General features: G+C 40.1%; 11 protein-coding genes across 13 annotated transcripts; 4 read left to right on the forward strand and 7 right to left on the reverse strand.

The window, feature by feature from the left end:
- Window positions 1–8,037: 8,037 nt before the first annotated feature.
- On the reverse strand, window positions 8,038–55,702 carry LOC131988249 (pleckstrin homology domain-containing family G member 3). The gene is made up of 19 exons (XM_059353348.1): window positions 55,300–55,702; window positions 46,525–46,592; window positions 28,648–29,186; window positions 25,645–25,745; window positions 20,557–20,626; window positions 20,423–20,469; window positions 20,186–20,336; window positions 19,327–19,458; window positions 18,889–19,071; window positions 18,682–18,774; window positions 18,207–18,293; window positions 18,086–18,116; window positions 17,760–17,861; window positions 16,164–16,196; window positions 15,364–15,374; window positions 14,669–15,025; window positions 12,107–12,223; window positions 9,504–10,923; window positions 8,038–9,408 (listed from the first exon to the last, which is right to left on the reverse strand). The coding sequence occupies exons 2-19, from the start codon at window positions 46,571–46,573 to the stop codon at window positions 8,738–8,740; spliced, it is 4,194 nt and encodes a 1,397-aa protein (XP_059209331.1). The 5' UTR covers window positions 46,574–46,592; window positions 55,300–55,702; the 3' UTR covers window positions 8,038–8,737.
- Window positions 55,703–61,820: 6,118 nt separating this feature from the next.
- On the reverse strand, window positions 61,821–75,747 carry spint1a (serine peptidase inhibitor, Kunitz type 1 a). The gene is made up of 10 exons (XM_059352519.1): window positions 74,985–75,747; window positions 74,262–74,419; window positions 73,997–74,138; window positions 66,278–66,445; window positions 65,796–65,843; window positions 65,568–65,699; window positions 65,384–65,434; window positions 65,123–65,293; window positions 63,507–63,563; window positions 61,821–62,766 (listed from the first exon to the last, which is right to left on the reverse strand). The coding sequence occupies exons 1-10, from the start codon at window positions 75,388–75,390 to the stop codon at window positions 62,585–62,587; spliced, it is 1,515 nt and encodes a 504-aa protein (XP_059208502.1). The 5' UTR covers window positions 75,391–75,747; the 3' UTR covers window positions 61,821–62,584.
- Window positions 75,748–79,001: 3,254 nt separating this feature from the next.
- Window positions 79,002–88,263, forward strand: ppp1r14d (protein phosphatase 1 regulatory inhibitor subunit 14D). Its single transcript, XM_059353701.1, has 4 exons — window positions 79,002–79,365; window positions 87,241–87,321; window positions 87,649–87,681; window positions 87,844–88,263. The coding sequence occupies exons 1-4, from the start codon at window positions 79,186–79,188 to the stop codon at window positions 87,910–87,912; spliced, it is 363 nt and encodes a 120-aa protein (XP_059209684.1). The 5' UTR covers window positions 79,002–79,185; the 3' UTR covers window positions 87,913–88,263.
- A 2,036-nt stretch (window positions 88,264–90,299) lies between these two features.
- On the reverse strand, window positions 90,300–95,150 carry zfyve19 (zinc finger, FYVE domain containing 19). Its single transcript, XM_059353700.1, has 11 exons — window positions 94,916–95,150; window positions 94,709–94,830; window positions 94,564–94,617; window positions 94,080–94,246; window positions 93,844–93,986; window positions 93,593–93,701; window positions 93,231–93,449; window positions 92,235–92,311; window positions 91,934–92,035; window positions 91,685–91,848; window positions 90,300–90,943 (listed from the first exon to the last, which is right to left on the reverse strand). The coding sequence occupies exons 1-11, from the start codon at window positions 94,967–94,969 to the stop codon at window positions 90,865–90,867; spliced, it is 1,290 nt and encodes a 429-aa protein (XP_059209683.1). The 5' UTR covers window positions 94,970–95,150; the 3' UTR covers window positions 90,300–90,864.
- A 55-nt stretch (window positions 95,151–95,205) lies between these two features.
- On the forward strand, window positions 95,206–102,552 carry bub1bb (BUB1 mitotic checkpoint serine/threonine kinase Bb). The gene is made up of 9 exons (XM_059353406.1): window positions 95,206–95,310; window positions 97,130–97,294; window positions 97,399–97,458; window positions 97,539–97,683; window positions 97,778–97,974; window positions 98,067–98,227; window positions 100,804–100,997; window positions 101,076–101,176; window positions 101,340–102,552. Exons 2-9 carry the CDS (start codon window positions 97,152–97,154, stop codon window positions 101,617–101,619), a joined length of 1,281 nt encoding a protein of 426 aa, XP_059209389.1. The 5' UTR covers window positions 95,206–95,310; window positions 97,130–97,151; the 3' UTR covers window positions 101,620–102,552.
- A 1,648-nt stretch (window positions 102,553–104,200) lies between these two features.
- LOC131988525 (serine/threonine-protein kinase PAK 6) lies at window positions 104,201–131,239 on the forward strand. Its single transcript, XM_059353658.1, has 10 exons — window positions 104,201–104,333; window positions 107,903–108,250; window positions 118,726–118,973; window positions 122,162–122,818; window positions 123,367–123,900; window positions 126,662–126,795; window positions 128,067–128,193; window positions 128,268–128,393; window positions 128,514–128,648; window positions 129,544–131,239. Exons 3-10 carry the CDS (start codon window positions 118,770–118,772, stop codon window positions 129,709–129,711), a joined length of 2,085 nt encoding a protein of 694 aa, XP_059209641.1. The 5' UTR covers window positions 104,201–104,333; window positions 107,903–108,250; window positions 118,726–118,769; the 3' UTR covers window positions 129,712–131,239.
- On the reverse strand, window positions 131,067–134,676 carry LOC131988526 (inversin-A). The gene is made up of 2 exons (XM_059353659.1): window positions 133,182–134,676; window positions 131,067–133,085 (listed from the first exon to the last, which is right to left on the reverse strand). The coding sequence occupies exon 2, from the start codon at window positions 133,069–133,071 to the stop codon at window positions 131,467–131,469; it is 1,605 nt and encodes a 534-aa protein (XP_059209642.1). The 5' UTR covers window positions 133,072–133,085; window positions 133,182–134,676; the 3' UTR covers window positions 131,067–131,466.
- Window positions 134,677–152,439: 17,763 nt separating this feature from the next.
- plcb2 (phospholipase C, beta 2) lies at window positions 152,440–183,461 on the reverse strand. The gene is made up of 32 exons (XM_059353569.1): window positions 182,927–183,461; window positions 182,650–182,727; window positions 181,141–181,209; window positions 179,319–179,459; window positions 178,852–178,931; window positions 178,713–178,766; window positions 178,531–178,606; window positions 178,238–178,338; window positions 177,178–177,338; window positions 176,941–177,087; window positions 176,340–176,497; window positions 175,161–175,243; window positions 174,939–175,023; window positions 173,789–173,999; window positions 173,618–173,700; window positions 173,454–173,550; window positions 173,248–173,332; window positions 172,952–173,076; window positions 172,053–172,204; window positions 170,854–171,018; window positions 170,669–170,768; window positions 170,384–170,488; window positions 170,217–170,281; window positions 169,978–170,068; window positions 167,378–167,809; window positions 166,955–167,138; window positions 166,334–166,475; window positions 164,924–164,988; window positions 159,231–159,287; window positions 158,788–158,845; window positions 154,931–155,014; window positions 152,440–153,250 (listed from the first exon to the last, which is right to left on the reverse strand). The coding sequence occupies exons 1-32, from the start codon at window positions 183,008–183,010 to the stop codon at window positions 153,080–153,082; spliced, it is 3,789 nt and encodes a 1,262-aa protein (XP_059209552.1). The 5' UTR covers window positions 183,011–183,461; the 3' UTR covers window positions 152,440–153,079.
- Window positions 183,462–186,782: 3,321 nt separating this feature from the next.
- Window positions 186,783–191,655, forward strand: LOC131987954 (uncharacterized). Its single transcript, XM_059352904.1, has one exon. The coding sequence runs from the start codon at window positions 187,550–187,552 to the stop codon at window positions 188,195–188,197; it is 648 nt and encodes a 215-aa protein (XP_059208887.1). The 5' UTR covers window positions 186,783–187,549; the 3' UTR covers window positions 188,198–191,655.
- Window positions 191,656–193,979: 2,324 nt separating this feature from the next.
- LOC131987955 (coiled-coil domain-containing protein 9B) lies at window positions 193,980–224,864 on the reverse strand. Its single transcript, XM_059352905.1, has 14 exons — window positions 224,686–224,864; window positions 219,883–219,990; window positions 219,215–219,319; window positions 218,933–219,088; window positions 217,267–217,416; window positions 209,745–209,807; window positions 206,468–206,646; window positions 203,856–203,905; window positions 203,712–203,747; window positions 202,185–202,281; window positions 200,202–200,235; window positions 199,024–199,513; window positions 197,789–197,871; window positions 193,980–197,448 (listed from the first exon to the last, which is right to left on the reverse strand). The coding sequence occupies exons 1-14, from the start codon at window positions 224,740–224,742 to the stop codon at window positions 197,422–197,424; spliced, it is 1,635 nt and encodes a 544-aa protein (XP_059208888.1). The 5' UTR covers window positions 224,743–224,864; the 3' UTR covers window positions 193,980–197,421.
- Window positions 224,865–240,862: 15,998 nt separating this feature from the next.
- mapkbp1 (mitogen-activated protein kinase binding protein 1) lies at window positions 240,863–272,355 on the reverse strand. Of its 3 annotated transcripts, XM_059353082.1 has the most exons (32): window positions 271,960–272,355; window positions 270,451–270,542; window positions 259,685–259,747; window positions 256,404–256,461; window positions 255,197–255,367; window positions 254,925–255,062; window positions 254,667–254,849; window positions 254,104–254,121; window positions 252,203–252,363; window positions 251,886–252,084; window positions 251,573–251,719; window positions 251,013–251,212; window positions 250,828–250,919; window positions 248,914–249,039; window positions 248,761–248,831; window positions 248,508–248,629; window positions 247,880–247,955; window positions 247,653–247,764; window positions 247,166–247,229; window positions 246,906–247,034; window positions 246,584–246,714; window positions 246,032–246,078; window positions 245,636–245,770; window positions 245,418–245,552; window positions 245,110–245,237; window positions 244,891–245,015; window positions 244,624–244,806; window positions 244,266–244,347; window positions 243,569–244,152; window positions 242,695–243,477; window positions 242,309–242,394; window positions 240,863–241,860 (listed from the first exon to the last, which is right to left on the reverse strand). In XM_059353082.1, exons 1-32 carry the CDS (start codon window positions 272,080–272,082, stop codon window positions 241,636–241,638), a joined length of 4,989 nt encoding a protein of 1,662 aa, XP_059209065.1. In that variant the 5' UTR covers window positions 272,083–272,355; the 3' UTR covers window positions 240,863–241,635. The 3 variants fall into 3 exon arrangements, with proteins under 3 accessions (XP_059209065.1, XP_059209067.1, XP_059209066.1); XM_059353084.1 differs by lacking the exon at window positions 254,104–254,121 and having other exon boundaries at window positions 242,806–243,477; window positions 271,960–272,354; XM_059353083.1 differs by lacking the exon at window positions 254,104–254,121 and having other exon boundaries at window positions 271,960–272,354.
- Between the last annotated feature and the right edge of the window lie 6,255 nt (window positions 272,356–278,610).

Genomic DNA, 278,610 nt, shown 5'->3' on the forward strand with positions numbered 1-278,610 from the left:
GAGTGAATTTACTTAGTTACATTCCACCACTGAAAATATAAAATGTTGTAACTGAAACATGGACACGTGGAATAACAAATTGATGACTCTTTTCCCCCCTGTTGTTGTGTTTTTGCTTATTCTTATTATTACATTTAAAAATTAATGCTATAATTTTATATTTTCCATTTCTGTTTACAGTGGTGGAATGTAATTGAGTATTTTCATTTTATTTAAAAAATAGGAGGAATTTTAAATGATTACGCATTTCTATGAATTAAACCACATAAAGAATATTCATTCATTCTTTTTTTCATTTTCCTTAAATGAACAAATTAAAATGAAAATGCTGCTTGCATACATGCATTTATTATAATAATCTAATAATATATTTGGAATATATAAAACAATCTGAGTGCAATAGAATAGTAAAAAGGGGCTGCCACGGCAGGTTAGTGTTTACATACGTTTACATATATACGTGTTTACATTTATAAATTATTGAGAAAAGACTTATATGACCAATAAGTGCTGAGCATTAATTGAGTTTTATTGTTGAAGGATGGCACTGTTGACTTCGGGTGTGAGCCTCGCTAATGGGCTGACTTGACGCAGCTTTCTTCGAAGGCTAAGATGATTTATTTGAGGGAAACGAACAGCGTGCTCTGTAACCTAAGTCAGGGGACTGACTGGGCTGTGTAGTCATTTTAAATAAAAGACAGATAACACAATTGATGAAGACAGACTGTTGGAGCTATTTAGTTCTTTTTAGTATTTAGTTGTCTGTTTAGTTTATTATTAACAATGAGTATTATTTGATTATTCTAGACGTTTGTTTATTTTGATAATATTTTGTTTTGCTAGTTAATTGTTTAGTTTAATCATCATTATTGTTTAGCATATTTAGTTTACATATTATATTGTGGGTTTTATGGAATTTGGATTGGCACCGTGGGCACCTGAGGTTATATAGGTAGGTAGGTAGGCAGAGGGCCGTCATGCACCTGGGTGGGCCTATGGTTTTTTACCAGCGCGAAGATAGGCAGCAGGAGCCATGTTTCTTTGTTCTTTTGTTTGCTTGCTCGCAATGGACAAAATAAACCTTTGGATCTATCAATCATGCATGGACATCACCTTCTTTGCCTGCGTACACCACACGCTCATGGTGCATCAGTGGTATTTTGATTAAGTTTGTTTTAAGTTTAATTTTGTTATTTTTTCGGACAAAATTGCCACTACATAAAGTAAAAAACCCGCCCTTGGACTCAAAGGAAGGATCCCTCATCACTGGATAAGTTGGATCTTCTTGGATATTGGATTGATGAACTGTACGGATTGTTTTATTCATCGCCTTTTGGATTAAGCATCAGCGGGAAAACGGCTTCCAGCCGGATCAACAAAGACTCAGCCTTCTCACATGAAACTGGTACGTGATACGACTGCTGTATTGGAAAACAGCCAAACGACTGGAGTTTGGAAGTCAGTGTTTCACAATCAAGTTTATGAAGTTTAAGAAGTTGGACGGCGCTGAATCGCCGCATGCAAACATTGCGCAGTACCATTACGCACCACTGTCGGAGACTTCATTCATTAAAGAAGAGGAAACCCCGACTGCAACGTCACTCATCAAGTCTTGTTTGTCCCTTTAACCTACCGATTTGTCTGATTGTGGATTTTGATTGCTGTGTAACAAGCAGTTTAGAAGAAAAGTGGAAATGTCCGATGTTACGGCCAATGATGCTGGAACGCCGTCAGCAAAAAGAAGCGTTAAACTCACTTCTAAAGGCTTGTGCTTCTATACGAAAACGTGTCAAGAAAAAAGGAATGCAAAATGCAAACAAGCTAAACGATGTGTGGAAAAGATCCGTGCGCTGATGGAGTCAAATGAAAATGTGATTTCAGTGAATTCTGAGCTTGCCAAGTTTATCCATTGTTATGAAGACGCCAATGAAATGCATGAAACTTTTATGAGTCTACCTTTGCCACAAGATGAAGCGACAAGACAAAGTACGCACTTTAAGGAAAAAATGATGAAGTTTTGTGATTACACTGAGAGGGTGAAAGCCTGGCTGTCTGAGAGAGGCTATCCATACGCGCAGCCAAATAAAGACACTCCAGATGACCAAAGCGTCGCAGATGAAATTAACCCCGAAGACAGTGCTTCTAATGTGTCCAGTGTAAAAGTGAGCTCTGTAAGGACACGCTCCCAGCTATCTCGGACCTCCTCTGCATCTTCTGCACGCATTCAAGCCAAGGCCGACAAAGCAGCTCTGATTGAACGTGTCGCCGCATTAAAAAGGAAACATTTAATAGAGGCTCAAGAGGAAAAATTGAGGAGAGAAAAGGAACAACTGGAACTCGAAACCGAGCTGGCTGTAACAAATGCAAAGCTTCATGTCTTGGAAATAAATTCATCGCAGTGTGGCTCAAAACGTTCTGATGGCATGAACTCTTATTTTGAAAGGAATAACTCCCAAAGAGCAAATGCATTAAATCCTGACGCTGACGCCTTTGTACCTGTCACAATGGAGGAAAAGGTTAATATTACTGCTGTGCCTGATGCAATGTCACAACCACAAGTTGTTCGGCCCAAACACATGGGTGGAATTCTGTTGAAGTCTGATGCTCCAGTTCAAGTAAAACAAGCTGTTATTGAAAATCAAGCAGGACTGGTGCACCCTCAATCCCACTCTGTGACTGAAAACTATCAGAATGACATTGTGAACATCATGCAAAGACAAAATGACATTGCTTCTCTGTTGGTCCAGCAAAATCTGAGCTCTGTCCTTCCAACAAGAAATATCCCTGTGTTCGATGGAGACCCACTTCAATATAGGTCTTTCATCAGAGCTTTTGAGAATGGAGTGGAGGAGAAGACAGATAATTGGAGTGACTGTTTGCACTTCCTTGAACAGTACACCAGGGGGCAGCCAAGAGACCTGGTGCACAGCTGTCAACATCTGCCTTCAGACCTGGGATACCACAGAGCCAAAAGTCTTCTAGCAGAGCACTTTGGAAATGAATACAAAATTGCTTCTGCATACATGGAAAAGATTCTCAACTGGACGCCTGTTAAAAGTGAGGATACTAAGGCATTACAATCATTCTCCCTGTTTCTTCGTGGATGCTCAAATCTAACAGAGCAAATGCTGCACATGAAAGAATTGGACTTACCTTCTAACATGAGGAGCATCATCTTGAAACTCCCCTACAAATTAAGGGAAAGATGGAGAACTGTTGCTTGTGATCTGCAAGAGCGAAATGGTCGGAGAGCATTGTTTAATGATGTGGTTGTTTTCATTGAAAAGCAAGTAAAAATTGCCTCAGATCCCCTTTTTGGCAACATTCAGGACCCACAACCCACCAACTACAAGGCATCCACCACAAGTCATTTAAAGCAAAGGAAAAAGGAAAGCAGTTTTGCTACTAATGTCACTGCAGTAGAGGAAGGAGCCATATCTCAGTATGGAGGAAATAAGATCAAGCCCTCTTCTACCCCAAGCTGTCTGTTTTGTTCACAAAGAAGTCACTTGTTGGATAAATGCTCTCAGTTCAAAATGAAGTTACATCGAGATAAGATCAATTTCATCAAGGAAAAAGGAGTTTGTTTTGGTTGCCTGAAAATAGGCCACATAAGCAAAGACTGCAGGAGTCGTTTGGATTGCAATGTGTGTCACCAAAAGCACCCGGGAGTCCTCCACATAGAGCGGCAGGATAGAGGCACATCCTCCGAACACTCCCAACCCACTGTGAGCTCTCCAAGTGTTTCCACTGTAACATCTCAAACTTGCGGCCATATTGGGGCCGGTTGTGAAGATGATTCCATCTTTCCAATTGTGGCAGTTAAAGTCAAGAACAAGAGGAGTAACAAAACTGTGCAGACATATGCCTTTTTGGATCCAGGGAGTTCAGGAACATTCTGTACCGAGAACCTGGCAAGAAAATTGAACCTGAGAGGTGAAAGGACAAGTATTCTGTTAAAAACAATGGGTCAAAAGAAGACTGTAACTGCTCATGTTCTGTCAGGTCTTGAAGTGTCTGGTGTGAATGCAGATGATTTCATTCAGTTACCTGATGTTTTGACTCAAAGAACCATGCCTGTCTCTTCACTCAACGTCCCACAACAAGAGGATCTTGTTCAGTGGTCTTATCTGAAGGATGTAAAGCTCCACAACATTGATTCAGGTGTCGATCTTCTCATTGGAACTGATGCCCCAAAAGTAATGGAGCCTTGGGAGCTGATAAATAGCCAGGATGAAGGACCTTATGCAGCAAGAACCAGGGTCGGTTGGGTCATTAATGGTCCACTTCGTGGCGGAAGCAGTAGGAGTAAGAGTGGCTGCCCTGCTGTAACAGCTAACCGAATCTCTGTTGAACACCTTCAAGAGATGCTGGTTAAACAGTATAACCAAGACTTTAACGAAAGATCATCAGAGGAGAAGATTGAAATGTCCAGAGAAGACATCAAGTTCATGAATGTTGTGAGTCGCTCAACAGAATTAATTGGAGACCATTACTGCATTGACTTACCTTTCAGACAGAGCAATCCCATCTTGCCAAACAACCGCTGTGTTGCAGAACAGCGCCTCCAGAGCTTGAAAAGGAAATTTGACAAGAATAGTCAATTTAAGGAGGAATATGTTTCATCTGTAAATGACATGTTAACTCAAGGATATGCTGAGATGGTGCCTGCTGACCAACTAAAAAAAAGTGTTGGAAAGGCCAGAGTTGCACCCCTCAAGCAGACTACAATCCCACGACTGGAACTCACAGCAGCAGTTCTGGCTGTTCGAGTGGATAAAGTGCTGCACAAGGAGTTGCAGCTTAAGCTGGAGAAGTCAGTTTTCTGGACGGACAGCACAACAGTCCTTAAATATGTCTCTAATGAAACGAAGCGATTTCACACTTTTGTTGCCAACAGAGTTTCTGTCATCAGAGAAGCAGTAGATATTGATCAGTGGAGATATGTGTGTTCCAAGGAGAATCCCGCAGATGAGGCCTCAAGAGGAATGAAAACTCAGGATTTTCTGAAAGGCAGAAGATGGATAAATGGACCTGAGTTTCTCTCCAAGACAAAGGAGGATTGGCCTGAAATGAATGTGGATCTTGATGTGATTTCTGTAGATGACCCAGAGATCAAAAGAGACTTCATGGTGAACACTATTGTCAAGGATGTGGAAAATCCCACCAGCCACCTTATCTGCTACTTTTCTTCTTGGACTAAGTTGAAAACATCTGTGGCTTGGTTTCTGAAGATCAGGGACGTTCTCATAATGTTGGCTCAGAGGAGAAAGGAGTTTCTTGCTTCTGCAGGCCTGAAAAAGGACCATCTGAAGATTCAAGTACATGAAGTGGAAAGAAGAGTTCAGAGCTTTAAAGTCGTGCTCAAAGGTCAAAGTCTGACTCCTGAAGATCTGGTTAAAGCAGAGCAGTCAATCATTCTGTATGTTCAAAAACACAAGTTCAAAGCTGAAATTGCCTCACTCAAAGGTAGCTTTAAAAACATTCCCAAAGACAGTCCATTGTACAAACTGGACCCAGTAATGGATGATGAAATCCTCAGAGTGGGTGGTCGACTGAGTAAAGCAGCACTGCCATCAGAATCCAAACATCCAGTCATTTTGACCAAAGACATGCATGTATCTACATTGATCTTACGTCATATCCACCATCAACTAGGACATGCAGGAAGAAATCATATGCTGTCCAGGTTACGGCAGAAGTACTGGATCATTAATGCAAACTCTGTTGCCAGGAAGGTCATATCGGACTGTGTTGTTTGCAGACGCAACAGAGGAAAGCTTGTCGAACAGAAGATGGCAGACTTGCCTGAAGAGAGAGTGCTGCCTGACAAAGCTCCTTTTACAAATGTTGGAGTTGACTATTTTGGCCCTATTGATGTTAAAAGAGGCAGAAGTCTTCTCAAGAGATACGGAGTTCTGTTCACATGTTTCACCAGCCGTGCTGTGCACTTAGAAGTGGCACATACACTGGATACAGACTCTTGTATAAATGCAGTTCGGAGGTTCATCTGTAGACGTGGTCCAGTCTCAGCTATCAGGTCTGACAATGGCACAAATTTCGTTGGAGCCAGCCGAGAGCTAAAAAGAAATCTGACTGTTTTGAATCATGACAAAATTCAAAGGGCTTTGGTCCAGGATGGCATACAATGGAACTTCAACACACCAGCAGCTTCTCATCACGGTGGTATCTGGGAGCGACTGATTCGTTCAGTTAAAAGTGTTCTCACATCAGTTGTGAAGCAGCAAACTCTGGATGATGAAGGGCTCCAGACTCTTTTCTGTGAGGTGGAGGCAATATTGAATGACCGACCCATCACAAAAGTGTCAGATGATGCAGGTGACCTTGAAGCCCTCACACCAAATCACATTTTAATGTTGAAGGGCAAGCCAATTATGCCACCAGGATTGTTTGACCACAATGATCTGTATGTCAGGAAAAGGTGGAAGCAAATACAATACATGGCTGAACTATTCTGGAAGAGGTGGATTTCAGAGTATCTGCCTATGATGCAAGAGAGACAAAAATGGACACGGCCAAGAAGAAGCCTCAGTCCTGGAGATATTGTCCTTGTTGCCGACGCCACAGCTCCAAGAGGATCGTGGGTGATGGGGAAAGTTTTGGATGTCAGACCAGATGCAAAGGGACTGGTACGCTCCGTGCGTCTTCAAACCAGGACCAGCATTCTGGAGAGGCCTGTGACAAAGCTCTGTCTGCTTCTGGAAGCAGCAGTCAACATCATGGACTGACTCTCTCTTTCTCTAACTCTACATTTCTCTCTTTCTCTCTGTCTAACCTTTTGTTGCAGATACATCAAGAATTTAGACAATTTATTCAAAGTTAATGCATGACAAGGAATATTTCTGATTATTAGTTCACGTTGCAGAAATAGCTCCTTTCGTTCTTCTTTTCTGAAGATAATTTTAATTGTGATATAATGCACAATTAGGGGCCGGAGTGTTGGAGCTATTTAGTTCTTTTTAGTATTTAGTTGTCTGTTTAGTTTATTATTAACAATGAGTATTATTTGATTATTCTAGACGTTTGTTTATTTTGATAATATTTTGTTTTGCTAGTTAATTGTTTAGTTTAATCATCATTATTGTTTAGCATATTTAGTTTACATATTATATTGTGGGTTTTATGGAATTTGGATTGGCACCGTGGACACCTGAGGTTATATAGGTAGGTAGGTAGGCAGAGGGCCGTCATGCACCTGGGTGGGCCTATGGTTTTTTACCAGCGCGAATATAGGCAGCAGGAGCCATGTTTCTTTGTTCTTTTGTTTGCTTGCTCGCAATGGACAAAATAAACCTTTGGATCTATCAATCATGCATGGACATCACCTTCTTTGCCTGCGTACACCACACGCTCATGGTGCATCAGTGGTATTTTGATTAAGTTTGTTTTAAGTTTAATTTTGTTATTTTTTCGGACAAAATTGCCACTACACAGACACTCATGTGCTCTAGTTTGAATCGGATAGCAAATTAAAGTACACCGATCTCAGAGAGGTGGAGATGACGTAGGAAGAGAAAGTCGTACAGGGCAGTTATTCAAAGTTTAAACAAATATATTCAAAGTTTAAACTTTAAATGTAGCCTGGGACTACATTCTCAGTGTGATACTGTTAAAGGGATATTTAACCCTTTTTATTACTCTTTTTTAAATTTTACTCACTGTGGACTTTTATTTCAATGCAATATATAAGTCCTGCAGTTTTATTGAATTAGCAAAATTATTGCTAGAAGTGTGAGCAACTAAAAATGTATTTTGTGCAGAATGACACAGTTATAATGACGTTGCAGAGATTCTGAGGGTGAAGATAGATTGCTGAGATGGATTTCCGGGTCACAAGCTGGAGGAGCGATGAGGCACAAAGTAAAGAAATGGGGACAGGCCAAAGACTGAGACATTATAACATATAATAGAAATATAACCATTGGATTATGCAAGTTGTAGATATAACTATTGTGATGGACATCCTGTGTTTGTAATGCATGACACTATAAAGAGTGGACTTTCATGGACACTTATCCATTTCTGTTTTTATTGAAAATATGGGAAACAATATATTTTCTGAAATGCAAAAGTAAAAAGGAGTTGCTACGGCAGGTCAGTATTTACATGAGGCCAATCTCCCAAATATACAGTTTCATAAATAACATTAAAGAAAATATACAACTTACTGTGAAAAATAAAGCTCCAGTGATACAGTATGTAAGTTTTAAAAGCAGCTACAGTGAACGTGGAAGCAAAATACTGCTGTGACCACACGCAATAAAGTCAATAAATGTTTAGGAAAGCCTCTTTGGTGTGCAGTCGGTCAGACACTTTAGCTCCTTTTTTGTTTCCCCTGAAACTCCAGCTGGCAGTTTACATGGTTACATGATACCAGTGCTCTAGTGGTTATAGCAAGAATCACCAACAGTGGGATAAAATAATAAAGTAGAAACTAATCTTCGATTAATACGGGGAATATATACACATTTTTACAAAAACTTGTATTGTACCGAAAAGTATCCAATGTACAAATATTGCAATATACCTTTTTAAAGACAACATGTTTTCCCCTCTTGGCCTCCACCACTGACCAATAATATCCCTTTATGTTTCAGTGGTGCCGACATCATCACCGTGTCCCCGATACTGAAAACAACATTCTTTTGTGGGGAAAAAGAGGAAAAGAAGCATCAGGTTACTGGAAGATAATGTTTCCCTGAAAATTAAAAAATGTTCACGAGCTTGTGGTTAGGCTCTGGAACTTCTCCCGTAAGCTTCTCACAAGATTACTTTCTGTCAATTTCCCTGAACTCAGGGCAGTAGACTTTGCGGCGCAGTCTCTACCCTCCTGGAGGACGTTGTCCCCATCTTTGCCTGTGTCTCTTGTGATCAGAGACACCTGACTGGCTGTGCAGAGGGTCCTCATGGGTTCCTGAAGGTTCTGTACTTCATGGAGGGGCAGAGGTCCGAGCATGTGGTCCAAGGAGCTCCACCTGCACAGCAGGGGCTGAGGCTGGGCCCAGTCCTCCACCACAGGACACCTATCTCTGTGTCCTGCCTCAGACTGAATCCTCTGGGAGTCCGTCAGAGCTTTGTGAAGGTCAGAGGAGCTGCTATACTTGAGCGAGCAGCTATAAAACCGGTCTATCGAGCTCTCCAGCACCCCGTTTGGGACCGTGCAACTACGGGTAACTTTTGAGCGGGAGGGGCCCGTGTACTTGGTGCGCAGCTCCTGCACATGAGGCCAGTGGAAGGCCTCCGTTTCTGATGGTGGGCTTTGTGGACAGGTGATTGTACTTTGGGAGCTGGCTCCTGAGCTCAGGGTCTGGACCGGGCTGGGTGAACGCTCTTCATGGATGACTGCCTGATCGTTAGTGTTCAAGGGCAATTTCAGGTTGAGTTTACCTGCACAAAAACAGACAAAAAATGCTTTTCAGTTTCCTGAGCTAAAGCAGTAGGTAGGTAGGTTACTGCAATAGAATCATTTGCATACTATTTACCCTTTTTCCTCAGTTGCATCTGTTCTTCATGGACTGCAGGCATACTCTTGAAGCCCTGCTGATTTGCTTTTTCTCGGTTCCTCTGCCAGACCATCGGTCGGTTATTTTTGATGCGCTGACTGTACTGACGTGCCAGCTGGAACACCTTGTTTTTCATCTTCCCCATGTCTTGCAGGATCTGGTCCTCGTCCATACTGGTTCGGAAGTTAATGATCTTGGGTAGCTGGCCTTGGTTGTTGTGGCTCTTGTCCTGAGACGTAGAGTCCTGACAGGATCCCCCTTCCACTGCTGGAGTGCTGGTGGTGGGAGATGAGAAGGAGGAGCCCTCTGAGGCCTTGCTTATTTCAGACTCTTCTACAATAGGAGGTGGTTGCTTACGGGTTCTAACATCTGAAGGATCTGAGCTGGTACCCTGCGTTGCGTCTAATCTCAAATCATTAAGTTCCTCCTCTGCAACCTGCTGGACTTTCTGGCTCTCCTCTATTTCCATGTCCTGCCAAACCTGGAGCATGTCTGACGAGGGGATGAACTCTTCTTCTGTGATAGGGGCATCTGTGGCGCTCTGAGATCGAGCCTTGGCTTCCACCAATTCAGCCTTTTGATGAGTGTCAGTGTTCCGACTCCTTTCCAAGCCAGGAAGGTCAAACACGGCCCAGGAGGTGGGGCGGTTCCGAGAGAGGCCTTTCCTATGGACTGGGACAGCCTCCTCCTGGGGAGCACTGTTGAGCTGTCGGCTCAGGTGCCGGACCAGACCGGCTGGGATGTAGGAGAGACTCTCCCTGCGCTTGATGCTAAAGTTAGCATCTTGGTGCTCGGCATGCTCGTAGTACCTTCTGATCTTGCGGATGAGGAGACGATCTTGTTTAGAGAGAGTGGACCTGAGTTCGCTTTCAGCGAGGCCGTTCAGTTCAGGATCGTGTGCAGGCGTCGACAGATTGGCCTCTTGTGAGGAGCTTGCCAACATTTGGGTCTGCTGCTCCAGGTCCATGCAAGCTGAAGGACTTTTAAAGACGTCATTATCTATTGAGGGTGATGGACAGGCAAGGGAGCCCAAGTCCTCTGAAACCAGACTGCTCCGCCTGGACAGGCTGCTGATGAAGCGCTCAGCTATCACACTCGCCTGGTCCAACACAGATGAAGGTAGGATGCTCTTACTGCCTGAAAGCACCTCCTCTTCCTCCTCTGAGAGCTCCCCGTTCGTCAGCACACTCGTCTCCTCCACATGGAGAACAGAGGTGTCACTCTCCCCTTCTTCCTCCCCTCCGGTTTCTCTCGAGGTATCCTGAGGTTCTGGTGACTCGGCTTCTCGTTGCAGAGGAGAGACCGGAGACTCAGGGAGATGGGGGTAGCACGTCTCCAGCTGATTGCTCTTGTCCGCTTCAGGGACGCAGTCTAGACAGCACAGCTCCTCCACTTCCACCTGAAACATGATAGGAGTGTTTGTAAAGTGGACATGATGTGTAAAAGTGACATTATGACAGCAAGCACTCTCTGTTAGCCATTAACGTGATGGACTGAGGCAGTTTAATCTAAAGCATGCACAATTTATAATGCACTTGAGCTTTATTACAGTGACCTATTTCTATGTATAACATGGAACTCTGGTGACAAGTGTAACTGCAGAGACTCCTTAGCAGTGAGTTAAACGATAACATTGCAATGTGGCCCCATCGTTTGCCATTAATCTAAATTTGTTTCCAGGTGGTGGCTTTTATTATTATTATTATTATTATTATTATTATTAGGGCCACGGGGCAATCACACCGAGCACTGGTCCCTACAGCAATAACTGTAGGGACCAGTGCTCAATGAGGCTGTTGGTGCGTGTTGGTGGCACATCTGTGCGTCCTACGCCCAAACTATAACTCTGACAGCTTTACCAGAGGATTGTGAGTGAGAAGACAAATTTTCCTACGTTTCTATGTATAAATTATTTCTGTAGGGTGGAATTTGCGGCCTGGAGCGCAGTTTTCAAATGTATTTTTTGACAATTTTATCTCTCCCTCCACACTCGATGACATCACACACTCTGACACGAACATTCCATGCAATACACACCCATTATAATCTCAGAATTTCTCCAAAAATGATCATGGTCATTGAACAGGGATTGATAAAAAACTATATGACCTATCGAAACGTGGATTACTACACCAATACACAAGACTTGTGTCTACTGTTTAAAGTTTAAATGGAGTCTCTAGGTGAAATTATGCCGGAGAAGTAGACGTTTGAAAATCTCCAACTATTGTTCTTTTTCGCTCATTTTTTCGGCCGTCCCATTCACTTCAATGCAAAATTTTGGGCAGATCCCGATCAAACCGCGCGTTTAGGCCTTGGAGAAATGCTGCGCTCATGGCAGAGGGCACTTATTAGGTAGGAAATGTCTAATTCAGGATTGCTCTCATTCGCAGACAGACTATATAACAGAAGAAAATAGACTGAACGTGTCTTTCAAAATGTACAATGGTTAGAAAATGGGCATAGCAACAAACTGAGTAGTACTAAAGGCATAAGGATAGACAGGCATTCTTTAACAAATGTCACATGTGGCCTCAGAGACTGGGTGGGTGTATAAATCTATACACAGCTTTAGTTTGTACCTGAGAGGTGACAGTTTCTTTCATAGCCACATCCCCATGTTTCTCCTCCTGCCTGCCAGTCTCTACCTCCTCTCTTGGTGCAGCTTTCAGTTCAGCAGTATCTCTGATCTGTTCATCCTGAAAGAGCAAGAGTTTTTATTATACATCATCGTAGAGATCACACTGCGAGGCAGCATGAAGCAGAATAATCTGTCATAGAGGATAAACACTTCCTAGAGACTTAATCAGAGGTTAAAGTGGGTTGGAACGATCCAGAGCAGTGTTCTGGTATCTTTGAATAATAAGTTTACCCTCTGAACCCCTTTTTTTTGTTGCTATTTTTACAAAATACACTGTAGTCTTGTACTTCACTGCAATATATAAAATCTGTAAGTCCTGAACCTTCAAGCACAATCATGACTAGAAGTGTGAAAAACTTAAAAATAAAATCATAAAATGGAATTTATGTATAAACACTTTTCTAAGTGCCAAAGTGTCAAATGTTGAAAAAACAACTTATTTGCATTTTACACCTCTCCTGTCCCCTCCTCTCTGCTCTGTGTAAACAGATTTTCAGTGAATATTTTGTCACGTGGATCTAACAGGATCTAGTTATTCCAAACGCTTAATTTTTCAGCAATGTTTTCAATGAGACATGTCGAATAAAGTGATTTTGATAGAAATATCACAATTTGGTGGTCGGTAGCGTAGTGGGTTACGCAGGCGCCCCATGTGTAGAGGCTACAGTCCTCGCTGCAGCTGGCCCCGGTTCGAGTCCCGCATCGGACGGCCCTTTACTGCATGTCATTCCCCTCTCTCTGCCCCCTGTTTCCTGTCTCTCTTCAACTATCCTGTCCATTAAAGGCATGAAAAAGCCCAAAAAAATACATTTAAAAAAAAAAGAAATATCACAATTTTAAGCTTCATTTTGGTTACTTTTTCTAACAGAAACTTTTGTAACTGATGATCCGAAGACTGTTCAGAATCCAACAACAATGCCTGTTTTTACTAATTCTTTATACAACAAACTGTATTTTTGGTGATCTTTTGAAAAAAAAAAAAAAACCCACTAGTTTCAATCCAGCAGGATGGTGGTTCAGAGGGTTAAAAACCAGATTGGTGATGCTGGTTTGCCCTCATTGTTCTCCATGAAGATTGTTTGAATCTCCTAAAATAATTTAGGAGGCAATCAGGCCTTGTGTGCTTTCAATAATTTGGCATGTAGTTAACATGCCAGTCATATCTTCTTTTCAAGTAAATGCTGATGTGAAGAGTTGTACACACACCGGATCCTAAAAGTTCCCCCACCTGCAAAATCCCACTTTAACCCCTTGACCACATGTGTTTTAAGGTCAGCCTTGACAAATCTACAACAATGGTTAACAACAATCACACTTAACAAAGACTTTCTAATTATTAATATTCAGGGGGGAATGTGATTATGAAATGTAATTATCAAAGAGCAAAGCTTTTGCTTTTGCATTTTTTTATAATGATAATTTAATTAGATGGGGACATTAACCTTTGAAGTCAAACAACGGTTAGCAGGGTGCATTAAGCCACTGGTCCTAATGCAAATGCAGGTTTCAACATCAATCATGTCCTACAAAAAATTATGAAACACAGCACACAGGAAGTACATGAATGAGAAAACATACAATCAGAGCAGAACAGTGCGTGCACGGTGGGACGACTCCAACTCAAAACAAGACAAAAAAAGCAAAGACATGCATTGAAGTTTAACCCTCTGAACCCCAACAAGCCGCTTCACTGCGTTTTTTGACGCCTTTTTTTTTTTACATTTTACTCTCTGTGGCCTTGTATTTTGATGCAACAAAAACAATTATAATGACATAAATCATAAAAAAAATCTCTGATCAATTATAGTTTAAGTAAAATAAAATGTAATGTATATATAACACTTTCCTAAGTGCCCACAAGTGTCACAAATATTTGAAAAAAATATGTGGGTCTCCACACATTATACATATTGAACAATTTGAACTATCAGCTCTGTGTGAACAGATTTTTAGTGACTATTTGTCACGTGACCGTCTCATCAGAATCAATCCTGGCTTCATAGAGTGCTGCGGGGCAGAATTTAATGTTTTCAACAGGATCTAGTTATTCCAAACTTAAATAAGTTAACTTAAATGAGACATAGAATTAAGTGATTCTGACAGAAATATCTCAAGTTAAAGCTTTGTTTTGGTTGATTTTCCAAACAGAAACTTTCATAACCTATGATCTGTCTGAAAGTTCAAATTCCGACAAGAACGCCTGTTTCCACAGTTTCTTTCTATGATAAACTGTGTTTTTTTGGCGATCTTTTAAAGAAAACATATGTTTTAATCTGGGATGAAGGGGTTCAGAGGGTAAAGTTTCACCCGTATGTTTCAGACTTCACAGTTGGCAGTTTGGGAGAACTTCAGTCCATGAACTTCAATAGAAGGAATTTAACCTGAGGCATTCAACAGTACAAATGGTAGCAGGTGTTAGTTGGTTGTGTTTATGAAGATAAAGGCATGGGAGAAAGAGTAGCGGGGTGGAAATGGAAAACCCGTGGGTGGCAGAAACCCTCACCGTTGTGAAATGAGTGGAAAGCAAAGCCCTGGCTCTATAGTGCCAGCAGGAGATGGCTGCCAGCACTGAGCTCGCAAAGTCGGCTACCTGGTCGTCTCCCATCACTATATCCTCCTCCTCCTCCTCCTCCTCCTCTTCCTTCTCCAGCTCCTGCCCCCCCTCGCTGGGTGAAGAGTCCACTCTCGGGTCACCATCAGCCAGACTTAGCTTCTCCAGAGAGTCCCTTCTGGGAACCAGATCCTCCACACGTGGCCTCTCAGCCTGGGGCTCGCCTACACTGGGGGTCAGCGTACTGACACTAGAGGCTGGCTGAAGGGAGCACCTCTCCCCCAGCAGTGCACCCTCACTGTCTGCATGCTGTAGCGTGAAGTCATAGATGTGGTTTGTTATTGCAAGGCCAGTGCTAGTGCCATGATGTGATTAGAAATGCTGTAAATGTGATGAAATAATCATAAAGCTGCTTTAACTTTGGGTGAGATATGATTTATGTAATCCAGGGCAAGTCAAAGTGTGTTCTGCAAAGATAAGGTTTGTACTTTCTCATTTCTGGGTTGAGTTCTTTTGCAATTAGAATAGACAAAGCTGGATAAACCATATCTCACCACAGCACACTGACCCAAAAACTGCTTTTACACAACAGAATGAAAAAGCTTATCAAGGTTTCATAAAAGACTGCATTTGAATGCGGCACTTACCTTCAAAACAGCTGCACGGAGAACAAAGATACAGACGGGGAGGGGAGATGAACAAAAGAGAATGTCAATAACAATAATAAAAGCATGCTCAAGTCAAATATTACGTGACAAAATAACCTGAATACCACATGCATCTTGTACAATTATGGTCAGGACATAATGTCTGCAGAGACCGAGCGAGGCAGTAGTTAGATCTGACCCAGACTTAAGGGAGGCCATGTGATTAGATAAATACCAATTAGAAACATCTTTCTCTCAGAGGCTCAAACTGGACATGATGCAATTAGCCAGGATGTGATGAGCCACTCCCTCACCGAGAGGGGAAGGTTGACATGAAAATTGCTTCTTCATTACATTGGGTCGAAAAATTGATCTGGACTGGGAGCAAAAGGAGAACTGAGGACAGTAATACAGAGCTTTTCTCTTTCATATGGCCAATTAGAATTGATGAGAGCAGCGAGATGGGATCTGAAGGCAGAGGATGAATCTGACTATTGAAGAGAGCTTGTGTATGACAAAGCCTCGCACCAATGTGGCATATAATTAACTTCATTATGGGAGAGGCGGAGGGGTGGGGTGGCAGTGCACGTGTATGTGTCTTTTGATCTGTTTTCCAGGTGTGTTTGAGGGAGAACAAAGCAGAAGATGTAAGCAGCTCCTGATCCACAGACACAAAAAAATTCTGGTACTGGAAGGGGTTTTGGGGCTCACTGGACAGCAACCTGAATGTGGATCCAACTGATCTGACAGAACATCCAGTGATTTAAAAAACAACAACAGAAACTAGACATTATACCAACCTCTTGTGTTCCTTATGATTTGTTTTGCAGGCTCTGAAGAGACAAAAAATGTAAAGACAAAAAGTGTAAGTTAAAATAATCATTAGCAATGCAATTCATATTACAAATATTACAATTTATGCATCCATTGAAAAAAGCAGCAAAAGGTCTACATTAAAAAGCTGCCATAAAATATTAATATATATTAATAACAAATAAATTTTATTATGCACTTTCACTGAATTTTTGTGCAGTACAAGAAGAAACAACCACTTGTTATCTTAGAAGGTTACCATTGATACAGAAATACTGAATATTTATATTATTTTCTACTTCCACTGACATTTTTTAACCAGTTTTAATCTGGATCATAACTACTAAATATGATGACTACAACAAGTATTGCACTGACTGCTCTTGCGACCTAAAAGCACTTGTGTCCTAATGGACTCAAACTTAACCCGCACTTAACGGCACTTACTCTGCTATGTTTCTTGACTTCATCCTTGCTTGTGATGTAATAACTCTTATTTGTACGACTCTTTGGATAAAAGCGTCTGCTGTAGAATTGTTGTAGAATATGAATTTGCTTCACAAATTTAAACCCCATAAATAACCAGTTTGTTTTCACACTGCCCGGGTTTTCTTTTCCACAGACTGGGATATGTCTGTGATTAGCATTGCATTAGCAATGACTAACATTGATTTTGATGCATTGCATCCAGTATTACAGAGCTCCTTAATACAGCAGAATTAAGTCTAATGGAAGCCAGGAACATAGAATATATTTACCTCAAAGGGCAAACATGAGAAAATGGCTCAATCTGGAGGAATATTTTTATAGTTCAAATATAAGTCCTGGTATCATTTTTCTGGATAGACAGTTTATCATAGACATTTTGTAGGAGCTGATGTTCAAATAAAATAAAATACAAAAAAAAGGCAAAATGTATTATGCCATATATGCATATGGCATAACCCTCTGAACCCCAACAAACCATTTCAGGGTGTTTTTTGCACTTTTTTTTTTTTACATTTTACTCCCTGTTGCCTTGTATTTCACTTTAAAAATGGAATAAAGTGGAATTTCTTTCTACAACACTTTTCCAAGTGCTCACAAGTGTCATGAATATTGAAAAAAAAAACTGTGTCTCAACATGCTATACAAATTGAAATATTTACATTTTTACAAGCTCTCCTGTTCGCTCTTCTCAGCTCTGTGTAAACAGATTTTCAGAGAATATTTGTCACGTGAATGTTCATCTCAGCAGATGGCGTCGCTGAGGAGCAGAATTTAATGTAATGGATTTAATAGGATCTAGTTATTCCACAAGGTTTATTTTTGGCAATGTTTTAATTGAGACATAGAATAAAGTGATTTTGACTGAAATATCAACATTTTAAGCTTCTTTTTTGGTTTATTTTTCTAACAGAAACTTTCATAACCTGTGATCTGTTCAAGGACTGTCGGAAAGATCAGATTTTGACGATAATGTCTGTTTTTACAGTTTCTTTCTAAAATAAACTGTACAACCTTTTAAATAAACCATACAAGGTTCAGAGGGTTAAGGGTAAATTAATAAGAAAACAATGTATGAGTGTTTTTATTTATTTGACCTGATCTCCTTCTCCCTTTTCGCCCTCCAAGATGGAAGTCATCAGCTTGGCAGGACTCTGCTTTCTTCAGCCTCTCAGGGCTGTAGTGGTACTTTCCTGGATCTGAGCAGCAGAAGCACACGTCATCATACTCAGAGCCGCAATTACAAAAACAATTTTCTCCAAATAGATAGATGGGTTATGGGGCAACGCCTTCCTGGTAAATTCAATAGCATTCCATATATTCCACTGAAAATTAACCATACTCCTTTTTTCTGAGCAGCTGCTATGGAAACAGTTAAATAAAGCCTGAGCATCACAAACATTTCTCTCTGTGCAGCACTTACAGTTAGAATTGTCCAGGATGGCTTCTTTTGCCTTTAGAGGAAAAAACACAGCAGGATTTAAATACGAGGAAATTCATCAGCAGAAGAATAAAACTGCTGCATGACAGACAGTTTTGTTTACCTTCTGGGGGACGATGGTGTTGTGGTTCTCAAGAATGAGCCTCTTAATGTGATGGGCCCAGAGACGCTTCTCTTCCACCGACTTGGCCTGCAACAACAAGCACTTACCATTTATAAAAGAGTCATTGACGTTAATAAAGATACACCAGACACACACATGCACGAAGAATAGACACAGTTTCATGCAATTCACAGACTGTTTGACTGAAAAACTATGTGATTTTTGCCTGAAACTGCTTTTATCGTTATAAAGCAGGCACGCATGTAAAGAGGAGGCTTGTGGCTACACATAGAACCTGCTACAGCTTCTGAAAGAAATAAAACGGCAAAAAAAATCTGATGTTCTGCACTGTATGATTATAAGAAATTAAATTAATACTAAAAGAGTGCAGGTGTTTTGTGATATTTCTGCACAACTGATGCAATAATATATATTCTAAAGGAAATGGTCGACAGTCACTGGCGTTAACATTTACCTGCACTGTGTGGGGCTGCTTGGGATGCTTGAAATGGATGACACTGAAGAGCAGGGGATCCTTGGCGCTGTCAAGTAGCATTAAGGTGGAACACTGCAACCACAAGGAATGTAGTGATACATGTTAATGATGTAAATGTGTCATTTAACAGAAACCATGATCATTCCGTCATGCAAAAACAATGAGAACATTTTTCAAAAACCATACTGAGATGTGGGTCTTGTAGATATAGTGTTCCCCTCTTTTCTTGGTAATGAGGAGCATCTTTTCGAAGAGGAAAAGCGTACGGGTGTTCTTCGCCCGCAAGACATGAAAGGTTCCCTCCAGCACCAGCTCGCTGTAGGTGGTCAGGTCAGGACCCTTCCAGTTGATCAGAAGAGACTGTATCTCCTGCAGATGAAAAGCAAATATACCCCCCAATGTTCCTTCAGCATGAAAGAAAATAAATGCCAGCCATGTGTCAGCTTTAATTTGTAGCCCTTAAATAATAAAGGAAATCATTTAAAAGCTTTAGCCCTCTCTTTAATGCTCAACTAGAAGATTCATGGATTTGCTTTGGACATTATTACCTCCAGAGAGAGCTGCAGTGCATAGCACTGACAAAAATACATGTTTGTTGCCGTACGTGTGGTAATCCCGTCTGACCTGCACTCTGACAGCATGCTCATGTTTCCTCTTCATGTCGTTGATGTACCAGGCCACTCCGGTCATGGTGTCTATGGCCTCCTGGACCACCTCGTAGCCCTCCTCATCTGGGTCAAAATGCTTTGCAATTTCCTTTAGAAAGAGATCAGGGACAGTTGAAATTTCTGACAAGGTCACCTCCACAGGGAATGAGTTAATGAATTGTGGCCAAATTCATTTGTCTGCTTTTGCTTTTAGCCTCTAGGCTCAAAAATGAATAAAATACAAGTGCCCACAAGTGTCATGAATATTGGGGAAATAACTGAGTCTCCAGATGTATACATTGATTTTGATATACTGATGTATTGTCATGTTTCCAGCCTCTCCTGTCCTCTCCTCTCTGCTCTGTTTAAACAGATTTTCAGTGAATATTTCTCATGACCATTAATCTCAGCAGAATCAATCATGGCTTCACAGTGTCACTGAGGAGCAGAATTTAATGTTTTTAACAGGATCTAGTTATTCCACATGCTTTCTTATTGGAGTGTTTTAAATGAGACTTAGAATAAAGTCATTTTGACAGAAATATCACTTTGTTTTGGTTACTCTTTCCAATGTAAACTTTAGTAACCTAGGATCCGTTCGAGGAAAATTGTCGGAAAATTCAGATTTTGATGATAATGCCTGTTTTTACAGTTTCTATCTACAATAAACGTTGTATTTCTGGCAGTCTCAAAGACCTTGAAAAATGACAATCACTCTTGGGTTGAACCATTCACATGCGATGTACAGCGTAATAAGTTATAAAGTGTCACATGATTGAGAACTAGCCATTAATAGTTGATAAATAACAGAACCATAAATCTACAGAAGCCTGTACCTGAAGCAGCAGGTGATACTTCAGGATCCTCTGGACCGGCTTCAGCAGGTAGGAGCCAAGAGGGAGCGAGCGCTTCAGAGCAGCCTGACGCTCCCGGAAGAACTTGGCCAAAGTTTTACTCCTCATGCAGTCTGTGAGTGCTGCCACAGAGCTGGAGGACAGCAGAGAATTATTTTTAAAAATCTGATTCTCAGAGAAACAAAAGTCTAATTAAAAGACACTTTTTCAGCTACTTACTTGGGATAGTTGGTGCAGTACTGAGTGTATATTTCAAAGTATTCACTCTGAGGAGAGACAAACATCAAAAGGGTTTATTTCTGCAGAGAATTGACATTACAGTAAACCAGCATGAACATGACGGTTCCTCTCACCTTATCGACAAAGCATCGAGCGATGGCAACAGGGTCGTTTTCACACATGTCTAAGGACTGCAGCAGCTCACTGAAATGCACAACAGAGAGATAAAGTTTAGTGTTAGTGGATTTTCTAAACTTCTTCTTTTGTCTAGGAGGGAAAACAGAAGCAGAAGAAAACAACACAGGAAGTAAATCCATCCAGATTTGATCTTTGACATGAAAACTCTCCACTAGCGTTTGTTTTTAACTTCACAGAAGTCTACAACAAACAAAATGCAACTGATTGTATGTCAAAGAAAATGGAAAAGGGAGGAAATACTAGTTATAACAGAAGAGGAATGTGATAACTTAAGTTCAGCTTTATGGAGAGTTTCGGTGGAAAAATTATGTTTTTCGTTCACTCCAATTCAGAAAAGTCATCATAGCAAATCTTCTGATTGCTGGAGACAGCTTAGCTCCTCTGAATCACTTTCACATATTCTGGGTTTGTCCATCATTAACTACTCGCTGACAGGCAATTCCAGATGTTTTGCAAAAAGTATTGAAGGTAGATTTAAACTAGAGACCTCATTTCTTGGTAACCTTCCTGCAGGAATTGCTACATTTTATTTAGAATAAATTAAGTGCTGCTGGATTGGCATCATTCATGAGTTTTGATTAAACTCCAACAGGAAAAGTTTTTGAAAAGATAGGAATGTTAGGCCGAGTACATTACACCTGTATGACTGTAGGTGGTAGAAAGAAAATAAGTACATTTACTTAAGTACTGTACTTAAGTACAATTTTCAGATACTTGTACTTTAACTTTATATACTTCTACTCCACCACATTTAAGAGGTTAATATTGTACTTTTTACTGTAGTTTTTTTCAGGACTTTTCAGGTCAAGATTTAACATATCAAAACATGATAAATTCAAAGTGATTACACATGTTTATTGAATGAAACCACATAACATAACAAATGCATCAATAATAATAATACAATTATATTTAGAATACATAAAACAATCTGAGTTGGTCCATTCTGCATAACAAGTACTTTTACTTTTGATACTTTACGTACATTTTGATGCTGATACTTTTGTACCTTTACTTCAGTAAGTTTTGAATGCAGGACTTTTATTTGTAGTGGAGTAATTTCACAGTGTAGTATTAGTACTTTTACTGAAGTAAGGGATCTGAATACTTTTACATGGAGTTGTTACATCTCAAGTTGAATATCTATTTAGGATATTAAGTGCAGCTGATAGAAAAGCCAAGACTAGGAAGTGGCTTAAAACAGAAATAACAACAATAAAAAATATTTAAGATTAAACTGCCTTTGTCGTCAAATTAACATAACATTAAAGCACAGTTCAGTTGCTGACAGTAAAGTGTTATGCATTTCATTTTAATTAAGATTTATATTTATACTAGTATTTTATGTACGCTGATGATCCTCATTTGTTTCTGTATTACATCTGTGAACTTTCTGTTATAAAGTTTTTTTTTACAGAAGGATCAGATAAAGGAGGGTAATAAGCCATATATGAATGTCTACTTTGGTTTTCTGCAGCATGATATCTACAGTAATGTGCAAAAGTCTTAGGCAGGTGTGAAAAAATGCTGTAAAATAAGAATGCTTTCAAAAGTAAAAAAAATTATAGTTTTTGATATTATTTTTTATTATCAATTAACAAAATGCAAAGTGAGTGAACAGAAGACAAATCTAAATCAAATCAATATTTGGTGTGATCACCCTTTGCCTTCAAACCAGCATCAATTCTTCTAAGCATTTTTTTCACACCTGCCAAAGACTTTTGCACAGTACTGTATAACTCAATAAAGAGAGGAAGAAAAAATAAAACTCTCCACTAGATGGCAGCATATACTGTGAAACTTGAACCTTGTTGCACGTTCAGACAGAGCGTGAAAGAACATGCATTTGGTTTGGAATTCTCCATGCTCTCAGCCCATCAAAAACAAGCTTTATTCAGAGCTTGGGAAACCAAAACAGCAGTCATATAATCCTTTACGTGGTGTAACATCACCTCACTGAAATATGCATGACTGAGAGACATGAAGGGGAGTGGAAAAATACAACTGCATTAAAAACATTTTTAAAAAATCCTGAACATCACCATTTATCACGGCACAAAAGCTGCTCAGTTAACATAACGAGATCAAACACAATTCATCACACAGCATTCCATAAGTTAGATCAAAGAGGATGAGGCTTCGCTAAAACACATTCATGGTACAATGGTCTCAATCTCAATGGTGTTAAGATTTGTTTCGGACACATTGTCAACATTTGTTCACCCCGCGTCATTACTTTGTCAATATTTAAGGTTGGAAGAGAAGTTACAATGAAAGTAATATAAAGAGAAAGGGCTGTTTATCAATTAATCAGTTAATGTTCATGTCAAATGTGACTTATCAACACTCCAAGATTACAAAGCGGAGCAAGGAAATTGAATTACAGCAAAGAAAGTACATAGTGTTCAGTACAGTATGTATAGTAAGTGGTTTGTCCTTGTCAGTGTGGGACCTCTGGATCAAGGTGGCCAGCATTGACCGGCATTGGGATTTTTAAATTTTAAATTTTGTATTTTCTCTGCCATGGTTGGCTTTAACCTTCGGAAACCCAACCAAACATATGTTTTCTTTGAAAGATGGCCAAAAACAGAGTTGATAATAGAAAGAAACTGTAAAAACAGGCCTTATCATCTGAGTTTGAATTTTCCGATAGTCCTTGAATGGATCATAGGTTACGAAAATTTCCATTAGAAAAAGTGACTGAAATGAAGCTTCAAATTGTGATATTTCTGTCAAAATCACTTTATTCTATGTTTCATTTAAAACATTGCAAAAGATAAACTGTTTGTAATAACTAGAACCTGTTAAAAACATTGAATTCTGCTCCTCAGTGACACTGTGAAGCCATGATTGATTCTGCTGAGACGAACGGTCATGAGACAAATATTCACTGAAAATCTGTTTACACAGAGCAGAGAGGAGAGGACAGGAGATGTCATAAAAATGCACATAATTCAATATGAATAACATATAGAGACTCCTGGGTACTTAAACAGTGTTGTATATAAAATACAATGTATTACATTTATTTAAAAGTACTTTATCTGTTTTTATGATTTATGTCATTATAACTGTTCTTCTGCACAAAAGAAGAGTTGTTCCTACTTCTAGCCATGATTGTGCTGATTCCATAGAAGGACTTACAGATTTTATATATACATTTTATATATTGCAGTGAAATACAAGGGCACAGTGAGTAAAATGCAAAAAGAGATTTCCTGATTTGACTTGTTGATGTTAAGAGGGTTAATAGACAGCACAGCTGCTATTTTTATTCCCCCAAAGAGACAGCTTAGGGAAAAAAACTAATTTTTTCCCTACCCAAATGTATAGTTTCCATTGGGCAAGTCTGTTGCAATATAAAGTAAACATGTGGCACCTGTTCACAGTCTGACAGGCCTTTCTTCACCTAAACAATGCTGTGATTAAAGACAGTATCACTATCTTCCTCACTAACTTAAAGAAAAGATAGCCTCCCGATGCAATATGACAAGAAGAAAGCCTAATCTCTCAGAAAAGGGAAACATATGGCAGGTTGGATTCAAAATCTGTCAGAATCAGTCCTGTGCAGCTGGTTAGAGTTTCATTAGAAAGTAATAAGAAACAAATCATTCCCATTTGTGGTTCAGAGCTGTACGACAGCCTTGGCATTACCAGGGAGGCTCCTTGCTGTGAGAGGAGAGAGGAATGTTAATGTGTGTTTTGGCAGGCAGTGTGGTCAGCAATGAGTACTCGCTGACATAAATGTAAAGCTCACTGCACCGCCATTTCCCCGGCTTTCTGGTATGTGCAAAAGTGTGTTTTAGTGGAGAGGAAAGTGCTACTTTGTTTCTCATTGCATTCGTTTTGTATCAATGACAGAAATAACAGCAGAGAGTGAAATAAAAACATGAATTCTTAACATTCCTCATTAACTTATACTGCATACATATGACAGTATATGGAAAGAACTCTATAAAGGCAATTGAACACAAATGCAGTAATTGCATCTCTGAATGATTACAGTCTTTGCCAGAATACCATGAATGTGAATATGGTGTCTCTCTAAACATTATACTGTCTTTACCCCAACAAGCAGTTCCAGGGCATTTTTTGTGTTCTTTTTTACATTTTACTGACTATGGCCTTGAATTTCACTAAAAAATATAATAATAATAATAATAATAATAATAATAATCTATAAGTCCTGCAACTCTACAGAATCAGCATGATCTTGGCTAGAAGTGTGAACAACTCAAAAATGTCTTCTGTGCAAAATAAAAGTTCTAACATTGAAAAAAAGATAAACGTAAGATTCATTTTAAAAAATTGAAATAAAATAAAAGTTATACAATACCTTTCCAAGTGGCCACAAGTGTCATGAACATTGGAAAACATTGGGTCTCCAGATGCTATACATTTTGAAATATTTACATTTTTAGAACCTCGACTTGCAACCTCTCCTGTCCTCTTCTCTCTGCTCTGTGTAAACAGATTTGTCACAGCTGAATCAATCATGGATTCACAGTGTCACTGAAGAGCAGAATTTAATGTTTTTAACAGGATCTAGTTATTAGAAACAGTTTATCTTTGGCGATGTTTTAATTGAAACATAGAATAAAGTGATTTTGACAATAAAATCACAATTTTAAGCTGTTTTGGGTACCATTTCTTTTTTTTTTTTTTTATGTATTTTTTATCATGCCTTTAATGGACAGGATAGTTGAAGAGAGACAGGAAACAGGGGGCAGAGAGAGGGGAATGACATGCAGTAAAGGGCCGTCCGATGCGGGACTCGAACCGGGGCCAGCTGCAGCGAGGACTGTAGCCTCTACACATGGGGCGCCTGCGTAACCCACTACGCTACCGACCACCCTTGGGTACCATTTCTAACAGAAACTTTTAGAACCTATCGAGAAGTTCAAATGTTGACAATAATGTCTATTTTCACAGTTTTTTTCTTTGATAAACGGTGTATTATTGGAGATTATTTAAGAAAACATACATTTCAATGCAGTTTGTCTGTATTTGTCTTTGTGACTCACCTGTTGAACTCATAAATGTCCTCTATGTTTCCAAACAGGGCACACACTTGCTCTGGCCTTATGGGAAGGTTACTCATATCGATAATGTGAGCTAAGTAGTCCTGGAAAAAATAGAAGAGATGGAGTTTTGTAGTTATAATACACCATTGTCAAGTTTCATATTGGCATTTCCAAATTCTCACCAGTAGAGGGAGCATGCATTTAGAAAAACATGTTATTTCTCCTTGTGTTCCTGTTATATCCTCTGATGTTTTCATAGGACTGAGCGGTTACTACAGCTGTTGGGCTACATGTGATCTGATGTACATATATAGAGAAGTGCTGCATCATGATTTCATTTCTTTTCTGGAGGATCATTACATTAACTCACATCTAAACTGTTGTGATCTTTAAAGGGTCCTTTTAAGGATTTGTTCCAGTCGCTAGAGGCCGATGTGACTGTCTGTCTGAAAGAGACTCCGTGGTACCCAGACCATAAACATCATCACAGTCTGTCCCCTCCCCAGATCCCCCCAGGACCTCAGGGTTAAGAAGGTAGATAAAAATATCTAAAAAACACAGTTGCCAAATATTCCAACATCTGGATGACTATCCTCCCTCTTCAATTACACACTCATGTGGCAACTCCAAACAAGTGGAGGAGAAAGTTGACGAGAGACAAACATGCACACACGCAGCGACTATATAAAGAGCATGCCAGTAAACAGCTTGTGCACACACCCAGCCTCCCAGACGGTGTTACACACACACACACACACACACACACACACACACACACACACACACACACACACACACACACACACACACACACACACACACACACACACACACACACACACACACACACACACACACACACACACACACACACACACACACACACACACACACACACACACACACACACACACACACACTCTCCAGATTAGGGGTAGAGTCATCACATCGCAGCACTGCAGCTGGTCATGAATGGAGAATTCCGTTCAGTGCAATTCAGTGCAGTGCAAGCAATGCTGACTCGCAGTCCGCAGGGCATCTCATAGTCTCCTATAGAAAACTCAAGCCCAGTGTTAATACCATAAACCATTTAGCTAAAAATAAACAGGGCTGTGTTGTCCTAACATAAGCAAAAACCCTCATGAGGCCTTTCTCTCAAACTCAATGAGGATTTCGAATGTTAGAAATAAGGTCTGTAGTTAACACGAGCTGAAGAGATTTTGTTGTACAACATAGAAAATGTCAGTAAATACCTCCACTTGTGAATTTTGAAGATGTCCTTAAAAAAGGCGGCTGCTAACAAGTGGCTAAGACTACGGAGGGGAACTCTCTCTCTAGTCCGCCTCACAGCCTCTAGTCGTGTTGTTCAGAGCTCCTGCAAACTCTTGTAGATTATAGATTAGGTTAATAAACTATTTTTTATGCTACGGTTTCACTAGCTTGTGAGAGAACATCTGAAGCTAACGGTTGTGACGTTGAAGTCATGCGACCGTGGAGTAGTTCTCTATAGCATAACGTTAAAACATTAACGCTTCAAACATGACGAAGTGTTTGGGATGTTTTTAGACATGTGAGACCAAATGGGTCAAACAGCTGTTCTCAAAACTTTATTTTATGGATGGACAGTTAAGAGCGAGATCTGAGAGCAAGCGATTAGACGAGAGTAGAGGACGAAGCTTCAACAGCTGCTGGAGAGTTCAGCACCAGCATCGAGTGGAAGCTTTGAATTAGTTTGCTGAAGAAACAATGTGAGAGTTTCACACATCTCTGTCAGATTGGAGGCCTGGTGTGAAATTAAAATGAGCTGCATGGGATCCGTTTGATGGAAGCCACACTGTAATCATAAAAGGATATAGAGGACACATCTGTACAAGACTGTTACCACGTAGAAAAACCAAATGCTGCCCTTTCATCCGTGTTATTCCTCCAGTTGGCACACGGATGGAGGTGTTTGTGTTGGCTGCAGGGCCTGTGTGACCGGGGCCGGAGCAGGCTGCTTGATGGGCTGCTGCTCCTGTCATTTGAAATAGTTAGAAGTCCTAGGAAGTGTTTGTCAGGAGCAAGTCGTTACTGAAGCTCCCTCCCCGCAGCAACTGCCAGACGCCAGCACAGTCTGAGACACAGTGAGGAGCGGTGCTGGCTGGTTTCCTGCCAGTCAGTTTCAGAAATGCCTCACATGTTAAAGACATTACCACAAGTGTAGTATAGTTTGTTTGACAGCAGAGCACAGACTGGGGAAAGATTGAGGGCTAAAGAGGTCTCTTGGTCTGGAAGTTGTTTCCAGACTACAAAAGGTGGAAGATGTGATAAGATGTAAGTGGTCTGTTGAGCGCTGAAATCATCCCGGGCCCATTTTTCATGCTTTGAGGTGAATTATCTTTGGCTACGATCATTAAAACACCCATGATTTCTGTCATGAAAGACCTGCGCTGCGTCCCAGTTTTCACTCAGTGTTTGAACTCCAGATATGAGCAGAGTCCACAATAGCAGGCTGTAAACTTTCACTGCACTGTAAATATACAGAATAGCTTATATGCAACACTATGACCAGATCATACACTGCTCCACATCTCTAGGAACTAGAGATCTATAAACAAAGAACACAATTGCCAGATGTCAGGCAAGCATCTTGTAGTCAAGTGAGAGGTTTGTTTAGACAGAAGAAAATCAGAATGAATCCTGGTTAATGAAAAGAAAAGAAAAATCCAGTGGATGTTTTAGTCGTTGCTGGAACACAGCGGGCATTATTTGTTCTCAACTGTCACCGAGTCCAATTCCCCTTATTTTTTGCTTCAGTAAATCAGCTCCAATGAGCACTGCAGACATGAAGTCATAGCTGCATATTACTCCAAGTCAAACATATGCTTTAAATACACAGAAAAGTGATGATTTACTCTCTATAATATCAAATGGTTGGCTCACAGTGAATACTTGGCTGCAAGTAAAGAAAAAATAAATAAATAACGGAAAATTTAATTTCAGCCCATTCAGCATAATTCTCACCTCCACGATGCTGCGCAGGTCCTTGACATACATGCGCTCCGTCTCGATGATCTCCATCACAACGCGGTCCACATAGGTCAGCTTCGGGTTGGGCCCCATGGCGTGCGTGACGACAGGTGAGGCGGGGTTTGGAAGTATTTCACTGCTTGATTTCCTGTTGGAGGTTGCGTTATTGTTCCACTGGTTCCTCATCACCCTGGACTCCAGCCGCTCCTGCCAGCGGCCCCTGGAACATGTGAGGGAGGGACTCCGGTCCCCTGCCTGCTGTCTGCTACTTTCTGCTGGGCTCAGCTCCAAGTCTATGTCCTCCTCGCTCTGTATGGGTGGAGTGGTGGAGGAAGGAAGGGCTACGGTGCTTCCGAACAGGCTGCGGCTGTCCCGGGATGATCCGGAGGACAGGGTGGACACCAGGCTCACCGGACGGTCACCCTCTCCTTCCAGTGGCTCCACACATAGCCGGTTGTGACAGTCTGGGCCCAAGTCAGCGTTTGCCCGGTCATGTTCGCTGGAGGAGAGGGGCGACGACAGCTGAGGAGATTCTGAAACACAGGCAGAAGGTAGGTGTCAGGATTTCAGTGATGAGGCCTTATAACTAGAGCCTGACGGATGCAGATACCGATTTCACAGGGGGGAGATTCATCAATGACCGATATAGTGGCTGAAATATTAAGTTTTTGAGCTGGAATGAAAATAAATCTTTTTATGTGGATTGTGCACCGAATTTTCAACACTCTGCAAATGCACCCAGAGAGCTACTTTCTCGAACATAAAGATGTATAAAATAATATGTAACATTGTTATACATTATACAAACAATGCATTTCGTTGTCAGACACTTATATAAATGATAACCGTGAAAATAAAGAATAAATCACGGCAAGCAACGTTTGCATTTTGTGTTAAAAAAATTCCGTCACATATCGGACAGCAAATAAACATGTATGATATGCTTTTGATAGGCTTATATCTGCCGATATTAATACTTGTCAGGGTCTATATAAAACTGTCTATTAAAAGGCAGTAATGTCGGCAATCTTGGTATGCCACAGATCTGTTTAACTCCCTTTTTCACCGCTGACTGCTGATTTGTCTGAGAGAATTGTCACTTCTGCAACACGGCACATCCTGCACAAACACAGGCCACTGTCAACAGCAACCACAATCTTTTTTTATTAACTCGACCCAGATTTTAAAAAAATTGCAGCTCGCAAAACTATGCTGTACAATAGATGAAGTGCAGATGTTTCTCTGTGTGGTGGCTGGCCAATAAAAAGCACTCTGCAAGTGTAATTTTGAAGATGACAGCAGTTTCACATCGCATCATGACAGGGATTTGCTGAGAATCCCGCCTACAGTGGAAAACTCATTTAAGAAAAGGATCTGGAACCAATAGTGACGAGCAAGCAAGTCATTGAGCCGAGCCATGCAGTGAGAATCTCACTTTCAAACTACACAACATATTGAGGCCCCATCTAAAGCGTTATAAGGTTCAGTGTTTGATATTTCAAAAACATATTTGCTTTTAGTATTCAAAATACCTACTACATTATGGGTTTGAATTCCAGTTTTATACTGTATTTTCGGAACCTCACCATGCCTGCTCTTTGCAGCAGCAGAATTAATCATTTTTTCAACATTTGCATACCTGGCAGCCGCCCTGTAACCAGACTTCTGTGCAGCTGCACTAAGGGTTTAAGCCTCTGAACACCAACATCCAGCCGGCATTGAAAGGTATGTTATCTTTAAAAAGATCACCAAAAATACACTGTTTATCATTTATTATCTAAAGAACTTTTCAACAGTCTTTTAACAGATGATAGGTCAGGAAAAGTAAACAAAGTTAAGTTTAAATTGTGATGTTTCTGTCAATATCACTTTATTCTACATGTGTCATTTAAAACGTCACCAAAAATAAAGCGTTTGCACTAACCAGATCCTGTTAAAAACATTAAATTCTGCTCCTGAGCGACACTGAAGCCATGATTGATTCTGCTGAGATGAATGGTCACATGACAAATAATCACTGAAAATCTGTTTACACAGAGCTGAGAGGAGAGGACAGGAGAGGAAACATGACAATACCTCAATATGTGTAGCATGTGGAAAAACACAATTGTGCTGATTCCGTAGAGCTGCAGGACTTATAGATTTTATATATTTGTTATATACTGAAGTGAAATACAAGACCACAGAGAGTAAAATGTAAAAAAAAAAAAAAAAAAGTTTTCAAAATGCTTTTCGCATTCACATTGCTCATTTATAATTTAAAAAAAATTAATGCAATGTTAGAAATACTATGAGGGTTTCATTTTTGTATGTTTTTGTTAACATTTAGTAAATGTAACTCTGTTATAAACCAGATGCACTCTCAAAGTGTCTTTAGTGATGACTTTTCTCACCGAATGGATAAATAAAAGCAGCATTAAAACACTTCAGATAAACAGAATTGTAGGGTACACTGAACAGACTTACGATCTACAAATAAAAGCAGCTCAGATCTCTGTGTTTCTGCTCCAAGCCTGAGAAACAGAGGAGTGGTTTACAGTAAAAGTCCTAGCTCAAATCATTACTGACATGGCCTAATTTCAACACTGCATATTGGATGGAAAACCCAGCCATTTCCTCTTGTTCTCCTGACTGCTGAAGATTGAACCTTGGAAAAACAGAGAGCGGGGAAAAGCGATGGGAAAAAAAAAGAAGAAAAAAACGAGTAGGGAACCAGCAGCTTTGTTTATATATCTTTATTGGGCTACGTTTGAATTTAAGAGAAATGGAATTCATATTCAGTTTCACATCCTTCCTGGACAAATGGGGAATTTTCCTCACAAACGTTTCCTAAATATATAGTCATGGCGATGTGAGAATGGGGCACTGAGTGGCCACTGTGAAGAGAGCTCAATTTCCTTAAAATATTTGCAGGGCAAAAGGGCTCACAAACATTCAGCCGTGCTAAAGAAATTAAGCTCTGTCATGTAATTTGACTTCAGGCTCATAAATGGAGATCTATAAGGCACAAGGCATCATTAAGCAAAGCACTGAGTGACATTGCCAAGTGGGGATGGAGAGCAGAATTCAGTAGTGACAGCCCACAGATGTAGTTGTATGTCATAGGCCTGAAATACCCACTCGAGTTGACAAGCTTGTAACCTAAATATGTTCATCATTACATGTGCATCGTTGGTAAAAAAAAAAAAAAGCCCAAAGCTGATAACACAAACCTTATGTCCTGGAAATGTGTAAGAGGCAAACTCTGTTGACTTATCTCCCATATACAGTTTTATAGAGAACCTTTAACAGCCCTCCCTGGAACAAATTATATTAAACAAGAGACATATTTCAAAATAAGAGCATGAGAAGTGCCCAAAGTTAGTGATTTATGAAGTCTTGCAAAAAAAGTGTGACATAAACCTGCATGATGTGCTTCACATGAGGAATCAAACAGCCTTTTCAGTTCATTCAAACACACACACATGCACACGCACACACCTTCTGGCATCATCAAACTTTTCCATGAGTCAGTACTGAGCTCATGAGAGTCCTCCTTTACGCTGCACAACTTGCTCCACAATCCACATCGAGCCGTCCCAGCAGCACAGTTCCCATGCAAAACCTCACAGTGGGAGAAACAGATGAGTTGGCAAGCAGAAGCCGACCACTAGAGAAAACCCTGTTTACGCTCTGTGACAAATCACAGGGTTGATGGTGTAAAGGGAGTGTAGTGGTGAGCTATTACACTCACTACGCCAGCCACTACGAATTAGAACGCAGCCTCTGCTTACTTCACCGCTTCTGTCTTTGCATTTTGCCGTGTGAAACTCTCTTCCTTCTTCCTTCTCTTCCACCCACCAAATATTCCCCTATAATAAAGCTACTGTGATGCATTCAATGCCAAGTCAAAGGGAGGGGAAGGAACAGCACAAATCAACGCCATGTTTGCAAAGTTCACATGTAAATGCTCAGAACCATATTCTCCTATTCATGCCAAAACAGTATGACTGCACTACTAGATCTCCTTGAGCCCACACTTGACTCCAGCACCAGCTCAGCATCAAATACTGGCTCCACAGGCGGCCATTATCTCTGGCCGACACCATACACCACAGGTCTTCAGGGGGGAAACCAGCAGTGGTGGACCACTCACTTGTTGAAACAGGCCATGCAGAGGAATGCAAATTATCTGGTCAACATGCAGGTCGAAGATAAGCCGACTGCCTGTCCCTGTGTGATGTAGTGCAAAGTGTTTCCATTGAGGCTGAAAACTTCTGATTCCTGTAACCCAAGAAGATGCATCTGTCGTAGGGCTGGGCGATATATCGATATAAAAAATATAGAAATATATTTTAAAATGTGATATGGAATTAGACCATATCGCATTTAGCGATATATATTTGAAATTTGCACTGTGATGATTGCTCCAGGCAGCCTGCTGACCCGGAGCTCTCTGCACTGCTCCCCCCACCCCCCTCCTCTTTCATGCTCAGAGAGGGGAGGGGCTGGAACAGACAAAGATTGGCCTATTTTATTTCATAGGCTATTTTTATTTAAGATATTTTTTTATTTAAATGTGCACTTTATGGAGCTTTCATTTAAAAAAAAAAAAAAAGGTACTCCTGTTCACTAAAATAAATGGTTTCAATAAAACTACTTGTGACATGTGACAGAGTCTCTTCAGCATCTGCAAACATTTGTCACTAATCTCTGAAGGATCTGCAGCCGCAGTGTGCCACCCTTTAGCGCTTGGTATTAAATTTGGCCTTTTAAAAACATGTATGCAAGTTTCCACTTAAAGAAAGCACGATGAGGCTGTTTTTCTACATTTCAATTGTTGCTGCGTCTTATAATTCAATGTTATCTTTCTACATATATAGAAAGCTGATACAAAGTAATGCATACTGCATTACTTTGTATCAGCTGTGTTGTGATTTGATGCATTTCTTAGCCGTATAACTCTTGATAAGTTTGCAATGTTAAAGCCAGTGCCCTGATGGTTAACGGTGGGAAAATAAATACATACTTAACAAAAATGTCCTGTCACATTCAAGGTTCATTTCTCTTCAGCAACTGAGACTGATCAAAGATAAGCACAGCTTTCTGACTGCAATTTGCTACCATTAACTTTATTAGTTGGAAAAACAGTTCTTGGAATTCATCCTAAAGTCCAAATGCCAATGATGTTTTGGCAATAATTGCAGGGAAAGGTCTATAAAAAGAAAGCACCGTAGAAGGGGCAGTGAGCAGCGCACACATCTGTTTTCAACAAAACTACCAGTTGGCAAAGGCAGTCAGATATACAACATCTGCACACACACATACACTTCTGTGCACGCTTTTATAATTCACCTGTCCATGTTAAATGAGTGTTAACTGGTCTTTAAAGTGAAAACTGAACTTGAAACTCTTGAAGGGAGAGAAATTTGGGAAAAAAATCACAATGACAGCAACAACAGCTGCTAATACATGTGCAAGTGAAAGAACGGTTGCATCAGCTGAATGCTGGAATCTGCAGTTATCTTCAATAGAAGATCTACAGTATTAAGATTAGTGTCAAGAGCGATGAATAACGATGAATAATTATTTTCATAATAAAAAAAGTATTTTTGCAGAAAATTATGTCACAGTTAAGTTGACCTTTAACCATTTTGGTAGAAAATGTAAGCACTTCACCATTTTATCCTGTTGGAAATTTGTGTGAAATATTGTCATAATGAGCAAATTAATTCTTGAGTTATTGCTAAAAATGTATTAAGTGAGGTCACAGTGACTTTGGCCTTCAACCTCCATAATCTTTGAGTTCAAGTGGATGCTTGTGTCAAATTTGGCTGCCGGCAGTCCCGAGGCATAAAAACATCCACATTTGCTATCGACCAAATTATTATTTTAACTCTCTCTATCCCACCAGTCCAAAGCTTCTTTGAGAGATCGTAGAAGACACAGTCCTTGAACGGATCATAGGTTACAAAAGTTTAGGTTTGAGAAAGTGACCAAAACGAAGCTAAGAAACCCCCCAAAAAGAAGCTTTAAATTGTGATATTTCTGTCAAAATCACTTCATTCTACATGTCTCATTTAAAACATCTGCTCCTCAGCAACATTGTGAAGCCATGATTGATTCTGCTGAGACGAATGGTCACGTGACAAATATTCACTGAAAATCTACACAGAGCAGAGAGGAGAGGACAGGAGAGGTTGTAAAAGTTAAATATGTATAGCATGTGGAGACTGTGCCGATTCCATAGAGCTGCAGGATATATATGATTTATTTATTGCAGTGAAAAATACAAGAACACAGTGAATAAAATTAAAAGAGCCACAAAAAAAACCCAACCTAAAACAGCTTGTTGGGGGTCAGAGGGTTAAACATCAGTATCCACCCAGAATTCACATCAGTGCACTCCTCAGAAAAAGTCAGATTCAGAGCAGGTTTTGTTCACTGAGGAAGAAATCCATTCAAATTGTTCAAACGGGTCAAATACGGTACGCGGAAAGACTGCCTCACAGCTACATATTTGAAAAACATTTTTGGGTATAATTACTAAGTAGTATATTTACAAAGAATCCCAACCACTTCTCATAAATTACAACAGAGAATACATTGTAAAGTTTACAGTCCGAAAAAATGTATTCCCTTTCAGCCAGGCCATAGATTCTCACTAGCCTGGCTAACACCAGACCAAATCTCATTGGAGATTAGGTCTGGACACCTTCAATGCATTTCTCCGTAGAGGAGGTGTGGTTTACGATCCTCCGGAGCTGTTTATTGGACGCTTAGAATGTCTATCAAAGCGTCTGTAGGTAGCTCTTAGCCAATCAGATCAGTTATACCAGATGACGTAGTAGAGCAACAGAGATGGATGTTTGTTGTGTGTGTGTGTCCGTGAGAGAGTGTTGCTGCTGCTTTGCTTCTCCAGTTCTCGCTTTCTGCAAGATTATTTATTTTCACGCTTTATTCCCCCTCATGTCATTCTGCCACACACATCCACTGATTTTATGGGCAATAAACAAGCTGCTGCGGGTCTCTGGGGGCTCCGCTGTCCCCCGATTCGGAGCGAGATCACCGGCGGTGACCGGCGGTCTCACCGGCTCGGTGCAACGAGCCGCAGAAACCGCCCGTGCGGCGCTAATAGCCCCGCTACCGGTGATCTCGCTACCAGCCGGGGGACAGCGGAGCTGCCGAGAGACCTTTCGCCTTTCAACTTTCGCTCTAAACTATTTAAAACACCATCTACAGCTAAAGAGAGTTTCCCGTCCGCAGCAGCCATGTTGGATCCGGAAAGCTTCCAAGTGCCGAGTAGTACGCGTCATCGTCTCACCGTCCCTCCCCGCTCTGTGATTGGATCCCTAAAACAGGGCTAAGATAATCGCCTCGTTTCCAGACCGCCTGGAGGTTCGAAATCAAATTCGAGCGCGCAAGCCAGTCTGGGTATACCCAGGCTAGATTCCCACATTCACGCACCACAATTTCACAAACAAAACACAACACTCCCCTTTGTTTCAGCTCTGCATCAATATGGTTGTTAACTCACAGACATAACCATTAACCAAGTCAAGGCTACAGAGATAGTATAGTATTTGGACTACATTCAGGCACATAACCTCAACAACTCTAGTAGTTTATCTCAAAAAAGTCAACAGAAAGACTGTAAGTGTGGACAGACTATGTGATCTTTAATTGATTACATTATTACAGCTGCTCCCGTTGGACGGATTAAGAATGTTCAGGAAAAAAATGTTTGGAATTCCCGCAAAAAAAAACTCCCACCGCCGCTCATTGTAATTCTTTGAATTCCAGTTTCCTGGCTGTTAAGCCGCGGTTAACATTTACAGACAAAGGTGTGTTGAGGCTACAAGCATGACCTTCCTCTTCTCTTTTGTTGCTTTCCTGAACTCAAATCCCCCTGGACAGGACAGCAGCTTGTGTTAATGCAGCTGTGGTGTGCACTTATATACAACATGTTACCAAATTCTAGAAGTGAAATAAAACAGCAGCACCCTGTGAGTGTAAAGAGAAAGGATTTTGACTGATAAAGAAGCAGGTATTTGGGATATAACAGGTGATTTCTGGTAAATGCTTATGTTTCAGATGGGACATTCATTCACAGAGGGGCTCCATGACTCATCAGTCTACAACTAATAATGTGACGTCTCCACTTGTTTCCATGACAGTCTGAGCTTATCATGCAGTCAACAAAGCAGACAGTTCATAAACGTGTCCGCCGTTGACATCATGGTTATATGAATGGCATGCAGTGCCTAATAAGATGGTACAGAAGGGGAATAGAAACACTGAAATGAATACACCAGCACCTGGTTATTAACTAACAGAGATGATCTGTGTCTGTCTGAAGTTGCACAAAGCATTCCTTCATAAAAGAAATTCTCTGGTTTGCGGAAAAAACAGTCTTAGCATGCTTAGTTAACCCTCTGAACTCCAACAATCTGTTACAGGTCGTTTTACTCACTGTGGCCTTGTATTATATATATATATATATATATATATATATATATACCTGTAGCTCTATGGAATCAGCATGATCATGGCTACCAGAGTGAACAACTCAGAAATGTCTTTTGTGCAGAAAAACTGAATCATAAAAAAAGAAAAAACAAGTTGAATTTCTCTGATAAATTATTTTTTAAAAATTGGAATAAAATGGAATTTATATATACACAACACTTCAAGTGCCAACAAGTGTCAATAATATTGAAAAAACAAATTTGGTCTCCACATTCTATACATGTTTAAGTATTTTCATGTTTCCAGTCTCTTCTGTCCTCTCCTCTTGGCTCTGTGTAAACAGATTTTCATTGAATATTTGCAACATGACTGTTTTTCTCAGCAGAATCAATCATGGCTTCAGTGTCAACATTTTGAATGAGTAGAATAAAGTTTGACAGAAATATCACAATTTTAAGCTTTTTTGCGGTTACTCTTTCTGACAAAAACTTTTGTAACTTATGATCTGTTCAAGGACTGTCGGAAAGTTCAAACTTGTGACTATAATGCCTGTTTTTACCGTTTCTTTCTACAATAAATGGTGTATTTTGAAATCATATTCATACGTTAGAGGTTCAGAGTGTTAATGTTTAGATGATACGCTTCACTGACATGATACAGAGCAACACATTTATTGGCTGAGTATTACCACCTTTTGTGAGAACACGATAAGCCACAGCATGTTGCTCTGACGTTATAAGTTGTTTGGTTGCAAAACCCAGTGATGATGTGAGTCGCGTTTCATCAGTTCATGCAAACCAGCCTCCATGCAAATTCCTCCCAGAGCAAGCTACAGTTTTCTCTCCTCAGAAGTCTAAAACAGCCCTGTCCAGGTCACAACTCACAGCAGGCTGACAGTAAAAATGTCTTTGAGTACGGTACAATGTCTACTTGAGTTACTGTATTAGGAAACAAACTCAGACACAAAAAAGGGAAATAATAATAATAATAATAATAACGTCAGTCAAGAAATTATGGTGCACGATGGAAAATATTACAAGCATCTACAACAACAGATTCCTGTCAAGTGGAATCAATACATGTTTAGAATATTTTAACAAAGCAAAGGTATGTTTAAAATCACTGAGTACTGTCATTCATACATTCTCTAATGCTTCAATCTTTGCGTACCTTTAAGCATAGGAGAGATGAGACCCACCAAGGTGTCAAAAGTCCTGGATGATTTCTATGATCTGAGCCCTCTGACTCCTGGAAGCAGACTTTTGATATGATGAACGATGAGTGTACGCTGCACAGTTAAAGAGGAGCCTTCTCCAGGAAAGACACACCTTTATGACTATTTCAGATGAACTGACTGAGTCAAACTTCACTTTGAATATACCTAAGCAACTGCAAAAATAACCAGCAGTCTGCACTAAAGTGCCAAAGCCATTCTGTCTGGCTTGTGGGCCTTTTGTTTTCTAAGCAAATCAGGGGCAAAGAAACGGGAACGACACAGACTATATCTTTGTCCGGCATGCAAATGTTTATCCTAAAGCTGCAGGAACACTTTGTGTCAGAAAAAGGTCCTTCTCTCTCCACTGGAAAACTGATAGCAGATAACAGCCATAAGCCTTTTCCTGAATATGGAAAACAATAAGAGAGTGAAAGCACTGTGGACAGAACATCCCACTGACAGAAACAAGCCCCTGCCTGCTCTGTTAGTAACACCTCAGACAGCCGCTCCTGCTTGATTCACACTGACTCATGGATAAAAAGCTGATGCATTTCATCCAAGTGGACAAATGAATCACATATTGCATCATCATGTGATGTCCTCTAGACACTCGCATGATTGTACCTGCAACTGCATGATCAATGACAATAAAAACGGGTCATTTCAGCACTCAGTTTCATCACACAGAGTCATCCAGGAAGAGCATTCCTTGTTTCCTGGGTGCCTGGCACTGTCTTGGCAGCTTCATGCATTACTTCAATCCCCTGAGGACAAAACACGTTTTGTTATTGTTTGTTTTGTTTTTTCAAGCAAGTGCTGGTATCTAACCTAACCTAAGAATATAATAATGAATATGTCTGCAGTAATAAGCTTAAAAATGACTCAACCTTTGTTATATTCTGTTAATATGTACATAAATTATCACAGATATATCAAACAATTTACAAAGATGAATCTGTTATTTTCATCAAGAACATGCTCCAGGTCCTCATACCCATGCATCAGCAGTAAGTATAAGTATAGAAGGATATATTTTAACCAGATAAAAAACTTCAACATTGGATGTCTAGGTCTTAACTTATCATTGAAACAAGCTGGGTAAACGGTTCAGCTCCAGAATCTCCGCCAAACAGCATCAGAAAAACTGATTTCTTTTTTTTTTAAATGAAACTACTTTTTTCCAGTGTTTTTAGCAGTGTAAACCACAGGGTCCATTTGTTTTGAAGAGGAGGAGACATCTGCTGATAATTTGAACATCTTAAATTATCAAAAAACAAGCTGAGCAAATGTTAGCAGCAGCTCAGTTAGCAGCCCCTCTGCTGACGTGACAAACAGCATTGAAGAAAAACTGATTTAAGGTGAAACTGCTTTATTCTGTGTTTTTGACAACTTTCATCACCTGCTCTGTTTGTTTTGGAGCACAGGAGACCTCTGCAGATAACACCTTGTAAAAACCTCTTGAACATCTTAAGTTATCAAAGAACATGCAGCTAAGTTAGCAGCCCCTCAGCTGACATGCCAAGCATCACTGAAGAAATACTGATTTAAGGTTAAACTTGTTTTTACCCGTTTTAATCACCTGGTCTGTTTGTTTTTGAAAGGAGGTGACTTCTGTGGATAATCCGGCTCCTCGTAAAAACCTCCTCAACAATTGAAACTGAAGGAACTCCAAGGGATTACAATGGCGGCATTGCTCCATTGACTTTGTTACTGAGACCTCTCAATAATGACATATTGCATGTTTCATGAATTTGTTTTCCTAAGAAATACACTTTTCTTCCTTGAGTTTGAATTTCCACCTCCTTATGTTCTTTACTCTATGTACAGAGTAACTCTTTTCTAGAGGTTGCCATAAAGAGAACTTCCACCTCCCACCTAAAAGCATGTAACAAGGTGGAAAATCCTCATTCTTAATTGGCTGATTAGTATGTTCACTCACAAGAAAAAGTAAAAAAAAACAACAACTTCAAACCAACTGCTAATCTGCTCACTCTTTCAGAGCCAAGTGCACAGTGTGACCCCCCTCTCCTCTCCCGGGGGATAAGGAGGGAATCATGTTTTGCTATACATCTTAATAAAGCCTTTCCGCCCCTCAAGATCCACTCTGAACTTCCATCTTCAACACCCCTCCACATCCCCCGTCTCTCGGCTCCTCCCCCGGTGGCTGTTCGGAGACAGGGAGGGAGTCTTACACTGATCCCCTTGGGAAAAACTCCTCCCCACCTGGCAACGGTGAATGGCTGCCCCTCAGGAGGGCAGGAGGCACAAGCACACAGAGAGCCTTGGAGGATTAGTCCCAGAGTCTTCACAACCCATTATCAAACAGCGTGAGTCAGAACACCAGTGATTAGACACCGAGATTTCTTATCCCCCGATGGAGGAAAGAATTCAGGTCACTTCAAGAGTTTTCTGCTTTAAACAGTCCTTTAATATGTACCACTGGTAATAACTTGTATATTTTTATATTATCATTATTATTATTACTACTACCATTATTTCTTTATTTTAAGTGTGTAATTTTAGATTATTATTATAATTATTACTATTAAAACTGTATTTTTTTATTGCATTCCACTTTTTTGAATTATTTTTTACATTTTATTTTACAGTGTGGTATTTTAATTTAATAACATCTTCCTCCGCTACACTTAAATAGTTATTTTGGCGCTTTTCACTTTACTTGATTACTTGCTCGATGCTAAAAATAAATATTTAATTCTCTGGAGGAGAGGGGATGTACCTTTTAAAATAGTCTATAATTATTATTACTCACTTGTCCATTATTAACACTACACTTGTCCATTTTATTATTAATATTTTATGTGTACCTATTTATTTTGGGAGTTGCTTGGATCGATACTACAACTAACTTAACCTATAATATTTTTATTTTATTATCATTATTAATAATATTACTGCTTTTTTATTCCTATTACACTACGCAACAGTCTGTCGCTTTTATTTAAATGAATGAATATATCTTCCAGTGTGGTGTTTTACTTTGATTAATTCATCCTTCTAACCACTGCATTGGATGGCTTGATTTACACCTGCCTTTGGCCTCACAAGGAGTATTAGTGCTGTGTTAATAATTAGCCTGAAGGTTGGTAAATAAACCGTAGAGGCCGAGTACACACACGCAAACTGAACCTGCATTCCACAGTGACAGTCAAGGTCAAAACGTTGTGCTGGAGAGTTTGGGGGAATTCTGGATGTTTAAAAGTGAAACTAACTTTTTTCTGTTTAGTCTACAAATGTCACTTATTTTCTGAACAGTGAAACCTGAACCTTTAGTGTCATTGTTCTTTCTGTATGGTTATGGTTATACACTCCAATTAAAGAAACAAAATGTACAATAAACAAACAAATAACAATTTGAATGCATTTTTCTAGTTTTTTACTCTTGGATTAGACAACCAAAAAGCTTCTTGGCTATACTAAAAAATATGATTGTTATATTGTTATTTGTGTTACTCTTACTTTATTTTATAGTACCTTTGGAGCAACCTGGCACAAGATTTTCCTTTGGGATCAATAAGGTTCTCTCCTATCCATCCATCAATTCAACCTTTTATCATACTGCAACATAAACTAGAATTGGAAAAAGGACAAAACCACTTCACCGGCATTAAGAGCGGCATGTTTCAGAGAGACAGGATTCTTTCAGTATCAAAAGGACAGAAAAAGCTCAAATTTAATCCTCTAAACCTCTCCTGTGCTGGACCTTGGCTCCTAAAGGATCCAGCTGTGCCAGGTAACCTCAGTGCATAGGCATGTGATGATGATCCACTTAGAAAACTCCTCCATCAACAAGCCCCCCCTTTAAGAGCCCTTCAGGGACTAGTACACAGCCAGCATTGGCTCCATTCAAAACTCACATTTCCTCTGAACAGCACACACCATCTGGGCCCCAGAGGTGCGAATCCATTGTAAACTTTAGCACCAATTTCATAGTCCACAACCAAATTGCTGTCATGTGAGTGCCTCTCTGCAGAGTCCACACAGGCTGGTGGCGGGACAGCTGTGTGAAGTGTGGAGGGGAAAGGATGAGGGAGGTAAACATCAGGCCGTTTATCCAAAGCAGTTTTATAAAGGGTGTGATTCTGTTTCTCCACCTTTAACCCTCTGTACTGCAAGCTGTTTCAGGGCGTTCTTTACTCACATTTTACTCACTCTGGCCTGATATTTCGCTGCAATGTATAAGTCCTGCAGCTCTATGGAATCAGCACAAACACGGCTGTTAACAACTCAAAAATGTCTTTTGTGCAGAATAACAGTTGAATAATGACATAAATCATAAAAAAAGTAAAGTTGAATGTCTCTGATAGATATATATATATATATATATTTTTTTTTAATGGAATTTTGTTTCCCACAACTGTTGTGAATATTGGGAAAAATAAAATTGTGTCTCCACAAGCTATACATATTGGACTATTTACAGCCTCTCCTGTCCTCTCCTCTCTGCTCTGTGTAAACGGATTTGTCACATGACCGTTCATCTCAGCAGAATCAATCATGGCTTCACATTGTTGCTGAGGAGCAGAATTTCATGTTTTTAACAGTATCTAGTTATTTCAAACTGGGGTTTTTTGGCAATGTTTTAAATGATCACTATTTTAAGCTTCGCCTTGATTATTTTTTCTAACAGAAACTTTCATAACCTATGATCCGTTCAAGGACAGTTTCAGTTACAGTTTCTTTCTTCGATAAACGGTGTATTTTTGGCGATCGTTTAAAGAAAACATTCGGGTTCTGAGGGTTAATAAAACAGCAGCCAAATGAGGAATTGAACAGCTTGCCTTGGCACTCACCTCCTAGTGGATTGTGTGCATTATAAACAGGATATGCTTTTGTTGCGCTATAATAAATTAAAAGAAACAGCATTAATTATACAAACCATCTTTTACAATAACATGTAATTAACATTACTGAGACAGTGTTGTTTCTGGCATCACATCTGCAGTGTCAGTGAAATATTGTGCCTACTGACAAAATGTTGACTTAATGTTAAAGAGTTATGGAGGAAGCTGATAAAAGAGTTTTATTGATTCAAATGAGTTTCTAAGAGGCACCCGGAGCAGAGAGCCTGTAACTAATGTGCTTAATCCAGCGTAAGAACTCTATAGGAGGAATGTCATTGTAGGAGGTTGTAAAATCATTTACATTGAAATACATTCTTTTGTTTGTGCTGCAGGAATCTGAGCCGAAGAACGAAATGAGCTAATGTGGAATACAATAATAGCAATGTTGAATAATGATTTCTACTCTAAGAGTTTCAGTGAGTGTCAGTGCTCGGCTTCAGAATCTGAACAGGAGTTGCTGCAGGCGAACCTGCGATTATCACTCCAGACAATTAAGCCGAGAAAGAGTTCCAGTCCAGGAGCTCCACTCAGAGACGCAGCCATCCCTGCCATCATCTATATCCACGACCCCATGATGCCCACTGGTCTGGAAAAGCTGCAGTGAATGGAGATGATCCGTCCGTCCCCCAGAATCCCTTTAAAGCTGTACATTCTGCACACACAGCTACATTCCTCCCTGGGGTTAAGTAGGTCAGAGGGAACCTTTATCTTTGAAAGGGATGCTTCGTGCTACCTCAGGTCTGTGAATGCCTGGCTGAACCGGTGTCATCACACTCACAGGCTGCATGTATATTAGCTCCTTAATATCTCCTGATATCTATATATTTCACATCTTGGGATGAAAGTTTAGCTTCGGTGGAAAAAATAAAGGGTCTTATGAATGTTCCTGTCATCAAATTCTTTTAGAAAAAAAGAATTCAAGTGCAAAATAATAATAATAATAATAATAAATAAAGCTGAATGAAAAAACAGCATGCTGCTGTTTATTTCAAACTAAATGTGGGTCCCGAGTGGGTTTTTGCACATTTTTCTTCACCATTATTATACAGAGAACCCAACTTTTAGGTTGAGTTTGTTTGGCTCTAAATTCTTTCTTATTTTCCTTGTTGCTGTCATCGCAGAGTCAGAAATATTTTAGGTAGTGTTTTGTGTTTTTAAATGTTTTCATTTAATTAATTTATTTGGATCATTTGTTTACATTTTCTGTAAGATTTTTTTGTACAATATTGACATTTATTCATCAACATATTGGTGTTTGTAATGCTTGTTGTAAAAAAAAGTCAATAAAATGTGGCTCAGCTGGTAGAGTGGTCGCCCACGGATGGGAAGGTTGGTGGTTCGATCCCAGACTGTGGCAGCCTGCATGTCGAAGTATCCTTGAGTAAGATACTGAACCCCAAATAGCTCCTGATGCTGCGTTCATCGGTGAATGAATAAATTCCCAATGGTGACAGGTGGAACTGTTTAGGGTAGCCTCTGCCACCAGTATGAATGGGTGTGTGAATGGGTAAATGAGCGCAGTCTGTCGTGTAAAGCGATTTGAGTGGTCGCAACGCGACTACAAAATCGCTATATAAGTGCAGGTCCATTTTGTATTTACCATATATGGAGAACCCTGTCCTGAGCTGAAGGCATTCCCTCAAAAAATATTTAACATTTTCTATTTGAGTACATTATCAAGTTAGACAACATTGTTCTGTATCACGATATCCTATATGATTTCATCACTATATGCTGCCATCGACTGTTTGTTAGAAGACGTTAGCTTTTTTCCCCACTTTAAAAATCTTAGGCTATGTTGACACCGCAGGTCTGATTTTTTGCTCAGGTCCGATTTTGTTGTTTAGCTGTTAACAATATTTTTTTAAATGTGGCCATATCTTCACAGCCCTGAACTGAACTGCATGCAGAGAAGAGCAACAACAAAGACGTCACACACAGCAGGCGAAGTTACGAGCAGATGATAACAAGAAGAAGGATGATGAGAAAGAGAGCAACATTTTTAACAACGGCTTTTGGGCGATGGCTGCTCCGTCTGTTCAGAGGTGTGTGTGGATAAGTCCATGAGTGACCAGTAACGATACAAACCCTCAAGTTTAGCATGCACAGAAGTGTCACCCCAAATACTTCTGAAGTCTAAAACCTCCCTGTCCCTCCACTGCCTGCCTCCATAGCTGCTTTCTGCCATGACGACTGTCGCTCTAGAGTGACTTTGGATTGAAAACATCAGAACTGGATCTGATTTACGACCACATATGAAAGAGGTCCAGGTCTGATTTCTAAAAAGTCAGATTCCATGTGACTTGTGCTGGTCACACTGCAACAAAAAAAATCTGATTTTGCCCACTTTTTCCTGCAGCCAGTGACACTTTAGAGGGAATTGGAGCTTGACAGACACCACAACCTTTTTATTGTTTTCCTCGAGCAGACAGGGGGTCTTCCTCTCACCGTATGCATTCCTCCTGCCTGTTAACCACGTCCACTCATCACCTCACACAGATCACCAGCAGCCCTGCCCCTTAATTACCATCCATCCATCCGCAGCAGGAGGGGGGAAGGTCAGTCATAGTCACACTCAAACAAAAATGTTTCAGCTGCAAGTGGGTGTTCTGTCATGCAAAAGTGATTTCGCACTGGATATCCGAGCTGCAAAATGAGCTGTGAGAACGTGCAGTTGGTGCAGAATGGCCTTTTGGTGAAATAGAGACACAAATTTTCATGAGGGTGGCACACGTTTCCCCCAGCCAAAAGCCTGCCCTGTCCAAAAGCTGAACCAAAAGGGACAGGCGCAGAGGAAAAAGGGAACCATTGACATGCTGGTATTCTTCAGCCAAAGAGGAAGCCCAGCGCGAAATGTGTTCAGGAGAGAAGAGCGGAGGCGTGGGGGGCTGAGGAACAGAGCAGGCAAACAGATACAAAGAGGCCTTGTGTCACTGCTGCTGCTCTGTGACTGAAGATAATGAATGCTAAAATAATATATGTAATTTGAGTGGCCCCCAACATACAGGGTCAGCACCGCTGGCTAGACGGACCATCTTGGCTGTCGGCGATTCTGACATATTCTGGTTTGATGTGTGAGCGCTCAGGGGTTTCAGCTGCATGAAAGAGTTTTGGCTGAGCTCCACAGCCGCACAAAGAGCCTCTCTGCCAGTCTGGACTGTAGGAGGGGAACTCTTTGCTCTCTCGGCTCAAGCATCTATATTTCCTCTATTCCTCTGTTTTTTTCCATTTACGTCTGCTGAACTTCTGTGTTATGTTAGTGCGTTATTAAAACTCAGTGTTATAAGACTGCTTAAATTCATAGAGCATGGGTTATTCTCAGTATAACTGCGCTGATCTTACCTTCCCCCATTGGGCCCTGGTGGAGAGCAGAATGGGACCCCTCTGGCATGGCACTCAGGCCTCTGGAGCTGAAAACCAAACATGAAAAGTCAAGAAGGATTCATGCACTTCATGCCAGGGTTTACAGTACACGATGTGTATCATTCTTGGTGGGTTTTTCATTAAAAAACACCATGTTTATTTACTTTATGTTTAGTCTTTTTTCAACAAAATTCTTTTGTCATGTGAGCCATGCTTTCTCAAACAGTCTATCCAAGTCTTATACAAAAAGGAAATTCCTCCCATTCCCCAGGTCGCTGCTCTGCATTGGCTCATGCCAGACACTTGTTAATATACTATAGCAAAGCTGGGACTGAGGTATGCACAGTGGAGGCAACTGTGATATGAGCTCATGGTAATCAGCAGAGAAAGGCCAGGAGGTCAGACAACACGAATGCACACTCAAGAGATTTAGTAGTTACAAAGTAAATGTGACACTTGACAACTTATGTGAATGCCATAAGTATTAATATGCATCCTTAATTGATTTTAACCCTCTGAGCCATTTATCATTGAAAGAAAGTGTAAAAACAGGCATTACCGTCAAAATATTTCCAACAATCCTTGATAATCATAGGTTTATGAAAGTTTCTGTGAGAAAAAGTAACCAAAGAGAAACTTAAAATTGTGATATTTTTGTGACCAAATCACATTATTCTACATGTCTCTTTTAAAATGTCACCATTTTTTGTTATGTTGTTGTTCAATGTTATTCACGGCCGTACGTGAATAAGCCAATGAGCTGAGAATTAAGTTGATAAAGCTACAGTTTGCAAACTGAAAGTTGCAATAACAATTATAAAACACACAGAAATACAAGAGTATAAATTTGAGCAAAACTAGCTTACTGTAACAAACCTTGCTAGCATGAATTACTGAGTTTAATTTGATCCAAAACTTATTTTAACGTAAAACACATTTAAATATGAAGATTACTGTGAAAACTAACCTCATAACTCTTCAGGGGCTAAAACATAAAACATTGAACTCCTTGAAGTTATCTTTACAGTTTAATCTCAGTTGAATTAGTTATACGGTGAACCGGATAAGCTCTCTTTTCGTTCTTTCAAAATAAAAGCATCCGTTATCAAAACAGGCATTTGCATAGTACTGTATATTTATCTTTTATTTTGCCCATATATGCATGCAGCAATTAATAGATTTATTGAGCGTTAACGTTATAGATAATTGAGTTGACAGGTTTCTTCCAAATGCCGATCCCTAGTTTGGAATAACTAGATCCTATTAAAAACATTAAATTCTGCTGCTCACTGTGAAGCCAATTCAATTCTGCTGAGACGAGACGTGACAAATATTCAATGAAAATCTGTTTACACAGAGGAGAGAGGAGAGGCCAGATATTCCCCTATATTCATGACACCTGTGAGCACATGGAAAAGTGTTCTTAATATAAATTCCATTGTATTCAAATTTTAAAAGAAATATTTGTCAGAGTTTTTCTTTTTTTAATGATTTATGTCATTATAACTGTGTTATTCTGCACAAAGACATGTTTGAGTTGTTTATACTTCTAGCCATGCTTGTGCTGATTCCATAGATCTGCAGGACTTCATTATTCAATATATATTGTATATATTGCAGCGAAAAACAAGGCCACAGTGAGTAAAATCTAAAAAGCAAAAAAGCAAAAAAACTGCCCTGAAATTACTTGTTGGGGCTCAGAGGGATACTTGTTGTGGATCTCAAAAACAGCATTTTAAAATACTTTGCAAAGACATTTTATATGATATATAAATCATTTTATATAAACGTGTGTTTACAAAATCAATCCATGTTACATCAAAACAAGTCTCTTCTTATCAATGTGACTGTCCAGTGAGATTACAGGTTCGCCCCTGTTGGCATGTATTTCTGTAATCCCTCATGCCAGGCTGCAGGGCTGCTAATGATGAGGTGCGTCCCCTCAGAGCCACTGTGCTGCCAGTTTCTCACATCACTGCCTCTCCGGCTCCTTACAGCAAATTAACATGGACGACTGTGCATGAGAACTCGTCTCCCTGTGATTCCTGGTGAGCCTCCGGCCTTTTAAACATCACATTCTTGCGCCCAGCTAGATCAGAGGAGCAGGAATTCTTCGGGGATTAGGATGGGCATTGTTCATAGTGTGTTTGCTGGCCACTGCGCCGAGCTGACAGCCAGACCAGGCGAGGCCAAACCGAGAACTCTGCCAGGAGGTTCGCCAATTAAGATGTGCAGGAATGCAAGGAGAAGAGCCACAGAGCTGGATCCACACGTTAAGATCACTGCTTCACTGCAGGGTCCCTGCAGCTGCAGCCTGAACTCATGTAGAGTCATCAGCCATAAAACTATCAATATTTTGTCATCATACGCAAAACACAAGCAAATACATTTTCCACCATATCAAAATTAAAATGTTGGTCTTTTTTTGGACTCATATACGCCAACGTTGTCCATTTTATTTCCTAAAAAAATACTATCATTTCTCATGCACATGCACAAGGATATATGCAAACATGTAGGCACACTTCATTTAGATGGTTTCTTGATAATCCACTGATTTACAGTTTGCTCAAAAAAATTATCAATCCAGTCTACCTCTGTTGTGCAGTGGAAGCTTTAAATAATGACCTAAACTGGCATTGTTCAAATGGAATTTCATAACTTTAAACTTGAATTGAAACAAAAGAATTAGCAAAATCATATTTTTTTTTATCTTTCTGAATCTGACAGGAATCAATAATGTTGTGGCAACTTTTGCAGCATTTCCAATCCATGGTACGACATGGCTCTACTGGACTCGACTTGCCCTATTTTTGGTTTTCCATTAGCTGACGTTTCAGACAGTACCTGATAGGTGGTACTTTATACTCAATGTTTCATGAAAGTTGAGCCGAAATTGTAGCTTTCAAGTTTCTGTTAGAAAAAGCAACCAAAACGAAGCTTTACATTGTGATATTTTTGTCAAAATCACTCCACATTTAAAACGGCAGCAGAAATAAACCGTCTGGAATAACTAGATCCATCAGAATCTGCCGATAATCAAAAATGTTGTTGCAACTTCTGCAGCATTTCCAATGCATGGTACGACATGGCTTGACTCCACATATTTTTGGTTTTCAATTAGCAGAAGTTGCAGACAGGACCTTGGTACTTTTTACTCAAGTTTTCAACCAAGCTGAGCCAATAATAAAACATTTAATTGGATAAAGAAAACAGTCATGACATGGGGCTTCTTGCACATTTTTCAAACAGCAAAGCCACATTCAATAGCAACCGCAAGCATGCGGTGGAAATGAAGTATTTGAGTATAACAAATGCTGTAGGACACGCAGATTGAGTCAGTGCAGCACTGCTACAAGGCCATTCTTCAAGAACTGAGCCTCCTCAAACAGCCAATTGGTTTTCAAGTGGTGTGTTAGTTTGTGTAAGACTAGTGTTCATGTTGAGGGTCAGGCTTTGAACTTGTCTCAGTGAACAGCGAACCAATAAAATCCTCTGTTAATGCCACCGACTGTGACCTCTGAACCCCCCCATGCTTAATGACCAGACCAGAACTATGCTAATCTGTCTTTGGTCAACGAGAGGCTAGACGAGGAATAATGGGCTCAAAACCTATGCTCTTGACGTCTGGCTCTTATAAATGTTTTTTTTAATTTTTTATGTCTTAGGGTGACACAGTAGTGTCACCCACAATCTGAACACATCTGGACAGAGTTCAACAAACGTAATCCATTAACCTTCTCCTCCTGTTTGCTGACATATGGCAATGCCGAATCCTTGTTTTCCCAGGGAGGGGGCACGGCCAAATCTCCAATCCTAAAGAAAACACGGCATACTGGCTTAACATTCATGCCAAGCAGGCCACCTGTGCTTGAACTAGCTGCCATTTCACACAAATGGAGAGCATTTGTTTCCCACAGCTGATGACTGCATTACCCACAGCATGAACCTCCTGCATGGGAATCTGCAGCTCGCCTCTTAATTGAAGACAGATGCTACAAGGGCCAATCTAATGGATATTAAAAGAAAAGACCCACAAAGGATCACTTCTTCAGATGGGCTGATAAATGTCCTCGTTCCTCTAATCGCCAGGCTTCACACTGATCCAGGCAGTCAAAGCCTGAATTCCTTTCTTTTAAACACAGCAGACAGATAATTAAATGAGGCAGATGCTGGCCGAGATACAGTGCTAATGCAAATAAAGAGAAAATGTATACCAAGTCATCATCGCAAATAAAAGCCTCTCTCTGCAAACATACGCACAGGCTAACACAACCCTTGAACCAGGACCTCAGGCCTTAAAGAATTAACTGGCGAGGGGTCCTCGGGGGGGTGATGACTACCTGGAGAGTTTGTCAGCTTTGACAGTCTGTCAAGGTTGTGAGAGAAGTGAAACCACTGAACATGTCTACAGAGGAAGCCAAAGGAAAACAAAGACTTCTGCTCAGACGGAGACACTTTCTCCCTCTCTTCAGGAGCAGTTATCGGGGGCACAGACGAGTCAGGGAGGATGTGACATATTTTATCATAAAAAGCTTTATTGGATGCCAAGATTGCTTCAAATCAATGGACTGTGTTAGGGCTGATGTTGGTAAAATACTTGCAATAATAACATAATGAAATAAAATAAAATAATAATAAAAAACATAGTGTACTCAGCTAAAAAACAGCAGATTTCTTCTTGAATTGACACTCTGAACTCATTGTTTAAGGGTTTTTTTTGCTTACTGCGGCCACTGCAATATATAAAATCTATAAGTCTACAGCTCTATGCAATCAGCACAATCAGGCTAGAAGTGTGAACAAAATGTCTCTTGTGCAGAAGTTATAATTTAAAGTAACTTTGAGAAGCTTTAAAGGTGCTATATGAATCAAATATTATTATAAATATTATTATTATTATAATGACCGAAAAATCTGAAAAAAGAAAACTTGCAAGTTGAATTTCTCTGATAATTTTTTTTTCAAATTTGAATAAAATGAAATTTATATATACAACACTTTTCCAAGTGCCAACAAGTATCATGAATATTGGCAAAAAAAATACTGAACTATTGTCATGTTTCCAGCCTCTCCTGTCCTCTCCTCTCTGCTCTGTGTAAACAGATTTTAAGTGAATATTTGTCACGTGACTGTTCCCCTCAGCAGAATCAATCATGGCTTCACAGTGTCACTGAGGAGCAGAATTTAATGTTTTTAACAGGATCTAGTTATAACAAACGGTTCATTTTTGGCAACCTTTTAAATGAGACATGTAGAATAAAGTGATTTTCACAGAAATTTCACAATTTAAAGCTTCTTTTTGGGGGGTTCAGAAGGTTAAACAAAGAAAATAAATTATTTCTAACATTATTTTATTGAACAACTTGAACACTGAATTGAAAACAAGAGATTAAAATAAAAAAAATCCCTGCAGTCTTTCTCTCCACGTTGATCGTGCAAAAACAAATATTGTGCCACCATTGACTGTGATTATATTTTAATCCCCAGAGTCTGTAGAGAAAACCCCCATCCAGCAGCTGCCCTATTACCCACTTGTGATGCTCACAACTGATTACATACAGTTTTGATCCAGCATCTGAATACAAACAGAACAGAACTTAATCTCCCTTTTGTGCGACAATTAACAGCACAAATTGATTTCCCCTCGTGCGGAGCAAGTTGATGGGAGGAGAAGCTAAAAATAGTCCAGAGAACTCCGGCTACATTTCTCTCTCACAGTCTGAGACCTACCAGATCACGTTGCATTCATTGTCTGCCCCAACTGGGCCCACGGGAACCTGGAGGCATGACATACGCCCCCTGGGATGCCTCTACTCAGACACGTTGGTGCGGGTTTCTTTCGGACAGATCTATCAGTCAGAACGGATGTTTACGCTCAGAACAAATAAAACTCAAACCTAGCATAGCATGGCAGGCAGAGGTCCGGGGTCCTGCAGGCTGACTGAGACAGAGAGTCTTTATTATTTCAGCATTGGTGCCATGTTTATCTTGGGAGACCTCTCTGTCACCCTATAACCCTGTCTACCCCGGCAGAAAATATCCACTGACAAACAGCCTCTCTGTTGGTGCCCTCTTTCCCACATTACTCCTGCAGATTGTTCCCCGACACACAGGCCCGAAGAGACTAACAGCTTTTCATTCACTAGGGACAACAATAAAACCCTTACGACGCTCTCTCGTCACCTCAATCAAATCCACAGCTTTCACAAAAGCGCTGCCCTAACCCGTGACTTCCCACAGACACACAACATACGAGCCCCTTATTTTTAGTTCGCTGGTGCATTTCTCAGCATGCTCCTCAGATGTGGCGATAAGCGATCCACCCTGATGAACACCCACAGGGCATTGAGAGGAGTTTTGCCCATATGGTGCAAGTACACCCTGGCCGAAATAGCCCTTAATGGGAGAATAATCGTTCCCTGCTGTGAGCAAAAAAAGAGAAATAGCAATTTTCACCTCCACTCCAATGACCCTGTAACCACAGAATGCATACCTGGCAAGTGGAATTGGAAAGTGCCATCTTAATTGGCGAACGACAAGTGAAGACTTCCAGTTATTTAAAATTATAAATGGTAGACATCCAGAGGGTAAGTAGTCCTCCATAATGCCCTGCAGTGTTTGCAGAGACTGCTGGGCAAAGTAAGATGGCAAGTCTTCAAATAGAATTGGAGTGTACCCATTTAAAGGTGCATTACATCACATCTGCAGGCTCCCTCGTGCCTCTGCGGGGGCTCGACAACATCGTAATAACTAAAACTGTGTCTGGCCTCCCTTGGGCGTCTGGAATGCTAAATCACTTGTGGCAAACACTCTTCACTTTCAAACACAGAGTTGTCTGGTCTTGTTTAAAGCCGATCTTCAGCTAATCCTCGCTGTAACTTGAAAAAGCTTCAACTTTATGGTCTCATGAGATCCTAAAAAGCAGCAAATAAGCACTCAGATGAGAGAAAGTAAAAGCTCCGAAGCAGGTTTTTTAAAGTTATTCTGCAGCTCTGGTAATTTTATCACAGCTGCAGCATACCAAGAGTAGGGAAGAAGAAGTAAAGCGCCAAGTCTGAGATCCAAGACACACTTGCGCAGTTTCCTGTCTGGACCACCTGGAAGAGAGCGCCGTTCATCGCGTCAAGGCAACATTTATCTGAAATGATGCTGAGACGTTATTGTCTGAAAGGTCAAGTGAGGTCAAAGGAGTAAAAGATGGAACTTTTCGCTGGTAACTGATTGATTTTGTCCCATTCTTCTTCAGCAGCTGGTGGGGAAAGTCATTGACCTATAAAAAGCCTGCATTTGAAGCCTCACTGTGTCTCACTGGGGTGCTCATTAGAAAAAACAATTAGGATTGTTGGGGCCAAATATGGGCACCACAGGGGGGGAAATGGGATGCAAGGAAAGAGGAAATGACAAATGATTCAACTGCAGCGTGGAAGTTAGTTTTGTCTCACAAGTTAAATCCGACATCAAGTGGAAAAATATCATGCTGAAAAAACTAAAATTCCAGCAGCCGATCAAAGTTCACTCAACTGAGAGTGTTTTGTTTCAAAGACAAACACTACTTATCTGACTGAAACTCATGCACACAGGGCTTGCAGTGTATCTTGGAGGTTGTGAAATAGCATAGAGCAAATACACAAAAAAATGCACATAAAAACTGTATGCAGTGCCTTCAAGTAAAGCACGTCAAAGGCAGAAGAGTGGAAGGGTCTTACATAACTCCAAAACAGCCTCTTGGCTGAAGCACAAACACACACATGCAGATGTTTTGTTACTTGCACACTCTGTGGCAGTTTGATTAGTTTGTTTACCTGAAATGGAGAAATGTTAAGCAGGTCAACTCAATCCCTTGTTCCTTTTTTTTTCACTCCCGACTGAAATGTATGTCGCAAAACATTACCTTTGGAATTTGAATTTCCAGAGTTCTTCCTTGAACGGATCAAAGGTTACAAAAGTTTCCATTAGAAAAAGTAACCAAAATTAAGCTTTGTGATTGTGATATTTCTGTCAAAGTCACTTTATTCTACATAAATAAACTGTTTGTAATAATTAGATCCTGTTAAAAACATTAAATTTTGCTCCTCAGCGACATTGTGAAGCCATGATTGATTCTGCTGAACGGTTACTTTACAAATATTCACGGAAAATAAGAGAGAACTGCAGGCTGTTTACACAGAGCAGAGAGGAGAGGACCAGAGAGGCTACAAGTAAAGGTTGTAAAAATGATAATAATAACGAAAATATGTTTAGCATGCGGAGACCCAATTTTTTTTCCAACATTGACACAAAAAATGATATATAAATTCCATTTTATTCCAATTTTTAAAAAAATAATAATTTATCAAGAAATTCTAATTGAGTTTTTTTCTTTTTCATGATTCATGCGAGTTTAACTTTGTAATTCTGCACACATTTTTGAGTTGTTCACACTTATAACCATATTTATGCTGATTCCATAGAGCTGCACGACTTATACATTGCAGTGAAATACAAGGCTACAGTGAGTACAATGTAAAAAGAGCAGCAACAACAAAAAACACTCTGAAACGGCTTGGGGTTCAGAGGGTTAAACGGCAGCTCAAGACGCGCCTGACAAAGCTCATAAAATGACTAGTTTGTATTTTATCACAGTTCCCAAACTAACACCATCAATATCGACTGGGAAAAAACACAGTAGAATAATTATTTTGACTAGCTGAAGTGGCAGCTAGCGTTGAGTTAGCTGAGATTTGGGAAAGTTGTCAAAAGCTGCTCACGTACCGAACTCGACAACGTCTTTCCTCCCGACGACTGTGAAACTCTTCTCAGCTCTTTCTTGATGAAAATCTTGAAGTTATTCCGTTAGGTTTTTTTTATTTTTCACATGTTAAAAGCTGCTCAAACACGCACACACACGCGTCCCAGTGCAGATCATCAGCTTGCACTGCGTCCAACTCTCCAAACGCTGCAGTGCATCTCTCAAGAACAGCAAGAACTCAGAGTGCGTTCAGGAGCTGTGGAAAATATGAACTACTTCGAATTGGTGGTGAACGAAAGTGAATACCACAACAAGAACACGTTCATCTCGACTGCAAATGGTGAAAAAAAATATTTTATGCAACAACAACAAAAATCACAATCAAACTATTATAGGATGCATTTCGTTGTTTTGTTCCCACAAGAATAAACAAAATAAAAATGAATAAAAAAGTAAACTGTAAACATAGGCTTATGTAAGTTATTTTACAGATAATTCCTCTAAGAGTACAGATAGTATACAGTAAATATCGGTATTTAGAAATATTTAAATATGTGTCGAATAAAACTTCATTTATTTATTTTAAACTTTAAATGACAGTGGGTGTTTGGCAACTTTTGCTGGCAGACTTTTTGCTGTTATTTTTGTTTGTTTTTTTACATTTCTTCCTCCAACAGCAGTTGCCTTAATTTTACATTCAGTATTGGGATGCGTATTACCTATTTATCTAATTTTTAATTTTTAATTTTTTTCTTCTTTTTTCTTTTTTCTTTTTTTTTTTTACAAATAATTCACTGTAATTTAACATTCAAGACCACTAGGCAATTCATTAATCCTCTTAATAAAACAAACCCATAATGTCCCATTTTCTTGATCTACAAATTTCAACTTTTATTGTTAATATTTATAATGAAAGTAATTTCCATTTTGATGGCATTTGCGCTTAATGTAGAAAAAACAAGAAAAACCCTGTACAGTAAATTTCTGTAAAAATAACTTGATATGGCATATTTACTGCTAAAATGAATCAACAATAATGCTTATTTCTTTATTTACTAACTTAGTTAGAAATAAAAAACAAAGAAAACCATCTAAAAGAAGGACACCGGTCTTAAGAGTGCCTAATTTCCGAGCAGCACTTGAATGCAACACAGGACCGCCTGTTTTTGACAGGCCAGTGTCTGTTTGGTGAGTGTCAGAGGTGCTCCCACATCTGAACATCTGGCCTACACAGTTTGGAGATTTCTTTCAGCATGAGAAAACTTTAAAAGTGTGCAAACAAGCAGAACGTTTCTTATTTAGGAATAAAAGTATATTTGCTTCTACTGGTGGAAGAATGTGTATGAGAACCAATGACAGTCTTGTGAAAGCACATAAATTGTACCCTGCCAATTACATTTATGACGGTCAGGTCAGTTGACTGCGGGGCTCACAAAGGAAAGCTTCAGTGAATCAATTGGGTGGGTGCTAATTTATGTGAGGCTGATTAAATAGAAAGGGGCCGCTTTTTGCTTTGCACGACGACGCTCTTTGCCCCCATACAGGCTGTGGGACGACTTCACTGAAACACAATGTGGAAATGCTGCTTATTGTATACAAAAGCCTTCTAGAATGATTTTAATACAATTTAAAGCTTTTTGAATTTTCGCTATCCTACTGATTCAAAATTATCAATAGTTTGTGTTGCTTATAAATCAGATTCATCTGCACAGTTCTGCTGAGCTGAATATCTAATAAACTAATGGCGTCATCTGCTGGTAACAAAAGACTAATGCTAGTATGTAACAGATGACAATGTAATTCAATTTATCTGATAGAATATTTGGAATATTGGTAATTGTATTGTCAGGCCTTTAAGAAAAAAGTACAGTGCAGAAATATTTATTTCTTATTAGACAATTAAATATAACTTTATATAAACTTCAGCCAGTCTGTTTCTGCACTCTTAGTAAACATCTGATCACAACATGTATATTATATTTTATAGCATTACATTTTATAATTGTATTCTTATCATCATACTTAATAGCACGCTTTTTACTTTACTTTTTTACATTTTTTCCCCATATATACTATATATAGTCATAGAAAAAAAATATTCTCAAGAAAACCATGGAAAATGTCTACATATCAGCTCTTAAATTAAACTTATGAGCTATTTTAGTTGTTATCATTATATTTGTCTGTATAAGGGTGGTCCTATCATTTTTTCCATGACTGTATTATAATTTATTGTTCATATTACAAAATGCAACAATCTATTGTTCACTAATGTGCAATGTCTGTGAAATACAAAATACTCTCAGGAAAACACCCTTTGTATGTATATTTAGGTATTTATGTAAGGTCTTTTTTTTTTAATAAATCATATCTTATCTCAAGGTGTATTACATCTCAGCACTGACAAAAGTCTGTTGACCATATTCTACAATGGGAAAAGTGTTCTTTTGTCTTTATGATGAAATTGTAGCAGGAATAGTGATGAACCAGAGACTAGACCTCCCAGACACAGATGTTTTTATACTACGATCACTTGAAACACATCAACTGCACTCAGCTGATCTGCATTTCACTAACTGAGACACTGCTGCATCAACCAGCTGGAACTTTGTTGAATTAGTTCAGTTATTTTAAAGGGGATGAATACTTATGCAACCATTTATTTTACCTTATATATTTTCAATTAAGTGATACTATTTTGTAAAAATCTGTTTTCACTTTGATATTAAAGAGGGTTTTTTTCTAATTCTTTTTAAAAAGTCAAAATTATATTGACCATGATTTCATGTGTAAAAGCAACAAAAGGGTGAAACATCCAAGGGTATGAATACTTTTGTAAGCCACTGTAGGTCAGTTTCTAAAATGTTTTCTCTCCTGCGTTCATGACTTACGAACAGGTGGGAAAAGGGTTTTGCTCGGATCATTTTGCTAGGAAGTGTTGTTGTATATCTCATTTTGGCCACAAGAAACCGCAGTGCACCACTCCCCCATGTTCCACACAGGACTATACTGTAAAAGCATTCATTATTAGGGCCTCGGGGCAATCGCACTGGTCCTATACAGCAATAGCTGTAGGCACGCCCGCCGATAGGGGGGGACAAACGGGTCTGCTGTCCCGGGCCCAGGGTAGGGGGGGGCCCAGAACTGGGCCCTCATTAAATTATGGAATGATTAAAAAAATAAAATGAAATAGGCCTATTTGTGGAAAAAATATGTAATATTTATTTGAGTTAAAAGCTTTTTATTTGTTTTCTTCCTAATTGTCCTTGAACTAGTGGTCAAGAACCCCCCCACCCCCCCACCCCCAACACAAAAATGGTTTGGCCACTGATCAAACTTTGATGTTGCCGTTTGATTTGAAGTTCGCTCAAAATGTCCGTTAAACACAAGCCCGGTGCTCAGAAACGGAAAGAAAAGAGAAGACAAGAAGAAGCAAATGGAGGCCTTATTTTATGAACAAATATTTTTTAAAAAGGTGGTGACGGTGAAGCTGGGACTAGTAAAGTGAACGTAGAGCAAGGTAAGAAACAGCGCAGCCAATGTTTACAGCCAGTAACGTAACCTAACAAGCTCGCTCTAATGTTAACGTCCATTAGCTTGTATGAAAGCCTGACACAACACGTTATCTTTGACAGAAACAAAGTTTGGTAGCTCCGTCAGAGAAGATGAGACAGAGAGGGGAGAGATCCAGCAGCTGTCAGGTGACAGAGAGAGTGATGCGGGAGGAGAGGAGGGACAGGCTACCGGTGAGAGAGAGAGAGAGAGTCATTTATAGTTTATTTTTTTATTTAGTCAGTTATTTTCCTGCTAGTGTCAGAATTCCAATACATATGAAGAGTGTATTTAGCAACAGCGCATGTGTAGTTTGTTAATCTTAACCATTATTGTCTCTTGTCAAAGAGAGATGTGAGGAGAGGAAAGGAGAGGAGAGGAACAGGAGAGAATGCTTTTGCTTGCAATGTTTTATTAAATTAATATTTAATTTATTTTTAAGTATAAAATAGATTCATAAAGCTCATTGCACAAATAGGCTATCTGCAAAAACGCTTTTTGTAAATCAGGGATATTATACTTGAAAGATGGGAATTAGCCCCTTATTTCAAAATATACACTCATAATCTGCAGGGTAAATAGCTGCACATTTAGTCATGGTTTATAAAGAAAGAGGAGAGAGGAACAACAAGAGAAAAGGAGAGATCTGGGCGCGGGGGGCCCATCTAACATAATCTCGTCCTGGGCCCAGGCAAGACTGTCAGCTGGCCTGGCTGTAGGGACCAGTGCTCGGGGCGCACTGGTCCCTACAGCACTACTGTTATACTGTGGATTTCTTCTTCTTCCTCTTCCGGACGCAATTTCGTCCCGCTACTAGTCTTACAACTTGAAGAGTTGCAGGACAAATTATATATCAGAACGTGCGGTTTGATCGGGATCGGTGTGCTATTACTTTTCTTGACAGAATACGAATTTTTCGCGACGTAGGTCGCGAAAAACTGCCCAAAATTTTGCATTGGGACGGCCGACAAAAAATGAGCGAAAAAGAACAATAATTGGAGATATTTAAACGTCTACTTCTCAGGCATAATTTCACCTAGAGACTCCATTTAAACTTTAAACAGTAGACACAAGTCTTGTGTATCGGTGTATTAATCCACGTTTCGATAGGTCATATAGTTTTTTATCAATCCCTGTTCAATGACCTTGATCATTTTTGGAGAAATTCTGAGATTATAATGGGTGTGTATTGCACGAAATGTAGAGGGAGACAAACAATTGTCAAAAAATTAATTTGAAAACTGCGCTCCAGGCCGCAAATTCCACTCTACAGAAATAATTTTTACATAGAAATGTAGGAAAATTTGTCTTCTCCCTCACAATCCTCTGGTAAAGCTGTCAGAGTTATAGTTTGGGCGTACGACGCACGGATGCGGCACCAACACCACCAACAGCCTCATTGGGTCCCATATTAAAAACGCTGTCTGAAATTTAACAGTTTTTTTAGATCACTCTAACAAAGCTATTTTTTCATTTTTCTTTAAAAAAAACCCATATGTAGACGTTCAGGAAGAACTCAGGGCGCTCAAAGTGAAGTCGGATCAATGATAGGTATTATGGTTTTTGCCAAAAATGCTTTCTGTTCGAGGCCAGAAATTCCACTCTGTCCACCTCTATTATGGAACATTGGCATTCTGTTGATTGCTTTGATCTGATTGCTTTACTAGTATTAATTGTTTGAAATCTCTGAATAATCTCATCATAGTGTACACACACCAGCAGTAGCCCATGTGGCCCTTTCAGAATTTCCCCAGAGGAAATTTTCTAGTTTTGTCTATTTTTTTCACTGTGACCTTTTATTTCACTACAATATACGAAATCTGTATAAAATCTATAAGTCCTGCAGCTCCATGGAGTCAGCTCAATCATGGCTAGAATTGGGGGAAAAACATATTTTGCGAAGAATATCACAGTTATGACATAAACTATAAAAAAGACGCTTTGTTGTCTTTCTCCGATACATTTAAAAAAACAACAACATTTGAATAAATTGCAATCTAGGTGTCCACAGGTGTCACGAATATTGAGGGAAAAAATGTGTCTCCACATGCTATACATATTCAACAATTCTCATGTTTACAACCTCTCCTCTTTAGTGAATATTTGTCACGTGACCTTTCCTCTCAGCAGAATCAATCATGGCTTCACAGTGTCGCTGAGGAACAGAATTAAATGTTATTAACAGGAGTTATTCAAAAGACATGTAGAAAAATGTGATTTTGACAGAAATATCACAATTTAAGCTGTTTTGGTTCATTATTATAACTTGTATAACCTATGTTACGTCCACAGACTAAACCCAGCCAGCAGACAATAACATAACAATCAGAAAATTAAACAAAGTCAAAAGTGATGTGAACAAATGAATTTATTTTACAACAGCAAAAGAACGACACACTAAGGGCGAGGATGGGACAAGTGATTGTGCCAAAAGAAAGTTGAAACAAATATAACAAAACAAGGCCGATCTAAACTAGCTGTGAAGAAAAACAAACAAACAAAAGACCTACCTAACTTATCTACAAAAAAGGCTTTCAAAACAATACAGGGGTGGCACAACCAATAACCTAATGGAGTAACAGAGAATAACCTACGTGATGCAAAATGTACAGGGTACCCCCAACTTACCTAGTCCCAACCTCACCACAACAACACAGCACTAACAAATCGAATTTTAAACATCCAAGCACACAAAACACCAGTCTCAAAGACAGAGACACAACAAGAACAAGATGGCCTCCGTGATCCTCAGAACGGTCCTATTTCAGGCTGAACACACCATCTCTGATTGGCCAGCTCCACAGGTGGAAATCAGCTTTCCAGGTGGATCCAATCAGCTGGTTAGCACCTGGGAATGACACAGAAAGGAGGGGGGGGGGGGGAGCAGAAACACACACACAAACAGTCCTCTGGCACGTAACACCTATAATCCATTCAAGGACTGTTGGAAAGTTGGAAAAAGGAAATTGGTTTCAGAAAAAACACTTCCAAGTTAATTTTGAGTCATTGTATTTATTAGACAAAAACACCATGATACTGCTAAAGTTACAGAAAGTGAAGTTGAATATGGTGAATTATCAACAGCAAGGCTGCTCTATAAAAGGTATCAATATGCAATATACAATGTATTATGCCTGTTCTAAAAACACTTTCAAAATAAATCATTGATTAAAAAAAACAACTCAAGTAAAATATTACTTTCTCAATAATCTAAGATTATGTACAAAATGATGCATGTTTGTGTAATCCAATGTAACAATGGTTTATAAAGAGGACAAACAGATCTGAAGGCTGGTGTGGCAGTTAAAGAGATTACTATTTAACATTACATATCCACAGAATTTCACAGAGCTCAGCTTTAAGCGGATGAATGAGAATCCAGACTCTTACTTTGAAGTAAAGAACTAATGTGGACCTAGTGGTGGTTCAGGAGTTGTTTGCTGAGAACTATAAGTTTAATGGAAGGAAAAACAAAAAACAAATATTTGTCCTGCTCCAATGAAAGCCACTAGTGATCTAATTAAAATCTTGTTAACCTGAGTACAAACTGATGTCCAACAATTCATTATGACAGACCATGGCATTAAAAACAAGCTAAATATCCAGTTAAAAACACATCATCGAATACGTTCCGCCTTCTTCTATGTACATCACCCTTACAATCAATCATCCAAACTTTGTCCATGGTTATCGTCTCCTCTCTCTCACTCTGAGTTTGTCCGGGGTTGTTTGGGGTCAGAAGGGAGGACTGGTGGCTCAGATGGGCTTGGTGGTGCTGTTGTAGACCAGATGATCTCTGTCCTCATAGCTGACCGGGACGCTGTGGGCGGGTACGCGGTGGTGCTCTGTCTTCTTCTTCCCCTTGAAGAGGCAGTACAGCAGGATGCCCAGCAGGATCAGGATGGCTACACCCAGGAGGGCAGCTATGGCTATAATACCTGTTAAACACAATTTTAAAAAAAGTCATTTTAGGGCACTTTCACAACCCAAGTCCCTCTGGTTAGTCCAACTCAAGAGTGACATTGATAGTAATAATAATAATAATAAAAATAATAACGTTATTTATATAGAACCTTTTAAAAAACAACAGCTTACAATGTGATTTGACAGAAAGCAGTTAATCACAGGGGGAATGATGCCATAAGGCTAAAAACAATTCTTGCATTTAAAGAAAAAACATTAAAAGACAGTGTAGGAACAATCACAAGACATTATCAGATACAGGGGGAAAGTATTCTGATAAAGTAATGACGCCTTGGAGTGTCTTTTAGTACAACTGAATGCTGAACAAGACATTTTCATGACGTGAAAACAAGTCGTCAGCGCCCTCTGCTGTTGCCTCCTGCTCTGCACTGACCTATCGTGCACATAAATCCTTTCTCTTCCAAGTCAGTCTTCTCCCACTCAAGTTGCATCTGTCACTCTGTGAACATCTCACAATTGGACGTTCACAAGTGACCAAATGAATCATAACAAAGATTTAAACGCACAAGAGTTCGATTGAAATGGACTAAACTTTGGGTTGTGAGAGCGCCCTTAAAGACAGCAGATCCCAAAATTCAATGCAGAGTGAAGGTTTTCCAGTGTTAATGAATAGCTAGAAACAGGATATCTTGGCTGGTGGAGCTGCATGGTTTGTTTTCTTTAGATTTGATTGCAGAAATGAGGAGTAACATACCTGTGTTGCCTTCAGCTATTCTGGCACCAATATTCACATTTCGAAATAAGTCCTTTTCTGGAAAAGAAAAAGATAGGACGTAGTTTTACACTTGTATGACATGTGAACAGAGAATGAACCAGAACGGCAGAGCTGATGGATGTGAGGGACTGACAGAAGAGGTTAATGTTGCAAAGATGGAAGAAAGCAGACTGGATGATGTTAGTGATGTGGGCATGAAAAGATGAAGTGCTGTCCAGGATGACACCCAAACTCTTGACTCGAGGGGAGGGAGAAACGATGGAATTGTCTATGTTCATATTAAAACTGTCGGTTTTTGATATTGTAGATTTTGAACCAATGAGGAGAACCTCTGTTCTGTCACTGTTGAGCTTAAGAAAATTGGAGGAAAAACAGGATTTGACTTGTTGAAGTCGCGGTGGGAGGATGGTGGGAGGGTGGAGGTGGGTTTGGTGGAGACACAGAGCTGGGTGTCATCTGCGTAGCAATGGAAGTGGATGTTATACTTTCTCAAGATATGGCCAAGGAGACAGGAGGTAGATAATGAATAGTAGAGGCCCCAAAAAAGAACCCTGGGGAACACCTGAAGAAACAGGGGGCTATAAACTGCTATAAGGGGAAATTAAACATGCAACTTAAGACCATTACTCAAATATGTTGAAAATTGAAAATATACAATGAATATACACAACATGCACACCTCTGTGAGATTTGTCAATTTTTACTAAAGGTATAAATAATTAAATAAATGAATAATTCCAAGTGCTAGTAACAAATCTGAAGAATTATATGAATAATAAAATAAATAAGGATTGGTGGAGTGAAACAAAAAAACATAATACTGACTTATGGTCCACAGATACATGCATTAGTTAGTATTTAGGGGAATGGTGATTAACTAAGCCCTGAAGCTTCCCCAAATTCAAGCAAGAACAAGAAAAAGAAAATAAACATTTAGAGCAGTTTTGTCTTGTTATCAATAGTGATTTGGATTTAGTTAGGTCAGACCTATAGAATTGTAGCCCTCTGAACCCCTGAATGTATGTTTTCTTTAAAAGATCGGCACTGATACACTGTTTCGTGTATCGTCAAAAGAAACTGAATAACAAGGCATTATTGTTGGAATTTGAACCTTTCTGACAGTATTTCAATGGATCATATGTAACGAAAGTTTTTGTAAGAAAATATAACCAAAACAAAGCTAAAAGTTTTGAGATTTCTGTCAAAATCCCTTTATTCTAGAGGTTTGTTTTATGTTTAAAATGTTTAAAGTGTCGCCAAGAATAAAGCATTTGGAATAACTAGATCCTGTTAAAAACATTAAATTCTGCTCTTCAGCCACATGTGAAGCCATGATTGATTCTGCTGAGACGGTCACGTGACAAATATTCACTAAAAATCTGTTTACACAGAGCAGAGAGGAGAGGACAGGAGAGATATTGAGAGTTTCTCCCAATATGTGTGACATTTGTGGACACTTGGAAAAGTGTTGCATATATAAATCCCATTTTATTCCAATTTGAAAAATACTAATTTACCAGAGAGAGGGTGCGATGGTGGGTTTAATTTACCAGGATGCAAATATCTGCGCATGCTTAATATTAATAACAACACACCTGTTACTCCATGGCACATTTTTTTACATGCCTCCCGATCTTCAAATTTGTTCTCATTTCCTTGGCAGCCACCGTAGTTGAATCGGTGGCATTCCTGCCTCATGGGATCGTAGTACCACTTGGTGAATTTGTCCCTGCAGCTTCCCGTGTCTGGAGGCTCTGTGCAGCGCACTGTGAATGGCATGTAATGAGCAGGTGAGGTGAGGTGGCAGGAAGTATTGAGAAAAGCACAAATCAACAACAACCAAAGAAAGACCTCACGTTTTTGTTCATCGACTGGAATCTGCAGCAGAATATCAAATTTGTTGTTCACTAATGAGCACACAGGACATAATTCAAGTTAGTCTTTCAAGGAAACATTTTATCAGTGGCATACCAACACTGCATTTATATTTCCATGAGCTTGATATGAAAATAAAGCCTAGTTTGCATAGGCACTGCTCACAGTCATCGCACTTCTGCTCATCAGATTTGTCGCTACATTGCGAGATGGTGTCACACTCCAGACCAGGGTCCAAACAGCAGCCGTTTTCACAGGTGAACTCCTCTGCGGTACACGGATGATCACATCTTTCTCCTGTTGCACATAAACACAGAGAGAAATATATTCAGCCGTTTAATGGAGAATAGGCAATTGTGCCTGATGGTAAAACAGACAGCAGACTTCACCTACCTCTTGGTGCGGGAATTGGCAGACCTCTACCTGATATGCTCTTTGTTTCTGAAAGAAAAACAACAAAATTATATTAAAGATCAATATTTTATTTTATTTTTAATTACTAATTTGCCAGGCAACTAGTGGAAAGAAGTTTCTATTCAAGTGAGGCACACGACCCTCAACAAAACAAAATGTGTCATTTTGTAACCTTTATGCTAAGCTAAGCAAGTAAAAATGCAAACAGTTCAATATGTGTAAAATGTGAAGACATATATAATATTTATCAGATAAATTTAACTTCTTTTTCTCTTTTTTTTATGATTTATGTCATTATAACTGTGATATGCTGCACAAATACATATTTGAGTTATTCTCACTTTGAGCCATGATTGTGCTGATTCCATAGAAGAGACATGATAATGGTTTAGATCTCAGCAGGAAAGCATATGAATGTTACAACAAAAAACTTCTGGATGTAAAGCTCTCAGCACAAATACCTGAGCCAGAGCAGGCCTTGGAGCACTCTTCCTTTTCGAGATAGTTGTTGAGATTCTCCTTGCAGCCCCCAAACATGAACTCCTCACACTTCATTGAGGCAGCATTGTAATGCCAGCGAGGGAAGGAGCCGCGGCATGGCCCGACCTTCTTTGGAGCCATACAGTGGTCTGGTGGGACACAAAACAAAAGTTATTAGTTTAGTTTTGAGTATTTCATTATCATCTTTCTAGCTATACTCTGACTATGTAATGTAGAGTGTGATGTAATAATAAAATTGCTGTCTTGCAATTTTTTCCCCCAAAATATTTTACATAAGATTTTCTGATAAATTTGAGTATGTTCTTATTGTCAATCTAGACAACATAATTATGTATCACAATATGGTTCCATTTAACCCTCAGGGCCCACTAAGGACATTTTCAGCCATTTCAGAAATTTTTCACTTGATTTTTGGCAATAATTTGGCTGTGATACTGCAAATGACATGATTTTTGGAAGAAGGATTTCTTTTTTGATATATTTTGAAATTCTAATTTAATTTTTTCTAATGGCTCTATAATACACTGTGTACAAGCTTACTACCCTTTCGAGCCCTTTCGGGCTGAAAATGTCCACCTCCAAAAAATGCTATAAAAACTTTACAGATTAATATTTTTTTTTACTTTTTTCTGCATAAACCTCTTAAACAACTTCTGCCCTGCTCAAAACTACCAAACATTCAAAGATGTTGAGAATTTTAACCCTTTAAATGCCAGTTTGATTGCACAATGTCACTGTTTTTCAAAGAAAAAAACACAAAAAAATTGAGTTATTTTCCATATAATAATTAATTTTTGGCTGGGGCATTGGTTTTCATCACAGCCTTGGGTAGGTCAAAGATTAAGAACAAAATTGATTTTGATGCATTTTTAGTTTTTGTGTAGTGTCAGATTTAAAATGTAAAAACCCCTTTTTGGCCACTTGATGGCAGACATGTTCACTTCTAAATAACGCTTTAAAAATATTACTGAAATATATGTTTTTCCAACTTTTTGGGGTTAAATCTTTTGATCAACTTCAGTCCTGATAAAAACTATCAAATATTCAATTATTTTCAGGATTTTAACCCTTTAAATGCCAGTTTGATTCCATGATGTCACTGTTTTTCAAATAAAAAACGCACAAAAATTGAGTTATTTTTCATTTCATAAATAATTTTTGGCTGGGGCATTTATTTTTTTATCACAGCCTTGGCTATGTCAAAGATTAGCAACAAAATTGATTTTGATGCATTTATAGTTTTTTCTGTAGTGTCAGATTTAAAATGTACTACCCTTTTATGGCAGACATGTCCACCTCCAAAAACACTATAAAACTATTACTGATATATATTTTTTTTAACTTTTTTGGGTTAAATCTTTTGATCAACTTCCGTCCTAATCAAAACGATCAAATATTAAATAATCATCAGGAATTTAACCCTTAAAATGCCAATTTGACTACATTATGCTAGTATTTCTTATGAAAACAAGATTTGCTGTGTTTTGTTAGATGTGTGTGTGTGTTTGCTGTTTCATGTGTCTAGACCTTACTGTAAAACTTGTAATGTCTAATAAAGTTACTCCTGTTATACAGAGCCATATATTAACTCTTTCAAGTCAATAAAAACATGGTCCCTCTTCTCTTACTACACTTCAAAGAGGTCACTGTGGAGAAAACAAAAACCACGGTTTGTAAGTTTCTGCACCTGGCTGGAGTCCTGTCACAAACTGTCTGTAGCTTTTTTTTTTTAAGTGCCCATGTTTTTATTGACTTGGAAGAGTGCATATATGGCTGTGTATGACAGTAGTAACTTTTCAAGTTTTACAGTGAGGTCAAGACACACAAAACAGCAAACACACACACACACATCTAACAAAACACAGCAAATCTGCTTCATAAGAAATATTAGCATAATGTAGTCAAACTGGCATTTTAAGGGTTAAAATCCTGATGATTATGCAATATTTGATGGTTTTGATTAGGACTGAAGTTGATCAAAAGATTTAACCCAAAAAAGTAGAAAAAAAATATATATCAGTAATAGTTTTATAGTGTTTTTGGAAGTGGACATGTCTGCCATAAAAGGGTAGTAGATTTTTAAATCTGACACTACACAAAAAAACTATAAATGCATCAAAATCAATTTTGTTGCTAATCTTTGACATATCCAAGACTGTGATAAAAAATAAATGCCCCAATAAATGCCCCAGCCAAAAAATTATCTATTAAATGGAAAATAACTCAATTTTTGTTTGTTTTTTCTTTGAAAAACAGTGACATCATGGAATCAAAACTGGCATTTAATGGGTTAAAATCCTGAAAATAATTGAATATTTGATAGTTTTTATCAGGACTGAAGTTGATTGAAAGATTTAATTCAAAAAAGTTGTAAAAATTATATATCAGTAATATTCTTAAAGCGTTATTTAGAAGTGAACATGTCTGCCATCAAGTGGCCAAAAAGGGCTTTTTTCATTTTAAATCTGACACTACACAAAAACTAAAAATGCATCAAAATCAATTTTGTTCTTTATCTTTGACCTACCCAAGGCTGTGATAAAAACCAATGCCCCAGCCAAAAATTATTTATTATATGGAAAATAACTCAATTTTTTTGTGTTTTTTTCTTTGAAAAACAGTGACATTGTGCAATCAAACTGGCATTTAAAGGGTTAAAATTCTCAACATCTTTGAATGTTTGGTAGTTTTGAGCAGGGCAGAAGTTGTTTAAGAGGTTTATGCAGAAAAAAGTAAAAAAAAATATTAATCTGTAAAGTTTTTATAGCAATTTTTTTGGAGGTGGACATTTTCAGCCCAAAGGGCCTGAAAGGGTTTTACATTTTAAATCTGACACTACACAAAAACTAAAAATGCACCAAAATCAATTTTGTTCTTAATCTTTGACCTACCCAAGGCTGTGATAAAAACCAATGACCCAGCCAAAAATTATTTATTATATGGAAAATAACTCAATTTTTTTTGTGTTTTTTCTTTGAAAAACAGTGACATTGTGCAATCAAACTGGCATTTAAAGGGTTAAAATTCTCAAAATCTTTGAATGTTTGGTAGTTTTGAGCAGGGCAGAAGTTGTTTAAGAGGTTTATGCAGAAAAAAGTAAAAAAAAATATTAATCTGTAAAGTTTTTATAGCATTTTTTTTGGAGGTGGACATTTTCAGCCCAAAGGGCCTGAAAGGGTTTTACATTTTAAATCTGACACTACACAAAAACTAAAAATGCACCAAAATCAATTTTGTTCTTAATCTTTGACCTACCCAAGGCTGTGATAAAAACCAATGACCCAGCCAAAAATTATTTATTATATGGAAAATAACTCAATTTTTTTTTTGTTTTTTCTTTGAAAAACAGTGACATTGTGCAATCAAACTGGCATTTAAAGGGTTAAAATTCTCAAAATCTTTGAATGTTTGGTAGTTTTGAGCAGGGCAGAAGTTGTTTAAGAGGTTTATGCAGAAAAAAGTAGAAAAAAATATTAATCTGTAAAGTTTTTATAGCATTTTTTTTGGAGGTGGACATTTTCAGCCCAAAGGGCTCGAAAGGGTATTACATTTTAAATCTGACACTATACAAAAACTAAAAATGCATCAAAATCAATTTTGTTCTTAATCTTTGACATATCCAAGGCTGTGATAAAAACCAATGTCCCGACCCCAAAAAATATATTATATGAAAAATAACTAAATTTTTGTGTTTTTTTCATATAAAACATCAATGACATCATGCAATCAAACTGGCATTTAAAGGGTTAAAATTCTCAAAATGTTTGAATGTTTAATAGTTTTGAGCAGGGCAGAAGTTGTTTAAGAGGTTTATGCAGAAAAAAGTAGAAAAAAATATTAATCTGTAAAGTTTTTATAGCATTTTTTTTTAGAGGTGGACATTTTCAGCCCAAAGGGCTCGAAAGGGTAGTACATTAAAGTGGGCCCTGAGGGTTAAAGATGAGAAATTATACTGAATTATAGCATAGGCCTTCCTTCGATTCATAATTAACAATAGTTGTTTGACCCTAGAAGCCGAAGTGAAAAGTTCTCCCTCACATTTGAGAGTTAATGATTTAATTTTCCCCCACACTGTTTAGTTCATGGTTCAACAACTACAGTTCATAAATTCATACATTATCCACCAGGCTAACTGAGGCTTAAATATAGTTTTAAATTATCAAAGATTTCTTAAGTCACTATATTCTTTTTCTGCCCCTTACTAAAATCATTCTGGTGACCAATTATACAATCTATCATGAAAATCTTCCAAACTATGCAATATTTGTACATGCATTTATGTAAGCAGAGTTTTAATTTTCTCAAGGACAGGCTCATTTTAACTACCCAATATACTGTTATGTGGTTTAATTAATAAAAAAGCAGAATCATTTCAAATTGATCACCAATCTTGACCTGAAAAGTAACTAAAGCTGGCATCTAACTGTAGTGGAGAAAAAAGAACAAAATCTTCCAATAAAATGTAGTGAAGTAGAAGTATAAACTTACATAAAATGGAAATACTAAGGTAAAGAACCTCAATCTTGTACTTAAGTAAAGTACTCAAGTAAAAGTACTTTGTTACATTCCACCGCAGTACATCATTCTGATTTTGAAAGAAATATCACAATTTTAAGATTCATTTTTGTTACTTTTTCTAACAGAAAAATATAATAAAATGGTGTAAAATAAGAATAACACAACACCAGATAATCAGTTAAGTGAATAAAAAACAAAACAAATATAAATATAATGTGTCATAGTAGAAACTAAAAACGACTGCACATATGAAATAGTATTGCACATGGCTCACTGATGCTTGAATATAGTTAGAAATGATTAAAAAATGTTTTATAAGTCCCTTTCATGGTGCTGTTTCATACCGGGACATTTACGGCACTGTAATGTTTCGCCTCCACTATGAACGCGTCCGAAGCAGGATGCCAAAATGATCCCACCGATTTTCCGCCTCCAGAGGTAGTCACAGAGGCGAAAAATTGGTGGGACTGTTGAACTGTTCGACAGTCATCGAATCACTGTTCAGCAGCACAACAGCTGTATTGCTAAATGGTCACAGCGACCACCGCTTATTGTAAACAAACCAGATTGCGAATTATACACACTGCTGATCATAAACAAACCTGTGCACAGAGTGTCCGGTGCTTGTTGTAAACAAACAGAGATCGCTAAGTGAACACATGCTGCTACAGAGCTAACTGTGTAGCCAATTAGCATTGCTGCTGCTCTGACTATCTTCTCCTCCCACTATCCTCCCACCTTGTTCCGTGATGAACGCCCTATGGCAAGAAGCCAGCACAGATCTCTCCGGTAATATAGCGGGACATTTGCAGGACCGCACTATAAAAGGGGCTTATATATGCTTTTCAAAGGCTGAAACTAGACAATTAACAATACAACATATTTTTGTGACTAAACATGAATAGTTCTGTCTGTTATTTGAAACCAGAGATAAAATGAGTTTGTTCCTACTTTTGTTGTCTGGCTCACGAGCGAACAGACACATAATTATAGCTGACCTCTGTAGAGAAATGCAACTCAGAGAAAAGTTTTTTTAAGTGACAGTGAGGTTAGAAGAGGTGATGTGTGTTGTCTGCATGTGGTTACTGGAACATATTTTAAGTGTATGTATATATGCAGCATGAAGTGGCTCTTCTTTGTGTGTGCATGACACACAAAGTAGAGCCACTTCATGCTGACTGCAGCTGCACTTTTATTACCACGTTCCTCCTGTTATCAACTGATTGTCTTTAATGAAAGCTGCCTTTCATTCCATTCACTGTTGTGGTGTAAATGTGGCAGCATTAACATGTATTTATGCCAGTGGTGGAATGTAACTAAGTACATTTACTCAAGTACTATTCTTAAGTACAATGATGAGGTACTTTACTTGAGTATTTCAATTTAATGTTTAATACTTTTATTTCACTATATTTTAGAGGAAAATATTGTACTTTTTACTCCACTTCATTTAGCTGACAGCTTTCAGGTCAAGATTTAATATAAAAAGCATGATCAATTTAAAGTGGTTAGACCTTTTTTCTTTATTAAACCTCATAACAGAATATCAAGTAGTTATATGAGCCCTATCTTTACTAAATTAAACATTCTTCTGAACGAGTACTTTTACTTTTGATACTATGAGTACATTTTGATGCTGAAACTTTAACGAAAGTTTTGAATTCAGGACTTTTACTTGTAGTGGAGTAATTTCACAGTGTGGTATTAGTACCTTTAGTTAAGTAAAGATCTTAATACTTCTTGCACCACTGGTATCTGCCCTGCCTGTGCTTATTCCACTGAAGCAAATTCCTCACACTACTCAGAGCAAAAACTGTTAATCAGTAACTGAGCGACTCGGTTAAAAGTCTATTTTTTGTCCTTCAGTTGAAATCAACCAACAAGCTGCAGACACAGCCATGATTTTAAGTAACTTCTGAAGGCTTTAACTTTCAATCAATACAGAGGAGGATCACGCTGGCAAGGAAGATTTGTTTTGTGTAACGCAAGCTGAAACCAGACTGACAGGTTTCGTTGAGTCGGGGGTGGAGAGAGTGGGATGGGACAAGGGGAGCAGCGAAACACACACACACCAGCTTCACTTACTCACTTCCGTTTTCTGGAGAAACAAAACGTGCCAAGTGAGCTTCATTGTGGTTTCAATGGAAACGACTCCACATGAGAGAAAGATAACATTAACCAAACATGCTGATTCACAGCAAACATACCAGTTCCATATTTCAGTTTTTTTTTGTCCTAACCAAGAGTTTCGCCCTGACAGGGAACTGAATCTGATTTAATCTTCTTATGAGCCTTTTATATGAGCTTTTATCTCTCTATCTTCATGCTGTTTTTCGTCATTCAGCCAAACAGGAATCAGGCGAGCGTGCCTGGACAGGTTCGATTTCCAACTAACACGTAATGACATAGGCTTGTGACGAACAGAAAACAATAGGTTGAGCTTCTTTGAAAAAGGCAAAAACAAAACAAAAGACGCAAAAACCTGGTCAGAAATGGAGATTTCAAGATTGAATTAAGAAGAGAAATAACAATAATTTAAATAAAACAAAAGATTTAAGAGTATACTGTAAGAACCAAAGTGCTTTCCCCAGTTTTACCCTTGTCTCCACATTAAACAGCATGCAGGTGGCTCCGAATAAGCCAAAGGAAATGTCAATAAATGAAGCACACACATGACTCATGTTTACCACCAAAACTCAACCATTTCTTCGGCCCACTCCCCCACCCCCCTGAGTTTATGTTAGCAGAGAAACTAGCAAAACTATAGCAGCTGATACTAGGTTTAATTTACAAGCTCAGATTTGCAGCAGAGTTGTGCAAGTTTTTTGGTGTACAGGATGGAGAGTTTCCATGAAGGTTTCCAAGAAAACATGTATAAAACTGTTTTTTTGGTCATTGGCTTAAATAGGTATTGGTGTGCATGTTTTACGAGATGAAAGCATAAAATGTATAACCATTGCATAAACTAGAATGACATTTTTAAAGCTGCCTTTACTGCTGTTTGTATTTATTTATGTCTGGACAACCTACACAGAAAAGGCTAATTCAAGGTAAGAAAAAAAGACTAAATCAGCTGCCGTATCTGTGATCAGTTAAATCTTTTGGCCCTCTAAAAATCGGCATTTGTCTCAACAATGAATGAGGCTCAGACAGACACTCACGCTCAGACTGCTCAGGAGTGAGGACCAGGACGGTGACCTTGGTGGAGTCTGACTGACCACTGGTATCCGTGACAGTCAGCTGGAATTTATACAACCCAGACGTCAGATTGGACACGATAATCTCGTCGGCAAAGGTGGTTTTCTACAAGGCAAGAAAATATATTAAAAGGGAATATCAGACACGCAGACACAAGATTACTAAAAGTATTTTAAAAGTTCATGAAATGTGGCAGGATCAGGTTTGAATTTTAATCTCTTTAATCACCTCGATGGTGGCATAAGGATATCCGGTGAGCAGCTGCCACTGGTAGGAAGCGATACCCTGGTCGTCTTTGCTCCCCATGCCATTCAGAGTCACGCTGTCCTGAGGCTGCACCACCCGGTCCAGGCCACCGTTGGCTACCGGTGGACGGTCGCCATCCTCTACAAGAAAAACAGGGACAATCGGACAAAACATTACAGATCTAAGTACCGTTTAGAGGGAGACAGAGGGAACCTGAATTTGTTCCAGGGGTCATAATAACCAGACATGTGTGAACATGCTGAAATGAGGGTTTCTGCCCCCTCAGCCTGGGGCCTCACATACCCTCACTACAACTAACTGTTGTCACAGGGAAATAAACTGTCCATCAATGTTACTTTAACTTTAGAAAACTTTAGTAACCTATGATCCATTCAAGGACTGTTGGATTGCAAGAAAATGCCTGTTTTTACAAGTTCCTAACGTCTAATTTTGATTGAGTCATAATTTAAAAGAAATCGTTTCAATCCTTTTTTCCTAAGGCAATAGTACAAATACCAGGGGGATACATTATTTGAGATTGAATGTTTCTGAGTAAATGAGCTCAAAAGATTTATTGAAGGGTTATAATAACCATTTTCATCACATTATACTTAAACTTTTTGGTTAAATTATAACCCCCACCCCCCACTGTTTTTGATCAGAAACCTTGCCATGCAGATGATATTTTAAACGTTTTACTGTTACCTGGGGGGACATCGACTGCCAGGTAACCATCATACACAGACTCCAGGATGTAACTGATGTATCCTTTCTTCCTGACGAAGCGGCAGGCGTATTTCGTCTTGTACAAACAGTCAAAGAGAAAGCAGGAGTCGACCAAACCCTCCTCGGCTCCTCTCTGCATGAAGGCGACATTGCATCTCGGTTCCTTGCAGCAGGCGCTCACACAGTCCTTGTATCGGTCCAGTTTCGGCGACGAAATGAACGTCGCTCCGTCTTTTACGGATTCATCGGCGTCCAGGACGAAATCCTCCCGACCCTTCTTGAACCGGGCCAAGCACTCCTCCCCAGCCTCCTGGCCCTGAGAGCAGCGGAGGAGCGACACAAGGAGCAGAAGTGCACACAGCTGTCCTTTAAGGAGGGGAATCATTTTAAAAGTCCTGGAAACGTCTCCAAATTAATAAAACCACCCTTTACGCGCGTTAACAATAAATAAATACCACTTATTTTAAAATTTAAAAAAGCTATTTCTTCCGCGGAGTGTTTAGGCCGCAGGGGGGCAAAACAAATACAAATCAACCTTCAGCTCCTGAATTCTAGCTGAGCTCGCAGAAAATGGGTCAAAACTTCGGCAAACGCTCCCAGACAGTGATCTGATCGTCCGACCCTTTCCGCTCTGAAACTCTTACGAAAGATTCATCCGTTTGATGTCGACCTAAACCCAAGCGATCGACGACATTGCCCAGGTAACTCACCTGAGAGATACAGGAAGTGAAATTCCACTCCTGAGATGCCACTCCCTGCTGGCGGTTATATGACTGAAGCTCCAAACTAAACCAGGATAGAGCTCTGTCTGCGCTGTGGGGAAAACACGTTATTTTACAGAAACTGTATTATTCCACAGGTGTGTTTGTACATTAAGTGCAAATGCTTTTCTCCAATAAACAATCATTTTAACTAACTAACTAATAATAAAAAATTGTATTGTTGATTTACTTTGAGGAATCTATTCCTGTACAGTGATATATATATATATATATATATATATATATATATTGTTGTTTGAATTGTTTAAAGAAAACAAACATAAGGGGTCAAACAAATACTATTATTACTTTATTTTGTCCATATTTTTGGTAATTTTGCCTTGTGCAAACTTTTGATGTGTGTGCCCATAAAATTGGGCAACTTTTACCTTGGTAGGGAGAGGAATGAAGGTAATTTACGATGAGAGCAATGAATGATGAGCAATGAATTTGTCCTAATTTTGATTGAGTAATAGTTGGATTACCCATGAAAAAGTAATCCTTTAATTCCAAAGAAATCGTACAAATAACATCACATGGCAATGGATTATTAGACAGCCGGCCCCAGGGCACAGACAAGCAAAAAGGCCCCATCACCTACACAGGAGCCAGACACACAGACTGTAGTTGTTTACCCTTTCTTGATGTTTTTGTGTCTCTTTGTTGTTATTTTATGTTTCTCTGTGGTCTTGTTTTCTTGTAGTAACTTTATGATACCTTGTAGTCATTTTAATTCAGATTATGATTTTTTTTTTGTCTCTGTTTTTAGTTGTTTTGCCCTTTTTCATAGTTGTTGTAAGTCTCCTTGTAGTCTTTCTATGTCTCTTTGTAGTCTTTTTGTTTCTCTTGTAGTAATTGTATGTTTTTTCTTCTCTTTTTGTGTCTCTGTAGTAGTTTTGATCTTTTTGTACTTGTTTTGCCTAATTGCCATGTGTCTCTTTAGTTGTTTTTCCCATTTCATTGTAAAGGTCTTTCTCAGGTTAGTAAATTGGAAGCCCAGAGACAACACACACTGGAGAAAAAGTCAGGTCTAAATGCGGGCCACAGGTAAAGTTATGCAGCGCTGGACTCAGACTGACACAGCTCTCACAGGGTCCCAGTCAGAATGAGCCCCTATCTTAGTCATAATTCACATTTTCATTCATCTACAGAAATTGGACTTACACGCAAACCGAATCCTATTGGCCAGTTACCTATGACATGGACAGACGAACAGCTGTTCAAGTCGATTCGAAGGTTGTGATACACAAGATCTCATATTGTGAGAACACACTGCCCTGTCTCATGCCTGTCTGTGAAAGAAGGAGAGAGCTACAGTGAAGAAAAACACATTGGAAATCTGTCTTCTTATAATTTTCAAATATAATATGACATCATATTGTTGTCTTTGACGTCTTTCTTGTCTCTCCTGTAGTTATATTGTTTCTTTGGAATCATTTTATGTTCACTGTGGTCTTTTAGTGACCTCTTTTTTTAGTTTGTATGTCTCTTTATGTGCCTCTTTGTAGTAATTTTGTGTTTCTTTTGTGTCTCATTCTGGTTGGTAAATGTCTTTATAAGTGACATTTTGTAACACCCCCCCCCCCCCCCCCCCCCCCTGTCTCTCTGTGTCTCTTTATAGTTATTTTACATTTCTTTGTGGTCACTTTGAGTCACTCCTGTTGAGTAGTTTGTCACAGCGTTAAGCCAGCAGGTGGCAGTATGATCCTATCTACAGCTAAGTGTAAACACTTAATTAGCTTTTCTAAAACTGTAAACATGCTTTTAATGCCAGATGTTCACATAAACAGTATAATTATTATCACAACTTGTGAATTAAAGTCAAAGGATGTCTAATCATCTTTTTCCTGATTGTAGTGATACTGATGAGTCAGGCCTTGAGTCATCCCATTACAGTATGTGATGAGTCATCATACTACCTGAGATGTTATCAACAACTTAAACTGAAGAGGAAGTGGTCGCTCAAATTATGAAATGTAGATGAACTATATCGTGAGTCATAATTCCAATTTAAAACAGTAAGAGGACAGTTGATTTTGTGGAAAAAGTAAAGCTTGTATGCACACACTTTACAGCTTTCTGCTTCCTTTCTCTTGGCTTGGTCCGAGGTGAGAAGGCCTTACACAGGTCTCCGGTGCATGTCCCCCCCCCCTTTTTTTAGTCAACCCGACGGTGCAGAACCAAGTAGCATAAGGCGAGATGAATGAATTTGTTTGCCCGGAAAGGTGAGCTGCTTGGGGCGCTCAATAATTCAGTGTTTGTAACAGACAGTGCATCAGTGGGTGAACGCGCGCAGCTCAGGCTGATTGATAGGCCCTGCCAAAACAAAAAACTGAACCCCATTATTCATATTGTAATAGGATCTGTGGAAACTCTGCAGCCTGTTGTCTCTGTTGTCTCAACTGTAATAATTTGGCACCACGAGGTACAACTATGAATTTCTGACCTTGGGTTTATGTGCTACTGTTGGTGTTTTACTTTGATGGTTTGAGACTTTTATTTGACATTTGACTTCTAAACAGTCATAAATAGTGCTCTGCTGTTCATCCATTATTCACAAGGGCGTAACTGAGGATGCCAATTTGACTTCAAGGCTTATTAAACGTACACCTGATAATGCCTGTTATAAAGGGCAAGGCAGCTATCACACTAGAGGAACCCTGGCTCACCTGTCAGGGGGGACCCAGCTTTTGTTGGAAGTGTTTGTGAACACAAGAGCCCTTAGTATGCCAACTTTAGATACTCTAGTATACTTTAGATACTCTTACTGAGTGAATATTAGGAAACAGTGGTGGTGGGTGGATTGTTTCTGACATCTGTGAATCATAATATTGGAGATAAAATAACAATCATTTCTATATTTCATTTCAGAGCACATGTTGGCATAGTTTAAGAGAGTTTTATGTCCAACTTGATTGCTGTGCTCGCTCTTTCACCCTTTCTCCCCTTTTTATCACTGCAATTAACCTATGCTCTTCCATCTGCTATAACACAGAGAGAGGGAGAGAGAGAAAGAGCAAAAAGCAAACACCCTGTTAAGTGCGCACGCACACACACACACACACACACACACACACACACACACACAATGCCACTCACGAGCACAGAGACATATCTCATTGCTGTCCTCCTGATAGTGCAGCCAGTGGGTGTTGCAAGAGGAGGAGGGAAGGAAGGAGAGCAAGACACTGAGCTTTAGAGAGAGAGAGAGAGAGAGAGAGAAAGAGAGAAGACAAGGACAGGCAGCGTTATAGAGAGGGAGAGCACGAACACTCAACAAAATAACAGGAGATACGCGTGGGAACAGCAGCCCACTACAGAGAGAAAAAGGAACCTGTTAGAGCCTGTGGGTCTGTCTGTCTATCTGTGTGTGTGTGTGTTAAGTGTGTCTCCACGGTTCTCCTGAGGCTGTGGCAGCCATGGCGTCAGAGCCTAGCACCCAGTCTACGGTGATGTTCCAGGTAACGGACAAAACAGAGGAGCCGGCGCACCGCAAGCTGGGCAAGCTGACAGTCAAATACAACCGCAAGGACCTGCAGAGGAGGCTGGATATCGAGGAGTGGATCGACGGGCAGCTGCACCTGCTGTTTGACTGTGAGGTAGGGCAGGGCTTGCTCACACTGCCACACACACACACACACACACACACACACACTCAGATGTATAGGGTGCCCGAGGAGCAGGGGAGCAGCTCATAAGTGGCTGTGGCTGCTAGCTCTTGTGTATGAGAAATTAGAGGAGGAGTGGATGGTTCGTTGCTGCAATTTTTGGCACAAGCACTCATGTGTCACCAACCTGACTGCAGCTGTGTGGTGTTCTACCATCAGAATAAGGTTATTCTTCAGAGATATGATGTCTGATTACAGTCATTCGGAAGCAGGCTGCATACCTGGCAACACAACACCTTGATCACTGTAAACATCTGTCTGCCATAAAGCTACATTACAGTGCTCAGAAGTTGAATAGATTCTAGGATCACTGACATCAAACAATATCTAAGAGTAGGAGGGTCAAAACAATGTTCCAGTTACTCTGTGATAAAGTAATAAAATTTGCTTTTTAAATTGCTAGAGGAAGTAGTAAAATCAAAGATCAGTGCCAGGATAAAGAGGGTATTTTTTTTTAAAAAATGCTGCAGTTTTATGTCCTGCTATTAAGGCAGCATCCAGGACATTATGTTGTCATTTCTTGTGGACACATTGACTAACGACAGAAGCTACACACTGAAATGGATGGTAATTAATGACGTCAGTGATTAGACATTACAGAAATTTGCAATGTAAATAAACATGCAGGACGGAAAAAGTGCTTCAACAATTTGGAAATATGCACTCATATATTCCACAGTATTGCACTGAGAGTTTTGTTTAATTTGTGCAGGGGATTGTGTTGAGACATCAGCCACACACAGATTGCAACACAACCCTCATAACTCCACTCCTGTACGAACGATGGGATACAATCCAATTATGTCAGAGGCTCCATATTGATTTGCTTGGCGTTCTCTGAGGAGAAACCATGGCAACAGATGTCTCATCGCCCACACCAGGCAGCGTGGCATGGTCGAATTAGGGGTGTCTGTTGAGGAGCATGAGCTTCCCTAATGACGCTGCAGATTGGATGACAACACCGCCTCCGTTTCATGCCGGAGACGGCAGGGACAAACTGTTTCTCATTTAATTCTTTGAACCACACAGAGACCCCTTGGCTGCAGACGGCCTGTCGCCACCTCTCTGTCTGGCATCCCCTTACACTGCCAGGGAGCCCTGTGCATATGGAATATACTCATGCTGCAGAACGTGAGCATGCATTTGAGTTTACAGCAAATCTAGTGATGGACAACTAGCCTCTCCACTAGATTCTAAAGGTTAAGCCATAGTTTGAATACATTTTAGCTGCAGCTGACTGCTTGGATATATATATATATATATATATATATATATATATATATATATATATATATATATATATATATATATATGTATATGTATATATATGTATATATATATATATATATATATATATATATATATATTCCTCATCTTACTTTACGAGCTTCCAAAGCCTTCTTCCCTGTGGTAATATATGATAATATGCTTGTAGCACAGGGTGGAATAAATTACATTAGTGGAAACCAGGACATGGGTAAACAGATCTGAAGTCTGCCTCTGTTTACTCTTTTGATCTTGTCTTAGAAACAGACAATTACTTTTTTTCTCCTTATATTCTGGTTCTAGCATAATCTAACAATAGGATAATTGTACAGCACAGATAGTGAATGTGCAGGATCCCCAGCCAGCTCAATGACCAGATCTGATGAGGTGATGACGGATACAGATGCATCTCAATAAATTAGAATATCATAGAAAAGTTAATTTATGTCAGTAATTAAATTCAAAAAGTGGAAATAACACATTATATAGATCCATAACACACAGAATGAAACATTTCATGTCTTAATTGATTTCATTTCTTCTCATTATAATGATTATAGCTTACATTTAATGAAGACCTAAAATTCAGTGTCTGAAAAAAAATTAATGTTACAAAAGACCAATTTTTTAAAAATGGAAATGTTGGCCTCTGAAAAGTATGTCCATCTATATGCACTTAATACTTGGTTGGGGCTATTTTACTTGGAACTACTGGAAATGGACTTTTCCTTGATATTCTAATGTATTGAGATGCACCTGTAGCAATAACATGAGAAATGTCTCTGATTGAATGATGATAGTTCCTGATGTCATGAAGTTCCCCTTCCAAATTTTTCTAATAATACTCCTTGAACGCTTTACCTTATAGACTGGATATTTGCATTTAGCCACTTGTATGGAATTAGTCGTGGCTCTTGCACGTGCACTGGCCAGTGTAATGAATTTTGCATTGGCTCAGGAGAAGGTTGCTCTGTTGGTTCTCTGAGTCTTCCGCGTGGAAGCATTTACCATCAGTCCCCTGTGTCACCGTCTGAATTATTTAGAGGCATCTCTAATTCATACAAGTGCTGCCTCGGTCTGGAGTGACTGCCTTTGTTGCAAACTTCACACCTTTTGAGAAATGATAAACTAAAAAGAAAAAAGTGTGAGAAACAGTCTCAGGTAGACTTGAAAATGTTGACCCACGTGTGTGTGTGTGTGTGTAGTAACCCAGATCCCCACTGATGCTAATCTATGAGACCTTTTAAGTAAATATCTGTTATTTAAATTCACCCTCTGAACTCTAAGCTGATTCAGGGTGTTTTTCTCTCACTGTGGCCTTGTATTTCACTGCAATATATAAAATATATAAGTGATGGACCTCTATGGAATCAGCACAATCATGACTAGAAGTGGGAAGTGCGTTATAATGACATAAATAATTTAAAATAACCGAAAAGCGCAAGTTAAGTTTATCTGATAAATTATTTTCTTTAAATTGGAATAAAAGGGAATTTATATAAACAACACTTTTCCAAGTACCCACAAGTGTCTCCACATGCTATGCATATTGAACTATTTACATTTTTACAACCTCTACTTACAACCTCTCCTGTCCACTCCTCTCTGTTCTGTGTAAACTGTTTTTCAGTGAATATTTGTCACGTGACCGTTTGTCTCAGCAGAATCAATCATGGCTTCACAGTGTCGCTGAGGAGCAGAATTAAATGTTTTTAACAGGATCTACTTATTCCAAACAGTTTATTTTGGCGATTAAATAAGACATGTAGAATAAAGTGATTCTGACAGAAATATCAGTCTGTCTGTATTGTCTGTCTGACAAGTGGAATAAACACCAAAGCAGATACATAGATCTTGTTATGTTGGCAGCCAGGAAATGTATAACTTTAAAATGGAAAGATTTTGGATATTTTGATTTACCCTATGTGAGGGAATATGAGTTGTGGGGGTTGGAGTTCTGTGTATATCCTCTGTAACCTTTTGATTATTTGTGGGGAAAAAAATAAAATAAAATAAAAAATTCACTGGCATGTAGTCCAAACAGCGAGAGTTCCTGGGCGCGGTTTCCTTTACATTATCATAGCAAACAGACAGCGTGTGTGTGTGTGTGTGTGTCATGGAGCCACAGAAGTTTTATTGTAGCATTTTTCAACATCATGCTGTATGTAGCTTCATATTTGGTGAACAGATTTGTCCCCAAATGGTAAAATATTGCTCTACGAACATGCTGTGAACTGTCTCATTACAACCACATTAACGGGAGTTAAAGAGAGCTAAATAAAAAAAGGAAACATGGAACAACAAACCTGTTTTTGTTCCATGTTTGATGTGACAGTTTCTTGAGCAATAAACCTTTAAAGGTCTTCTTTCTAATTGGGGGCCAGCCAGGGTCACACAAAAACTAAATACAATTTCATACATAGAAGTCAGTATTAAAGTAAATGTTTTACCAGCAAAAATTCAGTCCTCTTTGTGTATTCAACCTGAACTGAGTTCAGTTCAGGTTCTTTTTGTCAGTCAACAGAAAATGTCTGGCAAGAGCTTGTAAAATATAAAATATTTTTTAAAAAGCAAAAATGGAACAACAAAACCGGTTTTAAATTGCCAAATCCAAAAGCATTCCATCATGTGTCTGCAGCAATTTTTACTCAAATATGGCTTTAAGATATTTTATTGATTTGATTTGATTGAGATCCTTTTATGATGTCCACTATAATTAAAAAAAAAAAAAAAGCTATTAAATATGGACCTGCTGGAGGTCACCACAATCACTACAAGTCATCTTCTGAGCAGCTTAAATGAGTAAATATCATGATATATAGATTTTGTCCTGGGGGTAGATAATCATTGACCTCTTCCGTAACTATATCTGTCAGCATCAGTCATATTCTTGCTCTTAGTCTGGTTTCCAATATACCTCACAGAGGCCAAGGGCAAGGGTCAGGGGGTCACCAAAATCATTACAGTCACTGTTCACTGGGGGCGTGAATATCAATACTCAAATTAGTGTTGCAAAGGTATCGATCATCCTTAAGGGCAACTTTAGTCAAATTAATGTACATGGCACTGATTTAAATGACAATCCAGCTCACCTTATGATGAAACTTTATTATAAATTCTAGCAAATGTCTGCTTATCCAAATTGGATCTGAATGCAGGTCTAAAACTTCAGAGGATCACTTTGCTTTAAACTCAGAATCCCGGGATTGAATTGTATGTGTTCTTTAAAAGCCAAAAAGCTTTGTTTATCGTAGAAAGAAATTGTAAAAACGGCCATTAACATCGGAATTTGAACTTTTCGACAGTCCTTGAACGGATCATCGGTTATTAAAGTTAAAAAGTAACCAGTGAAACTGAAAATTGTGATATTTCTGTCAAAATCACTTTATTCTACATGTCTCATTTAATACATGTCGAAAAATAAACTGTTTGGAATACCTAGATCCTGTTAAAAACATTAAATTCTGCTCCTCAGTGACACTGTAAAGCCATGATTAATTCTGCTGAGAGGAACAGTCATGTGACAAATATTCTCTGAAAATCAGTTTACACAGAGCAGAGAGGAGAGGACAGGAGAGGTTGTAAAAATGTAAATAGTTCAATATGTATAGCATGTGGAGACCCAGTTTTTTCCCAATATTCACAACACTTGTGGGCAATTAGAAAAGAGTTGTATAAGTAAAATCCAAATCATTCCTCTTTAAAAAAAAAAGGTACTTGCTTTTTTAATGATTTATGTCATTATAACTGTGATATTCTGCATTAAATGCATTTTTGAGTTGTTCACACTTCTAGCCATTTCATGGAGCCGCAGGGCTTATGTATTTTATATATATATATATATATATATATATATATATATATATATTATATATTGCAGTGAAATACAAGGACACAGTGAGTAAAATGTCAACAACAAAACAACAACAACAAAAAATGTTTCTGCCTAAGCCAACATCTATCCTAGAAAGCTTGGTTATCCCCAAAATGTATAGTTGGATGCCAAACAGTGAATAGAAAAAATACAGTACCTAATTCAACTGCAAAACAACATTATAACTTGCAATACCTACTCACATTCATTAGATTGGCTGCATCATGTTGGCTCAGGATACTTGCAGGGTGAGCTAAAGCTGCATGGCTCACTGCAAAAATCAAACCTATATACTGCATGAGAAGTGTTAAACAGGGCAATAAAAAGAGAAATCGGGACTGTTTACACCTTCAGTACATCATGAGGTTCATTTTGTAAATTATGTCTCATTTAGAGTAAAATAGAGGTTAAAGCAGTTCACTTTAGGGCGGGGCTACCTTCTGACTGACAGGTGGCTACTACAGTAAGTTCTGTGTTTTTGAATTCAAATTTGACCCTTTCACACTCTGTTTTTAGTTCATGGAAGTTATTTGCAGTATTTTGATCACATAAAAAATTATTTTTCAGTTGTACTAAAAGACACTGGTAACTTATCGTCCTTCTCCCAAGGCAGCTTCAGCCTTTCATCCAAATACGATCCAAAAAACAAGTTCTGTCAAAATGCCAAAATCAAGGCTTCAAAAAGTCCACTTCTTTTATATAGTTCTTCTACCATTTGAAGTATTGAAGCACAAAAATATAAACCAAATAGAACAAAAATATAAACCAAATAGCACAAAACAACCATCCACAGCCTAACAACTGGTAAAGCAAAGCCCACACAGCACAAAAAAGTAAAACATGGCCTAAAAAACAGGAAAAAAATAAAGAAAAACAGTGCTCAGCCCTGCATGTGTCTTGCAGACATCAGCAAAATCACACAGGATCCAAACGAGCAGCATGTATCAATTAGATGGGGGCACAAGGGATTCTGGAGGTGGGCCTATCTATTCCACCACTCAGCACTTCCACATTGATTAGCTCTCTCCTCATCCAGAAATTCCCGTCCTCACCAGCCATGAAAACTCCCCATCCGGAAAATATTCCCCTTAAAAAAGAAGCCCCACTTGTCAAAAATAAGTGTGCACCTGCTGACTCTAGATATCTGTTCCCTCCCTCTGATAATGTGGTTAAAAGGTGAGGATAAGAGCTTGTGTTATGAACTGACTACTCTGCCATAGTTGTTTTTTTATAACTCTTTACACTTTTACAATCTTTTAATGTAGTGTCCACCATTGTTTAGTTAACGTTTTGTTAAAAAGGGTTTGTATGAGTTTGTAGGACCTCAGGTTCATGTGTTACACTTAATGCTGCCCTTGGATACTCATAGTGAGTAACAACCAAGCTGAGATAAAAATATTCTTCAGAGAACATTTAAACTGGAAATAATCTCTCAGTAATGGCTGAGCTAAATGCTAGCTGGGTAAACCATCCATGAAATCTGATGGTGTCATTGGCAATGATGGCCCCCTGGAGCCTTTTTGTCCTCATGCCTCAGTGCTCTTCAGCTTGGCTTATTTGTGCAGCACATCATCCTTCATATCATTGTTATGGCAAACTATTAAGGAAGAGAGACTTGTTTATTCTTAAAACAACAACAAAACCAGTGGTATTCATCACCTATGGGTAAAAATAAGGTGTCAGTTTTTAATCCAACAGTTTATGTAGTAGGTTGCTGCTATGAAATTCATGCCATGTTTCATCACATCTTTGGGTTTCTTTTCCTTCTGAATGCTCAGTGGGGCGGACGGCACTGCAAGAACAAGGACGGCGAGAAGCCCACATTACACAGCGTTTTAAAGCTTTTTTGCACGCAGACATATAAGTCTGAGTAATATAGTAGAGGAGCTGCTAAAGAATAGGCCATATAATGCAGCACTATCTGCACTTTAATTCTGCTGCAATATGAGCCCCAGTGGTGGAAAAGTATTCAGATCCCTTACTCAAGTAAGTACTAAAACCACACAGAATTACTCTATGAGTAGTACGAATAGTCCTATATTTAAAACAAGAATAAAATGTACAAAAGTATCAGTATCTAAAGTTTAAGTACTAGTTGTGCAGAATGGCCCCACTCAGGTTGTTTGTTATTGAATTATTATTATTGATGCATTGATGTAAGCAGTGTCTTCATTTTTTCAATATAGCGCTCATTTTAACTACTTAATATACTGTTATGAGGTTTAATAAAAAATAAAGTCTAATCACTTTAAATGTATCATGTTTTTCCATGTTAAATCTCAACCTGAAAAGTAACAAAAGCTGGCAGCTAAATGTAGTGGAGTAAAAAGTATAATATTTGCTTTAAATGTAGCAGAAGCATAAAGTTACATGAAAATGGAAATACTCAAGAACATCAAAATTAAGTACATTCCACCACTGATGGACCTTACATGCAATACCCAACCTTTTTTATTTTTATTTTTTTTAATTTGTCAGTTATTGTTCTTGTATCTTTTTAAAAAAAATCTCTGATGTGGTTGTTTCTATTTTTATTAATATTTTATTCTGTTGTGGCAGGGCTGAATGCCGCCAACAAAATGTTGTTGCATACGTACAATGACAATAAAGTATCTTATGCCTTAGGTATTGCCTTTAACACTTTTTCCCCCTCTCTGTTTTTACAGGAGGAAGAGATTCCAGAGTTAGAGATCGACATAGATGAGCTCCTGGAGCTGACAGACGAGGGGCAGAGAACCCGTCTGCAGGTAAGATGCAAATTAACTTAACAGTGACATATTAAGCCATTATTCACGTTGCATGTCTAGGTTTTTATATAATCAGTAATTTACTGCTTCGTAGAACAACTGCAGTTATTCAAACAGAGGACAACCCGAGTCTCAGGAGTCTAACATTCATGCGAAAGAGTTTGAACATTTCAACACCTTGACACCTGGGTGCATAACTAACTATTTGCAAAGTGGGTTTATAGGTTAACAAGCACTTGACCCTCGCTGGAATTCAATGTTGCAATGTTTGCAGTGAAAAAGCAATGTCCGGCTTTGTTAGTGAGCCTGTTTGTGTTTCTTTGTTAGGAGCTGTTGCAGGAATGTGGAAAGCCAAAAGAAGTAAGAAAAGTATACACACAAGCATCTGAGGTTATATATATATATATATATATATATATATATATATATATATATATATATCTCTATATATATAGATATATATATAAACTTGTTTATGATTTCTGTTGTAATAGAATTAATTGTCTCCTTCTTCCCCATTAGGATTTTATCAATGGGCTGCTCTACAGGATAAAGGGTCTACGCAAAATGTCAGGTCCCTTGAAGAAATGATTATAGGTCAAATAAAGAATTGAGAATATGTGGAGCCTCTTATCTTCCCACCTTCTGTGGGACTCTTCCTGCCCTCTGTTCCCGGGTCAGCATCAGTCTTAAAACCAGGTAGTCGGGTTTTGAATGGAATTTTTTTATTTTATTATTTCACTTTAATTTATGGACTGCTATAACATTTTGTCTCCCATAAACATACCAATAATTCACATGTGATAAAAGTTGTACTGACTATTACTCAGAAGGTTTTTTTTCTGTGGAAGACTGTACATTTTCGGTTGCCTATTTATGTACATAAATATTTTTGTTCTGATAAAAGTGTTGTATGTCGGAAATAAAACATTTTCAAGACAAGGCTGTTGATGAATTATAAAAAGGGTTAAGAGAAGGCATGATATCATCCAGGCGGCAACCTCCAGGTCTGAGCAGGAAGGCAAACCAGGAAGTGCCTTAAGCTGCATTCTACTGTCCATTCATTTCAATGCAAAATGAGAAAAACTTCTCACTTGATTTATTACCTCAGAATTTTTTTTCGGGCAACACTATAGTCTCAATTGCTAGTAAAAAATCTTTATGACAATCTGATGTTAATAGTTCAAATTATGGCCCCATTTAGAAGAAAATAGAAGATAAAGAATCGTATGATTTGGGGCGTGACTACCTTTAATTGACAGGTCACAAACAAGGCCAGCCATCATCAGGAGAGAAGCAGAACAATGTTTATCCATGGCAACGTGTGCGTGTGTGTGTGTGTGTGTAAATAAAAGGACATTTAGCAGTTTGGTCACATAAATTTGACCCTTTCACTGTATTTTCACTTACTAACTGACGCTCCACAGAGTCGCTGTTCAGTTTTCTTAGGTAAGTAACGTGCATTTTGTTTATGTTTTTTGCTAGCCAAAACTAACATCCCAGTTAATGCTCCAGTTAATGCTAACATGAATTAGAAGCGGCTTTGCTCAGTCAAGTTGTCGGTGTCGAGAGGCGTGTAGTCAGTGTTGTCAGATCCATCTCGCTCCTCCACAGTCCAAATATGGTCTGCTCCCCGTATCGGAAACAAGATGGCGACGAGTGTAACGCTGAACTCGATGCTTCCAACGGGCAGTCCACAAACCAATGGGTGACGTCACGGTGACTACGTCCATTATTTATATACAGATGGTATCATCGGGTATTATTCATTCCACACATACAAAGAAATATTGACATGCCCATTAGACCCATCAAATACCAGTTAAACTATCCTGTTGGCACAATTGCTCTTTATAACTGCTCTAAAACACCTTTAAATTATGTCCAACTGTCCAGAGACGACTGCATGTCATTCCAAAAACATAAGCTCCTGTTTTCTGGCGTAAATCTCTAAACGGTGTGATGGAAACAAAGAAGACGTTGACATATCAAGTCTAGGAGTAAACACAGTGAAATCAGCAGCAGGAAGGTCCATTAAGTATGCATCCATTATCCTCGTCCATTTCCTGTCTGTGGTGAGTGTATGACAAGGCCAGACAAGACAAACACAGTAAGGGCCTCCATGCAAACCTTAATGGAGCAAGCTCCCAGAGGGAAGTGTAATTATGGTTTCTCCTCAGTCGGCTTGACAGTAATGCACACTGATGAAACTGCACTCTGGCCTTCTCTCGGCCATACGCACAGGGTCTTTCAGCTCCTCCATTACATTAATTTGCTCCACTCTGTGACACAGGGGCAGTTCACGCTGTAAAACTACACTTCTGACAGCCCGGGACGGGGTTTTTTTTCCAAGTGATGATATCGCACAAAAAAAAAAAAAAAAGAGGATGTGACGCGCCTGACACTTATAATGGAATTACACACAGGGACAAGAAAGGCAATACTCATGTCACACTTGCAGCCAAACATAGATTACAAGAGTGACTGCAGTGCCTGCCAAAAGCAAACAAAGCCCTCAGTAATCCTTTTATACGGACTCCTCTGTACTTCTTCAGTCCAGAGCTGACAGTCTTCTGATAGTGCACATCACCCCAGATGAGCTTGTGATGTGGTGGCTTTATGTACGTGCTGTTAATTCTTTTTTTTCTAATAATCAAATGGTGACAACTGCAAAGCACGCCTAAAATGAGCCTCTGTTGTCTTTGAAAAGTAGGACAAAGTAAGAAAACACTGCAAGTTTCTTATCCTGTTGGACAGTTTAAAACTTTTTGGAGTGTGTGCAGAAGCTTTGCTAAAATACCACAGAAAAATAGGATTTTTACATTTTTATTATTATTATATATAGGGCCTAATGCAAGAAGCGATTTATGAACAAATTTCCTTTTAATTTTTTTTGTATTTACAACGTTTCCATTGATTTGCACGATTCGCCAATGTTTTCTTATTTTTACTCTCACACTAAGATAAGAAAATAACAACTTGTTTTCAGTCAACAAATTCTTTTCATCAAATTCATTGCTGCTGAAGCACTTCTTCTTCTTGCAGTCTTTTTTGTGATATAGTTTAGGATTCATTAACTATAATAATTAACAAGTTATGATGAAGTTGGAATCATCGCTCAGCACACTTGAATACAAGCAGATTTGAATGATTTGGTGCATCTTAATTGTTCTCTTAACAGAGAATTAAGAGAAAATCTCAGGCTCCTACATTAAAGTGTACGTGTACTTCTAGGCTTTGCTTTGCCATAAATTAATTATTGTTTTTTGCAGTTCATTTAGATCCTTGTTAGCAATTACATACACAAGATAATGCTCTCACTGTGGTCTACAGATGCATGTTAACAGCCACTTTAGACGGATTGGATGAAATAAGATGGGGTTAAAATGAAAGGTTCTGGCTTCTTTTAGATAATAGGTAGTGTTTAAATCTTCTGAGACATTGTATTCAGTAATAGGTCACTTAAATCTAAAGCACAAATCTAACAGTGATGACTGACCAGGGCCTGATAAGGCGAACGCCTACAGCAGCACAGTCTCACTATCATGTCTTCCTCTTCTTCTTTGGCGCAGTGTAGTTACTGGTGCGATGCTCCTTCCTGTCAAATTTATCATGTCCTTCCCTGGGGAGATAATGGAGAGTAGATTGATAATTCATCACAATAAATACTTTATATTCATGCTGCTTAACAGTATGGCAACAGCCTGGTGACAATCTATCTGGGTCATGGTATGCATTCCAAATCGCAGCCATCTTTCTTGAGCATCAGAGAAAAGATTTCCACGCAGAGTTCTACCACGAGGCAAAAAACTGTATATATATATTACTGTGCATGAATGAATAGATTCCTATTCATTCATTCCTAAAGTAATTCAACAGTACAATTTTTTATTTAGTTATTTAGTTAGTAAGTCCTGCAGCTCTATGGAAGTATATGGCTTGAAGTGTGAACAGCTCAAAAATGTCTTTTGTGCAGAGGACATAAATTATAGATTTATGCAAGGACATAAATCATTAAAGACAAGAAAAATGCAGTTGATAAATGATAAATTATTTTTAAGTGCCCACAAGTGTCACGAATATTGGTAAATATATAAATACATATTGAAATATTTGCATTTTTTTACAGCATCTCCTGTCCTCTCCCCTCTGCTCTGTGTAAACAGATTTTCGGCGAATAATTGTCACGTGACCCTGCGGGTCAGCAGAATCAATCATGCATTCTTAACCTATGATCCGTTCAAGGACTGTGGGAAAGTTGAAATTCCAACAATAATGCCCGTTTTACTGTTTGCTTTCTACCATAAACTGTGAATTTTTGGCGATTACATAAAGAAAACCAACATTCAGAGGGTTAAGCTACCTGAAGCAGCGGTTGCAGTAAAGGTCTCCATCACATGTGTGACAGCGAATAATGGCATCGTGGTTGCAGATGCAGCACCATGGAAGCTCTTCATCGTCGCTGTCTGATGGCTGATGTGCAACAGCAGCTGGTGAAGTCCTACTCTTTGGTGCTGGAGCCTGCGTCTTTAAAAAAAAAAGAAGAAAAAAAAAAAGACTCTCTAATAGCTGAAAAATGTTATGAATTTGTATTTTGGGGGTTGTTTAGTACCGGTTTCTTGGAAGTTTTCTTCATTTCTGTGTTCTTTGGTCCACTGTGCTCTAAAGGTATGTTGTAGCCACTGGCCTCATCCAGTGCAGCCTCTTCAGAGAGCTGGGACAAAAATCATAAACAGGAATTTCAAAACATGTTATCTTGTTCACATTGTAAATAATTCAAATTGCAAAATAGCAGCCCCTTGTGGCCACCTGAATTAGTCCAGATTCAATCACAATCATCTTTTAAGAGTTCAGCACTTTGTGGAAACAGTTTTATCATGTTTAATGTAAGATAATCTATGTTATACCCAGACCTGTTTTAACACTCTCTTCACAGCTTCTTCCTCAGTTTCCTCCTCACTGTCAGGATGCTGGAAGTCTTCCATTGTAACTGGAAGTGACATGATAATACAATAATGGCTTAAAACTTCTTAAATCGCCACAGTGTTTACAGTTAGAGCCTGTAGCACCCAATGATGTAAAATATGTCCTGTTAATATCATAAAAGTTGGATTTACACCCATTGAAATTGTAATTCAATCCAAAAGTGTTATCAAATGTAATCTTTGGGGGTGAAATTGAGTAAAAGGGAAAAAAGTCTTGGCTTTTAAATGTACTTTAGTATTAAGGACAACCTATTTATTCAATTCAAATTGGTTTTGAAGAAACAAATTTCATAAGATCAGGGGAGGCAAAGGATACTGCTTTATTGCTAAGAGTCACTGCTGACTCAGATGAAAAAATAATTGATTGTTTTGTGTGCCATTAGCCATCTTCTGCAGCCTTTGTCCTCTTCCAATGGAGTGTAATCAAAGATCCACTCTGATCTAATGGACAATCCTTAGAAAACAGCCAATCAGAACGGGTAAGGGCGGGTTGTTTTCCAATTGATAACGATTTTAATTCAGTGCATCTTTGCCTGATAACAAATCTCAAACTATTTATGTTTCAAAACATAAAATCTGTGTCAAATGTTAGTGTTTTCAGTTGGCTAACATCAAAATAACATTATTAGAAATGCTGTATACTTGCACACTAAACATACTTTTTTAAACATTATTATTCATCAGAATTATTATATCATCAGTTTAAAAAGAAAGAAGAAGAGAACACACCTGAAATGGCATTTTATTACAATATTGGTGAAATTACTACACTATTGAGATTTAAAACATGTTCGAACAGGTGCAAATTGTATTAAATTCTAATGCTTTTTAGAAATAAATTATTATATTATTGGGTGCTACTGGGCTACATGTAAAAGTAAGAATAACGTTAAGAAAGTGGCACATTAAGATCTCTATGTGTACCTTTGTCTGGGTCTTGCCCTTTCAGCTGCGCCATCCTTTTGGCCATGTGCAGGATCTGATCCTGAGAATGGCACTCCTTCCTCAGCTCCTCCATGGCCTCCTCAAGGATACGGGCCTTCTCAACCTCCAGCTGCTTGTCTGCCTCCTGGTTCTCCTCCAAATTCTCATCCAATGTTCCCCCCTCCCCCTTGTTCAGGTCATTCATACGGCCATCTACACCTGCAGAAAAATGGAGATTACTTGGCTTTTGGTGTCAGAATTAAGTTGTGGTATAATTGATATAACATACATAAGACTAAAATCTGACTACATCATTCATTATTAATTTAATTTGGGATAAAATCGATAAAACACATGATTACTGCATTCAGGATTTGATTGCTGGTCGTCTATGGCAGCTTCCTCTGTCATCTGAGTAATCAGATCATTGGCTTGTTCAGTCTGAGTCCTGTTATCTGGAGGACGGTGCATCTGTGCAGATGAGCACAGAAGTACATATAACGGTAAGCATTTATAGCAAACTACTAGTATGCAAATGCTCCTCAAATGCTTTAACTTGTCTATACTACAAGGATCAATATGTTACAAACAAGTGAGAAGAGGTTTGGCTCACAGGTGGAGGAGCTTGAGATGGTGGATTCTGACCCCGCAGAACTGCCAGACGGTCCTCCATCTCTCCTAAAGAAGGCACTGGCTGGCTGGGAGCTTTGAGAGCAGCAAGGCGAGACTCCAGCTCCTTATCAGAGGGGACAGACTCTGAAGAAGCAATAAAAAGACAAAATGTACTAATATATTTGTCGGATCAAATAAAAATGGAAAATGCTGGAGAAAAAAATCTAATTTCAATACTTGGTGTAGTGTCCTCCTTCAGCCTTCTAAGTCTTTCAGCAATAGCCTGATCTTCTTTACTCAGGCCTTTGGTTGGTACATGGCCTGCTTTACTGTTTCTGTTGCCTCCTTGTGCAAGAGGCTGGGCCTGCTGTCCCTGCTGTTTGGCCTCAAGTGCAGCGACCCGTCTATGAAAGAAACATGAACTTTAGATACCCTGAAACTGCCATGTTGAAAGATTTTTTTCAGTTTTTTCAAATCTGATCATGTTACGCATCAATGATTCATAATTTTGACTGTTAACATATACAATGCTGCTGCAAATGCCATTCATTCAGATCCATATCATCACAGTTGATGCACTTTTTCTCCTGTAGGCTTGATTATCCTCCTACTTGAATATAGCAATGCACAGAGCTCTGGGTACTTGCACTCCACTGTACATTGTAATTTTTTTATTTAGTGTGTTTATTGTCTTTGTAAATGCTTTGTATTGTATTCTTACTTTTTGTAATTTTCAGGAGGAGACCATTTACCAGCATTGTTTGAAGATTCTCCACTGAAAAATACAGAAGTGAGAATGAGAAACAATTCTTATTAACACTAATAAATGACCCCATTCATATTATTTTGCATTGTTTGACCTTTACCTTGTCAGATTACCATGGCACTGTTTGCAGACCTTCTGCTGGGTGTTGCCACAGCGAGGCACCACAGCACTGAAAGTCAAACAGCTGGAGCAGAAGGAGCGGCCGCAGCTCTTACAGCCCAGCTGTGAGGATAATGCAACGTAAATTACACACTTATTACGTTTAGGTGTACAGCTACGTGATAAATATTAGCCATGAAGGTCTTACCTCCTTCTTGAAGAGGCTGAACTTTGATGCACAACAATAACAACGGTTGTCCATGTCGACACGTGTGCAGAGTCATGCGACAGGCAATTATAAGTTGAATGTTATTCCTGTAGCAGTTGTATAAGTGAAGAAAAATTACCCCATCGACAAAAATGTTGCAGCTATCTACCTATTTTCAACCTTTCAACGTTTCTGTAATCACAACAGGAACTATACCGGAAGACGCATTATGACGTATACTACGGTTTCCTGTTACTGGTTTCCTCCAATCAGCTTCCTGCAAATTGTGACGCGGCCCTTGTTCAAAACAGAGAACCGACCGATGACCAGATTTTGTTTCACCGCTGTACCTGTAACAATCTGAGGGGGGAAGACCAAAGGAGGCCTCTTTAGCGGTATGAAATACCACACATTTGTAGATTATTAGTTTTTGTTTGTGTATGACTGGCAGATTTAGCGAAATTTCGCGAACGAGGACAGAAGTGACCGCGCTAAACGCCGATTTTCGCTAACGTTAGCGTGCTAGCCTCCTGACGTCATCCATTAATTTACGTTAGAAAATAAACTGTATTTGTATTTCAACTAGGACACCAGAAACACCAGTTTGGTCATGGATGTAAGATGATGGCGACAATAAATAGCTACCGGTAGTTGTATTTGTGTTAGATGTTGTGTTGCATAACGTCACCCTGTTAAAATAATCGCCTAACTCATTTTTTCAAGTTTTGCAGGAAACACAAAAAACTTCACCAAAAATGTAACATACGGCATTTATTGATCATTTCACTCAAAAACGATATAAATAAGGATGGCTATTGGCATAGTAATAACACTGTGTAAATTATGTAACTTAAGAGAAATAAATGACTTAGGCAATTGTTTGAACATGCCTTTGTGACTTAAGCAAGATATGGTAACACTTTATTTTGAAGGTGTCTACATAAGAGTCACACAAGCCTGTCAGAAACATGACATGACAAGTATCATGAGCAATAATGTTACTTCAAAGTGTTCTAGCTCTTCTTTGCTGGGTTCTTATCTGATACCTATGAATGTGGCAAATTGTCAAAGGAGTGATGATCTTAAAGGGGTAAAATCACATGATCTGATCAACTGAGGATATAGGCAATTTTACCATAGGTGGCCGGCGAAATGAGGAGATGATTTAGGCAAAAAAACAATTTTGACAAAAAATTAGTTAGCCGATTATTTTAACAGTGTGACAATAAGTTGCTAACATACATTTTTACCAACGTTGTAAATCACACAAATATCTCTCTGTATTTTTTATGTTATTAATCGCACGGTAACTCTCTGAACCCCAACACCAGCCGTTTCAGGGCATTTTGTGCTCACTGTGGCCTTGTTTTTCACTGCAATATATAAAATATTTATAAAATATACTAAGTACTATAATACTACTATATTATAGTACTATAATAAAGTCCTGCAACTCTATGGAATCAGCACAGTCATGCCCAGAAGTGAGAACAGCAACAAAAATGTCTTACGCAGAATAACACAGTAATAAAGACATAAATCATAGAAAAGAAAAAACGCAAGTTATCTTTTTTTACATTGCAATATATATACATATGTATGTACTTCCGTAACCTATGATCTGTTCAATGACAGTTTGTTTTTACAATTTATTTCCATGATAAATGGTGTATTTTTTGGCGATCTCTTAAAGAAAACATACTTTTTAATTGTGAGGTTCAGAGATAAATCAAGGCTCAAATTCTGTCAGTTAATGTCGATGTGGTCAGTGTGTTTGAAACACATATACACCTGGTTATTTGGGTGATTTAAACTGCTTCACTAAACATGATAATAATAGACGTGACACATACAAAACTGGTGGGGGGTTGCAAAAATGTCAAATCATATTTATAGCTTTATGTACCCTCCATATGCTAATATTCTTTGCTCCAATGTCCTGAATAATGTTTCAGTTTGAGCACCCAGACACAAATTTCAGCTTGAATCACAACCACAGTTATATTGATAAATATATGTATATAATATGGATCAATATATTGACAAGCAATAGTTATATGGCACAGTTCAGGCATTAACTTGTATGAAGTGATATAATAATTAAACAGTGCTATAAGAAGCAACAAGTCAGGTTGACAATGCAAGATAAATTGTCAAAGCATAGTGAAACTATGTTGAAATATGTTGTGTATGTGTCTGTCTGTTGGTCTGTAGGCATCCAGTTCTAATTTCGACCATGGCAGAAGGAGGAGATGTTGAATGGGAGCTAAGCAAAGAAAACATCCAGCCACTGCGGCGGGGCAGAACCATATCAGCCTTACATCAGGCCCTCAGTCAACAACAGGACGGACTCAGCTCTGCCATCAACCAGCAGAGACAGTATGGATGATCTATAAAACATTGTGCCCCGATTGGGTGACAGCTTTTTTTCCCCAGCAGTTTCAACATGATGATGGAGGTTTCTTTGCTTTTTATTTCTCCAGGGCCTTTGAGTCCGAGCTGCGAATGTACGATGGAAATGATCCACTCGATGTTTGGGATCGGTAAGTCAAAAATGTCAAGTTTTATAGGTACTGCCCTTAAAAGTGAGAGGTTAATCCACACATGGTTCTGTCTTTCACAGGTATATTAAGTGGACAGAGCAAACCTTCCCTCAGGGAGGAAAGGAGAGCAATCTGGTTGCGCTGTTGGAACAAGTTGTGGGCAGATTCACAGAGGAAAAGAAATATCATGAAGACCCTCGCTATGTTGACCTCTGGATCAAATTTGTACGTGCAACATTGTCACCTCTGACTATTTCTTCTACTTCAACAAACTAATGCAGCGTTAATTGCTTATGCCATACATGTGTATTGTCATTAGGCAGAGAACTGCCAGGAGCCGTTGGACATTTACAGGTACATGCAAGCACAGGGAATCGGAGTGACACAGGCATCTCTGTACATCGCTTGGTCTGAAGAGTACGAGAATCAGGGCAACAGTCGAAAAGCAGACCTGGTCTACCAGGAAGGATTCAAGAAGTGTGCGGAGCCGCATGATAAGCTACTGCAATTTCACAAGTACGGACTTATCCAGTAAAGTTTTAGGTATAATTTTAAAATGCAAAATATTGGTGTAAATCACAACTTTCTTTTTGTATTGTCATTCGTAGTGCTTTGCAGGCGCGCGTGTCCCGACAGGTGATGATGAATGTGGAGGAGGATAGTGACGACGAGCCGAAACAACCTGAGAGAGTTTCTCTTGCTGAACTCAAACACAGAGGGAAGAAAAAGGCCATTGCTCCAATCAACAGAGTGGGGCCAGCAATCAGAAGTAAGTATACGAACATATGAACGTTTAAAGCAGGTGTTACCAGTCCTCCAGCATTTTTTAAATTTCAACATTAATTAATCCACCAGTGAGATTGGAACATGTGTTTTCTTTGAAGTATTACCAATTTATTGCCAATTTATCGTAGGAAGAAAACAGGCATTATAGTCAGACTTTGAACTTTCCAACAGTCCCTTGAACAGATCATAGGTTATGAAAGTTTCCATTAGAAAAAAATTGCCTAAAATAAACTGTGATCTAGATCCTGTTAAAAACATTAAATTCTGCTCCTCGGCGACACTGTGAAGCTATGATTTATTCTGCTGAGACGAACGGTCACGTGACAAATTTTCACTGAAAATCTGTTTACACAGTGCTGAGAGGACAGGAGAGGCTTTAAGTAGATGGTGTAGAAATGCAAATAGTTCAATATGTACAGTAGTTTTCAATATAATAGCAGTTGAATATGACTTACAAGATTAATCCAGCTTTTTAGTATATTTTTTATTGCTACATGGCAAACAAGGTACCAGTAGGTGCAGTAGATTCTCAGAAAACCAACAAGACCCAGCATTCGTGATACCCACGCTCTTAAGGCTGTGCAATTGGGCAATTAGTTGAAAGTGGTGTGTTCAAAAAAAATAGCAGTGTCTGCCTTTGACTTTACAAACACAAAACTCAGAACTGCTTTACGGAGGATTGTCTTATATGTTTTAAGACTGTCCTGCCAGATTAAAAGAAATTCATCCAGCTTAGTTGAACGCCATTTCCTTTCGAGCTTTCGTGAAATTTGCTTCAGTTCACGGGTTTGAGAATTGTACCATGGAGTTAACTTTTTCTGTTTTATTATTTTCTTTTTTAGTGGGGCAATAAAATCTAGCGTTGTTCGCAGTGAATCTGCAGTACTGTCGACAAAGTTATCAATTAGGGAGGGACTGAAGTTAACATAGTCCTCTATTATGTTGGAGCATGACAAAGAGTTAAAGACAGGTGGAATCGCTTCCTTGAACTTAGCTACAGCACTATCAGATAGACATCTAGTGTAGAAACTCTTGCTTATTAGCGAGTAGTCCAGTAGCAGGACTTCAAAAGTTATTAAATAATAACTTTTAAAACTATTAAATGTTCCATTTCAATCCCATACGTCAGCACAAGGTCGAGGGTGTGGTTAAAAGAGTGAGTGGCTTCATGAACTTTCTGATTAAAGCCAATCGAATATAATAAGGAGATAAAAGCAGTACTAAGGCTATCATTATCAACGTCAACATGAATATTAAAATCACCTACAATAATTACCTTATCTGCAATTAGTACTAGGCTTGATAAAAACTTGTGATAAATGAGAATTGTGATAAAAATTCTGAATATGGACCGGGACGCCGGTAAACTGTGACAAATAGGATTGGCTGTTGGTTTTTCCAGGTTGGGTGTGAAAGACTGAGAACAAGGCATTCAAATGAGTTATAGCTTAATTTAGGTTTTGGGGTAATTAGAAGGTTTGACTCGTATATCGCTGCAACTCCTCCTCCTCGGCCTGTGCCACGAGGGATATGAGTATTAATATGACTAGGGGGAGTAGATTAATTTAGGCTGACATATTCTTCATCACGCAGCCAGGTTTCAGTTAGACAAAGTAAGTCAATATTGCAATCTGATATTAACTCATTTACTAATAAAGCTTTAGATGATAAGGATCTAATGTTTAAGAGTCCACATTTAATTATTTGGGGTTTTTGTTTATTTGCAGTTGAAGTTTCAATTTTTATCAGGTTATTTTGGGTAACTCCTCTTCTGATAGAACCTGGTTTAAATAACTTAGCTTTGGGAGGACGGGGGACAGACACAGTCTCTATGGGGTTTTGGGTGGATGACTGCTCAAAGGGAAAGGCAGAGAAGTGTTTTACACTGCGACTCTGCCTCCTGGTCTCAACTCTGACTTGTCACGGGTTTGGACCGCTAATAAACTTGGTCAGGTTGCTAGATATGAGAGCGGCTCCATCCAAAGTGGGATGAACACCATCTCTCCTAATAAGACCAGATCTCCTCCAGAAAGTTTGCCAATGATTAACGAAGCCCACGTTGTTTGCTGGACACCACCTCGACAACCAGCGCTGGAGCGATGAAATGCGGCTACACATATCCCAGTCCTGCTGGGGCGTACATATCACGAATGCTGGGTCTTGTTGGTTTTCTGAGAATCTACTGCACCTACTGGTACCTTGTTTGCCATGTAGCAATAAAAAATCTATCAAAAACCTGAATTAATCTTAAGTCACATTGGACTGCTATTATTTTGAACACAACTGTATAACATGTGGAGACCCAATGTTCTTTTCTGATAATAATGACACTTGTAGGCACTTGGTAGAGTTGCCTTTTCTTTTTTGTATGATTTATGTCATTATTATTCTGCACACAAAAAACGTGTTGTATGATTGAGCTGATTCCATAAAGGTGAAGGACTTGTATATTGCAGTGAAATAAGGCCAAAGTAAGTATAGTGTAAAAAGAGCATAAAAACGCCCTGAAACAGCTTGTTGGGGTTCAGAGTGTTAAAAAAGTGTTAAATCCCTATACAGGTACTTCTGGAGGCATGCAGTCACACAATGCCCCGGTCCTCGGCAATATTTCAAACAGTCGCTTGGTGGTCTTTGATGAGAACAAGGCTCAAAGTGCAGACCCCTCAGAGCCAAACTCGGAGCCTTGGATGGCCCCGCCCACTTCCAGGGCAAAGGAGAACGAGCAGAAGCCTGGGAAGTGGACTAACGTCAAGGTATGAGACAAGCAGGTGTTGTGTGACTTGATTTTAATGAGTGGAGTGTAATACAGCGATGGTGTGTTTTTACCACAGGTTCCCCAAAAGTCTAAATTTGGACATACTGTTATGGCCCCGCCACCTCCCAAACCCACCTTCCAACCATTTGTTGAGGAATCAGACCTGCCGGCAACAATGTGAGTGACGATATCACATCATGTGTTGAAGTCATGAGACAGTTATCATTAGTTTCGGCCTGGCCAAGTTGGAGCCCTATCGATGACTTATTTCCATTTTAACTCAGGTTACGCTACGAAGATTTGTTGGATTTAATTTGGCATCTTTCTTCTACCCCTTCAGGACTCCTTGTAAGATCAACCCGGCAGTGAACACCGTTTTATCAGCACGTAAGCCCTGCAGAGAAGAAACTCCTCTTAAGAGACTACAGGAGCACCAGCAGCAACAGAAGGAAGCAGAATCTGGACAGTCCCAGGAGCAGAGCATGTACTGTAAAGAGCTGCTGCTCAGCGGCGCCTCCGAATTCTGCTTTGAGGAACTGCGTGCCGAACGCTACTTCAAAAAGGTCACGCAGGAGGTCGGAAATCAGAAGGATGAGGCAAATACAGGTGCTTCAAACTGATGCAACCTAAGACTCACAAGTTTGAACTTTTCTAGTCTTTCAAGATATTTTTTTTTTACCTTGTATCATGTAGTTACTGCTATACATTGTTTTTTATCCCTGCTGTAAATATTTTTTCTTGGAGCTACAGATACTCAAAAAGCTTTTTAGAAACCTTTTTAGATGTGGCATTTTAGTTTTGTTGGATTCAGTGGGAACAAATATACAATGTTAATTAAATCCAGTTGAAATACTACAATCTGCAAAAACTAAACATGACATGGATGACATAAATAATTACACAATTTCAACAAACAAAAGAAATAATATTTGCTTTGCAAGCTTCATTCAGACAAGATCTGCTGGCCTGGTGAAAATACCCGTAATCCCATTCATTTGAGTGGGCATAGTGCATTTAGGCTGCCGTGGAAAAGTTGAAACAGATTGAACTTTTGGAGAAACACAACCTGACATCACACCAATCTCCTAACCAGTGAGTTAACATCTTTTCACCTTGCCGCAATGTGATGGGTGCCGAAGATGATGTCAGTACAAGAAAGTTTAAAAAAGTGAGGGTAAAGAATAAAAGACAAACACTTACCCCCAACTGCACACAACTGAGCCATTAAAGTGACACCACAGTACAACCCTGCAGCCTAATGTTTCTACTCTTTGTAAATAGTCATATTAAAGATTTTTGTTCACCACAGCTCGAGTCTCTGCTGCAGAAATACTAACACTTTTTCCTAATTTCCTGCTGACTGCTTTTTTTTTTTAACTGCCATGTTCTTAAGAACAATGTTGTTGTTTTTCTTGTTCAGTGTTTCTTGACCAGAAGTTTCAGTACAATTCCAACAAAGATGCTTCAGTGAGGCAAGTTTAATGTCTCAGTCTGAGTGAAATGTCCCTTCAAGGCCATGTACCATTGGTGGTCAATAAACAAGTTAAAATGTTTGGCTGTTGTTTGGTTTGTTTTTTTTAACATGGGGGTTATGAGGCACCATCAGCACGGGGCAAGCAAGGGAAAGCATGGGTTGTATTCTTTGCACTGGCATTTGGATAACTAATGGGGTGCAAGAACAATTTAGTGCTGACTGCATCTGTTTCTGCAGTTTAAAGAGTCACCACTAGTAAGTAAATGGAAATAATCTGCATTTAAATATAATACATATATGTTATTGCTACTTCTGCCCATTTCATAGAGAATTGGGGGTTTCACATGAGTCGTGGTCATTAGACAGTTATTAGTTTTCCTTTTTTAATAGAATATACTGTACAATTAACTGAATAGAAGTTGGGGCCCTATTTCCAATTTAACTTGAATTACATTACTATGATTTCTTTGATGTAATTTGGCATCTTTCTCTACATTTTGCTGCATTTTAAAGGGTCAACACAGGCTTGAGTGAAAACCATGGTGAAAACAAACAATCTGCATTTAAATATAAATGTTAATGCAACTTATTCTAATGAAGTGACTGCTTTTAGCAGGATATCCTTTAACCCCTGATCATTCTGCCCCCTTTCATTGAGGATTTGGGGTTGTTGGCAGTGGACCTTTAGGGGTTAACTATAAATGCCACATAAGAGGGGTACGTACTACGTCACCTGAAAGCTGGGACCATGGGGATTCATTTGAGATGCAGCTCAGCACTGTGTCAAGTTCTTGTCATAAATCTGTAATACTAATAAATTAAACATTTAAGTAAACCACAGTGCTTAACAAATTTATTAGACCACCTATCATAAAAATGCGAAAAAATAGATATTTTTAGAAATCTTTCAAAAGCTTGTTTAAACCTAAAATGTTATTGTTATTTATTTGGCAAATAACAAACTGAATTGACCTTTGTATAGCCAGATTTGAGCCGGCTCACTGGCCTTCTCAGAGGTTTTTTTTGTAAAACAGTAAATGTGAAAATTCATGGATAACAATAACTATTTCAGCATTAAAATATTTTTAAAATGATTTTAGTAATTACTGATGCTGTAAATTTAGGACAGCTGTGGCATACAACGCTGGTCTAATACATTTGTTAAGCACTGTGTGTGTGTGTATATATATATATATATATATATATATATATATATATATATAAACTAGTTGTTGCAGCGGCAATTTGAGGGTTGATACCATTTGTTACCCACATATGGTGCTCAATTAGGCCATTTATTGTATTCGAGTGTATAGATTAAAAAAATAGTCAAAAAATCCTCCAAAATATTAGATAAGTGCACCAATATTACATTTTGAGATTTCTGTATTTTCTGCAAGCACTTCTGTCCTCTAAACCACTGAGAAACCATCTTGTTGTCAATATAATCTCCTTAAATAATGTTGGAATCCCAACAAAGAGACTCGTGACTTTTATGAGCAAATCATGCATTCAGCTGACCAAATGTTAATCATCGTCCAGGAGAGGTTTCACAGAAGCCGGCGGACTAAAGTGGTAGGAGTGAACCTAATCTGCTGTGATGATGGGATGTACTTCACACACAGCGCAGACTTTGATGAATGGTTGGAAGATAGGAGGCTGGCTCATTAGCAAGTGAAATCCACCCTTTGCAGTTGTGGGCAGAGCAGGAGTCAGTTATCCCCGAGAGGTCGCTCCCCTGATGCACGGTGGCACTGCTTGCACTGTGTTGCTGCTTCTACATGCACATGGAGCACTAAAGGAACACACTTTAATCTCACTCTGAAAATATGACACTGCCTGCCAAGATCCTCTCAACTGGTGAGTTCCCAAACTGTCTACTTTAAATGTTGGCTTAGCACAGAGAGCAGCTGAAATTCGGTGATAAATAATCGGCAACATGATGCATTCCCATCACAATAACACATCATAATGCATCCTCTATGACTCGCGATTTGGCAGGACTTATTAAAAGCTCTTCCCATGAAAGCAAGCAGCCAGTGACGATAGCGTCTCAGAAAGAAAATCCATAGCTCTCCCTTACTGCACTGGACAGATGGTACGAGCGAGCTACCTTTCATTTAATGTGCTTTGGACAGGCCCTCAGAGAAGAGCTTTTTTCCAGCACTGTTACTTTGACAGTCAAGAACACTTCTACAGTCAGAGCTCTTAACCTGTTTTACTGCTTGTCTTTGCATGCACCAGTTCACAGAAAGTTGTGCGTACAGGGTTCAGTATCTCACTTAGAAGTCATTTTGCATCAAGGTGGTCAAATTGAGGCAATTTTCTGTTATATTGAAGTAACACTTTAAATTTAATGAAAAAATATTTTTTTTGTATGAAAGCAGCAAAAGTTGCCAGACGCGTACCTTTATATTCAACCAAAAATGTTTTAAAATTGTTATTCTTTAATACATATATTTTTTGTATATTATCCGTATTTTTAAACAACAACTGTAAAATCATTTAGTTGTTTGATGGTGTATGGAAACTTTTGCTGCCACACATTTTACTATATATTTCAGATTTTTCTTTTCCTTTTTTCCCCCACAAAATGTACTTGCTTGAAAAAGAGCTTGCATTTCATGTTGTAAAAGATGGATTTACAATCTCAAATAGCAACTGTGACTCACAGTACCTTGTACAAGTATTTTTTCTCCTCTGAGCAGAAATGCTAAATCCCCAGTGAAATTCAATTTGAAGTAAAGGTGTTTTAAAGAAGTCTATAGATTTTAGTGTTTGTCCAGGGCTTTAGCAACTCTCTTCAACATTCATGCACTAGCTTAAGAGTTGCGACTACAGACATGTACTGTAACTCATCAGCAACGGCAGGATTTTGATGCATGCTGGTGTTTTTTTAGTTGTGCATTTCAAAGTCTGATGATGATGTAACTGCAATTCTTAAAGTAGCACGTGTTTGAGTCTCAGGTTACTCATTGATATTATTCTTTAATACATATATTTTTTATATATTATCCGTATTTAAAAAAAAATATCTGTAAAATCATTTAGTTGTTTAGTGTTGTTGGTGTATGGAAACTTTTGCTGCCACACATTTTACTATATTTTTCAGAAAAAATTCAGAAAACATGAATTTCATGTTGGAAAAGATGGATTTACTATCTCATAATTTAGATTTAGTAAGTAACAACTGTGACTCACAGTACCTTGGCAAGCGAGGAGAAGAATGAGACGTGTCTGTCTTAATCTCTACCGCAGTTGCCTCACTTTTGCAGAATTAAAATGGATTTATAGGTCATCTAGAAATGTCAATGGATTATGACAAAAATGTTACATTTGCTGAAGCTGTGTAGGCTGAACCCTGATAACCCTGGTGTAATCCTTACAGATTCATCCTAAACAATAGAATGAATTGAAATGCAAACAATTAAGGCAGTATCACTTATACGACCTCTGGGCTTTCATTTTAATGACACTGTGGTTTAAAGTAATTGTAAGCCTTTTTTACATCACAAGCTGTTTTCCAATATTTATGAGGTTAGATGCTTTAAGGTCATGAAGTCTGACAGTGAAGCTGAGAAATACATTTCAATAAACCCCTTTAAGTCCCCTTTTAGTTACCATTATAATGGCAAAAAAAGAGAATTATCAAATAATTCTCTTGTTTAAGCGACAATACACAACATAAATAACTCACAAATTCCACACTCAAAAAAATCAAACAATTAACACAAAAGTGCTGCGTCTGCAATTTTTGTAGCTTTGTGTCGGAAGTCTGACACTCAAAAATGTCCTGAACACAGCAGAAGTGAAAATACACAGGGCAGGACATAAGTGATTATTTAGAGGGATGTTTTTAAATTCTACATAATGAAATAAGATAAATCCTTTTTTAGTCCCACTTGGGCGAATTTCCACTATTACAGCAGCAAAAGTGTACAGTAAAAAATAGGAGAAGCATCAGTAAAATAAGAATAAATAGTAAACAAGCAATATAAACAAGAACAAATATAAAGTATAAACAATTTACACAAGAACTCATGAAGATCACATACATGAAATATAATACAATGTAAATACTATCAAGATAAATGATAAAATGTTTTTAAATCACTGTGCATAAAAAAGGGGCATAAATAAAAACAAAAATAAGACATTAGATATACCAGTATTTAGGGTCAGTTACCTTGTTTCATTAAAGCAGATAAAAGTGTTTCATTAATTGACCTTTTGATCCGTCCAGTGATGAGATATGAGTGTGAGTACATATAGGACCAACAGGCGGAGTGACTTAACAGGACTGTTTTTGTGCCAACCATTATTTTTTTGCACATAAAAACACCTAATATCGTTTTAATGCTGCTCACAGCTTTGAACTCAAAAAAAGAAATCAGGAAAATGTGTCATGCAAGGCTCTAAAAATGTAGCAAAGCCAATAAATATCTGGGGCAATAATGCTGACAAGTAAGAGGGAAAGTGAGGGAGGGGTCGTGTCTGCTATACCCCCAAAAGAGAAATCTGTCATTGTTATGCAGATTGGTTCAGTGAAGCCTTTTTTTTTCACTTGAGTTTATGTGATGTGTAAGGAACATCATGATTTAAGCTTGTTATAGTGCCTTTGCATGCGTCTCATCGTATCAAAACGCCATGTATGCCCCACATCTGGCTCCCTCTGCAAGCAATTTCTGCACGACTTGACCCTAATACATTTTCCTGCTTTGTGTCTGGTCTTGTATAAATTATTCAGGAAATGATTGTGGTGGAAAGAGAGTGGAAAGCTTCAGTCAAATAATGAGGATGCTAGCTATAGCTAGACCAACAGGGGCTAGTGTTGCAACTTTTTGGGTCACAAAAGAACACCCCCCCACCCACCCACCCACCCACACACACACACACACACACACACACAAACACACACACCCCTCTATTTTATACACACAGATCCTGCCATCTGCCATCCCTGACTCTCATTCCACGGATAATGCATTTGACTGAACAGCAGCACCCTCGTGTTCTCATGTCACCCATATTACGTGCAAAGGAGACAGAGAGGGAGAGACAGGTGGATGGATGGCAGGAAGGTGGGTGAAAGGTATCCCAGGTGATGAGGTGTAGCGGAGCTCTCCTCTCCTTACAGTCACTGGAAACCAGCTTAAAAGACACACACACACACACACACACACACACACAGAAACATGCACACGCTACTATCAATTCTTTTGCAGCCCAATGAAGGAGTGGGAGGAGGCAGGGAACTGATGAAGAGAGAGAGAGTGAGAGGGGGGTGGGGGTGAGGGAGAGAGAGACAGCAAAGCCAGAGAAGAAGAGGGAGAGGGGGGATGGAAGGAGCTATATGGGGCCGTGATATTATCCTGGATGCTGTCTTCATGGCTTTGTCCCTCCTTTGTACCATCCCCCTGTGTCCCCAGGAGCAGGCACCGGTACACGGACCAGCACTCAGCCACGGAGCTAGGGATGAATCAGCCCCAACAAAGAGCCTTTGAGATGGCAGTGTGTGCTTCTGCCTGGAGGGAGGAACGCATCAGGCTTTCCCAGGCAAGCGGCAGCCTGCAGTGTGCGCTTGCTTGAGAGCCAGCCCTCCTCATCGTTGTGTGTATGAGAGAGAGAGAGAGAGAGAGAGAGAGAGAGCGTGTATGTCCGTGTGTGAGCGTATGTGTGTGTGAATGTATAATAGTGTATGTGAGTGTGTATGTGCGCACTCTTGCTTCCAATCCTTCCTGGAGGAGAGAGGCTCTCCTCTTCACCAGACAGCTAAGGTAAGGGGGGGGGGGGATTTTTATTTTTCTTCTTCTAACAATGATTTATCCCTCCAGAGCCCTGTTTCCTCTCTCCACGGTGAGGAGAGTGGGGTGACAGAAGAGAGGAAGGGAGAGGGGGGTGGAGGGGTAGGAGGAAAAGAGGCTTAACGTCATTGATAAAGAGCAGGCTAGTGTATGCCGTCGGTAGGCATCAGCCGTGGTGGAGGAAGAAGAAGGAGGTGGAGAGGCTGTGAGCAGAATGCAGTGCAGCCAGGTGCTGATGTTAGGGGAGAAAAATAAAAGAGGGTTGCTGGATGTAGTCAGTGATGGACTGCATCTCCAAAAAGAGCCTTCACCTTATGCTCATACCTCCTCCTTAAAATCCCCTCATCCTCCTTTCTTCCTCCGTGTCTCCGTCGCTTCTGTCTTCACTATAAAAGGATGCAAGAACCCTTAAAATGTTCTCTTCCTTGAGACGGATCTCGCTTGACGATTACAGACTGTGCCATTGCTGTGGGCACTGTGGACAGAAGCTTCCTGTTTTCACCATTGTGTATTCTAGTATGCGCGCGCGCGTGTGTGTGTGTGTGTGTGTGTGTGTTTGTAGGCTGAGTTCTCAGGTGATCTTTCTGGCTTCAGCTGCTACTGTATATATACACACCAAAAGCACTCACAGGAACGACATGTGACATATTTTTATTAACATTTACTTTCATTCGTTAATGTAATCATTAGAAAACCTGTTGTGCAGGAGCTTACTTGGACGTGGGCGGCAATGTTTAAACTGTGCTCTGTTTGACTCTGAATTTGAGACATTTAGAAACAGTGCTCTGTATTGTTGAGAACCGGTTTGCAAAGTCTCTCCATTAGATGCTAAATCCCCAGTGAAAATCAATTTGAAGTTAAGGTGTTTTAAAGAAGTCTATAGATTTTAGTGTTTGTCCAGGGCTTTAGCAACTCTCTTCAACTATCATGCACTAGCTTAAGAGTTATGTATTGTAACTCATCAACATCGGCAGGATTTTGATGCATTCTGGTGTTTTTTAGTTGTGCATTTCAAAAGTCTGATGATGATGTAACTGCAATTCTTAAAGTAGCATGTGTTTGAGTCTCAGGTTACTCATTGATATTCAAGGAGGCGGAGGGGAAGGGTAAAGGAGGTGACAGAGAAGGTCTCTTTGGTGCATGCACAGACACACACACTAATACACACACACATAGCTGGACATCTGCTTCGCTGAGGGTGACATGTACGATCCGAAGTCTGAAGTCATTTTAAAGTTTTTTAGAAAGTACAGACTCTTGTCCATACACTGGGACCAAAGGCTGCATAGAATTAATAGATTTAGTCAATTTGGTGGAAGTTTTCTCTAACCAGCACATATGCAGAATGAACCTGGTAGATAGGACTAAAAGTTATCTGCTTATGTACTAGCTCATTTAATTAGGAGCATCCATAATACAAAATCAACAGTCAGCGCCTCAGAGTGATGAAACAAGACTATTTTAAGCAGCCAAAATTTCACACATTAACTTTAAATAACTGAAAACACACTCTGAAAGAGTCAAAGTCCTAACATGAACACAGATGTAGTGACCTAAAGCACACCCTGCTTTATCTTCTATTTACTCAAAATTATCGAGTGAGACCATAAACTCATTAGAAAAATGGTCATTGTGGTAGTAAACCAAGTGTGAAGTAGGGTAGTTTTCTAATACTTTTCTCAACCAATATGAAAATGCAGCACATGGATGGATAACTTCATGCTTCCCTTTTCTTAAACTATATACTGAAACTAGTCCATAACATTCATTTCACATGCCCTTGGCTATGCTCTACATTGTGTCCTCACCCCTGAGTGGAGCTTCTGTCAGACTAATTCTTGGAGGTCTGACAAAGTTGTTGTTTTACATTTACTCGTGTATTTTTTATGTCTACATATATTTATTTATTTATATATATTTATTTCTTACATTTATTTATACATTGTATTTATACATTTATTCATTTTTTAAATCTGTTTATCAATTAATTCATATCATTTTTCATTCCTCATATATCAAAACAGTTTCCTCATATGAACTCTAGACAATGTTCGGAAAATCGGATCGTGTCAAGATAATATTCTTGCTCTCACACATGAAAGCGATAGAGTTGGTGTTTTTCCGCCAAAGTTAGTGCATAATGTGCAGATGTAGTGGCCTGTCAATCACAAGTTAGCCCCTCCCACAAGCACACCCTGTTTTATTGCAAATACTCAAAATTATTGATTGAGACCATAAGCTCATTAGGAAAATGCTTAATGAGGTGATAAACCAAGTGAGAAGAAGGGTAATTTTCTCATAGACATCTTTAGACTTCTATTTTCAGTGTGTAAAGTTGCATTGCTGTGTTTCCTTTAGGGGGAAGAGTGGCCACTGGGAAAGTCTCAGGCCACGCCCTCTCAAATGTCGGCTCACTCTGTGTGTCTCCATTACAAAAATGCCAGAGAGGGATTTACGAGACTCCAGAGATGACGTATGGTTTTCACTGTCGAGATGGATTAAACACGGGAGATGCACCTGTGGCCACCGTCGCTAACTGTGCACAACTCAGCAGCTGATCATAAAGAAAGCAGCATGGCTAATTATTTATGCACAGCGACTCCGCTGATCATAAACATAGTGATCTTGAATTAACCCGCATCACTAACTGTGCACAGAGTGTCCGGTGCTTGTTGTAAACAAACAGAGATCCGCTTAGTGAACACCTCCTGTAGCAGCAGCACATACACACTGTACTGCTACAGAGCTAACTGTTAGCCTATTAACAATTTGGGTTAACATCCCCTCCGGGACTGTGCCGCTTCGCCTCCTTCTTACTCTTTTTAAGGAGTCTCCAAAAGTCTCAAATAACACCAGAAAAATTTGCTGGATTTGTCGCCAGTCACTTTTAGGAAAAATGGTCGCTAAGCGAGTCTGAAAAGTCGCTAAATATAGCAACAAAGTCGCTAAGTTGGCAACACTGCTTCGTCAGCTTTTACGAATGGCTTGTGTTGTTGTGTTGTCCTGCTTAGCAATCTATCAAATCAGCAACCAGGCTTTTTCAGGGATAAAACGGCCCTGATTTTCGTCGGGGACAAAAAAAGTCCCATCAAAAGACTGCTCCGTACGGCTCATATTCAAATTGGAATCACCCTTATTGACTTCCCTTTTCAGACCCAGAAGTTGCTACTAGAGTACTATTCAGAAGTGAGAGAGACAACATGAACATAGCAGGCAGGTGTAGGCAGTACATCATTGTCACATCCCCTGCTGCGGTTGTTTTCAGGAATACTTGTGTCATGTTTGTGTCAGCCAGAAGAGGGGACAGCATGCATCAGCAGCTTAGCATCACGAGACGTCAAGGATTAAAACAGTCCAAATTAGGACGCCGTGCCATGATTCCTCTCTCTCTGGGCTGAAACAGCACCCACGCTGGGACAGGGGAGGGCAGCAGCGTCGGAGCAGATTGAAGGAATGAGGAGGTTAAAAATGGTTGGTGCTTTGTCCCAGGGAGAGACACACTGAGGCCTGGGCTAAAAAAATATAAATCAAAGCTTTCATAAGCACATGCTCGTACAGTAAAGCACCGAGGCCTGGCGCATCAATAAATTAGACCCAAGAGAGAAGAGTTGGGCCCGTACCATTGGTCCAGGCTGATCATACGTCTCTATCAGCACAGCGTCAAATTGTTCAAAGCACTTGTGAGAGCCAAGAGGATCTTTAATTAAACAGAGTGTTGGTCAGTGCTGCATTTCTCCCAACTAGCCCGCAGTATACATATTGTTACACTGCATGGAGAAGCATACTTCCTGAGTTAAGAGTGTGTCTTTCTACTGATGTGTCAGCATCAATATAGAACATCCCATAAAAGCCCCAGGACACCAGAAGTGTTGCTTTTACAATGTCATTATGTTAAGGTGCTCTTGGCAGATAGAGAGAGTAGATATAGCTTTTACTGTGCATTTATGTCCACGATCCTCGCTGCGGGGCACAACAAAGTAGTTTTCTTCTCCATTGTCTCGTCCGGGAGAATCAGGGCACATATGTCAGGTGACAGAATGATACACGCGCTGTTGATGCAAGTGTCCTGTCCTCAAATCCCCTGTACTGTGGGCTTGTTTATTGCAGACAAAGCTGCTCAAGACGACAGTGAAAAGAAGTCTTCAGAATGGAGATTGCTGCTGTCTACAACACTAAATTAGACAAAAGCTAAATGTGAAGATTCATTTTCAGGGCACTTTAAATCTACATCCAGCATCTTTAATCCTCTCCTCTTCTCCTCATCTCTTTTTATGTCACAACGTCTGAGTGTCCAGACTCTACTTTCCTCCCCCACTCTTTCTCCTCCTGTCTTGACCTCTCATTTCTTGTTTCCTACTGTCAATATTAACACAAGACTGATGTGCAGTCCTGCGCAGATGTCTGCCCTTGAAGAACTGACAGCACACATTGTCGGGTACGGGCATCAATTTTTTTTCTAACAACACACTTCTAATCCTGAGGCCTCTTCTTACTTTTTCAGCACAAAACAAGCTCTTTGATTGTTTACTTTCTCAGAATCGCATCGATGTGTGACTTTGAACCGTTTCCGACTTGCACGACTTCATACAGAGGTCTGAGTGAAAGTCTGCACATGACGCATCACTGCAAGTTATGTGACATTTGAAATACCCCCAGATATGTCACTATCAATGAACTCTCTGTGTGAATATGGGTCATCCCAGCTTAATGCCCAATTTTACCAACTGATATGTAAATGCAGCACATAGATATCATTTCCTCAAATATTATTTGCCTCAGACATCATATTTTGCACTATAACTTCCTGTCATGCTTCCCTTTTCTTAAACTATATTCTGAAACTAGTCCATAACATCCACTTCACATGACCTTGGCTATGCTCTACATTGTGTCCTTATCCCTGAGTGAAGCTTTTATCAGAGATACAGATACTTGAAGGTCTGAAAAAGTTGTTGTCTCACCGCATTTTCTCTCTGCTGTTGAGTCTCCTGTGGTTCTGATTATTTTCTCCAATGTCACGCCTCTCCTAGACTAAAACTGTTTCTCATACGAACTCTCGACAATGTCCGGAGAATCAGGTCCAGATCATTTTTGTAGGCATTGCGCATGTGATTGTTTTTGGCAAAGGGTTGGCACCTGGGTGGAGTGGGTTGGAGGCTGGAAAATATGCAAAAGTACTCTGATTGTCTTGTAGCCGGTTTGGAAGGTCTTGAGCCAGTTTGAGTCTCGTAAACTCTCCTCTTAGACAATTTTGTTGGTGTCTTTGTGTAAATGACCCTTCTTCTCCAACCTCGGATATTTGTATTCTTCTGGTTTTGCATCAGTCACATGATAGCACACCCAATCGATCGCTGTGAATTCTCTGAACAATGTAGTTACATCACAAACAGATTTTTTTCGTTAAAAAAGCTAATAAGAGCTAAATAGGTAGCTGATAGGTTCCAAGATTCCATTTCGATTGATGTGCTCCACGTAGTCGCTCTCCATATGGACATGTATGAAACCAAACCCTGCTCACATAAGATTGGTTAATTCTTCTTGGAAAACAAACGCACTACAAATGCAAACCAGGACATTTCCAATACCAGTATCTTGTCCTGTTGCCCACAGATACATATGCAGATATCTGTCAGTAGCGATTATGGTGCTAGACAACGTGACATGAGATAAAAGAGTGTGGGATTCATCCACTGCAGATATTTCAGTCTGGACCAAAGTGGGGAACCGACCAACCGATACGGTCATCCCTAGCCCACTATCAGGGCTAACTGTGCTCAGAGCCATGGCCACATTTACAGAATGGGTGACTTTATAGAGGCACGAGATGTGTGCCATCCTCCAACATTCCTTGTCTTCCAAGTGCTTTGTCGTGCATGATGTATCAGACAACTAGCATGAAATATGCATGACAGCAGCGTGTTATTCCATGTCATTGAATGCAGCTTATTACATCACTGGTCATCTCCTATTGACAATCCTTCCATGTCTGCAGAGGTGACTTCAAAGAGAAAACAGACATCAACTTAAATCATAAACACTGCTATTGTACTGTCCGGTCACGTCCGGCACTTGTGTACCTTTTTTCATGCCATCAGATGGTGTGTGGGTGTGTGGGTGTGTGTGTGTGTGTTTGTGTGTGTCTGTGTGTGTCTGTGTAATTTACAAAGCACAAGGAAAAGGAAGAGATGACCAACCAAGAGTCCCCCCCTTCCTCCCTCTTGAGAGGCAGTCTCATTACACTCAAAGGGCAGAACGGTCATCCTAATGAAGCTGATAGAAGAGCATCTCAAAGCCCCCCACACTGCACTGCAGAGTCCAAAAAACAGCAGTTTTAACCATGATGCTATCTCTGAAATAGATGTAGCACACTGTAATTCAGCATAGCAGGATTATGCTTATATGTGCATTGACAAACACAAAAAGAGGATTACCTCATCTCCACCTTCTCCCACCCTCACCTCACTATTTGACATGAATCCTGTACAAAATAAACACGCGTCTGGTGCTGGAGAGGAGAGGAGAAGGGGGTGGGTGAGGGGGGGCATGATGTGTCCTAAAATTAGATCAGTGAAAGACTGAACGCCACACTAATCCTGCAAGCACAGTCACCTGCACACTCACTACATTTCTGCATGCATGCCAACAAAAAAGATAGAAGCAGAAATCAGGGCAAATAAAAAAAAAAAGAAAAAAAAATCATTCAACAGAGCTCGGAGCACTAACATCGAGCAAAATCCAATATCTCTCTTATCTCTCGATCCCCTCCCACTCACCCACAACACAACCTGCTCGGGGTGATTTGAACATGAGAGGAACGCGAGCATGCCCTCGCCTATTCTGTCATGTTGTCTGTGGGAAACGTATGGATTGCCTGCTTGCACTTGAAAGGTCTGGCCACTCTGTCAGGTGAAGATTCAGTTGGGGGGGTAAGGCTTTGATTCATTTCAGCCTGGATTAGAGGGATTCATTTCTGTGCATGCATCCCTCTATTCCAGGCTATAAATGTGCATTTGCAGAGCAAATGAGATCTATCTGCGTGTTTTATACAAATCTGCATGCTCCATCATGTTTTTTTTAAGGTTTGTGTTTAGTCAGACTTCTCGCTACAAACAGCTTTATGCTCATGTGATTTTTCTAAGAGTGAAATTTTCACTGATTTGTGGATTTTCAGGTCATGCATTTGGATTTGTTTAATTTTTTTATGCATAGTGGTAGAGATGGAAATACCTAATATAGCACATGTTATGAATGACCTCATCCTCTTTGGCTCTTCATATCTGACAGCAGCCGACTGAGTTTTTGCCTCAGCACTTTGATAGATTCAAGACAAGCCACTGAGGCATAGGGTCAAGTCCCTGCAGTTTAGAGGGATGTGACCAGAAAGCGTGATTATGTACTGTGCAAGTTCAGCTCTGTACATACTTAGATATATGACGGGCTTAGAAATCAATAGCATATTGTTATCAAGACAGTCATAAGCTTGGCGGAGCAAGAGGGGTCAATAGAAGGCCAGTTGCATGTGATTAAAGCTTGTAAATCAATAATTGCATCAACTTTTCACTTCATTTTGCCTAGGCATGAATCAACAAAGTGTATGTGTGTGTTTCTACTTGTGTCTGATATCACAGTGGTTAGAAAAATGAGAATGAATAATGAATGATATGTTATGTTCTCTGCTACTTTGAACTGATAAAGCTTGATAAAAGTGCTGCACTACGCAGTCGTCCCTTTTTGTGCAGTTATCACCCCATTATTGCTGGCAGTGGAGGACTGTAGCAGTTTGCATTTGACTCACTAAAGTCAAAGTCAGAGTAAATATTGATTGATCTGCTTGTAAAAGGATACATGAGCGATATGTGTAAATATTTGTTCAGGCAATGCCAACAACTGCACATTGAACAGCTATCTAAGCAGCCTCTTGTGCAGTGGAGACAGAAAAAAAAAAGAAAACAGGGATTGCAATCCTCTGTTTTGCAGCTTGTTTTCTCAGGCGTTCCTTATTCAAAAAGCAGCCCCAATTGGTGCTTAAAAGCCTTTCTGTGTCTGCAGGAATGAAACTGTGTCCCTGTCTCCTTAATACATCCAGGACTGACTGTAATCTTGGCCCCAACTCCTCTCTGCCCACCTCCTGAGAGCCCTCACACCATAATGTCCCTGTCAGATGGAATTAAAGTCCTTCCCAGCACCACATTATGTACATAGGGAGAGCACAGAGTGATACACTTATGCAACACTTAGCATATTAGCCTTGTGATTGAATTATCCTTGGAGGGTGACACCCCCTCTACATCCTTACCCCGCCTTCCTTTAATGAGGCAGGTTTGGCTGATGTGACCAGTGGGCCTGACCTCCTTTTACCCTCTGGTGATGCGGAGTGGTGAGGGGTAGCCACTGATACAGCTCCTAACAGGCGTTGTTGATGCCGATAGAGCCGTGCTGGTCTGAGGGCGGAGGTGGAGAGAGGAGAGGCTGCCGGCGTGATCGCCTGCTGAGCTGTGGACGACTCCAAAACTCATTTCCTTAACTCCCACCATTTCACAGTGCATGATGGGAGATTGCATCTGATATTCTAGGGGCACCTTGTAGCGCTCAGCATTGGCCGCATGAATACCAAGTGCTGAAATAAACAAGACGACGAGTCTATAGTCAAACTGTACTTACACACAGTGGTGGAATAGGTATTCAGATCCCTTGCTTAAGTAAACGTACTAATACTACACTGTGAAATTACTCCAAAACAAGTCATATATATAATATATATATATATATATATATATATATATATATATATATATATATATATATATATATATATATATATATATTTACTGAAGTAAAAGTACAAAAGTATCAGAAAATGTACTTAAAGTACTTGTTATGCAGAATGGCCCCACTCAGATTGTTTTATATATTCTAAATATATTATTGGATTATTAGCATTGATGGTGATCATGTTTTTTATGTTAAATCTCGACCTGGAAGGTCACTAAAGCTGCAGCTAAATGTAATGGAGTAAGAACTATAAAATTGTACACTACTTGAGTAGATGGACTTAGTTGCATTCCATCACTGGTACTTGCACACTTTGGTGCTTTGAGCTTGAGTCCTCGAAAGCTCAGGTGCAATACTTCTTCATGACGTCATGCTGTAAAACCTTGAGCAACGTGTTTCCTGCAGTCAGCTTCCCTCTAAAGTTGCCAGTTTTTATTTGATGATGATAGGCAAAGTAAAACCTGGGATAAGGTCAAATATATTTAGTACAAAAATATTGAATGTAGATAGATGTTGTCCTCATTGCAATTGAGCATGATTGTGTTTCTAAAAGTAAAAAACATAATTATCAAAATCCGATTTTATACATTTTTGTGCGATTCTTGAGGTTAAAATTGCTGATCCACTAAGTGAAATGGAAAAAATAATTATCAGGTCATAAAGGTGAGGTGATGGTGAGCATTTTTTTAATTGCAGAATGAAAAGGATTCAAAAACTGACAAAATAGCCCAACTCCAAAAGGTAAATGGTCACACCAGCATGCTAACATGCTAACATGTGTATGTTAAGCAGGTATACTTTTGCTGATTAGCACCTCTGACTATCTACTGGTAATGGAAGAAGTACTCAGATCCTTTACTTAAATAAAATACTAACACACTGTAAAAATACTGCAGTAAAAGCATGTAACCATGTTGCTAGCTGGACCGTCCTCCACACTGACAACCACATGAAATAGTATTAATACTAATCATGAGACTTAAATTTGAGTGATTATCTCCCAGTACAGCTGTGCAGCGGAGGAAATGAGATGAGAAATATTTAATTATTCCCCCACACTTGAATGGAAAATAAAGCTGAACATACAGTAAACCAGAGTTAGAGACCATCCATCCCAGGAACAAGTGGTTAACCTCGCTGCAATCAAGGGCACACAAGCTAATTACGACAGGATATGAAAGAGTTTTAAAGGGTTTTTGAAGGATAGCCTGCCATAGTATATTTGTGTTTGTGTGTGTGCATGAGCGTGTGTTTGTCTCTGTGTGTTGTACCCATTCTGCTAATGCACTGAAAGCCTGCGGGCGCTGGCCAGCCCGGCCGCGTGCTCATCAGTAAAATGGCACAGAGAATGAATAAGCCTTGATTGACCAGATATCTGTCATTACACATGTGTTTACAAATTCATCCACTCTCCTTGGAGCCACTCTCAGAGGGACAGCCAGCAAGGAAACATGCTGGGACATAAACATCTCAGACTCCCACGTGGAAAGAAACTGTCGTCTTACTTTTAAAATTTATTTTTATTTCAACATAGTAAAGTAGTGGTCGGTCAGTTTTAATCACTGAGACAGAAGAGATTTGCCTGAATGCAAATGTCAAGCTTACACATACTTGATGTGCTGTGTGTGTGTAACATTGAGTGCATTTTATTGAAGGCTGAATACTTTTCCCTACAGAGATATTTTGAAGCGGGCAAGCTGTCACCCACGTGAACTTGAGGATGTTTCGCAAGAAGAAAAAGAAGAGGCCTGAAATATCAGCGCCCAAGAACTTTGAGCACCGTGTCCACACCTCATTTGACTCCAAGCGTGGTTGCTTTGTGGGCCTGCCAACACAATGGCAGAGCCTAATAGAGAACCTACGCAGGCCCAAACCCATGGTGGACCCCTCCAGGATCACAGAGGTGGAGCTGAGGCCAAAGAAGGTACAGCACACCTTCCATTCAACTCTTTATTGATCTTCTCACCTTTCCTTCAACTGATCACTAATGACTAGCACGCCTTTTGATTTTGTGAGTTGTCTTAACTCTCTGGACCCCAAAAAGCTGTTTCAGGGTTTTTTTTTTGTTCTTTTTACATTTTACTTATGCAGCCTAGTATTTCACGGCAATATATAAGATATATATATATATATATATATATATATATATTATGGCATGCCGTTCAGGAAATTAATCTTTGAATATATTGAATGAATTCTTGAATATATGGAATGAAGACTTGAATATATTGAATGAATTCTTGAATATATGGAATGAACCTTGAATATATGGAATGAACCTTGAATGTATTGAATGACACTTGAATATATGGAATGAAACTTTGAATATATTGAATGAATTCTTGAATATATGGAATGAACCTTGAATATATGGAATGAAACTTGACTGACGTCATCAAGGCACTGCCATCTTGTATTTTGCTGCCGCAATAAGTGAGCATGAGTCAGTCAGCTGGTAACCTTGTGGCAGCAACACTGACCAATGACGACATAATCAACTTATTGTCAAGTGCTTGTATGGGCCAAAATCCTCCCGATAGTACCCGTGCCCAATACAGTTCTCCTGACGAAGAAGTTTGCTCCCTTTTTAATCTTTTTAATTTGTTTCTCATTTATTAATATGACGGCGGACAGACCGGAAGCGGGAAAATAAAAGTCAAGCACAATAAAGAAAAGAAAAAACACTTATCATCATGCACTAGTATAGGCTACTGTTCTCTTTCTACACCCAGGCATGGTTCACATTTATTTTAGTCAGTCAGTTTAGTCATACATAGGCTAATTATTATTGATTAGGCTATTAATTATAATCATAACTAATGCCATGGAAGCTATTGCTATGAAAGAGTTTGTTTACTTAACTTTTTTTTTCAATATAAATGCAGTAGGACATCAAAAGATTCCCTTTGATTAGATAGGCTATAGCACACTCAAAACATTGTCATATCATTTAATTACAGCAATAGGCGGCGGGTGAGCCTGTTTGGGAAAGCTAAAATAAATGTGAACCATGCCTGGGTGTAGAAAGAGAACAGTAGCCTATACTAGTGCATGTTGATAAGTGTTTTTTCTTTTCTTTATTGTGCTTGATAATAAGTTAGCACGCTACTTTTATTTTGACGGGACTTTTATTTTCCCGCTTCCAGTCTGTCCTCCGTCATATTAATAAATGAGAAACGAATTAAAAAGATTAAAAAGGGAGCGAACTTCTTCGTCAGGAGAACTGTATTGGGCACAGGTACTATCGGGAGGATTTTGGCCCATACAAGCACTTGACAATAAGTTGATAATGTCGTCATTGGTCAGTGTTGCTGCCACAAGGTTCCCAGCTGACTGACTCATGCTCACTTATTGCGGCAGCAAAATACAAGATGGCGGTGCCTTGATGACGTCAGTCAAGATTCATTCCATATATTCAAGGTTCATTCCTTATATTCAAGAATTCATTCAATATATTCAAAGTTTCATTCCATATATTCAAGGTTCATTCGATATATTCAAAGTTTCATTCCATATATTCAAGGTTCATTCCATATATTCAGGGTTCATTCCATCAAGAATTCATTCAATGTATTCAAAGTTTCATTCCATATATTCAAGAATTCATTCAATATATTCAAAGATTAATTTCCTGAATGGCATGCCATAATATATATATATATATATATATATATATATATATATATATGAAGTCCTGCAGCTCTATGTAATCAATGTGAACAGTTATAAATACATAAATCATAAAAAAGAAAAAGGGCAAGTTGAATCTCTCTGATCAATTATTTATCAAAAATTGGAATAAATTGAGTCTATATACTTTATATGTATTTATTAACACTTAATAAAGAGCCTACAAGTGTCACGAATATTGGGGGATATTGGGTTTTTACAGTTTCTTTCTACTTTTAGTGGTGTATTTTTGGCGATCTTTCAAAGAAAACATACGCTTCGATCATACCTGTGGGTTGGGGGATAAATAATCTCAGACAGACTGATGCATTAAGATGTGCTGCCTGTTGTATTGTAAGTGTCCTTCAGAGCTGCAGAGGGATGCTGCTGTCTCAGAAAAATGCTATAATCCTCTGATGACGATGTGAAAATAAGGCCTGCTCCCCTCCCCATCTTTTTGCTTTCTTATCTATCACTGGGCTGGGCTAATGACCCTGCTGTGTACACTGACTGTACGTTGTTGAATACTCAGAGGGGCCGCAAGATTTATTACTCCATGCAGGCAATTAATAACAGTCCATGGCGCCTTCCCACAGATGTCAAGCAGAAGGGATAAAAAAGAAAAAAGTGCAGGTACAGAAAAGGAAATGCCAGTTAGTGGTAAAGCCTGCAAATCTCAGGATTTACACGCTTCACCTAGCATACGGTCGATTCTGTTTGTGATCCTACAGAAACCATCATATCAGCATTTAGGTCTGATTTATCATTTAAATACAGTCATCAAGGTAAATGTGCTGTTACCAACAATAACCTCAAACCTCAGATGGGAAAATGTGATGTAATATATATACAGCATCTTCTCATCTGCGCCATTATCACCTGCCATTATCTCCTCTCTGAGAGGTGCTACAGTAGGTGAGATGTCATCTGACCTCTACCCCCTGTGCAAATGTAATGGCACGGAACCAGAGAAACAGGAGAGGCTGTTGACTGAACTGAACATGACTCTACCCTGAGAGTGACTAATGAGCCACCGTACACTGTCTCTTACAGTTGCAACAGTATTACTATTCTGGCAAAAGATCTTCAGTCTGATGGTTTTCTGTCAGGGCAGGATGGATTTTGCATGCCTGCTTACTATGCATACCATCTGAAAGGATCATTATCTGTAATATCTGAATTATTTTAAACATAAGAACAGTTTTACTTTGCGGCGTGTCTCGTGGTATGTTTGCTTGGTATATTTGTCAGTGTATTGTCAGAAAGTGCCCCTGGGGAAATGATTTAAGTCGCTGTCTTTGAAGAATGACAAAGATGTCCTTTACAGATTCTCAAGTCTAAATTTAACTCTCCTCTGAGCAATGATTATGTCACCCTCATTATTCCTTTTCAGCCCAAAATCTTTCCATAATGTGATAAAGATAAACGCTTCTTTCCTTTCAGACCATTGTGCGGGGGAGCATGATCGGTCATGGAGACTACATCGCAGCCATGATCAACGATATGAACCGCCTGTCTGTGACCAGCTCTAACTCCTTGAGGAAGAGCAGCCCCTCAGCGAGGAAGAGGGCCCAGTCGCTGGGAAGGCTGGGGGAAGTCAACGAGGGGGACACTTACCAGTACGAGGGCCTGACCCAGGATTACGAAGACGACGAGGGTCAAGACCAGTGGAGGGACAGGGCCAGGAACATCCACAGTGAGACCAACACCCCTTACTTGGGCATGAAGAAGAGCATCACTCTGCAGCCAAATGGGATCTTGCCCAAGGCCAAGTCCACCTATGAAGTCAGTGTCAGCTCCCTGGAGGGACCCTTGCAACCGCTTCAGCCCCAGAACATGCCGTTGCTGAGTCACGGTGCTTATATGAGCGGAGAGGTGAGCAGCCCTCAGGAGAGACTGATATGGAAGAGGGATTTTCAGCTCCCCAGGGGAATGCCACCAACTCAGAGACCTATAGCTTGTTTTTACAGCCCTGCTATGGCTGCACAGCAGCCCCTGGCCGATCAAGCGACAGTTGGCACGGAGCTCCGGCCCAACGTACCGATGTACATGCACCCTCAGAACAGCCCTGGGAGGCCGTTCTCCTCCTATGACTTGAAAGTAAGCCTGACATCACAGCAGTTTCTTTATGGTCATTAAGTGCACTAATACATTATTCATAGAACACACAATATATGCATATTTCTCCTAACATTATGCACATCATATTACTAGACCTCAACGTGTTTTTGCATGAGCTCTGAATCCATTACTTTTTTTTTTGTTAAGAAATCAGTTTCATTCTCAGGTTGTTGGAAACTTTAGTGAGGCAGCATATTGATTGGCTTCACACTAAAGGTGATTAAAGCTTGTTTTTAGTTTTTATTTAATTTAATTCTAGAGTTAAAATATGAAATGTGGGTTTAAAGTGCCAGTGGGGTTATAAAAGTCGAGAGATGGTGTGTTTGGCAAGATCTCAGTGGGACAATTGGGTCCATATAGTAACATCTTTACATGGTTCATATCAGGTTAGGTGGATGCAGAGTGAGAGCAAAGGACTTGATTTACATTCAGTTTTAAAGCAGGTCTGGGGGCCCCAGGCAGGCGGCCAACTCTCTTTCAGCTCCCTCCTTAATGTTCTTCACCATATTTTTTTTTTAATCTTGCAGGCAGAGTCGGCAGTGAGGTACCACTCCGGCTTCCTGCCCACTGGCAACAGCAGTCCTCTTGTCGGTGGCATCAGACCCCAGCGGACTGTGCGCTCCTCAGCCAGCTACACACTGGGCCTGTCTCCAAACATGGGGCTGAGGCCCAATGGGCCTGACCCCTTCCTAAGACACTCCGGATGCCCCAATCCGCCTTATCCCCGTCAAGACAGCCCCTCCCAGCCTCGACCCTCCCCTACAGGCTCCCTCGCTACCAGTCCTCCAGGCACCTGCTCCCCAGCTTTTAGACCCCCACAGCATCCTTCGCCCAGACCACCGCCAGACCCACCCAAGGTGACACACGAACAGTTTAAGGCGGCCCTGCAGATGGTGGTCGACAAGGGAGATCCTCGGTCTTACCTGGAGAACTTTGTGAAGATTGGGGAGGGCTCGACGGGTGTGGTGTGTATCGCTACAGAGAAGCACAGCGGCAGGCAGGTGGCGGTGAAGATGATGGACCTGCGGCGGCAGCAGAGGAGAGAGCTGCTCTTTAACGAGGTACAGTATGCAACAAGCACAAAACACACATCAACAACACAAAATGCATTTAGGGTGACGGCAACTCATCTGAAGATTCAGGCTTACTATTCTTTACAGGAAAAGCGTGGACTGGGGCGTCCCGGTGGCTTACACCGGTAGAGCGCTTACCATGTATGCCGTGTGCTGCGGCGGAGCCGGGTTCGAATCCGGCCTGAGCTCCCTTTGCCGCATGTCTTCCCCTCTATCACCCCCTTTCTATCTATCACTATAAATAAAGCAACAAAATGCCAAAAAAATAATCTTTAAAAAAAAAAGGAAAAGCGTGGACTCGAGTCACATGACTTGGACTTCAGTCAGACTTGAGTCACATATATGATGCCTTTAGACCCGACGAGCTAACCCGAAGAGCTTGACTTGGAACTCTTTTTTCAAACAATACTAAGATGACATAATCCACACTATAGCACCTCACATTCAAATAACAAAACAAACACCCTCAAACGTACCAACCCCCCATAAAAAACACAAACAAAACTTCTCACCTACACACAAACTCAGATTTAAATATTAACCATCTTTACCATCCTTGGCCTAAACTTGGCCTTCCTATTTTCCATCTTTTTCATAGTCATTCTTTTATTGATTTAATTTGATTTGGGACATGCAAACCAATGACTTGGTCCCACCTCTGCTTTGCGGTCTGGTATTCCAAGGACAATCCTTTTTCTATTCAATCTGTTTCTCCAATAAATGTGGCTCTTAAGTAGGACTAACGTTGCACTGTTGCAAAGTTTTGGGTAAATCAGGACTCTCAAGATATATCAGAGCAATATGCACCAGCCTTCTACAGCATTTCAAATAATTATGGTTACTGCATTGGATATTTTTAATGCCTGCATTATCCTGGAGCTTCCGTTTCGGTTGGTGTCCCAGAATCTCAACAACACAGGTGGCAAGTCCCAAGTTAGCATGACCCGTATAGTAACAATAATCATATTTATGCGAAACATACTAGGTGATGAGGACTCAAGAGTCAGAAAGTTCACAATAGGCAATGTTATTTACATTCAGTACATGTGTAGGCAATCAGACAGGCAGAGGAATCCAAGTCTGTAGGTAGAATCCAAAAATAGGTCAAATAACATGCAAGGAAACTTCTAGAAGGAAGGCTGGAATGACTGACACGAGGGTACAAGACAGACTGGCACAGAAAAAAGAGGAAGGACAGGACTGAAATACTGAAAGGGGAGTGGAGTCAACGAGACACAGGTGTGGAAAACACACAGGGAGAAGGCAGTGAAGAGACCTGAAACGAGACAAGATGTGAGTGACAAAATAAAAAAAAACAGGAAACCTGCTATATAAGGGGATAGCACAAAATAGAAGCACTTGGAGCATGACACAAGATTGAAGTAAAGCAGAATTTTCTTCTAAAAGGGTGCTTTCAGTGTTATCTATTACAGCTTTCCCAATGCACAAATTTCAATTTGAGTTTTTGGATTGTGGAGAGATATTTTTTTCAGTGTTGGCTTATACTTTTGTTCTTGCTTAAACCGAAGCAGCAGCATGTATGCATTTTGGAACAGTTCTTCTTTAATGCTTCCTTAAAGAGATACACTGATGATTCTACACATGAAGGTCAGACTGCTTGTCATTCACAGAAATACTCAGCCTGTAAAAGCAGTTGTACAATGTCTTCTGTGGCTGTAGAGGGAGCTCTTTAAAATTTGACAAAAGAGAAGGCTAAGGCTACGTTCACACTGCAGCTCTTAATTGTGATTTTTTTGTTGTTGCTCAAATCAGATTGTTTTGTTTGGTTGTTCACCTCACACTCAGCACACTATGTACAGAAGTAAACATGGGGGCTGCAGAAGTCAGGTCTGATCAGATGATAATGAGAAGAAGGATGATGAGAAATAGATGGCTGCTCCGTCTGTATGCAGATGTGTGTGGATGAGGAGGCGGAGCCAGGAGTGATGGAATTGTGACGTGAAAGGCTTTGCAGAAACAGATTTAATCCAAAACATGGCCCGGTTACAATGCAACCCCTCAAGTTCAGCTTGCACAGAAGCACAGATTTATGACGATTGTTGCGCTAGAGTGATGTAAAAGGGACTGTTCAAACATTGGAAAACATCAGACTTGGATCTGTTTTATGACCATATTACACATTAAAGAGGCTCAAGTCTGATAAAAAAAAAAAAAAAACAGATTTAATGTGATTTGTTCTGTTCTCACTGTTATAAAAAATGTTTTTTAGTATAGTCTTTAATTAGGTTTTAAAGATTGTAATGATAATGATAGCAATAATAATTATGAATTATTGTATTATATATTTATTTTATAATAATAATAATTATCTATTCGTTTATTTTTTATTATCAATTTATTTATTTATTTTCTTATTTCTATCTATTTAACTATTTATTGTATTCTATTGTTTATTTATAACTTTCTTTATAAAATTTCTTTCTGGTGTTTCCTCATGGTAAATTCTTAAATCTTAAATTTAAGATAGTGTTTTCCTCAGTTCAGTTCTCAGTTTTTTACTGTTCCAGCATTTAATTGCTATTGTTTGTTCATTAATCATCATCAGTTCGTTGTGTGGTTTGTGGGAGTTTGATCATACTAAAAAGTAGAATCAGGATATATTGGACTGCTCCACCAATTTTGTACCTTTCTGAAAGTACAACACTAAATTGAGTAACTCTTTTGCATTGGAGACAAAATGTGTTTTATGTCCAATGATTTTGGCTCTTACATGAATGTTGCGTTGCAGGTGGTCATCATGAGAGACTATCAGCACAGGAATGTGGTGGAGATGTTCAAGTCTGCCCTGGTGGAGGAGGAGCTGTGGGTCATCATGGAGTACCTGCAGGGTGGAGCTCTGACTAACATCGTGTCTGAGACCAGGTACGAGCACCACAAAGAGATCACCCTGGTCCCTCTCAAGATAGCTGCATTGATGCATTTCTGTTTATGATATCATAGTAGTAATGAAACCAACCACAAGGGGGCAGTGTGGTATCGACTGCTGAGGGATCTGCTGTCAGTCAGCCCTCTCTTTCACTCCAAGCCTCCTGCTTTTCGAATACATGCATGTTTAGATGCCAAGTTTGGTTGAGAATTTGATTTTCTGATGTTGTCACGTTGTCCTGTAGACAGGGGGAAATTCAGGGTGATTCTAAGGGCCCATGACTGACAAAAATAATAATAATAATAATAATAATAATAAAAAAAAAAAAAAAAAAAAAAAAAATATATATATATATATATAAATATATATATATATATATATATATATATATATATATATATATTATTTTACGTGACAACATCAGTACAATATCTGCCTCTAAAATGTAATGAAGTAGAAGTATAAATTCACATACATGGAAATACTCTAATAAAGTATGTCAAAATTGTACTCAAGTACAGTACTTAGTTACACCAGCAGAAGGGAGCTGAATTGGGTTTTGAGCTGTCAGTATATCTTATATTATTAACAGATGCCTGGCTCGATCTCCATGAGATGACATCAGGGTTAGATCGCTTGACTCAAAGGGATGAAAAATATCCTCTCAAGCCAAACGACATATAAAGTGAGCCAAGTGTCACAGCCACAGTTCGTCAAACACTAGAACAATCAGTATATCGACAGCACAATCAAGAATTCCTCCTCTTCTTTTGTTTTTATTGGCAGAAAATAATATTTTCAAAATCATTAAAGTCTACCTCTATCAAGAAGCAGAGTGACCGCATAAATTAGTGCAAAAAAGTGTGTTTTCTTGTATAGTATTAGTAGAGTAGAATCGTGTGGGAGAAAAACAGGTTAGGTAACTCTTACTTTGTGTGTTTTCAGTGGGCGCATGACCTTGTTTGCTGCTTCAAAATGTCTTTTTGTCTCCTGGCTCTTATGTCTTCATGTTGCACTTGTGAAATATCAAAGTCACATTAATTCTGAATAGGAATGATCATGTGTTTTTGTTTTTTTTATCACTCTGCCGTGTGGGAGCTGCTGTTTTGAACCTATTACTACTTAATCGTTTGCCTTTAATGTACCGTGATTCATGGATTTCAACTTTCTTGCCTGTAGATTTGGCACAAACTCGTAATGGAAAAGTGTGAAATGTTAATGTAAAATCTGCTTGTGTGTGTAAACTTGTATGTGTGTTATCCTGCAGGCTGAGTGAAGAGCAGATTGCCACAGTGTGTGAAGCTGTTCTGCAGGCCCTGTCATATCTCCATTCACAGGGAGTCATCCACAGAGACATCAAGAGCGACTCCATACTACTCACGTTAGACGGAAGGGTAAAATATGTTCATTTTTTTCTTTCTCTCTTTTGCTGTCTTGATACTGACACCTTTCTATTTTCCCCCCACAGGTGAAGCTCTCAGACTTTGGCTTCTGTGCTCAGATCAGCAAAGACATCCCTAAGAGGAAATCTTTAGTGGGGACACCCTATTGGATGGCTCCTGAGGTCATATCCAAATCACCATATGGCACCGAGGTGAGGAGGCACACATTCAAATGCACTCACGCTGAAAAACAGCGGTGGTCTCAAATGCCAACAGTGGCAATCTGTGCTGTGAGATCTGTCACATAATTCAAATGTGTGATTGTGCACCAGGTGGATGTTTGGTCGATGGGGATCATGGTGGTGGAGATGGTGGACGGAGAGCCGCCGTACTTCAGTGAAACTCCTGTAGCAGCTATGAAGAGACTGAGGGACGAGCTGGCTCCTACTGTGCGAAACGTCAGCCAGGTATGAAAACAGAGAGATCCATATTCACTACATATGTTGTCTATAAAACTCTGAACCCCACCAGGGTGTCTTTGCTGTCTTTTTTGGCTCTTTTTACTAACTTTGGCCTTGTATCTCAATGCAATATATAAGTCCTGCAGCTCTATGGAATCAGCACAATCATGGCTAAAAAAAAGAAAAAGGAAAAAAAAAGATTTTCAATGAATATTTGTCTCGTGAGCGTTCGTCTCAGCAGAATCAATCATGGCTTCACAGTGTCACTGAGGAGCAGAATTCAATGTTTTTAACAGGATCTGGTGATTACAATTTCAATTACAATTGAAGAATAATGTGATTTTAACAGAAATATCACCATTTTTAGTAAAGTTTTAGTTACCTTCGTTTTCCTCGCATGCCTCCAAATGAACAAATAATTCAAAATTTCTCGGACCTTATATAACAGCACCAAATCGATATCAAAACAGAGCAGTTATCCAATCCAAGTCATTACTCCTAGACTACTAAAGGTTGCATCAGCATGCTCCCTGTCCAGACAATTAGCGTGCCTGTGCAAGCTTAGTTTATACTCATTCATAACACAGCACAAGTGTTTTAAATAATGTAATTTTAGCGTAAATGCATGTGTTTGGGAAGTCCTAAGCATACAACTGGATAAATGAGACTTATGGTATGAGCTGTGTAAAAGTTTGTAAACAGATGTTTTGCTGTTGTTAAATGTAATAACCTACTACAGTTTATGAAGGATTTTCGTAGTTTTCCTTAAAAATTCAAGACAAAATGGGGGGAGTAATTTATATTCAAAAAGCCATTTTGGGTATAGAGTATTTCTTTAAATATTTGTAACTTTGGATAACTACTGTGTGAAAGTACATATACCCATTTATCTCTGGTCCAGATCTCCCCAGTTCTCAAAGACTTCCTGGACCGTATGCTGACCCGGGACCCCCTAGAGCGGGCCAGCGCCACTGACCTGCTGGAGCACCCCTTCCTGCTGCAGAGCGGCTCACCTCAGTGCCTGGTCCCACTGGTGGAGCAGTACCGCAAGCGCATGTCCCGTTGCTGACCCCCCGAGGGGCTCCCACTTCCCAACACCCACCTTCAGTCTGACGTATATCCAGGCGAGGACCATCACCGGAGGTCCAACTCCTCTAGCACCCAGGCCAACGGGAGACCAGCTCCAGAGAAGCAGACCCAAACAGCATGTTGCTGCCAGAGTGATGGTGGCAGGACAGCTGACAGACTGCATGGTCTCAGGCATGAGAGAAGCACTTTAGGAGTGAGTTAAAGGCAGCATGCAATTCCTCACCTCTCAACTCAGTTCGATCCAAATATTGACTGGCTTCCTGTAACATTCACTGGGATTCAACACAACATGGTGCATATCAGCTAATAGCAAAAATCAATATTCCACGTTAAGTATATGTAATGAACATGTGCTGTCTAAAGATCCTTTATAGTGTTCATAGTGGGCATTATTGCTAGCAGTGTAAAGCTTATAAAGCAGGTGGTAGGCTCATTGTGACATTATTAAGGAAGAATAAAGTTACCTCTGCACACTCACACTCTCTGGCGTGGCAACATGGCCAGAACTCTCCACAAACACTGACTGACAGCAGACTCTTTGCATGGCCACATGGAGGCACACCTGGCCTGACGTGAATGCTTGAATATGTACCAAACTGGGATGTGAAAGACAATTCTCCTTTATTAGCATAACAACTGGGTAGATGAAAGCCCAGCTGCTGCTATTGGGCTATTGAAAAATCACCAATACTCATATTTCTCTTTTTCATATTTATTGTTTATTTCCAAAATGGTGTCGTGGGGTTTGTTTGTATGATGTGAAGTTGCAAATAAGGTTTCAATATTAAGTACGGACAATGGAACACAAGCATATACATTAATAATGTAAATAAAAATATTAGTACCTGCTGATCTACTGCAGTAAATTATATGAGATGAATTTTACTTTTCTTTACTGAAATGTGAGTGTCTGCATGTGTGTGTGAGCACATGGGCACATGGGTGTGTGTGTGTGAGGTGACATCTCTTAGTGTTTGCTTCGGATACAGCCCTCTTTGTATTGTGACAGACTTTTTAGAAGAAAAAAAGAATCCACAAGACATGTGTGTTGCTTCCTCCAGAAGATGTGTATGACTGTATTTGCATTTGTTTGCCTAGATAAAGCACACAGGCCCGGCATGTGATGCTGCAGGACGTCCGACCTGCTGAGAAACACTTTGCACATAGTCTTTGTATTCTGACACGGATACATGTTGACGTGTTTCATGTATTTCTATCTCTGTGTGGATCATTAATGAAAAAGAGAATTACACATTTTAATTTTGTATAAATCAATAAATGATGCACATTGAATCAGAAGTAATTTAATCCTGCATCCACACACACATGCATAAACACTGTTTTAAATTATTTATTAGATATTCAGCAAGAATTATACAGTGCACTGTCAGTGAATATCTTTCAGCAAAATACATACAATATTTCTTATAAACACAGAAGCGATATCAAATACATTTAATTCCATAGAATATAAATCGCATATATGTGAAACAATTTTTTTTTCAGAAGCTCACAGACCGATTTATAAAGTATTTCAAAATTGTATGCAGCTGAACAATGAGCTTCAAAACCTCGCTTTTTATCGATAAACATTGAATGCAACATAAGCAAAATATTATTATTTCCCTCAATAAACAGAATATATCGGCAGCAATCAGACTGCATTTTCAGAATCTTGGGGTTCTGAGAAAATTTCCCTACCAGCCATTTTCTACTTCTCGACGGAGTCCTCAGTCTAATCGAGGGCGGACTGAGACGAGCAGCTTTCAAACTCACACTTAACTCCACTGATGCTGTCCATGCTCGGCTGGCTGTTGACCTGCTGGTGTGTGTGAGGGAGAGGGAAGGTCTCGGAGCGGGAAATCTGCCCTCGGCCGCTTGAAGAGCCAGATGAACAGTCTTTCACCATCCTCATGAACTCTGGCGCGGTGAATCGCCGCAGCAGTCTGGTCCCCAGACCCATGAACCCCGGCGTACGGCCTGGGATCCCGGACTCCATCTCCCCTCTGGCAAACAGCAGCTTGTTGTGTCTGCTGGCCAGGCCAAAGCTTCCCCTCTTCTGCTGCTCTCTTCTGCCAGACAGAGCGACGGAGTCATTTGCCTCCTCTCTCTGTGATTTCTCCTCGAGTGTTCTCACCGGCTGAGTCTTGCCACTTAAAAGAGGTTTTGGCACGGAGACAGTTTTGTCAGCATCGTTTGTCAGACCTCGGGTGTTCCTTTGACATTCCATCTTGTCTATCAGGCATCTCTCATCCTGTAGCGAGGCTCTCTTTAATTTGCTGGCTGACAGGCTCATGTCACGCACATCACCCTGATAGGACTGCTTTCTGCTGCTCAGAAGGTCCAGGTTAAATGACTTTGCTTTCCCCCAGAGAGGGAAACTTGCTGGTGTTTGCCTTAGGAGTCCAGTGTCTCGGCTGACATCCTTCTGGCTCGGCTCGGGCAGAGAGTTCAGAGTTTTAGCTCTTCGCTCTCTAAGCTGGCAGTTTTGCAGTTGTTTGGCAGTGAAGAGAACACTCTGATCCCCCTCAGTCTTGCTTTTCTCCACATGAGGAGGCAGAGCCCAGCTGTGCCGATGGTTGTCGTCTTGAGACTGGCTCCTGGGGCATCTGAAGCGGCTCCACAGCCTGCTGCTATCTCCAATCTTCAGCTGCCTCTGAAACACCCCAGGTAGTTGGTCTTCATTGTTACTCAGCTGCTTGGAGAACCTCTCCAGAACATGTCTAGGGAGCCTGTTGGGCAGCTGACTCTCTCCTTCACCGATGGTACCCGAATCTGCAAGTGGATCATCTGTGCCAACACCTCTCCTGCAAGCAAAGTTCAAGATCTTCACGCACTGGTTGTGTCCAAAGAAGTTGGCCACCTCGATGGCTGAATGACCAGCATTATTGGTTCTGTCCAGCCTCAGTCCAAGTCTTTTAAAAGCCCGGACCAGGAACTCCAGAACCTGGCTGTGCCCAGAAAAGGCAGCATACATCAGAGCGCTGTTACCCCAGGCGTCCAAGACGTCTGGGTCAGCATTGAACTGCACTAAAAGCCTGACCACATCCAGGTGACCCAGTTCACAGACGTGGCTCAGCGCGGTGCGGCCGTCCTCGTCCTGGCAGTTCACGTCGGCTCCCTTCTCCAGCAGCAGCCGGGTGAACTTGGCCCGGGTCCCGGGGTCTTGCAGGCAGACGGCGAACATGAGTGGGGTGCGGCTGTTTTCTGTCTTAGAGTTGATGATGCGTCCGTCCAAGGCATCCAGGATGAAGCGCGCCAGGTGAACCTTTCCACCGTGCATGGCGTCTAGGAAGGTCTTGGTGCCGGAGCCCTGGCGTAAATCTTTCGGCCGCATCATCCTCGCTGGAGCAGCTACTTGTGGAGCAGAGGCTTCAAGTGAGCCGAGACAGACAAACAGGGAGAGAAAGTGTGTAGCAAGTTCTCCGTGTTGACAGTGAGTGCATTTACCTCAGAGTAAGACTCAGAGAGGAGCTGCCAGTGTTTTTATACCTCCCTCTTCACATGCCCTCCCCACGTTGCCAAGGAAACAAACGTCTGAGGACCATTATGCAGTGGCAGCATCCATTCAGCCCGAGCACTCTCTGCCTGGAGAGAAATATATGCTATTTGAACAGAATAATTACTCAAGGAGAGGGGAAAAAAACATGGCCAGTGTTGTTCATGTTTCATGATCAGGTGAACTTAAATGCACCATTTCGACTTTTCTTAGATGCAAATTAACAGGTGAGCAGGGTAATTTTTAACACATCGCTTTGTTTTTTAAATTTACATTAAGACAATATTTTATAATAGTTATAATAGTTTTTTGACATTTTATGCTGAGATATGCAAAGGAGGCGTGAACTCATTAAATATGCACTAATTTGTATATATTTCCAGGACATAAATCTGAACATTGGATAAATCAAATTTCAAAGTTATTATTTTATTTTGTTGATATATTAGATTCAATGTTGTTGTTTTTTACAGAAGGAAATTGGAATATCTGCTTCTATCGTTTCATAAATCAGAAAATACTGTCAAAAGCCATAAAAAACAGATTTTGACATGTTTTTAGGAAGAAAAAATCGTATAAATCAGATAATGCATGATATCTAGACAAAGCTCTCTGTGAAAACCTTCAGAATATAGTTAGGAATAAAACTGGTAAGCTTGGTGTCTGTAAGTGGAGCTGAAGCTGAGATAAAAAATTATTCTGAGAAAACGGCCTTTAAAGGTTTTTATACATTCTTAATGGAAGTGACTATTTGAAGAAAAAATATTGAATCTAAGTTAAAACAACAACAACAACAACAACAACAACAACAACAACAACAACAACAACAATATAGAACATGTAAAACACATTATATTGTGCAGAGACTTCAAACAAAGGTTTAGACTACGCTCAGGGTGCTACATGCTAAAACAGAACGATAACTTTTAGTGAATTTAAGAGAAATCAACAGGTGCAAATAGATCAAATTTAGTAAAAAAAAACAAAGCTACCTAAATATTTATATTTCCACCAGAAATCAGAAAGAAGACATGTTATGGGTGAAAAATAGCTCAAAATCCCTAATAGGATAGTGTTATCTATCTCATTTACATTAAGATTATGCTGTTATCATGAAGGTTTGGGTGAAGACTGAAAGCTTTGAGAGCTCATTTCAAAAGCGAAGAAGGGAAAGGTTCACATTTAGCTTTTTTCCCCTTTCCATTGCTACACTCATCAATACACCTGCCGTCCTACTTGCAGTTTTCCTCGTCCACAAATCATAACACAGTGCAACAATATTAAATTACTCTTTTGTGCCTCGACTCTCTCAAGGTTTCATAACAGTGACTTTAAGTCAGTGAAAATGTAAAAAGAAAAACGGCAGAGAAATAATTTTCTTTAATCATCGTACTCCATTTTTAAGAGGATATCCCTCTAATTATGTGTTTCTTTCTGACTGAAAATAAATGTCAAATGCTTTTGTGGTTTGTGGGTTGTAATTATTTGAGTATGTTTATCATGTTTTTTGTAAAGCAGACTGCCCAACCCTATTCAATCTGCGTACAAATCACACAACGTTTTTTACTTGCAAATTACGTGCAATGCATACGAAATCCATTTTTGCGTGCATATCACATGCCAATTCTGCGGCCATCTTACGTTTGGAGTTAGTGGCGCCCTCCAATGGCCGTAGTTATTACAAATGACACCGAGGTGGAGTATAAAGCACAAAAATTGCAGTTAGGAAGGGAAGGGAGATGGGAGGGGAGATGAATGGATCATAACAAGACATAAACTGACCAAATTGACCAAAAGAGACACAAAATGACCAAAAATAGCCTAAAATTAGCATGTTTATTATGTTAAATCTCAACCTGAAAAGTAACTAAAGCTGCAGCTAAATGTAAAAAGCACAATATTTGCTTCAAAAAGGTAGTGGATTACAGCACGTAAATGTAAATGTACATTCTAACACAGATTTTCACTTTTTAATTTCTCAAGTTTTCTTACTAAATGAATCGCGATAAACGTCAAAAGCAGCAAATTTACACATTTACCTCTTTCATCTGTTGTCAAGGCGTGTGTATAAAAAGCAGCAAGGACCTCTTCGGGCAGCTGCAAGATCAGAATTTAATTTTTAATTCCTTAAATCTCAGCAGGGCCAAAACTGTCCCAAACTGTAGAGGTGAGAGAAACGTTGCCAGGGTACTACCTTCCTCACCTGTCACCCACAGAGGGTCCAGAGCGCCGCTCACTGACGTAAATGTGGCTGCCTCTTCCTCCTGGGTGTCTTTCAGATTATTCTGTAAACACATATCACCACCACATCGTTTTATAACAAGGTCACATCTTGGCAACATCTCAATAGGTTTGAGTAGTTATAATGCCAGAGCGACACAGGTGTTATGTCCTCTGGATATATATATATATATATATATATATATATATATATGTATATATATATATATATATATATATATATATATATATATATATATATATATATATATATATGTATATATATATATATATATATATATATATATATATATATATATATTCAATCCATAGCAAGGAAGTCATAACTAACTTGAATTACCAACAGAAGCAAGTCGGTGAGATGAATAGAACACAAAGCTCTGTATTATTAGACAAGGTGAAGCAGACTGGGTTTTCCCTCAAAAACAACCACACAGGAAGCAAAATACGACCCATATTTACATTTTAGACCAACCTGATCTCATAAAATTACATAATTTTCACAGATTTATATTGTCAGACTTTCCGAAAGTCCTTGAACTAATAGGTTAGTTTCCGTTAGAAAAAGTGATCAAACTTAGTCATGTTTCATTTAAAAAGTCGCCGCAAAGTGTTTGCACTAACCAGATCCTGTAAAAAAACATTTAATTCTGCTCCTCAGCGACACTGTGAAGACATGACTGATTCTGCTGAGATGAACGTTCACGTGACAAATATTCACTGAAAATCTGTTTACACGGATCAGAGAGGAGAGGACAGGACAGGAGATGCTGGAAACATGTAAATAGTTCAATATGTGGAGACCCCATTCTTCTGCCCATGATTGCATAAGACTTTTATATTTTTTATATATATTTTACATATTGTGAAAATACAAGGCCAGTTGCATCCTGCCGACCATTAACTCTTTCCAGACATTGAACTTACTGCAAAGTGGATGTGGTCCTTTTTGTGAAACATGCATGTTGATAAAGTGCCACATCACAGGTTCCTGACTGTGACTGTGAAAATGTCTCAGATCACCTCCTACAAACATTAACATATCACCTGCTTTCCATAACAAATAGGTAATGCTGGTGACATAATTCTGTGTCTGTCTCCTAATTTGGGTATTCATCTGTGACCTGTTCATATTAACAGACTGTAGTCCCTTTCATAGTGCTATTTCATGCCGGGACATTTACTTTTCTGTAATGTCTCGCCTCCACTATGAATGCGCCCAAAGAGGATGCCGAGATCAAATGATCCCACCAATTTTCAGCCTCCAGAGGTAGTCACAGAGGTGGAAAATTGGTGGGACTGTTAGAAGCGGGACCACTATGAACAGGACATCCGCGTGACGTCTAACATACGCCTCCCACTTGGTCCGAAAGTCATCAAATACTGTTCACTGCAGCCACCGTCTCTAACTTAGCACAGCCTCCACCGTTTATTGCAAACAAACCAGAATGCTAACTGCACACGTGGTGTCCACTGCTGATTGTAAACAAACCGGCTTTGCTAACTATGCACAGAGTGTCCAGTGCTTGTTGTAAACAAATGGAGGTCACTTAGGGAACACATGCTGCTGCAGCACATGCATACTGTACCACTACAGCGCTTACTGTGTAGCTTATTAGCATTGTGCTACTGCACAGCACTGCTGCTGCTCTGACTATCGTCTCCTCCCACTATCTGCCCACCTCGTACCGCAATGCCGGACTGCAGTATGAAAGGGTATGAATATCGTGTCTTAGAGGGCTCACTATGAACGCCCTAAGGAAAAAAGGCGGCACAGATCTTTCCAGCAATCTAGCGGGACATTTGCGGGATGGCACTATGAAAGGGGCTTGTGTCAGTTGATTTTCATCAATTTAATTTTCATACTTAAGGCTCCATAATCAGCTCAGTACAGTAGCATAAATATATACAACAAATAGGAGGACAAGTCTCTGATAAAACTGACGGAACAGACATGGAGTTTTGCACATATACAGTACTTCTTATCAGGTGTTCCAGTTAAAAAGCTGTGAGATTTTGGCTGCTTTTTCAGCGGTCATTTTATGCAGAAATAGATTTCAACCGCTTGGACTGCATGCATGCTCGAAGGCAGGCCACAAGCTACACTTTATAGTTATTGTGCTCGCCCAAGGCTACTGCTGATTATCTGTGTGCAGGGTGACATGATGACATTTTCTGCCAGGGCTGTTCGTTTTTTACAAGAAAGAGCTCTGGATTAATAGACAATCTATTTCTAAAGTAGTTCTCAGGGTCTGGGTCAAGCCTAATCTTTGCTTTTAGCACAAGGCACACAGAATAATCATCCAAGGAAATTTATATTGACATTGTATATGTGTCTAGATGTGGAATATATTTTGTACAGTTTAGTATTTTATAATAAACTGAAAATACTAGAAAGTACTGCATTCTAGTGTGTTCTAAAATGACTGCTGTTGTATTAACACCATGCATACCTCATAGCATACCCAACATTATCATTGGCCTTAACTTTCTGAACTCTAAGCAGTTTCAGGGCAATTTTTAAATTATTTTTACTTTTTACACACAGTGGCCTTGTATTTCACGACAATATATAACATCTATATAATATCTATAAGTACTGCAGTTCTATTGAATTAGCATAATCATGGCTAGAAGTGGGAACAACTCAAAAATGTCTTTTCTGCTAAAAAAAATGTAAAAATTGGAATAAAATGGCAGTAATACATACATACGACACTTGTTGTGTCCTAAATGCTATACATATTGAACTATCTGCATTTTTTACAACCTCTCCTGTCCTTTCCTCTGTGGTCTGTGTAAACAGATTTTCAGGGAACAATTGTCATGTGACTGTTCGTCTCTGCACAATCAATCTTGGCTTCACAGTGTCACTGCGTAGCAGAATTATTATTTTTTAAGAGGATCTAGTTATTCCAAACAGTTTATTATTGGTGATCTTTAAAATGAGACATGTAGAATAAACTGCGAAATATCATAATTCTTGAGCCACATTTTTGTTCCTTTAAAACCGATGATTTTTTTGAAGGACTGTCAGAAAGTTCACACTCGACGATAATGCCTGATTTTACAATTTCTTTCGACGGTAAACGGTGTGTTTTTAGCAACCTTTTAAAGAAAACAAAGTTTTCTCCCTCCGGTTGGACGTTGGGGAAATACTGCAATAGATTACAATTGCATATTTCCTTGTAATAGGAAATAGGAAAAAGTACAAAGTCTGCCAAAATGGACATCTTCAAATAAAATGCACTAACATTATAGTCTACTAAAAGTGCTTGAAATAATTACATTTGCAAAAGAAGGATCTTTCTTAACATATTCTACTTTCTTCTTGATTTATGGAAGAAAAAAAAGAATATGGATGACATAAAACCACTCCACCATCCATTGAAAAATAGGCCAGCAGAAATGAATGACATGTGGATGAAATATTCAGAATGTGAATGAGTTGGTTCCATGAGACTTGCTAATTGGGTAGATGTATGCAATAAAGCAGAAATGTCATGGTAAATACCTGATCTCCCATTCATTGCGGGCCTAGCCCAAGCAGGAGCCACTTTGAATGCCTGATTAGAAATTAAAGCTGGTGTCAAGTTAAGGTGTTATCCGCAGCCCTAAATGTCTTAATTAGCCACCAGGGAGAATGCACTTCCAGCGCCAGAGAAATCAACAGGTTCTGTTGACAAAAACTTGTAAATGGAAACAAAACGCCGAGCTGAACCCTCTTGGTAACTCCACTTAGCGTCCAACACCTGGGACTATATTAGTGCATGAGGGCAGGGGAGGAAATTGAGTTCATTCGGGACCAGCTTCAACAAGGCCCAGTCATTGTAGCTAAAAATATTTCTTAAGAGTGACTCAACATGCCCTTATCCTCCATGGACTACTTCATTATCTGTCTGATAATTGAGTACACCTGAGAATGACTCGGTTTAAGCTATCACCTGCTTGGCACTGTGCAAAACAGGATCTGTCTATCTGTCTGTCTGTCTGTCTGTCTGTCTGTCTGTCTGAATCAGTCTCGCCATTCCACTCTCTGATCCCTCATTAGCCGTGTTTCCATTTAAGTCAAATCGAATTTTGAAGCTAAATTTTTGAAATGTCGCATTAAAGAAAATGTGAATTTGGGACATTTCCATCAGCAGGTTTAGAGCGAATAAACAAAGCTGCATTAACGTACTTTGGTCAGGAGATGGCAGTGTGATGTATTGCATTTTATAAAAGCAACTTCCAACATAAAAACAACAATCTTTTGTCATGTGTGCGAAGCCCAGCAACAACAATGAGGAGAACATCTAGTTCTATGTTTTTATACTAAATATATTAACCTTATCTCCGGTTTTACTCAGCCTATCATCATCAAACAAAAACTGGCATGCCAGAACTTTAGAAGGAAGCTGAGGACAGAAAACACGCTGCTGAAGTTTTTACGTCGTGACATCATGAAAAAGTAATGTGCCGCCGCTTTTGTGGCTACAATAATTTAGTTTTAATCTTAGATGAGATTTCACTTTTCTAGAACATGTCACTATAATTACAACCTCCTTTCCTCTCGTTTCTTCCTCTGTCCAAATATCAGATCACAACAAAACACAATCTCACTTTGTTTCCTCACAGTTATGTAACATCATCAACACAGGTAGCTCTGTCATTTGAGTGGGGATAACACCTCCTGCAGGGACAAAAGCAATAAATTGATGCATTCGCATTCACCAAGAACAATCATGTGTCTGTGTGTCCATTCAGTTCGTCTGATGACCTCTGATTTGATATAAGGACACAGCAGTCTCAGGTCGAATTGAGATTTCACATGCCTTCCGTTCCAAGAAAGAGGCAGCAGCTGGCCCGCTGTCACTGTGAAACCGTGCTGTACTGGTATCATGGCGAAGGTGGAGGGGAGGTCACGGAGGTTGTCCCGCAGCAGAGAGAAAATGTCATGCTGAATATTTTTTAATTAATTTCTAACCTTAATGAAAGTCACTTTGCTGTTGTTTACAGTGTTTGTTTGCTGATAAAAAACGTATTAAAAGACTGATTTCTTTATTTCAACACAAGGCTTAGGGCTGATAGTAAGGCAGAGCTGGAGAAAGCACAATTACATGGATTCACAGGACTGCAGCTGAGGACCCTGACAGCACACCAGGAGCTGCCACTCACAGGGGCCACTGATATGTTATTGGCCATGAGGCGGGCCCCTCAAGGCCTCTGCTGTCTCTGCTCTCATCAATTATCGCCCTGACTCAGACTTGCCAGGCTGCCACAACCAGATGGTAAACAGTAGGCTGTTCCCTCAGCCTTCGGATTTCGAGGGCTCAAATATCAGTTCTCAGACTGAGACGTTTTGGACAGCAGAGAATTAGCATCTACAGCGTGACTGGCCTGTGTTCTTTTGTGGGGGGAAATGGCAAAATGCAAATCAACACAGAATTGTTGGTGGTTTTGCATTTATGTGAGTGAGTTACTTATTTAAGGAACAGCATCCTTATACACTAAACGAAGATAGTAACCATTGTAAACATACATGCAAAACATCAACATGTTCAAGAAATAGTTTTGAGAAATGCACTTTTCGCTCTCTTGCCCACGTGGAAGAGCCTTAAAACTGTATTCTGTCTAATGGCCAGCAGGGGGAGACTCCACTTATTGCAAAATGAAGCCAGTTTGTATTTTTCAATAAAATTCAACTTTATTCATAGAGCGCATTTCATGCACAAGGCAGACTCAATGTGCTTCACAATGGATATACATAATTACAATTAAAAAACAAAACAAAACAAAAACAAACAAACAATTTAAAAAAAATCAATTACAAATTAATTGAAGAGTGCAGGTAGACAAGCTATGCCATATTCACCAGTTACACACTTACTTACTCACACACACAGTTCAACCGAATGCCGTTGAAAAACGATAGGTTTTTAATGTTTTTAAAAATGGCTACTAATGTGGCATGTTTAACTGTGTCAGGCAGGGCGTTCCACTTTCGCGGGGCATAAACACTAAAAGCTGCTTCTCCTTCTTTGGATCTGGTGTGAGGGATGAGTAATTTGCCACTGCCTGTTGACCGAAGTGTTCTTGCTGGGGTGTAAGTGATGAACATATCTGTGATGTACTGAGGTGCAAGGCCGTGTAGTGCTTTATAAACCAGGAGCAGTATTTTGAAATCGATTCTTGGGTAACACTTTACAATAAGGGTCCCTTAATTAACGTTAGTTAGAGCACACCTTGATCCGGAGCTGGGGGAGGGGTGTAATTTCTGTGCTCAGACTGAGACCCTGGAGCATTTATTTGTAAATTGTTGCCGGCTCACAGGATTGTTTGAACTCTTGAAAAAGTGGTTTCTGGGTCTTGGTGAGTGTTTTTCTTTTGACTTGTTTGTTTTTGGCCCAAAATACAGTTCCAGGAAAAAGACTGTGCACACTCTGATGAACTTCCTATCTGCCTCTGCTAAGTTAGCAATCTGGCTAACACGCAGGAACTGGACTCAGGGATATGGCAGTGTGGACTTGGTGCTGGTTTTTGGGGGACTGTTTAAGGCCAGACTGAGGGTGGAGCACAATGAGGAAAAAAATGAGGAACAATGTGCAAGCCTTTAGTCACACGTGGGCTGTGAGGGAGGTTTTATGCTCTGTGGGGGGAGGTGGAGAGCTCATTATTAGGGACCGAGCACTGAAGGTGAGAGGACCCTATTGTAATTGGTCCGTCTATTATTATTATTTCGACAAATGAATCGCCTTTTTTATGCCTTTATCATATTCAAAAACCCACCAAACTCGCACCAAAATTCAATCGTGTCGAAAATTTACGTATTTTATAGGTTTCAGAAATGGGCGTGGCAAAATGACCTACTAGCACCCCCTAGATTGCAGCCCCTCACACAAGTTTGTCGTAGTGACACGAAATTTTGTACACACATGTATCATGGGAAGACGCAACAAAAAGTCTCAAGAAGCCATACCCAAAAATGTACAGGAAGTCGGCCATCTTGGATTGAATATGGAGTTTTCGCCATTTCCACGCCGCATACTTTAACGAACTCCTCCTACAGATTTCACCCAATTTCAAACTTGGTCAGTAGCGTCACAAGGCCTTTGGGATCAAAAGTTGTATAAATCTTTACCGACAATCATACTATGTGGGCGTGGCATGGCGGCAAAATATAGCGTCTCGCCATCTAACACCAGACTGGAAAACTTGACCATTGTCCATTGACCATTGTCGTATTGTTATATGGCGAGGTGCAATATTTAGTCGCCATGTCACGGCCACATAGGGCAAGGGTGAGTAAAGTTGTTGATAAGGTTTGTCCCCCAAGGCCTTGTGATGGTAATGACCAATTTTGAAGTCAATGGGATGAAATCTGTAGGAGGAATTGGTTAAAGTAGGCAATGTGGTCATTTTGTAAAAGGGGACGTGGATGAAGCATAAGGCTTTATGAAATATTGTTATGTAAAAGTGTTAAGGGCTGGACTCTGATGAAGCGTGAGAATTTTGGACCAGATTGGACAAAGTATGGAAAAGTTATAACAATCTTGTGTTTTATAGCGAGACGCCATATTTTGGAAATGGGCAAAAACAGCAGGAAATGGCATTTTTGATGCAAAATGGCCGACTACCTGTACGTTTGAGGGTATGGGTTCTTGAGACTTTTTGGTGCGTCTTCCCATGATACATGTATCTACCAAATTTCGTGTGTCTACTTCCTGCGCGAGGGGCTGAATTTTTTTGACTTTCAAGGGGGTGCTGTGGGCTCAGTCCCTATGTGTACCAAATGGCGTGTCTCATACCACTGTGCTCGGGGTAGGTGTAAAACATGTTATTTCCTGTTGCCAGCAGGGGGCGCTATGACTGTGTGTCACTATTGACACGTGGGTGTGTTCTGGACTGGACCCTAATCACTTGTGTGAAATTTGGGACAGATTGGACAATGTATGGGCAAGTTATACATGTCTGGTGTTAGATGGCAAACTCCATATTTTTGCCGCCATGCCATGCCCACATACTGTGAAGGTCAGTAAAGGTGTTGATAAATTGTGTTCCCCAAGGCCCTTTGATGGTACTGACCAAGTTTGAAGGCAATAGGATTAATTCTCTTGGAGGGGTTATGTAAAGTATGCAACATGGTCATTTGATGAAAGGGGGCGTGGATAAAGCATAAGGGGCGTGGCTTTATGAAATATTGTTATTTACAAGTGTTAAGGGCTGGACTCTGATGAAGCATGACAAGTTTGGATCAGATCAGACAAAGAATGGAAAAGTTATAACGATCTAGTGTTTTATGGCGAGACGCCATATTTTGCCGCCATGCCACGCCCACATAGTGTGACCGCCGGTAAAGCTTTCAATAACTTTTGATCCCAAAGGCCTTGTGATGGTACTGACCAAGTTTGAAGTTGATCGGGTAAAATCTGTTGGAGGAGTTTGTTAAAGTATGCGAGCTAGAAATGGCAGAAAACGCTGAATAGTGCGATATTCAAACCAAGATGGCACACTTCCTGTTGGGTTTGAGGTATGGCTCCAAGAGGCTTTTGGTGCGTCTCCACATGATTCATATGTGTACCAAATTTTGTGTCTCTATGTGAAACCTACTGCTCGGGCTAGGCGTAAAACATGTGACTTCCTGTTGCCAGCGGGGGGCGCTATGACTGTGTGTCAATATTGACATGTGGGTGTGTTCAGGGCTGGCCCCTCATCACGTGTGAGAAATTTGGGACGGATTGGACAATGTATGGTGAAGTTATCCAGTCTGGTGTTAGATGGCGAGTCGCCATATTTTGCCGCCATGCCAAGCCCACATATTGTGAAGGTCAGTAAAGGTGTTGATAAGTTGTGTTCCCCAAAGCCTTGTGATGGTACTGACCAAGTTTGAAGTCAATGGGATTAAATCTGTTGGAGAAGTTATGTAAAGAATGCAACGTGGTCATTTTATGAAAGGGGGCATGGATAAAGCATAAGGGGCGGGGCTTTATGAAAAAATTGTGATGTAGAAGTGTCGAAGTGTAACCCTAGTTAGGGTTAGGCTTAACACTTCTAAACCATAATATTTCATAAAGCCCCGCCCCTTATGCTTTATCCATGCCCCCTTTCATTAAATGACCACATTTCATATCTTAATGAACTCCTCCTACAGATTTAACCTGATTGACTTCAAAGTTGGTCAGTACCATCACAAGGCCTTTGGGATCAAAAGTTATTCAAATCTTTACCGAGAGTCACACTATGTGGGCGTGGCATGGTGACAAAATACGGCATCTCGCCATAAAACACGAGATCGTTATAACTTCTCCATTCTTTGTCCGATCTGCTCCAAACTTCTCATGCTTCATCAGAGTCCAGCCCTTAACACTTCTAAATCATAATAATTCATAAAGCCCCGCCCCTTATGCTATATCCACGCCCACTTTCATTAAATGACCACATTTCATATTTTAATGAACTCCTCTTACAGATTTAACCTGATTGACTTCAAAGTTGGTCAGTACCATCACAAGGCCTTTGGGATCAAAAATTATCAAAAGCTTTACTGACCGTCACACTATGTGGCCGTGGCATGGCGGCAAATTATGCCGTCTCGCCACAACACACGAGACCGTATAACTTGACCATACATTGTCCAATCTGTCCCAAATTTCTCATATGTGATGAGGGTCCAGCCCTGAACACACCCACATATCAATATTGACACTCAGTCAGAGCGCCCCCCGCTGGCAACAGGTAGTTGCATGTTTTATAATTAGCCCTAGCAGTAGGCTTCACGTAGAGACACGAAATTTGGTACACACATGAATCATGTGGAGACGCACCAAAAAGCCTCTTGGACCCATACCTCAAACCCAACTGAAAGTCTGCCATCTTGGTTTGAATTTCGCACAATTCATCGTTTTTTCCCATTTCCACCTCGCATACTTTAACGAACTCCTCCGACAGATTTAACCCCATGGACTTCAAACTTGGTCAGTATCACAAGGGCTTTGTACTTTGGGATCAAAAGTTATTGAAAGCTTTCCCGACTGTCACACTATGTGGGCGTGGCATGGCGGCAAAATATGGCGTCTTGCCACAAAACTACACATCCTTATAACTTTTACATACTTTGTCCCATCTGGTCCAAACTTCTCATGCTTCATCAGAGTCCAGCCCTTAACATTTCTAAATAACAATATTCCATAAAGCCCGCCCCTTATGCTTAATCCACACCCCCTTTCATAAAATGACCACGTTGCATACTTTACCAAACTCCGCCTACTAATTTAATCCTATTGACTTCTAGGTTGGTCAATACCATTACAAGCCCTTTGGGAACATAACTTATCAACACCTTTACTGACCTTCGAATATGTGGGCGTGGCATGCCGGCAAAATATGGCATCTCGCCATAATACACCAGACTCTATAACTTGACCATACATTGTCCAATCTGTCCCAAATTTCCCACACCTGATGAGGGTCCAGCCCTGACCACACCCACATGTCATTATTGACACACAGTCATAGCGCCCCCCGCTGGCTACAGGAAGTAACATGTTTTACACAGACACGCCATTTGGGATGCATAGAGACTGAGCCCACAGCGCCGCGCCCGACGTGGCCTGCTCCGACGGCTCCACTCTGCTCGGTCCCGTTCAGTCCTTGCAGGCCTAGTTAACTTTTGATTTTTCGTCAGTGGTACACACATATGGTTTTGAATAAGTTGTTGTTTTTGTTTTGTTTTGTTTTGTTTTGTTTTGTTTTGTCTTTTTGAGTGTCGTAACAGTCTCCTCTCCTCTCCTCTCTGTGTAAACAGATTTCCAGTGAATATTTGTTACGTGACCGAGATTTGTAGAATAAATTGAACTATCACAATTTAAGCTTCATTTTAGTATTTTTTTCTAATTGAACCTATGACTGGTTGAAGGACTTTCTGAAAGTTCAAAGACTGACGATAATGCCTGTTTTTAGTTTTTGTTTACGATAATGTATTTTTGGCGATCTTTTAAACATGTACATGACATGTAGAATAAAGTGATTTTAAGCTTTGTTTTGGTTGCCTTTTCTAATGACAACATTCATAACCAATGATCTGTTTAAGGCCTGTCAGAAAGTTCAGATTCAGATTCTTTCTAAGATAAATTGTGTATGTTTGGCGATTTTTTAAAGTAAACATATTTTTTAAACTGGTGGCGGGCTGGTTGCGTTCAGATGGTTAATATGTGCATTTGCAGTAGCTAATAAATCCCAAGGTAATAACAACACCTCACTGCCTCAGATGTCCCAGTAATCAAACTTATCACCGGCTTCCTGTTCAACAAAAGAACTCAGCGTTTTGCCACGATGAGCCTGGGAGCCATTTCCCATGAGCCACCTGTTCCCCTCTCTTTAATCTATCAGTTCTGATGGAAATTCCGTTCCTGCAATGATGCGGAAGAGATGGAGGGCTGGAGAGGTCCTGCTCCATCTCCCACCTGACAGGCCCTATTTGTGGCCTTGCGGGCCCACTCACCTCTGACAGCTCAATAAATTGTACAAATGGATAACAAATGTATTTGCTTGATGGCCACATTGTGCGGAGATGGGCAACACTCAACGACACCTGCAGTAAAAAAAAAAAAAGGTTTGCCACAGAGGAAGGCACATGTTTTGATGGGTCAGAGGAGAAACAAACACAAAAAAAACCCTGAAGGCTTTAAAATAATAACAGATGTCAGGATTCATTTCAGCTGGTGTCTGGACTGCTGACATCTTTTATCTACTTCCCTCTCAGTCCATCACTTGATGGACTTTAAGTGTTTTGAGATCAACTTTTTTATTGATTTTAAATATTTAACACACATCTATCTTTTAATAGACTGACAGAGAATGACAGATGGTAACAAAACCGAAAGACCATATCAGACAAAGCTCTATACACGGCAGCCCTCCATTCTCCCCTGAAGTAACTTTACTTCTTTATAAATGAACTAATGGCCTTGAGGCCAACGAATAACCATTCTCTCCCCCACATGTTCTGCCACTCACGTTGTGCAGCGTTCACCTTATTGTGGCTCACACCAGCTCCTGTGGCTCTTTCTTTAGCTGCTCGCGGCATACAGTAAGTGTGGCTCTGAGTAAAAGGATAAGTTTCGCATCAAATGAGTCCTCGGTAGAACTGTTATTACTTTGAAAAGAGCCACTTTATGACTCACCTGCCTTAAGTGCATAACATAAAATGCATGTTGTCATGACACGGTGGGTGTTACAGTGGCTTGTGACATTTTCCACATCTACCATTTCTGTCAGTTGCTGCCCCATGGAGCAGAAATGCAAAACAAAAAAAAACGTTTTAAAAAAAGGCAAAATGAACTGATGATTTGGGCTCCAGATTGGAATGACTGTTTTTGACTGACAATCAAAAATGAGATTTGTTTATTGTAATTTCTTTTGCATGTTTGACCTTCACTGTGTAAAATGGATGTTCTGGATGTATGTCCAGAGTTACACACTAGAAGGCAATTTCAGTTTGTTTTTGAAGGGAGACTTTATCTCTATTCTCATCTCTGAACCCCTACAAACGTATTGTTGAAAGAAACTGTAAAATCAGGCAGTATTTTCAAACATTTTGGAATAACTACATACTTTCAAAACTTTAAATTCTGCTGCTTACTGTGAAGCCATGAATGATTCTGCTGAGATGAATAGTCACGTGATAAATATTAACTGAAAATCTGTTTACACAGATATATATATAAATTAAACAATATTGTGCATAATTTAATGCAACAAAAACAGGTACACTGTGCACAGTCATTTGCAGTTTAAATCAGGCATCTACTCTTACATAACATACAGCCAGCTGCCAGGGTTCTGATATGACTCTTGAGTCTTGGTTCTCTTCACTCACAGTGAGACAGATGCTCTCACCATAATGGAGATATCACCAGCCAGAACAAGACTTGGGCCCGATGGCATGAATTTCAGCTCTGAAAATGCCTGGGGAGTATGAGAGAATCAGGATTCAAGTAGCCATGAGAGGGCTGTCTGGGACTGACTTACAGTACGTGGGTGTCTGTGAGTGCGTGTAATTGTATGAGTCTATGTGTTTGTCTAAATGTAAGGACCGTATCCTTAACACACGTAGGAAGCTCAAATTTGCATCTGTGAGAAGGTGGAGGCGCCTCTCACAAGCCCTCGATGCTCATGTGACACACAGGGAGAGGCTGACTGACTGTAGGGAGATGAGCCTCCTGGAATACTCATTACTTTGCTAATCCCAGGCCATAACCATGATTTTAATGGGATTGGGTAATGCATTCTGGAACATGAATAACTTGCTACAGCTTGGCGAAAGCATGCGTGCAAATCAAGTATAAAGGAATCAGTATTTTATTGCAATCTCTTTCTAAGCACTGTATGCAGCCCACAGAATGATCCAACACCTACACAAACACACACATGCAGCCTGTGACAGTGCAGCCGCAGCAGGTGGTGTGTTTGTGGGTGGTGTGGGTGCTTAATATTCATCCAGGATGGCATCCACTTCAAGCCAAGATGGACTATAGATCATGATTCTCCACCACCTCAGGGTCGCGGCTGCATCCTCACACAGGAAACAACAAGAGGACAAGCAGTTCACTCTTTACATGTGTTGTACAGTGTCCTCATTCTTGTTATTTTAATGTGCTTTTAATGGTGCTTAATATATATTTAATTTTTATATTGCAGGTTTTTATTTCTCAGGATTAAAATAGACAGAGAAAAGCTAAATGGAGCTGTTTTCAGCCACTGCCAAGATTCAGCAGTGCTGCACTGATGGCTGCTCTAAACAGCTTTTATGCTTTTCTTTTGGGATTTTTTTCTCTAAATGCATTCATTCAGACAAAAATGATTTTAATCCATTTTTGGTCAAATAATGAAGACAGCACTTGAGCACCAATTATTCCTTTTTTTATTCCCGATTCTAATTTGCAAGATATTTCTACTACATTAAAAGCATTTTGATTGATTATGTCTTCCATCCTCACTTTCACCCTCTCCCACCTTTTATTTTGACCCTCCGAACCCCAACAAGCCATTTCAGGTTTTATTTTTTAGCTTTTTACATTTTCTCACTGTGGTCTTGTATTTCACTGCAATATTTAAAATATATTTAAGTCCTGCAGCTCTATGGAATCTGCACAATCATGGCTAGTAGTGGAAACAACTCGAAAATGTCCAACAATCATAAAAAAAGAGAAAAAAACAGAAGTAGAATTTCTCTGATATATATATTTTTTAAATTGGAATAAAATCAAATGTTTTTTTCCAAGCGTCCACAAGTGTCATGAATATTGGGAAAAAACTGCGTCTCCACATGATATTGAACTATCATGTTTCCAGCCTTTGTCCTCCCCTCTCTTCTCTGTGTAAACAGATTTTCAGTGAATATTTTCCCCTGACCGTTTGTGTCAGCAGAATCAATCATGGCTTCACAGTGTCGCTGAGGAGCAGAATTTAATAACAGGATCTAGTTATTCCAAACAGTTTTTGGTGACATTTAAAATGTGACGTTTTGACAGAATTGTAACAATTTTAAGCTTTGTTTTGGTTACTTTTTCCAATGGAAACTTTATTAACCTAAGATGCATTCAATGACTGTCTGAAAGTTAACATTTCTACAATATTGTCTGTTTTTGCAGTTTCTTTTTATGATGAACTGTGTATCTTTTGCAATCTTTTTAAGAAAACAAACATTTCAAGTGGGGTTCAGAGGTTTAATGTTTCTTCCTGAACATGCATGTAGTGGGATTTCTAGCAACTAATATCTAAACATCTGCTCCAGTGCCTGCTCTATATTTTGTGTGTGTGTGTGTGTGTGTGTGGGATCAGAGGAACTTCCTTCCTTTTATTGGCTCTCTCTCTCAGCCAAGTGTTGCCTGGTGGCAAAGATCCTGCTCAGGCCATCCCTCTCCAGCTGGTATGAGACGGAGCTGCAGGAGTTGTCCCTTCTTATGTAAGATTATCAGCCCGGTGATTCAAGGCTGACTAGTTTCACTCTCTGAAGCTCACAGTTCATCTGTGTTGTACATGAGGTGGCAGGACTCTCAGGCACAAGCTGTGTCTCCCAGATTTGTCCAGATTTTCCACTTTTAAATGTCAGTCATGTCATTTGATTCACTAGACGGGTGTCCAACAGGAAAGGAAATAAGAGATATGGACAGATTGCTTTGGATGTTGAGTCAGATTAACGCTGTGTTCATTAATAAATGTGTCCATGTGTGTGTAAACAAGTGGTTCTCATTGATACACCCATTCAACACACTGTACAGGCCTATATGGAGCTAAAATTAAGTTGAAACATTTCGCAGAGCTTTTTAAAATCCAAATTACTCTCATTCTCTCCAGTCCACGTGCCTTTATTGTGGTGTGTTTTGAAAAGAGCACTTGATCCATTGCAGATCTCGTATTAGTTGGAGAGGAAAGACATCGCAATTATGTGGTATTATGAATTAGTCATGCCATATTTGTGCCAAATTATGTTGTCCAGTGTCGAGGTTTGAGATGCTGCATAGAGAGAGAGGGGGGGGGGGGGCTATAAGGAGTCATCTCCAGCCTCCATGTACCAACGGTTCTTCACTCACGTTCCGACCTCTGATTGAACCACGAGACTCTGACTGTCTGATTACGAATAGCGCAATTATCTGTTGTATAGATTGTGCTTTTTCTTGTTCTCTAGCATACTGTGACTGAACTCTCAGACATGCAACACATGTATTAAGAGGTCACAACCCCAAGAGAGATTGAGAACCAATAGTTAAATGTGCTATCTAAAAGAAGTAGTGTAGATTTAATTACATTTTTAATACAAATGTATTATTTATACGTTTCCATCCACTATTATCATTAAGAGTTAGGGGCATCAAAGTAAACAGTTGGTAATTCTCCAGTCAGGTACCATGTGCCACTTGTATTTTCACACCAAATGTACAAATGTTTTGAAGTATTTTAGCTGTTTATAGACAGGTTTTTAATTTGCAAATTGAAAATGTGCATGAAAGCAGAAGAATGGAAATCAATTTACACAAAATTATACAGTACTGTGCAATAAGCTTAGGTGTGGAAAAATGTTGTAAAGTAAGAATGCTTTCGAAAATAAAAATGTTAATACTTTATTTTTTATCAATTAACAAAATGCAAAGATAATTTTTTTAGAAAAATCTGAATCACATCAATATTTGTTGTGACCACCCTTTGCCTTTAAACCAACATCAATTCTTCTGGGCATTTTTTCACACTTGCCTATGGCTTTTGCACAGTACTGTATATAGTGTGCATGCACAACCTGCATGCATGTACATATATTTATTTACCTACCTTACCTACCTACCTTTTATTTAGACTTGTTGCATTTGTATTTTTGATTGCTGTAATTTTAGTCTATTTTTTGCATGCTTTATGTATTTCTATTTCTCATACAGCAGCAAATGTAACAAAGCAATTTACCCCCCGGGATCAATAAAGTATTTTTTGTATTCTGATGCCATCTTGTATGAACTTTTCTCCTTTTTGTTTTTTACTCACTCAGTGTAGGCATGATTCTCAGTCGGTTGCCATGGTGACATCTTCAACACAGCACTTACTGGATCCTGAAACATCTGCAACCAAACTGAGGAAAATCTGCACTCAACAGCACTGCGTAGTGTTTGTGTACTTTTTGGCTCATGGGTTTTGTGCAGGAAGTCCAGTACCAGAGAACTGCAGTTCCTTGACTGGACACTTAAGGCTGGCTCCAAAAGCAAGTCAATCCCCATAGACCCCCATGTTAAAATGCCCAACCTTACAGAAGAAATAATCACGTTTACAGCAAGTTCTAAAAACGGTTTTGGTCTGTAGAGCTAATTTAGCCACTTATGAAATCTGCTCTGATGCAGATGAACAGAATATAAACAGTGACATCAACAACCAGACTAAAACTAGAATGTAAACATATTCAGTAAAACGTACCTTGAAAAATGAAATAAAAACACCCATATACAGTGGAAAAGATCATTTATTAAGAACTATTCATTACAAGAAAATTATGTATTGTAGAATAATATTGAGGATTTACTGTATTTAATTGCAACTGAATCTTAAAAGTGAATGCTTTGCTGCGACTTCAGGGTATCACACACCATGTGCTGAAGTGTGACAGATGGAGTCATTGTCTCAATTCAGCCTGCAGACTCTGATTACCCAATTTTTCTTGCAACATTTATTCCTATTTCTGAACTCATTAAGATTACAGAAAGAGACTGTGAGTGTCAAACTAAAGCTTTTAGTTATGGGTTTCCATCTGGAAGATATTTGTTAAGAAAGAAAGAAAGAAAGAAAGAAAGAAAGAAAGAAAGAAAGAACGAAAGAAAGAAAAATAATTTCCAGTTGATCAAACTTTTGGCCTACAGGACATCCACAAAAACATCATTACAGCTTAATGACTCCCAAAAGAGCTCTTCTATGAATAGCCTTTCTAAATTGATATTTCACACAGAGAACATTTAATCTTCTACTATTCAATGGTTCTGCACAGACTGTAGGTTATGCAAAATGCTACAAAGAAGATGCAAGAGTTAATAAAAATGTTTTTTTAAAAGTTAGTCGATGGTTACACTGAAGGGTCTGGGATCAAAAGGCACATCTAACCCAGGAAGACATCTCCATAGAAGCCTACACCCTCCACCTTCTTGTCTCCAATCTGGTCAACCTGTTCAGGAAAGTGTGCACCAACACAGACGTTGACAGCCGCCTTCACTTCTGCAGGCAGAGACCTCAATTTCTGATCGTGCTCTTTCAAGGCCTCCTGATTGAGCTGCAGACATAGGGGCCAAAGGTTTGTTCAAGGTTACAGGCTTGCTGAAAAGACAAATTGACATTTTCATAGCTTTTTTTATCGTCAGGTGCTTATCATAATCTTTACAGAACGGATTTTAGAATTTGGCACCAGTGGAATTAAAGATCTCTGCTAACCTCAGTCTAAGGGAAGTGGCTTGAACCCAAAAGATTGATTTTAAATAAGACTGATGGAGCTATTTTCAGAATATCTAATATTATGGCAATGTGCCTGCATTTGGGGAAAATGGCTCAATATTCAATCAATGATGTTAAATACATACAGCAGAGCTTAGCATGCATATCGAAAGAAAAACGTTATCCTCATTTGTCCCTTAATCTCTTAGCATTCGTTTAAAATCCTCCCACTGCTTGTCTTGATATGAAAAAACTGTATTTGTAGGAGAATACTATTTGTGAGGCACAAAAACACAGCATCCATCTGGCGTTCAAACGTCAATGTCTAAACTATCTAACACCTCGCTTCTCAATAATAACTGCCAAGATTTCTCCAATTCAAAGCAGAGCATTGTCATCAAAGTGTTCTGACATCATTTGCAGCGGTGGGAGCTTGGTTTGTACTTTCTCAGATCGCCTAAACTGGATGTGTCACCCTGAAACATTATGTATGATCGCTGAGTGGGCAGATGGCCACCATTGACAATGAATTTGAAAAACAGGAATATTTATTGGCATAGTTTGGATTTTGCTTGTATGAATCATAATAATCACATTGTGGGGACCCACCATGGACTGTATTAAAGTAATGAATGTAGCCACCATGATGTCACACATTGGTCTGTGGACTAACGGATGATTGACCATATTTGGACGAGAGGCTGGAGCCCAGTATATTAACATTATCAGATATGGCAAATGAATATTAAAACAAATTCAACATCATGCTGTACTGAAGAAGACTTGAAAATAGCGATTAAGACCGTGAACTTGTGAGGAAAACGCTTACTGAAAAATCAAGCAAGAAGTAGGGTCATTTACTCATAGACGTCTATGGTAAGAATGCAGGTTTAAGGCACTTCTTCACTGGTCAGATCCAGAAGCTCTACATCCACTTCTTTAATACAGACTTTGGGACACAACTACCATTTGAGAGGACGTTTCCACCACAGGAATTTTTCCAGGAGACCAAGAGCACAGGAATTAAATCTGCCTTTGGACCACAGGAACAAGGATCTAAATCTAGTTACTGTGAGATGCTCCCAGGCGGATGTTTCTGAAATACTCAAACCAGCCCTTCTGGCAACCATGCCATGTTCAAAGTCACTTAAAAGACCTTTTGTCTCCATTCTGTTGCTCGGTTTGACCTTCAGCAGCTCCTCTTCACCATGTCTACATGCCTAAATGCATAGAGTTGCTGGTTTGTGATTGGCTGATTAGATATTTGCGTTAACAATCTGTCGAACAGGTGTACCTAACAAAGTGGCTGGTGAGTGTAGGTTGCAGCTGCTGCGGTAGTGAGCCATTTATATGTTGCATTTAACTGAAAAACTTGCAGTGATTGGCTACAAGCAAAACCTTACAAATGTTTTCGTTTTTTCTAGAATTGGGAGTTGAGAAGTGGTACTGGTTATATCGCTTCATGAAGACATCGAGTATTGATACCCAGTGCCCTCCTAAGTGATTCAAAGTGTGTTTGTACCTGGTTAGTCAGGGTCTTGATTTCCTCCAGTGTAGCAGCCTGTTTCTTCATCAGAGCCGCTTGCTGAGGGCTGTAATCTGAAGACTGTAATGATACAATAAAGTACACACAACAGTGAAAAACACGATTGATCTGTGGCTCGAATTTGTGAGTGTGTGTGTGTGTGTGTGCATGTTGTATAAAGTGAGAGTTTGCATGTCTATAAGCCCTTCTGCTCATGTTTCTCTGTGTTTGTGTGTGTGTATATCTAGAGAGGAATGTACCCACGGGATGCAACCCAAGCAAGAGAATCAATATAGTTAAGTCACAACAGGTTGAACTTGTCTCGTTCGGTTATATAGTCATGATTGCACTCGGCCATTCAATACTGAGGCTCTGCTGATTTATAAATATTTGCTGTAATTAATGTGACAAATGCTTATTAGGTAGATCAGAATGGGCTGCAATGTGTGAGTAGGGTTTGCTCCCATCCAGATGGAGTCGATCGGAGAGGAGCAGAGTGGTCTCCGGGTCTTTTATCCAGAGACAACACGCCTGAATGTTGATGAGAGGAACAAGAGCGGGGCCCAGTGAGTCATCGACCACACATGAATTAGTCTGCTCCCTGTAAACAGCTTCTGAGTAATGGACAAGCCTGGCCTATGGTCAGGGCCCGCTGCACTTTACTCACTGGGTAAAAGCATGTGTGTTTGGCTGTGTGGTGGTTTGGTTGAATGGGGGTGCCCGCTCATGTGTGTGAGTACAACAATGTAGTGTGTCTATAAGGCAACACGTGGGTATGTGAGCATGTGTTCAGATGCATGAAAGGAAAGCGCCGGAACATGCCTGTTTCTTCCATGTTTTGTTCAGTTCTTTAGACACTCGAGGTCTCATGGTAACCATGGTTCGGCTGCTCAATGCAACATTTGTTGAACAAGAGGGAGGATGTGAGCTGTGCCTGTGTACTGATGCATGTATGAGTGGAGCTACAGACATCAGATTATTCACTTTCTTGCAGAGATAAAAAATTAGGGCTGCACCTAACCTTATTTTTCTATCTATTAATCTTTTTCTACGACAACAATGAATATATCCAAATTCACTTTAAAAACTTGTCGTTTATATTTCAGTATTATATTGAATCTTTCAATTATTCAATATCAGGTGAAGATTTCCATCTGAACTCTGGTTTCTTTAAAGAACTAGTTTGATATTTGGATTGATGTGTGATTATTCGCTTTCTTGCAGAGATAAAATTAGGGCTGCACCTAACCTTTTTTTCTATCTATTTATCTATTTATCTTTTTATCTTTTTGCGACAACAACAATACATTTATACTTTTATATTTATATATATTCAAGGATATTATCTTTAAAACAAACAAATTATGTACTGCAGGGCATTATTCCCCAACAGAATTTAATTTTTTTTTTTAAATTTGGGCAATATATGATGAAGATTTCCATCTGAATTGCAGTTTCCTTTCAAGAAGAAGTTGCAGGGATTTAAATAAAATTATATATATATTATTATTACTATTATTATATTTCAATATTATATTCAATCATCTTCTCTTTAAGACAAACAAATATGACAAAGTTTGCACTGCAGAGCATTATTCCCCAAAAGAAAACCGCCCAGTCTTTACCTGTAATCTGTGTTTTACAGTCTCATAAAGTCTCTCCATAATAAAATTAATGCCAGAGCTTTTCCATTTAAGTAAAATAAGTGAAATAATTAAAAACAAAATAAAATTAACTTTCTAGAAGAACACAAAAACACTGTTTCTGCCAGTTTAGCAGTATATGACAAAAATCAATTTACACTAAAAATAGTGCAATTTAAGTAACCGGAAAAAACGGAATTATCAAAACTAGAAGATAAATCAACTCTCATTTCCTTTCCTTTCTTCCCTTCCTCCTCTTTTTTTGGCATTAAAAATCAGGTGAAGATTTCCATCTGAACTGCAGTTTCCTTTGAAGAAGTAAATGGATATTTTGAGATGATTCGCTGCAGGGACTTAGATATAATTATGACAGCAGATGTAGCATCTTTTAGCAGTCAATCACGCCTCTTATGGTTCTTTATGGCGTTATTAGGGCCTCGGGGCAATCGCACCGAGCACTACTGTTATACTGTGGAATTCTTCTTATTCCTCTTCCGGACGCAATTTCGTCCCGCTACTAGTCCAAATTATATATCAAAACGTGCGGTTTGATCGGGATCGGTGTGCTATTACTTTTCTCTGCGGAATATGAATTTTTCGCGACGTAAGTCGCGAAAAACTGCCCAAAATTTTGCATTGAAATGAATGGGACGGCCGAAAGAAAATGAGCAAAAAAGAACATTAATTGAAGATTTTCAGACGTCTACTTTTCCGGCATAATTTCACCTAGAGACTCCATTTAAACTTTAAACAGTAGACACAAGTCTTGTGTATTGGTGTATTACTTTGCGTTTCGATAGGTCATATAGTTTTTTATCAATCCCTGTTCAATGACCATGATCATTTTTGGAGAAATTCTGACATTATAATGGGTGTGTATTGCACGGAATGTTCGTGTCAGAGTGTGTGATGTCATCGCTCAGAGTGTAGAGGGAGAGGTAAAACTGTCAAAAAATAAATTTGAAAACTGCGCTCCAGGCCGCAAATTCCACTCTACAGAAATAATTTATACATAGAAATGTAGGAAAATTTGTCTTCTCACTCACAATCCTCTGGTAAAGCTGTCAGAGTTATAGTTTGGGCGTACGACGCAAAGATGCGCCACCAAAACCACCAACAGCCTCATTGGGTCCCATATTAAAAACGCAGGAAGATTTCGGAAAAAGTGAGATTTAACTGTTTTTTTAGATCGCTCTAACAAAGCTATTTTTTCATTTTTCTTAAAAAAAAAACATATGTAGAGGTTCAGGAAGAACTCAGGACGCTCAAAGTGAAGTCGGATCAATGATAGGTATTATGGTTTTGCCAAAAATGCTTTCTGTTCGAGGCCAGAAATTTCACTCTGCCCACCTCTGGCTGCTGTCACTCTGCCAGAAGATTCCACAGCTGTTAATTCCGTTGATTGCTCTGCTCTGATTGGTCGAACCCACGCTTTGATGTTTTGATGTGATTACAGTTACAGATACAAGCACGCACACACACACACACACACTGGTCATTTAATGTAATATCAGTTACAGATACACGCACGCACACACACACTGGTCATTTAATGTAATAACAGTTAAAGATACACGCACGCACACACACACTGGTCATTTAATGTAATAACAGTTAAAGATACACGCACGCACACACACACACACACACTGGTCATTTAATGTAATAACAGTTAAAGATACACGAACGCACACACACACTGGTCATTTAATGTAATAACAGTTAAAGATACACGCACGCACACACACAATGGTCATTTAATGTAATATCAGTTAAAGATACACGCACGCACACACACACTGGTCATTTAATGTAATAACAGTTAAAGATACACACACACACACACACACATATGCGCGCGTAAGCGCGCACACTCCTCCAGATACAAATGTTTCACACACACACATTTTGAGGTTAAAGGGCATAGGTTGCTGTATAAATAAATACTTGAAGAGGAATAGTATCATAACATTACTAGTATTAATTGTTTGAAATCTCTGAAGAATCTCATCATAGTGTACACACACCGGCAGTAGCCCCCGTGGCCCTTTCAAAATTTCCGCCAGAGGAAATTTTCTAGTTAATGTGTGCTTTCTCATCTAATCTCAACAACAGCTGCAACAACACTGAATAAGCGCATTCCCAAAAATGTCAAACTACTCCCTTAATAATACATAAATGCTCATGAAATCTTTGGTTTAAAAGACTTACCACACCATCTGACTGACTGGGCTCATCCAGCACCTCTGTGCTCATTGACTTTTTCAACCTAAGAGATAAAAAAACATATTTATGTATGAAACCTCAAAAATTCATCAATTAATGTGCGATGCCACAAGTCAGAGGGGGAAGAACATTTGTCCTCTCATAGAAAAGAAAAAGTCTAAAGTACTCGGAAATAAAAAAAGAAGGAAAAAAAATCCAAGGAACTTTTTATGGCAAAAACTTAAAAAGCCTTTATTCAGGTGACTGAATGGAGCCTTTGGGAATGGAGCCTTCGGGATATTTCACAATGAAATAGCCACAGGAAGAAAGTTTCCATTTTACTTTTTGTCAGAAGACTGCCTTGGACCATTCTTCCTTTTGAACATTTGTGTGTTTCCATCCAAAGAAATGTGATAATTCAAAGTAACTGAAGGTAAGGTCATGCTCACTTTGCTTTCTCTGAGGACGAACATTTGAGTGATTTCTTCTTATTCTCTTTGGTTTCACTGCAAAACAGTAAAGCAAAGACAGTTGTTTACAGGGACACTTTTCACTCTTTTAGGATTTGAGTCAAGAGGGACTGCTTTTTCATTGAAACAAGATTTGCTGGGCTGTGTGTTTGTGCTTGTGACCTTTTCTTTACAGTTTAAGGAAGGCTTAAAATGTGACGTCTGTGTGGATCTCTCTCTCTCTCTCTCACCCACCCACTCACACACACACACACACACACACACACACACGCGCACACACACACACAAACACACACACAGTCCACCATAACCACTATGAGGGGTATTTTATGCCAGCACACTATACTAAAACGCGTGTACAGCGCTTATGCGATGACATCAAACGTCTAACGTGCGCATGTAGGCGTCACGCAGACGATGTACACGCGTTGTTGCGCATACGCCTACGTGACGGCTGCGTGACGGGTGAACTACGCCTCAAATACGTGACATGAAGACCAGCGTGACTGTTAAGTATAATTCTACATAGGCGTACAGACACGCGTATTGCGAGTACACCAGATAACATAGGTGACGGGTGAAAAGTGCCACGAGCGAACGTAGCAGACGCCTGTGTGTGTGTGTAACGCGTGTACGCCTATAACAGTTCAGCTGTTACACAGAGTCTCAGCTTCATACGGGATTGTGAAAGCAGAACTTACAGATGAACTCCAAGCCCCTTTCATTTTTTATTTTCTTGATGATATTTAATGATAGCAAGGGTGAAAGGGATAATTAAAATAATTTCAGCTACTTAAAAATAGTAATAGTAAAGTGCGACGCTCACAGCCAGTTCCCAGTTCGCTCTTGGACATACAGTTCATTATGCATCAGCTGTAATGTACAAATTGAATATTAAGTAGCCATGCGGACCTGTCCAATGAATAAGGATGCTTCTTGAGTAATTTTATGCACTTGGACATACAGTTCATTAAGCATCAGCCGAGGCGTGTACCTATATAACCAAAGTGAGAGCAGTGTCCGCATACTCGGCACAACGTCAAACACGTTCCCGGTGGGTGTTGGCCTCCGCCAGGGTTGCCCCTTGTCTCCGATTCTGTTCGTGGTCTTCATGGACAGGATCTTAAGGCGCAGCCGGGGGGAGGAAGGGATCCGGTTTGGTGACCTCAGAATTGCATCTCTGCTTTTTGCAGATGATGTGGTTCTTTTGGCTTCATCAAGCCGAGACCTCCAGCACTCACTGGGGCGGTTTGCAGCCGAGTGTGAAGCGGTTGGAATGAGAGTCAGCACCTCCAAGTCTGAGGCCATGGTTCTCTGCCGGAAAACGGTGGACTGCCCCCTCTGGGTGGGGAGAGAGGTACTGCCTCAAGCGAAGGAGTTCAAGTATCTCGGGGTCTTGTTCACGAGTGAGGGTAGAATGGAGCGTGAGATGGACAGGCGGTTTGGTGTGGCGTCAGCAGTGATGCGGGTGTTGTACCGGACCGTTGTTGTGAAGAAGGAGCTGAGCCTGAAGGCAAAGCTCTCGATTTACCGGTCCATCTACGTTCCAACCCTCACCTATGGTCATGAGCTTTGGGTAGTGACCGAAAGAATGAGATCGCGGGTACAAGCGGCCGAAATGAGCTTCCTCCGTAGGGTGGCTGGGCTCAGCCCTAGAGATAAGGTGAGGAGCTCAGACATCGGGAGGGAGCTCGGAGTAGAGCCACTGCTCCTTCGCGTCGAAAGGAGCCAGTTGAGGTGGTTTGGGCATCTGGTAAGGATGCCTCCCGGGGCACGTCCAACTGGTAGGAGGCCCCGGGGAAGACCCAGAACACGGTGGAGGGATTATATCTCTCGCCTGGCCTGGGAACGTCTCGGGGTCCCCCAGGAGGAGCTGGACGTTGTGGCTGGGGAGAGGGGCGCCTGGAATACCCTGCTTAGCCTGCTGCCCCCGCGACCCGGCCCCGCACAACGGCTGGTGGCTCAACCTTAAACAGTACAAGTAAACACTGGCGTGAGACAACAGAAAGATTAAAGGCCGGTGTTGTGTCCTTAATGGTTTCCACACTAACTTGTTGCCGTAGGCTATGCGCATGTTCTGTTACGCATGAGCTGTCCGTGGGACTGAAACAACAATCGCCATTAATGTGAGGATTCTGTCTGATGTTGTGCTGTTCCTTAACACCTTATCTACTGTTTGGGTTCATCTGTAGTCGGCACTTTGTGCAATAAAATAATTTATTGTGCCATGCGATAGAGCCAATACGCATGTTTTGTCTTTACTGTTGTATTGTGTACAGCCTTTATAGAGCTCTGTTGGGAGAGCTTGTGTACGGAAGCGCATTGCATTCACTGGATAAAAAAAAAATAGACACCTTTTCTCATAATTACGAGATCCTGATCTCATAATTACGAGATCCTCGTAAGATAAAGAAAAAGGAAATGTCTGTAAATCCTCTCTCAGTGGCAATGATGGTGCTATCGCAGTTAATCTGCTACTACTACCTTCTAGGTTTGAGATACTGGGAAATACTGGTGTTTCTTAAAAATGAGGATGGTATTAATATTAGTATGTCAACACTGCGTGACAAAATAAAAGTCCTGTATTAATAAATACTTATTATCAAGCATAAAAAAGAGGGGAAAAGTATCATCATACACTAGTATAGGCTACTGTTCTCTGAACCATGCACGGTTCACATTTATTAACATAATTATTATTGATTATTAATCATAATCATAACTAATGCCGGCGGGTGAGTCTGATGTTTGGGAAGGCCACATGTTATACACAGCGACGGGCAGAAGTTGACCGGACGGAGCCCGGTCACCGGTGCTGCTGATCGCTTCTGAAGTAAGCTACTTTCATGTTGTTTATCTCATCACCATGGCAACGCAGTAGCTGCATCATAATAAATCCCTGGAATATGAGGGAAGCTTGCTCGCGATCGCAGCTCCTTTGATGAGAACGCGCACAGAGCACAAAGCTCAGAACCGGACAACCGGAACCGGAAAATAACACCAGTTAACTCTAACCGGGGATAAAGGTTTTGTTGAGCCGGAACATGAACACAGAGCCTGGTTGAGCCTCCTCTGTACTAAAGCCCTCAGGTCTACTCTTCATGTAATAACTGCGCCGGGTATCGCCGGTGCTGCTGCCCCTTCTGAAGTACTTTTACGTTGTTTATCTTATCACCATGGCAACGCGTTGTCACTGGCAAGTTGTCAGCATAGTGACGAACGGGCAGCAGCTGCAACGACAACCTCACACACATTATAAACATAATAATCATTGGAAATGAGGATTTGTGAAGTTATGGCTTCAGTGCTGATGTTTAGCCACAGGGTGGCGCAGTTATTACATGAAGAATATGTTTATTATGATGCAGCTGCTGCGTTGCCATGGTGATGACAACATAAAAGTACTTCAGAAGCGACCGGCGATACCCGGCGCTGTGTATAACATGTGGTCAGATAGGCTTCCCAAACGTCAGGCTCACCCGCCGGCATTAGTTATGATTATGATTAATAATCAATAATAATTATGTTAATAAATGTGAACCGTCCATGGTTCAGAGAACAGTAGCCTATACTAGTGTATGATGATACTTTTTCCCTCTTTTTTATGCTTGATAATAAGTATTTATTAATACAGGACTTTTATTTTGTCACACAGTGTTGACATACTAATATTAATACCATCCTCATTTTTAAGAAACATCAGTATTTCCCAGTATCTCAAACCGAGAAGGTAGTAGTAGCAGATTAACTGCGATAGCGCCATCATTGCCACTGAGAGAGGATTTACAGACGTTTCCTTTTTCTTTATCTTACGAGGATCTCGTAATTATGAGATCAGGATCTCGTAATTATGAGATCAGGATCTCGTAATTATTAGAAAAGGTGTCTATTTTTTTTTTATCCAGTGAATGCAATGCGCTTCCGTACACAAGCTCTCCCAACAGAGCTCTATAAAGGCTGTACACAATACAACAGTAAAGACAAAACATGCGTATTGGCTCTATCGCACGGCACAATAAATCATTTTATTGCACAAAGCGCCGACTACAGATGAACCCAAACAGTAGATAAGGTGTTAAGGAACAGCACAACATCAGACAGAATCCTCACATTAATGGCGATTGTTGTTTCAGTCCCACGGACAGCTCATGCATAACAGAACATGCGCATAGCCTACGGCAACAAGTTATTGTGGAAACCATTAAGGACACAACACCGGCCTTTAATCTTTCTGTTGTCTCACGCCAGTGTTTACTTGTACTGTTTAAGGTTGAGCCGCCAGCCGTTGTGAGAAATAAAGCATGACGCGGTGCGAGCCGCAAATATAACGACCACCCGTCAACGAAGAGTTCCAGGTTGGTCACAAGGGCCGAGTTACAAATGCAATTATACATTTATTTCCTTTCTTACATACTTGTTTATATTTTTTGTAACAAAATATGTTTTTATCAAACTATGATGGCGAATTTTGAGTTTAACAGCCGCTTCGCTTCACAATTAAAGCAATACATGTTTTACCAAGAGAGACCTATTACACAGTTTAGGCTGTTTCAGTCTACCTAAATACAATTTAAGTACACACCTCGGCTGATGCTTAAGGAACTGTATGTCCAAGCGCATAAAATTACTCAAGAAGCATCCTTATTCATTGGACAGGTCCGCATGGCTACTTAATATTCAATTTGTACATTACAGCTGATGCATAATGAACTGTATGTCCAAGAGCGAACTGGGAACTGGCTGTGAGCGTCGCACTTTACTATTACTATTTTTAAGTAGCTGAAATTATTTTAATTATCCCTTTCACCCTTGCTATCATTAAATATCATCAAGAAAATAAAAACGGGCCTGAAAATGATAGAAATATCCTGACAGCTCTGTTGGGGCTTGGAGTTCATCTGTAAGTTCTGCTTTCACAATCCCGTATGAAGCTGAGACTCTGTGTAACAGCTGAACTGTTATAGGCGTACACGCGTTACACACACACACAGGCGCCTGCTACGTTCGCTCGTGGCACTTTTCACCTGTCACCCATGTTATCTGGTGTACTCGCAATACGCGTGTCTGTAAGCACGCCTACTAATCAGACTTTATGCTGGCACAGGCGACGCGTTTTAGGCGTTTAAGTATAGTGTGCTGGCATAAAATACCCCTGATATAACCACCCCACCACACCATAAGCCAGCCAAGGACATTAGAAGACCCGTACATAAATGGTAAATGGAGTGCACTTATATATCGCTTTTATCCAAAGCACTTCACAGTACAGACAGCGCTCATTCACCCATTCACACACACATTCATACAGAGGCAGAGGCTACCCTAAACGGTACCACCTGCCAACATTGGGAATTCCTTCACACACCAATGAACGCAGCATCAGGAACAATTTGGGGTTCAGTATCTTACTCAAGGATTCGATCAAACCACCAACATTCCGATCAGTGGGCGACTGCTCTACCAACTGAGCCACAGCTGGTCCCCCATAGATGTGAGTTATTCATTCATGCAAAATATCAAATGTTTCACCTAAGATGACACTGACACACACAAACACACACACACACACACACACACACCAAAATCTCAAGGCACAGATTGGATAAACTCAAAGCCCCCCACGCTGCCGATGTGTACAGCATGTCCTGAATGTGTTGTATGTGTGCTCACACCTCTCCAGGGTCTTCAGTTCAATGATGTGTCTCTCTGTGGCCATCTCCAACAGTTTGGCCAGTCTCTGTCACAATAGAGGGAGGACATGACACAATCACAGTCAAGATAAAGCTAGAAAATGAGACTACAGTAGCTCGAATTAACAATGTCCATGCTGTGTGTGTCTTTTGTCCAAACAAAAGTTCAGCCCTCTGTTGTTAATTAGCATGAAATTTGGCTTTAAGTTTAACGATAGCACTTGGCCCAGGGACTGTCACCTCACTCCACAGCACTCAAATAACCCAATAGAGCACTCCGTTTCAGTGCAGTCCAGAAGTTAAGGGAAGGGTGCCTCTGAGCACCTGTAAATAATCGATAGAGGATCTAAAGCACCAGCTGCCTGCACCGTGATCCCAGAGACACAACAGGTAGAGGAAGGTAAATTAAGGTGCTCCATGAAAGACCTGGATGCATCCTGAGCTAAGAAAACGAATGCTATTTTTGGGATGAATCATTTGATGTAAAAAAGACAACAAAGAAGTGGATATGAGGAGAGTAATGGTTGGTTGAGGACATTCAAGTACCAATTTAAAAATCTTCATAAATGTTTTTTTTTTAGATTATTTTTCTTTTTGTATTTTCTTTTCAAGTTTAACTTGCAATTGCCTGTGAGCTGTAGCTCGACGCAGATAAGACCAAACTGTGAGCATATATCAGGGGACACATATTGGGCAAGACCAAGATGTGAATCCGTGTTCATCGGGACTGTAACGGACCCAACTCACAATTATAAGTCGAGAGAAAAGTTCTATTACACATTCATTAACTTTTCTTTCTTCTATTCATTTTAAACTCTGCTCTGCATTTTGTTTTATTCTTGCTTTCTCTGTAAATCACTTTGAATTGCAATTGTGTATGCAATGTGCTATACAAATACAGCTGCCTTGCTTTATTATTATTATTTTTTTAGTGCAGTGCAGGTTAAGAACAGTTACTGGTAGAGTTCATATGGTAAACTCTGTAACAAGTTGCTTATTTACACATCCAGCAGGTACAGAGCAACATTATTGTTCATTTTCAGTTGTGTTTGCATCCACCTGGTGAATCTTAGTCTAATATCCACTCTCTTTTCTCTCTGTTTTTGTTTCTACTATCTCCTGAGGGAAATATCTGACTCTTATGCTGCTTTATGTTTCACTACTAGTTACTAGCCGCTAACTTTTGGTGTTTGGTGGTGAACAAGTGGTGTACAATTAGTTTTTCAATCTTTGGCCCCGCTGAACCAAAACAGTGAAGTTTCTGAAAGGCACTTTAACACTCTTTGACTACGGGGGAACTGCAGGGTCAGCAAAAGAAGATGATAAACTTGAATGCCTTTCACATATGTTTCCATCTATAACATCATTTTAAACCAGTATTTCTTGACTTACCTCTGTAGCAAACTGCTCCTTCTTCTTCTTCAGCTGATCACACTGCTCTGTCCACAGAGCCTGCAGCTCAGCCTGCATTTTTTCCTTCTGCTCCTGCACCTGCTCTGTCTTCACACTGGAGTCAGAGGTGTTCCCCCCTCCCCTGATGATACAACACAACAGGACTATGTTATTACTGGAAATCCCACATTTGGCCTTGAATAACACATTTTGTCCTGAAAGCGTACTGTGGGGGCTATGCACAAAAAGCACTTAAGCTCATATTCATTTAGCTTTTCTCTTCATCCTGTAATATTCTGCTTCAGCAGGAAAAACTCATTAGCCAGGGAATATTCTCTGTGCTTCTAAATGTAATCTCATTAATGGCACTGACCAAAACAACAACAACAACTTAATTAGTGGGTTAGTATTAATATGCTGTTAAATCTGCTAATAATTTATTGGAAACAGAACAATCTTTGGTGAATAACTAAACATAACACAGTCGGACAGATGGATCAAAGTATGTGACACCCCTCCTCCCACAAATACTATCTGGTCGTCTTTTGTCAAACATTTCTCTCCTTCCATATTTCAGCTGGAAAGTGACTCTGAATAGACAAGAAATAGAAAGAAAATTACTCTTTTTTCTTCACCGAGCCCTTCTTCTTGATGGCCTTGAAGGAATCAGAGTATTTCTGAATCAGATCCTCTCCCTTTTTCTGATACTTCTTTTCTGCTTCTTTCATGTCTTTCTCCTGGCGCTTGATGACCTTCAGATAGTTCTTGTGCTGTGTCAGTTCCTCAGCGGTCACAGTCAAAGGCTCTGCAGCATGAACACATAGAGCTTTGTTGTGAGAATCCTCCTACATGTGCTGGCAGTGGAAATGCATTTTTATAGATTTATTCAACAAAAAAAGTCTAAAATTGTCTATATTTTACTACATTTTCCTTCTCAGGGATCTTAAGATATAGTGCACTGACACAACAGAAACTATGATGAGTACAGCACATGAAGCACTTTGGTGTTACCTTCACTGGATGTTGGTGGCTGAGATGAGTCACCTGATTCTGCTAACTCGGGCGATGCACTTTCTGCACAGGGCAAGGCTACAGCAGAAGGCTCTTCAGCAGCAGGTTCTTCAGCAGCACTGGCATCTTTTGTACCTGGTTTATCATCTGAAGCAGGCTCAGGGTCTGTACTGGAGCTATCCACAGGCTCTTCTTTGGTTTCAGGAGCTGCCTCTGGCTTTGCTTCATCCTCAGGGGCTGCCTCCTCTGGGGAAGGAGAGGGTTCAGAAAGGGTTTCAGGTGTGTCCTGGGTTGTATCTTCAGGAGGAGTGTTGTCAGGAGTTTGAGGAGGTTCTGCTTCAGGTTGTGGAGCATCTGACTTGTTTTCACTCTCTTCTTCAGCTTCTTCAGCACTTTCCTCTGGTAGGGACTGTGGTGGTTGGTCACTGGTGTCAACTGGTGGTGTAGGTTCAGGTGCGGCATTTTCTACAAGTGGGAAGTGTTCAAATATAGCTTCTTAAAGGACCACTTCACCGCCAAATCAAAAATACATATTGTTTTCCCTTATCACCAGTATAGACAACACAATATGCTTAACCTAATATCACACAAACAAATATTATATTTCATGTTAGTTCATGTTTCATGTTTATTGAACATATCCATTAAACATTCAAAGTGATGGTGGAAAAAGTAAGTGAACCCTTGATTTAATAACTGGTTGAACCTCCTTTGGCAGCAATAACCTCAACCAAACGCTTCTGATATCTCCTTTTTCTGATTTCTCCTTATCTCCTTTATCCTCTATCCTCGCTTGAACCGGAAGTTCTTTCGCGGGCGCCATCTTTATGACCGTTCCAAAGCTCTTATTTGTGCTCGGAGGATAGAGGATAGAGGAGGCATACCGGAGGAGGCACAAGCGAGGATACATGAGAGCATCCTATGCGGAAGTCTTTTAGCGGTGGCCCCGCCCCCGGTTATTGATTAGACGCTGCAGCTGATCAGACTGATCTTATACATCGCAACATCACTGTAGTTTCAAACCGGAGTGAAGACAGATCACAGATTAAACTAAAGTGTGTCACCACAAGTTCTATATTTTATTTATATGATTCACCATGTAGTTCAAATCTGTTTTATTGTGACTGAACAACAAAAAGACCACAAACATATTTCTACATTTATAATAAATTAAGAGATAGATCGCTCTAGAAGTTTTTTTACTATTCGTGATCTGTTTTTTCCACCATACAGATTTATTATGGATATTATTAAAGTTAAATCAAAACAGTAAAGAGTATCAGAGTCTGTCCGTCAGCAAGAAACACTTTTACATTGTCATTTTCATCAGTCCCACGTGAGGCTGATCCTTGCTGAGTGTAGCTTTGATCTGAGTGACATAATTTACATTTTACCTTAATCATCTAACCTAATAAAACATTGGCCGGTGTTCAGCGGACACAGTCATGTTCTGGGATATTAAATAATACATTTATCACCAGGATCGTCTACTACGACGGCGTATTAGGGCCATGTATGAAAAAATAAATAAATGGGGACCCAGGGGAGAAGGGCCCAGCCACCATGGCATGATTAAAATGTGTGTGCGCTTGCATTTGTGGTACCGGACGGACCCAGTGAGGCATAGACCAGTATTACCCCCCTCCCCCGGGTCCGTATTTTTTTTCGTACTTGGCCCTAATACGCCGTCCTAATATATACAGAACCAAATAATAATAAATAAATAATATAAAGGCATTCCCGTGCCCCTGAGCTGGACACAGTTCACAGTAAAAATACACAATGGAGGTTGTTATTCATGTGCAGGTGTTTGTTAAACAGAGAAAACACTTATTATTATTATTATTATTATTATTATTATTATTATTAGGGCATGTCTCCAGCTGTTAAAGCGACTGACAGCTGATACAGCTGTGATCTGCTGCTGCCGTCATTAGAAACGGACGTCGCTTCGCGTTTAGAGGGAAGGACGTCCCATGTCTCTTAAATCATTTCCCCTCTCCTCGCTTTCTAAGGACTAAGTGAACGGCGCAAGTGAGGGAAGCAGGGATGTGAAATAAGAGCAATGGGATGTACCCCAGACCTGCACTCTTCCTTACAGAACTGCTTCAGCTCAGACATATTCTTGAGTGTTCGGAGATCTCTTTTTTCGTGAGGCATGGTTCACATCAACAGATGCTTCTTGTGAATAGCAAACTCAAAGTTTGAGTGTTTTTTACAGGTCAAAGTATCTCTACACCTCACTCAAATCTCATTTAATTGTCAGGACTCCAAGTTTGCCAACTCCTGACTCAAATTATAATGGAGTCATTAGGGTTCTACCAGCATTATGAATGTTTCATCGATATATTCAATAAAGGCATGGAATTTTATAATTATTTGCATGGCATTAGGTTAAGCATGATGTGTTTGTCTATACTTGAGACTTATATGCAGATCAGATCACATTGTATAACTAATGCAGAAAACTAGGTTATTTCAAAGGGTTCACATACTTTTTCTTGCAACTGTACATATTCTCATAAACAGATCTGTATGTCTCACTTTAAGTCTACACGACATACTTACTACAGGAGCTATATTAGAGCTTAGTATCTGACAAAAAATTTACTCCCATTCACAAGCTTCATTACCTGCAGCAGGGGCCTCACTCTCCTTAGCTTTGTCCGTGGGGGTTTGGACCACAAGAGGCAACTCATAGGGAGAAATGTAGTCAGAGGATGACTACATGGGCACAAAAAGGACAGGAACATCACAATCTAACAAGGCTGCTCATCTTCCAGGAAATGAATTAGTGCTGTTAATGATTTAAGGGAGAACTGGGGACATTACTGATATGTCGGTTTTAGTAGATGATTAGTAGTTGAATTACCTCCTTTGGGGCTTTTGCTGTCTTCTCCGTTCCCTTTGTTGGGTTAAATAAGGCATCTGTGAAATCTGAGGTAGAATTAAATGCATTAATAATTCACACTTTACCAAATGTGCGCAAAAAAAACTGAACAGACTCGTCCCTGACTGTGACGACACAACGTGAAGCACCTGCAAAGGCAGCAGGGATGTAGTCCTTGACCTCGATGTACACAAAGAGAGCAGGCAGAGTGAGCGGCATGTTGCTTTCACTGCGCAGGCAGATGTGATGGAAACCTTCAGGGCATAAAACATAAAACCATAAAACCCTGGTGAAGTAAATACAAGGCAGCAGCCGCTCCGCTGAGCCAGAAGCTGACTGTTACGTGTTAGCAAACATTCTGAGGCCTTAGCTGACTCAGTAGTGTTTTGAATTATGCAGATGAGATGAAGCATGAAGCGTTTTTTTTCACTGACCTGATTGGATGGCATTAAGTGGGATGATCCTGTGTCCTAAGAATTTTCCGTTCTCTTCATGGACTATAATTCTTAGAGAGGCCATTTCTGGGAGCAGGATCTGTGCATCATAACAACAACAATTATATTAAGACCAGCAGCAGCAGTAGCAACACAGTTGATTATGATATACTACTGAAACACACCTTCTCAAAAACAAAAGGCTCCTCATTCCACACTGGGTTGATGGCGTTGGGTGTGGTTGTCCACTTAGTGCGATATTTCTTCTTGGGGTCTCCTGGCAGCCCGATCACCTCCACCTCGACTCCTGTTTTCACGTTCTTGTCAGACAGAAACTGACCCGAATAGATCTAAGGAGGCAGGTGAGTCCAAGGACAGATTACTGAACGAGCCGACTGGGCTCAGGCCCAGGGGCCCAAAGTGTCAGGGGGCACCCCTGACCTTCACTTACAAAATGTCACATAGTAGAGGCTACACAGAGATTCAAAATGATTTCAAAGTGACACAAACTAACCACAAAAAGAAACAAATCACTACAAAGAGACACAAACCCAAAAAGACATACAAAACAACCACAAATGATGACAAAGAGATACTAAACTACTACAAATAGGCACAAAATGACCAAAAAGATTACCTAAACGAATTATTATGAAACAACACAAAAAAATGACATACAAAACCACAAAAAGATGAGGAATGTCTACAAAGAGACAACAAAGTAACAATAACAACAAAAAAGAAGCAACCAGAGGTGTCTGTTTCTTTCATAGGGGAGGTAGCGGGGCCTTTTGCTTATCTGTGCCTGGGGGCCCATTGTCTCATAACGCACTCATGGGTGAGTTAGATTTAATGACATACATGTATAAAGCAGCTGACAGTATGGATGTGTGTGTTTCCTGTTGTATGGACCAATGTTCAGGACACAGTGGGTAAAGAAAGAGCTCAGGTTTTCACTCATGCAGAGTCCGCTGAATACCTGAAACCATATATCAGTCTCAGCAGGAAGCTTGTATTATTACAGACTCTTCATCCATCCATCCACACGCACACGCGCGCGCACACACATGAGCACACATGCACATGCACATGCGCATGCACACACACACACACACACACACACACACACAAAATTCCCAAGACTATTGAGGCTAATTTAATGCTCAATTTAGAAGAGTGAAAACAGCTCTCAGCTACACACATATTGCATCAGTTTCCATACAATGCACCACAAATGATGCAGCTTTAGTGTCAATTTTACCTGCAGCTTTGAAGTCTTTGAACCTTTTGCAATAAGTTTGCACAGATTTTAGGATCCCTTTGCCAAACACTCATGGATAGATAAAGTTAGAGAAGCATAATAAAAACAAGGCTTTGAACATGCCTTTATGGTCAGTGTGCTTGCCACAACGGTGTCAATCCTGTCGCAGAAAGGGTCAAATTTCTTGTCACTGCGACGCAGGACATCATGCTTGAGCAGGTAGCCTGTTCTGCCATTGAATTCAAACAGAGCCATGTTCAGCTGCATGGGGAAATCTGAAAATACACACAAAGCAGCCCATTCATGCCCTCTCTCTTCAGCACAAGGAGGAGCAGTGAGCAATTGAGATGCAAAGCACGCAGAGGACCAAAGAGGTGCAACACTGACCTGCTGTGGTGGAAAAAAGAAGTTCAGGTTCATGTTGCATAATAAATAACACCGGTAAGTTTGTATATATTTTTAATATTGCTATAATTATACCCCCCCCCCCCCCCCCCCCCCCACACACACACACACACACATTATTATTTTTAGAATAGATAGATAGATAGATAGATAGATAGATAGATAGATAGATAGATAGATAGATAGATAGATAGATAGATAGATAGATAGATAGATAGATAGATAGATAGACAGATAGATAGATTACTTTATTCATCCCCGAAGGGAAATTCGGTAATTATTATGATAGTTATTTCATCTTTTGTATTTTTCAATTTATTTATTTATTTATCCCCCACTTAAACCCCTCAACCCTAACCCTAACCCACTCACAGTAACTGTAAGATGTTATTAGTAGAACTGTTATCTTGTCATCTTTTTTGTCACAACTTAGCATAACTATTGTTTTGTTTGGTTTGTTTTATTATATATGTATCCTCATGTTCTGTACGTCATCTTGTTTTTTCGTTTTTGCACAAATAAAAACAAATAAATAAGATAAAATATTGCAGACATGTCACCGTCAATGGTGGCAATATATTTGTGTTATTTTCAGTGCATTGTGTGTTCATTTCTACCCATTGTCTGGTAGTTGAGCGCCACCATCTGGCAGCCTACATTCCAAAAAGGCTGGGGGCTGTAATTGGATGAATCCATTCTTGTTCCTTTGGGATAAATCCTGCTCATTTGCCTTTTATTGTATCTGAGAAAGACAGTTAAGAAAGTCTCTGTATTAGAATTTGTGAATCCGGATACCCTTGTGGAAGCACAATGAAACATATTTTGGTCTGATTGTGGAACATTTTTAAAACCAAATACAGCCCATTTAACACATGTTGCCATATTTTAGAGCATCAGAACTGCTGAAGGATACTCGACGAATTCAATAGCAGTCTTGGAAATCATTGCTTCGCCTTTGGTCTCCACAAAAGATGAGATGATGTAACTCTTGTTTTTCTCTGCGAAGGAAGAAAAGAATTGCATAACGAGCACCAACATTTATTTGTTTACTTGTGAAGTTTGTGTGTTTGTGTAAGATCTTTTTTTTGTCTGATTTTGTGTGATGAAGCAAAGACATACTTCTGGCATTGTCAAAAGAGATGAATTTGTTAGGCTGGATGTAGTTGACCAGGGATGACATCGCCTCGTAGGCTGTGACTTCTTGTCCAGCTGTGCCCTGTGGGGGATTGACAGGAAGTTAACTGCTGCTTTTGCGGAACACACAATGAACTGTCTCTCTCTACCTCATCTGACGTCTTCATTTTCTCCTCATCCTGTTCGTCTGTCTCCTCTGTCTCCTCAGTGTCTTCCACAGCTGTGTCCCCCTCTGGTTAAATGCAGAAACATAACTTTAAAAAAAGAAAGAAAATAAGCCTATTTTTAAAATGTAATCTGATTTGAAGTTTAGAGTCCACCTTGGTTCTCCTGGGTGCTGGGTGCTGGGTTGACAGGATCCTGGGAAGTGACATTTGGATCCTGGGTGGGTGCAGCTGCGGTTGGGGTCTGGTCAGTGGCTGCGGCGGTTTTCTTAGTCTGGGCAGGCTTTTCATGGCTGCCCTTCTTGTTCTTAATGAGGATCTTACCCATGAGCTCAGATGGGCTGGGAATCTGCTGGCCCGGCTTCAGCTGAATGTTACAAAACCACAAATAGACACAAAATGGTTACAGAGACACACAAACCACCAAAAAGAGATCCAAATGACTACAAGAAGACACAGTACAACCACAAAAAGAAACAACACAAGCACAAATTATAACAAAAAGACAAATTAACCACAAAGAGACACACAATGACAATAAAGAGGCACAAAATAACCACAAAAAGACACAAATTAATCACAAATGAAGACAAGGAGACACAAAATAAAACACAAAATAACCAACAAAAGATACAAAAATGACCTAAAAGAAACACAAAATTATTACTATAAAATTACCACAAAAATAGACAGAATGTCTACAAAGAGACAGAAAATAACAAAAGAAAAAATGCAGCCAGAGGTGACAAATAGAAAGAAACCTAAAACTAACCTAACTAGGTTTGAGCCGTACCTTTGATGAGATCAGATTAGTTTGGGCTTCATCGCTGCTTGCAGCTTTAATTGTCATCGTATGTTTTTCTTTACCTATGGAAATTGGCTTTCATATCTAATATCTAATTTTTTTCCGAATAAGAAAACATGTTTATCTGGGCTTTGCATGGGGGATTTTGAGTCACAACATCAGCATTTCTAAATTCCTGGCTACGGCCGTGATAGCATTTGAGACCATTGAAAATGTCCTCTGTTTGACTCAGGACTACAAATATGAGAGGAGGAGAACATGCTTTGGCTGTTGAAATGAAATCAGCTGGATTGGTACAGGAGGATATATGGGTCATGTAGAAATAAAGAGAACTTTTTTTTCCCATTTATTGCCTTACACAGTCACAAAGTATACCATGATAATCCTTTGTTTTGTCTTATTTATCAAACTGTTCTGTTTAACAAACACCCCAATTCATTAACTTCTGTTCTTCTCGCTCTATTATTTTGACAGCCAGCTGTGTTGCAGCAGTGTACTCACAGGGTAATTGTCCAGCGGATCTGTCAGCAGGGCATCGCCAAATATGGTTTTGCAGTAGTTGGCCATCTTCTCCTGCTGTTTCACTCTGGAACAAAACAGAGTAACACCTGTTGTTGTCTGCTGTTAGCCATTAATATTCCAATTGGGATAATGGCTTCAGGGCATTGTTAATGTCATAATGACATTACATGGCACAAGTTCAAGAATAAGTTTAGGTCTTACGAGTCAACGTGGTTCTCGAATGAGAGGATGACGGGATACTGTGAGGTCTTGAAGGCGCTCTCAGCGATGGCCTCGATCACATCCTGTCATCAGAAAGAGACAGGCATTTTTTGTTTTTTATGCATTTAACTAGACTTTTATTCAAATTTGATTAAGATTGAAGAGATCTGCAAAAATGAGCTGATGTCACAGCAGACAACAGCAAGAAACATGGGTACAAATAGTGTAGTAGTACTCTAATCTCATTGTTTTATTCTGAGTCAATCAGGACTTTTTGTTTTCCAAAAAACCTTACAAATTGCAGAGCTATTGCTTCTATGCAGAGGCCCTGAAGTCAGCTCCAAACCTAGCACATCTAGAGGCTGACCGTAAACCGAAGTGAGGTGTTGTGTTTGGGTCCCTGGGACTGTGGAGCGCCGGCTGCCCTTAAATGGAAGTGTTGGGAGTGAGAGATGACGGAGTTGCTGTGTGTGAGTGTTTGTGTGTCACTGTGTACTTTTAAGCCTTCACACTCTTTTGCTCTTTCATGTGCACATGGACAAGAATCAAAAGTGAATTTGAAGGCTTTTTAAAATGACACATTGTGGCACTCTTCTGGCTTCTGGCGAAGTGTTTACATGAAGACGTCATATTGAAACAATGCAAACTGCTCACAGAAAGTGAGGGGTTGGACACTCACGAGAAAGGGACAAAGATTTATGATAGACAACAGCCTGGAAATGGAACTGGGCTGTGCTTACACAAAACGTTTTCTACTGATTATAGGTACATCTATCTCTCCATATATTTATACTTAAATTTACTTCCATGGTTTTACCCTGGGCTCTATTTTTCCCTATTTTTAACCTGTTTTATGGTTCAAGTTTTAAAAAATGACCAAATTCACATTCTTCATGGTTCGAAATGGTAAATGGACCTGCACTTATATAGCGCTTTTCTAGTCGCTTTGCGACCACTCAAAGTGCTTTACACTACAGACTGCGCTCATTCACCCTTTCACACACACATTCATACTGGTGGCAGAGGCTACCCTAAACGGTCCCACCTGCCACCATTGGGAATTCATTCACACACCGATGAACACAGCATCGGGAGCAATTTGGGGTTCAGTATCTTGCTCAAGGATGAGAGACAAAAATGTCAAAGGTGGAAGTCACGTCTGAAACAATGTGTCACCACCTTGAAGAGGATCTCAGTTGTCATTGTAAAGCCATGAGTAATGATGGGCTCTTCATCTGGAGGTTTTCCCTTCCAGCAGTCCAGCTCCAGACAGCGGCAGCCGGACAGCAGACACTGACGGTACATCTCTGGAGAGGACACGCCAGAGAACTGACCGGCTGCAGGAGGACAGATAGATAAAATAAAGATAACTTTTTTATATAGCACCTTTTAAAACAGCTTGCAAAGTGCTTTGACTGAGAGCAGTTTATCATAGAGGAATGCTATGATACAAGGCGAACAGTGTAGAGACAAGGTGGGTCTTATACGTTCTTAAAATAAAAATGATAAGAGACAGCACTGGTTTAATTACAAGACACTAAGAAAAAAAATATCTACAAAAAAAAAGATGGGAAAATAGTGAGGAGCCAGACCTAAACAAGCTCAGATCAGTAAAATCTTAAAATACATTTTTAAAACAAACAGGGAGCCATTGCAAAGATGCTAAAATCAGTGTGATGTGATGTCATCTGTTAAAAGATGAAGTAAGAAACCTTAAAAAAATACCTCCAAGATGACCATCAGGTGTTGATCAGGTATGAGCTATGTTGGTGCATGTCACCTGTCAGGTATGTGTTGTGGGAGGACTTGATGAAGTAATGGGGTATGGGTTGGGCCATGTCCTGACACTTGGCTAGCGTGTCCTGCATGACAACTGATGTCTCCGGACCCATCAAGAAGAACAAGAGCCCCTCTGGAGAAATCAGACCTGCAGACAGACACATTGAAGCACTAAAAGTGTAAAAGCATTATCCATAATAATAATCCATATGACAAAGATATCATCAGTGAATCTTACTTCTGTTTGTATTCGCGGAGCAGGGTTCATATTTGTCCATCAGAGCTTTGACCTGGTCCTGCCGCGGACGTGGAAACAGCTCCTCGTTGAGCCGAGAGTCCCTCTGTTTCTCGTTGAGGAACTTGGTGAAATTGTCCTTCGTCATGGTGGGTTTGTTGGAGCTGCAGTGAGGAGTGACAATCACATGAGTGCTGCACGTAATACATCTGCTGCCAATCACGGCGCAATATCTGCCACCGGACCCTGAGCCAGGTAAGCTGAGGCGGAGACTGGCAAAGCATGAGGCCCGCATAATATAATTCACACCAGGCATTTCTGGCTTTGTGCTAACAAATTAAAATGTGTAAAGAAGCAAGTTTCTGGCTCTATGAGGAACTGAGACTGTTAGAATATTAAGATGCCAAATAAAAGGGTTTACCACAAAGACCAAAATGATGATGATAATGAAGACAATCATCACAAAATTCAATAGATTTCTTTGGCAGAGAATTTTGGGAGGTCTGGGTAAATTGTTGTCCATTTGTTTGTGTATACTGTCTGTTATACTTGTTAAAAGATAATAAAAACTTGCGAACAAATAGTCCTTCATTCAAAACTTACTGAAGTAAAAGTAAAAGCCTATTCCTCATTCTGGTTTTTAATTATGGAGAAAAAATGTGTGAAATTTGATTTTCAAGATGTAAATTATATAGCCGGGGGGAAAAATGATTAATTCATTCAAAGTACAAAAGTATCAGCATCAAAATGTACTTAAAGTATAAAAAGTAAAAGTACTTTTTAATATATATATATTTCTTTTAATTTTTGGTTCTCTTTTGTGTGAACCAAAACCTCCACACAGAACATATGTTCTGTGTGGAAGGGAGTTAGAAACAAGGGTATATTTTTGTATCATGCTTCCTTATTTGCTTTTGTTTGACTGTTTTGTAAAACAATAAATATATTCTTAAAAATAGAATAATAAAGGTATAGCAGGTCGGTGTATATTTTGAAAAACTAATCAAGGATTATTCCGCCATACCAGAAGATAATAAGTGAATCACAGGAGAGGTCGACTCACTAAGAAGTGAAGATCTCATAGATCTCAGGCCGAGGGCAGAGGTTTGTCAGAAAGGACTTGAAGGCAGACTCAGTAAAGACGTCAGGCTTAATGGTGTCATACTGAAATGTAAAAACAAATTAGATACATAACTTCAAAACAGATGATCGTTTGTGATTCTGTTGAACACTGAAGATCTGCATCAAACACACAGACATTATGGGAAGAGTTACATAAAGTGCAGTAAAGAATCTTGAGACATAGTTGGACTTGGAGGAAACAACCAACCGAACAAAATGTCTATATTTTCTAACCTTTCCTTTGGGGAGGTGTGCTGATGCTAAGGCACTTTCCACCCTCTTCTTATCTGCTGGGAACATCTTGTAAATACTGAAAAACATACAGTGAAACATTGAGTAGGAAATGTGGAAATCCACCATATAAACTAAGTCCTGTGTGGCTTCCTGCACCTCCTGATGGTTTCTCTGTAACCTACTTTTTCACCGGGATCTTGCCGTCCTTGTTGGTGTGAAGAGAAATGCGGACATACCTGTTAAAAGATTGAGTACAAAGGCTTACAACGTGTCATACGTGGTGAAATTAAATTGCTGTTAGATCAAATGATGTGTACTCACAATTTCTCCAGGAAGACCTGTCTGCATGCATTGTTTCTTGCAGGGTTGTAGGCGATCGCAAGGATGTCATTGGCCCAGTTCTGATGTACATTTAATCACAAACAGGGTTATAACATTCAATGTGACTTGTACTTGAAATGTCATAATAAATTATTTTAAAATGGACACAAAGTCACCACTAGAGGGCATTAATATAATAGAAGCTCAGGAAATGAGAGTAGTGCATGTTGCATTTGAACAAAGCACAATTCTGATTTCATTACAGTTGATTAAATCCGGATATTGGAGCCATAAAGTCTAATAAAGTCTAAAGGGGAGACAGAGGACGCCTTATTGGGGGGAAGCAAAGGCTCATTGTGTCGTGGTTAATGGCCCGTGGCTGTGTTTGAACAATCAGAGTGGACAGAAAGGGAGGCTTGTAAACAGCTAGAGAATGGACACAGTCAGTTTATACAGCAGCTTATTACCTGTGTCAATCTCTCCTTTGAAGCAAAGAAGTTATGATAGGTCAGATTTACTGTGTCGGGACCGGAGACGATGGTCAGAGTTTTGGCGAGATGGTTGCTGTCTGGGAAGTCCATATTGAACACGTTGCGAACTTTAGTGTGCTGTGAAAGGCAAAAAGAGGGGAATAAGGTTCATTGTCAATTAGATTTCATGAGATCAAAATATATGGTGCAATTTTTAGGCTAATTATTTTTCATTTATTTGTTTAAAGGGGAGCATTTTTTGGCAAAGCAAAGGGGGAAATTTTGCTTTGGCTATTATAGAGAGCAAACAGTGATGTATTTTTGTAGGCCAACTTGCAAGGTATCATCGCCATGGGGTCTATTGAGAATTCGCCGTTGGGGTTTTTGCATTGGATTTTGGATCATGGCAGAAAATATACTCTGTGGCAGTCTTGTTTAGCAGGATAATCTTTACAAATGAACACCACTTTTATGGTGTTTGAAGCTTTAATGCAGCCAACAGAAGTAAAAAGATAACATTATGCTATATCGAACTACACCACAGTTGCATAACACCACTACTGTTAGCTTCAGATGCTCTCCGACAAGGTAACAAGCCGCTTTGACAAGCTAGCCAAACCTTAGCCCAATAAATAGTTTATTAACCTGATTTACAATCTACAGGAGTTAGCATGTTGGCGCCCTAGGGTCTAACCTCTCAAACTCAATGAGGATTTTGTATGTGTTGGTGGTTAGATGCCTAAAATAAAGTCTGTGGTTAACACAAGCTGAAGAGAAGTTAAAGTTTTTTTTGTATTACATAAAATACGTTAGTAAATACCCCCACTTGTGAGTTTTTAAGTTTTTACTTTTCTTTAAAAAGGTGGCTGCTAGCAAGTGGCTAAATGAGACTAGAGTGGTTGTCGACATCAGACTGGACACGGACGGGAACTCTCTCTGTAGCCTCACAGCTTCTAGTCATGTTTTTCAGTGCTCTTGCAAACACTTGTAGATTGTAGGTTAGGTTAATAAACAGTTTATAAGGCTACCATATTGCTAGCTTGTCAAAAAATAATAAAAGTGGTGTTCATTTGTGAAGATTATCCTGCTGAACAACATGTGTCAGCATCAGAAACGTATGTTTGCCACAGCAAGCTGCAGTGTCAGCTCTCTGGGGGCATGTTCAATACAGGCAAATGTGCCGACCAAGACATGCAGACATTATACCCACACACACTAAGACACATGCATACAAATGGCAGCAAGAGGACCAGTTTATCAGCTACCACCGTCCTCTATCTACCACTTTACAATCAGTCCCTTGCATGATACTTTCAGAAGTTCAGAGCTTTTTCTCTCCGCAGAAAAATCCCCCAGGGGCCCAAGAGGAAGATGTGCTTGCAACAGCACCCCAGCTGGGATGATACCGTGCTCTGTGCTCTCTCTGAGGGGAAACAGACTTCACATTCCACCTTTGAACCCTAAGTGAGGGATGACGATGGCTGCATACTGTAACTCTCTGTGGAGGCCGGCAAGGAGCGGAAAAAGAACTACAGCAGTCAGACTTCGAATGATACAAACAAAGAAACTCACTTGCTGAAATCTCAGCTCATGACACAATGTGTAGTGCAGTGTTGTTTATACTGCTGTGTGTTTTCTGTAGCGGGGGAGTAGCCTGGGTGCATGAGTCCATTGCTGTTTTTGCAATGCAAATATGTCTCTTATACTAATGGGAAAACTAGGGGCTTGACACCCTATTTGCATGCCTGCAGAGATTCTCACATAACGAACAAACCAGTGTGACTTAAGAGAGCAGGTGACTACTTCAAATTATACTCACTTTTGGAAGTTTTGCATATTTTCCTGTTCTGGTATCTCTGATAGTAGCAACATCCAGGAACGTTGTCTCCTAGAAACAAGAAGCAGAGAATCTAACCTCTAACATGTAGGCGCCGGTCCAAATATGGATTCAGATACAAGTCATCTTTTGGCAAAGTGCAAAAAACTACAGGATTTACTTTGTTTGTGTGGAGAATATTTGACTGAAATGCCTCAAAGCATCATGTAAGAAAAAAAAAAAAAATCCTTTATAGTCAACATGCCGGCATGACTGAGCCAAGGCACATGAGGCACACATCTTTATGTCGGCTTCACTGGTTTTTTGTGATGTGGTGGAAACCAGAAGGTGCCTCAATGAGAGAGACAGAGAAGTGCATCACAGTTCAGCTGCTCAGTGCAGCAGGATGGAGAGCCCACATCAGCACCAATCAATAATCTCCTCAAGCTGCTTAGATGAGAATTCAGCTCCATGCAAGCACACTGCTTTAACAGATTCCAATCAAATACACATTATGCACACTCTCAATGTGAGCAATTGAAACATGGCCACCTCTGTTTAACATGTATTTTAATCTGATGCGCAAAAAGCCATTTTGATTCTATGTGCGGCTGAATGTGAGTCAGCACTAACTAAGTGCATTTAGTACAAATTTGAGGTGCTTGATTGGTCTCTTTATTTGAACATGTTAAAAACACACAAAATATCTATAATAATAATAACAAACAATTGTGATAAAATAGAAACAAAATAAGCCAGAAATCCTAGCTATTTCTTTTCTTTTTTTCTGTAAATTCTTTTCCAAATATATATTCCATAACCTTTAACCAAACATAGTCCGGCTTTCTGCCTCTGTTTTCCCTACACTTCAAAAATATTTAAATATTCAAAACTAAACAGACAGGAAACAAAACTACTTTACTTTTCTATTTATGCTACTTGACCTTTTTTTTACTAAAGCTTACTTAAGCCTTACCAGCTTTTCACATTATAAATTGAGATTTTTGCACAAAATTATGAAGAGTTTATAGGATATTGTGGTTTATTATAAATGAAACTAGTACAGCTGAAATGATTATCCAGTTAACAGTGGTGGAATGTAAATAAGTACTGTACTTAAGTACAATATTGAGGTACATGTACTTCGTATTTTCATTTTATATAACTTTATACTTCTACTCCACTACATTTTGCTGCCTACTTGATTTTACTTTTCAGGTCGAGATTTAACATAAAACATGATACATTTTAAATTTTTTCATTTCTATAAATGTAACCACATAACATTATATTAAGTAGTTAAAATTAGTCCTACCTTACACTAACCTAACACTAAATAGCCTCTTACATAAATAAAATAATAATAATAATCTAATAATTTATTTAGAATATATCATATAAATCTGAGTGGTTCTCATTCTTCCTTACGAGTTCTTTTACTTTTGATACTTTCACTCAATTTTTTATGCTATTAGCCCCTCGTTTCTTTTATAGACTCTACATATTTATTACCTTGCTTTGGTTGATCCAGTAAACATAAAAACCTTTGGGATCCATCTTCATGGTGACAGGAGCAGTCTTTGTGGAGTCCTGGATGGACACAAGGGAATTAGTGTTCACACATTTAGGACATTTATTGAGTTTAAACCTCCGGAACAGAGCTGTTGATGAATGCAACATCAGTGATTAAAGTAACTATAAGAGTGGGAGTCAAATTAAATCAGGCAAAGATAAATAAAATCACAGTGAACATAATTTTCTTTTAGATTTTAATGAAATATTCACTCACCTCCGACCACTTGATGAATCTTTCTCCTTTCACCAGGTAGTCTTTGACCTCTGGAGGCTCCAGAAAGTGTCTTTTCTTAATCATTTTGTCCTTTTTTAAGACTGATTTTTTCTTTGCTATAATTGATATATAACCACCATGGTCATAACGATTGACTAGTTCTCCTTCCCGTGTGTATCCAAAAGATGCATTCAGGTGGATACTGGTGCAAAAGCTCTGACTGTAGTCAGGACACACCCCAAGGTATATGCATTGCAAATAAAGTTTGCCAAAAACAAAACACAAACTCGACTAAAGGTGAAGGTGCAGCTTGAATCAGAGCTCTACATCTAGCAGACAGTATTGAAATAATAATGATTTTAAAGGGTTAATTCACCCAAATTACAAAAAGAAAACATATTGTGTGCTTTACATTCCTCTGGTTTTAAGCTATCTATGGGCAAAAAATCTGCAGCCACCCAGGGCAAGGCAGGTGGAAAGATTTTGGTTTGTTGAAAAAAGATTTACAATTACACTTTTTAAAGCATTTCTTAGCAACAGTCCCAGTAAAACACACGGTTTCTGTTCTTACATTCATTCATTCATTCTCCTTACCCGCTTATTTGAACTCGGGTCTCCAGACTATCACAGGGCTGACATATAGACAGAAACAATCAAGAAACAATCTCATTCACCCCTATGGGCAATTAAACCTAAGCTGCATGTTTTTAGACTGTGGGAGGAAACTGGAGGACCCGGAGAGAGACACAGGGAGACCCACGCTTACTATTTCTGTTGATAAAATAAAATCTCCTAATATACAGTTTCTGTCTTTCATTTTAGAAAAAAACCTTTCACCCCCATTTTATTGGGATTGAGGAGTAAACATCACACATGTCAAAACTTGCCAAATATATTGAAAATAATCTGATTGGCAGGATTTTTTTCATTTTGAAGTTTGGGTGAACTGACCCTTTAATAAATGATTAACGATTATTTAATATCAGAATATCTCCTTTTTGTTCAGCAGTACTATGTTTTTTTGATATTACACAGACATTTTGCAATTGTTGCAAATATTTTCATGAAAAACAGCAGCACCAGTTTTTTGCAATCACCTTGAAAGACATTATGAATTCTTTAATTATTATTTTATGAAGTAGGATCAAGCTTTTGTTTATTTTTCTTTTAAACTTTATTATCATTGTGGTTTTTTGGCCTGCTGTGTGTTTATCAGGATCCATCGGTTTGACTTTGTTCTTGTGTGAATTTGTTGTGTTTATTGCTTGTTTTTGGTCAACTTAAGTCATGTTTGTGTTCATTTAAAATATAAAAACAGCATCCTAAAGTGTGTGGTATCAGATGTCACTCCTCTAGTTCCTCACTGGCTGAGTGTTTGCATTAGATATTGCACAGTCAAGGTTTATTTGAATGATATCCAAATGACCGGGAACCTTTTGTTGAAACAGCATTCAGTGTCCAGCCTCAAGTAATAAATGTCACCACATTGTGAGCCTGGGCAGGTGGTTGTGGCATGATTTGGTAAAACAATAAACTGATGAGTAAATAAATTGCAGGTTATTTGCTGCAAATGACACTGTGTGTGGAGCTGCAGACAGACTATTATTGACACTGAACAAGGAAACAATCAAAAGCTGAAGGACTAAAGTTCCCCCGAGCAGCAGCCTATTTGCCCTCTTAGGCTAAGCTGCCCCCTTAGAGGATAAAAAAGTGTATGTGGTTGCATAAATATGAGTAGCTCAAATTAAAATTAAATCTCAATATCATCTAAACGTTCATTACATTACTTTTTGATAGGTGTTCCTCTGTAAGACCCCAGAGTCCTATAGGTCCTGTAACCCTGAAGCATCCAAACTTCATATCATTATTACGTAACATTTTTTAAGTTATGGAAATGATTTGCTACAAATGGTACTAAAACCAGTGGTGAAAGAAGTTTTCAGTAAAAGTACAAATATCACACTGTGAAATGAATCCACCACAAGTAAAAGTCCTGCATTCAAAACTGACTGAAGAACTGACAAAACTGACTCTCTTGTGGATCAGAAATGATAATTAAAAAGGATTCCTTTTTTATCAGTCTATTCATTGTTGTTTTTTTCTTTTTTGAAAATCATGTAGGCCTATTTTATTAAATACAGGGAAATACAATGACTTTCACTCATTGCCTCCAACATCATTTCTAATCGAATTTCCCAGAAGTTTACCCAGTTTAAATAATAATAATAATAATAAATGTTTGCACAGTTTCAGTACATCCTGTTTCCTACATTTCTTGTGTTTCAGTGTTTTATGTTGCAGACAAACTGTGAAAACCCACATTACAGCTGATCCTCCCCCTCCTCCTTCTGATCTCCATATCATAAAACATGGTTATGAAAGCACTAATCCTCCCTATAAACACCTGTGTGTGTGTGTGTGTGTGTGTGTCAGTGGGAGGACTGCTTGTCTATCCTGTCACATATCACCTGTAACAGCAGGACCTGTCTTGTCCTTTACTTGTGGCCATTCACTGCATAGGGATGCAACAACAGTCATGTGTCATAATTCAACTTTTGTGTTTGTTCTCCACCAACTGGAGTTTAAACATTAGTTTTGTTTTGTCAAGGGCGCTGTCCATTGTGCTGAACTGTAAAGTACTGGATAGTGGAACAGCCAACAGGTAGCATCAGGTCCAAACTGATCCAAAGTGAACCAAATATCTCAGATTAGTTGTGCTTCAATATTTATCAGTGGATTTAAAACGTTTTTAATAATTCATAAATTCCTCACAAATGTTCTTCACCCTCTGAACCACAAATGGATGTTTTTTTAAAAGACTGCCAAAATGTCTCGTTTGTCAAAGAAAGAAACTGGCAATATCGTCAGAATTTGAACTTTCCAAGAGTCCTTAAATGGACCATTGATTATGAACGTTGCCATTAGAAAAACTAACCAAAGCGAGGCTTAACATTGTGATATTTCTGTAAAAATCACTTTTTTCACATGTGTAAAAATCACATGTGTCATTTAAAACGTGTCCAAAATTAAGCCGTTTGGATGCAGCCCGCATCAAATTCAAATCTCTAATGCTGGCCTACAAAGTTGTCTCCGGTACTGCTCCTACCTACCTGAACGCTCTGATTCAGACATATGCTACCTCACGACCGTTGCGCTCTTCCAATGAACGGCGCCTGGCTCTACCCCCCGTTGGTCCAAGGCAATCCAGACTCTTTGCATTTCTTGTTCCCCGCTGATGGAACACACTACCAGTTCCAACCAGAGCAGGGGCGCCCCTCTCTACCTTTAAAAAACTCCTGAAGACCCAGCTCTTCAGAGAGATCTTCTCTCCATAGCACCACACGGTAATTCTACTCCTCAAAGACTTGTCACTAGCACTTATTGATGCACTAATAGCTCTTATTGCACTATACCTTGATTGTTTGCTTTTACTCTTCCTGTAAGTCGCTTTGGATAAAAGCGTCTGCTTAATGACTAAATGTAATGTAATGTAAATGGAATAACTAGATCCTGTTAAAAACATTCAATTCTGCCCCTCAACGACACTGTGAAGCCATTATTGATTCTGCTGAGACGAATGGTCACGTGACAAATGTTCACTGTTAACGTAGACCAGAGAGGAGGGGGCACAGTTCAATATGTAAGGTATAGCCTAGTCAAATTCATGACACTTGTGGGTACTTGAAAAAGTGTTGTTTATATAAATTACGTTTTATTCGAATTTATTTTTAAAATAGAGAAATTCAACTTATTTATCTTAATGATTTCTGATATCTGTGATTTCTGCACAAAATACATTTCTGAGTCGTTCCCACTTCGAGCCATTATTGTGCTGATTCCATAGACTTAGGAATGGATTTTATATAGGCCTATTATTTATATATTGCAGTGAAATAAAAGGCCACAGTGAGTAAAATGCAAAAAGAGCAAAAAACGCCCTGATTCGACTTGTGGTTCAGAGGGTTAATAACCACTTTATTGTCTCATTGCAGGTATACCGAGCAGACATCCTTTCCACTTGGGTGCGCACATTGTAAGGTAAACACTTCTGAGCGTCACTTCATCCCCGCTACAACATTCTGCTCTCCATGAGCGGCTCCAGCGTCCTGATGTCAAGATGATGTGGTTTTTTTTGCTCTCGGCGCTGCTGCACAACTGCTGCTTCTTTAAGAGCCACCGCCCGCCCCCTCTCCTGTATTTTTAGCTGAGCCAGCCACTTCATTTGCTGGATAAGACAGACAGCTGTGTACCGTATGATCTCACTTAATCGTTTTTAATAAATCAAATCCTGTACTGCGTATTCGTCGTAGGCCTCCAGGCAGCTGTTCCCTGGAAATGTGAGAGCCGCCTGTCCCGCCGCTGTCGGATGCTGAAACGTGCGATCAGCCTGCTGTGGATGCTTGATGTCCATTATGAAACGCAATGCTGCACTGGGCACCGAGGATCAGGCGCAGCGCTTTTGACATCAAATGAATTACAAGAAATTAGTTTAGCTGCAAACACACTGTGGTCCAGCATCGCTCTCTTAAGCCCTCCGCTTCCTGCCTTCTCTTGGATTGTGGATAACAAGAAGCCTTCAAGACGGAGGGGGTGGTGGAGCATCGAGGAAAAAATAGGGGCAATATGAGAGAGCGGGACTTCATGCCCAATATGGAGAGGGGCAAACCTGCTACTTATACGGGGGACAAAAAGGCTAAGATGGCTGCTAAGACTAACAAGAAGTGGGTGAGACTAGCCACTGTTTTTGCTTATGTATTGTCCGTGTCCTTAGCAGCCATTATTCTGGCGATTTACTACAGCCTGATCTGGAAACCAACCAGTGCATCATCATCTGCGGGGAAGCCGGGAGTGCCAGAGGAGGTCACCCCCACCGCGAACATCTCAACTAATATTTCCACAAGCAACAATGTCTCAGAGTGGAACTCTACACAGACTGCGCTGCTGTCTCTCAACCAGACCAGGCAGGGCAATGCGAACCACCCGTACAGTCCGGCGTTTCAGTGGGACGACAGATCCGAGAGTGTGACGGACGTCTCCGGGGCAAAGATTGCGCACTCGCAGCAGCAGGAGGAAGGAGGACTCTACGCATCATCCCACGGTCACACGAGCGCGGAGAGATCGGACACTTTGGGTAGACAGACGCAAACCGGAGCGAGCCGCCACGCCGCGTCCAGCACCGGGGCTGAGGCGGAGTCCGACAAAGACGACCCCGAGCATAAGGCTGCAGATGCGGCTTCTCCAACATCCGAACCGAGCCTGAGAGGAGACTGATTGGGCCTCATCCCCAGCACCACACCCCCCACCCTAACACACAAGAACTGACCCTACAAGGAGTGTTTTACAGAATCAGTACCGCAGGTCGGATAACACACTCCTTGAACCCATTTTGCAGAGCCTCTTATGGATGCGTAACTGCACATATTAACTGAAATCTTGACTCTCATGACGAAAAAAAGAGGAGACCTAGCTTCTACACTGTTCCCCCCTCCTTCCTTGTTTTGTTTTTTTTGTTTTAGGCCATCTGTATGCCTTAAAGCAATGTGTGTCTACTTTACCTCAGACAGCTTCTGAGGACACTAACCTGCCTGTGCATCGCGTGGACAACACTGGTATAGATATTTTGTTAAATTAATAGGACACTCCAGATGCTCAAGAGATGCGTTTGGTTGTGCAGGAAATAAATATTTCTTACAGGCATACAACGCTTAACATCACTGCCATTCATCGGCTGGTCTAAAATCAATATTTTGCATTAGGCTAGGTATCTTTTATTTTCATGGATCAAACCTGGATTCCGAGTAGAAGAACCTGCGTTATTGAGTTATGCTCAGGTATGTGCATATAACTATGTAAATGTATTGTGTATTTGGTTATGTACATTTAGGGCAGGCATACAGCTTTTGGGCCTCGATGAAGCTTTAGTGTAATTAGATGATTTTTATTAAAAGGTATAGTATGTATAATAGGTATAACTATATCACACGGTACAAATAAACATCATTAGAAAATCATTCATTTATATGGTTTTATAATAGATCTATGTAAATCATGCTGACATTATCCTGTATGTTGATATTTTATTTATTCAGAGCCAAAATGATTAATATATATTCAAATAAATGTTAGGTTTTTCCTAACATCTTACATTTTTATTTCGGGCACGAAAAGATGGGTTTGTTCATTTAGTGGTTGAGTAAATGTGCAAAAGCCACATTTAGCCTATCGAGTTGATATGGGGGGGAGGGGGTGTTCAAAGCACAAAAGCACTCAGTTTACAGTTGGTTAATCAAATCATGGTGGGGCACTTTAATTACGGGAACTGTCCAGTGTGTGATCAGAGGACTGTCTGAGAAGCATTCATCTTCCCAGTCTGCCACAGTTCAGCCACTGCATCTCTCACTGAAACCACTTCACACAGTCACATGTGGCGAACTGTGAAGTGGAAATAAGACCAACCACCCTGTGCGCCCTCTCAGTAGCATGTGAGGGAGGTGTATCGATTTGAAAGCTCTGTTGTTGCGCTGTACAAAAACAGAGAAGAACACATTACACAATACCGCTTGGTGGTATTTTGATCCAGCCTTTCTCTCTGTTTGTGTTTCTTCTGGTGCTGACAAGCATCATTCATTGTTACGTTGAAAATAAAACCACTTGATATCCACGGAGCCTCGGAAACGTTGAAAACAGACGACGACATGCACTGTTTTGTGAATATGACAGATTTTCGGAACTGCAGCCAAGGTATGTGTCTGATGAGCTAAACAGGAAGTCCAGTCATCACAGCATACGGCACAAGACACAAACATCCCCCTCCATCACAACGTAAACAATGTGTACTGGAGAGATGTGCAGTGGCAGGCCTATCGATGCTGCAGGGCCTCTGTATATAGACCGGCCTTGACAGATGTGTTTCCAGTGCCTCTTATGGCTTCTTGTGATATAGGCCTACGAGAGCAGTAAAGAGCGACCTATTGATGTAGTCCGTCAGCACTGACAGTTATTGCTGGAGGCCGAGTGTGAGTTAGGACACAGCTTCTGACCTTTTGACTTTGGAACCCAGTCACCCAGGCATTTGATTACATTATCTCATGTGAAATCAGTCATATGTATAGGGCTCAGTGGGGATTTGTGTTGAGGCTCAAGCCAGGCATTTCATCACATGGTCTCTTCACAGGAGAGACTGCTGATCTTTATATGATGCAATAGCTTAAAAAAAAAGGTTTTATCCCAGATGTGTCAAGAAAAAGTGAGGGAATAGTCATGTTTCCATTAAAGATGAAGCAAAATTTGAAAATGTTGCATTAAAGAAAATGTGAATTAGGGACGTTTCCATCAACTGGTTTAGATCGAATGACAAAGCTGCATAAACTTACTTTGTTCAAAAGATGGCAGTGTAATGTATTGCTGTAGGCTAATCCATCAGTAAACAGGAGAAGAAGGAGAGAATAAACAAAAAGAGGTTGTTGAATTGAGAGAACACGGAGAGATGTCTTCAGGAATTGGAATCAGTTGGGCAACTTATAATTGTTCTTTAATGTCAGAGGAAACAGCTGATCAGTCATGTGAGTTAAATGATCGCTAAGTCAGAACTTATTCAGAGAAAAACGTTTTCATCTCCCAAAAAAGAGACAAATACCACCTCAAGTGAGTGTAAAAACTTTTATGCATATTTTTGGAAGTTTTAGCAAAACATTTTTAGCATCAAGCTTTAGTCATGCAAATTCTGAAAGAAACAGATGCTGAAAACTGAACTACCAGACGGTTTTGCATCATATTTTGCACTTTATTGCTACGTATAGTTGTGACATCACAAAGTTACAGAAGTCCAGAAGACTCTTTTAAATCCACAGTTTTTGGATGAGGGCTGTGTGCAATTCTCTCTGGATTGATACTTTCTCAATATTTAGATAGCACCTAGACCTGCATTATAATAATAAAGAAAGGGACATCTGGAGACCTTTAAACTCCAAATTAAACGTGATCAAATACATTTGACAGATGCAGTAAAAAAAAACTCTGCACATGAATCATTCTGCTCAGTGAAGCTCAAATATCCAAGTGAAGCAACAAAATAAACCAAGTACAATTTAGAGCAGCAATTCTGCTTTTTAGAAACTACTTTCCTCATGAGATTTGACGTGTTTTGGGGTGACACACTATAACCGCGGGACCTTTCCAACAAAAGCCAGAAGAATTAAAGGCCTTTGTTTGAGCAAGACACCATCACAAAAGTTATGAAATATTAACATGGTGTCTTGTGATGCAGGAGAACAATATGGAAACAGCGAATAATGCCTTTTTTTTTTTAATTATTGAAAGGGCAAAAGTATGGAGTGATGCATAATAAAAACCAAAGTAAAGCTTTGTGTAAGGGTAGGCAGTTTAATAGTTGTTTAATTATTGTTGTTTCATGACCTGTGTATATGTAGTATATTTTGTATGTGCATATTCAAAAGGATGAATAGAACATATGGTATTATTTTATAGGATGCAAAATATGTCAAGGTCAAATAGTGCTTACAAGGAATGTATGACTCTAAAAGTTTGCTGTGTAAAGTCAGGTCTCTAGCTAGTGAAAAATGACTTATTATGCTGCAAAAAAAGATTGAATCACCCAAGATGTCTTTTTAAGTTGCTTTGTTTAATTTATAATACTGTTTTATAATACACTGTTAACTAACTGCAAATTAATGATCCAGAGACATAAGGATATGAGGATTGCTTGCTTTTACTGAATTTAAAATAAGTCCTCTAGTTTTACCAAGTAGGGTTATTAAATGACGCTAACAAAAGGACTGACCTCGGGTGAATATGGGAGACAGCACACAGTCACCCTGTCAGCCCAAGCTCCTGCGTCCAGGCTGCCGAGTTGTGGTTGCTCCATGGCGCACGCTCGATGGGGACTGCTGACATGTCTGTGTGAGGTCCTGCAAGGGTCGCAGGGCTGGGCCAGACCTCGCCTTCACTTAACCTACATCCAGCCTTAATGAAACACCTCAAGAGCCTTCGATTTTTACCTCACTGGGTTTGTGGCTCCAGTAATAGATTATTACAGCAGTTCAGATTAAAGTAATATTGTTAGCTTTCTTGCCTCCCTGATTGCCAATCTATATTACCATATCTTGTTTCTTTAATACAGAAACTGACGTGTAAAAAAGGCAGGCAGAGCCTTAAAACTGTATTATGTCAATCCCCTGGTTGCAAAAAGAAGTCTTTGAGAAAATGACCCCATTTCTCACTTAATTTATTACCTCAATAAAAAAAAAGAAAAGAAAAATTCAGTTCATATTGTAACCTTTCAGTCACATAGAAATGTTCAGCTCTTGGTTGTACTTAAAGACACACTTATGAGTCGGCTATTTTAATGCACCATGCACCATGCTTACTTTACCCTTCTGGTGAAAAAAAAAAAGCAAGATGGCAACAGTCAAAATGCCAACTCAAGGCTTCAAAACAATAGTCCACAATGATATCCAGCTCTGGTCTGAATGCACTTATTGTGAGTTGCTTTGGAAAAAGCATCTGCCAAATTAATTTTGAATCCATTAATGTCAAACATAGCACCAAAACAAAGAAACAGGATCTTGTGTGATGTTCTATGACAGGTCTCAGCATCACCTTGCTTAACCCTCTGGAGTCGCTGATCTTGCTTTTGTGATCAAATCAAATTACTTATTAATGACGTTAAAATGAAGCAGCATGTTTCCTGCCTTCAGCTTCCCTCTGAAGTCCTGGCTTGAAGCTCTATGCCAGTTTTTGTCTGATGATGATGAATATATTTAGTATAAAAATATAGAACTAGGTTATATTTGTAACCAACATTTTAAAAAATTTTCATTGACCATGATTGTGTTCTGAGAGTAAAAAAAACACAATATTTGGATTGGATTAAAATGTTTTTGGGGGGTTCAAAATGTTGATCCAGTAAGTCAAAGTAAAAAAATATCTATCAGGTCATATAGGTGAGGTTATGCAGAAAAAATTATACCAAAAACGAAACGAAAACGGTTCAAAAACAGACCAAAAAGCCCCAAACTCCAAAGGGTTAAACCTGTTTTGTTTGCTTTTTAAAAATTTTCCTCTGGAAGGAAAGCTTCTGCAGAGTGCAGCTGACATAATCCTACACTGCACTTCAATCCTCTAACACAGCCTACAGGACTCATTTCCATAATATCAACACCCCCACTGTAGTAATGTACTATTGCGTCAGACCCTTCAAACTATTAGCTAGCTTAGCACTAAAGTGAACCAGGAGTGTTTAATAATAGCATGTGCAGGCATCAGAAACCTTTTGTTAAAAAGAACAACCTAAAATTCATGTTTATGGAGAATAAGGCTGCTGCACAATCCCAACAAGGCTGCTATGGAGAAAGCCTTGGGAGAAGATAATTAAAATGGTAGCACCTATGGGAGATCCCACCTGTAGGCCTGAGAGGGAGCAGTTTCCAATGCAACAGCCCTGCAGAGAGCTCATCCGAAATTAATCAAATCCAGCGTGAAGGCAGACTCAGTGGACCAAGGTGTAATGATATGGTTGATGCTGCAATGTGCCGTACGTTTCCTTCACATCTGCCATCTTTTTCTCTCCCCACAGCCTTGTTTTTTTAAGTTTTTTATTTAAGATGTAACAACTCTCCAGAGAAAGGACTGTGAATGAAAGATGTAGGAGCAAATGTGTCAAAAGTGCAACAAAATGATGCCAGTCATTATTTAAGGGTTTGAAATACAGAAAAAAAACTTTATTGATGTTCTGTATGCCCCCCTTTCCACCTGATCTAAACAAACACCTGTAAATTAAGCTATGTCATACACAGATTTGAATTAGCAGGGATCACACACATGGGGAAACATGGGAGGACAGCAGTGGACATCCAGGTGGAGCAAAACGATCACAACCACCTCCTAAATTTGACATTCAAGCAAGGTGACGATGCTGATGTCTAATAACTAAATGCTATGACAACAATGACAAACTGCTCTATGGTTGCACATCCTACATTTAATTTTACTAAATTGAACCCCACAGGGAATTTTAAATATTTAAGAGGTAATCTGTATGACAAACACATGTTTCCTTTACCACTTATCATTTAAATTCCATATATAATATAGAATAAGGCCCCTAATTAACAACGGCACACTTAGATTTGATGTGTGCTTCTACTTAGTTCCTGATTATTTGTATTTTATGTAACCACAGTTGAATCTGACAGGGCACCGCAGCTCAGAGCATGTCCACTATGTTCTCTACTTATTGTTACGCAACTGTTTACTATACTGTAGCACTGACGAATGCCAAAAATCTGTCTTTGAGGACAGCGTTCTTGTAAGGCTTCTTATTATAGATGACACTTGATACCAAAAATATAGCCATACACTGGCAATAAATAAAAACAGATCCATACATATCACAGAGGAAAAAAAACAGCCACTATAATGCACATAGACATCGATTAGGTTTGTAAAATCATTCTAGGTAACATTCTGTTGTCTGTCCAAATGGAGAGGCAAATAAATAAAACAATGCTGATGCTGAACTGTTAGTGCAACGATTTACCACTACTGAATGTTATGTTACAGAGCCATGAAATAAGGTACACCTTCAATATCTGAAGAAGCCAATATGCAAGGCACAACAACTGGCTAAAGCTGCACGAGCTTTTAAAAAATATTAGTTGTCTTTCATGATTATAAAAGAGAACGAATTACAAAAGAACGCCAAAAGGGAATTGCAGCTGAATACCAGTGTTTTGACTTAAAGGCTGGACCATCAGGTCTGTCGGTCCCACAGGGGCCAAAGCCTCAACAGAGGAAACAGTGGGAGGCTGTTATGTACCGGGACTCCTAACACTGATTGCTTATAAACACCAAAGTATTTAAGAAAATAATGTTTTAGTTCCCAACTTAGTTGTGAATTCACAAAAAGGTTTGTTTTCAAGTCACTGCTGTCCGTTAGTTAGATTAGTACAATAACAGACATTAAAATTCCATATTAAGAAGAACATAAGAGTCCCAGGAAGACCAGATAATTGGGATTCAGCTGTAAAATGAACACAATAACAATGTGTTAAAGGGCAAGTTTGAGATTTTAGTTCTGTTTCCCATTACTTGTCGAGATGCATATTTTAGTGCCAGTAATCAGGATTTTGCTATCAGCTGACTGTTAGCTTAACAATGAAGGGGCAGTTCACCTAAAATAAAAAAAGTATATAAATGTAAACATCGAGTGATATTGCACTCAGATAGCAAAACTGTCTAGATTGACAAATGGCACTACAGGTTGGAGACAGAATGTGAATTTTTAATTTTGGACGTGAACTTTAAAGGCGTCCTCCAGCAATTCAAAACTGTACTTATAAAGGGTTTGGAGACTTTGGAGACACAAATGTAATAAAAATATTAGTCTAAAGGATTAAATATACTTGCTTTTGAACCAAGTGTACACATAGACAACCAGCTGCGTGATAAACACTGAAGTAGAGCTTCCAAATGTAAACAAACATGGTGACACTCGAGGAGATGAAGATAATGTTGATTCTCATATGAGGGCGGCATGGGTCTCTTGTTTTGCATATGTGACAAAAATATGGCTAGAAAGATCGTCAATATTTAACAGTGCTCCTAGCGGTAATATGCATATTGCACCTCACGTAGCGTTTATTTCTGGGAGACGTGTACAACCAATGCTCCAAGCCACCTGATGTCATGCGTTTCCGTAAACTTAGTTAAAAGCAAGTATATTTTAGCTCTAAAGCCGTGTAGCAGACTTGAAAGGGATAATTCGGGATTTGGGACATTAAGTGTTAGATTCATTCATTCATAGATTTAGTAGATTCAAAGCTTACCGAGCTCCGGTGTTGGAGCTCTGGATTCGGATCAAAATACAGCTAAACTGGAAAACTGCTTTTATTTTGAAGGCCATTCTAACACGTTGGTACCGTAATGTCTAGGAAATACATGCATCGTGAAAAGAAGTGGTGGCTGGCTTGACTGTATTTTCCGAACTGGGGGGTGGCTTGACCGCAGTTCTTCTTCTGAGGTTGGGGTTATGGCAAAATGGCTGAACTCATGCTCGAGCAGTTCTGCACACCCATCTCAGTCAGATGCGTAGATATGTCTGCATATGTAATTCCATTTTGGAACAGATTGGTAATATAATCAGCAATCAGCAATTTTCTGTTTGTTTCATTTCCCTTCTTCTTATGTTAAGGGAGACATGGAAAATAAAAATGAGAAATTACAATCAATTCCTATTTTACAGGCATATTTCAAATAAACTTTTTTTTTTACTTAAAAAAAATAAAATAAAAAATACAACATGAAATCAAACTTGTTTTTTCGTTTTTCTGGTTTTGATTTCCAAACGGATATGGATTGAACTGAAGAAACACGGATTGAGGATCTTTCAGTTATGAGCATAGCCAAGATCTTCTATCTGTTCTATCTGTGTGCTCAGTTTACTCCTCAAAACTAAACAAGAAACAAGGAGATTGTCACAATAAAAGATGTGTGTTTGGGCATTGCATTGTACAGTTGGATCGTTATATTGATCAATATCAATGTGTCGTTACACCCCTAGTAGTTCGTGACCCTGGCAGAACTGATCAGAACCGGCCAAAACTCCAACACCAGAGCTCAGAAAGTCAGCTATTAGCTTTGTATCAACAGCGCTGCTGGCAAGTATTTCATACAGCTATCCCTTTAAGTCTCTGGTATGGGTCAAGCTCCTGGGTACTACATTTCCTACAATCCAACTTGATAGCAATTCTTCATTAGATCCTCTCTGCCTGGTGAACACCCCATGCCTTCATGACATCACATCGACATCATTGGTGCTATTTTGTTTAATGTTTTTAAAAACAAAAACCTTCAGTCAGTAGCCAATAAGACTAAAAGTCTCAAATGTGCCCTTTAATAGAGTATTGATTTCTGATTGGCGAAAGATCATTCATGCTGGAAGCTAAACAATATTTACTCAAACAGTTTTGAGTGTAGAAAAACAGACTGCTGCAGGTCCATCACTACTTTATCATCATATATAATACAGACTTCATTTCCTTTATTGAAATCCCCTTAAAGGCAGAATCAGGCACTCGATAAACTGACTGTGGCTGAAGTTTATTTTCAAGGGCTATCTAAGTGTAACTGATTAGCTAGCCTCCAGATATGTACCTTGAAATTTTCATACAAATGTAAACATTCAATGATATTGCACTCAAGCAGCGCACTAACATGCTGAATAACATGTCAGTACACATACTTAATACTTTCATAAAGTGCTTGGATGTAAAAAATATTTGAGCAGGAAAAAAACATTCACCATTCCTTCAAATTTCAGACAGGTGGGACGTGCCACAGCAAATTGAAACCATGGTTCTGTGTGTAAGCCATAGACAGGGTATCTCAGATGAGCTACCTGAAGCAAAATGCAAATACAAAGAGGCGAAGGCTCTGTGTCGATGTGATTTGGTTTCAGTATTTACATCCTGAAAATGTCAAACAATCTTCCCGTGCTCTCTTGCCTGCAAAAAGAGAGAAAAACATGCAGAAAGTTATTAGTTAAAGCTGACTTATTTTCCGTAATTCAAACTGCCTACATGAATTATTGAAGCAAGCGGTTAAGACTATTTTGTCTTTTCTCCAACTGGCCTCAGAAGTGTTGAATGTACTTAAACCAAAATTTGATATTACACAGCTGCAGTGCAGATATACTGCCTCTCTCTCTTTCTGTCTCTGTCTCTGTCTCTCTCTCTCTCTCTCTCTCTTCATCCATTTAACTCGTCATCCATTTGCACTTTACTCCATCAGACCATTTACACATCTCTCGATTCGACCATCCCACTTCCTGGCTCGCACACTGACCTTGTCGCTGCTGGTGGAGTGTGTCGGGTGTGTTTCTCCTGACTCCAGGCTCAGGACCGACAGACCCGAGTCTATTAGTTCCTCTGTGAAAGAAAAAAACAAACATTAGCTTTGTTAAATACCATCCACATGTAGGAAAAGAGCCGTTGAAGCTGATGCATACTTGGGTTGGATCATTGTATCATCACTTGCAAACCTTCTAAGAACCTATTTGCTTTTCCACAGACTACAGATCCACATCACCGTATACGTCTGTATGCTTCTCTGCTTTCCAAGAAACACTACCACTAATTTCAAGCATTATAACAACAATGGCAGATCAGCAAATGATCTAAACAAGACTGATACAACACATTTATGTTCCTTTTCCTAATTGATATGTACAGTGATCACATTCTTGTTAACGCTGAACGTAAGATGTTAATGTTTTGTAAGGGTGGCCCAATATGTCTAACTAGCTACCTAGCACAGACGGCCTGGTATCAGTCACACTGTGGTTAAACAAATAAACTGGTGCAAGAATAAGCACTGGCTCCGAATCGGCCCTCAGAGTGCCTTGGTAGAAAAAGGGTATATACACACCTTAAAACTATCCATGGCAGTGTTTTTTTCTTGCAAAAGTTGTCAAAGCACGTCAATTGATTCAAACCATTGTCGATAGTCGGCTAAATCCACTATCGTGTGACTCAGTAAGTCACCCACTGATCAGAAGGTTGGTGGTTTGATCCCTGACCGTGGCAGCCTACATGTTGAAGTATCCTTGGGCAAGATACTGAACCCCATAGAGCTCCAGATGCTGCTTTCATGGGTGTATGAATTAATTCCTGATGGTGGCAGTTGGCACCATTTAGGGTAGCCTCTGCAATGCGTTTGTGAATGGGTGAATGAGCGCAGTCTTTAGTGTGAAAGTGATTTGAGTGGTCGCAAAGACTAGAAGAAGCTAATGCTACCTAGCACAGACTACCTGGTAATGTTCACATTGCAGTTAAACAAATGGTTGGTGTTTGGTCAGGATAATCCCGCCGCCAGAAATGGTTCAAGATTAGGTACCAGCTCTGAACTCGCCTTTTCTACTGCCTTGGTAGAAAAGGCATATATGTACACCTTAGAATTTTACCATGCCAGTGTTTTTCTGTCAAAAAAAATACTCTTCAAAGTTAGAAAGTCCTTACCAGTCGATTCAAAGCATTGTTGATTGTCAATACATTGACCATCGGCCCGAGCCTATTGCATACCTGTATTTGTGTTGTTAATGTTGCACTTGGCGAGCTCAACAGGCTGGACAGAGCTCTCCTGTAGAGAGGCACAGGCTTTTTCAGCAGTGTCTTTTTTAGTACATTCAACAGGAGGAGCAGACGGACCATCTCCCTGATCCTGAGGACTCACATCCTCCTGCATGGCACTTTCAAGAGGCCCATACGCTTTGTGTTGGCTTTTTTTAGGTGAGGAAGCTTTAAAGGAGCTTCTTGATTCTGAGTCCTGAGAGCCTGTGGTTAGCTTTGTATGAGCCCCCTGGATGAGCTCCTCTGAAAAGTGTACTTTCTTCTCTGAACCCCGAGGGGATGAGGCCTCTGCCGTGGACCAGCTCACTTCCTCAGATGTGCTCAGTGAGTCTGGGCTGGGCGACAGCTTCGCTTTCGAGTCCTCATCTTTCTGATGTTCAACCTCAGCATCTGTGAGGGCGTCGAGTTCCTCCAAAAATTCCTCTAATGTCGTATCAGGAGACTGGAAGATGAGATTAGAACAAATCATTTATGAATAAAGTCATGTGGAGACTCACAGAGGTTCATTTCATCTGTTTATAAGCAGTGGTGGAAAGTAACTAAGTACTGTACTTAAGAACTGTTTTGAGGTGCTTGACTTTACATAAGTATTTCCATTTTATGTAGCTCTATAATTTTTACTCCACTACATTTAGCTGCCCGCTTTAGTTACTTTCCAGGTCAAGATTTTACATAAAACATGATCAATTTAAAGTTATTAGAGTTTTTTTATTTTTATTAAACCTCGTAAGAGTAGTTATAATGAGTCAAGAAAATTTAAGAAAAATTAAATTTGCTTACATAAATGCATCAATAATAATAATACAATATTTGTATTTAAAATCTGAGTGGGGCCATTCTGTATTACGACAACTTTCACTTTTGATGCTGATACTTCTTCCACCACTGTATATAAGAACAGTAAAATTAATCAGCATTTCTGTAAAAGTGCCACTGTTTTCTCCTTTTTTAAAGCATTCTCAAGATAAAGTCTGCACAGCAACAAGAAGCATAAAAACGTTAGTCATGCAGCAAGAGAAAATAAATCCAACAAGCATGGTTAATAGATGAAGTTAGAAAAGAGTAAAGTGATGATATGACACCATATAAGCCATGCAGCACGGAGTTGAAATACTCGTTCTGTATCTCACCTGCATGTTCGCTCTGGATTCATTTGCCTGCCATCTAAAAAATAAAAGATCGACTGTCAAAAACTAGTTGCATAAGAAGATTACTATCAGTTAATATGAAGCTACAGCCAGCAGCAATCTGTATGACGTGCTTTATTTGTTGAAACCTCATAGTGTTCCACTGTTGTTTTTTTCTTTCATATGTTGTAGTGGGCTCAATTTTTCAATTATATGAAACAAGAAGATCTGAGGATGAGTCAAGTCATGATATTATATCGGGAAGGGGTGAAATAAAGTTAGTCTGATTAACACAAAAAAAATCTGATGGCCTGTCTCGGTCCTTTGGAGTTTTCCCCTTCAGAGGCTGTCAGTTCAAGATATTTGAATGAAAATGGGCTATATGGGAACCCACAAGTCTCCTCGTTACATACATGCATTATTTTCTCCTATTGCATGTGAACATTTATGCCAACTGGGATCACTGAACAGCCTGGTTTCTTAGCAGTTTAGAGAACAGAAGTGCTTGTCATCCAGTCGCTGAAAATGCAGAAATCTCCACAATGTCTAAAGTTTGAAACCAAATCACAGCATGGATTTTTTTTAAATAATAATTTTTATCCATTCTTAACGTATTTAAAAAAAATAATAATTCAGCACCAACTATTTGTAACAAATTGTTATCAACCACAGAAATTGCTGCATCAATTTATGGGACACAGTTGAGCTTGAAATCGATCAGAAAGCCAAACATAAATGTTCTCAACTCTTATACACTTAAATGATTAATTTACTAATCTGTAGTCAAGATTTATGACCAGCACAACCTGACACACAATGCTGAGCTGCATGCTCAAATTAATCTTCAAATGCCCAGCTTTCAAATGATGTCCACCACTTCTTTGTGACATTTACTGTTGACCCCATAAAAACTCACTGCCCACAACTCACAGATCTCTATGAAAAGGGGCAGAATGACAAGAAAAAAAAGCAGCTTTCAAATTACCTGGGTCTATTTTCATTCCAGCTCAAAAATCAGCTGCCATATTGGCAAATATCAGTGAATATTTCCTTGCTAAAATTGGTATTGTCCTGCCAGTTGTTACACGACCACAAAACAAGAATCTGTCAGTGTAAACCTGAGTGATGCTTTGCACTGTCCCCTGACCCGTACCCACTTTCATATTATTTGAAAACACATGACTACTTCATGACGTCAAAATGAAGCGGCGTCAAGTCCTGCTGCGAACTTCTCTTTGAATTACTGGCTTGAAACTTCATGCCAGCTTTTGTTTGGTGATGATAGGCCAAGTAAACTGGAGATAAGGTCAAATATATTTAGCATAAAACTAGAACATAGCATAGCATAGCATAGAACTAGAAGTTGTTCTCACTTTACCTAATATGTTATATTTGTAACATTTAAACTTCTTCATTGAGCATTATTGTGTTTTCAGAAGTAAAAAATCATGATTAAGTAAGTCAAAGTGAAAAAATAATTATCAGGTAAACATGGCATGGTAAACATATTTTCAAGTGGTGTATACAAGCAGAATGATGAGTATAAAACAGACCAAATAGCCCAAAACTCCAGAGGGTTATAGAGGAAATCATCAAGCACATTACACTTCCCCTCTAAAAGGCCATAATGCTAGACTTCCTGGTCTTTGGCCTAGTGGCTTTCAGAGTGCTTATGTAACAACAAACCCTGAAAGCCTCTCTTAACCACCCAGCACAGTAGCTTGTTTCACAACAGCAGAGAAAAAAAACGAGTGCAGGGAGACACAAATGAGGCTTTCTGGGTTATTTAGTCTGCTGCAGCGACTTTTATATCAAGTCTCATGACATCCAGGGGAACTTTACTGTACATTAGGGCACAGAGAAGGAAACCAACAATGGGCTTTCCCACATTCGTTTCACATATTTCATTTGTATAATTTCTCGTAAACTGTGGTAAAAGACATCCCATTGGTTGAGTAAACTGTTGTGTGTTGAGCTGTTACTGACCTCCTGGCTCTCCCGGTCAGTCGATCTATGCCTTTTGCTTTGCTGCTCATCACGAGCACGTTTTTAGCTCCCTTGTCTTTGCCTCGCTTTTCGTGACCTATAGGACAGAGGAATACTGAAAGTTTATGTCAGAATGATAAATAACATTTTGCTGCTGATATAACCATACACCTTGAATTGTTGTCTTTTCAGGCATACTCTGTAGGATTTCAAGTTTGTCAACGCAACATTTCTCCTCCTCTGCTCAGCAAAAAAGGAATGCAAACCTCAGATTTACTCTTATTTAGGAATTAGGGCCGTCAGCTCGGTCTTTTGCCTCACTACATTTGCATTTTTTTTTGCCACTGTGTCTGCCATTTCAAAAACATCCTGAACACCAGCGTTGGAAGTACATTTACTCAAGTAATGCTCTAAAGGACAAGAACAGCTGTAATTATTGTCCGATTAACAGTCAAGTTAATTTTCAGGTTGAGATTTAAAATGAAAAACGTGATGAATTTAAATTTAAAGTGATTAGACAAGACCCATGGGCATTAGGTGGCCCACATTTGGCATGAGGTTACCCTGAAATTAGAAATCAAGTGCTTTTATTTTGAAGGTGATTTACGTATGTGTGTGCATTCCACACACAAAAAAGTAACCTTGTTACCTTGTCAAAAAAAATAAATTGCTAGTTTACTGCATAACATACATGGTCTATATCAAGGATGGGCAATTCATTTCCCCAAGGGGCCACAGGAGATACTGCAAAGGTTGCGGAGAGCCGGACCAATACTCTGAATTAATTCAGCTAAATATTAATTTCATCGCTTGATAAAATGCAGTAAATTATCTGGTTTTGAGCTGCTACTGGTAAGAATACATGTTAGCATAATATAGCAGTAAAAACTACAATCATTATCTCACGTTTCCAGTTATTTTAAACACAACATGCATTCAAACCACAAAAAACAATATAGAGCATGAGATGTGGCCCCCAGGTCGCCTAATGCCCAGGTCTATTGTTTTTGTGGTTTGAAAGTCTGCTGTGTTTAAAATAAATGGAAAAGTGAGATAATTATTTTAGTTTTTACTGGTATATTTGACTTAAGCCACATTAACATAGTCTATCATAACATGTATTCTTACCAGTAGCAGCTTAAAACAAGATAATTTACTGTTTTTTAGCAAGCGATTAAATTAATATTGAGCAGAATTAATTCAGAGTATTGGTCAGGCCCTCCGCAACCTTCACAGTATCTCATGTGGCCCTATGAGGGAAAATAATTGCCCACCCCTGGCTTAGACAGTAGTTAAAATTAGGCCTACCTTATAACGGAAGCTGTCAACTGAATGTAGAGGAGTAAAAAGTACAATACCTGCCTTAAAATATAGTGGAGTAGTAGTGTAAAGTTACATAGAATGGAAATACTCAAGTAAAGTAAAAGCACCTCAAAATTGTACTTGTACAGACACAATGCTTGAGTAAATGTAATTAGTTACATTCTTCCACTACTACAAATAATATTAAAGTGTTGGACACTGCACCTGCCCTGGACTGTCCTTTTCTTGCATTACGTCCTCCTGAAATAAAAATAATAATAGTTTTAAAAGAAAGGGATTAATGAATACTGAAAAAGCACCAGAATAATGATTTTTTATTTCTCAGTTTGGTCTGTGTGAATGTCTCACCTCTGCTGGAAGACCCCCAGTCTCTGTCAGGGAGAGATTTGTCTGAAAACCTAAAAAGCACAAACACAAACCAATGCAAGCACAGTCTTAATGCCACGTCTTAAAATAGTTAATCACTTTGGTTCAGGTGACATAACAGCCCCTCTCCACTGCAGCAGCTCTGTCTGAGCTCTCCTGACATTCAAGTATCATTATTGTACATTTATTATGTAAATTTGGGAGATTTTGCAATAGCGGAAAGAGGTTTTGCTTCATGAGTCACACCGTTGCATTTCACATCCAGTCAAGTCTTCTACATTGTTAAATCAAAAACACATTTCCTCTTCTATTCTTACTCCAGGGCCTTGTTAAAGCCAAATAAGGCAAGGTATTCCATCCCTTATCCCAGGCTAAAAATAGCCGCTCCTCCCTTGTCTCTTTACATTTTGATGCTTCCCTAAACAGCACATTAATTCACTCTGAAACTCTTTGTACCATGGCTTGGACTGTTTGAAATTTAACAAACACTTGGGCTGTGTTTCTTCCCTCCCGTCAGTTTGGGGTGCTATTGCATGTTTTCACAACACTGCGAGACATAAACAACAAGTAATGCTCACATACTGTGAAATAGCTGTTCACACAATCATGCAATTTGGTCTGAAACGTTATTATTTGGTGGCGCAACAATCTGTGACTTCATGAGAGTAAGTCTTGTGATCATGGGGGTGAACTTGCAGTCCTGGCACCTCATCTAATGGATTCTTCCACTGAATCATGTAACAGAGAGACACAGGATGTTCTTCAAGTGGAGTTTCACATGTGCACTCAGAATGAATGAAGCTTTTCTAAGAAGAGGAGAGAAGCACATGTTTGATTATTAAAGGGGACATATTTTTCTCATTTTCAACTTCATACTTGTATTTTGCTCATTGGTTAGTCAGCAGACCACATTAAAATGAAGGTACTACTGTATGATAACTAAGGGTTTTGGTTTTAGTTTTTGATTCCTTTTCTTTCTGCCTGTAAAAAACTTAAAAAAATGTTCACCATGCCATGTTGGTATCACTTTTTTCAGCACAACCTCACCTGTATGACTGATAGTTATTTTTTCACTTTGACTTACTGGATCAACATTTTGAACCCAAAACATCAAATCTGATTTTGAAAATTATGTTTTTTTTCCAATGCTCTATAAAGAATTTAAAATGTTGTTTACAAATATAACAAATAAATGGTAAAATTAGGAAAACATCTAGTTCTATATTTTTACACTACATATATTTGAACTTATCTCCGGTTTTACTTGGCCTATCATCATCAAACAAAAACTCGCATGGAGTTTACAGCCAAAACTTTAGAGGGAAGCTGACAGCAGGAAACACGCTGCTGAAGTTTTTACGTTGTGACGTCATTAAGAAGTAATGCGCTGTCGTTTTTTGTGGACTCCAGAGGGTCACAAAGGTACTAAAGTAAGAGTTTGACATTTTTTTAGTACAACAAGATCTCCAACCTAAATGACAGAATAGGCCATTTGTCAATGCCACCCAAAACAACCAATATGAGGGTTTGTCAAAATGTAAGAGTCATGTAAGAGTTTCGCGGCTCAAGTAACTACCATAAATTACGTAACAACGTGATACATATAACGGTGGTTCTGTGATGTTTAAATCAAATCGTTAACTTTTGTTTTTTGACTTGGGACATAAACTGGATGAAAGTAGACATTTGTTCGACCTGTCCATCACCCCACCCCCACATCCGAGTGTGAATTCTCCCATTTAAACTCCGCATCGCCGTCAATCATCACTACTACGCATGCTGGAGGACAGTCTTAAACCTAAATATGGGTCGTATTTTGCTACCTGTAAAAACAACCTATATGGTTGTTTTTGAGGGAAGGCAGTCTCCCAAGTGGCCCTTGATAAACATTTTATCGCAATGTTGCCAGATGGGAAATGAAAAAAATATTGTACTGTTGCTTCAAAATGATCGAATTTTGACCCATACCATCGTGTGTATTAAAACAACTTTAAAAATTCACGCTAGGACAGTGCATATAAAAACAAAGCTATTCTATGTGCATGGAACTGCAATAACCTAAGGATTAAACACAGAGGCTTGTCATTCCCCATCATGGTGCGGCACCCGTCTGATCCCGGCAGCAGGTTGAAGCCATACCCTAAACGTATAGAGTCTTCGTAACGTATAGAGTTTTCTTACCGGTGTCCGTGTCTGTGCTGCCGGACTCCGGAGTCCAACTCATTTACACTCAGCCAAGTAGAGCTGATCGGGTATAGGCAGGCATAGCTTTCTGGTAATGTGTGTGTGTTCACATAAATCAAAATAACGAGTTTTTTGGGTGCATGGCAATGCCAAAACTATGGTATATTTGGCCTTTTTAAAATCATTTATTGTATCGTATAGATCCTAAAACTATCGTATAAATACGATAATTATTGTATATCTGGCAATACTGAATGGGAGTGGGAATGTGAAGCTGTGCAGTGGTGCAGAAGATTAAAATTTTGCAGAATTTAACTCCCCAATATAAAAGTGAAATATCAGCCGGGCAGCTGTGAGAAAAAAATCAGCAGATGAAGTGCCTTGGGAACCAGAGTGCTAAGGAGTCTTACATATTCTCAGATTTGTCCATGTCCCATGCCCGCCTCCACTGGCCCTTGGCGTTTTTGTGGCGTGCCACTCTCTCCCTGTCGATCTGCTCACGCTCTTTTTTCCACCGCGCATACTCCTCCTGCTCCTCTTTCGACGTGGGGATGTTGAGGTCTGTGCTCGCCTGCAGGCTCTCTGGCTCCTTTTGCAGACACAGAACAATTTACTGTATATTAATGAATGAAAACAAGCAGGACCTTTAATATACATTTATATCATGAAACTGCCAACTTATCGTTGAAACTAAATTAAATACCTGAGTGCCATGCTGGGGTGGTATTCAGATCTCTTGCTTCAGTAAAAGTACTAAAGCCACACTGCAGAATTAGTCCACTATTAGTCCAAGTAAAAGTCCTGCATTCAAATCTTACAGAAGTATCAGCATCAACATGTACTTAAAGTATCAAAAGTAAAAGTACTCTTTAGGCAGAATGGACCCACTTAGACTGTTTTATATATTCCAAATATATAATTTGAATATTTGTATTGATGCATTTATGTAAGCAGCGTTTAAATTTATAAAGGCAGGACTATACTACTATTATTTTAACTATTTATATAAGTTAAGTTATAAACATGCGTAAACATTTTATCATTGAACATTGAACATTGATCTTTTTTTAATGTTAAATCTCAACCTGAAAAGTAAGTAAAGCTGTCAGCTAAATGTAGTGGAGTAAAAAGTATAAAGTTACATATGTGGAAATACTCAAGTAAACCTTAAAATTTTACTTAAGTACTTGAGTAAATGTTCTTATTTACACCCCACCACTGGTGCCACATTATATTACATATGGCCTCACAATAAGCAAACAAGAAATGCTTCTCATCTCTAAACAAATCATTTAAAAGAATATATTCAAAAGGAAAGTGGATGTTGATTACTTTAAATACTGATGATTGTTTATGAGTGTCGGTTCATTCCACTCAGCTCCCATTCGGTTACAAAAAAGCTTCTTGTTTGTCAACCGTGATGACTGCAACGCAACACAATCAAGATCTTTGAGAAAATGTTCCAGGAGAAGTGCAGCGTACAGTAAATTAAATTATGTCCCCTTCCTCCATTCCCCTCTTAACCTGTTTATTGATTACTGCGATGAGAGCAGAAAGGGTGGCTTGCTCGTACTAAAGAGATGCAGACTCTTTAACACATCAAAGGGGGCAGAGGCTGTTTGCTCTTGTTACAAAGCCCTGGAGTGAACCAGGTCTTCAAACACTGCTCTTTTTACGAAATAAAACATGTAAAAGAGCAGCAGTCTCAGAAAGAACATGCTCATCAGTGTTTTTTGTTCAGCGGGAAAGAGATGAGGTTGCTGTCTAGAGAAATATTGCAAGAGTAAAAGGGAAAACAAATGGCATGCTGCTCTTCATTTTATGACGGAGAGAGAAACAGCCCAGTGCCGGTGAGAAACCATGATGTGGGATGTTTTCCCCTCAGGTGTGGACCAATCACAGCCAAGTAAACATGTTGCCTTCCTGTGTTCAGTTACTGGAGAACAGGGCATCTGTGCTCATCCCTCTGTTTTCCATCTCTTCTCTTCTGGCTCCCCAGAGGATGTCAGGCAGCCCCAAGGGAGAGTGCTTCTCACATGTTCCAACAGGCCATCTCCTGTGGACACCCCAGCCGGCCTGCTAATTAGCATTTTTCAATTTCTCTCCTCCGTGAGGCCTGGTGGGGATGTTTTCTGTCAGGGGCCGAGGCAGGTACAGGGCGGATGTGACCAGTGCTGAGAGAGAGCAGGCTCACACATGTGCATGCAAATTTAGATAGATTTGTACATTGTGAATAACAATGAAATTCCCCTCCAAAGCTTCCCTGGTTTAGGCCTGAAAAAGGCATAAGAGGTTTCCGATAAATTTGTTAAGCAAAGCAGTGAACAAAGCCAAGGGCTGTCTGACCTTTACCCCTTGCACAAAACCTTAAAAAAAATGTCCCTGAACACTGCAGAGCAGGTGAGGCACTGAGAGGCAGAGAGGCATGAACAGCATCACTTGTCATGTGGCGTGTTCAGCGGACCTTTGAAGCCCGCCCTCGCTGTCTCCCTAGTTAGCCTGTTTGTCGCATGCCTGCTCTGTGAGACAGCTCTGAGCTACTCCAGCAATGCTGACACGCGAGCCAGCGAGAGGCAGAAAGGGATGAGCACTGGAAGACGGGAAGTGGGCGTGCATGGCAACGTGTTGTGCCTGCCTGCATGTGAGCGTTTGTGAGTGGAGCGTATATTTGGGTCTCTCTGTGTTTGCGTGGCGCTGTCATGTGGAAACCTTGTATTTCACATTCATCTCAGTGAATCATGTGATCGCTGTGAGCTGGAGATACAACCCTTAGGAGGGGATGAGAGAGTGGAAACATGCTCGGGCTACTTGATCATCATAATCACAAATATTTTTGGTCAATATTGAGGTCAGGATTATTTAACACAATTACTCATTGGCTTTGTTAATATAATGCATTTATCAAACTTTTTTTTAAATCTTTTTTTTAAAATAATTTGTTTATTGTTATTTTCAAAATAATGTACAACACGTTTTTTAAGCATTTATCAAACTTTTAAAAAATTTGTTTTTACACACATAATTCAACTGAAAAACAAAACATAAAATAACAATAACAATGAGATAAGTAAATAAAATAACTGTGAGTAGATAGATTTATTATAAGTTATAGACAAATAGGATAAAATAAAATCAATTATAAGTCATATATATAACAATTATTAGATAAGATCAAATCGTATAATTTATTTAATTAATTTAACTTTTCATATATATTTTAATTATTTATTATTTATGTATTATATATACTATGTTTTATTTATTTATGTATAATATTTATAATACAATAAAACAAATATTATTATATATATTTTTTTTTATCTATTTCATTATATGACTATGAATATATATATCTGTATTTAATATATGTATATAATAAAATAAACATCTATTCATTTATTTTTACATATATATATTTAAATGTTGCATTTCCACATCTGAAATGTTGCAGTGCACTGCCACTACCTACTGAATATCCTTCACATATGTACATAACATTTCGGTAAACTATATATAACATATTTGAATCAGTATATGTGAAGAACACTGCTAGATGAAACAGGATACAGCTCATTATAATTATAAGCCAACATTAAATTTAAGGTAGAATTTTATACATCTCCCAGCCCGACAATATGCAACGTTAATATGTTGTGTGTGTTGTTGTGACCTGAGGCTTTGTGGTACCTGGCATTGCTCTGAAAGCCTGAGATGCTCTTCAATGTGCATCTGCCCTTGTTTAACCTCATCCTGTCACAGAGGAGAAAAAGGTTAAACATAACAACAATAAGGGTGACACAGAATCTTGTTGCCAACCAACTAAACAGGCTTGTAAAGAGTCACATTACTGCTGCCATAAACAGGATTAGGAGGCCTACACTGCCCCCAGGTGGAACAGTGGTGCTACAGTGTAATTTGGTGCTTGTGGTTTTAAATGTCCACTCTGCAATGAGGTCATCAGAGCAGAGTGCAGTTTGCAGCTGGTTGAATTTCAATTAAACTCATCTTATTTCAGGTAGAGGGGAATTTTGTGTATTTCTGACTGCAAAGACGCATTGGATGCTGCCATGAACAGCACCACTTGTATGCACAGCCAAGGGGAGGATGATAATAACCGCTGGACAGAGCAGAGTGGTGCGCATAAAGACAATGATGCCTACGTCATGCACACTTCCACCCATGCCTGAATGGAGCCTAGCTCACACAGACACACACACACACACACACAAAAGATCCCTGACTACCTTGTTTCTTTTCGTCTTTCTCCTCTCACTCTTTCCTCCTCTCCCTCTCTGACCCTTTGCTGGCATCTCGCCAGGCCCTTCTCTTTGGCAGCATAATGAGTCTTTTCAGAGTGAGAAGGCAGTCCAATGTTAATTAGATCAAATCGGTCCTTTCAGGATGGTGGGAATGGGGAAACAATCGTGCTGGAGGAGAGCGGAGAGGAAAAATGGAGGCTGGAAACAGACGGTGGGCTGCCAGGAGTGTCTCCCCTTCTCTCTCTCTCTCCTCCTTTTTTACTCACTTACTCCCTTCTTCTACATCTACTTTCTCCTCTCTCTCTCTCTCTCTCTCTCTGTCTCTGTCTCTCTCTCTCTCTCTCTAGTGTGAACTGACAGTCTCGTCATGGGGTACTTCCAGGCATTACAATCTGCCAAATAACCACACCCCTCTCACAGAGTCATTATTTATTTCCAACACACACACACACACACACACACACACACACACTGCTGACACTCATTAAAAAATGTTTCAGTCATAAAGCTCATTATAGAGCTTCTCCATTAAAACATTTTTCTAAATAGACCTATGAGCGTGAAACTTGCTGCCTCTGGATTAATGCCAAGCTCTCGTTTTAATCTGGCTTTTATTTTTTTGTAATGTTTACAGCCTTTGTCTTTATGTTTATAGCATTGGTTTTTCGTCAGCCCTGGTTTTTATCTCATCTTACTTTATTTTATTCTGGTGACTTTTTTTTAATGATTTTTTTATTTTTATTTGATCAGTGTTAAAGACATCATTTTTGTGTTTTTTTTTATTACATTATTTACATTGTGTTTATTTAATTTTACTCTGTGTACATTTATTTATTGACATATTTTTAATTTTGAGCAATGTTGCAGCCTTAGTTTGTATTTATTTTATTTTTTTACATAATTTTCACCACAGATGTGTATTTTATTTTATCAATTTTACTCTGTTGACTTTTATTTATTGATTTTTTAAAATTTTGAGCGAGATTAAAGACTAAACTTTTAAATTTCAAGTATTGGTTTTTACAATTCACATCCCAGGTGTTTAATTTATTTTATTTTTATTTATATATTTTAATCAATATTACATGCTTAGTTTATGTTATAATCAGATTATTTCCTCCCTGTTGTTGATTTATTTATTTTATTTGCTTTATTCGATTGCCTTTGATTAATTCATTTATTTTTAATTTGGAGTTATGTTGCAGCCTTGGTATTTAATGCTGTTGTTGTTGATGTTTTTTGTTGTTTTACATTATTTGCATCTAAGGTGTTTATTTTATTTTATTCTGTGTACTTTTATTCATTGATTTATTTTTATTTTTATTAATATTAAATGTTTAGTTTTTGTCTTGAAATCAGAACGGCCCCATATTAAATTTCTTTCCTCCCTGGTGTTTATTTTATTTCATTTTGCATTATTCTGCTGCCTTTTATTCATGATGATAAAGCCTTAGTTTTTAAGTTTTACTCATTGTTTTTTTTTACATTATTTTACTCCCTGGTGTTTCTTCATTACCATTATTTCTTTTTCTATTTTATTATTTTTATTGTTGAATATATAGTCTTGTAAAACTTAATTAGGGCCTCGGGGCAATCGCACCGAGCACTGGTCCCATACAGCAATAGCTGTAGGGACCAGTGCGAAGCCCCGAGCACTACTGTTATACTGTGGATTTCTTCTTATTCCTCTTCTGGATGCAATTTCATCCCGCTACTAGTCCTACAACTTGAAGAGTTGCAGGACAAATTATATATCAAAACGTGCGGTTTGATCGGGATCGGTGTGCTATTACTTTTCTCTACAGAATACGAATTTGAAACTGCTCAAAATTTTGCATTGAAATGAATGGGACGGCCGACAAAAAATGAGCGAAAAAGAACAATCATTGGAGATTTTTAAATGTCTACTTCTCCGGTATAATTTCACCTAGAGACTCCATTTAAACTTTAAACAGTAGACAACAATGGCGTAGCCACGGGTGTGCCAGGGTGTGCCGGTGCTACCCACAGAAGCAGCTGGCACACCCAAAAAAATTGCCGTCAGATGATGCATTGCGACACCTGGGCAGGTGTGCACCCATCAGGAGTGATTCTGATTTGCGCTCCTTGTGGATTATGATCCTTGACAGACAGTTGTAAAGTGGGCGTAAGATGATTTCTACGCAAGCCTCGGCATTTATCAATTTGGGCGTGAGCGGAGGGTACGATCAGATCTCACGTCTGCTCTCAGCTCGTGTACGCAAATTTGAGTCAGCGTGAAGTCCACACGTCTGAGTCGGATTGTTGTTCTTTTTCTTTTCTTTTTTTTACTGTGTTTGTCAATTGGTGATTTATGTTGTGTTTTGTTTAAATTAATAAAAAAAAAATTAGGTTTATTTTGCTTAAATGAGCAAAATTATCTGCCAATTGAACAAGAAAATTTGGCTTGTCAAGACTTTCCAAAACAAGTAAAAAATATCTAATATCCTTCTCATGTTTTTCTGAAGCATTTCTAGATATTTCTAGATCTTTTCCTGGATTTTCTAGATTTTTTCTAGGTCAGCGTCTAGATTTTGCTAGATCCTTTTAATTTTTCTAAAAAAGAAATTGATATTCCTAGACTTTTTTCTAGCTTTTTTCCCCTAGTTCTTCTGAGAGCTTTTCTAAATTCTAGATTGAATATTTTTTAGATTTTTCTTGATCCTTCTTTAGATTTTTCTAAAGTACTTCTAGATATTTCTAGATCTTTTTCTGGATTTTCTAGATTTTTTTTCTAGAATCTAGAAATGCTTTAGAAAAATCTAGAGAAAGATCAAGAAAAATCTAGAAAATAATCTAGAAATATCTAAAAAGATTTCAAAAAATTAAAAGGATCTAGAAAAATCTAGAAAATGATCTAGAAATGCTCTGTAAAAACTAGGGAAAAAATCCAGAAAAAGATTTTATTTTAAAATCTAGAATATGATCTAGAAAACAAATATCTAGAAAATCCAGAAAAAGATCTAGAAATATCTAGAAATGCTTTCGAAAAATCTAGAGAAGGATTAATAAAAATCTAGAAAATAATCAAGAAAAATCTAGAAAAGCTCTAGATCTGTAGGGTTTTTTTTCAATCTCACTTTCTAGAGTTTTCTAGATCCTTCTCTAAGTTTTTCGAAAGCTTTTCTAGATATTTCTAGACTTTTTTTCAATTTGTTTCCTAGTTTTTCCTAGAGCTTTTCTAGATTTTTCTTGATCATTTTCTAGATTTTTCTTGATCCTTCTCTAGATTTTTTGAAAGCATTTCTAGATATTTCTAGATCTTTTTCTGGATTTTCTAGATTTATTTTCTAGAGTCTAGAAATGCTTTAGAAAAATCTAGGGAAAGATCAAGAAAAATCTAGAAAATAATCTAGAAATATCTAGAAAGATACTAGTAAGGTGGGGGGGGGGGGGGGGGGGGGGGGGGGGCCTTCAGTGTCGTAAACTCTGAAGGAGAGTCTTCTGAATCGGGTATATATTAGGGCGTGACATTTAAATGACACATTTATCAACAGCCGATCATTTTTTTACGCTGTGATTGGAGAGATACGATCTTTTGATAAATCCCACGTGAACCCTGTCGTAAAACGAAATATACACTCAGATCTGCGCTGGTTTCTACGCTTGCTTGATAAATGAGGGCCACTGTGTTTGGGCAACTCATCAGGCGTAAAGTTGACGGGGGACATCAGTTCTCGTCCCTTATTGAAGTCTTGGATTCATGTGACAAAGTTGTTTTTCCCAACATGAACGGTTTACTGCGTATTCTGTTGTCACTGCCTGTCACAAGTTGCTCTGTGGAGCGCCTGTTTTCGGTTGTGAACAGGATTAAATCAACCAGCAGAGCTACAATGCTCACAGAGAGACTTAACAGCATTTCGTTGCTCATGTTTGAAAAAGAGCTTGCGGAGAGACTGGACTCCGATGAAATAATAAATGCGTTCAAGGCCAAGCCACGCCGTCTCGCCCTGTAAATTCAGAGCACAGGTTAGCGCAATATCGTTGTGTCCTTTACTCTGCTGCTAAGTCCAATGTGTTCAGATGATTAAATAGTGTTTTTGATCACACGTAATGTGGATACGTTATGGCTACGTGCATCAGTATGTGCATGAATGTTATATTTCACTATGTTCATCTCATTGGGCACACAATGTCTGTGTGTGTGTTGTCTTTTTGCGGTGTGCTTTTTGTTATGCTGGGCTTACACCAAACGATTTCCACAGTCCCAGACTAAAAACTGAAAGTCTTTATTAAATCTAGGAGTTTTGTAGAATCTCAGTGTGAGACTAGGCTGTGACTAAAAACTCTAAACACTTCTTCTTTAGATGTGAGCAGGTGTGAGCTGATAGTCTTCCAGGAGTCTTTTCCAAATCTTTTCAAAGTCTTCTGGTGTATAGGTAGCATTGTCGATTTATTTGAGAGCACGTCACAAGTGAATGTTTAGACCTGCTGTAAACTAACTGTTGACTATTACTGAAGAGAATGTGTGGATATGTTGTTGTTGTGTTAATAATGTTGTATTCCAGAGACACATTCTTTTGAATGTTTGTGGAGGTGTTGAAAATAAATTTGGCACACCCAGTTTTGCTGGTGCACACCCAATGTCTTTTTTCTGGCTACGCCAGTGGTAGACACAAGTCTTGTGTATCGGTGTATTAATCCACGTTTCGATAGGTCATATAGTTTTTTATCAATCCCTGTTCAATGACCATGATAATTTTTGGAGAAATTCTGAGATTATAATGGGTGTGTATTGTACGGAATGTTCGTGTCAGAGTGTGTGATGTCATCGCTCAGAGTGTAGAGGGAGAGGTAAAACTGTCAAAAAATAAATTTTAAAACTGCGCTCCAGGCCGCAAATTCCACTCTACAGAAATAATTTATACATAGAAACGTAAGAAAATTTGTCTTCTCACTCACAATCCTCTGGTAAAGCTGTCAGAGTTATAGTTTGGGCGTAAGATGCAGAGATGATCCACCAACACCACCAACAGCCTCATTGGCTCCCATATTAAAAACGCAGTAAGATTTCGGAAAAAGGAAAAAAAAAACAGTTTTTTTAGATCGCTCTAACAATGCTATTTTTTCATTTTTCTTTAAAAAAAACATATGTAGACGTTCAGGAAGAACTCAGGACGCTCAAAGTGAAGTCGGATCAATAATAGGTATTATGGTTTTGCCAAAAATGCTTTCTGTTCGAGACCAGAAATTTCAGTCTGTCCACCTCTGCTGTCAATCTTTCATTAACAGGTGTCAGTTAATTCTGTTGATTGCTTTGATCTGATTGCCTTTGATCTTTGATGTGATTACAGTTACAGATACACACACACACGCGCGTAAGCACGCACACTCCTCACACATGCATACACATGCTTCAAACACACGCACGCACGCACACACACACAGTAACTTTATGTGATTTTAATTACACACACACACACACACACACATTTACATTTACATTTAGCAGACGCTTTTATCCAAATCAACTTACAGGAAGAGTAAAAACAAACAAACACACACACACACACACACACACACACTTTGAGGTTAAAGGGCATAGTTTTAAATCTCTGAAGAATCTCATCATAGTGTACACACACCGGCAGTAGCCCCCGTGGCCCTTTCAAAATTTCCCCAGAGGAAATTTTCTAGTTTATAATTGTTATATTTATTTATTTTGTCGTATGTATTGTTTACGTTATGCTATTTAAAACATTTTGGGCTGCATATTTGTATGAAAGTGCTACATAAATGATAAATAAAGTGGAGTTGAGTTGAGCTCTCATAAACCACGTGAAATGATACTGGTTATGTAAACAGGGACCACATGTGGACCGGGACTCTGGGTTTTACAGATGACTGGTGCACTGGAGCGCTGGCTACTGTTCAACTGCTGATTCAGTCCACATGATAAATAAAGGGGGACAGACCAAGCGGGCCAGAAATAAAGGCAAAGAGAACAGCGTGTTCAGCCCATAAATTTAGTGCACATTAACTCCGATGGGCCAGTGAGCAGCTCAGTGTGTCAGCCAATCAGAGGCAGGTGTATTTATACATACATATTTAGCAAGAGCCTCCGCTAGCTTTGTGTCTGGAGACCCCTCCCTCCACCAGACTGTCTGTGTTTACAGTGGCCAGGATCAGCTGTGCATCAACTCATTGATTGAGCAGCTTGTGTGTGTCTGTGAGAGTGCAGATTTATGTGTGTGTCAGGCTGAGGAAGAGCAGCTGTTCCAGAGTTTCTGAATACCCGGGGGCGGCCTAAGTTCACCGACAGTGTGGCATTTCACAGCCTGGCCGGGGGGCAATGCATGTGTACATGTGTTTCTGCCTATCTGCATTACACATGGGATCTCAGAACTGCAGTATATAGTGAAGCTATTGATGCTTAACGTGCCATCTTTTGTAACACAGATAGCAAGACTTTTTGTTAGGTGAGCTATTAGAGCATCCGTCTTCTGTGTCTCTCATGGCTCTGGAGGGAATCTGAACTTTACAGCATGTTCCACACGCCCAAAGACATCTATACCAAGAAGTTGAATGATTCTTCTTTTGCTAAAAATACAGCAAAAGCTCCACAGAGGGAGAAAAGAAGATAAATAACCGACAGACCTAAGTGGGATTACACTTAAAGTAGAAGCAGTCATGAAGCCCTTTTGAGGGTTCAGTTTGGTTCTACACCAACAGCTCTATTAGCACCCCCTCCCCGCTAATCCCACACCAGTCAGTCACAGCCCCAGTCCACCTCCTGTCCACAAACCATTGTGCTGCATCACTGGAGGGGTGTGGCCAGCCGACATGTCTGACATCTATGTAAAACATGTCGGTGAAGAAAGGGAGTATGAACAAAGGCAGATGAGGGAGAGAAAACCGACTGGAGGGTGCATGCTGGGTTTTAAATGCAGAACCGTATGATTGCTGGAGTGTTCAGGGTGTCTGACTCAGACCTGTGCTGTTGTGTCTCTCTTGGTCATGTGAGGGGGTTGCTTCCCCCTCCCCGTTGACTCCACACGCCTCGCCGGTCCATCATCTGCAGGGCTCTTAATGTCCTCTGGGCCCAGCCTCTTCTCTGGCCTCTCACTCACCACCCTTTTACCCTGGTGAGACAGTTACTCATATTAGGATATCATAACTGAACGTGTGCCAGTCCTAATCATGTCCAAAATGTGTACATGATTAATTTGAGGGTTAAACTTTACTAGAACACTTAGCACTGACACCTGCTCTCTGATTTAGCAGGATTACAGAGTGTACCTCACACAGCTGCCCAGTTCCAGCCCTGCTAGCTTCAGTCTCTTCAGATAGCTACAGTCTGACAGAATAAAAAATCTCAACAATTACTGGACACTTGCCACAATGTGTGGTACAGATAAGCCTAGAAAAATTAATCTTAATGACCTTGGTGATCCCCAAGACTTTGGTTAATGGCCAAATATCTGCAAATCTACCTGCATTCCCATTGCATCAACTGTACTTCCTGTTTAGCACTGATTAGCAAATATTAGCAACACACTAAGCTAAAATGTTGAACATGGTAAATATCACTTAAGAACAGTATTTTATTGTATGCTAATGTTTAGCAAAGTTCTGAGTTGCAAGCTGCACTAACTAAAATTAACTAAAATTATAGTGAAATTGTCCTTAGTTTTTCGTATTTGTCAACTTTTTTCATACATCATCCAGTGTTTCTATTTCTCCACCGCTGAGTGTGTGTATTCCTGTTTTGTGGGCTTCCGGGGAGAATCGCAAATGAAGTCACCGCACTGACACCATATTGGCTGTAAAGAACAACTTCTCAGCTTTCAGAAAACATTGGAATTTTCCCGATAGCGCAAACTCTTTAGTTATTATGGTAAAAGTGTCGGTGCAACACTGTAAACTTTGGATGTTGTGCTTTCACTGTGTGCAAGTGAAAGTCTTCTATTCAACCATGATATTACAAATCACATATTTTTTGTGGTGGCGCTGAAAATGCAGCAGCAGCAGCAGCAGCAGCAGCAGCACACCACCGCAGAATACATGTAGGGGAAACACTGCATAATCCTTTTTGGTTGATATGAAATGTATTTATTTAGCTCCAACTAAATAGCTGCTGGTTAGTGAACATGCAGGGACACATGGTAAATATGTTTACTGAGACTGGGATGTCTACACTCCAACCAAAATAACCTTAACTTTAAAAGGAAACACATAGCCCTTTACAAAAAACTAAAACTAATAAAAAACTAAACTAAAACTAAGCATTTTCAAAAAATTAAAACTAAACTAAAACTAGCAAACTCACTCTAAAAACGAATTAAAACTAACTGAATTTTGAAAACAAAAATTCACAACGAAATTAAAACTAATGAAAAATCCAAAACTATTATAACCTTGCTCAGGGTACACTGATGCAAATGCAGCAACTGCAAATGCATTAACTCTCTCAACTTTCTTTGCAACTTATCATACTTGTTTTCTATGTAAAACCTTTTGGTTGCATGCTTATTACGTTGCTATCATATGGTTTTTGTGTTGTTCTTTAATATTTTTACAGTACAACAGGAGTTTTGGTGTCTCCTATATTTCTGCTCATCACCTGAAGTGGAACTGGACACTGCAGTGTGTATTTACCTTTTTGCCTGCCATGGTGACCGTTAGCTGCTTCCTGTGGGCTCGGCCAGCAGCCTGCAGAGGGCCCTCTCCCCCCTTGTCAGGCCCGGCCTCCTGCTGTCCTTTCCCCGATGGTGAACCACCGCTGAATGGCTTCGTCACCACCACACGACTATCCTGCTCCAAACCAAAGACACGAACATGTTATAAAATATTCATACAGTTTGTAGCATCTTGGTGACATTAGCTAGTCAAGATTTTTTACAGTTCATGAATCCGTCACCTTATATTGAGTAAACTCACACTGGTAGACTTGCTGATTGTGATGGACAGATCCTCAGCTTTGCCCTTGCGGCTCTGCAATGCCATTCCCTCCTCCTCCGCCCTTTTCCTGTCCTCCTCCACCTCCTAAAGGCAACTCAAAGAAAACAACAGGCCAATCAGGAATCCTGAAAGATATGTAGGCTTCCACAGAAAAAAAACAACCTAGAAAGATGACCAGTCACATTTTTTGGACTCTACAGAAGCATCTCGGCGTCAGGAATCCCACTTGGACCATTAGTTTTGGCTCCCCCTTCCTGTCAGAGTTATGACAGTTCTGGACTTTGTTTTGTTTATATCATTTTGTGTTTAAGTCATGTGCCTGGGGCCATGCCCATGTCCTCTTTTGGGTACTTCCTGCCTTTGTTCTTTTCCCATCATTTTCTCTGTTAACCTGTCTCCCATTTTGTGCCACTCAGTTTGAGCATTGAGTCTTTTCAGTTTAATCAGATCGTCACAGTGTGTGTACTGTATGTTGCCTGACCTCCACATGAGTGACACTAGCATTAAGTTTAAGTTTGTATTGGAGAGATCTAAGCTAAAGTTTTTTTCGGTTCTGAATTTGGTTTGAATAAATTTTGATCACTACAAGTTATTCAGATCTGCTCTCGATTCCCAATCTGAGTTCTAATACAAACTTTTGTCCTTACCTTGTGCCTCTTCATGAGCGCTTCATTCTTCCTACGGAGAGCCTCGATCTTCTTGTCCAGCTCCAGGTCCCTCTCATGATCCCTCTTGGGCATCATGTCACTGGGGGTCTGGGAGGAGACACGTCAGATTATTGTTATAATAAAAACTACCATTACATTTCAAAATAAGATCCACTACCCAAGATGCCTGGGTTTAACTTTATTTTAAAAAAACACAGCCAAGAAATGGTGTAAAAGTGGAAAAAGTTGATTTAAAAACAAACTATCTAATGAAATAATGATAAGAAATCTGCATGCCAGCTTGTTGCACATTTCGATAATGCACAGCACAACACACCCTCACACCCACCACAGATGGAGCATTCATTACAAAGCTCACTTACACAGGGAGAATGCATATGCGGAGCATCCTAAACATCCTGATGCGGTCAGCAGGGCATGCCTTCTCCTAACACGATATGAGGCCCCGCACTGAAGAAATCTCCATGTGCTCTCATGAAACAGCAACTAGGTGCGTGGTAACATTTCCAGTGGTGGAATGTAACTAAGTACATTTACTCAAGTACTGCATTTAAATACGCATTTGTGGTATGTGTACTTTACTTGGGTATTTCCATTGATGTAACATTATTTTGGTGCTTTTTCAGTATTTATTCATCTTTTTTATTTACTAAGTACATTTACTCAAGTCCTGCACAATTACACTTTTGAGGCACTTGTACTCTACTTTACAAATTAACATTTTTGCATAAAAAACAAGGTTTTATAGAATGTTATGGTTTGTTATAAATCATGCAACACCATATAGTCCGACAAGAACAGCAGAAATTGTAATTCAATTAACAGTTATGAAATGTAACTACGACATTTACATTTACTCAAGTACTGTATTTAAGTACAATTTTGAGGTACTTGTACTTTACTTGAGTACTTCCATTTTATGCAACTTTATACTTCTACTCCACTACATTTTATAGGCAAATATTGTCTTTACAAACTTAAAATGCTGCTTACATAAATGCATCAATATAAGAAAATCTGAGTGGGTCCATTCTGCATAACGAGTACTTTTATTTTTGGTACTTTATGTACATTTTAATGCTGCTACTTTTGTACTTTTACTTCAGTAAGTTTTGATGCAGGACTTTTAGTTGTAGTGGAGTAATTTCACAGTGTGGTACTACTTTTAGTTAAGTAAAGGATCTGTGTACTGGTTCAACACTGGTGATGAGAAGAAACTAATGTCAAACTTTATTGCAGGAGACATTTACAAATTATGTGCTTCATACTTGTAGCATTCCTGCAAAATGTATATGTGTTTTATAGTGAGTAACTACTAGTTGCAAGCTTAGAATAAACAATAAGGTAAATTAAATAATAATACGGTTGGAAAAAAAAGAAAGAAATGGAGGAGATTAGTGTAATGATGCATGCAATGATTTCTGTGATGTGTGTGAACCAGGAACTATTCTCTGCAGCATGAGGGTTAGCGTGTGCCACTTTTTTTTTTTTTAATCACCAGAGGGATAGGGAAAGTGCATAGCCGGTTTTAAAGGACATTTTGGGAATACACTCATTCACCTTCTTGCCAAGAGTCAGTCAGAGGATTGTTGTTAATTAATATGTCCATAGGTAAATGCCAGGCTCCTGTGTTCCCCAGCTCAATATCCTCCTAGTTTGCAGTGGTGAAAGAAGTATTCAGATCTTTACTTAACTAAAAGTACTAATACCACACTGTGAAATCACTCCACTAATAGGAAAAGTCCTGCATTCAAAACTTAAATTAAAGTATCAGCATCAAAATGTACAGTATCAAAAGTAAAAGTACTCGTTATGCAGAATGACCTGTATGTATAATTTATGCACAGTGCCAGTCAAGAGTCTGGACACACCTTCTCTTCAATGGTTTCTCAAAAACATTCTTTTTTTGTTAGTTTGTTTAACACTTTTCTGTTTATTACATAATTCCATATGTGTTCCATCATACTTTTAAGGTCATTAATATAAATCTCCAAAAATAAAGGAAACGCGTTGAATGAGAAGCTGTGTCCAAACTTTTGACTGGTGCTGTACATTAAAGGAATCTCATCAATGCAGGGATACATTTAACTAATTAATATATTGATATGTGGTTTAATTTACAAGAATCTGAATAAATTGATCATGTTTTTCATGTTAAATCTCGACCTGAAAAGTAACTAGAGCTGTTAGCTAAATGTAGTGGAGTAAAAAGTACAATATCTGCCTCTTAAATGTGGTGGAGTAAAGTACAAATGCCTCAAAGTTGTACTTAAGTACAGTACTTGAGTAAATGTAGTTACATTACACCACTGCTAATATGACCTTTCAAAGGATTTTATGCCCTCTGATCAATGTTTTTCCTGAGGTCAGATGTTCAAAGTATGTTTCCCTGGGTCAATATGCAGAAATCACCCTACTGCAGCTAAAAGCCGACTGGTGTTGCACTCTTTGAAACCTGCACCCTCAAATTTGTGGAAAGACCTTTATCTCAGCTTTGACATCTTCACAGTGGCAGAAAAGATTTTTACCATTTAAGCGTATGTTCTTCAGGCTTTTACTTACTGTTGACTTTTTGTTGATCTTTTATTTGTCTGTTTTTCAATTGGAGCAATGCCTACATTTTTATCAGGCGGCAACCTCCGGGTCTGAGCAGTGAGGCTAACCATGTAGTGCCTTTAGCCTGCATTCTACCAAAAATTCCAACAGGGGGCGCTGACAGCAGTTCCAAAAGCATTTTAGTCCTATCTATCTTAATACAAAATGGGTCAACTTCTCACTTGATGTATTACCTCAGAAAAAATTATTTGGTCTCAATCACTAGTAAAAAAATCTTCTTCAAGACAATATGTTATTAATTGTGTAAATAATGGTCCAATTTGGGAGAAAATAGATGATAAAGAATTGTATGATTTGGGGCGTGCCTACCTTGGATTGAAAGATGGACAACAAGGCGAGCCGTCATCAGGAGAGAAGAAAAGCAACGTGTATCCACGGCACTTTATAGTTTAAACAACCATGAACTTATTGCCGTTTTCTGTGTTTTCATCTGGTTTTGTTTCATAACTTTGCATTTTCACACTGTATTTTCACTTAATGACACTTTATTTGAACATCTTGATCAGCTTTTGGTTGTACTAATAGACACTCGCTGTTAATTTTTCAGGTAAGTAACATACAGTTTGTTTTTGTTTTTTGCTAGCCAAAATTAACATCATCACATTAATGCTACAGTTAATGTTGACGACATGAATTGGCAGCGACTTCGCAGCCAAGTGCAGTCCGGTGCCAGTGTAGATGGCGAGTAGTAAATTCAACAAAACTATTGCAAGCCACTGAAGCGAAATTTTGAAATGTTGCATGAAATAAAATGTGAATTAGGGACGTTTCCATCAACTGATTCAGAGCGAATAAACAAAGCTGCATAAACTTTCTTTGGTCAGAAGATGGCAGTGCTGTAGGCTAATCCGACAGTAAACAGGAAAAAAGTGAGAAAACAACAACAAAAAGGAGGTTGCTAATTGAGAGAAAATGGAGAGAAGTCCTAAGGAATTGGATTCAACTAGGCAACTTATAATCGTTCTTTTTAGTGAGTGGAAACAGCTGATCAGTAACGGGAGTTAAGCGTTTGAATACGTCAGAACTTTCCATCTCCCGTTTAATGCATTAACTTTTTTTTTTTTTTTTTAAACACACCTCAAGTGAGCTTAAAAACTTTAACAGGCAATTAGGAAAATTATATCAAATTGTGGTGTTTCCATCAAGCTTTTCTCATGCCAAGCTTCAAATGTGCAGAGAAGTTAATATATGGATACACGACTACTGAGTTTTCATTCAGCACAAAGGACACCAGCACCCAATGAACAACCATTGTGGGAAAAGTCTCGATTAAGTCAGTTAAAACAAATGTTTCCCATTTTGAAACAATGCTGGCATCACTGACTGTTGATATTCACAGCAGAGGGAGAAGTGACAATGAAAAGTTGCCACCGCTGTTTGTTGAAACTGTGAAAACACATAATTCATTTTAAAGTATTCCATTCTCCACACTCTGTATGAATTATTTTGAGGGGTCAGACCTTCCTGGTAGAGACAGGAAGTGCATGCCCCACAACAAGAGATTGGAGGCTGTTTCTATGTGATATTACTAGCACAGAATGATGACTCACAGCTAGTGAGTGCACAAAGACCATCACATTGAGACTGCAAGAAATACTTTATGCTGCTTTTTTTTCATCTACGCCACAGTTACGCCTGCAAAGAATAGCTGCCACTGAGTTGTTGCAAGGTGTCAGCAAAGACTATAAGTAAAATAACAAAAAACTGCACATCCTGGATGTGTCAAACCTGCAGATACAGCATGAGAAAAGTTGGGACTCACTCAGAGAGGCAGCGGACTGGAAAGTGGTTACCTCACAGCTTCTAGTTGTCAGGGTATCCAAACACAACAGACCATGAGGACATACCACCAAGAATAGGCGCAAGGGAGAGACACGCTGTCGAATGTGAATCTCAGCGAGGCCAATGGCGGAGGCTGAGGTGAACACCGGCCTCCACAGACCAAAGTGGGGGGACTCTGCATGGGGACGATACCCCTCTGGGTTTAGGCTGTGATTGTGCAGCACACACACACACAACACCACAACACCACCACCACCACCACCACAAAAACACACAGAGACGCTGTGGGTCTGCCAGTGGACAGCACCCATGCCTGGGCAGGCTGGCAAAAAAGGAAGGGGGGGGGGGGTTGCAGAGATAAAGCTGCCAAGGCTTTCTCCCTACCCAGCGTTCCTGCCACCTACAGGAGCTCCAACATGAGAGAGAAAGATCCAGAGACATAACTGAAGCACTGCATGTAGCGAGAGCTAAATCTGCGACAGAGCAGGAGAGGCAGAGGGGGAACCTAACACCAGAAAGAGAGAGAGAGAGCTGGAGAGTGTGGGATGAGGGAGAGGGGAAGGGCAGAGAAGGCACTCACGGGTCTTTCCATGTCAGCGGTGAGAGCTGGGCTGGGTCCAGGCGCGAGGCAGCCGAGGCGGCAGAGAGGGCTGCCTGGAGTCGACGATCATGCCTCGATTACAATGAGCCAAGTTGGGCAAGCAGCCAAGGCGTCTAACAAATGCACAGAGCTCCCCTGTTAACGGATTTCACAGCAGCCATCCGCTTGTCCCCCTCTCTCTCTCTCTCTCTCTCTCTCTCTCTCTCACCCTCCTGCACATATGCTCTCTCACTCCCTCACCCTCTCTAAAGCACTTGCTCTTTCCCCTCCTCACTTATCCTCGAAGCTCATAGCATGCTAGATAAATCCCCACACCCTCCCCTCATGCACACACTCTGAATGTGAAAGTAAAGTGGCACTGTTGCTTAATAAAAAATAAAAAAAATATTTTTCTGTGTATGTACATAGGTGTCATCATAACCTTGGTAGCCAAAGCTAAAATATACTCTCACTTGTATGTTTTTGTTTTTATTTTTGTTATTAAAAATGAATTATATATTATATATCCATCTAACTCTCTATCTATTCATCTTTCTTATCTAAAGTAATGGGCTTATAGATATTTAAGGAGTTGGTGGGTTCGTTTTTTTAATTTTTAGCCCTTGTGTCCTGAACAAATGACCAAGCTGGAAAAAAGAGGAATAAACCTAGAAATAAAAAAAAAATGTTATGTCATACTTCATGATGGGGCCTTATTTACATGTTAACATGGCACTATATAAATCTGGAATCATAAATGAGATGCATGTGTTGTTTTTGTTCCCACTGTGCTTTCAGCAGCTGCGTCTCCAGACTACATGTTTGGAGCACTAAAGAAGCTTCCTAAAGACTGGAGGTGGAGGAGGGGGGGATGCCTTCCGAATTTCCCACAATTCTTCATGCACGGCATGCTGCCTTTGCCAAAGCCAAGAGCTAATGACATGCAGCAGACAGGCAGCCTGCCTTGTAGACAAATGCCACCGGTGTCTCAAGGAGAGAAGCAGCAGCAGTGAAGTCAGTCACTTGAGGCTCAAAGTCATCAGCATTATGGAAACAAACACATCTTTGAAAGTTGCCAGTCTGAGCTACATTTTTAGCAAAACCCACATAGCTTACATTCTACACGGATCAGTCCCGCTAATGAGCAAAAACCTCTTTACAAAATCTTTTAGCCTGCAAGTATTTGAGTTATTTTAGAATGAATGTTGGAAATGTCTTGAAAAGAAAGTTTGTGTTTGATGCTAATACCTGGAAATTAAGTCAAGTCAAGTCAATTTTATTTATATAGCCCAAAATCAATAATCACAGATTTGCATCAAAGTGCTTTACAGACTGTACATGGTACGACACAAGTAATGAGTTTCAGAGATGTTCGGGTCCCTGCACAATCACTTCAGTTTTATCTGAGTTTAGCATTAGGAAGTTGTGGACCATCCAGGTTTTTATGTCCTTAGGGCTGCATGAAGTTTGGCTAGCTGATCAGTTTCAACCAGCTTGATTGATATATATATGAGTGTCATCAGCATAACAATGAAAGTTTATCAAATGTTTTCTAATGATATTTCCTAGAGGTAGCATATAAAGGGTGAATAAATTTTGGTCCAAGCACAGAACCCTGTGGAACACCGTGGTTAACATCAGTGTGCACAGAGGATTCATTGTTCACATGAACAAACTGGGAACGGTCTGATAAGTACGATTTAAACCAGAACCCAGTGCTGTTCCTCTAATGCCAATTACATGTTCCAGTCTCTGTAATAGGATACAGTGGTCAATTGGATCAAATGCAGCATTCAGATCTAGCAAGACAAGGACAGAGACAAGTCCTTTGTCCAAAGAAATTAAAAGATAATTTGTAATTTTTACCAGTGCTGTTTCTGTGCTATGATGAGTTCTAAATCCTTACTGAAAGTCCTCATATAAACTATTGTATTGAAGAAAATCACAAAGCTGATTGGCGACTGCTTTCTCCAGGATCTTAGAGAGGAAGGGGAGGTTAGATATTGTTCTATAGTTTCCTAAAATGCCAGGACCTAGATTTACCTTTTTAAGAAGAGATTTAATTACAGCTACTTTAAAGGATTGTGGCACATAGCCTGTAAATAATGACAGTTTGATTGCATCTTAGAAAGAAGTACCATTTAAAGGTTGAGCCTCTTTAAGCAGCCTTGTTGGGATGGGATCTAAGAGACAATTTAACGGTTTAGATAAAGAAATCATTGAGGTCAGTTGTTGGAAATTGATAGGAGCAAAGCAATCTAAATATATATCAGGGTTTGAACCTGTTTCTCAGGCTCCTGGGTTTAAAGATGCCTCAGTGCCAGTTAATGGCAGGAGGTAGTGAATTTTATCTCTAATAGTTATAATTTTCTTGTTGAAAAAGCTCATAAAATCAAAGTGAGGGCAATAGGAATACATGGTTCAATAGAGCTTGGACTCTCTGTCAGCCTGGCTACAGTGCTGAAAAGAAATATTGGGTTGTTCTTATTTTTCTCAATTAATTATTAATAATAGGCTGATCTGGCTTTACGGAGGGGTTTCTTATATGTTTTAAGACTGTCCTGCCAGGTTAGAAGAAATTGATCCAGGTTTGTTTAATGCCATTTCCTTTCGAGCCTTCATGAAATTTGCTTCAGTTCACGGGTTTGAGAATTGTACCATGGAGTTAACTTTTTCTGTTTTATTATTTTCTTTTTTAGTGGGGCAATAAAGTCTAGCGTCGTTCGCAGCGAATCTGTAGAACTGTCGACAAAATTATCAATTAGGGAGGGACTGAAGTTTAAGTATTCCTCTATTATGTTGGTGCACGACAAAGAGTTAAAGACAGGTGGAATCACTTCCTTGAACTTAGCTCCAGCACTATCAGATAGACATCGAGTGTAGAAACTCTTGCCTATTAGCAAGTAGTAACAGACTACTTCAAAAGTTATTGAATAATGGTCTGATAACACAGGATTCTGTGGAAAAACTATTAAATGTTCAATTTCAATCCCATGCGTCAGCACAAGGTCGAGGGTGTGGTTAAAAGAATGAGTGGTTTCACGAAACTTTCTGATTAAAGCTAATCGAATATAATAAGGAGATAGAAGCAGTACTGAGGCTATCATTATCAACGTCAACATGAATATTAAAATCACCTACAATAATAACCTTATCTGTAATTAGTACTAAACTTGATAAAAACTCAGAGAATTGTGATAAAAATTCTGAATATGGACTGGGAGGGCGGTAAACTATGACAATAGGATTGGCTGTTGGATTTTCCAGGTTGGGTTGAAAAGACTGAGAACAAGGCTTCAAATGATTTGTAGTTTAGTTTATGTTTTGGGGTAATTAGAAGGTTTGACTCATATATAGCTGCAACTCCTCCTCCTCGGCCTGTGCCATGAGTATTACTATGACTGTGAGGAATAGATTCATTGAGGCTAACATATTCTTCATCATGCAGCCAGGTTTCAGTAATACAAAGTAAGTCAATATTTCCATCTGATATTAATTAATTTACTAATAAAGTTTTAGATGATAAGGATCTGATGTTTAAGAGTCCATATTTAATTATTTTGGGGTTTTGTTTAAATGCAGTTGAAGTTTCAATTTTTATCAGGTTATTTTGAATAATTCCTCCTCTGTTAGAACCTGGTTTAAATAACTGAGCTTTGGGAGGACGGGGGACAGACACAATCTCTATGGGGTTTTGGGTGGGTGACTGCTTTAAAGGAAGTGCAGAGAAGTTTTTTACACTGCGACTCTGCCTCCTGGTCTCAACTCTGAGTTGACACGGGTTCGGACCACTAATAAACTTGGTCAGGTTGCTAGATATGAGAGCGGCTCTATCCAATAAGGAATGAAGTCTCCTCCAGAAAGTTTGCCAATGATTATTGCACCAAATGTTGAACTAAGTATTTTAGTTCTAATCTTTGGATAAAATTTATGATCTTCAATTGCAGTTGCAGTATGAGCCCAGTTAAAGTTAAAGATATACCAATAGTTCAGTTTTAATTGTTATGATTTATGGGTCCTACACTGGGAATACTTAACTTGGACTGCTTTTGCAAAATTACATTGTGAATTATTCATTATTAGGGACCGAGCACTGAAGGTGCGAGGACCCTATTGTAATTGGTCCGTTTCTTCTTATTATTATTCATACCAAAAGTAAATCGCTAATTTGGAGCCTTTATCATATTCAAAACCTCACCATTTTGGGAATATACAGTTGAAACCAGAAGTTTACATACACTATATAGACACATATGCTTTTTTTCTCAATGTCTGACATGAAATCAGACAATCACTTTTCCTGTTTTAGGTCCGTAAGGATTACCAAAATGATTTCTATTTGCTAAATGCCAAAATAATGAGAGAAGGATTTTTTTAGACACTTTTTTATTACTTTCTTCAAAGTCAGAAGTTTACATACACTGACATTATTATGCTTTGAAACAATTTGGGAAAGCCCAGATGATGCTGTCATGTCTTTGGAAGCTTCTGATTGGTTTATTGACAACATTTGAGTTAATTCGAGACACACCTGTGGATGTATTTTAAGGCACACCTGAAACACACTGCTTCTTTGTGTAACATCATGGGAAAGTCAAAAGAAATCAACCAAGATATCAGGAAGAGAATTGTGGACTTGCACAAGTCTGGTTCATCCTTGGGTGCAATTTCCAGATGCCTGAAGGTGCCATATTCATTTGTTCATATAATCATACCCAAGTATAAACACCATGGGAATGTCCAGCCATCATACCGCTCAAGAAGGAGATGGGTTCTGTGTCCCAGAGATGAACGTGCTTTGGTCCAAAATGTGCATATCAACCCAAGAACAAAAGCAAAAGACCTTGTGAAGATGCTGGCTGAAGCTGGTAAGAGTGTGTCATTATCCAGAGTGAAATGAGTACTGTACCAACATGGGCTGAAAGGCCACTCTGCCAGGAAGAAGACATTACTACAAAAGAAACATAAAAAAAGACAGCTTACAGTTTTGTCAGACCAAAAATTAAGGTCTTTGTCCCTGTGTGCATTTGCAAACTGTAATCTGTCGTTTTATTAATTTCTGACTTCTCAGAGAAGGCCAGTGAGCTGGCTCAAATCTGGCTATAAAAAGGTCAATTCAGAGTTGAACACGATATATTTCTATGCTGGCGTACACAGTCTGGCCTTAGTTTTCGGTAAGAAAAACTGCAGCTACTTCAGAGAGTTTTTATCCTCTTTATTTACTGCACATGGGAACAAAGTACAGCAAGTAATGTCGTGAGGTTTTACAAAACGAAACTGTGTGCTTGATCACTGACGAGGAACAGCAGTAACAGCGGCGAACTTAACTTGTAACTTTTTTCGGAACTGTTCGTGTTCATCCGGGTCTACTCGGGACCACTCGGCTCCCTCCAGTGACATTCGGCGACTTCCTGAACAAGGCAGAGCAGGGAGTGGTCCGAGTAGACCCGGATTTGCACAGCCGCCCCCAAGATCACCTGGTGAATTTGCAGTACCACAAAGGTCCCTGCTGAACTGTAAGAGTCGTCTCAATCCTTTGGCATTCCTGGCACTGGGATGAGTTTCGCCACTGGCCCAGTGTATGTTGACCCTTTAATGTTCACCTCAGCTGTGCGTATCGGGCCGTCATCACTGGGGATCACTTTGGTGACTGGTCCAACTGGCCACAGTGCTCTTGGCAGCTGTGGGTCAATGATCATGACCACCTGATCTGGAGTAAGGTCCACTGTAGAGCTATGCCACTTCAGACGATGTTGACGGTTGGGGAGATAGTTCTTGGTGAACTGGAGCCAAAAGTGATCTGCCAGCACCTGGCTGTGTTTCCAGCAGCGACGTCCAAGCAGGTCACTGTTGTGACACATAGCTTGTGGTAGTGATGCATCCCGCCGCCCCATGAGTAGGAGATTTGGTGTTATGGGGTCGGGATCTGCGATGTCTGATGTAGCATAGCCAAGGGGCTTTGAGTTGAGAATCCCCTCAACTTCTATCAGGACCGTCATGAGGACTTCTTCTGGGAGCACTTGGTCTGTCAGGACTACTTGCAGGGAAGCTTTAACAGATTTGATCTCTCGCTCCCAAACACCACCGAAATGAGGTGCAAGTGGTGGATTAAATCTGAAGCTGATGCTCTGCTCAGCAAACTGGTCCTTTAATGATGGCTCAAGTGAAGCAAATGCCTCTTGCAGCTCTCTTTCTCCTCCCCAGAAGTTAGTGCCTCGGTCACAGAGGATCTCAAATGGCTTCTCTCTTCTTGCCATGAAGCGTCGTAAGGAGAGCAAAAGGAGTCAGTTTCCATGCTGCACAAAAGGTCCAGATGCACACCGAGTGGTGAGGCATTTAAAGATAATACCCCACCTCTTCTTGTGTCTGCAGCCTATTTTGATAGTGTACGGGCCAAAACAATCTACTCCAGTAGACCAGTATGGTGGTTGGTTGATACGCAACCGTGCAGCTGGCAAGTCGGCCATCTGAGGAATGACAGGCTTGCTGCGCCATTTGCGGAACTCTGTGCAGCTACACTGATGTTTCTTGATAGTTTGACGTCCACAAATGATCCAGTATGTCCTCCTTATTTCTGAAAATACACGATCAGGACCTGCATGATGTAACCGGTTGTCATAGTCCTGTATAAGCAACTTTGTGATGTGGTGGTTTGGTGCCAGGATGATAGGATGAATGGCATCGTCTTCAAGATTCTCTGCCTTATCAGCTCCACATCTTTGTCGTAGACAGGAGATAGAGACAGCAAGCTGCTATTAGAGCTGAGAGGTTTACTTGTTTGCAGTGCAGTAAACTCCTCTGGGAAACTCTCCTGTTGTGCTCTCTTCAAGATGACAACTTCTGTATTGACTCTGTCGGCTGCAGTCATGGGAGGAGCAGCCGCCCCGTGTAGAGAATGGAATGTGGAATCAACCAGCTCTGACCATGATTTCACTATAGTTACATCTGGGACTGGAAGGCAGCCTACTGTGATGTTGCCACAGAATATGATATCACAGGTTTCTTTAGCTGGTGTAGGTGTGGAACTTACAGCTGGGTTAGTTGGCCACTCGGCTGGAGGCTGGTGGAGGAACGTCGGGCCACATGTCCAGCGGTTGTGCTTTCCTAGATCCACCAGAGATTTCCCACGGGTGATATCATTAGCAGGATTCTCTTCTGAGGGAACATATCTCCAGTTGTCTGTTCCAACCAGCTCTTGAATCTCTGCTATCCGTGTCCCCACAAGCACCTTGTACTGCTGTGATTCGAACTGGATCCAGTGCAGAACAGTCATGGAAACTGTCCACGCTGTCGTTTCCTTTACTGGCAGAGTGAGCTCTGTGTGCAGGACCTTGGCTAATTGTGCACCTGACAGGGCCGCACACAGCTCTAGGCGGGGAATTGACACTTGTTTCTTCGGTGCTACACAAGACCTTGTCATCAAAAATGGCACTTGTACTTTTCTGTCACTGTCTTCGACCCTCATGCATGCTACAGCGCCATAAGCTTTCTCTGAGGCGTCACAGAAGATGTGTAGTTCAACAGGAGTGTCCTTAGGAACATTAGCAGTGTAACAACGTGGCAGTGTGATGTGTTGAAGTTGTGGGAGCTCGCTCTCCCATGCTTGCCATACAGGGAGGAGACTGTCCACAATGGGTTCATCCCATCCTCTCTCTTTTCTCCACAAGGCTTGAACCAGGACCTTGGCACGTGTAGTATATGGTATAATGTAGCCCAGAGGGTCGTATTGACTGGCTAGAACCCGATATACATATCTCATGGTCGGTTCAGTTACTGGGATGGTTCTGTGTTTGTAGCCAAGAGCGTCAGGTTTGCAGCGCCACAGGAGACCGAGTGTTGACTCCTGTGGGTCGGTCTTATTTGCAGTCAGCCATAACTCACATTCTGCTGATTTGAAGGTATGGACGACTTCAGAAGGTAGATGGCCAATAACCTCAGGCATGTTGCTGGACCACTGTCATATCAAATCCCCCGCTGGCAAGGAGAGCTCTTAACTTGTCAATGAGCTGCCTGGCTTGATCCTGAGATTGCAGGGACTGGAGACAATTGTCGACATAAAATGCTTGCAGAACAGATTGGACCACATCTTCATTGCCCTCACTGTGTTCTTGTACGTGACGCTGCAAAGCATAGGTTGTGCAGCATGGGCTGCAGGTTGTCCCAAATGGCAAAACACGCCATTCATAGACATCTGGGAGGCGCTCTCTCTCACCATCACGCCACAAGAAGCAGAGGAGTGGTCGATCTTCAGAGAGGAGCCGCACCTGATGAAATATGCCACGAATATCTCCACTGATGGCCACAGCATGTTCTCTGAACCTCAGTAGCACACCGATTAGTGGTGAACTCAAGGTAGGACCAGTAAGCGGGTTGCTATTGAGGCAGGCTTGTTGATAGTTGAATGAGCAGTTAAAGACAACTATCATAATTGTAAAGTCAGAAAAAAGATGGTGAGGGAGGAACCATGACTCCTCTGACCTGCTCACTTCATCAGCGTTGATCTTGACAGCATAGCCAGCTTTCTCCAATTTATGTATCTCCTCTTTGTACATTGCAGATTGTTCAGGGTTGGTAACAAGGAGGCGCTCTGTTGCTCTGAGGAGAGCCATCACTGCTGTGATTGGAGCATGGAGCGTGGGTGCATTTGATTTATGCAACAATGGAGTAGCATAACGAGCCACACTGTCGACTGTGACTCTGATGGTCTTCTGCTCCAGTTGTTCCATGGCTGCTTTATCATTATCAGAGCGAATCACCTCCTCACTGTTTCTTAATGGCAATGTGTCTAGCTTTCAGAGTCTTTCAACATTTTGATGTAGCTCTTCGGAAGGGGAGAGGAATGAAGAATGGAGACAGCTGTTCTCATCTGAAGAATGTTGTAGGAAGGTAGCAGGTCCCTGCACAGCCCATCCCAGAGCTTTGCACACAGCTACAGGTCCACCAATTGGGCCAGACTGGACTGGGGATATTGGTGTTATCAGGTGAGGGTTGTCAGAACCGATGAGTAGCATAGGCTTGACTCTACTGTAGGAGTGCAGTGGAATGTCTCTCAGGTGTCTTTGAAATAACCACATTAACTCTTATTTTACACACTTCTGTGTGGATACCTGATAAACAAGGAAACACTCAGAACTTTTTTAAGAACGGAAATCTGAACAGTTTCAAGAGCAATTATGGAGAAAAGTCATATTTTAAGCTCTATCGACTATGTTTACATGCATGTACAAAAACACATTGTTGAAAAACACAAGTTAAAGTTTAACGTTAAAGCAACGTTTGGGTTCCAGGTCATGACACATTATTCTGTCTGTATGCACTGTTGTATTCTGGATAATGGAGTTCAGGTTTACCTTAGTAAGTAAGTAAAGTAAGTAAAGTTTATTTATAGAGCACTTTTCACAAATAAAAACACAAAGTGCTTTACAGAAGATAAAAAGAGAGAAATAAGATAGGGGAACATAAGACAATTATAGCACAGCTAAAACACAATTTAAACACAATTAAAACACAATGAAACATAAAAAAATATAAAATAATATGTACAATGCATGGTGGTCATCCAAATGCCTGTCTAAAAAGATAGGTCTTAAGGTGGTTTTTAAAAGAGTCCTCAGAAATAGCAGACCGTAGGGGGAGAGGCAGAGTTTCGGTGCCACATATTCAAATGAGTGATCACCACGTGTTTTCAAATGGGTACGTTGAACAGATGGAAGATGTAATGTGTTTGACCTAAGATAACAGATATGGGTGAAGTAGTTGAACTGAATCCTGTATGCAACAGGGAGCCAGTGAAGAGATTTCAGGACAGGGGTGATGTGGGAGCGTTTGTTTGAACCACTGAGTAATCTTGCGGTGGCATTCTGAATTGACTGAAGGCGGTCAAGAGTGGACATACTTAGTGAGGAGAAAAGTGAATCACAGAAATCAATATGAGATGAGATAAATGCATGTATGAGCATCTCAAGTTCAGCATTTGAAACTACAGATCTCAGTTTACTGATGTTTCTAAGATGGAAAAAGCAAGATCTGGTCAACTGTTTTATATGTTTGTCAAACAATGTAGACTGATCAAAAAACACCCCTAAGATATGGAGGTTAGAGCAGACAGCAGAAGACGGAGGCCCAAGGGATTGAACAATTTTGGGGGTGTCTGTAGCAACAACCAAAACCTTAGTTTTATTGTCATTCAGCTGTATGAAATTCTCTTCCAACCAATTTCAAATAGCCCTTACACAGTCGAGAAGCCTCAACAACTTAAAAGCATCATTAGGTTTGAAAGAGAAGTGGAGCTGGATGTCATCCACTGGTAGATGGTATGCAATATTATGTCTTTTAATGATCTGATGATCTTGTCACTAGAAGGTTTCCAGTCGGAGTCCAGTTATTAAACTCTTTAAAGTCAGTGGTAATAATACGGTAATATCAGGTTGTATACAGATATTTCAGAGTAAAATTTGAGCACTATCAAGATCCAAAAAACAGCAACGTCTAGATTCTCAAAGCTTTCATCCTCACAGAAATCTAAGCTCCAAGAAACCAACTGATGATAGGATCATTTCAAACAGTCAAACATTTCAGTGAATATGAAATTTTGAATTATCTTTAAAATCAAACATTTTTGAGGATCAAATTCAAACATAAACCTCAGCTTGAAAACACTTGAAATGAAACATTTCCCTAAATTTGTATAAACCCTTCAGTGTCTTCAGTCATAAAAAAAACACAATCTTCAAATATTTCACATCAAATGTTCATGTTGTTATGCAATATCTGAAATATGAGTTCATCACAATATGATTCATTACAATATGATAAATAATTATATGTAATTATGGCCTGGCCCTATATCATAGCTTAGAAAAACAACAACACAAACAGTGCCCTGAGCCTGAACACTGCAGGAGCTCAGCATTCCTTCTCTGGGACTCAGCAGCTGACAAACTGCCTCAGAAAGGTAAGGTTGAGAAGCAGCTCTCAGCCTCAGCCGTGGTAATGTGCTGATGACAGTCTCTGGAGAGATTATTGTCCATGAACATCTGAAATCACCACGCCAGGCTTTGAACTCTTCCTCTGAGCTCTGTCTTCAGCCTTCAGGGTGTTTGCTTACTGCATGTGCAGGAAATGTACAAGCTGTATGGCCCAGTATGGTATCAGAGACCTGCAGAGAAAAGGAGACATGACAAAATGTTTATTTCACCTCCATCACCTGAAGTTACCAACATTTCTAAATATGGAACTATTAAAAAGACATTAATGGCCACTTACATTCTCTGTAGTCATAAGAGCAGAAATATGAGCCAGCAGAGATCCAGTATTTAATCTCAGCCAAGGAGCAGGTAGAGAATGTATGGGAACCTTCCTCTGTGTCCTATTCTTTTACATTTCTCGAGTCTTAGTTGTGGAAGAACACAAGAGAAGTACATTAGTTAGAAATTAGACATGCATTTAAATTATTATATATTCTAAGACTTTTAATACATTTGTTAGGTTACAATATTCATCTATTAATCTATGAACTATTGTACATTTTACAATGAAAAGACTAAATAAATAAATGCTATTTTCAATATCATGACAATTTAAACAGTGAAAGGCTCAAAGTTGTGAGACCAAACCGGACGACGGTGTCAGCGCCCCCCTGCTGGAGTCTCTGCTTAATGTTTCTCTGTTCAGACCGTCAGCGCCCCCTGCTGGAGTCTCTGCTTAATGTTTCTCTGTTCAGACCGTCAGCGCCCCCTGCTGGAGTCTGTGGTTAGTGCAGCTGAAGGTTTCTCTGCTTGAGTCTGTGTTAAATGTTTCTCTGTTCAATCTGTCAGCGCCCCCTGCTGGAGTCTGTGGTTAGTGCAGCTAAAGGTTTCTCTGCTTGAGTCTGTGGTAAATGTTTTTCTGTTCAATCTGTCAGCGCCCCCTGCTGGAGTCTGTGGTTAATGCAGCTGAAGGTTTCTCTGCTGGAGTCTGTGGTAAATGCAGCTGAAGGTTTCTCTGCTGGAGTCTGTGGTAAATGCAGCTGAAGGTTCCTCTGCTAAAGTCTGTGGTTAGTGTTTCTCTGCTCAGACCGGAGCTTCCTCCTGACATAGCGCCACAGACTCCTGGGGGGAAATGTTTCTGCTGCCATCTCCTGGAAAAAATATGAATATGCGAATGCTCAAGATTGTTCATGTATTAAGTTAAAAAAAATGTCTTCAGTTATCATACATCTGATATAAGTAAAAAGAATCTAATGCTAAATACATGAGGACACATTCATAGTTTTTACTTAAAACACTTAATGTTTTCTAATAACTAGTTTCACCAAATCAATTTTCATTTTAAACTGTTTGGTCACAGATCAAATTTTAATACTAGTTCAGCTTCTCGTATCTTCATTTCAAGCTTTTCATTTTAGTTCCCAATATATATTTCACCGACACAAAGTAGGTGAAAAGCTGATAAACATCCTTCCTTAGAGGTTTAAACACAGACCCACACACATTCTTTCAGGGGAAAAAGGAGAAGGAGACAGACTCAGAGATGGTACGAACGTAAAGGTTTTCATTGCATATGTCTTGGTCGCAAACAGTTAATTAAAACTAGAAAATTTCCTCTGGGGAAATTCTGAAAGGGCCACGGGGGCTACTGCCAGTGTGTGTACACTATGATGAGACTCTTCAGAGATTTCAAACTATGCCCTTTAACCTCAAAATATGTGTGTGTGTGTGTGTGTTTGAAGCATGTGTTTGCATGTGTGAGGAGTGTGCGTGCTTACACGCATGTGTGTGTGTGTGTATCTGTAACTGTAATCACATCAAAGATCAAAGGCAATCAGCAGAATTAACTGACACCACCTGTTAATGAAAGAGTGGCAGCAGCCAGAGGTGGACTGGAATTTCTGGCCTCAAACAGAAAGCATTTTTGGCAAAACCATAATACCTATCATTGATCCGACTTCACTTTGAGCGTCCCGAGTTCTTCCTGAATGTCTACATATGGTTTTTTTTAAGAAAAATGAAAAAATAGCTTTGTTAGAGCGATCTGAAAAACTATTACATCTCCCCTCTTTTAGAAATCTCCCTGCGTTTTTAATATGGGAGCCAATGAAGCTGTTGATGCATGTTGGTGGTGCATCTGTGCGTCCTACGCCCAAACTATAACTCTGACAGCTTTACCAGAGGATTGTGAGTGAGAAGACAAATTTTCCTACGTTTCTATGTATAAATTATTTCTGTAGAGTGGAATTTGCAGCCTGAGCGCAGTTTTCAAATTTATTTTTTGACCGTTTTTTCTCTCCCTCTACACTCTGGCGATGATGTCACACACTGTGGCGGGAACATTCCGTGCAATACACACCCATTATAATCTCAGAATTTCTCCAAAAATGATCATGGTCATTGAACAGGGATTGATAAAAAATGATATGACCCATCGAAACGTGAATTAATACACCGATACACAAGACTTGTGTCTACTGTTTAAAGTTTAAATGGAGTCTGTAGGTGAAATTATGCTGGAGAAGTAGACGTTTAAAAATCTCCAATTATTGTTCTTTTTTGCTCATTTTCGACCGTCCCATTCATTTCAATGCAAAATTTTGGGCAGTTTTTTTGGACTTATGTCGCGAAAAATTCATATTCTGTAGAGAAAAGTAATAGCACATCGATCCTGATCACGTTTTGATACATAATTTGTCCTGCAACTCTTCAAGTTGTAGGACTAGTAGCGGGACGAAATTGCGTCCGGAAGAGGAAGAAGAAAAAATCCACAGTATGGGACCAGTGCTCGGTGCGATTGAAAACTGCGCTCCAGGCCGCAAATTCCACTCTACAGTAATAATTTATACATAGAAACGTAGGAAAATTTGTCTTCTCACTCACAATCCTCTGGTAAAGCTGTCAGAGTTATAGTTTGGGCGTAGGATGCACAGATGCGCCACCAACACGCACCAACAGCCTCATTGGCTCTCATATTAAAAACGCAGGAAGATTTCTGAAAAAGGGAGATGGAACAGTTTTTTTAGATCGCTCTAACAAAGGTATTTTTTTCATTTTTCTGAAAAAAAAACATATGTAGATGTTCAGGAAGAACTCAGGACACTCAAAGTGAAGTCGGATCAATGATAGGTATTATGGTTTTGCCAAAAATGCTTTCTGTTCAAGGCCAGAAATTCCAGTCTGTTCACCTCTGCTGTCACTGTGCCGGAACAGGTGTCAGTTAATTCTGTTGATTGCTTTGATCTGATTGCCTTTGATCTTTGATGTGATTAAAGTTACAGATACACACACACACACACACATGCGCATAAGCGTGCACACTCCTCACACATGATTTTAATTACACACACATACACACACACACAAACTTGCCTTGCCTTTGTGCAGGAGGAGGTGCATCATCCAGCATGGATCTTACTATACGTGCAGCTATCACAGGTATAGCAGCATCATGGCAGTATGGCCAATAACTATCACAATACATTTTTTCCATGTTGATCAATCTTACACACAAATAAATATTACAATATACATAAAACTCTATATTTGAAGTTTGCTTAAAAGTATTATGCTTTGCACTCAATCTGTATAAACCAGGGTTACTATTTTTTTAAATATAGAAGAACAAGTTGACAAACACTGGCTTTTCACGTTAATTTAAAAAGCCCAAACAAGGGTATGAATGATGGCTATATGAGGCAGACCACTAACAATGTTAGATCATTAAGTTTTTATTACATCATAAAACAGTTTTGTTTTCAGAACTATGTTTTCAAAATTATTTTTTTCTCTCTTTTTTGCTTTGCAAACAGGTAACAGCCTAACACAACGGTGACAACGGCGGATAAGCAGGACCGCAACAGTCAATACTGGATGTATTTCAGAATATATGAACCCTAAGCTTGGAAACTGGGTAAAATCAGCCCCAACCAATGCAGGAGTCGTCGTGAAGATAACTCAAACACCCTCACCAGATCATTCTTAACTTAGCCCCGATTCTAACCCTGCATACGTCTCTCTATGCTTTACATAAATTATTAATGATTAATTAACAACCTAACCCTTAACATATAAGAATTATTCTACCCATAAATATTTAAAATAATAATTCCTGGTTTGAAAAGGAGTGCGGATCGAGGAGTATTAGTTAAATGAGCGCCACCCAGTGCCTTGCCTTTAGCTCCCTATCAACTGCCCAGATGACGGACAAATCAGGGGTGTCATCGAGAACAGACCCTGACCCAACCCCAAACACTTACAGTGACAGAACAATGTTAGAACAGTGATGGAACAATGTTAGAACAGTGATGGAACAGTGATGGAACAGTGAGGAACAGTGAGGGAACAGTGATAGAACAATGTTAGAACAGTGACGGAAAAGTGACGGAACAGTGTTAGAACAATGTTAGAACAGTGACAGAACAGTGATAGAACAGTGTTAGAACAATGTTAGAACAGTGACGGAACTGTGTTAGAACAGTGTTAGAACAATGTTAGAACAGTGACGGAACAGTGATGGAACAGTGTTAGAACAATGTTAGAACAGTGACGGAACAGTGATGGAACAGTGTTAGAACAATGTTAGAACAGTGACGGAACAGTGATGGAACAGTGTTAGAACAATGTTAGAACAGTGACGGAACAGCGATGGAACAGTGTTAGAACAATGTTAGAACAGTGACGGAAGAGTGATGGAACAGTGTTAGAACAATGTTAGAAAGGTGATGGAACAGTGTTAGAAATTAGAGATCAGCACGAAAAATAAAAACCTTATAAGTTCAGAACTACAGAAAACTAACGTTTCCTTTTAAATTACAATAAAGTATTCACACCTCAACTAAAAATAAAAAAAAACTGTCATAAATTCAATTATAACATCCCCCCTCTGACCGGACCTTCCCCCCTCTGACGGGACACCCCCCCTCTGACGACACCGTCCCCACTCTGACGGGACATCCCCCCTCCGGACAGTCAATTTCACATCATCAAAGCTAATTAATATTAATAACCTTCATAAGTCTCAAAGTTTTATTCAATTTTGACAAAAAACATTAAAACATTTCCAACAGAAGTGTTAGTGAGAAAGTCAGTGTAACAACAAACTGTTGAGCCCAAAGTGTTTCTTATTATAAAAAAAGTACTTCCTCTGACACAGTGATGATGTCAGAGCGCTGCGGCGTCCGTCTGCTGGAGTGACTCGCTGCTCAGTCGTTGGACAGTTCAAGACAATAAATACAAACTCAAATCTTTCACTTGTTTCAGTTTCAAGTGAACTCAGGAAAATAAAACATTTACATCAAATTAAAGAACAATAAAGTTTGTTCAAACAGTGACTTGTATTGCTGTTTGCTCCTTTAAAAAATCTCTACAGTCTAACATCAAGAATCAAGAATCCAAACGACCGGAATGAAGGAAGAAAACATCTTTAAAAAACAACTCGATAAAAACTTCAGTTTCTACAAAATAACGTAGTTTGTTTAAGACCAGAGAGATTCAAACATAACAATAAAAATGATTAAAGTCCAGAAGAAATCAAGATGGCTTCAGATCCTTCATCTGTGAGGAGGAGGAACAGGAGGAGGAGCAGCATGAGCGAGAGAAGATAGAAAACAGTAAAATTAGGAAAAACAGGAGGAGGTAGACAAGAAAGTAAAGTAGGAAAGAAGATGAAGGAGGAGGAAGACTAAGAGAGGAGGAGGAGCAGGAAGGAGAGAGGAGGAGAGAGAGGAGGAGAGGAGGGAGAGAGGAGGAGAGAGTGGAAAGGGAGGAGAAGAGAGGAGGAGCAGGTCAGTCTGCTGCGCTGTTGGCGCGGCGTTGAACAGCCTGCAGCAGGAGCAGGGAGTACTCCTCCAGGAGCGCCGCCGTCTTCACATCCCCCACGCCGCCCAGCCCCCCCTCCCCTGCAAGTGGCAGACTGTCCAGCTCCGCCCTCATGGCCAGGAACGCCTCTGATAGGACGGCCACCATCTGACGCTGGTCGGGGGCCGAGTCATCGTGAGAGGAGCCACTCACCTGGAGGAGAGAGAGGGGGGGAGAGAGATGGAGAGAGGAGGAGAGACAGGGAGGGAGAGAGAGAGAGAGAGAGGTGAGCAACAGACTGCTGATGTCACAGCTGAGTCTAAGCAGCAGCAGCTGATTGGCGAGGAGTTGTGGCGTGGAGGTTAACGTGCCTCCTGCAGTCTGAGCTAACTGAAAAACTTTTTGCGATTTTTCAACTTTTTGTTAAGTTTATTTCATGCATTAAGTTTTAAATAATTTAGAGAATGTGAAAATATTTTAAAACATAATCTCTGGCAGTATAAGTCACAAATAATATTTAAACACATGACGGCGTGGCTGGTGTCGAGGTTAGCGTTCTTATCTTCATTTCTTCAGGAAACAGAAACAATCAGACACACTGATTCATCTCCTCAGAGTTCATATCTAAGAAATAAAAATATAAAATCGGTGCAGGACTCACCTTCCTGTACAGGTGTGTCGCTCTCTTGAAGCAGCTCTGCAGCTCACTGGTCAGAGCTCTGCAGCTCTCCACACTGATTGGCTGATCTGCTCAGAGAGAAAGAGCAGCAGGTAACAGTTTAACCATCAGGATGCTGAAGGAAGAAAAACAGTTTGTATTATTTGCTATATATATTCATTTTTTGAATTTACTATTTATTGTTACTTTATTCCTGCTTCTTTCTATTTTTGCTGCTGTACTGAAACATTTCTAAAAAAATTATATTTTATCTTATGAAAACTGACGATTCAAACGGACGAGTTCACATTTTATTCTAAAGTGTTCCTGATCTGATGGAGGGAGTGAAGAAGAAAAGAAGAGGAAGAAAGAAGAAGACCGCGTCTCACCCATCGGCACGGAGCAAAAGGAGGAGAGAGGAGAGGGGCGGAGCCAGAGCGACACGCCTTGACGTAGAGATGAAAGGATGAGGGGATGAGGAGGTGGATGAGAGTCCAAACCTGCGTTGTCACTTTGCTCCATGCTGCCACCGCTGCCACCTGCAGCAGTCTGAGGCCCCTCCTCCTGCCGGGGGAGCATCAGGGGGGAGACAGAGACAGGAAGAGGCCTTGAGGAGGAGGCGAGGGAGGCGAGGGAGGGCTTGTCCGGGAGAGGTCTGCTGCTGCCGGGGACCCGGGCCTGCAGCCCACGGGGGGGTGGTGGCGCCTGGTTACCATGGTTGCCCAGAGACGAGGAGGAGCTGACGACAACAGGGGCAACGGTGGGATGAGGGGGCGTGGCTACAGCTGCGACGGAGGGCATCACAGCGACAAGAGGAGGCGGAGCTTCTTTGACCTGAGAGGGGGAGGCAACCGGTGCCGCCGCCGCAGGGTCCTCGCTGGACTCTGGGATGTTGAGGCCGTCGCCCACGGAGATGGAGCGGGACATCTTAGCCATGGAGCTGGCGGTCGGGCTCATGTAGGAGCGGGACGCCGCTGCTGCCGCCGTGAAGGTGGCGGACTTCCTTGTGGTGGAGACGGCAGACGGAGTCATCTCATGATGGGGGGAGGCGGGGCTCGGTCTCTGGGGGGGAGGAGCCGTGGAGGGGGGGCGTCTCGGGGACGAGGGGAGAGTGGTGGGACGCTGCAGGGCGAGGGGCTGCTGAGGGGGGAGGGGGGAGAGCGGGGAGTCACCTGACAGACACAGAGAGAGAAAAGGTTTGATTTACATCCTTCAGGACACGTACCAGACCTAACAGGGTCCTCTCACCTGTCTGAGTCTCACCTGTGTCGGTCAGCAGGTTCTGGACTGACTGAGCCTTCCGAAGTCCGGAGGAGGAGTTCAGGTGAGAGGCGGCAGCTCGGGCTGTCGGGCCTAGGTTCCTCCTGGACTCCATGGTGGTTTGGACCTTCTTCTTCAGTGGGGAGGGCCGGGGAGGCTGCTGGGCCAAGGAGGGCTCCTCCCCTGTCTGGCTCTGGAGCTGATCTGCACCCTGCTGGAATGGGTTCTGGACCTCAAGTTTTTCTGCACCGTGCTGGAACTGGTTCTGGACTTGGAGCTGATAAGCACCGTATTGGAACTGGTTCTGGACCTGGAACTGATCAGCACCCTGCTGGAACAGGTTCTGGATCTGCAGAGGGTGTGTTTGGTCCTGGTTGGTCCTATTCTGGGACTGTGCCTGGTTGTGGAGTGACAAGGTTTGGTTCTGGTTCTGTTTCTGGGTTTGGTCCTGGTTCCATGACACCCTCCTGTCCTGGGTCCGATTCTGGTTCTCCTCCATCAGAGGTCGGACTTCTGAGACCAGAGGAGGGGCCTTCGCCTCCCCTCCTACGCCGTTGGTCCGAGAGGGGAGTGGAGCAACAGTCCGACTGAGGAGGAAAAACAGGAAGATACAACACACACAGACAAGAACCAGAACCAGAAGATTTGCTAGTCCCAGCTTATAGTTCAGAACTGTTCTGGGTCAGAAAGTGATTTTTACCTTCCGGTTGAGTTCTGGGAGAGGAACCTGGAGGAGATGCTGAGACTCTCACTGGAGCTGTGAGACGCTTTGCTCGGACTTCCTGTCAACACAAAGTTTACATGTTTTATTCTTCCAGGTGTAATTTGACCTAGAAGACCCTGGAACACCAGAACCATAGAGTCCTCCTGAGAAAGATCCAAGACACAACTGAAATTATCTGTGAAATCTTGAGACCAAGACAGACAACAAAAGTCTCAGACAAGTCCAACATTGGACACAAGTTGTGACTTTGGGGCTATATTCAATAATCAACACATGAAGTTATTAATCTTCCGACTGAGGCGCTGACCTCGTCTCTCTGCGTCTCATGTAGTACCTGAGCCTGAGAGGTCCGCCAACGTGACAAAGTGCTCCTTCAGGAACGCTTCCTGGTCTGGAGTCTGAGGGACGAACTGAGAGGCCCGGACCTGTCCCCCTTCTCCCCCTCCTGCCCTCTCCTCTTCATCCTCCTCCATCTCCAGCTCAGACAGGTTTCCATCCAAACTGAAAGGCTCTGTGTCTAAGACAGAAGACCAGTTATCTGTCTGTCTGTCTGTCTGTCTGTCTGTCTGTCTGTCTGTCTGTCTGTCTGTCTGTGTCTCACCGTCACCTGCAGGTCTTCCTGGACTGGACAGTCTGGAGTTGAACCCCAGAGAGCAGCCGCTGTCTGGACTGGGTTTGTCCTGACGTCCACCTGCAGCAGGACATGCCTCCTTCACCTGGAACTCACTGACAGGAGGGGGCAGAGTCAGATTGGCCAGGGTTATGAGGTCTTAGGGGACTGGGGTAACAACAGAGTCCAGCTCTGTGCTGACGGTCATACCTTCCCGCCAGGCTAACTCTGTCCTCCCATTGGTCGGGAAACAGCACAGGATCCTCCCTGTCTGGGCTCTGATTGGACAGCTGGATGAAGTCAGGCCTCTGATTGGTCCTCGCATCAGTGTCTTCCATCTGGACAGACAGAGACATCTTAAGCCTGACCAATCTGAGCCGAGGTAGTAACAATTGTGATTACATGTGAACTTCAGGTTCACCTACGAGGCTTTCTACCGTATTTCATGGCCTTCTTCAGAAAGTCAGAACATATGAGCCTTTATAAACAACTTCCTGTCATGTGACTGAAGCTCTCACCCATGCAGCGGTGACCTGCAGACTGATGGAGCTCCCCAGCTCCTGATTGGTCCTGTGAAGCTCCGCCTCAACTGCTGGGCCCCTCCCCCTCAGGCTGCAGGGAGAGGCATTTACATCTGGGGGGCATGTCTTCACCTGGAAGCGCCAGACAAAAAGGTCAGGTCACCGCAGCGTTAATCACTAAATAAGATGTTTTCTGAATGGACTTTGGTTCGGACCTCCTGCTCCACCTGTCCGTCAGGCCGGTACGAGTCCAGCAGCCTCAGGTCCAACATGGACTTCACCATCAGGACACCATCGCTGCCTGTCCTCCTGGACCAACGCCGGCGAGGGAGTCGACCCCCCAACGCCTCCTGAGGGTCAGAAAGAAGCAGCCCTGTACATGTTTTAACATTGTTTTAACGGCAACATGTTTAAACCTTCATGTGCTGTTTTAACAATAATTCAAGAGAACAAATTAGTAACTTAAAATAGTTTTCTTTCTGTGACTCCTGCAGATACATCTGAACTTCTGAGAAGAAATAAAACTAAAAACACTTCATAAAAGCTTTGTTCAGCAGAAACTTTTTACACGTAAGACAGGAAACATATGAAGAGACAAAGAGTCCACTGACCGTGGCATCTCTGTAGTGCTCAGAGTCAAACTGCTCATCACACACGTCTGCAAGAAACAATTTGGTTTGATTATTTATTGATCTATGAACACAAACCAGGTGGTTTTCTAAAGTACTTTAATTCTTGACACATTTGTACTTTTACTTTGTACTTCTTTTAACACACAAACAGTCTCAGATCCACTATGATGAAGAGCTAGAACAATATATTAAATATTAAAATACTGTCACACGAGTTCATGAGTGATAAAAACAGAGTAATATAAGGATAGCAGCCTTTCTGCATGATTAAAAGTTTAAGTTTTAGTTTTATGCTGTAAAAATACTTTTAGTACTGAAGTAAAAGGTCTGAGTGCTTTGTATTTTTTTGGTTTTCATTGATTATTGGCTTGTTGCAGTTTAGTTGATTTAATTCATTTTGTTGCAACTAAACGTAAGTTTAAATTAAATAAACATTATATTCTGTTCTGTCATGTCAATTTTTTTAGTTTGTTTCCTCGTTTATTTAGTAATGATTGTCATTCTTCATTTGGTTTAACCATGGAAACGGACCTGTCTCCTCCTCCAAGCATCCAGCTGTGACATCATACAGACCGCCACGCTCCTCCTCCTCCTCCTCCTCCTCCTCCTCCTTATCACTGTCAGATGACATTGTGACAACACGAGGAGACGGAGCCTCCCTGCTGCAACACACACCGAACACACACACACACACGCACCACACACACACACACACAGACACACACACACACACACAGACAGCAAACACACATGGCTCCATCTTTATCTCACTTTTCATAGATTCCATGAATGGCCAGAATTTGTGACAGAATGCATCCCAGCGTATTTATCAGAGTTACACAGCAACATTTACCTGAGCTTCACCACTTTCTGCTGAGGTGCATTCTGGGAGGTCTGAGTGCTGCTGGGAGGTTGAAGGTCAGCGAGTCGCTGTCGCATCCTGATGGTCAACTCTGGACTGAGCCGCCACACAAAGATGCAGCTGCACACACACACACACACACACACGCACACACACACACACTCAAAATAAGCCATAATATTTAAAAATAAAGGATAATTTTTAAATATTTAGCTGAACAATTAATGTGAATTCAGAGAGGTGAGATGTACCTGTCTCCAGACACTGTGATCAGGTGTCTGCAGTCACTGCTGAACTTCAAACCTGTTACTATCTCTGGGAGACAGACAGGCAGACAGAGTCACAGGTGAGACAGACACACAGGCAGACAGGGAGACAAGTGAGACAGACAGAGAGACAGGTGAGACAGAGACACTGCAAGTATTGAATATTCCCCATTTCCTTTATTACTGTATGTCGTCCAAATAACAAAAAGCCATAGTATAGTATGTTGTTTTTATTTCATAATAAAAGTCATAGTATAGTATGTTGTTTGTATTTCATAATAAAAGTCATAGTATAGTATGTTGTTTGTATTTCATAATAAAAGTCATAGTATAGTATGTTGTTTGAATTTCATAATAAAAGTCATAGTATAGTATGTTGTTTGAATTTCATAATAAAAGTCATAGTATAGTATGTCGTCCACATCTATATTTATGGATAAATAAATAAATATAAACATTGTGTTTTACTGACCGGAGTGTCCAAACATCGTGGCCACACACTCTCCAGAGTAGAAGTCAAAGATACTGATGTTCTTATCTGAACAGGAGGTGGCGATGTAGAGACCCGAAGGGTCGATCTGCACCTGAGGAGGAGGAGCAGGAGGAGGTGCAAGAGGAGGAGGAGCAAGAGGAGGAGAAGTCAGCTCAGACCTGCAGACAACATGCAGCAGCAGTGTGATGCTGACGGAGTGTAAATACCTTGATGAGCGTCCCGTCTTCACCCTGAGAGCCTTTATACATCTTCTTCTGTTTACCATTACTGATGTTAAAGATCCTGCAGAGAGGAGTAGCAGGAGGAGGAGCAGAGAGGAGGATCAGAAGGGGCAGAGAGGAGGAGCAGGAGGAGCAGAGAGGAGGAGGAACACAGAGGAGGAGGATCAGAAGGGGCAGAGAGGAGGAGCAGAATGGAGTAGCAGAGTGGAGGAGCAGAGAGGAGGAGGAACAGAAAGGAGAAGCAGAGGGGAGGAGGCGCAGAGAGGAGGAGCAGGAGAAGGAACAGAGATGATCTTCACCATTTTGAGGTTTAAAAAAAAGGAAACTTGTTCATAAATGTTACAGATTTTATTTGTATTGTTTGTTTGTTTGTGTTTGAGCAGCTGTTCAGTGTGTCGTCGTACTAACTAAACTTGATGTTAAAAACAGGAATAAATCAAAGATCAGCAGCAGCGTAAAGTTTGATGCTTATTATTATTATTTATATAAAACAAACGTAAAGAAAAGAAAACACGAGAGAAGAAGAAGAAGAAGAAGAAAAAGAAGAAGAAGAAGATGAGAACACTGAGGTTAATCCTCCTCCTGCAGAGAGAGAGACAGACAGGTGAGGTACCTAATGCTGCGGTCCTGACAGCCAACCGCTGCGTACTTCCTTGTCGGCTCCACGTCCATATCATAGAGAGTTGTCTTCCTCACAACATGGTGAGTCCGTGAGAATGACAGCACCTCCTCCACCTGAGGAGAGAAGGGGGAGGAGGAGGAGAGAGGAGAGAGAGGAGGAGAAGGAGGAGGACTTGAGTAAATGTTCTTGGTCTCCTGATGAAACATCATCTGTCATATCTGTGACATCACTCAGGTGGTCTCACCTGCTGGGCGGTGCGGAAGTAAACACTCTTGTCGGCTCCACAGCTGATCATCCTCACTTTACCCTCATTGGCTGACAGGAAGGAGAAGATGATGTCAGAGAGGACAAACAGGTCAGGGTCACATGTCAGAGGTCACAGGTCAGGGGAACTCACCCGCGAATCGGACGGCGGTGATGGAGGACGAGTGTTCGTCCAGAGTCTGAACCAGACTGTAGTCTCTGCCCGCATCCAGGATGTGGATCAGACGGTCCCTGCTGGCTGTGGCTAATAACTGGAGACCTGAGAGACAGACAGGCAGGTAGGCAGAGAGACAGACAGGGGGACGGACAGACGGAGAGAGACAGACAGAGAGACAGACAGAGAGAGAGACAGACAGACTGTCAGAAACCGTCTCAGGGAGCTAATCTCCAGTCGTCCTTCCTGTCTGCAGTTCATCGTCACAGACTTGAGTGGTCAAACGATCTCATCCAAGACCATCACCTCATATTGCAGTGTGATATATCACGGCCCCATGTTGCAAGGATCTGTACACAATCCCTGAAGGCTGAAAACATCTCAGTTCTTGCATGGCCAGCATACTCACAAACATGTCACCCATTGAGCATGTTTGGGGTGCTCTGGATCGACGTATACGACATTGTGTTCCAGTTCCTGCCAATATCCAGCAACTTGGCACAGCCATTGGAGATGAGTGGACCAACATTCCACAGGCCACAATCAACAACCTGATCAACTCTATGTGAACTACTAGAGGCCAATGGTGGTCACACCAGATACTGACTGCTGACCCCCCAGAGCCCCCCCAATAAAGCAAAACTGCACATTTTAGAATGGCCTTTTATTGTAGCCAGCCTAAACCTGTGCAATAATCATGCTGTCTAATCAGCATCTTGATATGCCACACCTGTGAGGTGGGATGGAATATCTCAGCTCACTATCACAGATTTAGACAGATTTGTTAACAATATTTGAGAGAAATGGTTATTTTGAGTATATAGAAAAAGTTTACGGCAGTGAGCAACAGGAAGTTGTCACTGCTGTAAAACTGTGTGTGTGTGTGTGTGTGTGTGTGTGTGTTTGTATTTACGATCAGCGTTCCTTTGTGTGTGTTGTTTCCTTGTCGACAGAATGCGTCTTACTGTTGAGTTCACTGCTTCTACTGTTGACCATTAACTGTGTGTCTGTCTGTCTGTCTGTGTGTGTTTGTTTGTGTGTCTGTTTGTTTGTTTGTGTGTGTGTGTGTGTGTGTGTGTGTGTGTGTGTGTGTGTGTTTATTTGTGTGTGTGTGTGTTTGTTTGTTTGTTTGTTTGTTTGTTTGTTTGTTTGTTTGTTTGTTTGTGTGTGTGTGTGTGTGTGTGTGTTTGTTTGTTTGTTTGTTTGTTTGTTTGTTTGTTTGTTTGTTTGTGTGTGTGTGTGTGTGTGTGTGTGTGTGTCTGTGTGTGTTTGTTTGTGTGTGTCTGTGTGTGTGTGTGTGTGTGTGTGTGTGTGTGTGTGTTTGTGCGCGCGCGTGTGTGTGTGTGTAACATTGATTCATCAGACCGCTCTTTCAAACTGTAAATTGTTTTATTTTATGTAAATAAAAAATGTATTACCTATATTATATTAAATACACTTTTACTGTACCCAGATGTAATTAAAGTCATCCTGATTATTCCATATAATAATAATAATAATAATGTTCATAATAATAGTACAAACCGAAATATGACCTGTTGACCCTGAAGCCACAGCAGCATTCCTATTGGTCGACAGTCAGGAGAGAATCAGTTGATCTCTGATTGGCTGACGCACATGTGATGTTACTGAAGCCACAACTGAAGCCCCATCAGAGGTCGCGGCGAGGGCGCCTGGCCCGCGGCCGCCATGCAGCGTGGGAGAAACTGGCAGCACTCTGACCTGCAGGCCTGACTCATCGTCTGTTTATTGTTCGTTTGTGTTTGTTATAGTTTTTGAATTCATATTTTGTTTTTTTTTATTGTTGAATAAGTAATATTGTGTTGTTATATACAGCATTAAATATTATACATATACATTTCGATATTTCCAAGCTGTAGCAGAGAGTCTGACCTGTATCTGGTTTGGAGAACTCGAGGCACAGAATCTCTGAGTCGTGAGCCTGAACATTCATGATCTCCTCCATGCTGTCCAGGTCATGGATCCTACACACACACACACACACACACACACACACACAATATGAGTGTGTGTAGACTTCATGGGTCTTGATATTCTCTACCTGGTCCCCCCCTCACCTGAGGACTCCCATGCGGTCTCCAGAGGCCAGGTGCTGCCCATCAGGACTGACCCTCAGGGTCCTAATGCCCACCCTGCTCTGGTCAGTCTGCGGCCCCTCTGGCCCCGCCTTCTCCCCGTTTCCGCTGGTGACGGTGGCGCTCTCCGGGTCCAGGAGGCCACACACGCTGTCGTCCATGTAAATCACCTTCTGCAGGTCCTGAGGGGTAAGGTGTCACAGGGTGTAAGGTCCGTGGAAAGAGGAAAAGGTGATACAGGTGAACAGGTGATACAGGTGAAAAGGTGACCAGGTGAAAGGTGACCAGGTGATACAGGTGAAAAGGTGACCAGGTGATACAGGTGAAAAGGTGAGCAGGTGATACAGGTGAAAAGGTGAGCAGGTGATACAGGGGGAAAGGTGAGCAGGTGATACAGGTAGAAAGGTGAGCAGGTGATCAGATGAGCAGGTGATACAGGTGAAAAGTTAAGCAGCTGATACAGGTGATACAGGTGAGCAGGTGATACAGGTGGAAAGGTGAGCAGGTGATACAGGTAGAAAGGTGATATATAAAGGTCCTACGTGACTCAGGATGTTCCTGCTGAGCAGTTTGTGGGCGTCGGTGTTCCACAGTCGGATGGTGTTATCTGAGGAGCAGGACAGGAAGGAGCCGGGGGGGAGATGCACCTCTCCTCCTCCTCCTTCTCCTCCTCCTCCCTCTGGGTACACCTGCAGGAGGAGGTGTTTTCAACAAGACAAAGAATTCATCAGTCAGTTTGTTGGTTGGTTAGAGAGTCTCTACCACAGCTTCCATAGACTCCTATGAGAGTCTCAGGACATGGTAAGGTTCAACTGCTGGAACAAAAAGCTTTGGTTTGGTTGAATTTGTGCTGACCTCCAGGCTCCAGACGCAGGCCGAGTGGTAGAGGGCGGAGTACAGCTTCCCAGCCCTGCGGGGGTCTCGCAGGTCCCGGACGTCCCAAACGTAAACGCTGTGGTCGTTGTAGACGCAGGACAGCCAGCGGCTGGCGGGGTCGTAGGTCACCGCCACCGTGTCCGGGTATCGAGCCTTGGGCCGGCCGGAGAACAGCTGACTGAAACACGGAGAGAGTCCACGAGTCAGTTGACTGTCTGACATAATCACACGCTGCTCTGTTTCCATTCCGTTACACCTGTAAGGTGTGTGTGTGTGTGTGTGTGTGTGTGTGGTACCTGGCGTCCACCATGCTGGCGATGTCAGCCCCCAGGCAATGTGGGCGAGGTAGAGTGCACAGGAAGTGCAGGTTGACGGGGCTGAAGGCTCGAACCGTCCCATCAGAACAACCACAGAAGATCAACTCGTCTGTGACGGACAGGCAGGTGGCCTGAGATGCCTGAGGACAGACAGAGAGACAGACAGAGAGACAGACAGGAGAGTCAGGATCAAACACTGTGCTGAGTGATGACGACACTATGGAGGTGAAGATGTTTGTTGGGACTATTTTCAGCGGCGGATGAATCAGGTGAAGACGATTGTGCTGATTGTGTCGGAGCTGCGGATGCTTGATGTCGGTGGAGGTGAGTGATGCGTTCAGGGACCTCTGTGAGTGTGGAGGATCCCTCAGCCAATCAGGTGGAGTGGTTATGAATGATGTTTTGTGAAACCAACCGATGGAGTGAGAGGAGGAAGTGGGCGTGTCTGAATCAGTCAGTTCAGCCAGTGAGGTTAAAGAGAATTTAGTTTTTTTAACAATCCAAATTATTTACTGATCATCAACAAATTATGACAACATCGAGCTCAACTTCAACTAATAACTAACTGTCCTGACCAGGTGAGTTCAACCTGAGCAGGTGAGTTTAACCTGAGCAGGTGAGTTACTGATACCCCTTTTCTACCAAAACAGTTTCGGAGCCGGTGCTGGTTCTGGTTCTCAGTTGCTTCAGTTTGTGAACCAACTCTGAACCTGTTTGATTTCCCCAGAGAGCCTCGTCACCATGTCACTGCTAACATCTGTTTATGTCTCAGTCTACTCAGCCAGTACAATAATATAATAGAATCGCATTTTTATCGCATATAAATATTTGACCTGAGAACAGTGAGAAGTTATTTTTTTCACATGGATTTTTAGTAAACCATTAAGTAATGACTGAAAACATAACCTTAAGCAACAAAAATATTGTTTATTTTTGTTCAAGTCCAACAGACCAGTGCAATTTTTGCCATTAAGTGTAGCAATAGCATATTTAGAAATATAGTACATTTCAGAAATTCAGGTAGCCTATAGGTAGGTAGACCTTCTGTAAACTATAATACTTTGGTTTTTTAAGTAAAACACAATCCACGCTAGCTACCACACTAGCCGCTAGCTGCTATATGTTTTGCATTGAGGTGATACTTGAGGCTCGATGTGCTGCGGTGATATGTGAATTCCTTGTTGCATTGCTTGCACACAACCATGCTCTTAACGACGCTTCCAATTGTTCGTTTTTTGTAACAAAATGTCCATCATCCACAGGGCCAACCAAAGCGGTCTCGTCAGTTTCTTCGTTCATGTTCACTGTGGTTTGTTGATGTCTGAACTCATGAACGCCAGTTGATTAAAATGCGTCAATTGTTTTAACGCGTAGATTTTTGTGTAATTAATTAATCTTAGTTAATGCGTTAAAGTCCCGGCCCTAAATATAATAAAATATAATATATGACCAGCAGACTACATGTCTCTACAACATCTGCTGTTCATCTTCATCACTGTGGACCCAAAACATTCTAATTAACACTGAACTAACATGTTAATGGTGGACTTTGTTGTGAGCTAACGTTAGCACACTAGCGATCGCCGGTTAGTGTTAGCCCGTTAGCTCGCCCGTATCAATCACATTGATGTTAAAGAAATCAAATAAATGAATGATACAGGTTTCAGTTGGTCTCTCTCAACTGCACAGAGTTTGTTAGAGCCCCGCCGCCAGCCCCTGATGTAGCGTTTTTCTGTGGAACCAGTTTTCCCAGCCGGGAGCTGGCTCTTTGGCGATGGAAAACCAAAGAACTGTTCGCAATTCAGCACCAGCCAGGAACCACCTCCAGTGGAAAAACCCTTTGAGTCACAGGCTGAACCGACTGAGTCTGGCTGACTTACAGACGCAGAGTCGACTCTCTGAAGCACAAGAGGAGGAGGAGAGCAAGGAGGAGGAGGAGGAGGAGGAGAGTGAGGAGGCGAGACAGGAGGAGAGAGAGAGGAGGAGGAGAAGAGAGGAGAGAGAAGAGAGAGGAGGAGGAGAGAGAAGTGGAGAGAGAAGAGCAGAGAGAAGTGGAGGAGGAGGAGGAGAGAGATGAGAGAGAAGAGGAGAGAGGAGGAGGAGGAGGAGGAGGAGGAGGAGGAGGAGAGAGAAGCGGAGAGAGGAGGAGGAGGAGCAGGAGGACGAGGAGAAGAGAGAGAAGAGGAGAGAGCAACGAGTGTTAAAGACAGAAAGATTTAAAGTGTTTCTCGTCGGCTCGGGTCAGACACCTGAAATCACACCTGCAGTGATGTCACAGGGTACCTTAGTACACCTGTGACATCACTCCAGCCAGGTGAGAAGAGACACATGTGTTACAGTTATTATATTTATTTACTGTACGCAGAGGAAACTGAAACAGATTAACAGCAGACTGATTCTTATGGAAAGTGCGTGGAGATGTTCTTGTGTCGCTCTGACTCACCCGTAGCTCCACCCACTTGTCGAGGAGCCGGCGGTCGTTGAACTCGCACAGCAGACCGGAGGACGTGATGCAGAAGGTGGAGGCGGCCTGGCGGCCCCGTCCACAAGCCACATCACTGAAGAAATTGTTCCTGAGCTCTCCCAGCAGCCCCGAACGCCCCAGCAGAGGGACAGTAGCGTTCACCTGCAGAGAGGCGAGAGGTCAGCGAACAGCAACAACGAACAGGTATCGGTCACAACAGCTGATCAGCACGAGCACCTTGGAGGTCTTGGCGTGGTCCAGGTACCAGAACTTGACATGGCGGTTTCCAGCAGTCACAAAGTAGGAGCTGTCGTCTGAGAAGGACACAGCGGTCACTTTGCTGGACACCTTATTGGCTGCAACCACCACATTTTTCTGACAGAGGGACAAACAAACAACACAAACATCAGCAGATTAAATCTGGTTTCAAAATAACACTGAAATCATCCCAAAAAATTTGGACAAAACTTCAGCAATAAAAAGTTTAATAAACGTGTGGCCTCGCTGACCTTCCAGTTCCAGACGTTGACCATCATGTCGTGCTGGTAGCCCACGCTGACGATGTATTTCCCGTTAGGTGAAAACGCCACGCAGGCCACGCCGTATTTATGTTCCTGCAGCTCGGCAACCTGCAGACGCTCTGACGCATCCCAGACTCGAACCGCCGGCATGTGGCCACTCTGAACACATTTATGAAAATAATATTCAATCAGATTTCAGCAAGAGCTGAATGATTACCAAAGAAAAGTTACCTGCTAATAACTTTAAATCAATTAACCATCAGCTTCAGCTTTTCCAAACTCAAGTTCAAGAATCTTCCAGGTATTTTCAAGGTGCATTTATTATTTATATAATATTTATATTAGTCAGAAGGGAACCTTCAGGGCTTTCTACGCCTTCAGAGAAGGCCTTAAAAATTCTAAACCAAAAAATATGAGTATTAAATAATATATGTATATCTTTTAGAAAGATTTAATTTGATACAATACATTTAATACATTTTCTCTCATCTATGATCTAAAGTTAAGTTTACCGTCAAGTTCACATCAGCAATGAAAGGGTTACTGTCCTGAAACATGTTATCCAATCAGAATCGTCCGTCCCCATGGAAGCCCAGTTAGCTAGCTCATTAATTGGTTATATAGAGGCATGCGTAAAACAGCAATTATGAACACTTCATGCTGTTTAGTTAATTTTTTTATTTCTTTTGGAATTTTGTGCATATTATGGAGCCGTTTTGGTCCATGTTTGTAAGTCTTTTTCCCCACATGATTATATTTTCTAAAGTTGCAACAAGCGGGGATTGCAAGACGTTGTGTTTATTAGTTTTAAAACATGAAAAATGCAAAAACAGGAGCCGGTTGGACTACTGAAGGCCCAGCTGTAGTGCTCACGGTTCGCCACTGATATTAGTGTTTGTTTATGAACTGGTGTTTGTTTATTATTTTAATCATAAATACAGCCCACAGCTGTAATAATAAATACATGTAAACAAATATTAACTGATGAACTTATTACAATAGTTTTTGTGATTCTGAATAAAGTGAAGTTCATTGTCGGCGTCCCACAGGGTTCTGCTCTCGGTCCTCTTTTATTTACCTCGTAAACAAACTGAACTTATTTGCTGACGATACAGTTTTATACACCACTGCTGATCCTGAACCAACTGATCCTGGTCCTTGACCTGGTCCTTGATCACCTCCTCAGCAGACTCACCTCTCCTGTGACGACATATTTCCCGTCTGGAGAGAACGCCAGCGTGGTGATGGCCTTCCTGCAGAAAAGACACAAAAACTCTTGTGATTGGCTGTCAGATCAGCAGCTCCACCTGGTGGTCACAAGTTAAACTGCTACTATCACTCATGGGGTTGTAGTTGATTAGGACTGATACAATAATAAGTGTTCGATGACACAGAAACTTTAAAGTTTAAACTATTTACATCTTTAAAAATGAGAAAATTATTTAATATTAAACTTAACCCATTTAAGCCTGGAAAGCATTAACGCATTTCTACCATTAAAACCAGGAGTGCTGTTGCGTTATTCTACCATTAAGACCGGGAAAGCGGATACGTCGTTTTGTAATATTTGTAGTTTTTTCCACCTATTTTCGGTCTCTTGGCCAATGAAATGCATCAGAGTACATGCAGGAGTGTCGCAATGCAACATTGGACTTTTCCAGAACTTTGAAATCAATGGCGGAAGACGACTATAGTGGAGGGAGCTCAGAAGTAAGTGACGGAAGCGATCTTGATGAAAACAGCACCAGCGATTTTATTGCTGATCCGGACTTTGAACCCTCAGAACCAATCGACCGGGATTTATGGATGAGGAATATGTTTTTAGACAACATATTTTCACCGAAGAACAGACAGATTTGTGGCCATCTGGAGATAATAACAATAATAATACTAATTGATTGTGATGATGATATAAGAAATCATGACTGTTTATGTCTTATATTACTTTATTTGTCGTTGAGTACCCTGAAAAGTGCAATATACAGTAGATCAAATGTATTTTTATTATTTTTTATGACAGTAGGCTAATGAGAACTATATCTATTTCTTCCAATAGTCATATCATGTTTGCATCTTGATTAGCAAGATGCAAACATGATATGACTATTGGAAGAAATAGATATAGTTAAACTACTACATGTATTAGTATTATGCATAGGATTTTATTCAGTCATCATCACATACAGGTATAAACAGTAGTTTACAGTCCAATGTAATTTCAATATAGATAGTATATTATGCATAGTATTTTTATTCAGGCATCATCACATACAACTGTAAACAGTAGCTTACAGTCATACTAGTGCACTTTATGCTTTACATTTTTATTGAAAATAATGCTGCACTGACACTTAAAAAAATGATTGTACTGACACTTTATTTTTACATTTTTGATTGAAAATAGTGCTGCTCAGTTGGCAGAGCACCTGCCCAATGTGTTGAGGCTGTAGTTCTCACTGTCATTTCCTGTCTCTTTCAACTCTCCTGTTCAATAAAAGGCGAAAAGGCCCTTTTTTTCCCTATTTGCTGAGTTTGTTGATTTAAAAAAAAACTTTATTGAAGGTTTGGACAAATAAACTCAACTTCTCATGAACACCACAGGTAGAAGCTCTCAAATACTTTTTGAATTTAATTTCTACTACAGAGGCTGAAAAATCTTCTGTTGAATTTCCAGAAAAACTTCAGGTTTTAGGGGGTTCTTTCAAAATCGCCCATAGGTATTCAAGGCATTTTTTCCATGCGTTTTAGACCTAAATGGGTTAAATAAAACAATTAATTATTTCTATATAAAATAAATTATAAATAAAATACCCAGAATTTAGACATTTAATTGGTGTATGAATAATAATAATAACTAGGCCTGCAAGCAGGACTGAACGGGACCGAGCAGAGTGGAGCCATCGGGGGAGGCCACGTCGGGTGCGGTGCTGTGGGCTCAGTCCCTATGCGTACCAAATTGCGTGTCTCCTACTACTCTGCTCGGGGTAGGTGTAAAACATGTTACTTGCTGTTGCCAGCAGGGGGGGCTATGACTGTGTGTCAATATTGATACGTGGGTGTGTTCCGGGCTGGACCCTAATCACGTGTGTGAAATTTGGGACAGATTTGAAGTATGGAGAAGTTATAAAGATGTTGTGTTTTGTGGCGAGATGGCATATTTTGCCGCCATGCCACGCCAACATAGTTAAATTTGTAGGAGGAGTTTGTTAAAGTATGCGACGTGGAAATGGCCAAAAACTGCAGGAAACACCATCTTTGATTGAAAGTGGCCGACTTCCTGTACGTTTTAGGGTATGGGCATGACTCTACGTGGAACCTACTGCTCGGGCTAGGCATAAAACATGTGACTTCCTGTTGCCAGCGGGGGGCGCTATGACTGTGTGTCAATATTGACATGTGGCTGTGTTCCGGGCTGGATCCTCAGCACGTGTGAGAAATTTGGGACAGATTGGACAATGTATGGTCAAGTTATCCAGTCTGGTGTTAGATGGGGAGACGCCATATTTTGCCGCCATGCCACGCCCACAGATTGTGATGGTCAGTAAAGGTCTTGATAAGTTGCGTTTCCCAAAGCCTTGTGATGGTACTGACCAAGTTTGAAGTCAATGGGATTAAATCTGTTGGAGAAGTTATGTAAAGTATGCAAAGTGGTCATTTTATGAAAGGGGCGTGGATAAAGCATAAGGGGCGGGGCTTTATGAAATATTGTTATGTAGAAGTGTTAAGGGTTGGACTCTGATGAAGCATGATAAGTTTGGACCAGATGGGACAAAGAATGAAAAAGTTATAACAACCTCATGTATTATGGCGAGACGCCATATTTTGCTGCCATGCCACGCCCACATGACAGTCGGTAAAGATTTGGATAAGTTTTGATCCCAAAGGCCTTATGAGGCTACTGACCAAGTTTGAAGTAAATCGGGTTAAATCTGTAGGAGGAGTTCGTAAAAGTATGTGACCTGGAAATGGCCAAAAACGATGACAAGTGTGATATTCAATCCAAGATGGCAGACTTCCTGTACGTTTGCGGGTATGGGTTCTTTTTTTTTGCGATCAATTATTTTTATTTTCAAAAGAGAAGGGCATGAAACAAGATAAATAGCGGGTATGGGTTCTTGAGGCTTTTTGGTGCGTCTTCCCATGATACACATATGTACCAACTTTCGTGTGTCTACGTGAAAAAAAACCTATATTGTGAGGCTGTTTCTAAAATTTTGAGGGGGCGCTAGTGAGTCATTTTGCAAGGTCCATTCCCGCGAATACCAGACGTATAGTCCAAAAATGGTGAGTTTTGGAATATGATAAAGGCCTCAAATAAGCGATTTATTCCCCCTAAAAATAATAAGAAGAAACGGACCAATTACAATAGGGTCCTTGCACTTTCAGTGCTCGGTCCCTAATAATAATAAACTTTAAGCAGCACATTCCAGACAGAGACACAAACAGGAAGTGAGAGCTGATTGGCTTAAGTTTTACCTGGAGCTGTTGAAGATGTGATGCTGCTTGTTCTTCCGAGGATTCAACAGGACGATCACACACCTGCACACACACACACACACACACACTGTTAGGACCTGGGGCCCGTTGCACAAAAGTAGGATTAAGACATCCAGGATAAGTGACTGAGCTGGGCTCAATGAATCCAAAACAAGAGCGTCCAGGCTTAGTTGGTTGCACAAAGACCAAGCCAGGATGAGCAGACACGGATTCATCAAGCCAGGCGAAACCAACCCTGGATCGAATAGCCCCCGCCACCAACCACAGATTCACTGATTCACCATGGCAAGTAGAGCGGCTTACTTTTCACCGTCGGAGGGAGAAATCCTGATGTAGGCATACGAGGAGGTGAAACACATAATTAAAATTAAAAAGAAAGGCAACACCTATAAACCTATAAAACAAATTTCAAGGACTGCATTTTTTCACCTCCGTAATATTACAAAAATTAGACACATCCTGTCTCAAAAGGATGCAGAAAAATTAGTTCATGCTTTTGTTACTTCAAGGTTAGATTACTGTAATTCCTTACTGTCAGGCTGCTCCAATAAATCCCTTAAAACTCTTCAGTTAGTCCAAAATGCTGCGGCTCGTGTACTAACAAGAACCAAGAAAAGAGATCATATTTCTCCTGTTCTAGCTTCGCTGCACTGGCTCCCTGTAAAATCCAGAATTGAGTTCAAAATCCTTCTTCTTACTTACAAAGCTCTAAATGGTCAGGCACCATCATATCTTAAAGACCTCATAATGCCATATTACCCTACTAGAGCAGTACGCTCCCAAAATTCTATGTTACTTGTGGTTCCTAAAGTCCTTAAAACTAGATTGGGAGCCAGAGCCTTCAGTTATCAAGCTCCTCTCTTGTGGAATCATCTCCTAGTCTCAGTTCGGGAGGCAGACACCCTCTCTTTATTCAAGAGTAAACTTAAAACTTTCCTCTTTGACAAAGCCTATAGTTAGGGCTGGCCGAGGCCTGCCTTGGACCAGCCCCTAGTTATGCCGCTATAGGCCCAATGTGTCGGGGGACACGATACAACGGGGCCCTCTTTCTCTCTGTCCCAATAATACATGACACAAGCTTTTATTTTCCCAGAATACTCGCACTTTTCTCTGCTCTCTCTTCACAGGGTGTGGAGCTGTGGTCCTGCTCCATCACTCCTGCTGGTCTCACTGCTGTGGATCTGGTTCGGCCCCAGATGGGAATGTTCCTCTCCTGGTCCACTCTACACTCACCATCACTACTGGCCAATGGTGGTGCATCATCACCTGCTGCTGTGCCCCCCCCCCCCCCCCAAGAACTCCTGCTCCTCTCTCTCTCTCTCTCCCTCTCTCTCTATTGCCCCCCCCCCCAACCTCTATCTACTCTACTCTACTCTGTTGACCTGCCCTGTACAACGACATCTATTGCACGTCTGTCCGTCCTGGGAGATGGATCCCTCCTCTGTCGCTCTCCCTGAGGTTTCTTCTTCTTTTTCCCCTGCTAAAAGGGTTTTTTAAAGGAGTTTTTCCCTGGCCGATGTGAGGGTCTAAGGACAGAGGGTGTCGTACCATGTACAGTCTGTGAAGCCCTTTGAGGCAAATCTGTGATTTGTGATTTTGGGCTATATAAATAAAATTGATTTGATTTGATTTGAACACCGCCACAGTGATAAAGCAAAGAGAAAATGCGTGGCAAAGTATTGCTGATCGCCTGAATGCGTAAGTAGTGCACAACTACACACTCACCGCTCCGCTGAAACATCACAATTACAATCCAGATAGTTAATTCACATCTCCAAATACGCAGTTGTACTCTAATTATGAATCAGTTGAATTTTTAATTGAAATTCACTGCAGATAGTGTGAAATTGTGTAAATATAGAGTGAAATTGTGTAAATATAAATCCATCTGACTGTATTATTCTTTGATAAATAGATGAGCTAATGATAGTAATAACTTTAATTTGTATAGTGCCTTTCAACCCACGGTCGCTTGCTCACTGACTTCATTCAATTTCCTTTTGGGATAAATAAAGTTTCTCTTTTCTTATATTTAGTGTGTACGTGTCTTCATCTCCTTCCCTGGCCACAGAAGACTCTGACATCAAAGAGGAGTTCTATAGGATTGCAGGTGAGAAAATCTACAAATTACAGGACAATTGTTACCAGTCATAGTAGGATACTCATTACTTTGTGTTATAGGTTTCCTAAAACCATTCACAGACCCCCAGGACGCACAGCAGGCCTACAACCATGCCCATGCCAGGACCACGCCCAGAGTTGAAATGACCTTTGGCCTCCTGAAGGCACGCTTTCAGTGTCTTCACTGTCCTCCACAATGTGGCCTGCCTGAGGAAGGAGAGGCCCCCAGAGTGCCACCAGCCATGGACTGGGACAATCCTGCAATCTTCCCTGATGACGACAGGGGTCGGATGGTGAGGGACCAATATGTGTTTAATTATTTTAGTTAATATGCATGCTTTAAATTTAAGTTAAATATGTCCTGCAGTGGCAGAGGAATTTGTTTTGTTTTTTTATTTAAACTGAATTGGCCTCTTATGATGATTGTGCTGTATACTGTGTGTATACAAGCTTGCAGGGAGGCTACTGCATCATTTGCCCGTTCATTCGATGTGTATGGATTTGTCCTGCATTTATTTCAGTGTGCAGACATGCGGGGTGTATTATATACAGACCTTTGAATGTGTATTTATCCTTGTGTTGTATTATATGCTTTGATTCTGTGCTTTGTATCTTGTAGAGTCACTGTGTGTCTTCAGTTTAGAAAGGAGCTGATGGTTTACCTGTTTTGATTGATCCTTATTCAATAAAGGAACATAAAGTTACACTTTGGTGTGTGTGTGTATTTTATATGACAGATTATTAAGGCGATAGTGAGGAAGAAGAAAAAAGTCATAACTTTATGAGACTGGTTCTTTCTGCGGAAAAGATGTATTTTCTTGCATATTCTTTTTAAAGTCCTGATACTTATGACATTGTGATGCAGATGTGCCAAAAGATGAAGTATCTCCTTGTTTGTGAAACCTATATTGAAGTACAATTCCACAAAATGCTCCACGGCCCTCATTTTAATAATTGTCCTCCTCTAAAACAAGTAAGAATATTATGACTTTTTTCTCGTAAATTTATGGCTTTATTCTCAAAGTCTAAATTTTTTCTCTCTCTGTGGCCCTAATATTCCGTCATTTTATTTATAGCCTTATAGTCTATGGGAAACTGTAAATTGCAACATCATCTAAAATAATCATTTATCCAAAATTATTGAAATGAATGATCACAAACGTTTAAATAATGACAGTGGGTAACCAAGATATCCCGGCTTAATCCCTTATCCTAGTTTTGTGCAACGGGCCCCTGAGCTCAGCTAACTGTTCTCTCCGTTTACAGGTTTTATGCTAAGATAAGCTATAAGCTAACAGACAGATGTCTGTACATTTAGCAACATGTCTCTTTAATCAGCTGTTTGTGTTCCACTGAATCACAGATCTGACACACACACAAAGTATAATCCCTGTGTTGCTGTGTGTGTGTGAGAGAGAGAGAGAGAGAGAGAGAGAGAGAGTCAGTGACCAATTATATTCTTCCTCTTCAACACACACGCTCCTCAGAGACACTGTGAAGACATGATTGATTCTGCTGAAACCAACGGTCACGTGACAAATATTCACGGAAAATCTGTTTACACAGCAGAGCAGAGTGGACAGGACATGACAGTACTTCAATATGTGGAGGACACTGTTTTTACTACATTCAGGACACTTGGAAAAGAGTTGATATATAAATTCTGTTCTTCTGATCTGTCATTCTGTGTTCTTTTGCTTGAGTCGTTCTGATTGTGTTGATTTTACACACACACACACACACACACACACACACACACACACACACACACACACACACACACACACACACACACACACACACACACACACACACTCTGCCGCAGTGTGTGTGTACCATGATGTGTTCATGGACAGTTTGTACCAGAGACCACCGACCCACTCTGAATGCAGCGAGAGAGACAGATGGAGACAGACAGAGAGAGAGAGAGAGAGAGAGAGAGAGAGAGAGAGAGAGAGAGAGAGAGAGAGAGAGAGAGAGAGAGAGAGAGATCACCGCTCTGCTCCTTCCGGTATTTATCAATTTTTCCAGTTTTACATCTTTATATAATATCATGATATATGATGAAACTAATTGATTTTGTATTTTAAATGACGGTCATTTTAAAAATCCCTTATTTACATTAAATATATATTTATAGAAACATTATTATCAGTGTTTGATAAAACACTACTGCAGTATTTATAATCAGTACCGCAGTATTTATGATCAACACTGCGGTCTTTATAACTAGTACTGCAGTATTTTGTAGGACAGTTGATTTACTGTGTGTGTGTGTGTGTGTGTGTGTGTGTGTGTGGAGTCTCATGACGCTCCGCTCCACTGACCCACTTCACTCTTTCATGCATATACTTCTATGGTAAACAGAGTGCTGGGCTCCGCCCACTCCCTCGGCTGATTGGACGCCTGCTCACATTCCTGCATTCCTCTCAGTTGACCTCTGACCTCTCATCATGTGATCACACTTACTTATTACAACAAGATGTATTTTAGTTTATTTAAAGAAACAAGCAAATATAAAACATTTGATAAAGATGTTGACAATTGTCTCCAACATGTCTTTGTGCAGAATAACTCAATTATAACGACAGAAATCAGAAAAAAAGATTAATTATTTTCTGACAGAAATATGAACATTTTAAGACAAGTTTTGGTCACTTTATAACTGATAAAGGTTCAGGGACCGTGGGGAAGTTCAGACTCTGATAATAGTTTTACAGCATCTTTCTACGGTGAACGATGTATAAAGAAAAACAGCCTTTTTCCCTCAGGAAACCTCCGCTAAACCTGCTCTGCAGCTCCATGTTGAAGAAACAAACATAAGAAACCGTCATCGTCCTGTTTAAGAGTTAGACTGATCTTCAGCCTCAGTGTGTGTTTAAACTGGTTCTGCTAGTTCTCTGACAGAATGCTGACAGACCTGCTGTCACTTTAACAAACATAACCGATAACCTTTACCTTTACTGAGCTCTGCCCTGCAAAATGTCCACTGAAACCTTTTTAATAAATCCACAGATCTCTTTAGAACACACAGGAAATATGTTTCTGGGATCGCCCTGGACCACTGAGACCACTTTCAGGACTAATGGGACCCTGTAATCATTCAACACTTGAACACCACCAAAGAACTCCTGGGACATTAAAACCCTTTAAAAGCCCCTAAAAGTCCTGACCCACATCACAGGTCCTTGGGACGCCCTGAGGTACCACAACACCTCAAGAACTCTGTAAATATGATAACAGATATTATTAATAGCTTTTGAACACAAAGAAACCAAGGTTTCACTTCCAGAACCCTGAAAATCCCTCAGCAAAAATAAACACACAGTTTGTCGTTTTTATAACATTTTATAACATTTATATGTTTTGTCCGTGCAAAACTACTGAATCCTCTCAGGAACTTTCAGATTCACTTAAACCTCCTAAAGGTCTCTTCTTCCTGTAGAACTCGTGGTGTTCCTAAAGGTCTCTTCTTCCTGTAGAACTTGTTGTGTTCCTAAAGGTCTCTTTTTCCTGTAGAACTTGTGTTGTTCCTAAAGGTCCTGATATCCTTTTTGTAGAACTTGTGGTGTTCCTTAAGGTCCTGGTCTTCTTCCTGAATAACTTGTGGTGTTCCTAAAAGTCTCTTCTTCCTGTATAACTTGTGGTGTTCCTAAAAGTCTCTTCTTCCTGAAGAACTTGTGGTGTTCCTAAAGGTCTCTTCTTCCTGTAGAACTTGTGGTGTTCCTAAAGTTTTCTTCGTGCTGTAGAACTCATGGTGTTCCTAAAGGTCCTGGTCTTCTTCCTGTAGAACTCCTGCTGTTCCTAAAGGGCCTGGTCTTCTTCCTGAAGAACTTGTGGTGTTCCGAAAGGTCTCTTCTTCCTGTAGAACTTGTGGTGTTCCTAAAGGTCCTGATATTCTTCCTGTAGAACTCATGTTGTTCCTGAAGGTCCTGGTCTTTTTCCTGAAGAACTCGTGGTGTTCCTAAAGGCCTCTTCTTCCTGGAGAACTTGTGGTGTTCCTTAAGGTCCCTTCTTCCTGTAGGACTTGTGGTGTTCCTAAAGGTCCTGATATTCTTCCTGTAGAACTGATATTGTTCCTAAATGTCCTGGTATTCTTCCTGGAGAACTTGTGGTGTTTCTTAAGGTCTCTTCTTCCTGTAGAACTTGTGTAGTTTCTAAAGGTCTCTTCTTCCTGTAGAACTTGTGTAGTTTCTAAAGGTCTCTTCTTCCTGTAGAACTTGTGGTGCTCCTAAAGGTCCTGGTCTTCTTCCTGTAGAACTCATGTTGTTCCTAAAGGTCCAGGTCTTCTTCCTGAAGAACTTGTGGTGTTCCTAAAGATCCTGGTCTTCTTCCTGAAGAACTTGTGGTGTTCCGAAAGGTCTCTTCTTCCTGTAGAACTTGTGTAGTTTCTAAAGGTCTCTTCTTCCTGTAGAACTTGTGGTGCTCCTAAAGGTCCTGGTCTTCTTCCTGTAGAACTCATGTTGTTCCTAAAGGTCCTGATATTCTTCCTGTAGAACTCATGTAGTTCCTGAAGGTCCTGGTCTTCCTGAAGAACCTGTGGTGTTCCTAAAGGTCTCTTCTTCCTGTAGAACTCGTGGTGTTCCTAAAATTCTCTTCGTCCTGTAGAACTTGTTGTGTTCCTAAAGGTCTTGTCTTCCTGTAGAACTTGTGGTGTTCCTTAAGGTCTCTTCTTCCTGTAGGACTTGTGGTGCTCCTAAAGGTCCTGGTATCCTTTTTGTAGAACTTGTGGTGTTCCTTAATGTCCTGGTCTTTTTCCTGAAGAACTTGTGGTGTTCCTAAAGGTCCTGATATTCTTCCTGTAGAACTCATGTTGTTCCTGAAGGTCCTTGTCTTCTTACTGAAGAACTCGTGGTGTTCCTAAAGGTCTCTTCTTCCTGGAGAACTTGTGGTGTTCCTTAAGGTCCCTTCTTCCTGTAGAACTTGTGGTGTTCCTTAAGGTCCCTTCTTCCTGTAGACCTTGTGGTGTTCCTAAAGGTCCTGATATTCTTCCTGTAGAACTCACATTGTTCCTAAAGGTCCTGGTCTTCTTCCTTGAGAACTTGTGGTGTTTCTTAAGGTCTCTTCTTCCTGTAGAACTTGTGTAGTTTCTAAAGGTCTCTTCTTCTTGTAGAACTTGTGGTGCTCCTAAAGGTCCTGGTCTTCTTCCTGTAGAACTCATGTTGTTCCTAAAGGTCCAGGTCTTATTCCTGGAGAACTTGTGGTGTTTCTTAAGGTCTCTTCTTCCTGTACAACTTGTGTAGTTTCTAAAGGTCTCTTCTTCCTGTAGAACTTGTGGTGCTCCTAAAGGTCCTAGGTCTTCTTTCTGTAAAACTTGTCGTGTTCCTGAAGGTCTCTTCTTCCTGTGGAACTCGTGGTGTTCCTACAGGTCCTGGTCTTCTTGATGTAGAACTTGTGGTGTTCCTAAAGGTCCTGGGGCCTCATGTATCAAAGAGTGCGTAGCTTTCATACTGAAAGATGGCGTACTCCCAAAACTAGAAAAGTACGTATGCAAACTCACCTCCACATGTATCAAACTGTTCCTACTGCAGGTTCGGTGCACCTTTCCTTCATACATTCCAACCAGCGGGGAACTGAGAACACATGCACGAGCCACTAGCCACGCCGTGGCTCCACGCCCCGACTCCACGCCCCGACTCCACGCCCCGACTGCACCCGAAAATGAATACGCAGATGATACGCAAATGACTATAAATCGTCGGCTTGCCCGCTGATTATCGACAAAACAATGGCAAATCAACTTACTGTCACTGCGTGCGAGGTGGATGTGGTGATCTCCGGGGCGCACCATGACAGAAGTGTCCCTCAACACACGCTCCTTCTAAACGCCTATTATTGAATTTATTTAAAGCCATTAGAGCTGCCAGTGCGTAATGCGTACCAAAATCATTTCTACGCATCAGTTTATAAGCCACACTGAACTTGTTGTCCCAATTAAACATCACATACGGGATCAAATATGCACCACACCTGACTTATTCTGAAAGGATTTCCAACACACGTTTCTTCTCCGGAGAGAGAGATCGGTGCGTCATGGATCACTGTGCACCTTTAGCGTTAACATCTCCATGTTAAACCAAAGGGGAAACGGTCGGCGATCGGCACTTTGACACAGTAATTAAGGCACTTAAGAAAATATACAATCTTAACATCAAAACATGTAAAGTATTTCTGATTCTGATTAATATGGAATGCACAAATACCACATCTCTTTGGATTAACAGGAGATGTTAACGGTGCAGGTGCACAGGATCCCTCTCTCCTCAGAGAAAAATGTGTGTGGGAAATCCTTTCAGAATAAGTCAGGTGTGGTGCATATTTGATCCTGTATGTGATGTTTAATTGGGACAGCAAGTAAAGAGTGACTTATAAACTGATGCGTAAAAAAGATTCTGGCAGCATTACGCACTCTCTAACGGCTCTGAGTAACATTAATAACGGTGGAGTTTAGAAGGAGCTTGCGTTGAGGGACCCTTCTGCCATGGTGCAGCTCTCTGATCTGGTTGCGTTAACATCCAGTGACAAATTGTTGCTGATCCCAGAGCTGAGGCACCAAAAAGCTAATTTTCCTGCCTCCACCTCGGAGATTATTACGTCCACCTCATGCGCAGTGGCAGCACGTTGATTTGCCGTTGTTCTTTCAATAATCAGCGAGCATGCCATCGATTTATAGTCATTTGCATATCATCTGCGTATTCATTTGCGGGAGGAGCCGGGCGTGGTTGGTGGCTCGTGCATGTGCGCTCAGTTCCACACTGATTGGGATGTATGAAGGAAAGGTGCGCAGAACCTGGCGTAAGCACAGTTTGATACATGTGGAAGTGAGTCTGCGTACGTACTTTTCTAGTTTTGGGAGTACGCCATCTTTCAGTATGAAAGCTACGCACTCTTTGATACATGAGGCCCCTTTTCTTCTTCCTGTAGAACTTATGGTGTTCCTAAAGTTCCTGGTCTTCTTCCTGTAGAACTTGTGGTGTTCCTAATCGTCTCTTCTTCCTGTAGAACTCGTGGTGTTCCTCCCTGAAACACCTTCACAACTCAGAAAGACCTGAAAGAATAAAAGCTCTGTGACCCTCAGAGGACTGCAGGAGCTAAACGGTAAATCCTCCTTCAGACTGAAATCTCGTGGTGAATATCAGGACCCCGGCCCCTAATGGGCCTCTGTGTGTGTGTGAGAGAGAGAGAGAGAGAGAGAGAGAGAGAGAGAGAGAGAGAGAGAGAGAGAGAGAGAGAGAGAGAGAGAGAGAGAGAGAGAGAGAGAGAGAGAGAGAGAGAGAGAGAGAGACACACACATGATGTGTTTAATCTGATAATCTGATCATGTCGTTAAATCCTGAAGCACTGACGCTCACTTTCACTCACAGACGTTGATCTGCTGTTTGGACAACAACACAGTGTTTACATTTACACACACACACACACACACACACACATATATATAAATATATATATATATATGTGTGTGTGTGTGTGTGTGTGTGTGTGTGTGTGTGTATATATGTATATGTGTGTATATATATATATATATATATATACTGATTTCCTCAATTTAAAGCCGGGCCCCTATCAATGACCGGCCTCATTTAGTAACCGGATGTAAAAACAATTTTAGTAAATAAAAGCCGGCCTCTTTTACAAGCTAGGTGTCTTACCGGTGTTATGTCAAAGTCTGTTCCCCCGTCGATATGTGTCCCCCTTACCTTAACCTGCACCCAACCTTATCCCTGACCCCAACCAGTCGTCCTTTAAGTTGCTTAACATGACCCCAAGTTTACCTTAACCCCAAACAGTTCTCTCTACAAGGCCTAACCTCAAACTTAAATCCTAACTCCAACCGCGTAGGTGATGCTACAGAGAACACCATTCAGGAAACATCATTTGACGGGTAACAGATTTCGACACAACACCTGTATTTTGAAGTTTCGCTACACAAGTTAGTACTGGTAAATATCGTTGTTTCTCCCGCTGTCCTTGTCATTTTCTGTAAAGCCGTTTATGCACGTTCTTCTGGGCTTTTTAGTAGTTTAGACATTTTAAATCTTGCTTAACATGAACATTCAGCGTGCTGTTCATTGTTTGTTTACATCCGAGTACTTCCAATATGGCTGACATCCGGGTAACTGGCTGTGTAAAACACTCTGATTTTCTTTTTTTTAATAAAAGCCTTCAAATAATAGCCTGCCCCTATCATTAGCCGGGTCCCAAACTGATTTTTTATGAATAGAAGCCCCGGTATTTAACATTATATCTTTTTATATCTGTAACTCCTCAGTTCTTAAACTGGTGTTTTTTCTTTCGCTCGTCATACCGTCGAGTTGTTTAGTGACGTGGTTCCTCATCCTCACTGATCACAAGTTTTTTTTTTTTTTGTCAAAGTATTTATGACTCAAATTAAATCTTCTGACTTAACTGAGATCAGATGATCGTTTCACGGCTGGATGCTGCTTGACTTTTAGAAAACTTTTAAAGGAATTTGGACGCAAAAGGAAGCAGGCAGAACAGGGGACCAGGTCTGCTCACACTGCAAATAAAACATAATTCAAAGACGAACTTGAGTTGTTCAACATCGACTGAGGTTTAAACCTCAACAACACACACACACACACACACACAGTGGGTCTCACCCTGCAGGGTAAGCCAGTAGTCCTGTTCGGGGGTCGCAGGCCAGCGCTCGGTTCCCCGGAGCCGTGATGCCCAGAACCTTCTCCAAGGTCACCTGGAGGTCAAAGGCTATCGTTACTGTCGGACATCAAAAACAGAGAGGCAGACAGACAGACAGACAAGCAGACAGGCTGTATCCCAGAGTCCTCCCCCTTCTGCTGTAACATCATGGAACAGCCTTCAGTGTGTGTCTGTTTGTCTTCGTGTCTGACGTGGTTTTGGCTTCAGAGCTCTTCATGTTTGTGGAAGAAGAAGCTTCAAAATTAAATCTCCAGGATTGAACCAGTTAAACATGGTGATGAATCTGAATGTTCTCTGATCCTGCAGCAGAACTCCCTGTGGAGAAGTTTCACAGCTCAATAACTGTTATCTATAAATAACAATAACGGACTGTCAGTCCCCGTAAACACAATAAACAAATGTAAAAGTCTCTGAATGTCAAAGCTGCGTATAGACATTACACATTGTTCATCATCAGATTGACTAAATATGAATGAACATTAATAACTTTAGAGACTGAGATCAATAAACTGAACTGGCAACGTATCAACATGATGTTTATTAACTTAGATAAATATTCTGACATTTGTTTGCATGTATTTCTTGACTTTGAACACAAGTTTTGTAAGTTATGTGATAACAAATGTTCAGATATTTATATTTAAATTCATATTTTGCCGCCAGCATCACCGTTTCTTCGCTCGCCATTTTTAAATCTCCCAGTAGATTGCTGAGGCATTATGGTGCCGAGGAAAGATGAGCAGAAGAAGGACTCCTGTCCTCATGATCCTGGACAGCAGGACAGTCCTACAGCTGTCCAGGAACCTTCCTCAGCCAGAAAGACAGACAACAACAACAGCTGGTCTTCAGAAACAATCTGCACCAGTCCAGAAGCTCAAGACGCTGCAGGTTCTGTGTCTGTGCAGTGGAGACACGTTTGTCAGATGTTTGCGCTTCAGACTGTGTGCGTGTGTGTGTTAAATTACTTCTAACACGAGGCCGGCTCTACGCTGGGGCAAGAGGGGCCGAGCCCCCTTAAATAAATGTCTTGCCCCCTCAAATCAAAATTTTAGAAGTCGAGAAAGCCAATTTTAATATACACACAAAATTAATATACATTACAATTTGACAAAATTATCTGCAGTAACGGGAAAATCCACAGAAAAAGGGAAACACGATTGTTGGTTGAAATCTGGATGAAGGATGTTTCATTTTATTAATTTATTGGAGCTTAGTCTTCAGGTGGGGAATCCACTTCTTTAGGTTGGGGTTGGACACATAGACCCCTTTCAATGAAGAAGCATCGATAGTATAAGCACAGAAAAAAAAACTGCTGGAGCATGATGTGTCCACATGATGCCCCCTTCACATTTCTGACTGCCCCCTCATATATGCCTACCTAGAACCGGCCCTGTTCTAACCACAGTTTTAAAGGTGGTGGATTGTGTGTGCGTGTGTGTGTCATTCAGCACCTTGTCGCTCAGCGCCTCTTTGTGCCGCGCGGCAGTGCCGCTCCGCCGCTTCAGTTTGATGGACGGGGAGCGCAGCAGGTTCTTGATGCGGCTCCGGATCGTTCCGCTTCCCTCCGCGGTCATCGCGCCGTTAGCTGCCCGGCTAGCAGCGTCTCTCAGCGGCTGCAGCTCTTGTCTTTCCCTCGCTGCTCCGCCGCCGCCGCATCTGCCGTCATACCGTCTGATGGCCGCGCCGCGCCGGGCCGGGGGAAGGTTCGGCTATCCTGGCTCCGGTTCCGGGTCTGGTTCTGGGCTGATCCGGGTCACGGGCTCCGGCTGCGCTGCTGCTCCGCATTTTATTCCTCCGCCGCAGCGAAGACACGACGCGGCTTCTCCACGAGCAAGACCGGACTGACCCGCTGACGCGCCACCGTCAAGACGCAACGCGGCAGCGACGCTAACACTACCGGGCGGGCTTTTCAGAATAAAACTGCTCGGACTTTTATTCTTTCTGTAGATTTTGTTTGTAGATCAATGTTCGCTTGATTGCACAATAAATGTACACAATCAAAACAACCTAAATAACGTTTAAGTTCAAACCCATTTCATCAGTTTACACCTGTTATATTATCCTTACTTTATTACTGTATACTAACTAACTCAGATCAGGGGCCTGATGCACAAAACTAGGATAAGGGATTAAGCCGGGATATGTTGGGTTATCCTGGCTCAACTGATCCGTGATCCGGTTGCACAAAAGCAGGATAGGGGGCAGTAGGATATGTTATGGTATAAGTTACCATGGAGATTTATTCTGTGGAGCTAGCCTGTCCCAGACCAGGCTAAATTCCAGGATCTATTGTATCACATCCCTTATCTCAGTCAGCAGTCACCACAAACAGAAACCAATAGTTATTCCACTGCCCTTTACACATTGTTATCACATAGAACTAGGCCCACTGTCATTATTTAAACATTTGTGATCTTTCATTTAAATCATTTTGGATAAATGATGATTTTAGATTATGTTGCAATTTACAGTTTCCCATAGACTATAAGGCTCTAAATCAAATGACGGAATATTAGGGCCACAGAGAAAAAAAATTACAGACTTTGAGAATAATGCCATATATTTATGAGAATAAAGTCATAATATTGTAACTTGTTTTAGAGGAGGACATTTTTTTAAATGAGGGCCGTGGAGCATTTCATGGAACTGTACTTCAGTATAGGCTTCACAAACAAGGAGATACTTCATCAGCACCACATTGTCATAAGTATCAGGACTTTAAAAAGAATATGAAAGAAAATACATCTTTTCCGCAGAAAGAGCCAGTCTCATAAATGTATGACTTTTCTTCTTCCTCAGTGTGGCCCTAATACACCGTCGTATAAAATACACATTATATATACACACATATATATATACACACACACACACACACACACACCAAAGTGTAACATTATGTTCCTTTATTGAATAAGGATAAATCAAAACAGGTAAACCATCAGCTCCTTTCAAAACTGAAGACAGTGACTCTACAAGATAGAAAGCACAGAATCAAAGTATATTATACAACACAAGGATAAATACACATTCAAAAGGTCTGAATATAATACACCCTGCATGTCTGCACACTGAAATAAATGCAGGACAAATCCATACACATCGAATGAACAGACAAATGATGCAGTAGCCTCCCTGCGAGCTTGTATACACACAGTATACAGCACAATCATCATAAGAGGCCAAATCAATTAAAAAAAAAAAATCCTCTTCCACTGAAGGACATATTTAACTTGAATTTAAAGCATGCATATTAACTAAAATAATTTAACACATATTAGTCCCTCACTGGCCGACCACTGTCGTCATCAGGGAAGATTGCAGGATTGTCCCAGTCCATGGCTGGGGGCCCTCTGGGGGCCCTCTCCTTCCTCAGGCAGGCCACATTGTGGAGGACAGTGAGGACACTGAAAGCGTGCCTTCAGGAGGTCAAAGGTCATTTCAACTCTGGGCCTGGTCCTGGCATGGGCATGGTTGTAGGCCTGCTGTGCTTCCTGGGGGTCTGTGAATGGTTTCAGGAGAAAAGGCTGGCAGGCAGACCCCCTGTCTACCAGCAACACCCCAGAGAATTCACCTGTCAACACTAAATCTCATCATTACAACATCAAACAGAGTGACATTCTTGACACAGCCATGATGTAAAAAGTGGTTATTAATGGTTGTGTGGCTCACCTAGTGATAGGCGCTGACAGATTTCAGAGGTCCCAAAGACTCTGGAGTCATGGACTGAGGCCATTTTGCCACAACATTGTTGATCAGACAGTCAGCATTGCAGACCAAGAGGACTTTTAAACCAATCAATGCACACCACAAGGAATGTACAGTGTTCATCAATGGACAATATCAAAAAGTTATGTTCACCTGAACATTAATGCTGTGAAAGGATTTTCTATTCACAAAATCCACCTCATGGGCACCTGAGGGGGATTTTATCCTGAGGTGTGTGCAGTCCAGTGCACCAGTGACATTGGGGAAACATGTAACACAAAGTAATGAGTATCCTACTATGACTGGTAACAGTTGTCCTGTCATTTGTACATTTTCTCACCAGCAATCCGATAGAACTCCTCTTTGATGTCACAGAGTCTTCTGTGGCCAGGGAAGGAGATGAAGACATATACACACTAAATATAAGAAAAGAGAAACTTTATTTATCCCAAAAGGAAATCCAATGAAGTCAGTGAACGACCGTGGGTCATTTGAAAGGCGCTATATAAATTAAAGTTGTTATTACTGGTATTACTAGTATCTATTTATCAAAGAATAATACAGTCTGATGGAGTTACATTTACACAATTTAACTCATATCTGCAGTCCATTTGATTAAAAATTCAACTGATTCATATCAGAGTACAACTGCGTTTTTGGAGATGTGAATTAACTATTTGGATTGTAATTGTGATGTTTCAGCGGAGCGGTCAGTGTAGTTGTGCACTACATACGCATTCAGGCGGTCAGTAATACTTTGCCACGCGTTTTCTCTTTGCTTTATCACTGTGGCGGTGTTGCCTTTCTTTTTAATTATGTGTTTCACCTCCTCGTATGCCTCCATCCGGATTTCTCCCTCAGACGGGGAAAAGTAAGCCGCTCTACTCGCCATGGTGAATCAGTGAATCTGTGATCGGTGGCGGGGGCTATTTAAAGGAGCGCGCACCTATCCAGGGTTGGTTTCGCCTGGTTTGATGAATCCGTGACTGCTCATCCTGGATTGGTCTTTGTGCAACCAACTGAGCCTGGACGCTCTTGTTTTCGATTCATTGAGCCCACCTCAGTCACTTATCCTGGATGTCTTAATCCTACTTTTGTGCAACGGGCAATAAAACGGAGATGTCTGTTTCCTGTACTACACTAGTGAAGACTAAACATTTATCATTAATAATATACATTTTATTTATATTATTACGCTTTCAGTTTTTTAAGAAAATCATGCATTTTTTCGTTTTTTTTAAATTTTGAAATCACTTGTTTTTGTACTTTCAGAGAATTTATAATATTTCAGTGTATTACAATGATAGTCTTTTAATTTAAAACTGTTCCTTTAAATTGAAAAACTGACTCCAGTAGATTCAGACTTTTGAATCAGCTTGAGGCTTTTTTGTTTTTTAAAAAATCACTACAAATACTTTAAAAAAAAATGCTGTTACTTTGACAGTCAAGTCTTCTCACTTCCTTTGTTGTCGTGTCTGTGACGCTTCTGACGCGTCTCACGCTGCATTGAACGCAGCATGAAGCGGTAGCGCCGCCCGGCGACAGGAACACAAACTGCACTCATTTAATATTAATTTCTCTATTTTATTTATTTAATTTCGTGAAATTGGCAGTTTCCGTCCTTAAAACAAAAGACCTTTGATCCTTTCACCATGTTTTCACTTCATCAGTTCATTTAAAAACATCTTGTTCAGCGTTCGGTCTTGAGGAGTTGCTGCTCAGTAACGTTTAGTTTATGTTTAGATCCAGTCCGGTCTTATGTGATCTGGGGCCTGTTGCACAAAACTAGGATAAAGGATTAAGCCGGGATATGTTGGTTATCCTGGCTCAATTTATCCATAAATTACCATGGTGATTTATTCTGTGGAGCGAGCCTGCCCCAGACAGGGCTAAATTCCAAGATCTATTTAATCTCATCCCTTATCTCAGTCAGCAGTCACCACAAACGGAAACCAATAGTTATTCCACTGCCCTTTACACATTGTTATCACATAGAACTAGACCCACTGTCATTATTTAAACATTTGTGATCATTCATTTCAATCATTTTGGATAAATGATTATTTTAGATGATGTTGCAATTTACAGTTTCCCATAGACTATAAGGCTATAAATAAAATGATGGAATATTAGGGCCACAGAGAGAGAAAAAATTCAGACTTTGAGAATAAAGCCATAAATTTACGAGAAAAAAGTCATAATATTCTTACTTGTTCATATGTTCTTACTTGATAATTGATTATTTTAGACGATGTTGCAATCATTAGATAATTTACAGTTTCCCAGAGACTATAAGGCTACATATAAAATGACAGATTACTAATTTAACTTGTTTTAGAGGAGGAGAGTTGTTAAAATGAAGGCCATGGAGCTTTTTGTGGAATTGTACTTCAGTATCGGTTTCACCAACAAGGAGATACTTCATCTTTTGGCACATCAGCCAGCATCACATTGTCAGAAGTATCAGGACTTTAAAAAAAATGCAAAGATGCAAGACAATACATCTTTTCCGCAGAAAGAATCAGTCTTATAAATTTATGACTTTTGTTGTCTTCCTCAGTGTGGCCCTAAAACTTGGTCGTACAAAATACATATCCCATATATACACACACATATATATATATATATATATATATACACACACATATACATAGACACACACATATATGTATATACATATATATACATACACATATAAATACACACATATATATACATATATACACATATACACATACATATATATATACACATATACACATACATATATATATACACATATACACATACATATATACACATACATATATATATACACATATACACATACATATATACATACACATATATATACACACATACATATATATACACATACATATATACATACACATACATATATACATACACATATATATATATATACACACATACATATATACATACATATATATACATATACATATATATATACACATACATATATACATACACATATATATACACATACATATATACATACACATATATATACACATACATATATACATACACATATATATACACATACATATATACATACACATATATATACACATACATATATACATACACATATATACACATACATATATACATACACATATATACACATACATATATACATACACATATATACACATACATATATACATACACATACATATATATACAGTTGAAACCAGAAGTTTACATACACTATATAAAAAGACACATATGCTTTTTTTCTCACTGTCTGACATGAAATCAGATAGTCACTTTTCCTGTTTTAGGTCCGTTAGGATTACCAAAATTATTTCTTTTTGCTAAATGCCAGAATAATGAAAGAAGGATTTTTTTTAGACAATTTTTTATTACTTTCTTCAAAGTCAGAAGTTTACATACACTAACATTATTATGCCTTGAAACAATTTGGGAAAGCCCAGATGATATTGTCATGTCTTTGGAAGCTTCTGATAGGTTCATTGACAACATTAGAGTTAATTCGAGACACACCTGTGGATGTATTTTAAGCCACACTGCTTCAGAAACACACTGCTTCTTTGTGTAACATCATGGGAAAGTCAAAAGAAATCCATTACTCCAAAAGAAACATAAAAAAGCCAGATTACAGTTTGCAAATGCACACAGGGACAAAGACCTTAATTTTTGGAGACATGTCCTATGGTCTGACAAAACTGTTTGTTTCTTTTGGAGTAATGGCTTCTTCCTGGCAGAGTGGCCTTTCAGCCCATGTAGGTACAGTACTCGTTTCACTGTGGATAATAACACACTCTTACCAGCTTCAGCCAGCATATTCACAACGACTTTTGCTTTTGTTCTTGGGTTGATATGCACATTTTGGACCAAAGCACATTCATCTCTGGGACACAGAGCCCGTCTCCTTCCTGAGCACTATGATGGCTGGACATTCCCATGGTGTTTATACTTGGCTATAATTATTTGAACAGATGAATGTGGCACCTTCAGGCATCTGGAAATTGCACCCAAGGATGAACCAGACTTGTGCAAGTCCAAAATTATGAAATTATTATTAGATATTTTTGTTGATTTCTTTTGACTTTCCCATGATGCTACACAAAGAAGCAGTGTGTTTCAGGTGTGGCTTAAAATACATCCACAGGTGTGTCTCCAATTAACTCAAATGTTGTCAATAAACCTATCAGAAGCTTCCAAAGACATGACAGCATCGTCTGGGCTTTCCCAAATTGTTTCAAGGCATAATAATGTTAGTGTATGTAAACTTCTGACTTTGAAGAAAGTAATAAAAAATTGTCTAAAAAAATCATTCTCTCATTTATGGTAAATGGTAAATGGACCTGCACTTATATAGCGATTTTCTAGTCGCTTTGCGACCA

Source organism: Centropristis striata, chromosome 16 (genome assembly GCF_030273125.1).
Source record: "Centropristis striata isolate RG_2023a ecotype Rhode Island chromosome 16, C.striata_1.0, whole genome shotgun sequence".
In the NCBI taxonomy this organism is placed as follows: Eukaryota; Metazoa; Chordata; class Actinopteri; order Perciformes; family Serranidae; genus Centropristis; species Centropristis striata.

Coding starts and splice junctions, on each gene's coding strand:
- LOC131988249 (XM_059353348.1), bottom strand. CDS start 46,573: ATGCCAGAGGGGTCCCATTCTGCTCTCCACCAGGGCCCAATGGGGGAA. Junction 29,187..46,524: donor CCAGGGCCCAATGGGGGAAG/GTAAGATCAGCG, acceptor CCTGTGTTTCAG/AATCTCCTCAGCTGTCGTCG. Junction 18,117..18,206: donor ACACCATCGTCCCCCAGAAG/GTAAACAAAACT, acceptor TTTCCTCTAAAG/GCAAAAGAAGCCATCCTGGA.
- spint1a (XM_059352519.1), bottom strand. CDS start 75,390: ATGATTCCCCTCCTTAAAGGACAGCTGTGTGCACTTCTGCTCCTTGTG. Junction 65,700..65,795: donor GCCAATTCCCGCACCAAGAG/GTAGGTGAAGTC, acceptor TATGTGCAACAG/GAGAAAGATGTGATCATCCG. Junction 62,767..63,506: donor AATAGCTGAAGGCAACACAG/GTATGTTACTCC, acceptor TGTGTTTAACAG/GTATTATAGCCATAGCTGCC.
- ppp1r14d (XM_059353701.1), top strand. CDS start 79,186: ATGGCGTCAGAGCCTAGCACCCAGTCTACGGTGATGTTCCAGGTAACG. Junction 79,366..87,240: donor ACCTGCTGTTTGACTGTGAG/GTAGGGCAGGGC, acceptor CTGTTTTTACAG/GAGGAAGAGATTCCAGAGTT. Junction 87,682..87,843: donor AATGTGGAAAGCCAAAAGAA/GTAAGAAAAGTA, acceptor CTTCCCCATTAG/GATTTTATCAATGGGCTGCT.
- zfyve19 (XM_059353700.1), bottom strand. CDS start 94,969: ATGGACAACCGTTGTTATTGTTGTGCATCAAAGTTCAGCCTCTTCAAG. Junction 94,618..94,708: donor TGCCATGGTAATCTGACAAG/GTAAAGGTCAAA, acceptor TGTATTTTTCAG/TGGAGAATCTTCAAACAATG. Junction 94,247..94,563: donor CCTCCTGAAAATTACAAAAA/GTAAGAATACAA, acceptor TTTCTTTCATAG/ACGGGTCGCTGCACTTGAGG.
- bub1bb (XM_059353406.1), top strand. CDS start 97,152: ATGGCAGAAGGAGGAGATGTTGAATGGGAGCTAAGCAAAGAAAACATC. Junction 97,684..97,777: donor TTGACCTCTGGATCAAATTT/GTACGTGCAACA, acceptor TATTGTCATTAG/GCAGAGAACTGCCAGGAGCC. Junction 98,228..100,803: donor AGTGGGGCCAGCAATCAGAA/GTAAGTATACGA, acceptor ATCCCTATACAG/GTACTTCTGGAGGCATGCAG.
- LOC131988525 (XM_059353658.1), top strand. CDS start 118,770: ATGTTTCGCAAGAAGAAAAAGAAGAGGCCTGAAATATCAGCGCCCAAG. Junction 123,901..126,661: donor GAGAGCTGCTCTTTAACGAG/GTACAGTATGCA, acceptor GTTGCGTTGCAG/GTGGTCATCATGAGAGACTA. Junction 126,796..128,066: donor AACATCGTGTCTGAGACCAG/GTACGAGCACCA, acceptor GTTATCCTGCAG/GCTGAGTGAAGAGCAGATTG.
- LOC131988526 (XM_059353659.1), bottom strand. CDS start 133,071: ATGATGCGGCCGAAAGATTTACGCCAGGGCTCCGGCACCAAGACCTTC.
- plcb2 (XM_059353569.1), bottom strand. CDS start 183,010: ATGATTAAGAAAAGACACTTTCTGGAGCCTCCAGAGGTCAAAGACTAC. Junction 174,000..174,938: donor ATCCGCTGGACAATTACCCT/GTGAGTACACTG, acceptor TGTAACATTCAG/CTGAAGCCGGGCCAGCAGAT. Junction 167,139..167,377: donor GCCCGAGTTAGCAGAATCAG/GTGACTCATCTC, acceptor TTCATGCTGCAG/AGCCTTTGACTGTGACCGCT.
- LOC131987954 (XM_059352904.1), top strand. CDS start 187,550: ATGAGAGAGCGGGACTTCATGCCCAATATGGAGAGGGGCAAACCTGCT.
- LOC131987955 (XM_059352905.1), bottom strand. CDS start 224,742: ATGTCTCTGGATCTTTCTCTCTCATGTTGGAGCTCCTGTAGGTGGCAG. Junction 202,282..203,711: donor AAAAGGACAGTCCAGGGCAG/GTGCAGTGTCCA, acceptor TCTGTCCTATAG/GTCACGAAAAGCGAGGCAAA. Junction 197,872..199,023: donor CATTAACAACACAAATACAG/GTATGCAATAGG, acceptor TTTCTTTCACAG/AGGAACTAATAGACTCGGGT.
- mapkbp1 (XM_059353082.1), bottom strand. CDS start 272,082: ATGACCGCGGAGGGAAGCGGAACGATCCGGAGCCGCATCAAGAACCTG. Junction 247,765..247,879: donor AAGACGGGACGCTCATCAAG/GTATTTACACTC, acceptor CCTCCTCCTCAG/GTGCAGATCGACCCTTCGGG. Junction 247,230..247,652: donor CACGATGTTTGGACACTCCG/GTCAGTAAAACA, acceptor TCTGTCTCCCAG/AGATAGTAACAGGTTTGAAG.